Source organism: Acanthopagrus latus, chromosome 10 (assembly GCF_904848185.1).
Source record: "Acanthopagrus latus isolate v.2019 chromosome 10, fAcaLat1.1, whole genome shotgun sequence".
NCBI classification, from domain to species: domain Eukaryota; kingdom Metazoa; phylum Chordata; class Actinopteri; order Spariformes; family Sparidae; genus Acanthopagrus; species Acanthopagrus latus.
The window spans coordinates 13,000,793-13,289,150 of NC_051048.1; the positions used below are offsets into that span (position 1 = coordinate 13,000,793).

The window sequence follows — 288,358 nt, forward strand, 5'->3', positions numbered from 1 at the left end:
GTGACTTTATTAAAACAGCTACCGCCATAGTTTATTCAAAACTGTATTTAATAGCGGTGTTTTACTACCACAACAATGTGAAATTAGCGCACTTAATATCGTTATTATTTTCAAATAGGACAAAACAAAACTTTGTAATAACTATAATTGGTCAGGTCCATCCACCTGCTGAATTTCGGGTCCACCAACTAATTTTCATTAAATTCACTGGTTCTATGTTGACATTCGCGGCACGGAGAGGGCTGCTCTGCCACTGCAGCGGGCGATGAGCTAACATCCATGCTAGCTGCCTCATATTGAATATTTGAATCAAAGCATGGTGACAGTTGTCGTGTTGTTATCAATCGTTCAGTCATTTCATCAAACCACATCCCCTATGAAGCAGAATAGAAGCTAACTTGATTCCACTGGGCAGGTCTCTATCCCTTTTCACACAGAGACACTGCATTAATTCCTCAGCGAATTATCACCATTTCTCCACCTTTGTTTGTCTAAACTGAACCAAGCAGCACCAGCATTAAGCTGAACTAGTGTTTCAATTCATATAGCACGCTGGCACTGCGGATCCAAAAGAGGCGTGATGGTACATGTCATGTCATTGGGATCTGTGTGGGTTTTTTTTTACGTGTTGTCTAGTTTCCAAATGTTAATCTAAACATGTATCTGCCAATGGTTTGCAATCATATGAATGCAGCTATAATGTGTTGTGATTGAGATCCATTACATAATTACATAGTCGGAACCTTTTTTGAATCTCACTGGCGAGCAGGGATGCTGTTGAGGCAGTAACTACAACAACACAATAGTGGAAGGTGACAAAGAAATGCTGATTTCAAGTTTTTTGCTCTGAATCATGCCAAATGATCACCGCCATTTAACTGCGGGAGCCGCCTAGGTCTGTTGCCGGGGACAGATGCTGTTTTACAGGCAGAAACGTGAAGAAGAGTCAGTAGACAGACTTTTTGTGCTTCTACTCGTATTGTACTTCTTTTGTTTAGTGTTTTGTGTTGTTTGCCTTGTTTTTTGTCTGTTTTAAGTGTGTTTATTGTTAATATTTCTGACTTTTTTTTGTATATTCCAAATCTGCACAGGGTGTTTTATTTTGGAAAATGACTTCCTGCCAAGCTTTGCGCTATGTAGCTTGACATGGCTGCAGCCCACTTCCATCAAAAATAGACTTGCATATCCTCTGTAAAGCAGAGCGAAGAGCCGCTTCTGGGATGCTGCTGAAATGCACCAGGCGCTGCTGGTAGAACCAAAAGCATTGTCTAGAACTGCCATGTAATAACTGCAATGGCTAATAGTTGCAATTCTAGAGAGTATCTAATATCCTCTTGAACTCATTGTTGAACTACAGTGTTCAAACAATCACCAACTCTACTTGGGTAGAAATAACCCCTCAATTCACCAAGTTAGAAGTGAAAAAAAAATTGTATCTCTACACTGTTTTTTTCCCTGCTGCCTCTCTCTACCATTACTGGCCTCTTTGTGCTCCTGGGTTAGTTAACTGAATGAGAGTCTGTCACTGAGCAGTGGCTGGAGGCTGATCCTTATATTAGCAAAATAAAATTACAAAAATTGCATATAAAATACTGGTTTGCACATACAGATCAACACATGCAGAATAAAGTTGGTCTGATATTGATATGAAATGGGCTGGAAATTACCCAGAGGAACTGTATGAAAGAACCCAAATATCAGAATCGGCTGGCCCAGACATTAAATGGACTTTAGTCCTTTGGACTTCAGGCAAATTGAACCCATGTATGAACAGAGCAGGTCGTTGTCCAGAAAATACACAGCGAGCAAGAAGAGCAATGTTCCAATTCCATTATTTCTTCCTTCCCGATACTGATTTCAATACCTGGACTTTGGATATCGCCTGATTCCAAGGCCCGATCCAATACCAGTGTGTGTTCAGGAAGGAAAAAAAAAAAAGATTTTCTGTATATACTACTGACCCTGTACAAATATGATTGCTATCATTGTTGTATGGCCTGGCTCAGGTAAAACCTTGCAAAGATTGATTGCCATACAACATTCATATATTATCTATTTTGACAGATAGTCAACCGAAAAAGGGCAAATGAAGAAATCTAGGAATAAATAATTCCCTTATAACCTGCTGCACCGCACTTTGAAGGGCAAATGTTGATGGAGATACCATGTCCACCCAGTGTGCAGACTCAGACACAGGGCACAAATGAGGTCCAAATGTCAGTAGTAAAGCTGACTGCCTCCAAATTACAGCCTTGCGTACTGAACATGTCATCGTTTTACTGGTGGGGTTTTTACCAGAATTAAATATTGCCAAATAGCTGACACGTTGTCTGACTCAAGTGAAATCAACGGCTTCTTCGCCTCTTTGGGTAGAATTGATTTCTGGTGTGTAATGCTAAGCAGAGCTTATGGAGCTAACTGGCTAGCAGGGTCCCACTTCTGATGTAGAAGTGGGACCCTGCTAGCCAGTTAGCTCCATGTGGTATCAGGTCAGAGCGTAGGCTGATGTACTGACTGATAGCAATACCTGCATTTTCGACATTTTCTGCAGTATCGGCAACATTTACGATACTGGTATCGGAACAACTCTACGAGCAAAAGTATGTGTTAAGTGTAGCTGCTTCCTATTCTTTTCTGCTTGCCTGTTTACTGCTTTCCACACTTTCGTTGATATTGTGGATACATCCAAATACAAGTAGTGTTCTATCAACACAAACAGTCATCATTACGGGACAGTCTTCCTCTTGCACGCCCTACTCATGTGCCACTCTGTGCCTAAACCAAATACCAAGTATTTCCAGTAGGTGGGAGCACGTCTGACTTGCTCATTCTCTCTTCTCCAGACATTGTCCAGAGTTCATATTTGGAAGGGGCCTGTCATCGACACAAAGTGACGGTGTCTAACAGAGCCTGCTCTGGTCCTTTCAGTCTGGTATGATTTAGCCCGTTGTGACCCTAACAGTGATAAAGTGAGCCCAGCAACGTCTCTCTGCTGCTGCTTGTTTGGACTAAACCTCACTTTATCCACTCACTTTTTTTCATCATGGCTCCCCTCCTCTTCCTCGTCCTTCTGCTCACGTATCAATTCTTTGTGCAGAACAAAAGGCCCTTGATCTGTCCCCGAGGGCCGCTGCACACAACGGGTTAATTCTGACTTGCCTTGCGTCTTTGTCAATGCGAAGACAGTGTGTGTGTGTGTGTGTGTGTGTGTGTGTTACTGTAATGCTGTGTGTGTTTTAAGCGCTCCCTCTATATATGTGGTTTCCTGTGTGTGTGTGTGCGTGTGTGCGTGTGTGTGTGTGTGTGTGGAGTTGGGGATACATGTTGCAGGGGGGATGGGCGCCTCAGGTTTAGTACACAGGGTTTCCTACTTTGTCTGGCAGGGACTAGCCGGACAGGGGGAGGAGGGGGAAGGGGGTTGAGAGGTTAACAGAAAAGGGGTGTGGCTTAAGGTACCGTCCCTCTCGCACACTATCTCTGAGTCTCTCGCGCTCCCTCTCTCCCTTGCCCTTACTGACAGGGTTTCCTGTGGCTGAGTGCAGGGGCGGAGTCCACAGAGATGGAGCGATATAGTCCCTCCCCTCCAGCTTGCAACAAATTACTCACCAGCCTGAAATTAGGAAAGCGCAATCTAGTGGCCGTAATCTCACACACATGCACACATGCACATACACACATAGAGCTGCCTATGGCTTAATTTGTTGATATCTCTTACTGGCTGGAAACATGGGTGTCACATGGGTGTGGTAATGTGAAGCACTCACATTGTTTTACACGAAGTACATTAATATCAGACTGTGGGCCTGTGCATTGTAGTGGATGGCAAAGATAAAGTACACTCTTAAATTAATACATTCTTGCCTAAGTCTGATTAATTAAAGTAAAAGCACCGCTTAGCGCTTCGGACCACTTTTCCCTTACTTGATAAATTGATGACATTTGAACTCATATAAAGTGCTCTTCAGGGGATTTACAAAATATTTACTACTTGCAATAGGAATTGAAAGCAATAAAAGCAAAGTAAGAATTTAACTTTAGACAGTAAAAGGTAATTACATCAATGTGTGTCTACAGACAAAATGGGCTGCCTTCTTATTTATGTCAGTGAGACCACTACTTGAGGACAGCAGGCGTCCTGATGCAGATTTTTCTATATGTTGAGTCTGATACCTCTCCTGACGCAGTGCAATGCAGCCTGTGTTGGTCAATCAAATAAGTGCAAGTGTGCATTCCTGATAGACTGTGTCATAACATACACTATCTGCTGATAGGGGAAGGTAATACGCCTCACTTATTGTATCATATAAGGGTTTAAAAGTATACCGTGGTACCAGAATTGAGGGTTATCATTCTGTGTACATTTGCTTATCAATGGAATTAAATTCTGGTGTTTACTTAAAAAATACATTTCAAGTTTAAGATGATAAGATAAGATGTGCCTTTTTGTCACCCGTTTCATGTCTGTCAGCACGCAATATTTCTTGAAATTATAATGAAGCTTCTTCGCTCATCCAAAAAGTCCCTCTGTGATCAATCTTTTCAGGGTCATTGCTGCTAATAACAATAATGTAATCATTGTGTGGTGCTGCGATACTGTGAAACGGTAATATTATCTGAGATGGTTATTGTACTGTTAATTCTGTGAATGAAATAACTTATACACATTACAGCGTACAATGAAATCTGTTCTCTGCATTTGACCACTCGAAGCATTCGAAGGTTTTGATTTTTGATCAATAATTATCACTTGTGTGGATAGAATGACTTAGTGGGTAATGACACTTATGAGAATAAGTAGAACAGCCTGGTAATTCAGAAAATACATCACTTTATCGTAATGAAGCAGGCAGCCAGCGGGACGTACTTGAATTCTGTATGTCAACTTTTATTTTGTGACAGTGAATGTTGTTTGTCATCTCCATAGAAAACAGGGCTGATGCTGATGTGTTTGTGTTGTAGGAGAATTTGAGGAGGAGTCAAAGCAGCCGACGCTGTCTGAACAACAGAAACACCAGCTCAAACACAGAGAACTCTTCCTGTCTCGACAGTTTGAATCTCTACCTGCTACTCACATACGGTACATATTTTCTACCAGCAGCTGCAGTTAAGTTTGAATCTACACACCTGCCATGCACAGTTGGGACTGAACTGCTGGGTAAACGGTCTTTGCTGCAGTCATTTAAAGCAGTGATGTGTTCTGTCCCCGCACAGGTCATCCCAGTTTATTCCATCTTTAGAAAGAGCTGTTACCCATCATGTTCAGTTGTTGATGAATGATTCTTAGATAGATGCCAAAGAGACTTAGTCATACCAACACATTACATAAAAATCCAAGTATGGTGGACTCAGTCTGTATTGTTCACTTTATTACTTAAATATTTAGGTCAGGATGTGAGTGGATAAGAATAAGAATGATGCTATGATAAGAATAGCAAATGGACCAAAGAGATATTTTTTTTATACTTGAACAGCAGGTAATTCCAAAATACCAGATTTAATTTGTGTTGAACTTGATATATATGTTTTAATGTGTGTAATCCATCCCTAAAACATGCACTCACTTTTTTAATCAGAAAAAAATGAGCCATTTCAACTTTATGTATTTGATGGATAAACTCCAAAAACACAACAGGGTCAAAAAGTCTGAGACCATTGATCAAAATACTTCTTTTATGCAATTGTTTTTTGAATGCAATGCTATTTTTTTAGATTGCAAACGATAATATCAGCTTTACTCTGAAAAGTGCTTGATTCTTGTTGGCTGTTGCATTAAACTAATTTAAGTCTTTGCATCAAACATTTATTTTTACCTTTGAGACCATAGAGAATCTGTCCATCTTTGTCTCTGAGTGCTACCCTGTGTCTCCTCAGGGGAAAATGCAACGTCACCCTCCTTAATGAAACCGATGTCTTGGTTGGCTACCTGGATAAAGAGGTAAGACACCATCTATATATATTCCATGTTTTCATTTTTCACATTATAAAAACACAGGTGCAGTAAATGAATACTTGGAAGAATGTGCATTTGTCAAGCAGCTGTAATATTTTGTAGAAGTCGACCAGTATGTTTTTACAAGCCGATACTGATTATTGGTAATCAAAGAGACAGATAACTGATAATTGGAACCGATTTGCCATAAAAAAAAATACAAGACATTTCCATTCTTTTAACACGTACTAGTTACTTTGCCTATAAACATTGAATAATCTGAATCTACAATTACTTGTGATGTGTAACCAATCAGATAGTGTTGTGGGCGGGACATAAAGCAGACCCACAGAGTGGAGACAGGATACTGCATCAGTATGGAATTAGGTTTGTGCCAAAAGAAACAAACAAAACTTCTTGTGATGTGTCAAACAAAAACAGGAATTTGAAAGAACATAAAACTCATTTCAAAAATAAAATTTTGTACTTGCAATCAGATAATTTGTCAAATAGTGTAAAATACTGGTCTTTTATTATTCTAATAATGCATTATTTTGTTTACGGTTCCCGCTGCTGGTCTCTCTCTGCTCAGACTTCAGCGCTACATCAGAGCCAAAGTTTTAGATTTCTAAATTCATTTTATTAGCAAAGAGACACGACAACACAGATACCACTGAAAAATGCTGAATAGTGGCCGCTATAATCGGACCTGAGACCGATAATCAGTTTACCCCTAATCTTCTGCTGTGTTTTCTATCCAGGACTGTTTCTTCTACTCGCTGGTGTTTGACCCTGTCCAGAAGACCCTGCTTGCAGACCAGGGCGAGATCCGGGTGGGCTCTAAGTACCAGGCAGAGATCCCTGATAAGCTTGCTGAGGGTGAGTTGCAGATACCTGGCAAGCTTAGGTTTGACTTTTTAATCACTAGGTGAGCTGTTGTCATCTTTAAAGTAGAAATGGTAAAGAGTTGAGCACTTACTCTTTGTACCAGGTGAATCAGACAATAGGGTCCAGGAGAAGCTGGAGACCAAGGTGTGGGACCCCAACAACCAGCTCAAAGATCCTCAGATCGACCAGTTCCTGGTGGTGGCAAGGTAACACTTCCCTGCCATCTGTCACCTAGTTGCATCATCATTGCTAGATCCTGTTACCATGACGACTTCTGACTCTACCATAACAGCTTTTCTAGAGGAAATGCATAAATTGGCAACAAGTTTTATATTCTCCTGGAAAAAAGATATTTTTCATGGTGACAAATGCATCGTGTGTTGTTGGCAGCAGCTTAAGATAAGATTGTTTTAGTCTAGTGTGACTGGTGAGCAGCATATCAGTATCTGTCACACAGACCTCTGCCATGGATGTATCAGAGGTGTTTATTCAATTCAGGGTAAATATACATAACATATTTATCACTTGATGTGCATTTGGTATGCATTTAACACTAGTTTAGCAATGAGAAGATGATATTACAGCAGCATATGGCATTGCAGCATGAAATGTATAATAACTTTGCTTTTGGAGGGAATCATCCTGTTGTCCGTGAATTGGTCTAAGAGCCAAACACTCCATCTAGTGGCCATTTAAATAATATTCAGCACTACACACACTACCCCATAAACATACTACTATATCCTAACTGTAAATGTAGCAGAGACAGATCAGTGATCATTCATTGATCAGTGTCTGTTTATTTCAGAGCTGTGGGGACATTTGCTCGGGCCCTCGACTGCAGCAGCTCCATCCGTCAGCCCAGCCTCCACATGAGTGCAGCTGCAGCCTCAAGAGACATTACACTGGTGAGACTACTGACTGTGTTTATGTGTGTGTGTGTGTGTGTGTCCACAAGCTCATTTTCCATTCTATAGTATACAAGAGTGCTGCAAATAGAAGTCCCAAAAGCCAGAAACGGTTGAGCATTCTTGAACTCCTGCTTTCCGCTTCTTGAAGTCAATGTGTTGAATAAGGGTGCTCTGATCAGGATATTCAGGGTGCGATCACCAGTTGCTGGAAGCAGTATTTTTACATTTTAGAGCATTTTGCAGATGCTTTTGTCCAAAGCAACTTACAGTAATTCATGCATACATTCATACACTGATGGTGGTGGCTGCCATGCAAGGTGCCGACCAGCACATCAGGAGCGGTTTGGGATTCAGAATCTTGCCCAAGGACACTTCAACATGCAGACCAGGGGAACTGAACCAGCGACCTTCCAATAACAAGATGGTGGCTCTACACCGGACCCACAGCCACCCAGTATTGGCTGATACCGATCAAAGGGACTTTTTTTTACTGTATCATCACCTACAATTGTTACAATAGTTATTAGTGGCATAGTAAAATCACCATTCATGAATAATTAGATTTATTATACATACATTTTAAGAAATAGGTTTAAAACAAAGTGAAGTTCTCTAAACTGAAAAAAGAGATTAAAGAAAAAGTAAAGTTGTTAAAGTCTCATGTGTCTCAGTCTTTGCACTGCGGTCTTTGAGCCCAGAAGCCAATACTCCATCACATGGAGTACCTGGTTACTTCAGATTGATAAAATGTGCACTGATGTTAAGCTTTGGTAACCTCAAAACTGTATCCATAAAAAATGTGTTGTCACATTTAACTGCAATTCACAGTTTAACAAAAGTTACTATGCACAGTTTTTCTGTTTAGCTCCCTTGGGGATGACAGAAATGTAGTTATTATGAACAGACAGTCCCAAATGATAAACGGAACCAAGTGCTTCCGACTACAATTTAGCGCATCTTCTCATGCTGTTACCATGGTGATCTGTCTCTCCACAGTGCTGTATCAGAGCTAGTTACAAACACTGGGTGGACCTTTCAAATATGTTGTACTGGTTAAACCAAGAGGGCACTGAAAATCTGTATTGATACCGACAGGAGAGTAGTGAGCTGTTAGCAGTGCTGTGTGGCTGTGTGCAACAGCTCAGAGAAAATGTCTTCCATTTTTTTTTGAGTGAGGGGCTCTATAGATACCACAGGTCAAACTTTTCACAACGTACATTAACTGTTTTGTGAATTTTAAAGTGTTTACCTTGCAAACAAGTGGTTAAATGAGACTACAGAAGTTGTTGGGGACATTAAATGGAGATTTTTTTTTTTTTATCTGTCATTTTGTAAGATTTCATGTGAGTAGTGTCCTGCCTGTCCTAATCTAGTTTTTAGATTAGTTTTTGTCATCCTTACCATTTTCATGAGTGTTGTCACTTGGGGGATGGGGCCAGGTAATATTACAATGAAGCAAAACTGCTCGGTTTACTTGTGTCGGGCCAGATAATCAGGTACCTCTGGCTATGATACATATTGTAATACTAGTGGTACCAGTCTGTGTTTAGAAGTGTGTACTTGTATGGTAGGGTGGATAAATATATAGACTGGTGTCTGTGATGATGAAGCTCTGATGTTCCACCACTCATCCCTACCCTCTCTCTGCTCTCAGTTCCATGCAATGGACACATTGCAGAAGAACAACTATGACTTGGCCAAAGCCATGTCCACCCTGGTTCCACAGGGGGGACCAGTGCTGTGCCGCGATGAGATGGAGGAGTGGAGCGCCTCAGAGGCCATGCTATTTGAGGAGGCTCTGGAGAAATACGGCAAAGACTTCAACGACATCCGCCAGGACTTTGTAAGCGCTTCTTTTCTGTCGTCTTTTATCGTGGTGGTGGACACTAGATCAGTGGGGATATTGAATTCAATATATTAAACTGTCCTGTATATACCCTTTATGCGGAGTTCTGGTTCAATACATGTTTTCCTCTCCTTCAGCTGCCCTGGAAGTCTCTAGCCAGTGTGGTCCAGTTCTACTACATGTGGAAGACTACCGACCGCTACATCCAACAGGTAGATCTATATTTAGTGCCAAAATAGCTTGATTTGGGTTAACCTGGAGATAAAGCCCTTTGTCATTCTTTGTTTTCTCTTTGTCAGAAACGACTAAAAGCAGCGGAAGCAGACAGTAAGCTGAAGCAGGTGTACATCCCCACCTAGTGAGTATGACTGTGAACTGCTAAACTGCTAGTAGTTTCCATGAATATGAACTGAGTAACTCACTCTTCTTTCCACTCTCCACTCCTCACTTCACTAGCACCAAACCCAACCCCAACCAGATCATGGTTCCAGGCAGTAAGCCTGGCATGAATGGGGCGGCAGGCTTTCAGAAAGGACTCAGCTGTGAGAGCTGCCACAGTAAGTTCCATGATGGGTTCCTTGACGATAGTTTCTGTACATTCATTTGCAGACAGGAGAAGACATTTCTGAGAAAAAAAATGACTTCAGATTTTGTTGTTGATTTGTTGTTTTGTTGCTTATTTAAAAGGATTTAAAACTAGTATGATGATGAAGATGAACTGACACAGACATGACTGTTTCAAGTTAAATTGTTTTACAACAATAAATCTTAGTGGATATAGCAAATCTGTCTGTACAGGCAATTCTTGAAGTGTAGAGTACAATGGATACATATGTTTTTACAGGGCAGCAGATGTGAAAACCTGCTGTGTCACCTATAGAAAGAGGATTGTTTCATAGACTTGTTGTTCTACTGTGTCTGTACTGTTAGTGAAAGCTTATCAGTGACAGTTCAGTTGTTACTTCCTCTTTACTACATGCATTGTCTTTAGTGGCACAGCCTTTTTCCAACTTAATATCACTGCAGACTTTGGTGTCCGTCTGGACTCCATCTTAAAACAGTGCAGCTCATGAAAAGATGTTAGCAAAAACAAATGAATGACACAGATATAAGTTGTTGAGATTTATTTTCCTCACTTTTATTTTTCTCCCTCCACCAACGTAGCGGCCCAGTCTCCTCAGTGGTATGCCTGGGGACCTCCTAATATGCAGTGCAGATTGTGTGCCTCCTGTTGGAACTACTGGAAGAAATATGGAGGCCTGAAGACCCCTACACAGCTAGAGGGTGCTGCTAGAGCTGGCTCCGTAAGTCTCCTTTCTCAGTCTTATCACCTTTTAAGAAGGTTTTTCAATTGATATTAAATTTGAGTTATAAACAAGGGTTGACAACTCAGAATTCCATGTGTCATGGTATAGTTGCATCCCTCATGATGTCCCTTCTTCCTCTCCATCCAGGAGTCAGGCCCCCGCGGTCACATGACACGTCAGGAGGTCCAGGGCATGTCACCGTTCACTCGCAACGAGGGTCGAGCCAAACTGCTGGCCAAGAACCGCCAGACGTTCATCCTGCAGACCACCAAGCTGACCCGCATCGCTCGCCGGGTGTGTGAGGACATTCTGCAGCCTCGCCGTGCAGCACGGCGCCCCTACGCTTCCATCAACGCCAATGCCGTCAAAGCTGAGTGTATGTACACACATTCATTAACACTGCTCCGGTTTACAAGAAGCCTATTGTTAATATGATTACACAGACATTATGTGACACCATCTTATGTACATTTTTAATTTTGTGAGTCTTCAATGCTCTTTTCTAGACTGCTATCAAGTTAAGGTTGAGGATGTTCAGTCATATCACATGCTTTGATTTTCAACAGTTGTTCATGCGTTTAAATGTTCTGTGTGAACCAGCACATTGAACAAGCTGCTTTATCTAAACCACACTGAAGAAATGTGTGATTTGAAATGTCTGTATCCTCAGGTATGATCCGGCTGCCCAAAGCCACAAAAACTCCTTTAAAGAGTAAGGTGGTGCCTCGACAGTCACTGGCCACGATAGTGAAGGATTTAGGTAAGAACACATCATGTGACATCATAATCATCCAATTTTTAGGGGCCCTTTGGATAGAAAGCACAGAATTGCTCCTGACAAGCAAGTCAGTGCCTTGCATGGCTACAGCCTCTGCTATCTAGTGTATGAGTTTGTGTGTGTGTGTCTCAATATGTTGCGGCATGTGTTGTACTAGTAGGTCAACTCGAAAAGCACTTTATAAACACAGGCCATATATGTGCGCCGTATCTGTCCTACCCCCTGTCTGATTGGTTGTTGTTGTTTCTCCAGCCATCTCAGCTCCTCTGAAACTGAAGGCATCTAGAGGACCCCCGACACCCATCAACAGGAATCAGGCCAGCCAGCCTCGTGTGGGCCAAAGCCTGCTGGGAAAGAGAGGCTTTGACAGCGTCAGTATTCTGCACAAACACACGTTCATGTTCTTTTCGTGTTTTTTTTTTTGTTTGGAATATGACTGGTGTCAGGAGCTAAATCAAAACGTCACCTTGCTTGACAAGCAGTATGCACAACATGGTCTTGAGATTCGGGAGGTGTGTGTGTGTGTCTCAGCTTCTCCCACAGTTACTTTGTGAGTCTTTTCTGCATAGGTCCACAGAGATACACATGTGTATCATGATTCCAGCATCAGACTACTGTATACCACTTAGTAACTACCAAAACACAAAGAATCAGCTCCAGCCAACTAAGCAAGTGTCTCACACACATTACTTGGGCAGGCCGCCCAAGAATACCAACGTAGCCTAAATATATTTTGCAACCCATTTTAGCATTTATTTTTTAAAACTTTTTTTAACTTTATAAAACATGCTGGAGACAAAGAAAGTCAACGGAGCAGACACATACTGTGCGAGAGAAACGGAAACAGGGTTCTCCCAATGGAACGGTGGCGCAGCGCCGCTATACTGCTAGCTCAGCGCCACTATACTCATGTTCAATGTTAGCTGCTTTCTATTTGTGAAAAAAACATGGTTTATTCAACTTCTTGGTCTTTCATTGGTTCACAGGCTACAGGGGTGCCCTACCCAGCCAATGGGAGGCCGTACACTTCAGGTATGAGGACCACCTCTCAGTCGGTCATCAAGAGGCAGAAGGTCAGCCAGGGAGAGGCACCCAACCCTGTGGTATTTGTGGCTACGAAGGACACCAGGTAAATTTTACTCACTGTGTCAGAAGAATTCTGTAATGTGGAGGACAAACACAATGTGCTGGGTTTTTTTTTATCTGTCACACCACACAACTAACCCATGTCCATGTGTATTTGATGTCGTCGTTATGGATGTTACCAAGTTGTCACTCACTGCTCACTGCCTTCATCAACGGGTAGTCAGCTGATTGTAACATTACTTTGTCAAACTTGTGTTGTAGCTGTCACAGAGAAATTTGCCTTAGAGGTGAAGTATTGGACTTGTAAGTGATGTCCTGGTGCTCTCTTTCGACCAGGGCTCTGAGGAAACATCTGACCCAGTCAGAGATGCGTCGGGCAGCAAGGAAGCCTCATCTCTTGGTTCGGATCAAGCTGCCACTGCCCCCTCGCTCCCTGGCCATGCCCCTGCTCCCCTCCAGCACCAGCGAACCCATTGTCCTGGAGGACTGAAGAGAAGGGACTTGGGGGTCTTTCAGCAGGACATGGGGATTGGATGGGAGGTGGAGAGGGCGGGTCTGTGCTCAAGCCATCACTTAACAGGCAGCACATTACGCCATACCAGTAGTCTTTATTTTCCCTCTTTTCAGTGTCATTTTTCTTTAGTCCTCTGTTACTTCCCAAAAGTTGTGTCTAACACACACACACACACACACACACACACACACACACACACACACACAACTGTACATTTCCATGAAGTTGAACACACACATCAACACGCTGAAACTCACACAACACCTTGGGCTTTGTAGTATTTTATTGCAAATCCAGAATTATTTTGCTCCCCTTTTCAATGCCATCTGTTTTTAAATGTGTAATTTAAATCAAGATATTTCTCATCCTGAAACAATGGTGATAAAGCACACTTTGTTTTTCCTCCATGTCTCTATCTTTGTGTAAATATATGCATCATTTAAGGGGGGTCACCCACAGTATGTAAGGAGAACAGGGGGTGGGCAGGTAGAAATGGGACCGTTGTAGCAGGCCGAAGGTGGAATCTGATTTTCACTCATAAACTTCTTTACTCAATTTCAGCAGGGAAGAATCTGAATAGCTGTTGATTGTAGCTTTTAGACAGTACACATGTTCATTGGGGAGTTGAGGAGACTCTTTGACATGGCAGCTCTCAGGCAGTGTGAACACCATGTTTGATCCATATACAGCCATTTTATTTTTCTCTGTAAATTGTCATCTTTTCCCATCATCTGTTAGTAGACAAACACAAGCCTGTTAAAGGGTTAATAAATCCCCAGAGGTTCATCCCACCTGAACCTAATAATGTTACTCTAGTGTTTGACAGTATGCAGAGAGAGAAGCAAAGGTAAAGTGAGGATAGAATTTAACAAAAAGTAGGTTGTTGTTTTCTCACTATGGTCAAAGCTGATCAAGTGTCAAAAAATCAAATGTCACCCTGTTAGATGCTCACTAAATTGTCTCAGGGCTGCAACTAACCATATTGCTATTCTAAATTAATCTGCCAGATAGCTTTTAATGATAAGGTTATGGTTACGTTCACTCAAAAAAAAAAAGAATACTCAGTTGTTATGCCAATGGAATGTCAGGTGAAGTTTTGTAGTCCACAAAACTTTTCTGGGGCTCCACAGCAAAACGGCATTGCAGCATTCTAAACGCCTCAAGTAGATCGAGACTTGAAACATAAAAAACACAATGAACAGCTCCAACCAGTTTTCCGGTGGAATCCAAGTAGCCCAGAGAACCCAAATGAATTTGAGAATATGTTATTAACACACTTTTTAAAGCTGGAATGTTTACTTTAGCTGGTAGGCTGAAAGTGTTAGTGTGCACCTCGACTGAAAGTGCTCATATTTGTTTTGTCCTCACTTGTGCTCAGTCCCATCTCCACCTTCACACCACAATAGTCATTTTTTACAGGCATCTCCTGTCACTTGATCCCCACTTTTTAGGCAGTTTAAAGAGAAAAGTGTCCCGACTCCTCCTGTTCTCCTGACCTCACCCCAAGAAGTCCAAACAGGCAGTCTGGAATCAAAGGGGGAGAGGGTCGTCATTGGAGTCTATCTGCGTAAATTCAAATTACTGTGGTTTTCATTGAGTTGCACATATGAATGTGTGACTTGCTATGATGAGAGAACACATTTTGCTTAGTGGTACTATGTCTGAGTCTGCAAGAATCCAAAACAAAGCCATAATGTGCAAAAAAAAAAAAATTTTTTTTAATGTTGTCATCCATTGTGAAGGGACTCTTTGACCCTGAGGTTATGTCTCAATTAAAGCCACAGTAGTTCTGACAATGTGCTATTTGGTTGGTTAGAATGAAACTGATACAGAAGAAAAACTAAAGGTGTGTTAATAATGCAGCAAATTTGTTGACACACAGAAGAAAATTAGGGCCAAAAATGAAGTTCGAAAAGTGTATGTTATGAATTGCAAAAAGAGTCTGAGATTAGAGTTGTATTGATTCATTCAGAACTTTATTCATACGGCCTTAATCCTCTTCTGGGAGTGTCTGGTGATGCAGAACAGAGGTGATGTTTTTGATTGTGGCTGGGTTTGAAGACGATATGAAAGGAATCTTCAGCTGTCTCAACTTTTGCTTGGTTTATTTTAGTTCCCTGTGTTTGTACTGTTATGAAAGGGTGAGTACTAAAAGTAAGTTGTTAATTGGATAATTATAATGCCTGTGAATCCCCACTCTAGTGAGGGGTTCCACTGGTTTTATAAGAAAGTTCGGTCCCAATGTGGGCTTTGTAATATTTCTCGGAGAAAAAAAAGAAATTGAAGTCTTGAGTTTGTAGCAAATACTAATCTGTGTAAAAATAAGTGAAAAACTGGCATATTTTAAACTTTTTTACATCTAAACTGTGTAATTCTGCTCCAGTATTTTGGAGATGGCTCTAATAGGCTACTGTACATGTGAAACATTGCTCTCCGTCATAGTGTGGGTGGGGTGGTCATTGAAACCCAGAGGCAACATTCAAAAGGGACAGGGTGCTGATTTTTGTATGATGGAGAGACGGACATGCTACAATTTAAACTTTTCTCAAGTGTTTTTTATTCCAATGTCTCTGTATCCTTTAATGTATCTTGATAAGAAAAGAAATAAAGATTTTTTTTTTCTTTGTGGTCAGTCATGGGCTCTTTGTCAACTGTGTTTCTCTCATGTTCACAATAGTAATATATCACTATCTCCACTCCAAAGCTCTGCAGTTCCACATCACTGTTAAAAATTATAGTCTGCCTCCAGTCCACCAGTGCTCACACCACTTCAGCATTTTAATGTTTTCTCTACAACTTTGAACCCTGTAGATTAGGAAGAGGCCTCAGATACTGTGTGAGGAGATCACTATTGAGAGTAGCCATTGTCTGAAGAACAAACAGGATTCCCTGGTTAATGGGGCATACTGTCATGATGTATGGGTGCCTCTGTACTTGTGGCTTCATAGCTGTTGAAAAAACTCACAAAGACATCTGGGGACGAAAGGCATACTGGAGAAAAACCTGAAGCACCCTCAAAGGGAATTGCCACTGAGGAAAAGCTGTTTAATTTCAGCAAGACTACAAGCACAGACAGGAGGAGCACCTTCTTCTAGTGAGTCCAAATCTTAATGAAACTTGATTGTGTGTTGTGAAACGTACAAAAAGTCATACCAAGTCATAGTTAAAGTAAAGATATTGTTAGAAAATAAAAATTAAAAGTCATCCATACAAATACTCATAATGTATCTGTATTAAACATACTTAAGTATCAAAGTAGCCTAAAAGTGAAGGTAAAATATGCATTATTTTACATGAATGTTGATTCTGTATACTATGGGTTGATTGATTGTTAGCCTGTCTGATTATCAGATCTGATATTGCGATAAATATAAATATAAATACATTTTAAAATGCATTACTTTCTGCAAAGTAAATATCAAATAATGTTATTAAACAAGTGTGACTAAAAAGTACTGTATTTGCCTCCGAAATGTATTGGAGTGGAAGTATAAAGTAGCAGAAAAACTACTAACAACTTTTATAAATACTAAAATACTTGAGTAAATCTATTTAGTTACATTCAATCAGTGGATAGAGCTGCATCTTCAGTCTGACAAGGGTCTATGTTTGTTAAAGCTCAATTACTTCTTCTAGGATTGAAAATATCATTACAAAAAGTAAAATCAGACATTTATACATTCTTATTTGAATTATTTTCATGTGCATCGAATCCCTGGGAATCATGTGGGGTGTGTGATTCTGCCTCTACTGGAAGTCCATATAAAATATTTAAAGGAGTACTATGTAGTTATGGAGAAGAAATTAAAATTGTGAACTTTAATATTTCTAATATTAATGAGGAAATAATACAAACTTTTTTCATAAGTGAATAAACAAGCTGTTCTCAGAGGAAGGTAAGGTCCCAGAACACTGTTTGAAGCTAGGAAGGTAGGGTCCACCACGTATAAATAAAGTAAAATAGTATAAATTGTGTTGTCCTTTAAGGTCGGTTTGTTTATTCACCCATGAAAACAATGAGTTTGATTATTTAGTTTGTTTAGGCAGAATAAAAATCAACCAATGAAGATCTTCCTTTCTTCATTAACATTTCTTCAACAAAACCACATAGTGCTCCTTTAATGATTGCTCTGGGCCTGATTGAAAAAACCTAAACAAAGATTGGCCCAGCTAAAGGAAATATTTGTGCTCAGCTGTATGCCTATCAGACGGCTTTTAATTAGGAGCTTTGCTTCAAGTACTTCCCTCTCAGGTGTTAGTTCTGACAGATGTGCCAGGAGCTGAGGCTCACCGGGTATTCACTGAGGATGTTGATTGCCACCAGCACATTAATGTCTTCACTGAATGGGACAGTGAAGAAGTTGCAGTCAGTAAATAAATGTGTGTAATTGTCGATAAAAATTCACTGTTGTTAATTTTGTACTATATCGTGTTTATATGTATATTCTATTTCTTACCTTTTTAAGTATATTGTCTATTTTTGCTGTTGGTCTTGTATTTTGTAATATTCTGTCGTTTGGGTGCTGGGAAAAACAAATTTCTCCATTTGCGGGACATTAACGGATTCCTGATTGTGATTCTGAAAATGAGAGCACATGAAGAAGACAGCAGAGAGGTGAGGACCAGAGGGACTCTGGTGTCTCACACTGTCCTGACACAATCAATGAGCCACACTTGACTCCAACACATCCACAGGATTTAGGCTAATCGTTATCACAGCCACGAACCAGTCTGGTTCAGCCCGGTGCCGCACGTGGACGCGATTGGCCGCTCGAGACACACCTGTGACGTTGAGCTTGTGCGCACCTGATGCTCATCTGAGTGAAGGCGGGAAGACCGAAGCGGTTTAAAAGACACATAGACAGCAGCAGGTCTACACGTGTGTCTCCTGAGCTGAACAGAACAATAGTGTTCGGGTCCATGCCGCTCTGAGAACGTACGGTGTCACAGGGAGACTGCAGGCTGCCTCCGGCTCCACATATCACCAGCTACTCTCCGCCCCTCTGTCTGTCTGTCTGTCTGCCACCATGTTTGAGGTAGGTCCCGTACATTGTGCATGTTGGTGGTGCCTTTTAAATTAATTTACAACATCATAGCTTATGAGACAAATGGATGTCAGTTTCCTGCATGCTGCTGCAGTTGGAGGCTGTGTGTTGATATGAAATAATCAGTACACTAGATGAATTTAATAGGCTGGCTGTAGCTTTATCAAAGGAATGCTTCTACTGTTATATCTGTAAAGCAACCAAATAACATCTGCTCTAGTTTGTCCGTAGGCCAATCGTGCTGCGTTTCAATTGGGTTAGGGTTGTTTTAATTTTATTATTATTTTTTGTCCCCCATTTAAAACCTGAGGTTGTTTGACTTTCTGTGGCTTAACTGTTAATGAAGAAAGGATAATTCTCATCAGATGCCGTCTTTTCCTTCTATTGCCCCCTGTTGGCTCATGATCTCTAAATCTGGGTAAATGCTTAAAAAGCTGAGCAGTGGTAAATGATGACAAAACATTTGTGGTTGCAGTGAGATGTACCATGTTAGCTTGATGCTGCTTTTGTTTTGCACTGAGCCCTTTCAAACTTAAAAAAATAAATACTGGAGTTCAATTAAACTGTTTACAGTTGGCATACTACTGCAAATGGGGGGTAGTAGAAAGTCTTGTGACTCCAGGGGAAGCTGTATGTAATCTGAATAAACTTCCTCCAGTAATGTTGCTTGGTGACTGGATTGCTTTGTGGGTAATGTAGGCACCACATTTCTAAAACCTGTCCACTGGTCTAACACTGGACTCATGGACAGTTTTTAAAATGAGTGATCTAAATGGATACAGCAGAAGAGATCACACTACTCTTGAAAACCTAGTGCCTACATTACCCACAATGCAACTGAGTGACATCACTGGAGGCAATTTGAGATTTCATGCCGTTTCCTCTGGAGCCACAGAGGGCTTACTATTCACATGCAGTAGAACTCGCCACCTGTAAATAGTTTAATATGTCCAGTTGGAGTTGCCCTTTTGAAGAAGTTATAAACTGGAACAGATGCCAGCAAGGAGATGAGGTCAGATTATTGTATCATTCCAACCTCTCAAATGACAATGTTTTTTTTTTTTTCAGACTAGTGGGGATGACTTGTTCCTGCCTTCCTACCAAGATGAGGAGATGGTGGACAACCTGCTGTCCAGTGAGGCGTCAGATGGAGATGGTGGCAGTGGAGTCTCTCTCGCTAAGGCGCTGCTACCCCTGGTAGAGTCCTCTTCCCCTCCCCTTATCCCCTGGGTCTGCTCCACCCGCTACAAGACAGAGCTCTGCACCAGCTACTCTGCTACCGGTTTCTGCAAATATGCTGAGCGCTGTCAGTTTGCCCACGGCCTCCATGAGCTCCATGTTCCCTTCCGTCACCCAAAGTACAAGACGGAGTTGTGTCGCAGCTACCACACTACGGGATACTGCTATTACGGCAGCCGCTGCCTCTTCGTCCACAACGCCACTGAGCAGCGCCCTGCCCAGCGTCGTCGCAGGAATGTTCCCTGTCGCACCTTCCGCTCCTTTGGCGTTTGTCCCTTTGGCACCCGCTGTAACTTCCTGCATGTCGAGGGTGGTGATGTCGCTGGTGTTCCGGAGTCTCTGGATGTTGAGAAGACGGAGCCTGTTCCCAGCCCCCAGCTCCAACCACAGACCAGGGAGTGGAAGCCACGTGGAGCTCTGTGCCGCACATTCAACTCTTTTGGCTTCTGCTTGTACGGAACACGCTGTCGTTTCCAGCACGGCCTCCCCAGCAAGATCAAAACCTCACAACAGAACCTGGGAGGCTCCTTCTACCCTCAGCTGTCCCCTGGAAGTTCAGGTTTACCCTCCCCTACCTCTCCCTTCACAGCCAGCTCACCCAACTCCTCAACCTCCTCCTCTCCTCCATCGACCTCTCCTCTCGCCACCCCGCCTGCAGAGGCTACAGCCCACAATGCCTTCACCTTCTCCAGTCAGCACCTGAGCGACCTGCTGCTGCCGCTGGCCCTCCACCTGCAGCAGCTGGAGAGCACCAAGGCTCAGGAAATCTGGGACAACAGGGGGCTTTAAGTGGATGTGGTGATAGTTGTGAACAAGCGTTAGCACTCAACATCACAGCTTGATTTTGGTGTATGGATTTCTTTCTTTCTTTCTTTTTTTTTTTTTTTTAAACGCCCTTTCCCTAGGGTTTTTTTTTCTTTTTCTTTTTTTAATTGAAAAGTTTGACTTGGGAGCTTGTGTTAGCAGGTCAAGCAGGCCTTGAGCTGTTCAGTTGTAGGCCAGTCTATTAGGCCTCAGACCTAATAGGTCTGTACAGGTTGGTGGTCTCAAACACTACAGCTATGTGTAGCTATGATAATTTAATTTTTTAACTGTTGTAAATATATTAATGAACTGAGTAAATGTCTGACAGCAGCATGAATAAACTTTTAAATCTTTAACTTTGGTGGTTGTGCTTTTAATTTATTGCTCTGAGCACAATTTTTACATGTTGGTGCTCTGAAGACCTGCTCAGAGCATTAAGGTCATACAAGTGAACAGAAGTGTATTTCAAGTGACTACAGTTGGTATTTGGAAACAAGAAGGTGAACAGCACGGTAAAGACTACATGATCACCCCCTTCAGTTACAGAAAGTCATAAATATGAAGCATACAATGTTTGTGTATGGAGTAGACCACAGAAGTAGTTTGCCTAGTTTGGTGTGAAGGAACTCAACTGGTTTGCACAAGCCATGCCCACATCCCCATCACAGTCTACTGGGATTAACTGGAACATCAACTGTGAGCCATACCTTGAACCAGCTTCACTAATGCTTTTGTCTGACAGGAAATTCCTGCAGCCAGGTCCAACGCCAGGTGGAAATCGTGGAATTAGGAGTGAATTTTAAAAGCACATTTTCAAGTGAGACAAATCATGCTTTATATTCGGAACATGAAGGGGATTGCGAAAAGCTTTTCAAAGTTTTTACAGACCAACCCGTCATCAAGTCTGTCTGACTGCTACAAAATGAGCCAATCCATGTCTACCGGTGCTCTTCAATCGACCAATCACTGGTCTTTCCCTCTTGGCGCGTCACTAGTAAACTGAAACGTCAACATCCAGTGTTAGCGGAGTCAAACTAGTCAGAATGGAAACCGGATGTTGTGGGTTTGTCGAATCGTTTTTTTTTTTCCTCTACCGACTCCGTGATGTGTTTCACTGTGATCATGTGGCATACAGTCAATGAACAGGTTCTCCGGCGATGCTTTATTTTGAAGGATTTCCGGATGTCGTTGCCCCTTGCTTGCTAACCTGACACTATTAATGGAACTCGTTGTGAAAATGGGAGCAACGTCGATGTAACTTGTACAATCCCACTGTCTACTGAGATACTCAACCTTGGCTCGTTCTACTTCCAAAGGTAAAGTCTGGTTAAGTATTTAAGCTTTTACGTTATATTTTCTCTGTCGCTCTTCGATGGCATGCTGCTAGACTGTGATGTGTTTGGGGCTAGCTATAGCCGGTAACGCGCTTCTTCTGGCTCGTAACGTTGTTCAGTTGTTTCACACTTTTAGTTGACTAAACGATACAATGACAGACATTGTAATATGGGTAATGGTGGCGCTGGCTGTATTTGCATCACAATAATTAATCACACGTTTTTGCTTTAGTCACTTTGAAATCGTTTGTTCGAACTGATGAAGGAATACAGATTGCATTTTGTTAGCATACTAGAGCACGGGTCCGCTCTCTTCTCAGTCCCATTGAAAAATGTAATAATTAAACCGTTCTTAACCTATTGTCGCCAATACATAACGTATGCAGCAGAAAGCAAGACCTGCATTGAATCTCCTATGTGTTTTTGATAAATTCGGGATATAGCTGACCCACCAAGCACTACTATTTTAATAAAATCTTGTTAATCCAAGCTTTAAAACACCAGCTCAGTGATGTCGCACGGGGGCATCTGGATCTCTGGAATACCTGTCGACCTCCACGCTGGCTTTTTGCCGGTTTGTTTGCGTCACAAAAGTACGTGTCAACGTAAGGTTCTTCTCCTTGCCAGCTTTTGGGTGCTCGCCGTGAGCATGGCGGACCGGGAGGAGCGCCGCTTCGCCGAGGTCTCCCGGGAGTCTGTCAAACTCGTGGCCGAAGGTGCAGGCGTGGAGCTGGGCGATGATGTGGCTGCTCTGCTGGCTGAGGACGTGTGTTACCGGCTCAGGGAGGCGACACAGGTCAGTGCTGCGGTACACAGTTTTATTCCACCATATATAGTGTGTCTCAGGAGGACATACCCACACCATTATGTCGTATCACCATTATTTCCGAATGGAAGTGTGACATGTAATGTTGATGGTATGTTGTTCTGGTCCAACACAGAGCAGCTCTCAGTTTATGAGACATGCCAAGAGGAGGAAGCTGACAGTGGAGGACTTCAACAGAGCTCTGCGCTGGAGTAATGTGGAGGTGACAATCAGTGTTGTACTGCTCACACAAAAGGTAGCATCTTGGCCTGCTGTGTGATGCATTTTAAGGTTATACCAGTGAAGTTTGTTTCCTTTTTCTGAAGCTGATTCCAAGGTATGGTAGCTGCCATACACAAATCGACGCCTGTGTCATTCAGACATGACATAAACATGCTTCAGTAGTCACCGCCTTCAGCTTCTTTGTCTCTGTGTGCTCATCAGGCCATTTGTGGCTACGGGGCCCAGGATGCTCTTCCTTTCCGTTCAGTCAAAGAAGGAGAGCTATTCTTCATCGAGGATCGGGACATCAACCTGGTTGAGTTGGCTCTGGCCACCAACATTCCCAAGGGCTGTGCCGAGACCATGGTACGAGGTATGACCCAGCACACTGTCATTACCCACCGACAGATCAGGATTCATGTCTTTTAAATCAGAGGTGTCTATTGATGATAATTTCTCCTATTTTCTTCTCCTGTCAGTGAATGTGTCATACCTGGACGGGAAAGGTAACCTGGAGCCTCAGGGGACAGGTAAGACTAAGCCACATTATGATTTATGGGCGCTGTTCAGCCTTGTGAAAGTCACTGGTTCACATAAATGCAGAGAGATGTAGTGTAGTTGAATCATTATGCAACTTTTGATTGGCTGACACTCAACAATTAATTGTGAATATATTGACAAATTTATGGATTAACACACTTAGAGCTGATTCACTGACAGAACATTGAGTTCGGGTTCAGTTTGAGGTTTTCAACGAAGACAAATCCTTATAGAATAAAATTTGGCTTCTATTGCTAACACGTGCTTAATGAGCAAGCTGATACTGCAAGTAGGACATGCAAAACTATCGAAACCTTATTGAAGTCCATGAGTTCATATGGTCTTATTAAAGACCTTGTGATACTTTATAAAAATCATCATGAAGAAATGGTAAACAAAAAGTAAATTAAACTTAAGTTAATAGTTATTTGACTGACAACAAACAATGAAATGCTTTTATAAACATTTATTATTTATCATCATGACATATAACAATAATAATGTTGAATTTGCCATTGTAAGAGTGTTCTCCTTAGGACAGAACCCAAAACAAACCAGAAGGTTAATTATGGTTTATAAAATACATTTATTTATTGTCAGATACTAGGTGACAACCATTTGACAGAACCAACCAACCAAATGGTCGTTGATTCCATAGCATGATTATGATACCGCATCCTGTGAATATTGCACTTCTTGAACTTGCAGGTAGTTGTTCAGTTCAGCTTCATTAGCTTACTTTTCTGTAAGACCTGATGTGGTTCAGATGTGCTACTAGACCACATATCATCTCTGAGCTGCTGCTCCACCTTGACCCTTGGAGGTGGATGCACAGTACAGATGTTTTAAAAAGTGGTAAGGGCAGTTCTGTTACAGTGCCTCACCCGTCAGTTCTCACGGAGTGAGCAGATGACATGAAGCAATGGCCCGATGTTGGCTACAACAACATATTTAATTATCTTGTATTTTCTGAGGGTGTTGACGGTGGAGAATTATGCAGTTACAAAAGCAGAGAAGCATACAGCTACCTGCACAGTAACAAAGTAGGGAAAGTAATGTTGTAGAAACACAGCCATTTTATATTTCTGAAGGCAGCAGTAGAGCCCACCCAGAGCGTCAATCAAGCTAATCATACTGTGTGGATAATGCTGAAGCAAAGTGGAGTCGTGGAGACAGGCAGCTGCTCGTGCATTGCTGGGTTAGGGAAGTCATTTAGTCATGCAGCAGCTATTCTGTGGAAGGTATTCATAAACCCAAATATTTATTTTAGTCTCAAAGCAGCTAGCCACACTAGTCTCCGTTCCCCCTTCCTTGGCACGGGGTGCAGGGTTTGTCCAAGCTGTTGATGTTCTACACAAGAAGTTTTTACAAAAAAATTAAATTTTCTTGAAATGTTGTGGCAACCAACAACGGCACATGTTGTACCTAAGCTCATTTTAAAAACAGTTTAGCATTTATGACATAACACTAGCTGTTTTGGGCTAGCTTTGCAGTGGCGATCAGTCATGCAGTTGCAAGGCAACTGGAAACACAAAACCGCCGGCGGAAATAGTTATCTGACCTGTCAGCCCCCATAAGCCTCTGAAGAAACGGGTGGATAGGCATCATATTTTTAGCAGTACAGTGCGTAATTGTGCTGGTTATGTCTTTGTATCGCTTCAGTTTCTTCCCATATGAGGTAATGGTTTAAAAAGCAGCAGCGTCTGTTGGTTGTTGAAGTGAAATTTGACTAGTAGAAGCAGTGGGGCTAGTCTGTTGGCTACTTGTGGGGAGGCTGACGCTAGCATAGCACAAACTCATGCTTTCGGAGTACTCTCTGGGATGTTACCTTCTGAGATGATGGAAGTGATTGATGGTGGCCTACACAGTTTGGACCTAATGCTGGTCTGTCCTTTGTCAGACTTCAGATATGTGAACTATTTACAATAACCAAAGTGGTATAACCTTTCTGCGGTTCAATTAACTTTTCTGCGGTTCAATTTCTTTTTGCACAATTGCACTCGGATTGGCTAATCGTATCAGCTCGACACACAGGTGGTCACAGTTGGATGTTGGGAGTGGGAGGGGCCAGAAACATGCATCCACCACATGCATTTATTTCTCTGCTGTTGGTGTTGTGTTTTCCATAGACATACAGTATATACATAGACGCCTCATTGAGCGCTGGACCGTACATTGACGTCACCAACCATATTGTATGAAATCCGTACATGTGGGAATGTGTAAATGAGAGGTGTTAACTTATAGCACTTTGTAGAAGTGTGCTTTATAATGTTCTCTCCATTGACTTGTATGAGTTCACGGAGCAGAGCTGCCACATCCAATATGGTGTCGATGTCGACGTATCGCAGCAACAGGCCAATCCGCTCAGTGAGGCGTCTATGTATATATGTCTATGGTGTCTTCTAGGTAGAGGAAAATGGACTCCTAAAAAAAAAAAAAAAGAATTGAATAAACGTTGTAAATGTATAATTGTTATCGTAAAAATCATAGAGATCGTTTTATCGCCCAGCCCTACTATTAATCAAAGTTTAATCAACTATCCACCTTATTTCTATTCCCCATGATACCTAGTGCAAATTATGGGTGCAACCTCTGGCGCATCTTCAAGGAACCTATAAAATGGGTTCCTTTTGTGTCCCATCCCTTGGCGTTTACCATGTTAACATGGCGCTAATCCACTGTTTTAGCGCAGTTGGCAAGTACTTTTTTACTCTTGTGCTTGTTCCACCAAGCCCACACCCATTCTTAAGGAAAATTGTATATAAATGTATCATTTATTAATGATGGTAATCATAGTGGCAATTAAGTGTTGCCAGCTTCATCACTCACTTAACGATAACAGTTCATACTGCATTCTGAGCCAACAGAACAATGGCTTTAAAAAATAAATTAATTAATTAAAAAAAAATCAGTATTCATCTTGGGATATTGATTATTTCAGCCAACAATCTGTGCAGTTAAGTCACGAAAATAACTCACTTTGATCTCTGTATAACTGTACAGTGACCCTTGATTTTTATCTGAAGAATATTAACATTTCTTTAATTTGTGATGCTTGAATATATGACTTCTGCCTCTGAATGTATATCAATGTAACTCTGATGGAGGGTTTCAGTGTTTGTGCCTCATGTTGACTGTTGACCTGTCACAGTTCCCACAGCGGTGCAGTCTCTGTCAGATGAACTGTTGAAGTACTACCAGCAGATCACACGGGCAATCCTTGGAGAGGACCCCCACCTTATGAAGGTAGACTGCCGATGAACACAGGCAGACATTCTGTGTGGCTAGACGTCATGTTCTTTGTTACATGTGTCTTCTGTGTGTTTCAGGTGGCTCTGCTGGACCTCCAGTCCAACTCCAAGATTGCTGCCCTCCTGCCATACTTTGTTTATGTCATCAGTGGGGTGTGTTTTTCCTGTGATATTGTTCCTAAAAGATCTTTTTTTACCATTTAACTTATCAACAGAGTTAGGATCCAAATATATATTTTTCACTTGTGCAAAAACATGTTCCACAGGGGTGTGATTCTTCCAGCTTTTCTGACCTGAAAATGAGGCTTTCGTAAATCATGCAAATCTGTTTTTTTTGGGTGTGGGTGGTTGGGGTTACGCAAGGCACGGCTCGGGTATTGGTAAACATAATGACTGGCCACCGGTGTCAACGTTTTATGTGCCTTTGATTCCTGTCTTCATGTCACTCCACAAGTAGTCCATTTATTTGTCACGATGGAACTTCATTCAAAGCAGAGCTCCACCAAAGAGCCTGCAATCCTTGCTGAAGGTTATCTGATGTGTCAGTGTTGTGTGTGTCCCCCATATGCACTCTGCTGCTGGATTTTCAGCGCTGCCGCTGGTTAAATATTATGGGTGAATGGCGAATTTAAGTTGCACACACAGTGAAAGCACTACACGCCAAGTTATCTTGAAATCGATTATTATTGTCATTACTGCTATTTGTATAATTTCTACAAGTCACCGTTTAAGTTGAATGACTGAAATCCTTCGGGGTGAAGATAGTTTTAGGTTGGATATATGGCGGATATTTAGGTTGGGTATATGGCGGATATTCACTCGGGTCCAGCCGTAAACTTACTGAAGTTTGCCCAGTGTTAGCAACAGGAAGACGGCTAGCCCGCCTCCCAGAGCTTTGCGCTGAATCACTGGAAACTGATCATGGACCGTTATTAAATTTGTACTTAGCGTAAATATATTAATACAAAATAATTTTAGTTTTTTTCGATATCTTCCATGTCATGTGGCCCAGTGACTCCAATCCCGCAGCAAATTGTGAAAGCAAACTGGACAAATGAGACACAGCTTTTTATTGTACTTTAGTGCTTTCTCTATTTTATATGAATATTAATATGCAGAAATTATCATTTCTGGCAGGCAGAGGGACCTGCGTCCACATATTTTCAAGCAGCAATGTCACCTTCTCACCAGTAGTCACCACTTAAAGGGTTATTTTTCAAAATGTTCTTTTGGGAGGGCATGCCCCCGGACCCCCCTAATGTTGCTAGGTTACCAACTCGGAGCACCGCTGCTACAAAAAAATCTAGGGGAAACACTGTGTTCTAAGAATTTTGGAAGTGTGGGGTGAACTTTTTCTTTCTTAGCTGAAGCCAACAACGGGACAAAATAAATGTAAAGAGAGACATGGTGGAGCCGTACATTTTCCTGCTTTTTTGTCCTTTGCCAATTACAATTCTGTTTTATTATTCACATTTGTATTTACATTAAGTACAAGTACATGGCTGTTTGTGCCCAGGTGAAGTCAGTAAGCCATGACCTGGAGCAGCTCAACAGGCTTCTCCACATGGTGAAGAGCCTGGTCCAGAACCCCTACCTGTACCTGGGCTCATACGTGCGCAGCCTGGTCTCCAGCGTCATGTACTGCATCCTGGAGCCGCTGGCTGCCTCCATCAACCCGCTCAATGACCACTGGACCCTCAGGGACTACGCAGCCCTGCTCCTCAGCCACATCTTTTGGTGAGTAAAATAATGAATAATCCATTAGTTGATCGACAGAAAATGTATCATGAATGATTTATTTTCTCTAGATTGCATTTTGCAGTATTTGTGTCAGGTTTCAGTCCACCTGTTGAATGTTGGATGAAAGTCTGAAGTCCTTCACTGTTATTTTTGTGCTTCTTTTTAAGGACCCATGGGGATCTAGTGAGTGGCCTCTACCATCAGATCCTGCTGTCGCTCCAGAAGGTTCTGTCTGACCCAGTGAGACCTCTTTGCTCCCACTATGGAGCTGTGGTTGGACTTCATGCTCTGGGATGGAAGGTATACACATTTCTTCAAAACTCAATGTGAATTATTTAGTATCATTGCTCTCCTCTCATGACCCCCCCACTAATCTGTTTGAGATTAATTTCTGCTGCACAAACCTCTTTCTGTTGGCAGGCTGTTGAGAGAGTGCTCTTCCCACATCTTCCTGCCTACTGGGCCAACCTCCAGGCTGTGTTGGATGACTACTCTGTTTCCAATGCCCAGGTCAAAGCAGATGGACATAAGGTCTATGGAGCCATCCTGGTCAGTATTGCAGTAGAGTCCTTGCATACAGTGACCAACTGCAGAACTCCTTTTTGTTTTTGATTTTTGATGGACCGTCACTGACCATCTCATTTAAATAACTTCCTGTCACTTCTATTCACATTTCGCTTTGTATCATCCCTCATTTCAGTCAAACCAACTCTTTTCACTCCCCATGCTGCAGAACATCTAAAATAACATTTTGGATCTTACTAGTGGTATAAGTTTACACCAGTGTTTCTTACATCAGCAAGTTCTGGAGGTGTATAGCATATGAAAGATTACAGTCTGTCCGGCTAGTTTATTAATTGTTTGTGTAGTCTGGGTTGTATTAGGCCTGTAAGAGAATATGTCAGAAGACCTTCAGCCTTCTAGTATCACCATATAACATTTTATTTAACTATCTGAATGCCATATAAGCCAAAGACTTATTTTGTTTTTCCTTAATTTCTTAAATATCTTTTAGAGGCCTGGCAATTCTTTTTCTTAATGGAGCGTAAATATTTAAAAATATTTCAAAATGATTTACTTTGTTCATTAGAACCAGTACGTGGACATCAATGTTTGTTTTTCTGTATTGTTAATCATTCAGACCCCTCTCTGATCAGGCTGCCCTCAACACAGGTTGGACTCCACTGCCCTGCCAAGCTGCATTAAATATTACAATTTCTTCTTTTCCCACTTGATCAGTGGAACAAGCTAAAAAACCAAATTGTGTTATAAATTTGTGCATTGTGTTTCATAGCCTGAAAGCCAGGTCAGCCGATGTTAGTACACCTGCAGCCAGTGCTGTGGCCCAGAGAATTGAACCCTCCTACACCACCAACTTCACTTCAAACATCTTTATGTAATTAATTGGCTAGTTGGAGACGTTGCTGTTGGAGAGAACTGAGATTTGGTTAACATAATCTTAGCATTCTAACCAGCATTTCCATTTTCTTTTATGTCCCCATATCTGTCCTGCAGGTGGCAGTGGAGCGCCTGCTGAAGATGAAGGCTCTTTCTCAGCCAGTCGAGGGAGGCTCCAGTGGTCTGCCGGCCACTGTGGTGGGTGCTGTGGGTTACAGGGTGAGCTCGCCTGGCCTCAGCCCCCCTCCAGAGCCCCTGTCAGAGGCTGCCCTGGGAATTGCCAGCCACCTTCAGGCAGGTGGGGCCGGCTGTCCCTGGGAGGAGTGGACCCCAGTCCCTCTGCCTGCCATGTACTGTGAGCTCTACTCCTTCTTTGGCGACAGCCTAGCTGTCAGGTTCAGTACGGGACCTGACTTTGGTAGCTTCCCTACCTGCACCCCATCCCAGCTCAGAGATGCCAGGAAGGAAGCCCCTGGTAATGCCTCCAACCCTGACACCACCCGAAAGATGCCACAGCTGACTGCCAACCTCAACATTAGCCCTAGACAGGACGGGAGTCCTCGCACCGATCCACCCCCACCCAGCCTGGCAGTGACTGGAGCAGCAAGGTAAAGCAAGCACATCTAACATTTATTGAAACCTGAACTGTTTGCTTTGCAGTGCTGAATGTAGCAGACTTTCTTTCTCCTTCAGGGCCCTGGCTCGCTCCTCCTCCTCCTCCTCCTCCTCCTCCTCCTCTTCCATGCAGCGTTCCAGGTCTTCCTCATCACGTTCGGGCCAGCGTTCAGCAGGTCTGTCTCGGGACGTGTTCCCTAAAGCTCGCTTCACCTCTCCTCAGATAGGACCTCCGGCGTTCACCTTCATCATCGGTGGTCGGCAGATGGGTCGACGCTGCCAAGGCCGCCGCCCCTTCCAGACAACTTTTGCCCCAACTCCACCTCTTTCGGCCATCCCACCACGTGCCTACGCCCACAAACTTCCTGTCATTGGCAGAGTTGGCAAACCAGTACGCCGCTGGGCCTGTTCCCATTACTCCCTTCATCTACCTCTCTAGTATTAGATATGAGCTGCAGAGTGACTGTTACAGACTTTAACAGGCCCATCTTCATATATTTAGCTTACGCTGCCATTGTATTTGATAGTGATAATAGTTTAATTGATAAATTAATTTCAAGGACTCTCTCTGGCTTATTATCACGTAGGTGAACACTTTGGACCACTATTCACTATGTCAACAACGGTCTACATTGACTGAAAAAGTGATTTAAAGCCACTCTGTGTAGTATATGATGTCATCATTTGTCACATTAATCAAAATTCTGTTTTTTCATGTCCAACAGTCAAAAAGCTGAAGTGTTCACTTGACAGTGATAAAATGACAAAGAGAAAAGCAGTGAATTCTAATTTTTAGGAAGCTGAAACAAGTTTTGGCCTTTCTACGTGATTTTGATGATTGCTGATTTGCTTCCTATCCTCAACTGTTGTACTTGTAGTCATTTCTACAGTGAATGAGTACTGTATGTTATATTGACTGAAATGACCATTCGCTTTACATTTCTGTCAATCAGTATGTCTTGAGGGTGTGAACCTGCTGAAGCTGGAGCTCTGACCTTAGTGTCATGAACAGGGTCCCACACACACTAAATGTAAGAAAGGTATAGAGTGACAGGTAGAATACCTGCCGAGGACAATGCTGGAGCACCTGAACAGTTTATAGGCCTGCCTTGTGTTTGATTTAATTTTGTATATAGGTGCTGTTTTCTTTAAATAAAAAAAATGTGCTGCACATTTGAATCTATCTATCTATCTATCTATCTATCTATCTATCTATCTATCTATCTATCTCCACCACCTTCTTCACTTCAGGGGTAAAAGTCTTTGCAAAGAGGATTAATTTTTCCCACACTGTAACTTTTTTTTTTCTTTGCGAAAGCCCAGGATTGGCTTTCCTCATCTTCTGAGTCTTCCTCCATACAGGATCCAGACTCTGAGCCTCCCTGGGCCTCTTCCCCTTCCCTGGACCTGCTGTCCCTTTCTTGGCCTGAAGCTCTCCTGAATTGTTTCTTAATTCTCTTTTCAGATGAGGCACTTTTAAAAGGTCATCCTCATCCCCAATTTCAAAATCACTCCCACTGTTCCTTCCACCACCGCCACCATTTCCTGCACTCCTTTTCCTCTGTTTTGTATTTTTCTTTTCTTCCCGTCTCCTCCTGCCCTCCCACACCCACCTGACTGTACTGTTCTTCCTCACCTGCCTCCTCCTGCACCTCTACCTGTTCTTCCTGTTTCTCCTCACCTGCCTCTTCCTGCACCTCCACCTCTACCTGCTTCCCTTGTTCCTCACCTGCCTCCTCCTGCACCTCCACCTGTTCTTCCTGTTTCTCCTCACCTACCTCCTTCTAAACCTCCACCCGTCCCTTCTGTCTCTCCTCACTTTCCTCCCCCTGTACCCCCACCTCCACCTGCCTCTGCTTTTCCTCACCTATCTCCTCCTTTACCTCCACCTCCATCTGTCCCTCCTGTTTCTCACATTCCTCCTCCTGTCCCTCCACCTCCACCCATTTTCTCTGTTGCTCCTCCACTGTCTCCTTCTGCGCCTCCACTTCCACATGTCTTTACTTCTGACCATCACCTGTCTTGTCAGTGTCCTTCCCTGGACAGGCCCTGATCAAATATCCCTCTTTTCCGCATCCAAAACATTTGGTGAAGTCAGAAGAGACAAAGATCACACATTCAAAGTCCTCCACCCTGATCTTGAATGCCAGGCTCAGGTCTTGGCTCCTGTTGTTCAAGATCATGAGGACATTTCACCTATGAGACACCACATGCTTCAACAACGGAGACTTACATCCCAATGGCACTTGACAGATGGATGAAACTTTTTTTGCCATGGCGGGAAAGCGCTTTCACCAATGTCTCATCTCTAATGAAACATGGAAACGAAAGCGTCATTCACCTTGGTGCCCTGCTCTGCCTTACTAAATATTTAAAACTAGCTTCAGTATCTGGTTGCAGTCTGTAGACAAACGGCAGTCAGGAATAGCAATGGCCCAGCTTGTGTCTTCACTTGGCCTGTTCTGTCAGGTCAATACAATTCCCTGCCTGGTTCTGTGCTACATGCTCTATATTGTGCTGGGAGGTGTGGTGTTTACAGCTGTGGAGAAGCCAGTAGAGAAGGGGCTGAGGGCTGAGGTGGAGGAGCTGCATCGTTCCTTCCTGCAGGAGAACCCGTGTGTACAGGAGAGCCGGCTAAGAGAGCTGCTGGGTAAAGCTCTGTCTGCTCACCAGAGAGATGTTGCTGTCCTGAAGGATGAAGCTGAGGAGAGGCGCTATGATTTCATATCATCACTTTACTTTGTCATCGTCAGTCTGACCACCACAGGTAAGACAGTCACTGCAAAATCTTAGTCAATAGTTTCCTTTTGATTGATATTTTCCATTGATCATGATCATTGCATTTTCCCAAGGTGACTTCTCCTAGTTGCTGCTTCAGGCCAGTGGTTCTCATAGTGTGGTACAGGGACACTCAGGGGTAACACCATAACAGAATGTATGATATGTGATTCATACACTTGTTGTAATAAAACACATTAAAGCAAAATTCTCATCAGATGGGTTCTGTGTATCATTTTCAGAGTCTTTGATGTGAAAAGTTTGAGAACCACTGGTTGATGCTATATTTACAGTGATTAAAAAAAAAAACAGCCATTCCTCACTTTGAAGAAATATTGACATTTTTTTTCTCTACATGTTGTATTTGGTCACATTATCAGAAGACCTTTAATACACTGATTATTGAAACAAACTTCCGGAATGTTTTGGAGTGCCATGATAAACATGTTCTTTACAAATCAAAAGTGTTGTTTTAAAGGTGCAGTATGCAAGTGTTTGTTTGAATTTTTAGAATAGAATTTTTGAATAGCGTTTGAAGAAATAACAGATTTGATGTTTCATCAACAACATCTACAGTGGGTACGGAAAGTATTCAGACCCCTTTAAATTTTTCACTCTTTGTTTCATTGCAGCCATTTGCTAACATTTATTAGAAAAGAAGTATTCACAAGTATTCAGACCCTTTGCTGTGACACTCATATTTAACTCACATGCTGTCCATTTCTTCTGATCCTCGTTGAGATGGTTCTGCTCCTTCATTGGAGTCCAGCTGTGTTTAATTAAACTGATTGGACTTGATTAGGAAAGGCACACACCTGTCTATGTAAGACCTTACAGCTCACAGTGCGTGTCAGAGCAAATGAGAATCATGAGGTCAAAGGAACTGCCCAAGGAGCTCAGAGACAGATTGTGGCAAGAGACAGATTGTGGCAAGGCACAGATCTGGCCAAGGTTATAAAAGAATTTCTGTGGCACTCAAGGTTCCTAAGAGCACAGTGGCCTCCATAATCCTTAAATGGAAGAAGTTTGGGACGACCATAACTCTTCCTAGACCTGGCCATCCAGCCAAACTGAGCAATCGTGGGAGAAGAGCCTTGGTGAGAGAGGTAAAGAAGAACCCAAAGATCACTGTGGGTGAGCTCCAGAGATGCAGTAGGGAGATGGGAGAAAGTTCCACAAAGTCAACTATCACTGCAGCCCTCCACCAGTCGGGGCTTTATGGCAGAGTGGCCTGACGGAAGCCTCTCCTCAGTATAAGACCTATGAAAGCCTGCATTGAGTTTTCCGAAAAACACATGAAGGTCTCCCAGACTATGAGAAATAAGATTCTCTGGTCTGATGAGACCAAGATTGAACTTTTTGGAGTTAATTCTAAGCGGTATGTGTGGAGAAAACCAGGCACTGCTCATCACCTTCCCAATACAATCCCAACAGTGAAACATGGTGGTGGCAGCATCATGCTGTGGGGTTTTTTTCAGCTGCAGGGACAGGACGACTGGTTGCAACTGAAGGAAAGACGAATGCTGCCAAGTACAGAGATATCCTGGAGGAAAACCTCTTCCAGAGTGCTCAGGACCTCAGACTAGGCCGAAGGTTCACCTTCCAACAAGACAATGAGCCCAAGCAAACAGTTAAAATAACAAAGGAGTGGCTTCGGAACAACTCTGTGACCATTCTTGACTGGCCCAGCCAGAGCCCTGACCTAAACCCAATTTGGCATCTCTGGAGAGACCTGAAAATGGCTGTCCACCAACGTTCACTATCCAACCTGACAGAACTGGAGAGGATCCCCAAATCCAGGTGTGGAAAAACTTGTTGCATCATTCCCAAGAAGACTCATGGCTGTACTAGCTCGAAAGGGTGCTTCTACTCAATAGTGAGCAAAGGGTCTGAATACTTATGACCATGTGATATTTCAGTTTTTCTTTTTTAATAAGTTTGCAAATATTTCTACATTTCTGTTTTTGTTCTGTCAAGGTGGGATGCTGAATGTATATTAATGAGAAATAAAATGAACTTTTTTGATTTTTAGCAAATGGCTGCAATGAAACAGAGTGAAAAATTTAATGGGGTCTGAATACTTTCCGTACCCACTGTATATCAAGGTATATCCTGTATCGCAATACAGCCTAAAAATACTGTTTTTGTCTTTGATTTGAACCCCACTTTTACCTTGAAACCTAGTGCCCTCTCAGGCTTGTAAAGGAATATTTGTTGAGTATATTGCTAAGTAAAGCATCTGAATACCCATTAGACACACCAATCTGTCCAGTTTTATTAAAATGCAAGCCCACAGAGTTATAAATTAATTTAATCAAATGAAAATAAATCTGCAAATATATCATTTTTAAGCACAAAAGAAAAGAATTCATAGATCCTAGTTCTTAAAGATATAGTTGTAAATATTTCTGCATTAAAATGGCTAAGAAACAACCATTTGTATGTATGTTCGAACCAGAATTGAAAGGTTCCTCAAATTAACCGCGCCTTTATTTGGTCGCCTGTCACCATCACTTCAGGAGAGAGTCAGAGTGAGGAAGGATGTTGATGAAAGACTCTAAACATAACGTGAAGACAACTTAAAAACATTAAAGTCAATATCAGCCAGAGTCACGTCAGGCAGATTTTCACCTGCAACTCCCATGATCCCACATTACTGATGAGAGTCCTCTCGCAGCAGAAATCACATACTGTGGGAGAGTATCTGCTGGTTTTCTCATTCTTCTATGATTGTAAGCTTTAAGGTTTGGACAGTCTGTTGGTTGTTTGGGCACTGAAGAATTCTGATCAACAATTCTTCACTATTTCCTGACATCTTATAAACAATGAATCAATCCACTGAAATGTTGCCGGACAAAATGTTTCATGTTTCGGTTGAAGTCCTCAGTACTTTCTCCTGCAAACCTCTCCCTTCTCCTCCTCCTCAGGCTCTGACTCTTACACCTTGAGATCAGATGAGGCCAAGCTCTTCTATATCTTCTACTGCACTCTGGGTGTTCCCCTCACCCTGTTCCTCCTCACCCTCCTCTCCAACCTCCTCCTCCCTGTCGTCACCCACGCTCCTATCCACCACCTGCACACTTACTGGGGTCTGCCCTACACCCAGGCTGTCCTCATCCACGCCAGCATCTTCTCGGTGCTCGTCGTCTCCCTCCTCTTCCTCCTCCCTGCCCTCCTGGTCTGTGTGGTGGAGCCAGACTGGAGCTTCCTGGATGCTCTGTTCTGCTGCTTCATCATCCTGAGCACCGTTGGTCAGGGAGGAAACTCTCTGGGGAGAACCTGGGGCCCAATGGTCAAGGAGACACTTGAACTCCTCACCACATGTGAGTGTGCTGCTGTGTAAGAATCACTGAGCTCTGATAAACTGTATGAATTCAATGTGTTGAGAATTGAGTTATCTGTCATTGGCCTCTGTCACTGAGCATTAGTGACTGCAGCGATATATCTTGCATTTTTAAAAAAAAATAAATTCATAAAGTCAAGATTCTGAGGATTTTTTTTTTTTTTTAACTTTTTCTCAGAAATTAGATTTTATTTTCCTTACAGTGGCCATAATCCTCTTCTAATAGTTAGTATATCTGTATATGACAGCAGTGTAACAATGTTCTATAATGTTGAATATTTAGGTGTTCTGAAAACTTTATATCAAACATCACTGATTACATCAACACAATAACAGGTAGTCTAACTTGAAAACTTTTGTCAAGTGTTGGTAAGTGTGGTTCCTGGGTAGCTCAGCTGGTAGATAACTTGTGGCCTTAGTTGAGTCGTTACTGCAGTGGTCTTCGTTTCATCACTGTCATAAAAACACTGCTTTAAAAACTGTGAGTAATAAGATATTTCTTAACCATCACTAGTGTGAACTGATGATAAATTCATAATAACGTATGCATTAATGACATGACATAATGGGTAAGATAGTGTATCTCAATAATGTGTTTCTAATGCTTTTATTAACCATTATAAATAACTCCACAGGTTTTTCAACTTATGCAGGCACTGTAAACTGCCTTATAATTGAACTTGTTTTATGATATTCTTAAAGTTGATAAGTATCTTATAAGGACTCATAAAGGTTTTATTATTTATTAGTAACTATGCACAAAGACTTTAACGTAAAGCATTACCAAAATATCTCCTCCCTTCTCTCCACAGGTTACCTGCTGGTGGGCATAGTTATGATCATTACCTTAAAGGATACTTTTTCGCAGGTTCCCTGGGTCTGTGCGGTGATAAGACTCTTCTCTGGTCCACAGTATGCAGAGCTGGAAGGTGTCCATCTGGACGAACTGACAATGAGTCAAGACTACGCTGAGGAGGAGCCTCAGTACTCCCAGTCCATCTGCACCATCTCCTTCGCTCCATTAGAGCTTCCGAGTCCCTGTTCAGCCCTGCCTGCTGACATCAAGTATCACAAAACCACAACCTAAACCTTGAAACCTGACTTAACTTTCACTTCTGTTCACAACCCACCAGCTGCTGGCTTAAATGTAAATGTTAAATAGCATGTGTTTATATAGAGTTTCTCTACTGTTAGTGACTGCTCAAGTCAGCATCCACCCATTCACACACTCTATCATACACACAATCATACACCCATTCGCACACGCAGTCATACACACATTGAAACACACAATCACATATACACAATACACACGTTCACATACTGGTAGCAGAGACTTCTATGTTCGGTGTCACCATTCATACACACTGACACACACCGATGGAAGAGCCCATGGAAGCAGTTAAGGACACTTCAATATATGGGCTACAGGGGCCCTGAATCGAACCACCAACCCTCCTACTGCTATTTTACCTCCTGAAACAGAGCCCCAGTGTTAATAATCAAATACTTAGTGCAATCCACTTCAGTCCAATTTTGTATAATTTTACTGAGTCAAATATATTTCACCTTTCACCATTCACTCTATTTCTAGCTCACTTGTTCCTGTGAAAACTACCTGTATCTAACTGCTCAACAGTCTACTGTGTTCTCCAGCTAGTCATTAAGTGTGTCTGTCTACTATTTGGTGGTGAAAAAGAAGTATTTATCAGAACTTATTTACTGAAAAGCTACTCTAATAAAAATGAGTGCGAACAGAAAGAGAAGAAGCTTAAAGGCTCTGTTCTAGTTAAGGGCATCTGCAGAGTGGCTGATAATAACCTCCATCAAGGGGTTCATGTTGTCACCAATGTCTGTTTATTTGTTGGCTTGTCAGCAGCATTAGATGTGATCTACTGAAGAGGTTTCTACAAAATTTGGATGGAGGATGGGTCTCAGCCCATGATAGACCCTGTGAAATTTTGGTGTGGATCTGCATAAAGACACAAATCCAGTAGTTTTCTAACTTTGAGCATTGTGAGGTGTTTTCTTCTGCATTTTTGTTCATTTCTCATGAAATAATGCATGGATTTTGTCAATGTGAGTGAGATAGTTATTTTATCCTGTGTTCATTAAAAAATATTAGTGCAGCCTTAAATTTGGTGTTTTTCTTCAATTGATTAACTCCAGCCTTAATTCTACACCCTGCTTTGTGGGGCAGACAATGGCACCATCTGCTTTTGTCCTCTTGATATGCAGGTTTTAGAGCTGACAGGGCCTCCGCAACATGTTTGAGACTATGAGGAAATTGTTGTGTTAATGAAATGAACATGAGCACACTTTGAAAATCCACCTGCTATTCATACCATGCCACTGTAACAGGACTGTAACATCAAACAAAACCAGGTATTTTTGCTGTATATTATGTTGAAACATATTCCTGAGCACACAGAAGTCAGATTGTTTTGGAAGTGTAGGGTAGGGGATTTTATTTTTTTCAAATTTCAAAGTTTATATTTTATCTATGCTTTTATTCGTTAGTAGTTACATTAATAGTTTGATCAGAGAGACAACGTCCACATACATCAGCCCATGAGGGTGTAAATGGGGGTACAACAATAATAATTCTGGGGAGAACCACATCAGTCTAATAATTTTCATACAGTCACTTAAATTCACTTACAATAAAATAAAATGAGAAAAAAAAAAGATTTGGATTGAAGGTGCTTAAATGAACAGTATGCAGGTACAGTCCTGACCACAAGGGGTCACAGTTAACTAACAGCTATGGCTGTAGCGCAGGTCTGGGCTAGGAGAGTTTTTCTGTGGTTTGTGCCTTCTGCTACAGCATGTTGGTGGTAACATGTTTAAAGATGTTGTCAAATCTTTTGAACGAAACTGATGCTGGCTGCAGAAGCCTCAGTGTGGTTTGCATAGATAAGTCAAGTCCAGAGCAAAGTAGACTGGGGACACATTACTTGTATGTTTGCTCATCCAAAAAAAAACTGATTGTGATTCTGATAATGTTGTCATGAAGGTTTGAAGAAACACTAGTAGTCAGACGATGGTTGCAAACATGCCCCCAGGTTAACTTAACTAAGAGAAATTAAAGTTAAAATTATGACCCAGTAGAAATGCATGTCGACGAAATGGTGTGTGTCTTTGTGGGTAACACCTAACAGACTCAGGCTGTGACTCCTCAATTAATCTTCGGCACTCCACCATAACACATTTTTTTCTTTACTTTTACAACTTATCCAGCTGGGAAAAGTTAAAATCTCGATGATAGGCATTAAGAATAGCTAGAATAACTTTACAGAAATAGCCAACCTCCTTGCAGATGGTCTTATGTTGGTCGTACAGAAACATCAATGTTAAAGTGAGACTGATTCATCATCAGTTTAAAGCTCCTTGTAGTGCATTTCACATAAATGGATCCAAATCGATGCAGAGGAGCCAGAGATATTGTATAATTTATCACACACATTCTTCTTCTTTGTCAAATTGTGTTGCCTACGCTACATTACATGACCACTAACAATGTCATGCAATGCACAGTGGCCCAAATGAACTTTTCCCATAAGCTTACATCGTGGAAAAAGTGTCTGTAAAATGATGGATGATTATTTTCACTGCACACTTTTACAGCATTGAACGGGGTTCCAGCCCCAACGCTGTATCCAGTTGGCATCATACGCCCATGGGAGATTTGGGTTTGCTCTGCCAGTAGCCGTGCCTCCAGCCTGCAACACAGATGAGAAGGGGGCTACACAATTCTGTCTCAGCCCACTATAGATTTATTTAATTAGGGCTCGAGCCGGTCTCAACCTGCAAGGTCCCTATTGTTTTTGTAGTGACGACTTTTTTGCCCCAAATTATCACATTTTTCACTCCCTGAACATACCCCAAAACTCACTAAACTTGGACAATAGGTCACATCTGCCAAAAAATGTTATCGATTAGCATTGTGAATTTCCACCACTAGATGGCACTATAATCAAGGAAAGTGTGTTTTGCCTTATAACTCCCATACTTTATCGCACATTCAGCCCATTTCCGCTCCTCCTAGGCAATTTCACCATTTCCATAAAACTTTGCACACAGCATCTGTGGACCCTCCTGACAAAAAACTATTAAAAGGATTTTGATATTTCAAACAATACACAAGTTATTAAATAACAAATTCCTGCAGATTTCATTCCAGACAAGAAGTTTTGCGTATCTCCACATTGGAGAATCTGAATTCCATGAAACTCAGGTTACTACTTCCCCATGAGCCCCTAAGGCTCTGTGCAAAATTGACTGATTACCACTGGGTGGCGCTCTTTAAATTTAAGTATTTTATATCTCCACAGTGGTAGGTCAGATTAACACGAAACTTTGGTACAATTATTGACAATGGCCTCCTTAACAATGACGATAGCTGTGTTACCAGGGGACCAGGCACCCCCTGGAACATTAACAATCCAAGTCCTGCCTCCTACATGCATATACATAAATGACATTCTGTATACATATGTATCATGACCAGACACACAAAAAACATCAGGGTACCAAACTGTCACTCCAACAGGAAGTCGGCCATTTTGATTCAAATTTCTTGTTTCACTGCCTTTTGATCCATTTCCAAACCTTGTACTTTAGCAAACTCCACCTACAGATTGAACACCACAGACTTCCAATTCACTCAGTATCATCCTCAGACCTTGAACATGAAAAGTTATCAAAAGCTTTCGCCTATGTCAAACATGGTGGGTGTAATGGTGTGGTCAAGTTAAGAGGTGTGTACACAGTGAGGCCATGTACGTGTCATGCCCTGACAGCAACATGCCCCGACGCGTGTGGACTGCGAGGGCCTGTTCATCACTGCTTGCAGCTATAATTGCAAACTTGTGGTCTTTAGTCCCAACAGGTGCTGACTTGATATGATATTTTTCGGACTTCACACAGCTCCCTTTGGAGACTATGGACTCTTTATACAACTTTTTCCACATGTGCAGCAGTCTTTCCCAGCACCTGGAAACACACTTGGATATGTGCAAAATCAGATTCACTCTCTGTGCCTTTAATGAAATACAGAAATACAAGTTTTTCCTACACCCAGATTTGGAACTGTTGAGCAGTATGTTTGTTGATGAACCATTGAGCTGAAGTTGCAGACTGCTTTACTTGGAGCTGGAACAGAGGTTTGCTGTGTATTCTCCTACTATGGCTGTGTTTGTACAAGGCACAAAGGCCTGTGTGAGGGAGCCACCATGAATCTGAGCTTGTGCCTAGCACTGGCAACTCTCACCCCTCCCTAGCAACACACACACACACACACACACACACACACACACACACACACACACACACACACACACACACACACACACACACACACACCTTTGCTCATGTATCAGGTTATCAGTCTTGTTCAGCTGACTCTTTGACATGCCAAGTGTGAACACTTCACAAAAATTCAACATATGGTTGTAATCTCCTTGACATTTGATCTATCTATCTATCTATCTATCTATCTATCTATCTATCTATCTATCTATCTATCTATCTATCTATCTATCTATCTATCTATCTATCTATCTATCTATCTATCTATCTATCTGAATACAGGCTCAATAGACAGAATCTGGACAGTATTTCAAACACCTTATTTAGTTGAATAGTTTTCTGACATTAATGGAAGGGAAATACTGAACAAGCAATAACTGCATGCAGGTACAGAGGGACATATTGGGCCCCTGAGGTCTGGACCCCCTTCCAGATAATGACTTGGTCTGGTTTGCAGACAGCTGAGTTTTTCCACGCCCAACTGGGAAACATGGCACAAGGAAAGGGACAGACTCAAAGTAAAATGTCATTGTATGCTATAGTATTTCCATCACTGGAACTAAGGGACCTAAAGTAGAAGTACAAGCCCACATACTGTTAGCCATACAGTGCCCATGATGGACTCATTATTGATATATAAGAAGGGGGAGACTCAGCTAATTTGTTAGCAGTTTATACCTATGTGCTCAGGCTCAGCTCACAGAGATGACTAATAGGCATGGCAGCCTTGTGATGGCTAGTCACCAGACACATGAGCCTCTTTGGTGCTGGTCAAACACTGTGTCAAATACCATGGCCAACTTTTGTCCCAGTACAGCCTCTGACACACAAAGACTCAAAGGCCTCATGATCATCACCAGTGACCTAAAACGGAGTGAGCTAAGTCAGGCTTGAAGCTGTTAAACTCCTACAACATCCAGCAACAACACCGCTGTTAGCCTTTTGCTACCAAATTACAAGGCTAAAATGATGACTGCCAGTACAAACAGTGTACTTCAAAGGCAGAGAAAAGAAAAAGAGAAACACAATGGAGATAATGAGCAAACAATTCATGGATCACATGATGTTAACTCAGGTTTAGATATACAGCAGTGAGAGTGGTTTAAACATGATCTCAGCTGGACTTAATGATCACACAAATGGTGTTTTGTGTCTTTACTGTCAGGCTTTTTATTTTCAAAAGTATTTGAAATTAAAACATCCATCATTTGGAGGGTACAGCCTCTTGTCAGAGTGAGATGTTAAAAATGTCAGTAATACCATCAACTAACTGATCAGCACATGTTTTTAGTTCACGGCCAGGTATATTATCTGGACCAGCAGCCTTATTTATATTTACTCTCAGAAGTAGTTTCCTCACATCTGCTGTGGCCACTGACAGTGGCCTGTCTTCTGGAGGTGGAGTAGACCTCACGGCTGTGTCTTTATTGAGGTGATCGAAGCAAGCATAAAATGTGCTCAGCTCATTTGGCAATGTGGACTCACACCTGATGGGGGCACTATTGTTCTTGTAGTCTGTGAAATTTTGAATCCCCTGCCACATATATTTAGTGCTGTTGATGTTGAAGTCCCTCTCCAGTCTCTGCTGATGTCTCCTCTTTGCCTTTTTGCTGCCAGGCTTCAATCTTGCCCTGGCAGTGCTGTATACTTCCCTGTTACCTGATTCAAAGGCAGCTTTTTTGGCTCTGAATAGAGTCCTCACCTCTGCATTCATCCAGGCCTGCTGGTTGGGGAATTAACTTACTGTCTTTGTCATCACCATGTCATCAACACATTTGCTGATATTTGACATCACTGAAGATGTATATTCTACTGATATTGTGAGGTAACTAATTAGTTCCCTCGCAATGCAGCTGAATTCACAAGATCACATGATTGGTTCTTATCTTTTTAACCACCAAGCAACCACCAAGAAATGCTGCAGAAACTAACACAGTCACTCTGAGGACTGATCAAAAAACTTTGAATCACCCAAATCCTCAATTTAACTTCTCTGACCACAGTAAAGTGTTTGTGAACATAATAGAGAACATTCTAAGAAAACGTTTATAACGTGATATCCTTAGTAAAAAATGGCACCATTGTACATGATGTCATGTGGAGTCTGGTCAAAGGTCATACATGTGAATCTACTATGGACTGTTGCATCATGGTTGCATGGACAGCACGATGTTCTGTGAAGTTATTAATATCGTGGCATACACTCCTGCTGCCTGACGCCGTCTCTGTGCTCCTGACAGACAGCTCACAGGTGTTTGGCTTAGCTAGGCTATATTTAAAAATGTCACCAATGGAACTGCACGGTATGATACCAGCAGAGATCTGATTACTCGAGCTTTGGTAAATCGCATTGGTAAATTCATACATACCTTGAAAGAAAGTGATGTCTTATGTTCACTTTGAGTTTGAGCCCCCAGGTGCTTCATGAGGTCCTATAAAATAGAGGAAAAGAGATTAGAAATTGCATTGGTACTGTATGTTTAAGTCCTTTATGCTGATTAAATTGCCATTTAGTTTTTTGATTATCTAAAATTTACTATTTGGGGTTTGGGGTTACTTTACTACATGATCTTATTGACTGTGTGTATTTAATTTTCTGTATATTATATCTCCCTCCATGATGATCTGACTGCATTTGCTTATCTACACTGCCAAGAAAATATTTGAGGGAGAGAAATACTCAATTTTGGTTTAAATGTTTTTCTACCTACAAACAGTTTTGAAAAAAAAAAGCCTTAGAGAGCTGCACTTCAAGAGAGTGGCCGACATGGTGTATCCTGAATTTCAGTCCCTATATCAATCTCCACAACTGCTGGAACACTCTCTTCATTGATAGTCTCCTGGTGAGACCCTGATATCCACAACTCCAGTTGTTTGTTTTCCAATTACACAGTAGACTATGTAATTTGAGAAGAAAAGAAAAACAAGCTTTTCTCAAAGAAAAATAATGTCCCAGAACACTGTTTGAGCTAGAAAGGTGGCCACATATAAACAAAGTAAAACAGTATAAAATGTGTTGTCCTTTAAGCTCAGTTTGTTTATTCAGTCATGAACACAAAGAGAGTTTGATTATTTAGTTTGATTAGGCAAAAAAAAAAAAAAAATCAATGAAGATCTGTCTCTTATTATTAACATTTCTTCAACAGAACAGAATAGAGTGCTGCTTTAACTTTGAATAAAACCAAGACAGAAAAAGCTGATAGTATGTCACATTTTCATGGGTATAGTGTCTGTGTTCATTATTGGTATCTCTCTGCTGATCTACTGGCTTATGGAAATCATATACGTAATGTCACTTATTTTTCTGCTCCTATTTTTCACAATTTCATTTCTATATACATAGATTTTGAGCACCATTTCTCTTTAAAAGGCCACTGTAAAATGTGCCATTTCATCATAAAAAATAGATATTTATAGGCACTGATCCACTCTTCCACTGAACCGCCACCTTATCGTGGTGGAGGGGTTTGAGTACCCGAATGATCCTAGGAGCTATGTTGTCTGGGGCTTAATGACCCTGGTAGGGTCTCCCAAGGCAAACAGGTCCTAGGTGACAGGTCAGACTAAGAGCGGTTCCAATGCCCCCGGTGACGAGTATAAAAACAAGGACGTTCACGTCGCACGGAATGGCGTTACCGGGGCCCCTCCCTGGAGCCAGGCCTGGGGTTGGGGCCTGGCCGGGCTCAGCCTGAAAGAGCGACGTGGGCCCGCCCTCCAGTAGGTTCACCACCCGCAGGAGGGTTCAGAAGGGGCCGGTGCCATGTGAGTAGGGTGGCGGTCGTGGGCGGGGGCCCCGACGACCCAATCCCCGGACGGTGACTCTGGCCATAGGGACATGGAATGTCACCTCGCTGGGGGGAAAAGAGCCTGAGCTAGTGCGGGAGGTTGAGTGGTACCTGCTAGAGATAGTCGGGCTCACCTCCACACACAGCCTTGGCTCTGGAACCCAACTGCTTGAGAGAGGCTGGACTCTCTTCCACTCTAGAGTTGCCAGCGGTGAGAGGCAGCGAGCTGGTGTGGCTTGCTCATAGCTCCCCAGCTCAGCCGCCATATGTTGGAGTTTTCCCCGATGAACGAGAGAGTCGTTTGCCTGCACCTTCAGGAACAGCAGTGCAGAGTATCCGGCCTTCTTGGAGGACCTGGGAGGGGTACTGGAGTGCTCCAACCGGGGACTCTGTCGTTCTACTGGGGGACTTCAACGCTCACGTAGACAGCGACAGCGTTACCTGGAGGGGTGTGATTGGGAGGAACGGCCTCCCCGATCTGAACCCGAGTGGTGTTTTGTTTCTGGACTTCTGTGCTAGTCACAGTTTGTCCATAATGAACACCATATTCAATCATAAGGGTTTCCATCAGTGCACGTGGCACCAGGACACCCTAGGCTTGGACACTCGGGTGAAGAGAGGAGATGAGCTGTCAACTAATCACCACCTGGTGGTGAGATGGATCCGCTGGCAGGGGAGGAAGCTGGACAGACTTGGCAAACCCAAAGGCATTGTGAGGGTCTGCTGGGAACGTCTGGCGGAACCCTCTGTCAGGGAGGTCTTCAACTCCCACCTCCGGGAGAGTTTTGACCAGATCCCGAGGGAGGCTGGGGACATTGAGTCCGAATGGACCATGTTCTCCACTTCCATTGTTGACGCGGCTGTTCGGAGCTGTGGCCGTAAGGTCTCCGGTGCCTGTCGTGGTGGCAATCCCTGAACCTGGTGGTGGACACTGGAAGTAAGGGATGCTGTCAAGCGGAAGAAGGAGTCCTATCGTACATGGTTGGCTCAGGGGACTCCTGAGGCAGCTGACGGGTACCGGCAGGCCAAGAGTGCTGTGGCACGGGCTGTCACAGAAGCAAAAACTTGGGTCTGGGAAAAGTTTGGGGAGGCCATGGAGGAGGCCTCAAGTCTCTGGATGTTGTGGAGCTGTCATGACTGACACATTTCTCTGCAGCATCGCATGGCAGTCGGAGACACCCCTGACAGGGGTGGTGGTCCCTCTGTTCAAAAAGGGGGACTGGAAGGTGTTGGAGGCCCTCTGCTAAGGGCTGTACGGTCCCTGTACGACCGGAGCAGGAGTCTGGTTCGCATTGCCGGCAGTAAGTCAGACCTGTTCCCGATGCATGTTGGACTCCAGCAGGGCTGCCCTTTGTCACTGGTTCTGTTCATTATTTTTATGGACAGAATTTCTAGGCGCAGTCAGGGGCTGGAGGGGGTCTGGTCCGGGAACCATTGGATTTCATCTCTGCTTTTTGCGGACAATGTTGTCTTGTTCGCTCCTTTGAGCCAGGACCTCCAGCATGGTCTAGGGTGGTTTGCAGCGTGTGAAGCAGCTGGGATGAAAATCAGCACCTCCAAGTTTGAGGCTATGGTTCTCGACTGGATAAAGGTGGCTTGCTCCCTCCAGGTTGGGGGAGAGTTCTTGCCTCAAGTGGAGGAGTTCAAGTATCTTGGGGTCTTGTTCATGAGTGAGGGAAGGATGGAGCATGAGACTGACAGGTGGATCGGTGCAGCAGCCGCAGTAATGCGGTCGTTGTATAGGTCTGTCGTGGTGAAGAGATTTACCGGTCAATCTATGTTCGTACCCTCACCTATGGTCATGAACTTTGGATAATGACTGAAAGAATAACATCCCGGATACAAGCTTCCGAAATAAGTTTCCTCCGCAGGGTTGCGGGGCGCACCCTTAGAGATAGGGGAAGTGTCCTGGGTAAGGGAAGTCTGGGTGTCCCTGTGACCCGGCCCCGGATAAGCGGAAGAAAATGGATGGATGGATGGATGGAGACACTGATCCATGGACTTTACATGACAAGGGTTGCGGGGGTCATGGATGAGAAAACCAGTCAGTGCCTGGTGTGACTGTTTAGCTCTTGCAGTGTACCACATCTCGTGTGCCTGGAGTTGATCAGTCTGTTGATTGTGGCCTGTGAGATGTTGGTCCACTCCTCCTGGAAGTTTGATATTGGCAGGAACTGGAGCACCATTGAACATGTTGATCCAGAGAATACCAAGCATGTTCAGTGGCTACCGTGTCTGCACAGACTGGACAGACAAGTGAACTGGCCATCACACACAAGTGGCATAGCATGCTGAACGATGGGTTTACAGATAATATACACATTATTGTGCGTAATCTAAAAAGATGGTTGGCAAGGCTTCAGCTATAACGGTGGCGCAATTTAAGTGAGCTAGATGTCATCGTTAACTTCATAGCTGACGAGCTGCGAGGTCCTGGGCATCTGGAATTCCGTGGAGATGCCCGGGACCTCATAACTGGTCAGCTATGTAGTTCTGGATGTTGAAGTCACAGAGAAGTGCAAGCATTACTCATTCTGTGATGGATTCAACTTTAAAAATCAGGGGATGACTCTAATTAACTTATCAATATTGTGCGTTATTGATCCAAATATATACTCAATTATATTGCCATTCCCAGGATGCACAGTCACTGGTTACAGACGGGGCGTGGAGTGTATAGGAATGACTTCACCTCGTTGTTACCACCATGACGCCCTCGCGAACCCATAACTCATTAAAACAAAAGATCAAGCTTTAAACAAAGCAGCTTTGTAGGGCCTGAAAAGACCACATTGTGGCAGCTTCACTGCTATGTATCTGATTCAGATCATCTCTATCAACCATAAGGTTCCCTTATTCAGGGAAACCCCCTGTTTAATGTGATACAATCCGTTTCTGAATTAAGAGCTGTCAGTGAATCACAGGAACCAGGAAATGCAATTCCAGGTTTCTCAGATAAACATAACCTTACCATGATGGAGCCTTGTCAAGACACCAACATTAAAAAACTGCTATTCCCACATGTGGAGACTGCCCTCCGCTCTTCCTTCATTTTTGCTTTATTTTTACCCTCCCAAATGCAGCTGTTTCCTAGTGAGCCTGCAGAGTAAACTGCTGGGAGGATGGTGGGACACTGAGGTTCAGTCCCATAACAGAAGTGGCTCAGCAGCCAGATCAATCACTTTGTACTTGTGGACACTGGAACACTGTGTACTGGGAACAAACCATATGAGTTGATAAGTCATATGATATGTCTTTCATATCAGCACTACATATGGTTTAACTAAGGCTTCTTCTCCCCTGGTAAAGACTTGTTGGCCAAATTGTACATAAATATTCTTTTATGTTCACATTTAATATATTTTGAAATGCACTTAATTGCGTCCCTTTTGGCAAACAACCAAAACCATTCCTGTTTTGAGTGTAATTGAAAAAAATAAAAATAGACAATTTCTGCCATAAATGTGGAAATGAATGATTATTGTACTGTGTGATTATATCAGCATACATATTGAGAAGAGCGGGGGTACCCAGGCGGCTTCCTATGTAACTCCAAAACAAAAGCCATATTTCCCTGATGCATGATTCCTGACACTAATGTAAACATTCCTCCCTATAATGTATTGAATGTTTGGAGATAGATAAGAGCTCATTCATAGACTCACCCAGTCCTTAAGAGATTACTGCTGAGATTAAATTCAAACATACACACTCAGAAAGTTACTGCATCAGTGCAACATTTTAGAGTCAAGATCCCCACAAAATCATACTGGTGTTCTTGACCTAGACAAGCTAGTAAACACGGTGGAGCATTTAGTAGATAAACAACCAGATATTTCCCACAGGAGTTGATGGAGACCAAAAATTACCCGAAAAGAGAGAGTTCTCCTCTTATCATCACGTGGACATGGACATGAATGATCATTTGGATGTGCTGGATCTGTAAATAGTTTACTAACACATTTGTAATATGAACTTTATAAGGTAATGGTTTGTCAGAAGTTGTGTTTACAATGCCTAAGTGGCCTTGTGTAAGTTTAACATTTATGTTTACTCACTCCAGACAGACAGATTTATTTACATTAGCTGTAAGATAGTGAGCAATGCAGTTGAGCCTCTCCCTAAACACAGCACTCACCAGAGACTCTGGTTCTCTCTCTCCTTTTCCCTTCTCCTTTCTTTAACATTACGTTAAGTTTTACAAAGTAAAAGCACGCAAAATTACAGAACATAAACACCCCGCCCTGCCCTGCTCTGCCTTGCCCTGCCGCCCTCTTCACAGACGTAACACAATTTTTTTGGCTGAGAGTTGATTATTTTCAACTTGCACAAAAACCCAAAAGAGACAAATTCAGAGTATTTTTTGCATTGTCTTTTGCATCATTCCCATTTCTGGGCAATTAAATCTGTTTGCTTTTAATTATGTGGGAACAAACAATCACTGTGTTGTAACATGAAACCTCTGAGATTATGATCTAATATTTGAGTAAAATTTGATTTTCATAGGGTCTAGATTGTGATAATAATGACACTAATTGCAAAATTAAGCCGAAGTCTTTTGCCAGGAAGCATACTTCATCTGCATCAGAGTACAGCCTTGTTTTATTTATATATTTCAAATAATGGAAAAAATAAGAATGACTCAGAATGAAATCAAAACATCAGTGGTCGATATGAAATCTTTGAATCAGCTTTTATAATTCAGGTTGTGTACAGGGTGTTTATCTGAGTATATGTGTTCTCTGAGGCTTCATTATATTCCCAGCTGTTCTGTGTGTCAGCGACGGAGTATAAATAGACTCAGGGCTAAAGTGGAAAAGCCCCTCCAGCTGAGGGGGGCTCATGAGAGAGGGAAACTTTCCCTGACAGGCTCACAGGTAATTTCTGTTTTCTATTCAGTCACTGATAATATCCCTAAACACATCTTCATGGGAACTGACTAATCACTGTTTGGCCTGTCTGAAGAGTATTTGCTTAGGCCTGCTTCTGTTTCCAAATTCCCCTTCGTGTTAGACATGTCATCTGCAGTAGTTTCAGGCAGGGGGACATTGTTTGCATCTATTGTTCATTATTATAGAAAAGCAAATCGTGTCTGTATACCTAGTAAACTAACTCTGGTAAAAGATCCAGGACATACAGGGGCTGGTGGCTCTCAGCTGGGTAACCTTGCTGAACATTTTGGTATTCTATATCCAGTGATGCAAGACTGTTATATTTGTTGCAGCCTTTTAAAATCTTTCACAGAATTACTCTTATCATTCTTAGGCAAGATGTCTTTAGCTAAAGCATCACACATCAACAACATCCCATTCTTCTTCATCATATTAGACAGAATATGAGGACATTATGTGACTTGAAAAGCATAGGCTAGGAGTATATTGCCCAATAACCATCTTGGCTGCGTCAAGCTAGCCACAACAAACTGTAGTGACACAGGAAATGTTGAAATCGGAGTGGATTAAAAGTCCCACCAAATTTAATAATAATTCAACTTTAATAGTAATAATTTTCTGTTTCATCAGTTTAATCTAAAACATTAACAAATAAACAAATAACATGGTGGGTATTATAGGTTTACATACATTCAAGTGTCTTGACAATTCTAGTTTATAAGATTAAGGTTAATTTAAGGTAAAAACATTCATTTACTTACCTTATGATATTAGCATTTCACTAAATTCTACTGACCTTTATTATGACTTGTATTATCAGTAACAATGGACCAATGTTTGTTTGTTAAGAACATCTCTGTTAGCTGACCGTGGGATTACATTTAGGATGAAATAATAAAGCATTAACATGGCAGGTAGAATTATCTAGTTCTTAATGATTTTTTTAAAAACAATGTAAGCTGTTAAGATTTTAACAACTTTTAACAACTAAAGGCTCATGTTGGACTGTTTTTGTCAAAAAGCAGATGTGTTAAATATAGCCTAGCATCTCAGTGATCTGAAGACATTTTGTTCTATTTTGCTTTTTATTTGATTGTTCTTTTTCTTTTCTGCTGCTAAGTGTATCAACAGGCTGGAAGAAATAATGGTTTTGGTGTAATGTTCCCAGAGGCCTTCTTACCAGTGCTCCCCCCTGGGTGCTCCTGCCCTGGGTCTGACAACCTCCTACGTCAACAGGGCCTTTATTGTGGAAGTTATCCGTTCTTTTTCCGGTGCACGGCGTGTAACTTGACGCGGGCTCTGACCCGAGGCGTAACTTATGTTTATTTTGCAGCCTGTCTGTGGAGTGGATGCCGGTGGGGAGCGGGTCATACACCGCCGTAGCGGAGCCGAAGCAGGTGGAGTCTCTCCGTCCGCCTCACCCCGCTGCTGAACTACAGACGCTTCCTTCGTCTTAATGTCGGTCCATCGTGTATATGAGAGAATTATTTGACGAGTTTGACCATGACGTCGGTGTGGAAGCGGCTTCAGCGGGTCGGAAAGAAGGCAGCGAAGTTCCAGTTCGCTGCCTCTTTTCAAGAACTGGTGATAGAAAGCACCAAAAAATGGTGAGTACACGTTATAACACTTCTGACTAGCTAACACATTGCATATGTGTTGCGTTTCCTTTAGTTGAGCCACCTTAAAGTGTCATATTCATGTGGTAAAACGGTGACAGTCGTATCGTTTATGGGAAGAGAAAGTAATGCCAAACTCATTTAAGTACATTTATTAACAATTTTCTTTTCGGCTAAGTCACCTACGTCACAGAAAATAAATGGCATTTAAGGGATCATTGGTTCCCTGTTCAGCTTAAACTCCAAACAGCAGCCAATATTTTTGTCAATATGAATTAACTAAATATTGATTCGCGTATTATTACATCATTATTACGAATGTGATATGAGCTGTTGAGTTGAGGCTTTTGACAATGGTCTTTCGGCGACAACTTTTTGTTCAGCCCTTTTCGCTTGCTTCAAGTGATTCATTCTAAACCAGCGAAGTACGTAACGTTGTATGGTTCTGAGTGACAGACAATCAGTGAACTTTATTGTGAGGAGTGTTTTATCGGAAGCTTGAGGCAGCAGCCAAGCCTCAGAAAATATGGTGACGCTTCATAGATCATGCTCCATTACTTCCGCCTCTCTTCCTTATTTTAAATATTGAGCCCATGTCGTTGAGACGAGTAGTATAGCATCCTGTTAACTACAGCAGGTTAGAGTCATGCTAGGAAGCCTAGTGATATTCTCTGAGGGAACAGTTGGTATCAGGTGTGAAGGTGGAGACAGGATGTAGCCATCAACACTATTAGCACCACCAGAGCTGTATCTAGGAGTTAGGAACAGTGAAGTCATACAGGGCCACCCCACCCTTTTTTGCATCCATATCCTTTCACCCAGTACTGCTATGAAGCTGTATTAGCTCGCCCTAGTTTCTGACAAGTGAGGCGGTCACTATCGTCGGATGGGGAGGGGGGCTGCTCCTCGCCGTCAGGCGGGGGATGGACGCTTGCTTGCCACCCTCACCCGCTACAAAGCAGCTAACATTGAAACTGAGTATAATGGCCCAGAGCTAGCAGTATAGTGGCGCAGTGCCACCGTTTCACCGTCTGGGGAGAACCGGTTCGGTGTGTTCAGCTGCGTTGCACTCCGTTCTGTAATTTCCTATTTTCATGTTTTAGATTACTGGCATGAGACTAGCACCCCTCGCTGTTAAGGAGGCTTACTGCATCTCATGCAAGCGCAGAATGTACACGCTACTGTGGAGTTAGCAGCACGTCGAAGCTGCATGTTCAATGCAAATTTTCTGCCAAATGGGCCCGACAAGAGGCAACGGAGTGGTCGGATAAAGGCAGTTGGCTGTTGGTTTGAGTCTGCCTTATGGGACCACTTTGCATTTAGATGATGGCGGTAAGAAAGTTGTTGACAGAAGTGTAACAGTGTGCAAGCACTGTGCAACACATGTTGTTTATGCTAACAGTAACATGACTATCATGTCAGCTCAACGTCATCCCAGTGACGATTGGCAGTGCAAGGAGGAAAGGGAGAGAGTCGACAGGACAACTTCTACTCCCCGCAGCTTTTAAACAACTTTAAGGCCCCCACACACTCGAGCCACAATATAAAATCCTCTCCCGCAAACACTTCAGCAACACGGTAATTCCTGCACTTTATGAAGAGACCTGACGAGGAATTGTTAAAGAGTTGTCTGACATAGCCTATGTAGTGCCTACTAGTGATGGATGGACCTCCAGGGCTACTGAAAGTTTCTTGACTGCGACCCGGGGCACTGTATAGGGGAGAAGCGTTAGGACAATTCCAATGGCCCCCGACTGACAGGGGCCCAAAAAATAAGACAAAAAAAAAAAACTGATATAAAATTATTAAACCATCATCATTGAGTATATATTTCAAATATAATAATACAATTGATGATCTCTTTGCTTTTACTTGTTTTTAGCAGTAAAAGTTAAATATCCCCATTGACCAAAAAGTAAACATCCATATCGACCGAATGGTTTAGTTCTGCCTTAGTGCACTTATCAGTGACGGTTTAGTTGCAGTCAGTAGATGCGCCAGAACTACAGTGATCACAATGTTGCCTTATTCAAAATCTGGTTTTCAAAAAAGCAAAGAGAGAGAGGAAAGACAAAGAAAAGGGTGTCAATCTGTAATCCAGTTTTTCACCAAGAAAGGTGGGTAGATATTAAGTTGTATTAACTTGTTGGCTTAATGTCCATAGCAAAATAGGCTAAGTAGCTACAGACTAGTGTTAGCCTACATTTCATCAACAGTTAATCAGTGCAGGGAAATGTTTAACAAGACATTCATATTAAATCATTGTCCCTGCTCCTTTTAGCAGGCTTAACAACAGACAAGTCAGCAGCACCCAAGTCTCCCAAAAACTGTCCCCCTCCCTGTCCCAGTGAAGACGGTGAGCAACGTTGTGTTCAATGACATGACAGTTAACATCATTGCAGGGAGTCTGTGGGGAGTTCTCTGTCTCTCTTGCTCTTTTTACTTTTACAAAAAAGAAAATGAAATATTTATCATTGACAGAAATTCAAACACAATTTTTTTTCTCACATAATGATCAATGAGGCAGAATATAATTAAAATATACATGTCATTCGAACAAAGCTCCTCAGTGGCAAGGCACCAGGGGTGGATGAGATCCGCCCTGAGTACCTCAAGTCTCTGCATGTTGTGGGGCTGTCTTGGCAGACATGTCACTGCAGCATTGTGTGGCAGTGGGGAACAGTGCCTCTGGACTGGCAGACAGGGTTGGTGGTCACCCTATTCAAAAAATGGAACCGGCGGGTGTGTTCCAACTATCGGGGGATCACACTCCTCATCCTCCCTGGGAAAGTCTATTCCAGGGTACTGGAGAGGAGAATTCGGTCGATAGTTGAACCTTGGATTCAGAAGGAACAATGCGTTTTTTGTCCTGGTCGCGGAACACTGGACCAGCTCTATACCCTGGGTGCTCGAGGGTTCAAGGGAGTTTGCCCAACCAGTCCACATGTGCTTTGTGGAGTTGAAGAAGGCATTCAATCGTGTCCCTTGTGGCATTCGGTGGAAAGTGCTCTGGTAGTCGGAGGGTCGGAGGCCCTCTGCCAAGGGCTGTACGGTCCATGTACGAACGGAGCAGGAGCTTGGTTCGCGTTGCCGGCAGTAAGTCAGACCTGTTCTCAGTGCATGTAGGACTCCGGCAGGGCTGTCCTTTGTCACCACTTCTGTTCATTATTTTTATGGACAGAATTTCTAGGTGCAACCAGGGGCTGGAGGGGGTCTGGTTCGGGAGCCACAGGATTTCATCTCTGCTTTTCGCAGATGATGTTGTCTTGTTGGCTCCTTCGAGCCAGGACCTCCAGCATGTCCTGGGGTGGTTTGCAGCTGAGTGTGAAGCGGCTTGGATGAGAATAGGCACCTCCAAGTCCAATGCCATAGTTCTCGACCAGACAAAGGTGGCCTGCTCCCATCGGGTTGGGGGAGAGCTCCTGCCTCAAGTGGAGGAGTTTAAGTGTCTTGGGGTCTTGTTCACGAGTGAGGAAAGGATGGAGCGCGAGATTGACAGGTGGATCGGTGCCTGTTTTTTTGTTGTATCAGTCTGTCATAGTGAAGATTTACTGGTCAATCTATGCTCTTACCCTCATCTATGGCCATGAACTTTGGGTCGTGACCAAAATATCCTGGATACAAGCAGCCGAAATGAGTTTCCTCTGCAGGGTGGCAGGGCACTCCCTTAGAGATAGGGTGAGGAGCTTTGTCACCTGGGAGGAGCTTGGAGTAGAGCCGCTGCTCCTCCACATCAAGAGGAGCCAGCTGAGGTGGCTCAGGTATTGGATGCCCCTGGGATGCCTTCCTTGGGAGGTGTTCCTGGCATGGGAGGAGACCCCGAGGAAGACCCAGGACACGCTGGAGTGACTATGTCACACGGCTGGCCTGGGAACACCTTGGGATCCTCCCAGAAGAGCTGGAGGAGGTGTCCGGGGAGAGGATGGATGGATGTCGTTCAAACAGATACGTCTAGTGCACCATCAGCAGCAGCTGTCTGTCAGCCCCCTATAAAATAAAAATAGCCCATAGTTCCAATTCTGCTATCACTAAAATAAAATGTTTGGTCAGTAGTTTGGGACTCTCACCCTCATGCTTTGCAGTAGGAACAGAGGAGAACATTTGCTGCATGCAGACTGTGTGACTCAATACAACTCTCAGTACAATCAGAGAAATGTTTACATTTTCTGGAAATCAGAAGATTAAATCGCAACAACCATATAGCCTCATATATGTATGTTTTCACCGCAAATCCAATGCCACTACCTGTGAGTCTTCAGTTGTGGAGATAAATTAGACCTGCATGCAGGACAAGGGAGACAGTGAGCAGTAACCACGTAACTGTCATGTTGTTCTTTTCACAAATTTGGCAAATGATAGTCAAAAGTATAATAAAAATGCATAGTTTTATATAAAACGGCACCAAATGTTCGCCAGCCTAAACAAGGGCCAAATTAGATTTCTTTTCATGAGGCCCAAAATCCCTGGCGGCGCCCCTCCTTTATGAGAGCCATACAAGCGAGCATCTCTACTAGCAATGTTTCTTCTCTTGCAGTGCCAGAATCTTAGCTACTTTTAACCTAAGACTGTCACAATAATGTAATAAATGTCAGACTGTCTCATTCTTTAAGTTTTAACCTGACTATACAAGACATAATTGATTTTCCTAATGATCAAGGTATACTGAACCGAGCCGAAAAACGTGACCACAAAACCGCGATATGAACCGAGCCATGTATTTTTGAACCGTTCCACCCCTAGTGGTACCACACAAACATATTTTATTACATGTGGAGAACAAGGATGTTGCATTGGCATATTTTGAATTGGGTAATTTTTCTGATCATTGTAAAGCCCCAGTTTCCCAGAGTGAATTTATTTCTGGATCTCCTCTGTTCATATATGAATGTAGATATACATTCAAATATATGTAATAGAAAGCTTGAGTCAGTTAAATTTGGCTTGACATATTTTCTAAATATTTATTTTTCAAGAAAGTAAAATTAGTTAAACCTTAAAATATCGTCTGTTGTGTTTAATAACAACATTTGAGGGATAATTGAAAAAGAAATTGTGTTAATATATAGTTCTGTGTGTAGGAATATTAGACAATAAATCGATAGCAGAATTGTTTTATGTCTTGACATTGGTGTTAGCAGTGACCTCCACAAAAGTAAATAAAAAATTCCAGTATCAGGCTGTTTCTGGTGTTGTCCATTTTAATGAAAAAAATGGTCGGTCAAATTTAGTCAAACTTTGGAGGACAAACACTGAATCTGTGTCACTTTCAGCATGCTCACAGTCTGATATTAAACAGCAGGATACTGATGGAAAACTTCAGGGTTCGGAGCAGAGTTTCACCCTCATTTTTAAGTGGAGTACCGAGTAACAGTAACACAGATTACAATCATACGCTGCTAGTGTTTGAGCTGTTGTTCTGACTGCGTCAGTCTTGGCACTGTAAGAGGTATTTAATTCCATTGTCATTACTCATGGTGCAGTCAGCATGTGTTTCCAATCCTCAAGCACTGGCTTGTAAAGTGGCCTACCTTCCTGTCACTATATTCTGTACATATCCTGTAAGTATCATACCAGTATCAACATGTCCCATCCCCCCCTGGATCCTTTAATAGAGGGTGTTTAACCACACTCTGTGAGGATTGATACAATCTGCTTGTGCTCTACTACAGTTATGCACTGCCCTGAGGCACACAACACACACATAACATGTACAGGAAAGAGAGAGCAGACTGGAATAGAACAATGTTACATGTTTTCTAGGGGCCGAAGAGATACATGCTAAATGAAATGTTATCAATGGCAAAAATATAACATTGTGACATTTCGAAATTGTAAATAAATTATGTGATAGTGAGTCAATGGTATGGTATTTTAAGTTAAACTGAGTCATATGCAAAATCAATTTAAAAATTGGACTTATTAGGAAAAACCCAGATATATTAGTGTTAATGTCTTTATAATGTACTGACAAGCACATGTTTTGGTTACTGGAAGAAAATGAAGGAAACATTATTAAAAATGTTTCTTGATGTGTTTGGTCGTATAAAGAAAACTAATGTGGACCCATATGTCATTATTCGATTTTTGAAACCTTAAAATATTCACTATCACCTTAAGAAATCCTGAATCAGCTGGGCTATATGTTCTCCCTCGGACAATTTGACACACTAATAAGTTATGATTATTACCATGTTCTACATACAGTATGTGCTTTCAAAAAGTCAGAATTTTGATTTTGGAAGTGAAAGTTTAATTTTAGTGTCTCTTCTTCTTATTATAATCGTATTTATTTAAGTGCTAATTTTTCACTAGTTATATTTCATCTCTTGACAGAAATGTGCTTCGATAATTTTGCAGTGATCAAACTAGATGTTACTGTTTGGTAAATGTTTAAATGTAAATGTTGACAATAATTTCAAACTGAGAGTACGTTCCCTGTGAGGCTGTAAATGTTGACACTTTATATAACATCATATGATTCTCTGCAAGCACATATGTGATTTCATAATGTTTAGGTGTAGTGCTGTGCGATATGGACAAAATTTTATGTCATGATATAGCTAATTTGATATCCTGATAATGATATATATCCCGATATAGTATTTTCCAAGAATATATATATATATATATATATATATATATATATATATATATATATATATATATATATATATATATATATATATATATATATATAAATGATAACCATGTGAATTAAAGGCAATTTGATGGCACTTTCTCCTTTTATTCATGACTTTTAGCAGGACTGGCACAATAAGAATTTGTAAACAAGAACTATTCCAAGCTTTCAGGCTCGTTTGGTGTGTTTTTTTCTTTCTGTCACTGTGGTTTTGAGGTAACGTTAGTGCTTTGTCACATCTTCTCACTGTCTCCGTACTGTTTTTCATGTCAGGTCTTTAAGTGGGAGAATAGATTAGATGTGTTTGAGTCACTAGTAACAACTTGTTGGTGGCATGTTTTGCAGATTACCAATGTTTGGTTGGTGTCTGACTTTTTAAACCCAAATGATGGAATTCCGGTTCCCCCTTTTCAGCACCAAATCTTCTTGCCGTTCTGCTTCTGTATCAGCGTCTGATGTAAAATTTCTCGTAACGTTATTTTCGTCTTCCATTGCGCTCTCCTTCTTCTCCGCCATTGCCTCTGTTTACTCCCGAGCGACCAGTGCCGTAAACGAGTCCTTGCGGGTGATGTAAACATGCTAGAAAGTAATGTTACTGCATTCGCCTTCATACAATGAACTTGTTTTGAACTCAAAATTTGGATATCCAACGGTCATTCCGACATTGAGTTGTGCTTTACACGGCATATTCAATCACAACCGTAGTGTACAGTAACGTTAGTGCTAAACAGTGCTAAACAACTAGCCTACACGTTAAAATTACGATATAAGCAATAGCAATTATATCCTACAGTAGACATTTTTATATCGCACTGTCACCCAGCTGGCATGGGAACACCTTGGGATCGTCCCGGAAGCGCTGGAGGAAGTGTCTGGAGAGAGGGAAGTCTGGGTGTCCCTGCTCAGGCAGCTGCCCTCGCGACCCAGTCGGATAAGCGGATGAAAATGGATGGATGGATGGACTAAGATGTATATCGTAATATCGCACAGCTCTAGTTAGGTGGATAGTTTGTATGCATTATCATGTGTGATGAGATTGAATCTTATGAATGTTGGTGGAAAATTGGTTGGAAGAGCATGTGAAATGACCTGTAGGCCTTTGATAAGTCAGTAGCTCTGAGAAATAATGTACTGAACTGCTTGTGGAAAGAATTTAAGAGTTCATCTTGATTCAAAGCTTTCCAAATATTGTCTGTTGTCATGTCTCTCTTCACAACAGATGGAAGTTGGCTGAGTCTCCAGATAGGATTGCATCTCTATATGGAACTGAAGTGCGATTTGCCTAGAAGTGATCTTTGGGGGATGGAGGGCTGGCAGGTTAACAAGGGGGTTGCATTGTGCTCATTTAATTGCAGTATGTATGCAAATATGGAGCTGGGGTCCAGTTAAGACTAGAGGCATGGGAACCAGGTAGTCTGACACTGTCCATAATAAAATAATAGACCTGCCAGAACCTCCGATACTTTGTTCAGTTCATACTGTTTTGACCTTGATGCTGTTCATTTCAGCCTGCCGGTTGTAATTTTGACAAACATAAGAATAATTTCTGTCAGCTTTAATATTTCCCACTTGGTAAAGAGAACTACAGCAGAGTCAACAAGTAGCAATCCCTCTGAAGCTGATTCATTAACATGTTGAATTCAGTCATTTTGTCTGGTAGGAATGTACTTGGGTAATGTTTTGCAGGAAGATAGCCCTTGTGTTGTGTCTAAAGTTTAGCCAAGTTAGTTTTATTTGGCAGGGCCTCCTGCATCAGTACCTGCTGTGCCACTGAAATGAATGAGTAAGTAGTGTATTTTGCCTGAAATCATATTCGATTTCCCCACCTTACCAGGTACAGTAATCCACAAGTCCAAATCTCCGTGATGTCACATTAACAGTCCCCTCTGGGTAAACAATTTTCTTTCAAGTAATTGTGAAGTCCAAAAATGAACAGGATAAACATAATGGTCTGACCTACCTGACGTTTCTGCTTTGCTTATTTCATGTACTGCGTTGCTTTACTAGCGTCTTTGATATCTACAAAACAGCGACATCTTTGAGTAATGGGCCGTGATGACGTTTAATGTCCCTGACAACTTCAGTAGTCTCAGTTAGACCTGTTTTTAAGACAAGTAAGAGCTGTATAATTAAACTGTTGTACATTTAATAATATGTCTTATGTCTTGTAACAAAATGTATAAATATCTTCAGCCTGTGGTAACCACACATCTTATTTCAAATATTTAATTGAAAACACATTCATGAAACTCACAGATTTACACCCCTTTATAAAGAAGACATGTCAATTAATTCTAGTCTGTACACTCCCACATGTCTTACAGTATCAAGCAAAATAAATGAAAATGATTATTTGGCTGTTCAGGGGCTTTAAAACTGAGCAAGAAATAAAACTCTCAGGTGGCTGTGTTTTCTGTAGTCTATGGCAAGAATGTGTAAAATGTGGATCAGCTAGATGTTTCTGTGTCCCTGGACAAAACTCTAGTAAACACTACCTACATTCAAGTATCAAAGAGTGTAGACAGACTGGGGAAACTATTTAGAGCTGCATGATCAACAACTTCGCTCACACCATCCAGAATTCCCTCATGTGGTAAAGCTCGAACACATTTTTAACTGATGAAAAACAAACTTCACATTTTTTGCAGCACCCAGGTCTGATATGAGTGTATTATTGGAGGACACATATTCTTGATAGTCTTGAGAAGCTTAACTCTGCAAATCACTAACCTAGAGCTAAAAACCTGTTGTACATTTGTAGGTCAGCCTATTGCAACCGCACAGGATCATGTCTGTGACAAATAGGGCAGCAGGTGTAGGATTGCTATTAAGCCTCTCTGAAGTTCAGCCTGTCAGACATCGTCTATTTCTGTTCTCTGTCTTTCACTCTCACTCTTACACCTCTCTCTCACAACCATTCTTACCAATACACACGGTTATGAGAGTCATGCAACATGAGAAAGAGGCCAAGGCATGCTGTCTGCATTACAGTTCAATCACTAGGGCTCCTAAAGGCTGATACTGACAACTCTGATTAATCTAAACGTATGTTCCTTCCAAATGCAGCATACATTACAGCATTTGTGGTAAATCTGCAAAAGAGAAATGCAGTTTGGAGCTAATTTCCAGTCAGTGCGATTTACTATTGTAGCCAACCTCAATCAGTTGGAAACAATGTAGAATCCATGATCAAAATATGACATTGATGTTTGTTTCATGTATTAATGTGAGGAAGATTAGCCGTTTCTTTATCTCTTCAGTGGAAGCTTCAGTGACACTTTTGTCACATGTGTTATGTACTGTATTTCAGGATTTATTAGTTAGGTCTGATTAGATTACACTTAGCAATTGGTTTTTATTTGCACACCAACGTTTGCGGCTCATTCAAGAGTAAAACATTATTATCATATTTTGACTATTTAATTTTCAATATTTCCTCTCTTTGAATGTTGCCCAAAGCAAATATGCATAATTTGCCATGTGGATGTAAACACAAGTATGAAGGAGCAGATGCATCAAATCTTGCAAACAAAGATAAAAAGCTCACTTGAAAATAAGGTTAGTTACCTGGGGAAAAACATGAAAAATTCCTTGAAATCTTTGCTCCAGCTGGGTGGTTCTTTAATGGGTCCATGGGTTAGAGATGATTGAGCTAGAGAGTAATCTAATTCTGTAGAGTGGATGAACTATGAACTATCAGTCCCCAATTACGTCAATTGTTTAGAAGAATGCTGCAACACTGTTTTACAGTGAACCTCCAGAAATGTTTTGTGGACTATGAAACTATCCCAAACTTTAGTAGATAATGACTGTTTTGAAGTTTCATGTTTGGGTGACTGTTGGCTGCCAATTGACAATCACTGCCATGCATTCTGACCAAGAATTTTATTTGAGCCATCTCAAACTGTGTACAAATATTCACTCGTTAGCTATTACTCTAGTGTGTGTTATCACATATTGATATCATCACTACAAATTACAGTATCACATACACTGTTTACAGTCTGTAATCGCTCTGATCATTGCCTTTTCATTACAAGAATCAGATAGGCGACACCACTTCGTACCTAAGCCATGCTTACTTTTTTCACAGCAATGACATCATCCACATCTTAGTTATGTTTTGCTGCACTAAAGTCTCATGGGATAATTTGAATGTGAGTGAGATTTTAGCCTCTGAAGTTGTGTGAGTCTCGCTCTCTCTTTTTCTCTCTCTCTCATTCTCTCTTTCACCCATTCTCTCTCTCTCACACACACACACACACACACACACATACACACACACACACACACGCACACAGGCACACATCCAGTCATAGCTGTTTATCCTCAGGATTCTTACTCACACAGTCACAAGATTTTCATTTGCTCCTGGCCGAGCTCTTCACCTCAGTGTTTTGAAAGCACACAGATGGACCTGTGTGTGTTCTGTGTGCTTTTTGTTTTGTGTTTGACAAGCCATCATCTCTTGGGCCTGAGCTCTTCCTCAGAAACCCCACTATCAGATTTGTGAAATTAGATGATCATTTACTGGTTGCTGTGGTGATGATAGGTTGATGCAGCTGCAGAATCAAAATAAAAGGGGGGGGGGGCCATTAGCTCAGTTTGTAGAGTTTGTCCTCTCTGCAGCGGCCCCAGGTTCAAGTCCGACCTGAGGGCCTTTACTTTACTGCAAGTCTTACCTTAGTCCGACTATAATTGGACCGGATTTCTCATAGTTGGATTAAAACACCTAGATTATTTGATTGATAGTCGCATTAATTGTGCATGTATATGTTCCATCGGATCAGATTTTGCATTCTGCGCAGGCTGGAGATTTTTTTCCCGGGGCTGTGCGCTGGAAACAGAAGGACTGCGACGGCGGCGTCTTTCCTCCGAAATCACCGCAAGCAAGAGCACCATTGTGCATCTATTTAGTGTAATTATCATGTATAACATATACGAAATGTACAGAGATGTAGCTTTGTCTCGCTCTTTGTACACCATCTTTCTTGAATGCCAAGTCAGTTTGTTGTTGCTGGTGCTGTAAAGAGGTCAGCCAGAGGTGGCGCTATTACCACTAGTTGAAATGGAAACAGCACCACCTATCATTCCGGGGTATGAAATGCTTCGGCCAATAATTCGATTTTGTCACTGGCATGTATACTCGGACAATTGCAGTTGTCTGATTGAATAACATAGTCGAACTATGGCTGCAATCCAACTAAGCTGTGCATGTAAATATACTGAATGTTTATTATGTTGGGAATAGTGAATGAGGGAGTGATTGCAGATACTACATACAGATGCATACCTCACTGGGTGTCGGTGGAAATAGGAAACAGTTGGAGACAGAGTGCCTGTATGTTACATTTATGCTGTTAAACATTAGGAAGGGATGAAAGATCTTGATGTACACATATGTTTGCTTGATAAAAACACCAAAATGTTATTTGTGCTTTGCTGTGATTACAGGCAACCAGACAAACTGAGAGTGGTGTGGATCAGGAGGAACAGACGTCACTGCACAAAGGTAATAAAACATAGAAGAAGAAGAGGGGGTTATTGGATCCATCTTGTCTTCCTCGTGATGGAGTCATAACGGATAAAATGCTATGAAATATGTTCTGGATTCTGATGACTTTTTGTCTTGTATTTAAATAGAAAACTTGGGTGCCAATTTTGATATTGAATCCCTTATTTCTGTTTGCTTTCCTGTCAGCTCCACAGCTGGCAGCCAGGGATTAAAAACCCCTACAGAGGCCTGGTGGTTTGGCAGGCTCCAGAGAGTTTAGACATCACTGTCACGCTCTTCAAGGTATGAAGCTAAGTCTACATAATTTGATTACTGATGAAGGATTTATAATTAATGGACAGTGCCATGGCTGATGCATCAATCAATTTTTTTTCCTGTCAACAGGAACCAACTGCAGAGGAGTTTGAAGACAAGGACTGGACTTTTGTCATTGAAAATGTGAGTCAACTGTATCTGTGTGATCCTTGGTCATGATTTCATTGTATTTACTTTTACCTGGAAAAATCAGATGGGCGATATATTTTCAGGAATAAGGACATTTTCTGTGATCAGTCTTGACTCCCTTGTCCTTTGGTTTCATTTGTTAGGAGACAAAAGGCCATAGGAAGGTGCTGGCATCAGTTGATGTCAACATGAAGAAGTTTGCCAGTGCCACACCAGCCCAGTATAATTTAACACTGAAGCTCAAACCGCTTTCGGTCAAAGTGGTGGAAGCCACGTTAAAACTGAGCCTGTCTTGTATCTTTCTCAAAGAGGGCAAGGCCACGTAAGTTATCAAATTAGCTGCATGTCAATATATTTTACAGAAGCAGGAAACCTTTAAAGCTGTATTGTTGTATGCCAGAGTTTAAAGCAGTATAAACAGATCGTGAAGAACATACATACTGGTATTTTTGGACCTGGATATCTTTACATCTAATGTGGAAAGATCATTGTTTTTCCACTCTGCACAGAGATGAGGACATGCAGAGTTTGGCCAGTCTAATGAGCATGAAACAGAGTGACATTGGAAATCTGGATGACTTTAATGACAGTGATGATGAAGCTGGAGAGGACAGGAAGGCCACCTCTGGATCTGGACAAGTTACTCATGTTACTGGTAAGGCTGGGGACATACTTGAGGATCACTGGGGAGTGAAACCTAATAAACATGCAGCAACAGTCTGAAAAGAAATCCTAATCTGAAGTTTGATCTTAAAGCAATGGCTGGCATATATTATGCAGATCTGTAGTTACAAAAGGCCCCACGTCTGCGGGGGGCTTAAAGACTCCAGGATTAGCAAAAAGAAAAACAGAGTTAGTCAAATGGATTTAAAAAATGAGAACTATAGCTCTGGTGTACATACAGTACATATGTACTCTTTCTGTATATAGTGCAGATGTATTAACAGTGTTATTATTTAACTTAATTATTAGGGGTGTTCGGCTCAAGTTTTTTTTTTTTACTGATCTCGATCTGAGTCCTTTAATGTTTAGTAAATGCCAATACCAAGACCTTATCCGATACTTAGCCTTAACAAATATTTTCCTGGGTAATACAGCTGCTTTAAGAAAAAAAAGTACCTGCATCCAAGCTGTTCCGTAATATTTTCATTTTGTTTTGTTCAAACAACGTATATATTTTCATATGGCTCTTTTGGATTCTGCATATGCTATTGCAACATCGGCCTACCATCTTCCTTGTGTTAGCAGGTGAGTCTGTGTTGCTGCGCTCTGACAGCAGACCCTCGTGTACAGCTGGCTGAAGCGTGTGCGCGACGCAGCCCACACTTGGTACCGCCATATCATCCATTGTTTTTTTTCATATTCCTTACGTTGTAACATAAAATGACGTGGACGCATTGCTTGTGTATTTCACACATGTTCAGCATCTCCTCGATTGCCTGTTATACATGCTTTGCTGTATGAGACCCACAAAACTAGTACGCATACCGGCACGTTGTAACACGAAAGTGGAATAAATGTAATATGCCCAAATGATAGGGCATACCGGGGATTCAAAAACTCCAGATGATGACGAGTGACGTTATGTGCGCATCTGCGTTCTGCCACAAATTGTGCTCTAATGTAAAAAAGAAAAAAAACAGCCTTGGGTCCACCTTCAAAATTGTCAATCTCCGATCAATGGAAAAATGCCCATTTCGCCCTCTATCCCGATCATGCAGATCGGATCGGGACATCCATATTAATTATTATTTATATATACTTTGATTTATTTATGCCATCCATCCATCCATTATGAACTGCTTATCTGGTGTTGGGTCGCGAGGGCAGTGGGGGCAGCGGGGGCAGCGGGGGGAGCAGCTTCAGCAGCGAGCCCCAGACTTCCCTTTCCCTGGCCATATTGGCTAACACTGACTGGGGAATCCACAGGTGCTCCCAGGTCAGAGAGGAGATGTAATCCCTCCACCTGGTCCTGGGTCTAACCCTAGGTCTCATCCCAGTTGGACGTGCCAGGAACACCTCCCTAGGAAAGCGCCCTGGTGGCATCCTCATCAGATGCCTGAAACCACCTCAACTGGCTCCTTTCCACGCAAAGGAGCAGTGGCTCTACTCCGAGTCCCTCCCAGAGGGTGGGGCCTCTCACCGTATCTCTAAGGGAGACCCCACCACCCTGCGGAGAAAACCCATTTCGGCTGCTTGTACCAGCAATCTTGTTCTTTTGGTCATGACCCATTGCTCATGACCATAGGTTAAGGTAGGGACGAAGATTGACCGGTAGATCAAGAGCTTTGCCTTCTGGCTCAGCTCCCTTTTCGTCTCAACCATGCGGTGAAGTGCATGCAACACAACACCCGCTGCTCCAACTCTCCGGTCGATCTCATGTCCCATCATTCCCTCACTTGTGAACATACCCCAAGGTACTTAAACTCCTTCTCCTGGGGCAAGGACTCATTGACCACCCAGAGTAGGCAGTCCACTGGTTTCCAACTGAGAACATGGCCTCATATGTAGAGGTGCTGATCCTCATCCCTGCCGCTTCACACTCAGCTGCGAATGATCCAGTGAGCATTGTAGATCTAAAGCCGTTGGTGCTATCAAGACCACATCATCTGCAAAAAGCAATGATGCGATCTTCAGGTCACTGACCTGTAACCCCTCCAACATCACGACTGCGCCTCAAAATCCTGTCTATGTTTATCACAAACAGGATTGGGGACAAGGCACAGCCCTGGCAGAGGCCAACGTCCACTTGGAACAAGTCCGACTTACTTCAGAGTACACGCACGCAGCTCTCGCTTTGAGCATATAGGGATTAGATGACCCTAAGAAGCGACCCTCTCACCTTGTACTCCCGCAGCACCCCTGCAAAGAACATCCCTGGGGACCCCGTCATACACCTTCTCTAGATCCACAAACACATGCAGACTGGGAGATTGTACTTCCAGACCCCCTCCAGGATCCCTGCAAGAGTAAAGAGCTGGTCCATTGTTTCACGACCAGGACGGAATCTGCGATGTTCCTCTTCAATCTGCGGTTCAACAATTGGCCGGACCCTCCTTTCCAGCACCTTGGAATAGACTTTCCCAGGAAGGCTGAGTTTTGTTATACCTCTGTAATTGGCACACACCCTCTGGTCCCCCTTCTTAAAGAGAGGGACCACCTCACCAGTTTGCCACTCCTTCGGCACTGTCCCCTACCTCCATGCAGTGTTGAAGAGGCGTGTCAACCAAGACATTCCCTCAACACCCAGAGCCTTCAGCATATCTGGTGGTATCTCATTGACCCCTGGGGCTTTGCCATTGTGGAATTGTTTGACTACCGCAGTGACTTCACTCAGGGAAATCCGCGATGATACCCCATCATCCTCCAGCTCTGTTTCTGCTACAGAGAGTGGCTGAGGTCACCAAAGTACTCCTTCTACCGTCCTATGACCTCCTCAGTTGAAGTTAACAAGGTCCAAACCTTGCTGTACTCAATTTGGATGGTTCCATATTTCCCCCTCCTGAGGTGCCAGGTGGTTTTCCAAAAGCGCTTTGGCGCTGCCCAAAAGTCCTTCTCCATTGCCTCGCCAAACTCCTCCCATACCCGCTGCTTTGCCTCTTTGCCACAGCTGCGGCTGCTGCCCTTCGGTGCCCCAAAACTGCCCCAGGAGTCCCCCGGGGCATCATGTCCCTAAAGGACTCCATTGTCAGTTGGATGGCTTCCCTGACCACCGGTGTCCATCACGATGTCTGACGGTTGCCACCCCTTGAGGCACCCAAGACCTTATGGCGACAGGACACAGCTGCAGCTTCAACAATGGAAGCTTTCAACATTGCCCATTCAGGTTTGATATCCCCAGCCTCCACAGGGATGCTAGACAAGCCTTCGAAAGTGGAAGGAGTCTTCTCGGACAGGGGCCTCCCCCAGATGTTTCCAGCTTACCCGCTACAAACTACTCGTTTGGGCTTACCAGGTCTGTCCAGGGGTTAACCCTGCCAAGAACCCAACTCACCACCAGGTGGTCATCAGTTGACAGCTTTGCTCCTCGCTTCACCCGAGTGTTCAAAACACACAACCTCAGATCAGATGATAAGATCACAGAATCGATCATTGACCTTTGGCCCAGGGTGCTCTGGTACCTCATACACTGATGAGCATCCTTGTGTTTGAACATGGTGTTTATTATAGACAGACTGTGACTTAGCGCAGAAGTCTAATGATAGAACACCACTCGGGTTCAGATCGGGGAAGCCGTTCCTCACAATCATGCCCCTCCAGGTGTCTCTGTCATTGCCGACGTGCGGGTTGAAGTCTCCCAGTAAGACCACGGAGTCCCCCACAGGACCCCAGCCAGGACCTCCATGAGGGCCGCATACTCTGAACTGCCATTCTGTGCATATGTACAAACAACAGTCAGAGTTTTACCCCCAACCCTTATGTGTAGGGAGGCGACCCTCTTGTCCACCGGGTTAAACTCTGTGAGTATCCCCAGTCATAATCAATGGGATTTTCCTCAGTGGACCCAAAGGTGAAGGCTTTTATATTATTTGCACATGGAAAATGCATGCAGCCCTGCATAGAAATGAAGAAATAGAAAAGGAATGTAAACATTACTTTAAAAAGTAACTGTGGCAATAAAACCTTGAAATTATGATGGTTAGTCCCATCTGCAGTTGGTGTGTGTCAAAAATTATCTTGTAGGCTACTTCTTTTAGACCTACTGAATATCAGGTGCAATGGTGTGGCCAATGAAAACATCCAGTTGCTTTTGGCAGATTTTTGTGGTCATATGCCAGTGGGATCAATACGTTTTACAGATAAAGATTGTAATAGTTTTACTTACAGAATGATTTTTGAGAATTTTCAAACATCACAGTCACAGTCACAAACATGCCATCACCAGCTCTACCCTGTGCATGATTCCAATTACGCTGTTCTAAATAAACTTCTGCTGTGCTACATTGCATAGCAAATAACTGCTTACACAATTTACAACTTATACACACCACAATGTGTAATTATTTCTGGAGAAGACTCCAGTCAACTGCTATGTGGGTGAGATGTTTTCCCTTGTTGTCAACCCCAGCTCTGTATAAGCTGTCAGGGTCAGGCAAGGATAATCCCCCCCATTAACTTTTTTCTCTTTTACAGTTTTTCTCGATTGTTTACACACATTTTCTTAAAGCATGCCTCATACTCTCAGAACTCTACACACAAATCAAAAATCACACACACAATGGGCAAAACCCCTAAATTGTCCTGCAAAACTTTACATTCAAAACAATGTTATTTCTTCTCAAAATGGTATTTTGTTTTCAAATGGCGCACACAAACCATCAAATGAATAGACATTTAGAAGAACCAGTTGAACACTGATGTGCTCAATGCAAAACACTATGATGAATGGACAACACTTCTTCTTCATTGATCATAATGACTTAGGCCTTTTTTTTGTTCAGTGTTACACTTACTACAGAATACATTTCCCAAATACTTGAAACATATTTTATTTTTACAGTCAACAGAACAGTCCACAGGTAATACTGTACTACTGTACTCACTGAGTACTGTATTGATATGCAGTACTGCAATTTACTAGTGAGAGTAGATTTCTTACCTATTCTCATTATTCTCACTGCTCTGGCTCTGCCTCTGTTTCCAGTGTTGGCATCCATTGCTCCAAAACAGAAGAGCTCACCTGTTGGCCTTTTATGCTAAAGCTCTGATTGCTAATTGTAAAACTGTGTGACAGGTGTTTGCCCATGTGATGAGTCAGTGTGCATAGAAGGGCAATTGACTTTAGAATTTTGAATGACAGTGTGTTCCATGTGAAAAAAGAGATTTTCTCCATGAAAATTGTGCCAAATGCAGAGAATTGTGTGTAGTGTTTTGAAAAAAGTGTGTTTTAGAACTGCAATTTGAGTGTAAAGCAGGAATTGTGCTTGTAGTTTAGCAGAATTGGTTCAGGGGGTTGGTGCATGAGTTACATGTTATGGTCATTGTGTCTCAAGTACCAGTTTTTGTGTGTAAACAATTGAGAAAAACTGTAACTGTTCCTCTCAAACTGCTGCTTCCTCTTTTGTTTCCTGTTTTAAACTCAGTTCCCTATTTGCTCACTCACTCAATACATCTGCTGTGCCATTTTCTTTCTTTAACAGCTTCTGCTACAAGAATACATGATCTGGCTTGGAGGCCTGCAATTGAATCAGGCCCCAAAGGTAATGTTCTGTTTCCCAGTTTGCTCTTGCATCTTTCTGTTTAGTCCTACCCCCCCATTTCCACTTTCATCTGCACATTTTTATTCTGTATTTTATTGTTCCTGTCTACCTTTCTTCCTACAATTATGCTCTTTCTCTCCTCATCTTTTCTCTTTATACTTTCCATCCTTTGGTTTCATCTCCTGCCTTTCAACCAGTAACCTCAGAGATGGATTGGAAAACGTCCTCTGGCATTTCTTCCACCATCTTGGCCCCATCTTGTCCTCCTCTGCCTGAACCCCCAGACCCCTCCATTCCATCCTTTTTACGTACATGTCTGCCAAGCACTACCCAGCAGTCTCGGCCATCCCCATATGCCTACTCACTGCCAGCCTTTACTCGGGCTCACCCACCTGCACTTCCCAAAATCTTCCAACCCAGTGCCGGATCAGGTATCAGTCTTCCTTTATGGTCTATTGTCTCTTTAGGGTCAGATTATTGTGGTCAATCTGTACTGTCACAGGCTGGTTTTGGACAAAAGTTTTTTTTTAATCTAAATCAGGCTTTCAGATCAGTCTGACTGTATTGATATATGTATATATGTATATATGTGTGTATATATATATGTGTGTGTGTGTGTGTGTGTGTGTACATATATATATATATATATATATATATGTTTTATATATACTTGGAATTATGTAAATATAAAAACTGATGTAATGTGGTTTACATTTTTAATTGGTCTGAAGCACCTCAGTAAGTCCACCTACAACAAGGGAATAGGAATTATGTCTCTGCCGAGGATTAAACTAAATGGCCTAATTTTAAATCCTTGAACCTAAGCCAGGGGGGTAATATTTTTGTCCTTCAGTATTCATTTGAAATTTCATGCTAAATTTCTAAATGAATTGTGCCATTTGCATAGCAACAGTTTGTTGTCACAGTAAATTTGTGTGCAGGATTGCTTCTGGCTTTTTTCTCCATTCACATCCAGGTAAAAAAAAAAAGCAGAAAACTGCATTTCAGTTCAAGATCAGAGTATAAGTTGAATTGGCCTTTCACATTTACTGTACAGCTTCTGTAAAATCTATAAAATAATAATTTAGCAACATGTCTCTCTACTTGTTTGAATTATGATTATTCAGATCTTAGTTTCAAAGCATTTTCATTTTATTTACCCAACCCATGAGGGCTAGCCTGAACTTTGCAACTATATTAAGTCAAATTGAGTTTTGGTTTCCATATCTTAGCATACATACCGGAAGCAGGGGTGCACAGTTGGTCTGGCCTCTGGCCAAAAATACACCATTAAGCCCTCTAAAACTCATCTGTACACATAGAATGATGCAGTTACACCTCTTTTGGTGGACCACATCGGACCATGACATGTTATCTGTCTTCATTCACTATCATATTTGTTTTTTCTAAATGAACTGGGAAGGGGCTAATTTCGACACTCTATGCAAATGTGCTGGATGAGATGTAAATACAACAAGTTGGGTTTTGAGAAGGAATTACAAAGTGTAACTGCTACTTGGCAAACAACCATTGAGTGTGGAGAGACGTTTCCTGAAGTCTCGATGTCTTTACTGTGTGGTGACATGATGCATCCGCTTACCTGAACTAAGATTGCAGCATAGAAAAGCTGGGAGGAAGGATATGCTGTTGTTTGTCAATCAATATAAGATATATATAGATATAAGGTATGTACATAAAACATAAAAACATAACTCATTGTTAAGTCACAAATCATTAGCTTTATATTTCTGTTATTCACTTTGGACTGTGCCAGGCTAGCTTTTTCCATCTGCTTCCAGTCTTTATGCTGAAATAGGCAAACCATAAGCTGATTTAAGTGCTGCACTTCATGCGAGGACATGATATTGGTGTCTATCCTCTATTCTCAGTCTTGGAAAGAAGTGGATAGGCATATTTTGTAGAGCCGACTTGATATATTGGCTGGCCAGTATTATAAGCTGTTATTGGTCTATCACAAATATTTTGGTATTGCATGTTGTTCAATATGAGCTGATAAATATACATTTTTTTAGAGAATACATTTCAGATAGATACGTATGCTGGATAATACTTAAAGTGATAATACTTAAGATACTTAAATTCCCATTTGGGTTTACCATTTCAATGCAATTATAAACTATAAAATATCCTGCCTCTCTAACTTATCTTTGTCAAGTGCTAAATAACCAGATTTTAGAGATAACAGCAAAACATTTTTGTATGTCTGCACATGTATTGATACCAGATCTTCCCTTTATTGGTACTGGCATAGTCCAAAAAATAGAGTATTGATCAGGCTGTAATATTTTCCAAAATGAATTGTACCTAAAATGACAAAACCAATTTTTCCTCCAAAATTAAACTTAGAAAGTGTCTTGATCACTTATTCTGTTCAAGTACAAAGCTATCCATTGAAAGGGCAATGATTTGTTAATATTGGAGTTTGTTAAAATAAGGTGAGAAAGGTTTCATTGCGGGTTTAAAACATCATTTTTTTTTGCATTTCACTTGGCTGTTAACATACAGTGTATTATTAGTTTCACTCAACATTTTTCCGTCTTTTGGTTTGTTCTTCCCGTTCTCCCCTTTGCTCCTACATTTTTGCCACCTCCTTTGTGTGCTCTGCTATCTTTTTAGTGCCCATTTCGGCTCCTCGGAGGCCCCATAGCTTCCACAGTGGTGTTTCTCCAGCTGAGGGCTTGGAAGTCCAGGCTTTCTCTACCTTCAGCTCTTCTAAAACCTCTTCTCTCTCCTCTTCAACCTCTGATCCATCTCTCCATTCTCCCACTGCCTGTGACACGTCACAAACAGGTATTGCATAATTGAGTTCCAATAGTCATTGGTCTTTGATAAACATTAAATCAGATGAAGACTTTCCAATACAATCTGATGAAAGACCACAGTAGATTTGATGCTGTTTATTGGTGACCTGAGCTCATGCATCAAGACACACTATTCATTCAGCTTTTATCTGATAAATATAAAGAAAAAACTGTTACAGTTTTTCTCGATTGTTTACACACATTTTCTGAAAGCATGCCTCATACTCTCAGAACTCTACACACAAATCAAAAATCACACACACAATGGGCAAAACCCCTAAATTGTCCTGCAAAATGAACCTTTAAATTCAAAACAATGTTATCTCTTCTCAAAATGGCATTTTGTTTTCAAATGGCACACACAAACCATCAAATGAATAGACATTTAGAAGAACCAGTTGAACACTGATGTGCTCAATGTAAAACACTATGATGAATGGACAACACTTCTTCATTGATCATAATGACTTAGGCCTTTTTTTGTTCAGTGTTACACTTACTACAGACAGCTCATACATCTCTGTGTTGTAAAATGTTATTTGAGAATATTGTTTTTATACTCAGGACACACAAATACATGGTAACACATATATTTTATCCACCTTGTGTTGGTAATCTTTCAGTCCTGCAATACAAATAGTAAAATACTGTAAATACTGTGTAGGAATACAAAGTAGGAATACATTTCCCAAATACTTGAAACATACTTTATTTTTACAGCCAACAGAACAGTCCATAGGCAATACTGTACTACTGTACTCAGTGAGTACTGTATCGATATGCAGTACTGCAATTTACTAGTGAGAGTAGATTTCTTACCTATTCTCATTATTCTCACTGCTCTGGCTCTGACACTGCCTCTGTTTCCAAGTTTGGCATCCATTGCTCCAAAACAGAAGAGCTCACCTGTTGACCTTTTATGCTAAAGCTCTGATTGCTAATTGTAAAACTGTGTGACAGGTGTTTGCCCATGTGATGAGTCAGTGTGCGTAGAAGGGCAATTAACTTTAGAATTTTGAATGACAGTGTGTTCCATGTGAAAACAAGAGATTTTCTCCATGAAAATTGTGCCAAATGCAGAGAATTGTGTGTAGTGTTTTGAAAAAAGTGTGTTTTAGAACTGCAATTTGAGTGTAAAGCAGGAATTGTGCTTGTCGTTTAGCAGAATTGGTTCAGGGGGTTGGTGCATGACTTACATGTTGTGGTCATTGTGTCTCAAGTACCAGTTTTTGTGTGTAAACAATCGAGAAAAACTGTAATCTCAGCTGTCACATTGTAAATACCTCAGAAAATACTATTCACCTCAGCATGAAGATGGTTAACCCTGGCTTAACTTGGAAAATAAATAATCTTAAGTTATGCGATATGGTTACATTTAATGATTCTGATACAAAATTAGTATAGACAGACGCAGTTTCCCCACATATGTAAGGACATGCTGCTTGACATTGATGTGTGGTATTTGAAACTGAACTGAGAATCACTAATAATAATACTGACTCTGTACTGTGGCTGTTTTACCAAATGTTAGCGTCACTGACGGGAGGAGCTTCTTCACAGCCTGAGATCATGGAGGTCTCAGTTCATAGCTTATAATGTAATAAGCCCAAGACAAAAATCAAAGTCAGATTGGAGTTTATTAAAGCCTAGTATCACAAGGCCTCAAAGGACTGTAAGTGCAATAACAGCAGTAAATAAGCAAAATTAGCAAAACTAACAAAAACGTTGAAGAGAGCATTTAAACCTCATTGTTTATTATCAAACTTGATATAAAAACAACATTATATGATATGCCTGACAACAGTAAAGGTAGTCAGCTAATTATATGCTTGGGAAGTCAAAAATAACATGATACAGTGTTTTTCCTTTCTTAAGGAAACCACCTTTTCTTTTATTCTTTCCATTTTCCGCTCTCAGTTGTCCCCAGTGCCTGGTGTGCACCACGTATTCCTTCCTTTTTTTCCATCTCCTCCTCTACATCTTCAATTCCTCTCAGCTCCTTCCATTCTATACCTCCACCTCCTGCTCCCAGGCAGCCCAAAGCTCGCCTCAGCTCTGTGGGAGAGGCAGGCTCTGTCCTCACCAGGCCCACCAGTCTGCCATCTGCCCCTGAGACAGGTACAGGGATAGGGTGACATGTTTTACCCTGCCAGACGCTAGTTCATGCCTTTCTATTTATACACTTGTTACTATACCTTTACTTGTGTTTCTTCCTCTATCCCTTTTGTCCCTCTCCTCTTTTTTCCCAGTTTCCTGGCAGAGTGAATGGAGGCCCCCCAAATCTCAGGCCCCTCTAGCACAGCCTGCCCTCTCGCCTAAGTTACTGCATCTCACTGCCAATGATTCTGGACAGCCTACAGTGCTGCAGAAAAAGCAGAGAATAGAGATGCCATGTAATACTGCTCTACCTTTAACCCAACTGAAGCTTGACACCCCCCTGACGGTAGGGATGTCCTGATCTGATCACATGATTGGAAATCGGGGCCAATCACGTGGTTTCAGACTCGATCGCAATTGGACGTTATATCCCAAGCCCGATTTTATTTTATTTTTTACGTCAGAGCACAGTATTTGGCAGAATGCAGATGTGTGTAGGGGCGCCATATAGGGGAGAAAAGATGGGACAATTCCAAGGACCCTTGACTGACAGGGGCCCCAAAAAATAGGTTAAAAAAAACCCTAATGTAAAATAATGTATATAAACCATCATCATTGAGTATATATTTCAAATATAATAATAAAATCAACGATCTCTTTGTTTTCACTTGTTTTTGGCAGTAAAAGTTAAATATCCCCACTGACCAAAAAGTACACATCCATATTGACCTATCACCCCCCTGTATCCGCATGAAATGGTTTGGTCCTGCCTTAGTGCACTTTTCAGTGACAGTTTAGTTGCAGTCAGTTGATGCGCCAGAACTACAGTGATCACAATGTTGCCTAAATTAAAATCAGGGCCCCTATTCACAAAGACTTTTATCTTAACGTTAGGAGCACTCCTAAATCAGTCTAAAGGTTTTTATGTAGGAGTCTTTTCTTAAAAGTAATTCACATAGCCGCTGAGACCTACTTTTAGTTATTAAAACATTGAACTCGTAAACTAGAAGTAACTTTCTGTTGCTATGGATGATGTCATTTTATAAGGACCCACTTAGAAGCGGTGACAACGGTGATTGGTTGTTGAGTAACAGGGCAGTCCATTGAAAAGTCATTTAGGCTACACGATGCATGAAGTGAAAATAAGTAAGTTGCCTACAAGCCCATGACAAAAAGATATTGGATGAAGAAATGTATTTATGTGGAGAACTAAGTGCCCCTCCCCCCAAACAAAAATGCTTTGGACAAAAATGATAAATTAGAAGATTGTGATGAAAAACGTGAATTGCCAATAAAAGCAGCATTTGCTCGCAAAACTGCGTCAAACCACTCTCCATTTAAATTCGGGAATCGTGTGTTGATCTGGGCCATTTCGCAACAATGTCCAGTATATTGTAACATGCGTCAAAGACAATTTGTGTATTGATGGAATGCAACTTATCCCGACTGACAAAAGCCCTATTCGCATGGGACTAGTATAACCTGGGGACCTCCAGTTTACCTCCAGTAAAAATTCCACCGCAAATTACCTACCATATTTCGCCAAACAGAGGTCATTTGATAATATTAGTCCTGTGCGAATCGGCATCTCTGTGATTTGGCGTTGTTTTTGTTTTTCTTAAGGTTTTTTGTGTTTTCCACACCTTTTTTCTGCCTTTTTCCTGGTCGAGAATTATGGAGGCTGCGTTGGGAATTATAAATGAAAGTTTTGACAGCATTTTGGGTGCAAATTCAGGAGGCTCATCAGAAGAGTGAAATCCAAAAGATGATTAGATTGATTACATGCATGCAGCATGAGGTGAGGAACATTTTTCCATCTTTCAACAGGCTCACCGGTTATTTTATTAAAAATATCCATATCTAACCGTGGTGCTACTCCAGCAAGGGCTCTGGTGCGATCGACCCGTGGGATAATGTCAGTAAATTTGATTTAAAACACAGACTTCGCTTATCCTGTGCGAATTCGCTGCACGAAACACGGAGGTGGTGGGATAATTTCTAAATCACTTGAAGTCTCCAGGTAATACTAGTCCTGTGCGAAGAGCTGCATTTTACCTGTAGCCCCGTAGAGTGTTTCGGTTGGTTGGGGACGTTATTGCGTCCCTCACCAACTCAACCACAACTTCAGTCCCTTCGCGGTCCATCCAACATTGTTTTAATAATTCCCTGTCATTTAACGTCTCCAAAACAGTCTACAGTTGTGGAGATAAATTAGACCTGCATGCAGGACTACAAGGGAGACAGTGAGCAGTAACCACATAACTGACATGTTGTTCTTTTCACAAATATGGCAAATGATAGTCAAAAATATCATTAAAATGCATAGTTTTATATAAAACGGCATCAAATGTTTTCCCTGGCAGTGCCCCTGTGTGTGGAAATAACTTAAATTAGAAAGTGAAAGTAGTCCAACTGTGACATGTAACATCTGCAATATGACCGTTTTGCGAGGGGGGTAGGGGTTGTAACAAAAGAGCTGCATTTCATACTACAATATTTATGGCAAATAAAAAACAAACACTCAAAGAATACACCAAGTTGACTCAAGCAATACAGGCAAAGACACTGAAGCAACACTCACTTGTGGATACTTTCAAAAAATAATCCTCGAGACAGCGACATGGCCAAAAATATTACAGAGAAGGTAATTAAATTGATTGCTCTGGATAACCAGCTCACCTCCATGGTAGAGGATGAGGGTTTTCTTCGTCACATGGATTTTTTGAATCCCCGGTATGCCCTACCATCTTGGCATTACATTACATTTCTTCCACTTTCAAGTTTCAGCGTACCAGTATGCGCACCAGTTTTGTGGGTCTCATACAGCAGAGCATGTAAAACAAGCAATCAAGGAGACGCTGAACGCATGTGAAATAGACACGCAATGCATTCACGTCATTTTACATGACAACGTAAGGCAGTGCTGTGTGGTATGGACAAAATGTAATATCCTATATTCAGTTTCCCCCTTTTCGGCACAAATCTTTTTGAGGTTCTGCTTCTGTATCTGCGTCTGATGTAACGTAACAAGTAGTCATTTTTGTCTTCCATTGCAGTCTCCTCTGTCTCCGCCATGCTGCTTTGCCTCTGTTTACTCCCGGGCGACCAGTGCCATAAAAGAGTCCTTGTGGGTGACGTAAAAATGCTACCACTAAGCAGTAGCGTGGCTGCAGTTACATTCGCTTCATACAATAAACTTGTTTTGAGCTCAAAATTTGGATATCCAACGTTCATTCCAATGTTGAGTTGGTATATTGGTAATTACGGTGTAAACAACAGACGGTTATATCCTACAGTAGACATTTTTATTTCGCACTACGATATATATAGTAATATCGCACCGCTCTAACGTAAGGAATATGAAAAAAGCAGTGGATGATATGGAGGTACCAAGTGTGTGCTGCGTCTCACACACACTTGAGCTGGCTGTACATGAGAGTCTGCTGTCACAGTGCAGTCATAGACTCACCTGCTAACACAAGGAAGGTGGTTGGCCAATGTTGGAATAACATATGCAGAATAAGGAAGAACCATATGGAAGTATATACTTTGTTTCAACAAAATAAAAAAACTTTTTAGGAATGCAGGTACTTTTTTTCTTAATGCAGCTGTATTATCCAAGATAATATTAGTTAAGGCTGAGATGCATCAGGACTCTGTATTGGCAGATACTAAATATTAAAGGACTCGGATCAGATTGGGGTAAAAAAAAAAAAAAAAAAAAAAAAAAACCTGATTGGGACATCCCTACCTGACAGCCTGCTGCACTCCAGTGTCCTTTCATTAATTTTCTCTGTACTTATCCTAACCCAGTGACTTGTCTTCTGCCTAACATTTGATTTTCTAATATGTTTGAATCAACTGGAGCGATTCACTATTGAGAAAATAAAGATTACAATCTCCTTGATGAATTAAAGGGTAAATATGGTAATATCCTTCACTATTTTGTCGATGAAGGGCATGTGCAACACAACCAACAATGAATTGATTTTACTAAAGAATATTGCATGTGTAAAGATATGTTTACTTCCTCTGTGGCACAGTGTTCAACTGTTATCTGAAAACTATGAAACTGAATTAGGTGAAATGTTCCTTTGTAACCATGTTACAACCTGTTGTTGAAAATAGTCCCTATCAAGTGCACCGTGTTGTCCTGTTTGAGTAACATCTGTTCAGTGACCAGTTGGTCTTTTCACATGACACTAAAGCCCCATCTAGACATATTTCAACAATACGTAAATCTGTATTCAAACAACCACAATAATAATCACACCACCTGCCCCCCATCTCTATTTTCAATTTTCTTTTATTGATGAAGAATACAGCATGTGAGAGAGCAAGGGTTCCACTAATGTCTTGAGTTTCTCTGTATCAATTTGTACGACATGTACAGAATGTTTGTTTAAAACATTCAAAAAATGAACTGACATTGTCATCAGTGTGGAGAAACAACAGTGTTGACATTCTGTCAAAGATGTTTATGTACCTGGTTACAAAGATGTCTACTGAAGTTATAATGCTAACAAGCTAGCCTTTGCCCGTCCTGTCTCCTAATACCACTTTGTACCACAAGAGGTAAGTCTGATAACCCCCATAGTAACAAGATCACTGCTTGGTATAATAAAGAAACAAAATATATTCAAGTGCAGCCTCTGTTGGTTCTCTTCCAAGCACTGTGCCACTTGCTTTCCCTCTCACTTCTTTGTTAGTGAGCTGTTACTAACACCACAAGTGCAAACACTAAATTTGCCTGCTAATTTGATTTCGGACAATACATTAGTTTTGGGTCACTTATATTCCACATTCCATTCCCTTCTTTGATTTCTTCCTTCCCATCCTTCTGCCCCACTATGTCTCCTCTTTGTCAGCTTCCTTCTCTCTTACCACTGGCCCATCTTTAGAGCAGAAACCTCAGGGAGAGTGTGGATATGTTTCTTCCTGGAAACCTCAGGTCAACCCTGCAGTAGAGACCCCTTCACCTTCTCCTTTAAATCCTGCCTCTTCACTTTTGCTCTGTGGGCCGCCTCCTCCTCCTCTTCCTCCTCAGCCTCATATATCCCAAACTGCCTTAGTCTCCCCCAGTGACCAAGATGCAGGTACAGAAGCAAAAAGGAACAAAGATGTTGTTCCTGCCTGGTTAGAATTGAGTGACTTATCCACGCCAATATTCAAGCATGTGTCTTCCCTGCTGGTTGTTACGGTTTGACTTCTAACGCTTGATCTCTTCTATGCTTTTCTCTCATTTCAGAATTTAAAAGACAGTTGAGCACCCTGAGTGAAGAGGATAACCAGTGCACCAAACCTACAAGTGAGTGTGAATACAAAATGCAGTACAGTAGAGTAAATGATACCTATATACAATGACTACATTACTAATGTTATATTTCTGTATTTTGTTTAGCCCCTGATCCCAGAGCCCCAGCCAATCGGAGGCATGAGCTGCCCAGGACTACAGAACGGAAAAGGGACGCACATTTTGGTTTGGAGGTTGTCAAGGCATCAGCAGGGTAAGTAATTATGAAAGGCTGCCTTGTATAAGGTTTGGTGTTTTTAAATGTTTTCTGTGGCATGGCTGTAAAGCAATAATCCACCCTCAGATACCACATACTGTTAATGTAGTTGCCGTTAATTTGTGTTATCAAAAAAAAACTAGAGAGAAGACCTTGATTTAGCATTGTTTTGTCGAAGTCTAGATGTATTTATAAAGCACTTTTCAGAAAAAAAGTATCAATGCACCTCATTTAGTATAACATATGTAAACAGCAAGACAGGAACAAACACAAGAGCAACAAACTAGAAATGACAAAATGATCAGTTAAGAAAACTGATTTACTGTTTAGTGAGTCTTTCAGAGGTTTTTTAAGAGTGATAGTTTTAACTGGAAACTATATCAGAGTTCAACTATTTCAAAGAAAATGGAACATCAACTGTTCAGTCTCTTTTCATTTTAAGCCGTGGTCTGAGAATATTCAGTAGACACTCGGTCACCCTTCAATGTTATTATTAGAACAGAAAATTCAGAAATGTACCAGTGGACTAGTGCATGAATGCACTACTTCAACATATAGTGGCCGATAGGTAAGTAAAAGTAAATCATGAACATGTCAATGTCATTTTTTCTTGATATGTAATGAAACATCTTGACAAGAACTGAATATGACGGCTGAATTCTGAGTGTAATCTCAGGTCTCTCATGGCTGGCAATGATGTATGACAACCTCTGATTCTGTGGTAACAAGCACAAAGACTAAAACAGCAAGTTGATGTACTCTTTCAGTTTAAAATATGAAAAGCTGTATTTCAGTAGCTGTGAACACTGCAACCGTTCTATGAAATTTAACGCAATGACCGGTGATGCAATTTTACCGAGCTATGAAGCTTTTCTTTGTCTTGTCTGTAACAACTTGTCAACTGATTGTGATTGTATTGGTTATATAAATGTGTGAAAAATAGATTGTCAAACAACTAAGCATGCTTGTAATGCTAATCTTCCTCCCAGCTTGTAATCTATTAAGAAAAGAAACACTTTTGTTTTAACACTATGAATGAAGGAGTTAAAATTTTTCATTTTCAACTGATGTTTTTACAATATCTTTATGTAGGTACTTTATAAAGTCATAGAAAAATGACTTTTTCTTAAAGCAATTCTTCACTTTTTGATTATTTCCTTTCAATGAAAACAGAACATTGTTATATCTGTAAATTGTCTATTTATTACCAAACAATTCATTGGTATGGTTAAGATAGAAAATATACTAAAGTATTGCTTTCCATCTTTCATCAGATAGAGTATTGTCTTGTATTTTGTACTTAAGGACATGGTCTATCTCGTCTCATTTTTTTTACATCAACATTTAGGGCATTTAGCAGACGCTTTTGTCCAAAGCAACTTAAAATTCATACATTTGTCACAAGAAAGAAACCACAACACATCACTGTCGATAAAGTAGAAAAGGGGGGTCATGCTATGCCAGTGTGAAGTTGGAACAAGTGAGTCTTGAGTCTTTTGGGATGCATGCTCGTTGTGGGAAAGCCCGACGAGTCGATTACCGAGTGCAGTATAGTTCTGCAGCTCAAGGATGAAAATGAATGAATATTACTCCATGGTAATGCAATCAAAGTTCATATGTGTCTTGCCTACCAGTTTATAACAGCTCTATCGAGAGCTGACAGGGAAAAGAACGGAACTGAGCATTTCTAACTGCATTCGGTAATTGACTTGTAGGGTTTCCCCACAATGAGCACGCTGCTGCAGGAGAGTGGTGAGTTCTGTTCCCTTTTCAATAGAAATCCAGCAAAGCTAGCAGATGTTTGATGCCTCAAACTATGTTCTGTACTGTTCTTTATGTTATTGTACTTTTGCTGAAGTTTTTGCTGTTCTGAGCATTATTTGTGGCTATGAGTGGCTTTTTGATGGAGGTTTCTTGCTGGAGTCATTGACTGCAGTGCATTGTTATCGTGTGGTCTTTTCTGAGGTTGCTAAAACTACATAACCTAGTGGTCGGAAAACTTGATCTCTCAAGGGGGGGTCCTACTCGGTGTCACGGTGTGTTAGACCATGGATTAAATTTACGCTGGAATATCCCTTTAAGTGTCTCCTTCACTGTCAGTTTGTGTGCCAAAAAGACACCTCTGAATCTGAATCTGAATCTGAGGTTGAATGAGGCTGGGCTTAGATGAGTAAAAAAAAAAGATTTATTGAATTTCTGTTATTGTAGTGGAGTTTTGTCACAGAATGCTTTGTACAGGGAAGGGGTCACAGATAAAAAGACCACCTTGTTGGATTCCTGGGAACTCAGATAAGGGTCTTGGTTTGTATATTTCGCTATGTAAGCAAGGACAGCTACCCTTCATTCACAAGCTCATCTTCAGCTTATATGTTAACTTGTACAGTGTGAAATGTGGACGCAACAGTACAGGAATGACTGGTAAGGAGGGAGAGAGAAGTATTATTTTCAAAATTAAGTGGACTGTAAGTAACAGACTTGAATTTTTTTGAAAAAAGAGGAATACATAGGAAAGTCCATCCTACTTTGATATCTACGTAAAAAATCACTTCATGTGGCTTAAAAAAAGGGTACTTGTTGCTGGTACATGCTGTCTACGCAAGGGGCAAAACAGCATTAAGGTAGCTTAATAGGTAGGTAGGTAATATGTGTAGCATGTTGTGGTGTGCATTTGCAATTAATGGATAAGGCTTGGATTTGTACCTTTGATTTTAAATACACGAACATACCATCTCCCCATTTTTTCGGTTTGAGAGGGCTTCTGGGAATGTTTGAAATAGTTATAGGTCAAATACAGAATGATATGTTACATTAAGATCTTAACAAGTTTGCTAAGTCAGAATTGCCCAAATCATCAAATACATAGATACATTAAAAAATGTATTCAAGTGTATTTGTTATGCAGAGAAAAGTGAGAAAAGTCTCCTTTGATCATCATTATGAAGCAAGACCCTGGTGCCCACTGTTGAGCAGCTTCTACTGCTTATAATTAAGTGGCTTTGTTTCAGCATTGGAAAACTTTTTGTCAATCAGTGCTTGTTCAGCTGCATGTAAGAGCATATGGAATCTTAAGGATACTTTTATAATAAAATCTAAACAGAAGCAACTTAGTTATGTTGATTTAGCAAGTGCCTGATCTGGCATTGTTGTTTCAGTGAATTTGCTGCTGCTTTGCAAGACCTGGCCATTACTTCTGTGATTTATCACAAAACACTTGTTTGGATAGTAACACTGTCTAGTGTCAATCTCCTGCTCTACATTTTTGCCAAACATATTTTTTGTAGCTCCATGTCATATTGCTCTTGCTTGTGTGCTGTTCAGTGGAATTGTTTCAAAATGGCCTGGTTATAGACTGCATTACTGAGGTGGAGACTTTCTTTGCGTCGTAACTCTGATCTTATTTGTCTGTCCCTCAGACCTGAGAGCATGGCCTCACTTCTGCCCCTTAGCCCCAGAAAGACCCTAGGGCTAAAATATTTTGAGATGCCAAAGCCACACGTGGATGAGACAGAATCAAGGCCAAAAAGGACATTCCCTAACATCCAGTCAGCACTTCCTCCCATCTCATCCCATAAGCAAAATCCTGATTTTCAAGATCACACATCTGCCTCAGCCAAGGAGCCCCTGCTTAAACCAAGAAGTCACTTGTCCAAGATGTCCATTCAGTTAGGGAATCCAATTGCCCATCCAGAGCCTGTTCAATATAAACCTCTCTCTCCTACCAAACCCCAGCCTACATCCAGATCACTCCAGGGACCAGTGTTACACTTGCCATCAATTGCTACACCCCCAGAATCAAAACTGATAGGAAGGATAGCCCATAAAAAAGAAGCTGTATCTATGGATTTGGGGTAAGTGTAGTGTGGTGATGTTTCAGTTAAATCCCAATGTTACAGTTGCATCTAAGTTCTTGTATGTAGTTTTTTTTCTTAAAGTTCTTAATAACACTAAAGCCCTTGATCTTTTTGTTTCTACATAAATCTTTGGTATATTTTAATCCTTCAGAAATGAGAGCATGGCTGTGTCTTGTGTCAGAGAAGCGAGTTCTGCTTGTCCTTCAGTTGAGATGAGCAAAACACCAGGAGCTCAGTCTGGAGAATGGTCCATTGCTGAAAACTCGCAGTTGGAGAAGCCAAAGAGAGACACTCAAAAAATAAGCCCTGCTGTTCCAATTCCTGCTGTGGATGAGAAAATCATATGCAACACAGTTGCTTCAGACCAAACCACTTCAGGATTGGACTCACAGAAGGCCACAAATAAAGACTTGTCAGAACAAAGAGAAGAATCTAAAAGGGAAAAAAAAGGTTGTGATGTGCACAGTTTGAAGCCAGAACACTGTATGGAGAAGAAGGGAACTGAAAATATAGCTTTGTCTATGGATAAAAGAGCATTGTTTGAAAAGGATAAAAGAGTTGCACAGGAACTTGCATTAACAAGCACTGCAGTCAGCACCAAAGAAAAGTGTGTGTACATATCTACGGTCGAACTTGCTCCATTTTGTCCAAGAGGGAGTTCTAGCTCACCATCCACTTCAGTGCCTGAAGCCCGGCTTGAAGGGACAGTGAGAGAACCCCAGTTACAGTCAAGTTGTCCAGAATATTCAAAGATTCCTGGCATGCCATGTTTACATCAGGCACAAGTTGTAGCTTGGTCTGATGATAGGATGTTACTGTTTCAGAGGTTATCCCACAACAGAGTTCCATTACTTCTGTATTCAGATCATGTTCGCTCCCTTTATAAGCGTAGTGCAGGAATTGCACAAATGGGGAACTTAACACTTTCCTGCTCCAGGTCTGCCAGTATTCCTGGATTCCCATCTGCTTTGAAACATGAGCCAAATATGGCTCACCTTTTACCTACATGTCCCAGATTTTGCAGGGTTCCAGGGTTAGCTTCTGCTGGCTCAGTGACTGGATATGGAAAGAGATATTGGGACAGATGTTCTCTGTGGGAGAAACCAGTGCGGATAAAAGAAGCATGGCTTTTACACGTGTCTTGTGTTCAGGAGCAAGCTGTCTGTGATACAGAAATGATTAAAGTTATGGTGGCCATGTTGCCAACATGCTCTAGGAAGGCCAGTATTCCAGGGTTTCCTTCTGCACCATTTCAGAAAGCTTCAAACACTCCAAGCATGGCCAGTCTTCTCCCCACATGCCCAAAGCAAACAAGGATAGCAGGTATGCCATTTAGACAAAGACTTATGGCATGTAATGACAGCTGGCATATTTTGAGGGAATTCATTTTTGATAGACCATTGAGAAGTAATCCTGCTCTGGTTCAGGAAAATCCATATGAGGATAAAGAACACGTAAAATATATGGTAGATATCTTACCATCTTGTCCCTGGAAGACAACGATTTCTAGTTTTGCCTCTTCGTCACAAAAAGAGCCAGATGTGCCAGGTGTTCCATTTACACAAAGTGAATATCCTCGAATGGCAGATTTTCTGCCTACTTGCCCAAGCAAAGCCAGAGTCATTGGTTTGCCTTCTAAGGAGCCAGTCATTGCTCAAGTTGGAGATTTTAGTATAAACAAGCATGTTTTGATGGAGAAGCCCTTGAGTCTGCTTGAAGTTTTGAAGCAAGATTATTCCCCAGTTGCTAGTCAGAATATAGATGAAAGAGAAATGTTCGGTACAGTGACAATGTTGCCCTTATGTCCTGTGAGAACTTGCCTTGTGGCCAAGTCCCCAGGACCCCAGAATTATTTTCCAAGTATTGTCAGTCTTGTACCTGTATGCCCTAAACAGACCCAAACACCTGGTATGCCATCTCGAGATCAAAACAATTCAAACAGCAGATATTGGCATGCCTCAAGGAAATTAATTGACAAGAGACCAGAGAAGACAACACAAGCTTACATTGTTCAGTGGATACCAAAAGACACAGATGTGCTTAAAGGTATGGTAGATATGTTAGTAAGTTGCCCACAAAAAGCCAAAGTTTTTGGCTTACCCTCTGCTCCACGACAAGAACCCATTATGGTTAATCTATTGCCCTCATGCCCTAGACAAAGTGGAGTCTGTGGCTTGCCTTCAAAGACTGGACAAAACCTTTGTTTGTTGAGCTGCAGTGAATGGTTTGCTTATGAAAGTTTGCAGTGGGAGAAACCACTTATCAAAAGGGAAGTGCAGATTCTAAATGCAGCTTTGTGCTGTGACAAAAATAATGCTGAAAATATGAGTGCAACATTACCTTCCTGCCCGAACTATGCTAGTGTACCTGGATTTCCCTCTGCTCTAACACTGACATCAGCTGATGGCCTGACTATGGTGAATTTTATGCCTACGTGCACAAAAGAATCTAGAGTTCCTGGATTGCCAATTAGAAACACCACCCAACAATTAGAATGGCTGTTGGAGAGAAAGTCGCTGCAACTGCCCAGAGACAGGTCTGGTGTTACGTTATATTCACAAGATGTGTTCTATCTTCATTGCGATATGATCGTAAATATGGTATCCATATTGCCGTCTTGTCCACGTACAGCTTGTTTACCAGGCTTTACATCAGTATCATGTCCTCAGTGGTCAGATATACCAAGTATGATCCGTCTCCTGCCTACTTTACCAGAACATTCCAGAGTTCATGGAATACAATCTAGAATTTGTAGTGAGTTTGTTGAAGCAGAATGGAATATTGATGAAAGGACACTATGGGAAAGGCCATTGACCAAGCCAGGGATATTGCCAGTAATACATGACCATAAGATATATTTCAGAGAAAAGTCAGTGCTTAGAATTATGGTATCAATGTTGCCACCTTGTCCCAAAAAGTCATATATTTCTGGAATTCCCTCTAAAGTGAGGAAGAAGAAAGAAACTGGCAGAATGTTGAAATCCTTAGGCACTCTCCCAGAACACAGTAAAATTCTAGGTCTACCTGCAAAGAATAATGCAGAAGAATACAATAGCTGGTATTTGGATAGGGGTGCAGTTTTGAGAAACCCGATTAAAAGACAGTATGGAATTGTTCACCAAGATTTTAAGGTAATGTCATATAGGGATAAAGAAATAATGCTGAGCATGCTCCCATCATGTCCACGACAGGCTCTGAACCCTGGATTTCCATCCGCTCCTCGACTTCAAGCTGCTGAAACTACAGATGCAAAAAATTCAGACATGGTACATCTGCTGCCATGTTGCTCTAGACAGTCAAATATCATTGGGTTCCCATCTAGAGTGTTGGTTGATTACGAAATAGGGGGATGGCCAGTAATGATAATAAAGACACAATGCTCCTGTCCATTTTACAAAAAGGATGGTTCTCCTCAAAAAGATACAATAAAGGCAATTTTTTCTCATGAACCTTCTTGTCCAAACAGTGCTCCAAGTTCTGGCTTCATAACAGTTCCACTGCCTGACACAGACCTGATTCCAAATATGGTAAATATTGTGCCATCTTGCCCAAAGAAAGGTTCTGTTCTTGGTTTACCATCTACACATGTACACCATTCAGAAGAGGGGTGGCCAGTTAAAACATGGCTGGTGAAGTCAGGAAGAAAAACAATTGGAAAGGATGAAGAAAACCACATGAGTCAACAGCTGTTATTAGAAGATCATTCCTTTTCTAAAGTTCCTGTCAGCAAGACAGCCATGCATTTTTTATTCCATAGTCTAGAAGCACCAGAAGATGGACAACAAAGCATGAAAACTAGGTCATCAAAGAGGTCCCTTGAGGCCATTGCCAAAGACTTACCATCATCAAATTCTGTAATCCAAGCCAACCATCCAACCTTTAGGATAGACAAGACTGAGATGTTATGGGATGAGGCCAGTCCAAACAGATATGATCTTGACACAAAGAAAACGTCTTTGGAGATGCAAAAAGATGAGAAGGGCTTTGGGCTGCCAATTGAGGCTGAAGAAATAGGTGCCCTAGAAAAAGGGTGAGTGAGTTGGAGTTGAAATTCTATCTTATATCAGTGGGTTAGTTTTTGAATCATATGCATTCTGATTCTGTTTTCAGAAACTTGCATTGCAGAATGTGGCACTCCATTCCTGACATGCCACTATTCTTGAGTGTTAGGAAGAGGTGGGTTCCCATGGTTTTCACAGTGATGCAATAATGTGATGCAGTATCGCAGTAATGCGTTTGCCTACACCATCTGACTAATTTATGGAAACATTGCATTGGTTGTGTGTGTCATTCTTTGTGTAGCTTTGAGTTCACCAAATATGTACATATTTTTGCATCTTGTCACAGCTCCTTGGGTCAAAAGGATACACAAGAAACCCAGATATCAATCTATGAGAAGGGAGATACTGTTGACAAAGAGTCTACTGAGGTCACAGTAGAGGATCATGGTTTCATGTCCTCAGAGGAGTCAATTAAAACTTTGTCAGTAGAATCAATGGATGTCATTACTACATGTAATGACACTGTGGATCAAGTGGGTGTTAGGTACTCTGAGAGGGGGTAAGTGTGAGAGAGGCTAATACCTGGCCTTTTCTCTTGTCAGCTTGATATAGGTGAAGGTGTTGTGTGTTGCATGGTTTTAATGTGTAATGTCCTCTTGAGGTTGGCTTAATTTACTGTAATTCAGGGTAGAATTGAGCTAATGGGTTGACGGGGAGAAACATAAATGACAAGACTTAGCAGAATACAAGGCCAAGTCAGGTTGAAATGAAAAAAATATTAAAAAGCAACAAAGAAATGTTAAAGTGAAATGACAGCAGAAACTTTTGATTGTGGGAGAACGGTTTTAAATATTAAAGTTGAAGCATTTCTCCATATCTTTGCAGGTGATTACTACAGAGAGGTGTATAACACAATTGTGTAAAATTCTTAATTTAAAGAAATCTACAATAACATGGATACAGTGTAAAAATACAGTTCATCATTTTAAGTACTATTGGGTTTTATAGGAATATAGTCTGAGGAATGCTATTTTTAAACACATTATTTCCCCCAGTAATAATGCTGGCTTTACTGCTCTGACTGTTTTAAGAGTAACTGTATATTCTAACCCTGTGGCATGGCGTTTTTTTTGTAAGTGTGCAACTTTTTGGCATAGTGGAATGTTGTTTTAATACAGGATGTATTAAGTTTGGAGTGAATGGCATCCATGTGAGTGAAAAAGGTACTGTGAAGAGTAGAAATATACTTTTTTTTCAACTTTTTTATTATGTAGATTTGAAATGTTTAAACTATTAAGCACTGGTAAATTTCTCACTGATTGATTGAGCACAATGTACCAGGCTATGTAGAATGAGATTTAGAATTGCGCTTATTTTGTATTTTTTTTTTCCATCTTCCAACAAACTATAACTTTGTATTTACCTTCTTTTTAGACATGAATACATGTCTTCACAACAGCCATCATGCCCAATTATTGCTGGTGCTGCAGAACCGCAATCTGAGACCCAAATAAATTATCCTGAGCAGCATCTTATAAACAGGACCATACTATGGGAGGAGCTACCAAAGTCAACTACACTAAAATGTCCTACAGACAAGATCATACAATGGGTGGAACTACCAAAAGTGACTACAGATGTGACAAGAAACACACCAGAGGAAGAAATTAAAACGTTTAAAGAAATGGTCAGTATGGACCAATTGTTACCTGGTATTGCCATGACCCCAAGTCTCTCCTCCAAGATGTTGGACACTGATGATGACAGTAGGACAAAGACAGAGGCTGGGATAGCAGATATGACGCTGATATGTCCAACAGTTAGTGGCATGTTTGAATTTACTGCTACTGCAAAACATACAAATGAAAGCTTACTGGAAAGTGACTTCATGTGGGTTAAGCCAACAGAGGATAATGACAGTATAACCACTGAGAGTGGTCTTCATTTCAAAGGAAATACAGATTTGGATTATCAAATTGAAATGGAATGGAATGGAAGAAATAAAAAGCCTACTGCACAATGTATGCCAAATTCTGCGAAGCCTGAAATTGAGTACAAACAGTTTACTTCCTCAGAAACCTATCCTGGTATGTCAAACATTGCTGGTGTGCCATCTAAATTGACCGCAAAAGAAGAACCCTGGCTCATGGATCACAAACCATTCTGGGAGAAACAATCAAAACCAAAGGAAGTATTCCAGCCATATGCATTGGAGGATGTTGAAAAGAACACAAAGAAAATGTTTTTACTGGTGCCGTCTTGCCCTAGAGGGGCAAGAAATCCAGGGTTCCCATCTGTATCACACTACAGTTTAGTTTTTTGTGGACCAAATGCGATGGATGTTTATCCTGAATGTACTGGAGTCTCCTATACACCTGATTCACCACCTATGAGGAAAGCATCATGGGTAGCAGAACAGGAATCACTTTTAGAGAAGGAAATGAAAACTAAGCTTGTCATGACAGTGTCACCACAAGAGAAGGATGAAATTACACCAGTTGGAGTTTTGATACCAACTTGCCCAAAAACATCTTGCATACTAGGCATTCCCCTAATTCCACAACCTATGATACCACATCATGGATCAGATATGATGAGCCTTTTGAGAACTTGCTCCAGAACATCTTGTGTTGAAGGTATTCCATCATTAATGGAACATTTGAGTAAAAAGTGGGCTTCAGATTGTAAACCTTTAGAAGTAGCACCACACAAAATCGACACAGTCATAATCAATGACATTTTTCACAATGATGACATGAAAAGCATGGCAGCTTTAGCCCCAACTTGTCCAAAAGAAGCTTGTATCCCTGGATTACCATCTGCTATGGAACCAACAGTAAGCCATAATGGGTTTAGTAGTGTCAGTCTCCTTTCATCTTGCCCGGCTGCTTCTAGGACGGCTGGTTTTCCTTCAATGCAGAAAGCTGACGAGAAAGACTGGAACACAAGCCATGCGCCAATATGGGAGAAGCAAATTAAAATGGAGTCTGTTTTACAACTGGAGAACAATACAATTGACAAAGATATGAAGGGATCTGTTACTTTTACGCCGAGTTGCCCAAGACAATCAGTCATCTCTGGTTTTCCTTCTTTACCAAAACCCAGAATGATTAATGTTGTTAACATGACAAATATGGTCAGTCTTTCAAGCTCATGCTCAAAGATGTCACAAATACCAGGATTTCCATCAAATCATAATTCAGAGGGGTGGACAATGAGCATGGAGCCACTGTTTGAACAAAGAATGAAAGAAAAGAAGCTGTCATTGATTGACGAATGTGAAAGAGATAAGGAAGCAATAAAAGCAATGCTTGCCCTTGGACAATCATGTCCCAAAATGGCATGGGGGTTAGGATTTCCTTTTCAGTCAACTGTTTGTTGTGCACAAAGTATTAGCCTTTTTACTCTGTGCCCTCACGTTTCCAAAATACCTGGATTCCCATCCATTAATGGGGATATGAATGTAGGATGGATAACAGAAAAGGGGGCATTGCTAAAGAGGCTGCCAAATAAGGAAGTCATATTTGACATAACAAATGGCTACAAAATGATTGCAAGGCATATGGTTTCCTGTGTGCCATCCTGTGCTAAAGAGTCATCTATTCCTGGTTTTGCATCTATTCCAAATCCCCAAATTGTGAGTTATGGCTTAAATGTAGTAAACCTTCTTCCGTTGTGTCCAGAACTTTCTGTCATACCTGGTATTCCATCACTTGAAAGGCACAAAGAAGAAGGATGGGGTGCCAGACTAGGTTCGTTGATGTGCAAACCCCAAACGAACATTCATTGTATTATTAATGGCTCACAAATTACTGTAGACAAACCAAACAACATGTTTGCTTTGGTTCCTTCCTGCCCTAGAGCATCAAAGGTTCCAGGCTTCCCATCTGTCCCCCATTACAATATGCTTAGTATTGTACCTGTTTGCCCAAAAATATGCAGGTGGCCTGGATTGACATCATTTGAAAGGACCTCAAAATTCCAATGGCTTTTTGATCCACACACATTGTGTGATAAGCTATCAAAAGAGACAGATTTTCAGATACACTGTCCAAATCAAGATGGAAAAACTGTGAAGACGATGTTGGCTTTAGCTCCATCTTGCCCTGAAGCGTCCAGGATCCCAGGGTTCCCCTCTGCACCTCAAACCAAACCCAAGATCGAACCCAATATGATAACTTTCCTATCTTTCTGCTGCAGTGCTTCACATCTCCCAGGATTTGCATCTATGACTACAACCCAAAGTGATGAATGGCTAAATGAGACAAAGCCAATTTTGATAAAGCCTCTGGAGAAGAGGGCAAAAATTGTTACACAACTTGCTGGACAGGACCAGCTTTATTGGTACAACATGACAAGCATGGTGACATTAGTGACAACCTGCCCCAAAGAGGCCAGAATATTGGGCTTTCCCTCTGCTCAAGCTGGAAACAGACCACCAGACATGGTCAGCTTATACACATCAGCTCCATGTGTCTCATGTCTCCAAGGCTTTCCATCAAGAAGGATGCTTAGCGCCGATTGTATAAACAAACAAATTAGGACAACAGACAGCAAGTCCCTGTCAGAGAATATGCTGAATGAGAAGATGTTTCTTATTGCACAACATAAACATGGACAGGAAGACATGGGGTACATGGTAGCAATGGCTCCATCATGCCCACATTTGACTGGAATCCCTGGGTTCCCCAGCATTTCACAATCAAGCCCAACAGAGAAAGAAACAAGGACTAGTTTGTTTCCTTGTTCTACTGAGAGGCACGCATCACAAGAATTACCTCCTGTGCAGTCAACTCAGACATATCTCAAAGACCCAAGAATTCCTGGTAGTCACTCCACATCTTTAACCAGGCCCAGCACAGCACCTGCATATGGTGAGATATTTGCAGCTTTAGGATTGAGGTCACTTTCACCTTTTATGTCATGTTTTTCTCTTATGTATTTTACTGTACTGTCTTTTATGACAGAGGACAAATTTGAAGGTGGTGCAAAGCACAACATAGACCTTAGTGCAGATAAAGGGTAAGTAAAGGAGCCCAGTTCTTTTGCATTGTTTGCTGTGAAAGGGGTTGCTTTAGTGCTTGCCCAACATGGACAGTTTGGACCAATAAACCGTACCTTTGGTAATTTAACTATATAGTGCATGGTACATTTCAGCATTTCTGTGAGGGCTGTACTTTGTAATTTTTTTATTGAATTGCTGCATGAGTTTGTGGATCTTGCCTTAAAATTCTTTATATTTGGGTCTTTAGCAAATCACAAGTAGAGATGATAGCAACAGAAGACACCCAAACAGTGAAGAAACTGTTGGACACATCAGAACCAGCAGGTGCCTTGGGGTGGGAAGTATTGGAGGCAGAGGGAACAGTAACTGAAAAACAGACAGAATCCTTTTTGTCAGAAGACACCCCAGGACTAGTAAAGGCTATTGTGGGTGTTTTCCACAAAGGGTAAGTGTGATACTGGTCACAAACTATGAATTTAAGTATGCAACATGGTGTGCATTGATTGTTGGTTAGCCTAAATATAGACCGTAATATTTCATTGTCCCACTTTTCATATATAAGGCTCATTCTATTTTCAAATGCAGATTTTGGCATTTTAAAGATAGTGGGAAAATGATATCTGGACTGAATTAGCATGGGTGTGTCTTTTACCTTCTCCAATGCTCACTGGTTTCTATAATTACCTCCATGTTTATTGAAATCATTGTTTTTGCATGGTTCTAGGTTTCATTCACTCATTCTAGTATCCATGTCTCACAGTTATGAAACAGTAGCATCCATTTTGGGGCCATCTAGCTCTACTTTAGCTGAAGTGCATCACCAACCCAAGGCTGTCTCTACTATGGATATGAAAGACAAGAGTCTGGCTCTTTTGGATGAGTCCTTTCCACGTTTCGTCGACAACACTACTTCCATACAGAAGATGGAGGGCCAATTTGAAGACGTACACCCCACACATGACAATGAATATCCAACAAGTGTTGAGCCTTACATGTTGGACTTACATACATGTGATCAATCAGTGTCACCAACTTCTGACAGTGATAATGGGTTTTTGGTTTGCGCAAACATGAAAAAGTGGCCTCCGCTGACAGAGGCAGATATCACTGAAATATCAAAAGATGATAGTGGACAAGTAGAGGAGCAAGAGACCACTCTTGACCAATTACATACAAAGATGAGATCATTCACAGGGCAGGACTCTGTTCAAACTTCAGAGTACAACAAAAGTTTATTAACAAGACAACAGAGCGAGACAGAACAAGATGAGGTTAGAACAATGTCATCTTCTTCACAGCTGGATAAAGGGTGAGTGCTGTGATCCAGTGTGTGGTTGCATGGTACATTTTCTGCTTTTTCTGGTGATGACACCATCTCTTGTTCTGGTTTTGAGCACTTACTACTCTGTAAATTTTGATAGTCAACTGTTTGTTAAAGCTGTAAAGATTGGCACTGAGACTTGAAGTCGTAATATTTTGTATTTGGAAGCATTTTACAATGGAATTATAAACTGAGGTTGATTCTGTCTCAGTATCCTTTATGTGCTGCTGTGTTGTTTCAATGATAATCTGCATGTACTTAAGGAAAGCAGAATGTGTAAATTAAGTTCAGTTTAGATGCGGTTGCTGTCTTTTTTATGGAGCAGATTAATAGCTGGTTTGAGATAGCATGCATGGGAGAACTATATGACAAAGTAAAAAAAAACCAGCTAATTCTGAAGCTTGTTCTTTTTTTTCCTCAAGCCCCCAAAGTATGGAAGAAATTTCTGCTACTTCCCTGCAGCCTGCATCAAATAAGTCACCAACAGATGCCAATGCAGATAGAAAGATACTCATGGACAAAACTTCAGATTTACAGAACCTCAGTCCAATTGGACCACAAGCTGACATTGCTGTCCCTCAGCGAGGCAGAAAGCCCAAGAGAAACACTTCAAAACCTCAACATCAAGGATGTGATCAAGAAGAAGACACTATTCCAGTGCGACCACTCAGAAGGAAGGATAGTTTAACACCAAGCCGTAAACAAAAGTCTGATGGTTTGCCAGTCAAACTTCTCCCTGAGGTTTTTCCAGTCCAGTTCACACAGCCTGCCACCGTCCCATCTTGCAACATAAAGACAGGAGTCAGTAGTGTTCCTGTGTGTGTACCCCAGAATGAACAGTCCCAAGCAAATGTTGATGCACAACCAACACCATACACTGATGACCATAGACAAAAAGAGCAAATTGAATCTGTGCAAATAATCATGGGTTTTGTCCCTCCTCCCCGTGTGAAAAGGAGAGATGGTAGTTTGCCACCTGAAACACCACAGGGAACGGGCCCTTGCAAGCCTCTGAGGAGAAAAGATGGTGTCAGAGACACTTCTATTCCAAGAACTAATGAACAGCAGAATTTGAAAGTCCAAGTCAGTTCTGCTTTGGAAGCTCCTGATCCTGTTCCTCCTCAACCTTGTGTGAGGAGCTCTCGTGTCTCAGGTGCCCTTGAACCTTTACAGAGCATTGATAAACCCCATCAAACAGCCATCAAAATAATCCCCTCAAAACCTTTAGGTAGAAAGGACCACACAACCACCAATCCTGATGAGAGTGCATCTCTAAAGGCAGATGCAGAATTGGTCTGCTCAAAGGATAGGAGCTCTTCTACCCCAGAATGGCCCATGAAAGACATTAACACATCTGTCCAGGCTTCTTCTAATGTAATTCCTCCCTCAGAAGCAAAAGACTGCCCCCCAGAGATATTTCATGTTGATCAGACTGCGTCGCTCTCAATCATCAAGAAGATATGCCTTCCTCAACCTAGTAAGAGATTGCCTTCAAGCAAATCTGTCAAAATTGTCAGTGACAAGGGAATTTTGGCACAAAATGTCAATGTTGCAAGCAAGGAGTCTGTGAAACCAGTCCAGATCATCAACACGGTTATGTGGGATATAGAAGAAATAAAACAATCAAATAAAGCTGCTGACACAGCTGTTGACAGAATTGACTTCACATATTTTAAGAAATCAGAGAATGCATCAGAGATAGCTGAGGCAGAGAAGCACAAACAAGCAACTATTTGTGAGCCAAGGCCTCGTATGAGGAAATGTCTAAGTGGCTCCTTCCCGGATGATGTTACATCTACCGGGAGCCCATCTAAAGCATCCCATAGAGCGGAGGGACAGGCAGCAGGGCTAGATGGTTTTGCATTAACAACAACTAAAGAATTGCCATACATGCAACACAGCAAAGGTGTCCTTCTTCCCCTGGGGAATCAACCATCTACGTCTGCAGAAGAAGTTACCCCTGTAAAGCTAAGGAGAAGCAGATTGACCATTGAGAGCGGTGTACAAGTAGAAAACGGTGCTGTTTTAGAGAAGACACCTGGCGATTCAAGCTTGCCTATACCAAAACCAAGACTAAAAAAACGTCTCAGTGGTTCATTTCCAGATGACACTACAGTTTCTGGCTCACCACCCTCCTGCCTAACAGACACTGTGACTGATACCATTGGTCATGAACCAGTCCAACAGAATGAACAGTCAAGCTTGCTTGTTCCTTTGCCTCGGGCCAAGAAACGTCTCAGTGCAACTTATTCAGATAGTAAAACAATTGATGACAATATATGCCTGGGAAGCCCAGAGGATATATCTGTCACTAATGAGGAAACAGAGGAATACTCAACCCCGCTGGATTCAAGTGTGATCTCTGAGGGTGGTTTTGTCACAATCCAAGATGAAGATGATGTTGCATCAGAGTTGGAACGAGAAGTGTTAGCAGCAATGGCAGAAGAAGGATTTCTGAAGGCGGACAACATAGAAGATACTGAGAAGGCGCTGGATGAAATCACTGAAGACTGGACCTTTACAGATAAACCTGTTGTCACTGATGACTTAGAGAAGGCTGTTGTAGAAATGTCTGAGCATGCTGAAAAGGTTCTGGAGGCAGAAGTTGATATTGCTTCTACTGCAGCAACTTCTCTGGATGACTGGCTGCATGTAGATAATGACAAAGACAGTGAGCCAACTGACAGACAATCAAGGAAAGAAATAAGGGAAGAAGAGTTGGACTTTGGCTTTGTTTCTGTAGAAGTAGCTGCTGGTTGTTTAGAGGAACGGTAAGGTTAATCAGAACGCATTTAGGGTGTGTGTGTGTGTGTGTCTGTGTCTGTGTGCTAGTGTGAGGGTGGTGGTGTAATCATATCTGAGATATGTGTATCTGTGTGTTTTATATTATCTCTAAACAACAGGAATTCTATTTTATATCTATTTTCTTATATCTATTATATTCTATGCATGTGTTTTCATTAGCAACATGGTTTCAATTACCAGTGTTCTGTTCATTATGAAATAATTTATTAGTAATTGAGCTTTGTTTTTGTGGTTTTTCAGGCAAAGGGAGACGCCTGAAAGATCTTACGGGAAGAAGCGTTTGAGTGGCTCTTACCAAGATGACAGCAAGTCAGACGCTGCTGGTCTCTACCAAGCCAAGGAACCAATAACACCTCAGAAAAGGCCTGCAGATGTTGCTGCCTCTCCTGAGGTGAGTTAAAGCTGCACTTAATGACATTTATTTTTTTAATACATGATCAAATGGCTGTGTGATATGCAAGACATGTTCAGGGTGAATACACGCTCTTCACCCTGAACATGTCTTGCATATTACATATTACTCTGCAATTCTCATTTAAATTTACATTTAGGGCATTTAGCAGATGCTTTTGTCAAAAGCGACTTACAGTAATACATAAATACAATTCTCAGTTTCAAGGTGATTATCTTTTAGCTCATTTTTTGTTCTAGGACCTGTTCTCAACAACTTTATTCCCAGCATTAGCAATCTTTCAGGAAATACTGACATTTGCATTGTTTACCAGACCAGCACAAAACAGCAGACAAAGTTACAGAGAAGCTTGTGACGAAAGTGAAAGGTGTAGTGAATATTGAACTACATTATGCTGATCAGTTGGACAGTGAAACAATTCCATATCAAATTCTTATATTGCTCTGTGTTGATCTGTTAATTTCCAGTGGTGCTTCAGGTTTGTAGCATTATCATTTCGTCGTATATACTGTGTTGCTCTGTTATTTTTTTGGCAACAAGATGACAACAAACACCTTTTATTCATGGTCTTCATTCAGTTTCAAGCTCTGTCCTAAATGTGATTTCCGTCACAATCATTTCCCAATATTGCTATTGTCTGTGTTCTAGAACCTTATGGCCAGTCCCAGTTTAGTGACATCCAGTAAGTCTTTGCTGGAATGGTGTCAGGAAGTCACGCAGGGTCACAAGGGAGTGAAGATCACCAACTTCAGCACCTCCTGGAGAAATGGCCTCGCTTTTTGCTCCATTCTCCATCACTTCCATCCAGAAAATATGTAAGAAATGTTGAAATCACTGGTCTACAGATACATTTCAATATACATTTTATTCCTCCCCGCAGTCCCTTAATGTGTACACTGATTATTGTGTTCATCTTTTTTTTTTTGTGTAGTAATTATGAAATGCTTGACCCGTATGACATCAAGTCCAACAACAAAAAGGTAATTAACAATTGGTTATCTGTTGATTGAATTATCAAATTTGCTTAATTGTAACTTGTAATGTGTTGGTTGATAACTTCTGACAAGATCCATCCATCTGTTTTGCAGGCCTTTGATGGCTTTGCTGAACTTGGCATTTCCAGGCTGATTGAACCTTCAGACATGGTCATGCTAACAGTGCCTGACCGCCTCATTGTCATGACCTACCTCAATCAGATCCGTACCCATTTCACAGGACAAGAGCTAAGTGTGCTTCATATAGAGAAGGATAGCAGCGAGTCCAGTTATGCAGTAGCAGGGGAGCGGGATACCCAAGAGGACCCTGAGGCAACTGTTCGCTACTGTGCTCAGAGGTTCCAGGTGGAAGGTATAAGTCTTGAGACAAATGGGACTACTGGCAAAGCAGAGAAGGACAACAAATCCAATAGTGATGTGGTTCCACCTCCCAGAACCAAACGACTGCAAGTTGTTGGGGCAGGTGGTGCTCAGTTACCAGTGGCACCACCAAGGACTCATTTCCTGTCCAAGTCAAGTTTCTCTCATGTCAAAGATGCTGATCTGGTCAAGAAGCGTAGGTCACAGCGGAGAAGTGGTTCAGTTGATGAAGGAGACATATCAGTGGTACAATTTGTTTTGTACCTTATTGCCTTATTTTTTTCTTTTAAATTCTTATTACCTTTGTCTGATTTACTTATTTCTGATATATGAGATTCCTTTTTGCCTGCAGGTAGTTGAAGAAGACAGCGCTACCGGGAGGAAGTCAGAAACTGGTTAGTTTTTTAAAATGTTATTTTCTCTGTTTTTTGGAAGTTAGCCCTGTTTCCTGTTAACATAATTTGGACTTGATTATTTTAGAAGGTTTTCCAGCATTGAAATTAAAGTTGTGAAGCATTGTTTCATTTATACAAGTGTTTTAATTTCTGTTGTCCTCAGAGAGAACAGAGGCTGTGGTTGAGGAGGGAAGACTAGAAGGGCAGGTAAGTTAGAAATCATTTGTTTCAGTGTAGTGCCAACAGGGCATGTGAGCGGAGCGGAGCGTGCGAAATATAGTCGGAGTGCAGAGTGTGTTTTAATCCAAATGCCAGAGCGATGGTTCCATTTTGCTCCAGTTCCGTTCCAATGCCGCTGGCAGTACAAGCTCATCCACTGACTCAAACAGACAGAACACAGAAAGAGGACGAGGTGACAGCCCAAAACAATTTACTGTTCTTTACAAACTGAAAAGGGTTTCAATTGACAGGCTCTCTCCAGCAACAAAGCCGCTGCACGTCAGTTTAGGCCACATCAGGCAGTGTCTCCCAGGCTAATTTGGTGGAAATGTCAGGAATTGCTCCCTCTTTTAAATTTGAGCGAGCGTAGAGTGATTTCACTGGAGCTGAATGAAATTTTAGGTGAGCGGAGAGTGGTCTTTGAGCGGAGCTGTCTGGTATAACTTTGAGCGAAGGAGCAAACACCCTCGTAAGCGGGGAGCGGAAATTCTCGCCACTCAGCTCCGCTCACATGCTCTGAGTGATAAGTATCTAGAAGAGTTTCTGGATTAAAGCCAAGGCCAAATTTGTAAGAATTTCTGTTCCGTTGATTTGTCACATGCATGTAATTTGTGTTGGTTTTCTTACCATTGGTACAAAGACAGTACTAAATTATTATTAATAATTCTGTTTGTGTGTGATAATGTATCCAGGACCCCAGTCAGTATGTGTTGAGTCAGATGGAAGCCCTGGAAGCAGAACAAAACCATATTGATAACAGAGCTGGTGTGGTGGAGAGGAAACTTAGACAGCTTCTCGAAACAGGTAAACCAGAAATCATATAGAAAGTAAGAAAGAAATGCTTGCCTTGCAATATATGAAAAGCACATGACATTTTGGATCACAAAGTAATTATTTTTTGGTAATCTTGTACAAATTTAAAAGGCATCAATTACTCGCTTTAGGATATGAGGATAAGATGCTTGTAATCACTGATACTTTGGATTTCCCCTAATGTCAATTCCAAAAGTACTCAGACACACACACACACACACACACACACACACACACACACACACACACACACACACACACACACACACACACACACACACACGCACGCATCTAAACAACTGTGTAATGGACACATAATACATTTTGGCCAATAAGTGTGAACAGTTTCATTGTATTCATTATTTATGCTGACACTTGTGTCAATTTAGGAAAGAAAGAAGACTGAAATTAACAGAGGGGTCATATCCTTTGCATTCTCTCCTGTAGGCAGTGACAAGGTGGAGGAAGAGAGGTTGATTCAGGAATGGTTTACACTGGTCAACAAGAAGAATGCATTAATACGGAGGCAGGATCATCTGCAGCTACTGTAAGACATCCAAAACACATACTGCTGGAAACTGAAAATGAGAGGATAGTATTCACAACTGACAAGACAGTCTCAAAATCAAGTTCATTGAGCTTTTGATCATTACATATTTTTCTTCAGCCACATTGTAGAAATGATTCAAAACGTTCTACTTTTAACAGTGTTTTTTGGATGACTACTAGGGTATTTCATCCATGTTACATAAAAATAAACGTAAATTACATAGGTGAAAATTCTCAAGCTCAAAAACTCTGGGTTAAAACTGTGTAGTAAAATCAGCTATAGCAAAGGTTCAAATTGAAACCTCAATATTCACAATGTATTCAAAAATAAGATTTGTAACCTTTGTAAGCTGCAATAAGATGATAAGATGAGGTTTTTCAAATTTGACTGCTGACTGACAAATGCTACAAGTGTTGTTAAAAGGGCAAGTCCTTTCTTGACCCGTGACATAGTTTGACACAAAAAAACAAGCTTTACTTACTAGCTTTGCCCATAAACATCTCAGCTGGATCAGTGGGTGAGGTTTTCCGAGCTAACACAGAGATGCATTAGCATCATGTGATGACAACTGAGCCATCTCCATGAGAGCTGAGAAAACTCCACCCACTGATTAAGCTGGGATGCTTTCAGTTGAACATCAATTTAGATGACCTCGAGTGGAGATCCATTTTTGGTGAACTAGTAGTGAACTGAAATGGGACATCGCCCTCTGTCCTTTTCTGAAATACAACCCAGAGGAAAATCTTACTGCTCAAAGCTTGCTCCTTTACGGCTATGGAGCCGTAAAGGAGCACAATGGGATTTCTCATTTCTCATTTCTTCATTTCTTGTAGTCTTTTTTGGTCTCAACATTTCTCATTTGTTTCTCTTAAAATTCCTTAGGAGCAATAGGTGAGACTTGAGACTTATCGCTTAGACCTTGCTCCTTTCCAGCACTGGGGAGACTTTCTGAACGTTCATTTAGAGCTTGATGAGATCTCCTTTCAAACTTACAGGGAGCCCAAGTTGAGATTTTCTGCACCTGTTTCTCAGGAGAAACAATTGAGAAACAGGAGAAATCAGCCACAGCCTCACTTTGGTCTCACGTAGATCTCACAGTTGTCTAGGAGAAATGAATGAGACACTGAGATTTTCCAATTTTCATTTCTTCTGGGAAGACAACTCCACAAGCAAACATGTCACACATTATATGATGCATCTCTTGTGATCGACAGGCTTGAGGAACAAGACTTGGAAAGGAGATTTGAGCTGTTAAACAAAGAGCTGAGGGACATGATGGCACTTGAAGGTATGACTTTATGGATATACAAATGCTGCATTAACACTATTCAGAACAGCACACAATCAGTGACAGACTGACTCTCTCTCAAACACTGTGGTTCAATGCTTAAATGACACAAGAGAAACTCTTAGTCATGTCTTGTTAGTCTGCCAAGGAAGTTGTTGAATGTTAGTATCACTGTTTTGCAACAGACATACAGCATGTGATTATTGTGCAGTAGACTGCAGTTGGTTATAGATCTTTGATGTATCCATGTATAGCATTGGTATTCCATGACAATCACATGTCCCTTTTGTCTTATGGTATGGGTACAATTCTTCACTCGTAAAAATAAAAAGGACAAAATGTTGTGGAAAATATTTTAAAAACAAGTTTCAGAATTTAAAATGTTCTCTGAATAATTTTAAATTATTGTAGTACATTTTCTGTTGGAAAGAAAGGACTTTGATGACCACCATTATAAATGATAAAATCAGCTTCATATTTTGAGTGGAAATTCTCCTCCTTTGTTTCTTCCAGACTGGCAGAAAAGTCAGGTCCAGAAACACAGAGAGCAGCTGCTGCTTCAGGAGCTGGTCTCATTGGTCGACCAGAGAGACGAACTGGTCCACAACATTGATGCAAAGGAGAGAGGGTGAGACACACTTACTGTGCTGTTCGAAGGGTTAAGAGAGTCTGCAACTGCCTTGAGTGTCAAGGTTACGAGGGAAAATGAAGGTGGACCCAAATGCAGGCTCACGGACGCAGGATTGGAGAAAAACAAAATTGAGCTTTATTTATACAAAGCTGAATTAAAAAAACAAAAACAAAAAAACCCCAAAAAGAACTAGGCACAAAAACTAGTTAAAAAGGGACAAAAGGCAAAGTAGCAAATCAACAGAAAAAAAAAAAACGGAAGCCAAAATAATACACTTACCACACAGGAGACACTGGCGGAAACACAGGGCACTTTGAGGGGGACATCACACAGTGAACTGACAAGGAATGCAGGGAGAACAAAGACTTTATACACAGACACTAACAAGGGGATCAGGAACAGGTTAGGAGATTGAGGAGGGAAGAGGACAGTTGAGGTAACGAGGGGAAACACAGAGAGGAAAGCACAGAGGGAAAAATACAGAGGAGAACTGAGAGTTACACAAGGGCATAGAGTCAAAATAAAACAGAACACATAACAATAGGCGCGTTCAAGTTGAACTCCATCTGACTGCCTGCAGCAGTGAGATCTGCTGGCGACCGAAGGGGCGGGGACACAAACGCTGCTATGAATTCGGACACTGTCCACTTCCCGTAGACATGATGAGACTTGGCTGAGCTTGCGGCATTTGCCTTCGTCTGGGAAGAAATGGAGGAAATTGAAATTCCAGTAATGTTTGAGGAAAATCAACAACAAAGGCAATCAGTTTTCTTACCTGATGCAATGGGAACTGTGCTGGCCTTTCTCTCATATTAGTCCCCTTCAGTAATTATTCAATCTGAGAAGTTCAAAATAATAGTCAACCAAAACTTGAAGGATGGGGGATTAGAGCAGTGAACCTGCTGCCGTGTTGCATGCAGATGACCGGGATCAAGACTCGCGTCAAGTATGTCTTTGCAGAGGGTGTATTTATCGGATTAGTTATATGGACAGTTCATATTTAGAGACAACAGAATGTGACAGCTTTGGCACAATAACTTCAAATTTGGATATTTTGTAATTGCTTCACTTCAAAATGGTCACACAGTGGCGCATTAATGGTCCAACTGATTTATCAAGAGTAGGTGAATAGCTTAAATGTTGTCTTTCTGTAAATGCTCATGTTCCGTTTTCCTCGGAATGTCACCATTAAATAAATTTGAACTTTGTACATTATAGTAAGTCTTGCCCAATAACAATACAATACAGTTACAACAGTTATTAATTATTATGATGACAACTGTGCTTAGATGCATGATTACGCCACAGCTGAGGGGAATTTGCTGACCTCATTTAACAAATATGCATAAAGATGATGAATTTTCTTATAGCAACATTATTCACAATGAATGAAATACATTTCATTTAATGAATGAAATACAATAATCAGAACAAATTACTGAGTCAGATGCCTTCGCCATCTCATCACACGCAAGATAGCTTAGGATAATTCTTTGTATTGTTAATGTGACGGGAAAAGAAAGGGTTAATAAGAGTGGATAGTACAGATAACACTGGACACAGCAGTTAACCACTTCTCCATCATTACCACAAGTTGACAGAACTGAGCAATTTATTGACGACATCTTTCAGGGTTGTTGCATTACATGAAGGATTTTATAGGTTTATTCATGTTGACTATCCCATAGGTGCGGCCACACAGCTGCTATTTATCTGAAAGTATGTGATACTTGAGAAGAAAAGAGGCGTTTATGGATATGGGAATTCATCGAAGCACATGTCATATACGTCAGCGTAGATAAAAGCCAAAAGGCAAAGTCCTGAGGTCATAAAGGTGGTTCTAGACTCGCAGAGTACCTGGAGAGCAACTGCGCAACTGCTCTAAAGCCGCCTTGCTCCCGCAATAACTTAAGGTCATGTGACATCGGATGTGGAGCAGAAACCACTTCCATCCAAGTCATCGTGGACACATTTAAACCAACATGCATCACGATTTAGGCAGCACTGCGCAGCGCTGCGTGATCTTGAACTCGCCTAAGAATACACTGAAAAGACAAAACACAAAATTCAGAACCATGCCATTGGGACATCAGTCAACATGTGCACACATGATAAACATAATGCCTCAGGCTTATACTGACATATGTAACTTACCGGTTTACAAGGGAAGTTTACATCATTATATTGCATGTCCATTATTAACAATGAAGTCTTAGTTGAATGTAGTTTCAGTATGTTTCCACTTATGTCTTTCTCTAATGATTTCTCCTTTACTAATGACTGATGTACCACTAGATGGCAGTATAGTGTGAGGATGTTCAACCAGCTTTCATGTAGTGATTATGCTATAATACATGAGGATGTTTTCAAAGTTGACATAGAGATGCCAAGAAGATAGTACCCTGCTATTGCTGTGAGAAAAGAGTAGTCAAATCCTAAAGGAGTAAAGGAGAATAAATGAGAAATAATGATAATGACACACATGTTGTTCGTATCAGAGTGAGGAGGCTGCACCGTAAACAACAGCTGTAAACAAGTGCTCACAGCAGTTTGATGTTCAGTCCCTTGCGCAAGGGCCCTGTGGCAGTGCCTAGGAGGTCAACTGTCTCCTCTCCAGATACCAGTCCATGCTCCGTACTGACTGGTTCATGTGGGTCTTTTGGCCTCCAAGCCAAGTCCCCATGGACTTGTGCTACTGCCGGCCCAGGTTTGGAAGAACTGAAACTAAACTAATAAAGTGGCCTACTATGTTTAATTATATTCACCTTGGTAACTGTGTTTTCATTCTTCAGTTATTCTGTGATATTAATGCTGGAAATTATAATAATAATAATTATAATAACCTTTAATTATATAGAACCTTTCTAGATAAGTACAATAATAAGTACAATAAGATAAAATGCAGAGGCATCACTCTAAACAAGCAATAAGTCTGGACAAACTGGATGTTTGAACTCATGTTGAAAGCAGCTGTCTGAAGAATTTATAAAAGCCTTTTTATAGTATAAAAATAATTTTCAAAGAGGAAAAGACCATCCCTTGTCATAACTTAATATGTCTCCATTCTGCTGGAACCAATATTTATGTAGTTTCATTCCCTGTAATAGATGGGGATGATAAGCAATTTCAGCTGTGTTTTATAGGTGCTATTTGTAAGAGAAGTTGATTTTTAGTCTCATTCCCAATTCCTTGGGATTTTAGCATCACTTTTTGACGAATTATTTTCATTGAAAATTCAAGAAAGAATCTTTGAATATATAAATTGTAAAAGTTGGAAAAAAAGACACGATAACAAGAGGAAAAACACATCTTCTAGGGGAAGGAGGACTTAAATAATCTGATGGCCCAGATGATTTGATACAAAGAACCATTTTGGATGTCATCCTTTGAAAAGTGTTTGGAAGAGGACTGACACTTGGCTCAAAGAGCCTGACAGGTGATTGGAAGATGCTACAGCAGCTATTCCAACCCCTCAACGAGCCTCCATCTTTGTTTCCAAACAAACTGTTGCCACTCTTTTTGGATGTCACACCTAAACCACAACTGTAGGTGCTGATAGTTTCCCAACCACTGGGGTTTGGCCACAAGTGCTTTAAGTCTGACAAAATACAGACTTTAATGTTGTCATTTATGTCAGCAATATGTACCACTGTCTTAAAACACAGGCAGCCCAGGCTGAATAATCAGAGTTATATCTATTCAGTATCTAATCTCTTAAAGCCTCTGTGGAACAAGGGGCAGCCAACGTACTAGATATTCCTCAGATTTTTTAAGACTCCTGTTTGCACCTTAAATGTAAAGGCTTCAGTCTCTCTTACTGACATAACTAATGAATGACTTGCATGTCTAACTGTCAGTGATGAGAAAATGTGTGTGAGCCCACAGCAGCACTGTGGCCGACAGTAGGCAGTGTAGATGCTGACACAGGACTCTGCTAATGTTCTGCATTGACTAAGCAGCTATTGTGGCTGAAGTGAGGAGGGCTGACTCAAGACTCAAGTTAATTTTTTAATATTCACAACATCCTGATAAGATCTAATAGCTACCTTACACTGTGTGTGCAGCTTGATTGATGCAAGCTGAAGAATATAGAACATGTAAAAGCAAACACAGGTGACTGAAAAATACATGCGAAACACTCTGTGTGGACGGCCTTTGACTCCTCTTTTCTCTTGTCCTCAGAGCCCTGGAGGAGGATGAGCGTCTGGAACGAGGCCTGGAGCAGCGGAGGAGGAAGTATGCTAAACAGCAGAAAGAGAAGTGTCTGATGCAGTGATCTTATCACCCTTTAGCCACCAAACACTGGGTCACCTATCTGAGAGAGTGTGGGTCAAGACAAATTCAAGATGGACCTTATTTGGTGCTCATTTATCTGCTGTCATACCATCAAAACAGCTGATTCAGGGAGCGTATTCCTGCAAAAGTACAGAGTGTACCATTTTGAGGTGGTAGTGAATTTCCAGCAGTGACTGAAATGGTCCAAAACCAGAGTGAGGCTCTGAGAAATGTTTTGGCTTGGTTATTTTGATTTGTGTCATAAAATGGAGTCCAGTGCACCTTCATTGTCCATTCACCAATCGCTACAGGACACTCAGCACCAAGGAATTTTGACACAGTCAGCAGAAGAGGCATCAGTGTTTCAGAGAAGTTGGCTTACCCGTTTTTTTTGCTGTTTCTGTGCAGTGGTTTTAGTGACGATTGTTACACAATGTCTTTGTGAATGTTAAGATACAGATATGAGCTACCAAAAACAGGAGAGACTTGGTTTGACCAGTGTTGATTTGTTAAAGCAGTACGGATATGTTTGGATTGAAAGTCCCCTCAACTGAATGACTAAATGTACATTGCTATTGACTGCTAAAACACCGACACCAGTGAAAAATAGGCAAGGCCACACCATAAATTTTACGTGATCAAATTATTTGTTCCTTTTCTGATCCAGGTCTGTTTTTTTTTTAACATGTACTTTGTCACCACAGCTGCCTAACTGACAAATCAAGAACAGGATTAGGGCCACTGTAAAAAAGGTATTTTCTCTCAGAATTTTTGCTATTTTCCCTCTGAATTCAGAAATTGAAAAAAAAAAGTTAGGGTCTAAATAAGCAACTTTAATCAAATGAATTGGCACAGTTGCCTTATCATCTTCTGTAAAGATGTGTTATGTCAGAAGTGATGTGTGAAAAAGTTTCTTGGACCCTGTGAGTGGATTTACTGATTGTAGCGGATGCATTTGAACTGAATGCTGTCTTCCAGCCCTTATGTTTTCTGTTTGCTTTATTTTTTTGCTTTATTTTTTTGCTATTTTCAGGAGCATGATTGTGGTGTTCAAATGTTTATATCATAATGTGTGACCACTTCTCTGTTGAAGCAGTTGGAATGCAACGGCAAACAAAGCTGCCATGGTCACTGAATCCGATAGATCAGTCTTCGAACTAACTTATTAGATTAATTTAAAGTTGTAATATTTATTGAATTAAGACGTATGAGATGGATGAGCAGCTACTCAGAGCTGTCCAATGTATTGGTTTGTAATTGAACTAAATCGTATAAAACACACTCAGTGACAACTGACATTTGTTTTCCTATTCAGGTCATTTATGGAAAATAGTGACTTCTGCATAGGTGAAGTCTTGAATGCCTCGGCATGATAAAACCAAATCTCTAGCACGATGTTATCATTTGCTAAAAGTGATCTCTTTCAGTAATGAAAGGATGCTTCCTCCTTGTTTTGTACTGAAAGGTTATGTGCTTTTGCTTCAGTGTAAGGATGTTCTGTAACAGTGACATTTATGGGCCTGAGAAATTTGGTTTAGTGTATTGAAAAGTTTACAGTTCTCATGTTGCCATAACTTGTGGTCGTAGCTGCTCTGACCACCATTTGTGTGAATTAGTTACTGCATGTTAAAAAGATGGTGTTTTTAGGAGCTTTGATTTGTGGTTTTTATGTGATATTTGCACTATTTGTAAAGTTTGGAAAAATACAAAAGATTTGAATGCCTCAACACATCTTGTGCATTTTATTTCAAAATATATTATAAAATAATTTAAGTGCATCGCAATATATTGCTTTCAGTGTGTAAGTGTTAATTTGATTTTCAAAGGCCTTACTGTCCATTAACTAACACTTGTTTCAAGAAGTGTAATGTACATATTTTCCTTTATTTCCCCCATTTATGGGTGTATGGTATGGTATCTGTATGAGTGTAATTTATTATCAGCATTTTCCCTTTTCAATTTCCAGACCAGAGACAAACATTCTGTAGAACAGTCAGCATTGAAGAGGCTGTTGTTTAAAGCCATTCTCACTGATTGTCTGAGCAGCGTTGCGTCCACATCAGCCTTATTTTTAAATTATTCTTCTGACTCTTTCTTTTCCATTTTAGAAATTATGAGTCATGCTTGGGGAAGGAGATGATGCCGGTTGGGTCATTCTTCCACTTTCAGTCACTGTGTCACAGTCCAAGCTGTGGCCTTACCCCTTGACAGTGACTCTTTCTGACAGGCTCTGCTTTCTGCAATACGTTATAGAATTGGATTAAAAGTAAAGGAGATGTAATCAGGGAGCCCATTGTTTAGGATTTGTAGAGTGAATACAGTGAGATTCATCACATTACATCCCAATGATATGCAGCTATAATAGTAGTGATGGATGGACCATGCGTATGTGAGTGCAGTGCAAAAATATCAGATGTCACAAACATTAGGCACCAGTTGTCATTTAAGTAGTTAAAATAAATCAGCATAGAAATAAATAGGTAAATACAATTAACATTTATACATAAAAACAGTGAAAAGTGTGATACAATCTCTATCAATGAGAGAGACACACACTCACACACACACACACACACACACAGTAATTATCTAGTAATGACTACTGATGTATATCACTAAATTGTTTTCATAATCACATTGTCCTAGACAATGTTATTGCTGCCTACATTCAGAGATGTTTCTTTGAATGAATAAAGTTTACCATACAGTGTTCAGATCAGTTTGTGATCAAGACTGGGCAACAAAAATACTTTGGTTAAAGTTTGAGAAAGATCTGTTCTATTAAATGTTAATCTCATGTCATTGCTGACTTCTTCTGTATTTAAAAAACAATGAGCTTTATCTGACCTTAACCTTGAGGCGCTGCTAGTGCCTGAACAGAACTGCTCTACAAATATTGAAAAATGCTGTAGTCATTATGAGTGGATAGTTTTTTGTTTTTTTCTCTGAGATTTTTTCAGGCACACACAGCTTTATTTGAAAGTGGATTGACAGGAAATGGGAGAAGAGGGGGATGTGACATGCAACAATACTCCCCTGGCTGGGATTCAAACTGAGGTCTGCTGCGTATGTGGCATGCGCTCTTAACCACTTAACTACCTATGCACCTGAGTGGATAGTTTTTAGCAAGAGACTTTACCTCATTATGTTAATTGTAAACGTGATTCAGTCACCCCTACATACTCCTGAACGTGTTTAAATGAGTTGAGTGTAAACAATTTCTAAGAGAGCAATGTTGATGCTATCACTCAGACACACACACACACACACACACACACGCACACACACACACACACACACACAGCGTTGTAGTGTGTTGTTGTAAATTTCATTTGCACAGCTTTAAAGTTGAAACCATGACAACCATTTTGTAGTTATTTATTGAAAGATGAATCTATCTATCACACAAAGGCAAACATTTCATATAATATTTTGTCAAATCAAATTGAAGACCAAGTTAGTCCAAATCTAAATGAACACAACTAACTCTGCTGTTTGAGAGCACTGGATAGAAATCTCAAGCTGTCTTATAGCAGGTGGAGCAATGTATAGACATTATCACAAATACAGTGGGAGCAGTCGTTGCAATAGAATCTTTCAATTGATATGATGATACGACTGTGGGTGTGTTATCAGTTACAGACCACATCAGAAACTTCCCCTCCTTGAGGGGAAACTGGCAGCACACGGCAAAAATAGTCAGGCCAGGACAAAAAGGAAGAACTTCTTTCACACAACCTAAGCCTGGAAGTTATACTCCCCTTCCCCCCAGAAACAAACCTCAAACAAGGCAGAATTTAATTTGACCAGTATGTACTTCAATAGTTTTACAAGGCGTTGTTTTCTTTTTTAAAATCTAATAGCATGTGAATTATTGTTCAAAAGCAAATATTTCCTAATGTCGACATTTCTAAAAAAAAAGGAAGAGGAACCGAGAAAGTCTTGCCCAACACTGAATTCTTTGGCCTGGAAAAGAGAAGAAAATACAGCCGACTGCTCAAGGTTACTTGAGTACTTAGAGTTACAGTGGATTAAATTATAGTTTCTCATAAACACTAATTACATGTAAGTTATAAACCCAACTTGGATTCCTAATCCATTTTTCATTTTAAAAGGTGCAGTATGTAAGAATCCGCCACCTTGTCGATCTTATACTCCCAACAAATAAGGGCAGCTTATCACCAGAGTTGTCCGAGTAGCTTACTGCTGCTAACTGTTTTTTTGTTTGACTGTAGTCTCGGTACAGCTAGCTGGAATGTTGTTGTTCACACCGCAAGCACAGGACCTGTATCACTGGGAGAAAGACATTTTCAGACCCTGGGCTAGCTGGTTAGCATGCCAACTTCTGCATATATCTCTGCAACAAAGTACATAGATGTTTATGACATGACATAAAAACTGATATATCTTCTGGTGATGATTTAAGTTAATGTTAAAACCACATTCACTAAAATTCATACATATTGCACCTTTAACCCCCCCCTAAACCTGGTTGAATGTTAGCCCTGATTTAAAGCTGTGCAAACTTTGAATTCTTTAAAATGATGCTTAAGTGTTAAAAAAAATAGCAGATTGGGAGGAAAATACTCCACTTCTATATGTTCACCAGCTGTGTCTGTCTGTTTGGTAGAGTGGGGTTTTCTGAGTTTTTTTACTTTTAAGGCAGGAACACACCCCAGCCCAACCGTTGGATGTCTGAAGCATTTGAGGAGACTCGGGCGAGGCCGGGAACAAATATATTTGGTGTGTTCAGCTGCGTCGGAAGCTTTCGAAGTCTGGGGAGGTGGGCCGTTGGACATCTGAGCCATTGGATTCTCTGATTGGCGGTGTGCTAGCGAATCTCCGTTCCATCATTCCCTGTTTTCATGTTTTGTAGTACTGGGACAAGACTAGTTGATATGTCCGTTCAGGATGAATTAATTTGTGTTTGTTTGGTAATGCCTTGCTGCATGTTTAGTATGCAGCCGTTTTTATCTGAAATAGTTAAGTTTCTTTTTGATCGAAAGTAAAGAGAGTAACGTGCATAAACCTCATGTTTACAACTCACAACACAAGCACCACCTGCTTATTGTATCTCGAGCAAGCGCAGAACATACTCGCTACTGTGGAGTAGGCAGCATGTCGAAAGGGTGTGTTTCAATGCAACTTTTCTGCCAAACAGGTCAGACAAAAGGCAACGGAGTGGTCGGATAAGGCAGTTGGATGTCTGGGCAATGTGTGGCAGCCTTTAGGTTGAGACAGCTGAGAGTAACCTAAGAAGTAAAGTTACAGGTGTAAATCCAAGACAAAGGACGTAAAGAGGCCAAGAGGTACCACAAAGTTGTAGGGTTGCCCAGTAGGTTCATCACCATGAGTAACTTCTTTCAATGAAATAAAACTTAAGGAAACATGTAAACTGGCATGGTTCATCATGGCTCAGGTCAGGAAGGTACTACAGCGGATGATTAAAAGATCACTGGTTTAACATCACTGTTTCCATACCTATATAGTAGGCCTATATATACTCTTTAGCCATACTTTGCCAGCAACAGAAGGTTTTTATTTATTTTAGTTTATTGTTTCTTAGACTGTAACTGTATTTTGGTTGTGTTCTGTGGTATATTGTCTTATTGCAGTCTTGGGTTAGGGATTGGGTAGGGAACAGTAAAAGGAGCAGCAGCAGAACACAAATACAGGAACACAGCAGGCAGAGGCGTGTTTCAAGAAGAGGAAGGCTCCTCTCAGCAGTTTAATTATGGCATTCCTCTGAACCTAATCATGAGTAGATGTAAACACAGGCATCAGTCATTTTACTGACCCTCTGGAGAACTGACTGACAGGCTGGGTGTACGAACCAGCAGCATTAGCAAGCTGAAAACATGGCTGTGTGTAACACCACTCTGTTCTGTGTATGGCACGTTTTAATCCTGGTGTGGCTCTGGATTCTGGAAGCTGGCTGTGACACACAATATCAAGCGGAGGAGGGTGAGTGATCAGGTGTTTTACGTTGACAATGGAAGACTAGTCCAATGAATATATCAAAATTTAACATGTGGTGGTATTCAAATAAAACTCTAAATACTCATTCCAGAAGACTCTGAGAGGGTTGGAAATGTTTCAGGAAAAGATAGGATTATCTTTTTTTGATTGGCAGTAATAAAAAGTACTGTGTATAATACATATTATGTAATGTTTTCATCTTCTTACTGCTGTCTCTGAATACATTATATCATTTATACAGTTACTGTATCATAGCCTTGTAAGCCTTGTAAAAAAAACAAAAAACAAAAAGCTTATGAGAATGAGAAAAAAGTTTCTTTTTAGAAACATACAATACAAACATACAATTCCGCATTAATAAGTTGTAAAATATATCACTTTAAGTTGACATCTAATCTAGGTTGAGTGTGGAGCTAATTTTAACTGCTTTATATACAATTGAGCAGTTTGAGCAGTTTAACCTATAACATGAAAGATAATCTAGAAACAGATCATATGTCTGTTAAGCATTATTTGAGGAAGGTTAGCTGTGATATTTAATCTTGCTTAGATACTTTTTGGGTACACCGGTGCAAATCTGTTGAAACTGAGGCTATGTCCATACGTACGAAAACGATCTTTTTTCCCCCGTCTTCCTCAGCATCGTTTCAAGAATATTTGCGTCCAAACAGATCCATCGAAAACGACTCAAAACACTTAACTACAAGGCGAGTAAGTTGCAAAAAAAGGCTCAATATCTTCTGCAGCACGAACACAAGCATGTAATCCGTTGTTGTTGTTGTTGTTGTGGCTGTGGCTGTTATGAGACATTGTGGGGTTCAGAGGTCGAAGGCTAGAGGACAAGGGGTGGGGCGATGGTGTTATCGATACGAAAAGTATGTGGATTCGCTGTCCACATGAGAACGCGAGGGTTTCAAAAAAGTGAGCTTTCAGGCGTTGTGTTTACAGGATCCATGTGGATGATCGGCCAAATGATGCAAAACATATGCCTTTACACAGAAAAGCATTTCTGTATGGATGGCCTCCGAGTGCAGTTCCACCCAAGTCGGAGCCAAGTCAGCATAAAAGTAGAAGCCAGTGCTCATCTGTTCAGATACATTTTGTCCAGGAAAGAAAAGCTGTGATCAGATCACTAGATCACTAGGATCTGCAATCACAACACATGGATTCTCTCACCACTGCTATGCAGACGACACCACACTCCTGGTCCAGGCTACTACTACTGCAACTCCCTCTTGGGTGGACTCCCAGCCTCTGAAACTAAATTGTTGCCGTGTATCCAGAGCGCTGCAGTGTGCCTCATTTACAATCTTCCCAAATTCTCCCATGCGGTGATTCAAGATGATGGTGCTGGCCTTCAAGGCCGTCAACGGAACTGCACTCATCTACTTCCAAACACTGGTCAGACCACACGCCCCAGCAAGGGCACTTCGCTCATCTACGTCAGCCGGCCGACTGGTACCCCCATCGCTAAGAGCAAACAAAGCCTCCAAAGCTTTGGCAGTTTTGGCACCTCAGTGGTGGAATGAACCCCTGACCAATGTCAGGACAGTGGAATCTCTCTCAATCTTTTGCAAAAGCCTCAAGACTCATTTGTTCAGACTTCATCTTGACCCCATGTAACATCACTCCCCCCGACCCCCCACAAAAAAATAATAATTGTATGCACTTGTATGTTTGTATCGTTAGTTATTCTATCCTAGCAGTTTTGGACTCTTTGACAAATAGCAGTTATGATCCTCAGATGAGGGCTTGACAATTGTTTATATATATATATATATATATATATATTTTCTTTTTTCTTACAGAGACTCTACAGCCATGCTAATGGGACTGCAGGCTGTATTTTCAGCCAAGTGCATTTTTCCCCCAAGGTATTGGTAATGAATTAAAGGACTGGACAGCTTGAAGTTTTGATCTTCTGATGTCGAAATAAAAGTCTGAGGAAAAGTCCAAGTTTTTTGTGCTAGTCTGTATAAAACATTAAACTCCAGTTAAATTCCCTCAAATTAAATCTGAACACTCAACTCTTTTGAAATTAGCTAGGTGCATTGTTAACAGTTAAAAGACCAAAGTAAACCTTAATACAGCTATCTTTCACCAAAATAATCTCAGCATATTTACATTTTCCATCCATCCATCCATCATCTGTACATATTCTATGTACGCCGCTTAATCCTCTGCAGGGTCGCGGGGGGGCTGGAGCCTATCCCAGCTGACTTAGGGCGAAGGCAGGGGACACCCTGGACAGGTCGCCAGTCCATCGCAGGGCCACACATAGAGACAAACACTCTCACACACTCTCATTCACACCTACGGACAATTTAGAATGATCAATTAACCTCAGTATGTTTTTGGACTGTGGGAGGAAGCCGGAGTACCCGGTGAAAACCCACGCTTGCACAGGGAGAACATACAAACTCCACACAGAAAGATCCCAGGCGTCCCAACGCGGGACGCGAACCGGCGATCTTCTAGCTGTGAGGCAGCAGTGCTAGCCACTGGGCCACTGTGCAGCCCGATATTTACATTTTATGAGAGCAAACATAATCTACTGAACTCTGCGAAAAACATTTTAGAAAGAGGAAATGATCTCAGGGGGCGGCTGTAGGTCAGCGAGTAGAGCAGGTTGACTAGTGAACAGAAGGTCACTGGTTCAAATTCCGGCTCCAGGCTGCATGTTGAAGTGTCCTTGAGCAAGATACTGAACCCCATGTTGCTCATCAATGAGGGCCCTGTGCTGAGCTGGCGACTTGTCCAGGGAGTACCCTGCCCTCGCCCTGAGACAAGGCTCAGCAACACAGCTGGAAAGGGATAAGCGGTTACGGACAATGACATGACATGACATGAAGTGATCCTCATACTCAAGGAAACAGTATGAGGCAAAGTGTTGTGTTGTTGAAGTGTTTTGTTGTTGTTGTTGAGTCTTTACCTATAGGTGTGTGTTCTCCCTATGCTGCTGGAAGTGAACTGCTAGGGGATTTCTGACTCTGTTCTGACAGTTAAAAAGGAAAATATCTGTCATACAAAGTTTAGCATGATTAAACAGAGTGACAAAGTTCACTTTCTTTCCTCTTCTCTGTTTAGAGGAGATCTTCCACTCCGACAAACAGACCACACTGGAATGGACTTCTGACCCACCCAAAAAAGTAAGTTGGGTTGCTAATAAGACACAAGATCATTTAATTGAATGAATAAAAAATAAATCATACAAAAAAAAAACAAAAAAAAAAAACAGTTGGAGGGTGGAGGATTAATTGAGTAATGTCACTGAGGAAAGAAGGCCTGTGTCATGTACAATAAAAAAAAATGTTTGATCAGGTTGAACAATGACATTACATGTTCATACAAACTGTACTCATTATTAAAGAGTTACTTTTAGTTTTACGTTTGTTTAAAGGTCTTGGGGAGTACTAGTGCATATGTAAAAAAAACTTAGTACCAAGCCGTTTGCGGCTCCAGAGGAAACTGGATTGCCTAGTTGTGTTTTGGATCAGGCTGGTTTCAGACCAAATCTGGCAGCGCAGCAAAAAAGTTGAAACCTGCTCAACTCTCAGAAAAAGCGCATCCCGATGTCATGTTGCTGTGACTGAATGACTGAAACCAAAGTGGAGTGTAATGTAGTGTGTCACGTGTAGTCACTCAGTTTGACATTGTGCACTAGTCTAAGGATCATCTGTCGATGCCGACGAAACTGTAAGACCAACATGCTTAACCTACTGTTGCAGAGACATGACTGTGGATCAGAGGCAGAGCAGAGTGGCTCAGTAGCAGGGTATGTTATTTAACTTGGCTAAATGTTATAAAGGAAACACAGATCTTTAACCATCTTACCACTCACTAACGAAGTAGAAGTAGAAGTGCAGTTTATAGTATCATTTGATGTTTTTGGCTTAAAGGGACACTTTGTAGTTTTGGAAGTAGTTTGTGGTTTTTATGAAGAAATTCAAACTGAGAATTTTTATTATTACAATATTAATCTAGTAATGATAGAAACATTTTCCATAAATTAACAAAAAATTGCAGTTCTCAGAGGAAAATAAGGTCTGTTGGAAGCTAAAAAATTGGCAGGGTCCACCACATATAAACAAACTGAAACAGTGTAAATTGTGTCGCCCTTTAAGGTCAGTTTATTTGTTCAGTGTATGCAGTCATCAAAACAAAGTTTGAGTGTTTCATTTGTTTAGGCAGAAAATAATCAGCCAATGAACATCTTTATCTTCTCTGGTTCATGAGCTCTGTCTTGAATCAAGGTTGCCAAGTCTCATCAAGACTTTGTGTAGACCTGTGGTCCTACCCTGCAGCTTCCACTCATGTTATCTTGCATCTTTCCTATCATCCCAGTGGAGTGAAATTCGGCTGAGAGTGGGTACTCAGCGTCTGGTGCCTGTGCTCCAAGCTTGTGTAGGAACTGAAACGAGAACTATTTTAAGCAAGTGGATGGAGAGTAAACATGCCAACGATCTGCTGATGGACATTGCATTTGCCCAAGAAGAAGAGCCATCTGGTCAGCTCATTCCACTAAAAGTTCACCTTGTCAACTCAGACACACCCATCACAACACTTCCAAGAGGTTGGTCAGCCCTGGACCTTCAGACCTTGGAGCGGTTTCCTGAGACGGTCTCTCCACAGGAAATATCCAGTCACCTGAAGCGGAGCCAGGCTCTGAGCCTGGGCCCTGTCAGACGTAGAGGCTTCCAGATCATCTTCTCCTACTCCGGAACATGCGTGCTGGTAACATCCATTAGACTGTACTACAGGAAGTGCCCTCACATCGTGGCTAACCTGACCTTGTTTGAGGGGACAGGGGCTGGGTCCGGTACCCTAATGGGTACCTGTGTGAAGGGAGCTGTGGAGGTTTCTCCACCTGTTAGAGAGTGTAAGGTGGATGGAGTATGGGGTCCACAGCTGGGGGGATGTACCTGTGAACCTGGCCATCAAGTCATGGGTGACACCTGTCAAGGTATGGAGGTCACATGATTTTTATTTATTATTTTTCATAGATTTCTGTCTTGATCACTGAGCAATACCATATATACACATTATGAATTAATCTGCACATTCTACCATGTGTCCTGGCCAGAGATGGAGAGTAACTAAGTACATGAATGGTATTTGTCTCAAAAATGTAGTAGAGTGAAAGCAGAAAATAGAAAAACTCAAGTGAATTAAAATGACCAAAAATATACAATATAATGTATATAATACTTAATAAATGAAGAATGAAACAGCACAAACAGCAATTTATATTATAGTTTTGTTTTTCTTACCCCTCTTTGGGCTGCATGGTTCTAAATAATGGAGGGGACGTAAGATCAGGGTGCAATACCAAAATGACCAAAATGACAATGTTGTCCATTCACCTAATCAACATTGTGTGATTTTTTTTTACATTTGGTTTGTATATGAACTGCCACAGGCATCACAACATTTCTCAGTATCCTGGTAAAAATAATCTCGGACTTCTTGGATTTATAGATGACGTGTCTTTTATCACATGAAATGCAACTCAGGACTTTCACATCCTCTTTCTCATGATCTTCTTCCTCCTCAGTTTCATCTTTTCTCATTTTATTTTTACTTGGACATTTTTCCCATGTTGCTCAACAGACATAGTCTAATGTTTTCTGCGTTGCCAAGCAGCTCCCCCCCACAACACGAGAACATTTATGGACACAACTACATAGGCATACTCACAATGCTGCTATCCTCAGGCCTTTCATCAAAATTGGGCTGAACTTGGGGTTTATTCAAAAGCCATAAGCCGAAGGAGGCTTTGTGCAACTTTGCCAGACCCTTCCACTAGTTGGAGTCCGGACAATCTTCCAAGCAAATGCTTTATCTTACAACCAACTATGCTGACAAATAAAACATTTACAAACAGTACCAGTATCAGTGGTGGGAAACACACTATCATTATTTCTATTTCAACAGCATGCATGATGGGCTACTACAAAGCAGCCAATGAGAGTGGAGGATGCCGGCTGTGCCCACCAAACAGCAGGACACATGAGGAGGGATCAGAGAGGTGTGATTGTCTGCAGGGTTTCAACCGTCTACCCACTGACCCCGAAGACCTCGGCTGCACGAGTAAGAAACACTGAAGGGGGTTTGGAAATCCTATGGGATCCCTGTGGGATTAATGATTTCCTTAGTTTGCACCTTAATTTGACTATTTTGGTGCTGCCCACTGATTGTATCTCTAGCAGACACAAATGGACAGCACATTCTCACTTGTCTCATTTTTCTGTTCATACAGAATGATGCTATCATGCTCATTTGTATGAGGGAGGATTGGGGCCACTGTGAAAAATGTATGTGTACCAAGTTTTGTTTGTCAGAATTAGTCAGAATTCAGATTTTTGGAGTTCAAGTAAACATTCTGAGACAATTCTGACTTTGAGATTAAATTAAAATGACATTTTTGATTGAGCCTGAGACTAAAGGAGCACTCTGTAATTTTGGTGAAGATTTTTGGTCAAACTCTCTTTTCTTCCATTGCTGAATAAACTGAATAAACAAACTGATGTTAAAGGACAACACAATTTATGCTGTTTCACTTTGAAGCTAGAAAGGTGGCAGGGTCCGCCTCATATAAACAAACAGTGTTTTGGGACCTGATTTTCCTTTGAGAACAGCTTATTGATTCAGTATGGTAAAATGTTTGTATTATCTCATTAATATTGTAAATATTCAAATTTCCCATTCAAACACTTAATAGTGCCCCTTTAAAGTTGGAATTCTGATAAATGTCAGAACACAAATAAATGTTTTACATTTGCCCTAATCCTCTTCTGTAAATTTTAAATATAAATGGGCTTGAATATATTTCTTTGATTTAAAGCAGGGCCTGGCTCCATCCTTATTGTCCATTTCTGCAACATGAACATGATATGAAAAAGGTGACAGATGACACTGGTTGTCTCTCCGTCTAAACCTGTCTTTGTTGCCCTGTCTTGTCCCCAACAGAACCACCCTCTGCCCCTGTGAATCTTACAGCCCATCATCATAATGACTCTGTGCTATTAATGACGTGGGATCCTCCTCATGACTGGGGAGGCAGACAGGAAGTGATGTATCGTGTCAACTGCGAGAAGGAAGCAGAGGTGGGGAGTCGGTGGAGGGCATGTGGGAATGATGTGGTTTTCCTGCCAGACTCAGTCAGACTGAACGGCACATCTGTCATCATCACAGGACTGAATCCACAGCACAACTACAGACTGTCAGTGAAAGCCTGGAACGATATATCCAACCTGCAGGGGGCACCACCTTCATCCACTGCTACTGTTACCATCCATAGATGTATGCAAGGTTAACTAGATTTCAGCACATTAGATAGGAGGAGTGGGACAAACACATCTCTGAGACAAGAAATAGACAGCTGGGGGAACAAGGGTTCAATTCTGGTTTCAGTTGCCAACTATAAGTTTCCAACTGTGAATGCGAATGTGAACTTCCTAATTCAAAGCATGACTGTCATTTTTGAAAGAAGATAAAACACACTCTTCCACTGAAAAAAAAAAGTTGGATTCATAAGTGATAAAACACACATAAGTTAATTTAATACACTCAATGGTTCGCTGCCACAACCTTACGTAAAGCAGCAGTTCACCCAAAATTGAAAATTCATTCAATAACTCCATCGCCCCCATGTTGATAGAAAATCAGGAAAAGTTTCAGAATCCACAAAACATTTCTAGAGCTTCAAAGCAAAACAGTGTTGCAGCATTCTTCTAAACAACGGAGGTTGATGGGGACTTGTTTACTTGGTACATTCAGAAAAGCTCAGGGTTGAATTGAGTATCACCAGTGACATCTGTGTCTTCTTTAGTTCTCCTTACAGCTCATATAAATATTGAATAGTGAAGTGCTGCTGGGTACTATAGGAAAACCAGAAAGTGAATCTTTGAAGTCTTCAGAATGTCAAAAGTACTGTTATTTAAATGTGCGTTGTCTTCCAGGGAAAGATCCTCCTGTGGTGACAGCTGCGACCCAGGCCTTCAACATCTCAGAGCAGGAAATAACACCAGCTCCTCAAGTACAGAGTCACTTTTCCCAGTGGCTCACAGTTGGTGTTTTATTCGGCATCCTGCTGCTTGTGGCTGTAATCTCGATTGCTGTGGGTGCCCTGCACTGCAACTACACTAAACTCAGGTAAAGGGACCTTCCACTGCTGTTTTAACAATTACAAAAGACATTTGTGGAAATGTTCAATATTCCAAAATGAAACCTTTTCCAAATCATAGTGCAGGATGAGCTATTTGCACATAGGTGCTCTGGGTTTTAATAAGGTTTAACTAGGTTACTAAACTGGTGGAGAAAAAACACTTTAGAATGAGAAAACTCACACTTCATGGATTTATGCTTAAGATTCATGGTTCTTTTAATTGTCTTCCTACAACACAGGGGTGTTCCATGAAATGTATGTTGTCCCCTTGCTATAAACAAGAAACAGATTTGAGTGTTGAGGATGAGACCAGGATTCTGAGGAACAAACATTCTCTGTAGTCTAGCTGTATTAAAACTTTTGACATAACTGTCAGTGTACAGAGTGCGAGGTGCTGGCAAAACTATGGAGTAAGTAGGAGAAACCAGTGCTTTGCCAAAAAATGAGAAAAAAACAACAAAAGAAGTGAGTTTTTTTTCTTACTGATGAGGATATTAAGTAAGAATTCTCTACAGGTCTGACCAGGATGTCGAACTTTTGCCAATGGACGCTGTAATTTCCTATCGACGTGCCCAGGAGGTTGAGGCTGCACCACAGCAGGCCAACAGTAAGTGTCACAGTCCTTAACAGTAGTAGTAATACTTTGACATCTTCGTATTTAATAATTTCTCCTCCTTGAGAACAGCAAACCAAACAAGCATTGTTCTCTTCTTCTGGGGTCATACTAAGTAATGTCACACTCAGGACACACTGGAAAGTTGTCCTGAGTGTTAGAGTTAGGGCAATTACTCAGAAAAGGTTACCAGTGCTACCATTTGCCATTTATACTGAAAACACCTTGAGAAAATATGAAACTGGCTGAGGTTAGGATGCAGTAAAATGAATGATTGTGTCGTTTCTGGGCTCTCTTCATCAGAGGTGTTGGCGAGTAGTATGTTGATAAAAGAATTCTGTGGAGGCAAGGCTGGGTGGAATTATAGAACAATGTTTATTGAAACAGACCTCATGCCAGCATCCGATCCAGGAGTGCCCGCTTTTCTGGTATTCTTAAATCTATGGCAAAGGCAAGGCCAAAATGCTTCGTCCTGTGCTCTATCAGAACTCCCATCAGCCTTCATTCTTAGGAGATCTTCCAAGTACCACCCTTCCATCTCGTCCTATGCAAGGGTTTTTAGAGTCCCTTTTCCAGTTCACACACACTTCTCCTAATTGGTCACTTTGGTTATCCAATAGACTAAAAGAGGAGTTGACCTGTCTCCCTGCTCCTCTCCCATAACTCATCAAACCTGGCTGCGGTCAACTTTAGGTCTTGTCCCAAAAATGACCCAAATGGGTTCTCTGTCCTTCTACGGAAACATTAAGCATCTCCCACCATTTGGCATGCAGGTCAAACTCAGGTTTAGTACTTTATGACCTCCTGGACCTTCACTCACACAAGGAAAACCAATTAGTCATCGCTGAATTTAAACTACATAAAAGCAAAGATCAGAATGTGTTGCCATCCAGATACCTCAATTGTGTTTTGAAGTTGATATAAATAATTCCTATGACAAATTAATCTTCATATTCATACTCCTACATTTTAACTGTCATGCCAGCAAGAAGCTGATTTCAATAGTCATAAATGCTTCGCTTTTCCTGTTTCAGTGTTGGAGGGTGTGGACCAGTTGTTGGAGGGGCTCAGTGGCAGGCTGCTGGCCAGTCTTAAGGATGTCCTGGTGGAGAGACACAAGCTTACCCTGGGCAAAGAGCTTGGTAGAGGTCAGTCCATGGGTCCTCATCAACAATAATCTAATTTTAACCACACAGATGAGCAAACTCTCAATATCGTGACTAATACTGTATAAGTCTTTTCTGCTGGCATATCAAATTCAGCTCTTCCTACAGCGCACCTGATAGGATAAAGTGGCACAGTGTCACCAAGAATTACATTTGTATTGTAGGATTCTGCAGTTCATCAATAACACTGAATGCCAATGCAATATGTTGTGTGCCTCTACGTTGCAAAACAGAAGGAAGAGTGTCAAGGCTGGTGTGGTGGATGCGTATTTGTTGCTTAATCTTAATCCCAATTTAACCATTAGTTTATTTGTCATAACCATGATCTTTACCGTACTGCAGTTGATATGCAAAAATACAAAATAATTTATCTTTTAGACAGACTACAACAAACAAACAAACAAACTGGGTGTCTTGCTGGACTTCATATTTGCTTCCAATAAACATACAGTAAGTCACAATTGTCTCTATGGAGACACTGTCAATATCAGCCCCTTCAGAAAAACACAATTATGCGGTTGAATAATTCAATGTATAATCAACCAAAGGCTGCTTATTTATGTGGGGGCCACATTTTTTCAAATACACTGCACTTTCGCCGCATAAATTGCTGATTTCTGTGCAAAATATGCGGGGCTTGCATGATTTCATAATCCCTGCATTTTCGTTGCAAAAAAAGTCACATATCTTAGCAGAAAGTTGAAAAATGTTGCGTTTACTTCACACAAGAACAGCCATTTTCCCGTTGCCATGGGAACGTTATGAAATAACATAATTACGTGACGTGAACATCACTGAAAAGCTGCAAACCCCACGATGAAGCCCGCAAATCAGTCTCATTTTCCAACAAAAAAAATCATACTAGTTTCAAAAACCTCACAGTTGTAAGTATATTGGTAGTATGTAAATTTACATTACAGTAAAAGATTGCACTTTGTGCACTGGAAGCACTTATTTTAACAGAAGATGTCTGTTTTGTATAGCTAAAAGCTGTAAAACAGCACACATTTTATTTGTTTTATATTTTATTTATTCATTTTTACAGAAGTTGTAGCATATTGCTTTTGTAAAGCTACAGAACTTGTTTAACTCATCAATGTTTTGTAAGTTTGAGCCATGTGTTTATTAAGGTCTGAAATAAAACAAGATGAGAACTTAAATATTCCCAGCACTTTCTGTGATGTGGTATGCTTGCTTATGATATGATAAGGCGTAGCCTAGTGAGAATGGGGTGTTGGGGGAATCTTTCTCTTTTTCATAAAACCACATTTTTTGCAAGTTCCCGCAATTTTTGCAAGTTCCCACAATTTCATTGCATAAAATTGCGTAAATATCCCACATATTCCATCCATTCCATTGAGAAAACGTGCCGCATAATCAAGGATTTTTGCCCGCAACAATCACAAAAAAACTTCACTGCATTTCACCTACAGCACAGTTAAATCCAATATTAAGGGTTTTGACTTTTTATGTTGTTCTTTAATGAGAATTATAAGGTAGCAGACTACACCATCACCTAATGTGGAAAAGGCACTGAACGAGAGGTATTTATCACAAATAAACTGCCAATATGCATGGCCACCAGAATGACTTTGTGTCAATTCTCTGGCTACTGAAAAGAGTCTGTATAGTTTTCTGTCATATACTCACATTCAAATTAGAAATGAGAGATGAATGAGTGAACTATTTTTTATATAACCATAGATTCTTACTTCACTTTTGAATAAATCAGAGATGAGAAATATGCCATAAAGATGCACAAACATTTTTATCCCATATCTAAGGCAGGTTAGAGTTAGGGCTAACCTTTTTAATAGGTAGTCAGTAATGACGGCATTTACTTACTGGTCAGATGCTTATCCAGTCTGGCTCAAAAGTTTCTCCATAGATGTTTTACAGAATTAAATCTTGCAGCAACAGGACTAAGTGTCAGAGCAGGTCAGCCCAAGGTGGGGCCGGTGGGCCAACGTCAGCCTACATCAGGGGTGTCAAACTGATCCAGTAAAGGGCCATGTGGCTGCAGGTTTTCATTCCAACCAAGCAAGAACACGCCTGATTTGGATCAGCCAACCAATCAGCCAACCAAGCAAGAACACACCTGATTTGGATCAGGTGTGTTCTTGCTTGGTTGGAATGAAAACCTGCAGCCACATGGCCCTTTACTGGATCAGTTTGACACCCCTGGCCTACATGAAGGTTCAGTTTGGCCCAGCAGATGTTTTTAGATCAAATATTTTTAGAATAAAGATATATACATATACATTCAATATTAATCACTGTTTAAAATAATTCAGTTTTGTTGTTAGGTAAAAAGGGCCTCAAGTATGGAGATCCCGAATTAGAATGAATCAACACGTTAGCATGGCAAGCAGAGTGACACAGGAAATCAGTTAAACCACAAATTGCCATGCTAATGCATCTGAATGTTGCTGTGATACTTCAGCCTTCAGCAAAGAGGTGGGAGGACTGACGGACATTGAAGTGCCTGGCATGCCTCTAAGCACAACTAAAAACTGAGCTTGTGAGATGTATTGAGGATTCTGAATGATAGCCTACACCTTCATTTTAAAAAAAAAAAAAAAAAAAAAAAAGCAGCCAGATTTTAATGCACTGAACACCACTTATACATACATCAAACAAATTGTTTAAAACACTTAACCAAAGCTTAACCAAAATCAGATATCCAATATCTGAAAGTTTCTCATCTGGGCAGGGGCGCCGACAGGGATTTTTGGGCCCCAGGAAAAGAAATCTAATTGGGCCCTTGTCTGGGCCGGTGAAAACATTTGATGCATTTTAATGATATTTTCGACTATCATTTGCCATATTTGTGAAAAGAACATGACCGTTATGTGGTTACTGCTCACTGTCTCCCTTGTAGTTCTGCATGCAGGTCTAATTTATCTATACAACTGTAGACTCATAGGTGGTGGCTTTGGATTTGGGGTGATATAAAACATAGATGAGGCTATATGGTGGTTGTGATTTAATCTTCTGATTTCCAGAAAATGTAAACATTTCTCTGACTGTACTGAGATTTGTATTGAGTCAGTCTGCGTGCACTAGAAATGTTCTCTTCTGTTCCTACTGCAAAGCAGGGGGTGAGGTCCCAAACTACTGACCAAACATTCTATTTCAATGATAGCTGAATTTGAACTATATCATATACACGTGCTCTTTTTATTTCAGAACTGTTTTTAGTACATGCAAATCATTCTGAAATAAATATGGATTATAGGCTATTTTGTATTTGATAGGGGGCTGACTGACAGCTGCTGCTGCTGATGCATTAGACCTATCTGTTCGAACAACATGTTTATTTTAATTATACTCTGCCTTATTGACCATTATGTGAGAAAATTATTTATTGTTTTATTTTTTGTAATGGTAAAAAGAGCAAGAGAGACAGAGAACTCCCCACAGACTCCCTGCAATGACTGGCATGTCATTGAACACAATGTTGCTCACCTTCTTCACTGGGACAGGGAAGGGGATAGTTACGGGGAGACTGGGGAGCAAGAGAGACAGAGAACTCCCCACAGACTCCCTGCAATGATACTAACTGGCATGTCACTGAACACAAAGTTGCTCACCTTCTTGACTGGGACAGGGAAGGGGATAGTTACGAGGAGACTGGGGTGCTGCTGACTCATCTGTCGTTAAGTCTGCTAAAAGGAGCAGGGACAATAATTTAATATGAATATCTTGCGAAATGTTTCCCTGCACTGATTAAATGTTGATGAAATGTACGTTACGCTGGTCTGTAGCTAGCCATTTTATTTTACTATGGACATTAAGCCAACAGGTTAAAACGACTAACAGACTGTAGGCTACCCACCTTTCTTAGTAAAAAACTGGGTTACAGATTGACATCCTTTCCTTGGACTTTCCTCTCTCTCTTTCCTTTTTTGAAAACCAGATTTTGAATTAGGCACCATTGTGATCACTGTAGTTCTGGCGCATCTACTGATACTGTCACAGATAAGTGCGCTAAGGCAGGACCAAACCATTTCATGCAGATACAGGGAGGTGGTCGGTCAGTATGGATGTTTACTTTTTGGTCAATGGGGATATTTAACTTCTACTGCCAAAAACAAGTAAAAACAAAGAAATAATTGATTTTATTATTATTATTATTATTATTATTATTATTATTATTATTATTATTATTATTATTATTATTATTATTATTATTATTATTATTATTATTATTATATTTGAAATATATCCTGAATGATGATGGTTTAATGATTATTTATTTATTTAGTTTCCTTTCCTATTTTTGGGGGCCCCTGTCAGTCAGGGGCCCTTAGAATTGTCCTAACTTTTCTCCCCAATACCCTTCACCTGGGAGTGAAGGTGAGTAACAACATTTGATCCTTTTTTTTTTTCCCCTGCAGGAGAGTTTGGCTCAGTGTATGAAGGAGTCTTCACCACAAATGAAGGCATGGACATCAAGGTGGCTGTGAAGACCCTGAGAGGTGTGTGTACTAAAACTCAGACCCTCAGCTCTGTTCTGCTATTTCTTATTTGTTTCATTCTACTTCATCCCATACATCCAGTTGGATTCTACAACCATGAAGACTTGCACAAGTTCTTGAGAGAGGCAGAGATCATGCAGAGCTTCCGTCATGAAAATGTGGTCGGACTACTTGGTAAGATACCTTATTCAACACTCGGAAGCCTAAGTCTTCAGTGTGACTGTGATAACTTGATCATTAAGACGTGTCCTTTGCCGTCTACAACATTCCACAATATGTTGCTTGGTGGCCACTCATTAACTTCTGGATTGGGTTGACAAGTTCATTTTACTAGCCTTCAACATTTTTACTTCATGTGTTCACTGACCATGTTCCTTAAAGGAGCTGCAAATTTTAAATTGAACATAACTTGAGCTAGCTTATTAATTTGCATGTAGAAAACACCTGTTAGTTAAGAAACCTCTGTGGGGCATTTCATATGGACTGGCAAATGAAAACAATATGGCTTGAGGATGTGCAGTGGGTTTTATAAATATGGACCTTCATATCATGAGATCAGGTAGCTGTATACAGGGTGATATAGTAAGCACTGTATCTGTTCAAAAGAGGTCTCTGGTGTCCAATGTAATTTTCTCCCTTGATCTTTCTCCAGCTGTCCTCTAACTCCTCATCAATAACTTGGACTCCTTCCCTCTTGATGCCATTACTTCATTCAGTCTTTCATACTGTCCAGGGCCCTTGCCATTCCATCATACACTATTCCAGTCTCCCTCTCCAGGAGGGGTGGGAAGTCCTGCCCATAGGTGTACCAAAACAGATCTTAAAGGAATGAAGGGCCTGTGTTAATTACAAAATAGCCTAAAGCTAGTACTAAAGCTTAGCTTCATGTGACCATAAACATTTCCTAATGGTTAACAATGAACATCCAGGCTCTGAGGACTGACTCTTTGTCTTAGAATGGTTCACTAGCACATGCTTCCAACTATATAATATGTCAACATATACTGCAATGTGATCTTTTAAGCCTTTTCTGGATTGGCATCTGGTCTCCTACCTGTTGGCTGTGCTTAGAGTATCTCCACAGGAAGGCATCCAGAAAGGTATCACGATTAGATACCTGAACAACCTCAATTGACTCCTTTTACTGTAAAGGAGCTACTTTTGTGAGTTCCTTCAATAGGTAAGATTTTACATGCACAATTTATTTCTTATGGCCCTACCCAAAGGCTATGAATGTAGCTAAGGGAAAAAGAAAGTAGATCAGTTGGTAAATCAATATTGTCCCTCTACAGAAACAGTACCTTTAGCAAGTGCTCAAAATAAAACTGTTCAGGTTAGGGCTGTCTTGAATACCATTTCAGGGACTTTTGAAGCTTCAATGTCAAACTATCATTCTTGCTGTCATTATTTAACTAGACTTTGATTTTATTACAATTTTAGTCTGTGCCCAGGACAAGAAAGCTCTACGGCAGGTGATCAAAACCACCAGAAAATTACTGGTACTCATTTACCCTTGTACCATCAGACTACAGAGCAGCTTCATTCTGACTGTGAAACTCCTAAACACTCTGCTACATAAAATGTGTTTTTTCCTTGTGTTGCATAAAAAGGTCTTCAACTTACAGTACATTTGATTGTACTACCCTGTGTTGTAGAATGGAAAAAAGGGAAAAAAAAAAAAAAAAAAAGAACCTCTGAACTTTAGTCCAGGAGGGGCAACATCAGCCTCTTTCCCTGCTTCCAAGTCCAAAGGTCACCTTGCACCTTGATGAGTGAGCTCTAAGAGGTTGCAAGCCTGGTCACTGCCAGCGCAGTGTCTCCTAACCATAGCAATGGTAGAAGCTTTGAAACACTTGGGTTAGCCCAAGTAAGAAATTATTTAACACAGACAGTAACACTGCAGTTAATTTTCCTCTTGCAACTTACAGTCAAAATGTCCCCCCCCCTAAAAAAATAAGCCTAACCATGAGTGTTAAATAACCTTAACCACATTGTTGTGTCCATGACAATGTGGGTCCCCTAAACTTGACAACGTTCTAAATTTAACACAATCCAAGGACTGTGTTTTTGTGTCCAAGCCCAACAAACCTTTACCATCACATTGTGACATAACAGCTTTTTCAACCAGCAGTAATTTGCAATGAAAGAATGAAATCACTTGTCACTTTAAAGGCACTGACAAAGTGTTTTTGCAACATTTCATGTCTTTATCATTAAATCACTCAGCAGATAATTAATTTTCTGATCTGTCACTGTTGCCACTTGTGATATTTCAACTAAAATTTGATAAACTATAGCACATTTGTGTCTGTCCTGTAGGGGTGACTTTACAGAGAGAGCAGGACATTCCTCTGCCTGTTCCCCTGGTCATCCTGCCCTATATGAAACATGGAGACCTTCGTCAGTTCCTCATTGGTACACGCTATGGCAACATTCCCATGGTAAGATGCAATCAGCCTATGCATGAACATAACTGCAATGTCAGCACATGCTTAAATAGACAGATACATACAAGAACACGTTTGACTCCCACAGGAAATTGGTTTGAGAGTAGTTTCTCTTTTGACAAATGGCATTTGGATGATTCAGGTTTTTCCTTTTATAGCTCTGGCCATCCTTTCTTTTGGCTGTAACATTGTAGTGAAGTCCAACAGGACTCGAACCATGATTGGTCGGACAATCAGACAGCTTGTAAACAACATTTGTACTACTTGCCAGATGTTATGGATTTTTGTAGCAGCACTGAAGAGCTCCGATTAATCCAACTGACTTTTGGTCATTTCCCCACTAAATTGCCCCAAATTTTCTAAAATGTGACCGCATTGTATACCAAAATCTACGTTTCTCATCAGAATCATAGGCAGATTGCAGTGAATGAGTTTGAGCACATACTAATGAGTCTCTGATTAAATAGATTAAATCCAGGAGATCCAGTTTGAGTTATGCATGCAAATGTGGATCATACAATTGTGGATGGTGAATTAAATGGTTCTTAGTATGATACATTTGTAAAGTAAATAGTACAATATTGCTATATACATTACAAAAAAAAAGTCATGAGTATGTGCTTGCATGTATAGATGTGCAGGCATACTTTAGCTAGAACAACCATAACTCCTTTTGAATGAAAACGAGCACTGGTAAAGAGCCAGTGCCAAATTGAAATAAATAGTAGCACGACCAAAGCGCCCATGTTGCATATCAAGCACTACAGATTAACATTTTCTTAGAATGAAGGACAGGAAAAGCATCAATCTGTGGCAGTTTATCTGCAGAGAGGATGACAAATGGTAAACTGGGTGACAAAACCAGTCAGTGTGTCCATATGTGGCAAACACACACTGTTGTGTGCCGGTTATGTCTGGAAGTGTAACCCTAACCCTAACCCAGATGTAACTACATATTTTACTGTACATAAAACAAACAAACAAACAAAAAAAACCATATGGCCCAACCATAACACACCTGCTTTTAGAAAGTGTACCTTGTACACCAGCCGGGTTCCCAAGAATGTAGATACCTGGATACTCTGAACTCAGGGGAGCAGGTAAGCTGGAAGCAGAGCAGAACACAGTGGAGATTTCTGCAGGAGCCAAAGTCAAAGGCATTCTTGCAAAGGCAAAATACTGAAAAGATTTAATAGCAGCACTCTGAATTCACTGTATAGGAAGTAATAATCTAGCCCTGAAGTGGTGGAGAGACCAGGTAGATAAAGCTGAAGGGTGATGAGTTGATTACATACAGGTGTGCTACTCTGCTGCCACACCCACACACACATAGGGAAGGAGCAGGTGAGGGAGAAAGGAGGGGGGAAAGTCAGATAGGGAGAACTGAACACAGTAAACAGAACAAAAAACAGACTGCCACAGTACCACAGTGACAGGAAGTGGAGCTGAAACCAACCTGTTTTCTACTCCTCTCAACTCGTGGAAACGGTTGTACAATACAATAACAAAGACAATAGTTGAATATTTCACATGAGAGAGGGGATTTACGGAGGACAAGGGCGGCAGGTAGACAGGTGCAGGCAGTCACACAGCTGATTGTTGAGAATAGCGATGGCTGGGGTATCGGATGAGGCGGAACAATTTGGCACTGAAGAGAGGCGAAGACCAGGGTTATTTAGAGGCAGATAATGAGTGAATGAAAGACAGGTGTGTCACTCTGCTGCAGCGATGACACCACGTCCACAAGCACATACACACTCGGAAGGATCAGGAGAGGAAGAATAGAGGGGGGGGAACAGTACTGGTACACAATGTGACACACAAACATGTGGAGTGTCAGAAAAGTGTGGAAATTACAAAAAAGGTCATCCATAACAGAGGCCAACTGAAAGGACACTCACCCACCCTCGTTCCTTCAAGTTTTCTTACAAATTAACTACAGACTATAGAGCAACTGCATTCCTCAGGCTGTGAGACTCTGTCTTCCAAACTATATTTTTTGTTTTTAATAATGTTTTTAAAAATGACAACAAATTTATCTTGACCTTTACGTTTATCCTAGGTTGTAGATCAACAACAATAAATATGAGTCTGAATAGCCAGAAGATTTGAGCTCATTTACATTGTTCAAAAGTAATATGGTATTCTTATTGTATTCAATTAAAGAAGAAAAGAAGTAGTTGCATTTACTGCCACTCAGATTAGAGAAATGAGACCGGGTGGGCTGATTCCACACAAAAAGGGGTGGGGCAGGATGCAAGGACAAAGTACTGGGATAGGCCTCTTTCACTCATAATGACCCACTGAGCACTAGCAAACTGACCTAGGTTCACTGCATTTTTCTCATAATTAAAGAGAAAGCAGGTTTTTCAACACATCTCCTTCTACTGGTACACTAATGACAAGTGTAGTGAACACTGTACTCTTCGGATGACCTTAGAGAAACTTTTTAAATTTAGATTTAAAAGAATGACATTTAAATTCAAAATAAAACAAAGAATACGCCTGTTTCTATTCTCCTTCAGTTTGTGCCCCATCAGAGTCTTCTGCACTTCATGATTGACATTGCAGCAGGGATGGACTATCTGAGCTCACAGGGGTTCCTGCATAGAGACCTGGCTGCGCGCAACTGCATGTGAGTCCATCAGAGGGAGACACTGAGAAGTGGAGCTCGAAATCAACGACTCCTTGTTCATATAAGACTGTGTCTCTGTCCTCAGCTATTGGTATTCAACCATAGCTTGTATCTGGGAAGGAAGCCGCTTAAAATTTCAATAAAGCAGACTGAGAGCCTCAGAGGGGACAATGCGTGTGTGTTGGGAGAAAATCTTGTTTTGTTATTTGATCTGACTCCAGAGAGTAGTGCTTGCACCTCTGCAAGACTATGGTGATTACACAAATGAGCTTTTTTAAAACTTGCTTGTAATCCACAGGCTGGGTGATGACCTGAGGGTCTGTGTGGCTGACTTTGGCCTGTCCAAGAAGATCTATAGCAGCAATTATTATCGTCAGAAAGTAGCAACCCGTTTGCCTGTCAAGTGGATGGCCATGGAGAGCCTGTCTGATTCCGTCTACACCACCAAAAGTGATGTGGTGAGTCTTCTGAAGAATGTTACTCTGTCATGGAGATGTTTTTGGCCTCAATCAAATGGTTTACAGTTTTAAAAGTGGAGATTAAATTCTGATTACTTAAACTTTATGAATGTCTGGATTTGTACTAACCCACTATTTATACTATAATTTCCTTCCCCTGTCCTCTCAGTGGGCATTTGGCGTGACTATGTGGGAGATTGTGTCACGAGGAAGAACTCCCTATCCCGGAATTCCTAACCATGAGCTGCTGGACCTGCTGCTGTCCGGACATAGGCTGAAACTACCTAAGGACTGTGACCACAAACTGTGAGTTCCTGAACTTATCAGGGTCATTTCTCATTTTATATTTTGACACAAGAGATTTTGAGATATTAACAGAAAACTGTGAGTACCAGTGGGCAGAACAAGCAAGTTGGGGAGACTATTGTAAATAGGCTAAACTCTATCTTTGTACTTTTTATCATTCAATTGAAATATTTTACAAATATACATGCTAACTTCTGATATTAACACTTAATTGATTTTATATATGTTAAGTTTACTAGAAATGGTTAGGTTCATATCTAAAGAGAACATACAGTAAGTCTGAGTTTATGGGACACTGACTGGTGAAGAGGCTTAAAAGAATAACTAGTGTAGTACTTGTTCACAGATGCTCACAGACTCATTCCTCCAAACGTGTGATATTTACAATTTAAAAACTGAATGACCTCTGTACTCTCTGCGCCAGACCACAACAAATAATGAGAAGGGCATTCCTGGACAGCTGGGGGGAAATGTTGGTCCCCTGTTAATAAATGATTGAATAATTTATCAGTCAATTAAAAAGTATGGTCTAGACCTGCTCCTCGGAAAGTGAGATAACTTTTGTTTTGTATTGGTGATTAGCCCCTCAGGCTAACATCAGCCAGTATAATACTGCTGAAAAAAACATAAAAACTCACCTCCGGTTCTTGCTGAAGAATAGAAAACCAGTGACTGTGTCCCAACTCATCCTGATTCATTTAACCTTCTGCTTTTGTTTTTTTCTCACTGCAATGGTTTACTACACAAAGTTGTTGCACTACAGTAATCTCAACTTTGTTTACGTCTGCTTCCCCATGAGATCATGTGAGAGGGCTCATGTGTGAGTCCAGCTTCAGTCTGCAGAGCCATGAACCCAGAGTGCTTAAGACCTCCCCCCACTGCTGTACAGAGTGGCGTTTACTGTTTATTCCAAATGTATTAATATTGAACATGTCACATACTGCACTTCCTTGGGCAACACACCTGCCAAGTGTGAAGTAGATTGGATCTTGAGATATGTGAACACAATACAGAGAGACAGATCCCTTGCTTTACAGTTTGATGTGAGGAAATTAAAGTTAACTTAAATTCTGAAACAACAGCAAACATGTTTAGGTGTGATATATGTTACCACAGATGGCTTTGGTTTTATTTGCTCAGGTTTTTAAATACCTGTGTGAGCTTTCTGCTCACCAAATACACAGAGGTGGGTGCAATTGTGTTTGTGGTAAGACATGACTTATTAATTGAAATTAAAATTAAAATCAACACCACAGAACGCAATACAGACATAAATAAAGTAGTTGTCTAACAGAACACGATCTGTATGTTACCCAGATTTACAAAAACACATATTAACATATATAATATTAAAAGTGTCAGTGTGTTTATTTTGTGTTTATTGATCTATCTGTTTTTTTATGGGTTGTAATTATATCAGAACTACCGAGGAAACAATATCACTTTTATATAACTGCTCACAACTCAAGACATATAATCTCTGTAATGATAGGACACACACATCCTATCACACACACACATTAAAGACATATGCACCATATGCATATACATGCAGCTTTGTTGTAATCCATTGGTATAGAGAATAGTCTTATATCAACAGTGTGTTCAAATGAGCCTCACTCTGCCATCTCCATCTCACCCCAAACATAGTTATGAAGTCATGCAGAGCTGCTGGGATAAGCAGCCGAGCCAAAGGCCTGGCTTCAGGGAACTGGGTGAGACACTGAAAGGTCTTCTGTCGGAGCTTCCGGAGCTGGAGGCCAGCCAGGAGGCCAGCTACATTAACCAGGTCCTGGAGGTTGCTACTGCGGCTGTTTCTCAGGAGTCACAGACAGACTCTGGGAGAAGACTTGGAAATGTCTACCTGTCTGCCCCAGTGGGTGCAGCTTCAGCCAGAGTTGAGGATATAGAAGTAAAGGATGGTTACCTTAAGTGTATTACTAGCTCATTGGTGAAGGGGGATGATAATCACTAAAAAGACAGTATTTTTGTAGAAAAGAAAACTGTAAAAATTTATCTTACAGAGGACTTTGTATTAACTGTGTGTGAGAGAGAAACAGAGGTGTGTGTGTTTGCATAAAGCGCTCAGTGGCATTTCTAAGGGACAGGGATTCGGGGGTGGGGCTGGATGGATAGCCAAGGAGGACAATGTCTCCAATTGGAAATAAACAGCAAGAGGGTGACCGAAACAACAATGTTTGATAAGCATACAATATTTGCACAAACTTTTTCTGTATCAGTTACAAGAAAATATTAACTACACTGAACAAAAATATAAATGCAACATTTTTGTTTTTGCTCCCATTTTTCATGAGCTGAACTCAAAGATCTAAAACATTTTCTATATACACAAAAGACCATTTCTCTCAAATACTGTTCATAAATCTGTCTAAATCTGTGTTAGTGAGCACATCTCCTTTGCCCAGATAATCCATCCCACTTAACAGGTATGGCATATCAAGATGCTGACAGCATGAATATTGCACAGGTGTGCCTTAGGATGGCCACAATAAAAGGCCACTCTGAAATGTGCAGTTTTGCTTTATTGGGGGGGTCAGAAAACCAGTCAGTATCTGGTTGTTGATTGTGGCCTTTGGAATGTTGGTCCACACCTCTTCAATGGCTGTGTGAAGTTGCTGGTCATGGCAGGAACTGGAACATGCTGTCGTATACGCCAATCCAGAGCATCCTAAACATGCTCAATGGGTGACATGTCTGGTGAGTAACAGAGGAAGCCAGGTAACCAAGATTCAGACATTCAAAAAACAACAACAAAATGAGGCCATTTCTGGGCTATATTACAATGACGAGTACCTCGTGCTGATCACTGTAGATGTCCTGAGTAACAAACAATTTCCCTCGCATTGCAGTAGACCGAGTTACCAGGTAATCATTACCTGGTGCAACGCCATGCTGCATTTCTGAAATATGAGTAACGTTATTTCTCAAACCAATTCAACCACTTCACAATGTACTGAACACAAACTAATGTTATAACTGCTCGCTCACTTGAAAGACACTTTTGGTAACCAGTAGCCATAAAGAGAGCGCTAAACACTGGAGTTAGCATACAAGCTAACAAGCTAGATTTTCCATCAAGCTACGTAGCACCACTGCAACATCGCTGATATGCGCTATTGTCAGTATTACAGTAACTGCCACCACATTAGCCTTGTGTTTAAAACATAGAATGATACATATATCAAGCAGCGATATATCCTTACTTGTCCAGCAGAAAAGTCCGTACAAATCCTACAGCTCTTATCAGACACTCCCCTTGGCTCTGGTTCTGGGAGGGTTGGATTCTTGCAAATCAAATTAGGACCAAAAAATAGTTACAGACTACAGCTTTAATTGATACCTAAGTGGGGATTCACTTGGCATGGAACTGTAGTTGCACCTGTGAGTCTGTAAATGCAATGCAAACATGGGGTTTGTGTCTGAAAGTGGTATAATTCAACAGGGCACAAGGCTGGGTAATAATTTATCATTACCATTTTTTGTCCCTTTATGATCTGATCATGACAGTGTTCTAATGCAAAATATTGTGACTAATTGTATGTACTAATTGTATTTAAGAATGATGAAAAGTACTACTTACTCAGAATACACCGCAGTGAATATCTTGGCTCATTCATACTGAGTTGAACTTGACAATTAGAGAATATTAATTTATGTCTAATTAAACAAGCAACAAGCAGCTCCTTGAGGAAGGCATTGTTTTGTGAAAAAAAGTGAGTGTAGATCTTTTTATAGTATGCTATGTAGTTGTTCTAAAAAGAATACATGAATAATAAACTACAAGTCCCAACACCACGCTGGTTCTAGATTTGTCCGGATATCTGAGTAATGACACGTCACCTTACGTCACTACCGCACCTGCGCAGCCATCTTGAGCCCGAAGCAAGCTACGGACGCAGAAAGGCAGAAAAAAAGGAATAAAATAGAGCAATCTGACCTAACGAAACCGGGATATGTCCGCAGGAACCAAGTATATATGAAAGGATAAAGGTCGAAGAGGCAGGAACGAGCAGGGGACAGTAACAGAGACGCTGAAACAGCCAAGTGCCTCGAGCACCCGGACCTTACTAGTCATCTCTTTTGACCGGAGAAGGAAGGAAGAGCCGAGTCGCCGACAGAAAAACACATCCAGAAACCATGAACCCCGAATAGTGAGTTTTAACGTACCATTGAATATGCTCCACTGTCAAAGGGTTACTGTTGTGTTTAGTCAGAGAACATGATTAGTAATGTGTCTTACGTCGTTTGTGGCGTAACACTATGTAATGCTAGGCTAACTGTTGTGTCGTTAATTTTATTGGCAAACCCTGTGAGCAGGGCGCGGACAGCTCCTCTAACGTGACAGCCTCTGACCGTCAGCTGACAGCCCGCTCGTGCCTCACCGTGTCGACTGTGGCACGCGACCTTTACACGGGACAAATAAGAGAGTAGCCCGGAGTGTAAAAGCCTCGGAGGACACAACGACCGAGGTCACTCCAGGAACCAGGAGAACAGCGTTAGCTTGATATTACCGTCACATGAAGTAGTGAAGTAACAGATGTGGGATTGCTGACCTGTAGCCTCGATTGACAGCCCAGCCTGTTGTTCATGGACAGGCAGGTTAAAGTTGTGCCGTCTTTAAAGACATGTCCATGCTGTGCGATCAGTGCAAAAGTCAGACGCCTCATGATTCAAAATGTGTCATACAACGTAACACATAATCTTTTATTTTTATAGAATGTAGACCTTAGGAGATGGCTTCCCTTGTTGAAAGCAAATTAACTATTTACATATCAATTGACAGTAGATTTACTGAACTCCTATTGAACCGTATAAATACGTGGTTGGCTCCCGGGCCCTGATTTTGAAAGCAGTTGTATCTACTATGCAGCCCAGTTTAGCAGTACACTGCCAAACTCGGCTCCTCTTCTGTGTGGAGTGTGTCGTTGCTAACGTTAGACGATACTTGAGGTAGCAGATGTGTGACGGCTGACCTGCAGCCTTGTAATCAGAGGACTCTCGCCTGTCACCGAATCCTTCGGTCGGTGCTGAAACGTCTCACCATCTCAGCGGCTGTTCCGGGGCTGTTGCAAGCCGTCTAGGTCCTCATGAACCCTGTCTAACTTGCTAAGCTAAGACATCCACACCCTTGGCAGACAGTCTATTTCCCTGTGTGTTTACACATACTGCCTAATCTTGTCTGTGGTTTAAATATGCCTGCTGCCAATGAGCATACACTGAAACATGCTTAATACACTTTATTGAGGTTGGTATCTTCAGACATTTGGTGCCATCAAAAGCATCCCTTCTGGGCGTAACCAGTGCTTTATTAATGGTAGACAGATCATTTTCTAATGCTTTATAGAAATAAGCATCTATTAAGATTACCTTCTGGTCACCAGGTTATAGACACAATCCATTTGACTTGTGGTCATCCTCCTGTATGACATCCTTTTGTCCTTTTAACTCACTCTTAAGTTTATCAGTGCTCTCAATGCATATATTATCAGCTTTTTAAGATTAGCTACTGCAGACTAGATAGGTTATTATGACAACCTTCGTTACATATCTTTATCATACATGTTTGGCGTTTTGTCATTTAAGGGATCATTATAAAAATGAAATATAAAACTCTTTTATTCCTCATCAACCCCAAAATTGAGTACTTTCCAGGCTCTATTAGGAAGTTGTATCATATTTCTTTAGATGCTCTACTAATGTGAGTACTGATGTGGATACCAACACATCTAACACTGCTCAATATTAGCAGTCACATTTTTGTCATTTAAGCCAGAGTTCTTAAAAGCATAATTGTTGAATCTTGTCTTAACGCTGTTATTAAGGGTTCTGCCTCAAAAAAACATGCTTTACAACCAATACAATTATGATGATGAAATTATCATGCAACATTGGTTCTGTAGCTTTTGGTGTTTCATACTAGAAACCAATGCACTCTGCACTCAACCAAAATTAGGGTTCCATACTCACCATGAATGATGAACACCATGATGAATCTTTGACACCCCACAACACTGTACTTCAGGTGTAGGGTATCAGAAAAGTCACCTTTTTTTAGGGATGTGTTGATCTGATATTCAGTATCGGTATTGGTCTGTTATTGGTCTAAATAATAGGAATGGATATGTTTAATCTGATCCATTTTATTAACCTAGACTCTACCACAAATGCTTTAAGTATGCGTGACATGCCATAAAGAGAGCTGCATGTGTCACATGACTAGCTGGAACAAGCTTGAGTGAGACTCTGTGTCAGCTGTGTGGAATTACTTTAAAGGGATAATTCAAGTTTTTTGAAATGGGGTCATATAAAGTACATATCTATAGGTGGTCTGTTCCCTACCGTAATCACCAATCAGCACTTTATAGAACATCTGCAGAATACCATGGGAAGGAGTGCATTACATTTTTACAGGTGACTAGTGCAGAGAAGAAAAGCGCACAACAAACACCAATGCCATTTTTCCCCTAGCACGTTTGGGTATGTTGAGTCAAACTGAGCCACATCGATTTGCTTTTCCATCACTAGTTTTACTGCGACGGGTTGATGGACCTGCTCCAGGGTAGGGCCAAGCCAGGGCCCGGGGCATGGTGATTTCCCAGCTGCTGCTAACCCGTAACAAGCACCCCTCTCCCTCGCAAATCAGTACTCAACTCATGTCTGTGCAGGAAACTTGAGTTAAATGTTTTTGTAAAAGTCAGTGTGTGCAGCTCTCAGGATGAGATAAACCTAAGACATTCCATTAGAAGCTACAAAAACACTGTTTGTACTTTCAAACATCTGATGTGGTTACTGTTTCATGTAGGGAGCACAAAGACATATATGGGAGCACAAAAAATACATATTTATCTATTTATCTAACACTTCACACTTAAATGGGCAGCACAAACAAAGTGATGTACAGTGTATGATTTAATTTTATTCATTTCAGGCAGCACAAACACATTTCTTAAATTTACAGTGATTTTAATTTTTTCATTTGATTTTGTATCCAATATGTACTAAACACAAAGGATGTTGGATGTCAAAGTGCATATTAATATTCATATAAAAGAGAGGAAGCACTAAAATACAATATAAAGAGGCGTGTCTTATTTGGCACACTTAGGAACACGATTTGATGCTGGTTTAGAGTCACTGGGTCACATGACATGAAACTATTAGGAAAAAAATCATAATTTCTGTACATTATTCATACAAAATAGAGGAAGCAATCAAATACAATAGAAAGAGGTGTGTCTTATTCATCCAGTTTACTAATGTAATTTGCTGCTGGTTTGGAGTCATTGGGTTACATGACATGGAAGATATTGAAAAAAACTGCAATTATTTTGTATTGATATATTTATGCCAAGTAATTTAATGACTTAGACTTTTTTATTGTCATTCGAATTACACTTTACAGTGCAATGGGAATGAAATTTTGTTTCAAGGGCTCAGAATAGTGCAGGATAAAAAAAAACCAAAACAACAGCATGTAAATTTCGGATGTTGGAAAGTAGGATGGAGGGAAGCGGGATTTGCCTCCAGCCCAGCTGCCTCCGTCCTCGGTAACAATGCCTCGGCTTCTTGTCGGCGAAGGTCCCTAAATCAGTTTACAGCGATTCAGTGCGAGGCTCTGGGAGGTGAGCTAACCGTCTTCCTGCTGCTAGGACTGGGCAAACCTCAGTAATGTCGCGGCTGGGACCCGAGTGAATATCCGCCAAATATCCGAACTGTTTCATATTAGTCAGTTTAATATAAAGCAGTTGATTTCAGATGGTATTTGGATCACTTGTTGCAATGAATGATAACTGACCAGTTGAACCTGATGGTTCTCAGCACCAGCCTACACCAACACCATTTCTAGCCATGTAGAAATTTAAAATGGGCTGATTGCAACAGTGCTGTTGCTTTCAGTGTTTGTGAGATATTGTCAGTTGATCAAGTGTCGGGCTGGGATACACGACAGGTCTCAGTTTTCTATGACACAAGAATAGCAGTGGCATTGGGCAATTCTCTACAGCAGTGTGCTGTGTGTCAGATTCATGTGATGATGTTTTCGACTCAGTGACTGGGTGGGGGATGTTCTTTCATTTTGGGAGAACATGTGGGTATCAAACTTTAGACTGATCACATATTGTTTAGGCCTCAGCACAAGAGGTCAGTTATAGGCACTAAAATTTAAAAGTTTCAGATCTTATCCAGCTGTAATTCCTTAGCCAGACTAACCTGCTTGTAGCACCCTATAATGTAATAATTTCCTGAAAATGTAATAACGCCTCAAAATGGAATAAAATTTGCACTTAACTCAATCGAAAATGTAATAAAACCCAATAATGTAATAACTTCAACAATAATGTAATACCTTATTACATTATTAGGAATTTAATACGTTTTTTTTCAAAACTGATTATGTAATACTTTACAGATAATGTAATATATATGTTCATTTTCAGTCCAGAGTTCTACATTTTGTGTTTTGAGAATCTAAGAATGTTATATCTTGCTTATATCTATGCTTTAGTTTTTTTTTACCTGTCCAGCTACAGTTTACAATACAATTTCAAGCCAAATTTATATTCATTTAAATAACCATACCATAATTCTAAGGCCAGGTAGTTTTCCAATATCATGTACCAAATGGGATAGTAACCCAGATCTACTGGGTGAGAGTTCTTCACTCAACCCACATGGCCACCCACAAGTAGAAATGAGGTCCTGGAACAACATTAGTTACAGTTTCTAGGAACAACACCAACACAGCGTTATCAGATACACCTTTTTTGTGCAATGATGTTGAAAAGTTTAAATGATAAACACTCTAGTTGTCTTGCTGTACAAGCTATTAATGTTTCTCCAATGACTATTTTTAGCTGGCGTGTTAGCTATTTAGCTATGCAGGTGTTATGAATGCTTATGTATACTCTCTTCAAATGAAGTGTTACCAAAAGTTGTTTTGTTGGTTTGCAGTTGTTTTCATGAGGTAGTAATTTGTTGGAGATCTGTGGAGTGGAGAGATACGTTTAGGGAAGAGTTACCTGGGGTCTCCAGTGCTGCTCAGAAGCTTGTATATGAGCTGGAATTCTGGTCTCCCAAGGAGGTAAGACCATCACCCAGTCAGTAGGACCAGGATGTAGTTGCATGTCCCTGAGTATTTGCACATATGCATATGGCTGTATGGTACTCAATGTCTGCAATTTAACCCAATAGTCATTCTGTTGTTTCAAATCCAGTGTATATAACATTCTTAGATTCTCAAAACACAAAATGTAGAACTCTGGACTGAAATTGAATATATATCTATTACATTATCTGTCAATCATTACATTCGAAAAAAACATCGATTACATTGATTACATCAATTTTCGAAAAAAAAAGACGACCTGAAAATGTAATAAATTCCCAATAATGTTATAAGGTATTACATTATCGGTAAACATGTTATTACAAAAATGTTATTACAAAAATCAGTCAGGATATTTTATGACATTATTGGTGAAGTCATTACATTATTGGTTTTTATAACATTTTCGATGGAGTTAAGTGCAAATTTGATCACATTTCCAGTTATTACATTTTCAGGAAATTATTACATTTTAGGGTGCTACACTGTTGGAAGGCTCTGGGGCAAAAATGCACTGATAGGCTCTATTATCCCTACCACCCAGTTTCTCAATGCTTGAATACTACTTGGCCCTAGAATTACGGTCTGGTAATTAAAATGAATACAAATTTGCCTTGAAACTTTATTGTAAACTGTAGCTGGACAGGAAAAAAACTAAAGCAATCCATACTCAACGTCTCCTCACCTAGGGTTTGTCATCAATTGAATGGATATATTTGCGATTGACTTAGTCCATCACTGGTAGTTTTCTCTTTTTTAGGCAGTTATTTTGCAGTGGTTTTTGTCATTTTATGTTGACAGTTTTAAGGTCTGTAAGAACATGCGCTGTTCAGCAACATGTTTGTTCAGCAAGTTCACCTCAGCCTGCTGCTGTGGATATTACTAGCATTTTTGACCAGCTGTGTGTGTGTGTGTGTGTGTGTGTGTGTGTGTGTGTGTGTGTGTGTCAACGAATTTATGTTGTTGATTACATCGATGCGTCATCCCAGCCCAACTGATGACATGTTGTATGTCATCATCACCCTAAAAAACATGAAAAAATTAAAATTCCTTCAACAAAATTATCACTGTAAATTAAGGATGTCACAATCTCGAACTTCAAATAAAAAAATGGAATTATCGATGCTGCCATGCCCCCATGTCATTCGGTCGGCTTGCCAAGTGGAAAAAAACACACGTGTTCAAGTGCTGCGAGTCAACCTCCTCTAACTTAGCTACTAGCTAAGACGGTAGCTATTAGCTACAGACAGCCAAACTATAGTATGGTGTTAGACCATTCCTGTTCAGCACAGGGGAGAGGATTTCCTCCAGGGCCGCAGTTTGTGTTTACCTTCGGGGTGAACCCCCTTTCACGTGTTCTCGCCAAAAAGCAACCTAGGCTTTATTTGTGAACGTATATGAGTCAAACCTTCGTGTAAAAGCATAATTACGACAAAAGAGGCACTTTTAAAATACTAAGAAGGCTCGATACAACATGAAACTTTGCTGGTAGTATCACCAGGGTCTCTACACATGAACAAGAGAATTGAGAACATTGTTTGTATACACAGAGTTCACTGCCGTCATAGCAGACAAAAAATGTTGATCTCCGAGTGCGACATAACAGGAAGGTCCACCATTACTCTCCTTCTTGTTAGGTCGCACTCGGGGATCGACACTTTTTGTCTTCCATGACGGCGGCGCGCTGAAGATACAGCTGCTAACTTGAGTTGTTCAAAAACCTTCTTTTTAGTAAACGTAAAGTCATGCATTCTTTTATTATTTCTGCATCTGAGAATGGCTTCTTGTGCTTACCCAGAATCCACACTTCTCTAAGTGAGCGCTCTGTTGCTTTTTGTTGTTGTGTCATAAGTGTGACAAGAATCCTGCTTGCAACTTAATATGATGATTTCAGTGCATTTATTTTTGATGTTCTTACTTCTGAATTATGATGAAAAGTCTCATATTTCGAGGCATCAAACATTGATATCATTGCCGGATTTGTTGGAAAAGATAAACAAAACTCACCTCTCCAGCTGCAGGCTTGTTGTGGGGAAGCCCTGTGAGTCGATTACCGAGTGCAGTAGCTCAGTGATGATCATTACTGCGGGACTCTACTGCACTCAGATGCCAACATTCAGACATTCCTATTATTACTGGTATTTATAAATCTCAGCCCAGCCTGATCTATGAGAAGGGTGTGTGTCACACAGTAATCACACTACAGAGCAGCACCTTTTCTGACCAGGACTATGTTCTTTCAGTGACTACTTGTTCAAGCTCCTGCTCATTGGAGACTCTGGAGTAGGAAAGTCCTGTCTTCTGCTACGCTTTGCTGTAAGTAATTCTGTCTCACCATTCAAAATATGTTTTTCTATAACTGTTTCTGCTGTCTCCTAATGTTTCTGTTCCAATGGCAACCTCTTGTCTCTCCTCCCTATGCTGCTGGCCTGATCCTGTCCTTTTCTCCCTTTCTTAATCTGCCTCCCTCTCTGCAGGATGACACCTACACTGAGAGTTACATCAGCACCATCGGGGTGGACTTTAAGATCCGCACCATCGAGTTGGATGGCAAGACCATCAAACTGCAGATTGTGAGTCCATACACTGAACACTCTCATGTGTACATATGTGTACATAAGATCATTTTGCTCAGAATTCTGACATTCAAGTCAGAAATCTGAGCTAAATTATCAGATTTCTGACTTAAACCAGAATTCTGAGAAAGAAGTGTGTATTTCATTCAGTTGTTGCCTGTTTTAACAGGCTGTGCCACTTCAAACGCACTTATTATTATTATTATTATTATTATTATTATTATTATTATTATTATTATGTTAAATAAGTCTAATGTGTAATTAATATTAGTAGTGGTATATTTAGTATTGTCACAGTTCACTTTCTATAAAAACAAATAAAAAGCATAATAAACAATAACCAGTCAAAATCAAAAAATGACATGAGCACATAATGGACAGATGTTATAAAATACAATGCAGTTCAATCTGTCTAACATGGGCTGCTTATGAGACATCAGAAGTATATCTCAGAATCCTGGGAAATGTAGGTATGATACAAACAATATCCATTATGACCCTCCACAGCTGTTAGCTGTCTAAGAAAGATTTGCAGCATCTCCCTCCATGGAAATCATCTCGAGGAAAGTTTGCAGCCACATTTCCTCCTTTAGTTGATCTGTGTCCCTCTAGTTTGTTGCTATCAGTCTTTTATTTATCATGCATCCAGTTGTTGTGATTTGTTTGGTGTGTTTATATTTTTGTATATATATTTTATGTATTTTTCATATATAATATATTATGTGTGTGTGTGTTTGTATGTTAAGTTGTATTAAGTAAGTAAGTGTAAGTATGTTCAAGTTTTTTCAGAATTTTCCCAAGTGCTTTTTTAACAGAGCATGGAAATTTCAACATATCATTTCTGAACATGCCAGTTTTCTTTAGAAAGTATAAATTATTTCTATTTGCATCGAATAACTTTAGAATTATTTAAATTATTTATTTGAAAAATAAAAAATTACCAGGGTCAATATTATTAGCCCCCTTAAGAACTGACCTTTTTACTGAGCCATAGCACAAAGCACTGTTGTGCAGTGATGTGCTTTGACTTTGTAACACTCAAGGCCTGTAAAATCAAGTTAAAATTAAGAGTTATCTCCCAATTGACACACAGTATAAATACTTCAGTAAGGGTTTTGGGTGGCACTTGAGAAAGCATCATGCCAAAACCAAAAGAAATCAGTGTAGACTTGAGAAAGAGAATTGTTGATGCTCACAAAGCAGGAGAAGGATATACAAAGTTATCACAGCGTTTCCAAGTGTCAAGAACTGGAGTGAGGAGCATCATCAAGAAATTGAAAGAGAGCCACACTGAACAGACTGGAAGAGGTAGGAAGCGAAAATTTTCAAAGACCCTGGAAAGAAAACTAGTGAGAGATGTTTCTAAAGACCCCAGAACAACTGCCTAGACACTAGTGAATGCCGAGTTGGGAATTGTAGTCTCAAAGAAGACAATCACTAGAGCTCTGCACAGGAATGGACTACAACGTTGCAGACAAGAAAAACTCAACTTCTGCAGAAGAGGCACCTTAAAGCCAGACTGAAATATGCAAAGGACAACCTGGAGAAAGATTATGCATACTGGAAGCATGTCCTTTGGTCAGATGAGACGAAACTAGAGCTCTTTGGCCATAGAGACATTGCTTATGTTTGGAGAAAGAAGGGTGAGGCTTATAACCCAAAGAACACTATCCCCACTGTGAAACATGGTGGTGGGAGTATTATGCTTTAGGGATGCTTCAGTGCATCTGGAACTGGAAGTCTTGTCAAGGTGGAAGGAACCATGAAGAAAGAAGGATACGTGAAGATTTTTAAAGAAAACCTCAAGCAGTGAGCAGCAAAACTGGGTCTGGGTCGTCGCTTTGTCTTCCAACATGACAACGACCCAAAACACACGTCACTCCTGGTGAAGAACTACCTCCAGAAGACCAAAGTTAATATTATTGACTGGCCTGCACAAAGCCCTGACTTGAATCCCATAGAAAATCTGTGGGGTGAACTAAAGACCAAGGTCCATGCCAGAAGGCCATCAAATCTGGAGGAACTGGAGAGATTTGCCAAAGAAGAATGGGCTGGGATTCCTCAGGAGACATGTCAGAGACTTGTTGAAAACTACAACAAACGACTGCAGGCTGTTATCAAGCAAAAATGAATGAATAAATAAATAAATAAATACTTGATTCACATGAACACATCTCCAAACTGCAGTGTGTGGTTTTCCACAGAACACAACGCCTGATTAAAACACCAAACCTGCTGGAAAGAGTCCAGATCTCCTGCTGCTTTGTAATTGTTAAAATCAATGAGGAGTCTGGACTTCATCATATGTATACACACAGTGACAGATTCAACAATAAAACCATCCAATAACACCTTCCTCCTTCAGCTAAAATACACCGCCATCTTGGCCTGCCCTAAAACAAAGTTTAAAAGCTGGCATTTGTTCTTGCATGTGTATTTAAAACCCAGAATAAAAAGCTGCTTTGGTCACAGTAGGGACACTTGTCCTCTACTGGCGGGTTTATAGTGGACACAAAGGAGTTCACTGCCATGACCCCATGGAGGACTCTCCAGTGAATGTCTGCATGTCTTTTTGAGAGTGGAGGCTTGTAGAAGGACCTCCACTCAGGTCTGGCTGCAGGAGCCAGCTGCAGATATCTCCTTCATGAAGTGTCAGGTTTCTTGTCCAGTTTTGATCTGTTTATTGCTTTCACCAATATTCTGTAAAATGTTTTTCCTGTGGTACCATCCAGTGGTGCAAGGTGTGTATATTCCATTAAAATCCCAGAGCAGAGTCTTTAAAATCCGGTGCCAGGGAAATGGCAGGAAAATCGTCGTCATCGGTCACTGTTTGATTAAAAGAGGAGTTTAAAAGCAGGTGGTCGTGTCCTGTGAGTCTCTGTTTCCAGTGTTCTAAGAGTTTTTGTGTGACCCTCACTGACATCAGTCCCAGCCGGGCAGCGAGTCCAGAGGGGTCCTCCATCCAGGGCCCCGTCAGTGCCACCACCTGCCCCAGAGTAACAACCCCCGCAGTCTGCAATCTTGTGGCGAGACTCTGACCTCCCCAGCTGGGAAGGTCCAGACGGGTCCCCCACAGGACCGGCTCTTGGAGGATCCAGTACAGGGAATTCGCTTGCTCCCTCCTCTCTTTCCTCAGCAGGTTCCACACTCTAAAAACACTTAAAAAGCAGGCAAAGGAGATGTGCTAATGTTCGGAATGTTCATTAAAAACTAATTAAAATCATGACCCAGGCCTTTAAAAACCTACAGAATGCAGCGGGACAGGGGTCTCCACAGAGTGTCCTTTGGTCCGGTCAACAGTCTTTGAATAAACTGGAGGCGAAAAGCTGCGCCCCTGCTGGCCAGATGGACCAGGCCTTGCCCCCCCTCTTGTCCCAAATAAAATCAACTAAAACCAACTGAATTTTAGATAGGAGAGAAACAGGAGGATTGACACAGGCCAGCCGGTGCCACAAGGAGGATGAGACCAGGTTATTGGATATTAAGGTTCGGCCTCTATATGACATTTTCAGGAGTAGCCACCTCAACTTCTCCAGCCGACCCAACCTGTTCCAGGACATTGTCCCAATTTTTATTTGTGTTGGTCTCATCCCCCAGGAAGACTCAAAGGTACTGTATTTGAATCCTCCTTTTTTCCACTGTAGGCCACCAGGCAGCCTGAGCCGACCCCCTAGCACTCCTCCTGCCATCAGAGCCTCGCTTTTCCCCCAGTTCACTCTAGCAGATGAAATAAAACTAAAGGCTTTCACAGTGTCAGTTGAAATGTCAATATCTTGTTGTGAATTAAGTTAAACAATGAGATCATCCGCGTACACAGACCGTTTAAAAGACATGGGACACTGGGGGAAACGCACACCTGTAAGTTTAGCTCTTAGTTTGTGGAGCAGAGGCTCGATGGCTACCAAATATAACATCCCAGAGAGAGAGCAGCCCTGCCTTACCCCTCTCTGGATCTCAAATAGTGCGCTCAGCCCGCCGTTAATTTTCAGAAAGCTTGCAAGGTCACTATAGAGAACTCGGACCATAGCTATGAAACCAGGGTTGAACCCAAAAGCAGCTAGAGTCTGCCACAGGTACTGGTGTTCAACCCGGTCAAAAGCCTTTTATTGGTCTGTTGAAATCAGACCAGTCTCTATACCCAATGAACTGGAGAGCTCCAAAACGTCTCGAATTAAAGTGACGTTGTCACTGATGAGCCTGCTGGGCACACAGTAGGTCTGGTCAGGGTGGATGATGGGCGCCATCACCTCTCTCAGTCTAAGGGCCAGAGCTTTGGACAGGATCTTATAATCTGTGCACAGCAATGAGACCGGCCTCCAGTTTTTAAGTTCTTGCAGGTCTCCCTTTTTAGGCAGCAGGGTTATTGTGACCCTCCTTCAGCTCAGAGACAGTTTGCCGGTCTTCGGGCTTTCTTTTATTACCTATAGCAGATCTGGTCCTATTGTGGACCAGAAATACTTATAAAAAATCAGCAGGAAGGCCGTCCATGCCTGGAGCTCTGCCGCTCTGCAGGCTCATGGTGGCATGGTGGCAGTGTGGAGCTCCTGCAGCGTCACCTCTGCTGCCAGTTTGCTGTTGGCAGCCTCGCTGACCTGAGGGAGACCGCTTAGGAGGCTGCTGTGCACATCTGGATTATGTGTCCACTCACTCTTAAACAAGTTTATGTAAAACTTGGCAGCATACTTCCTGATCTCAGATGAGTCTGAGACTTGGGAGCCGCTACCCGTTCGTAAAGAATGAATGGTCTTCCTTTGTCCATTTTTCCGCTCCAGCCCAAAGAAGAATCGAGATGGGGCGTCCATCTGTGTGATGTTCAAGAACCTAGACCTGACCAGAGCCCCCTGTGCTGAGATGCCCTGCAGGTTGGCTATAGTCGACTTTTTTGACTTGAGGGACTCTAAAAGCCCTCAATTTGCTGTAGAGTCTGCTAAAGTCTGCAGCTCCACTACCTGCGTCTCCAGGTCTTTCATGGACCGGGTTAATTCTGTAGTGACACCTTAAGTGAACTGCTGGCAGAGCTGTTTTATCTTTGTCTTACCAAAGTCCCACCGCTGTTGTATGTTAGTGAAGGCAGGCCTGCTCTCCCTGTGGGATTCCCCAAAAAACTTAAAAGCAGTTCTAAAAGCCATCTAAAAGGGCCGTGTTAAAATGCCAATAGGCGTTCTTTAAACTGATGTTTTTGATAAAAACATGACAGGAGACTAAAAAGTGATCACTAAAACCCACAGGCTGAATACAACACCTCTTAAAAATATTAAAGTGGTGTTTAAAACAATAAAAGTGGTCCAGTCTGGCCAGAGATAAAACCCCCTCCCTACAGTGGCTCCAGGTGTACTGTCTGTGCTGACTGTTAAAAACCCTCCACTCATCACTCAGCTCTTGGTTCTCCATCAGCTGTCTGAGTGTGTGAGATGAAGGAGGGTGTGGCTCAGGATGGTTCCTGTCTAGGGTTGATTTTTCTGTGCAGCTAAAATCGCCCCCTAAAAACATAAAACCATCATCCTCACAGTTCTTATCACAGTCACTTAAAATGTTTAAAAAAGCTACCCTGTCCGCTGCGTTAGTGGGAGTGTAGACATTTAAAAACACAAGTTTCACATTTTCAAATACAGCTTTAACCTTCAATAAAACACCTGGAATCATCAACAGTAAAAGAGTAAAAGAAACAGTAAAAGAAAAAGGTAAATAGCTCTGAACAAATAAAATCCCCACTCCTCCACTCAGACTGTAATTGAGACTTAAAACCACCTCCCCTTTAAAAGCCCTTTTCCAGTCACTTTCATTGTCTGTAGTGTTGTGAGTTTCCTGAACAAACATAACATCAATTCTGTTAGTCTCCATCAGTTTAAAAAGAGACCTGGCCCCATTCAGGTTTAAGGCAATATTAAAATCACACAGATAAAAAATGAACAACAGTAAGAAGAGCAGTCATTAAAAGGTAAAAACATCTAGCAGTCATCTTCATCATTGATGATTTGAGCTCTTACCTTCAGTATTAGCTTTTTTAGTCTGTATATTTCTTGCTCTGTTAAAACCTCCTCCCCGTAGCCCTTCCTGGTGAGCGGCCTGGCTGAACTAATAACTAATTGTAGGTCGGGAAAAACCTCTCTTACATTAGGCAGCCTGGCTCCTTTAGTTTGCTCCAGGAAGGCTTTGATTTTCTCTGGGGAGTAGTCACACGGAGAGTCTGGCTGAGCCAGGAGAAAACACAAGCTAGTCTGTGCCATAAAGAAGAGGACATCAGGTTGTTGATTATTAGTCTGCGCCCTCTATATGACATGCTTGGAAGTAGCCACCTCCATTTTTTAAGCTTGCCCTCTATGTTTTCTAAAGTGTTCTCCCAGTTTTTCTCTAACATGGATACCTCCACCAAAAACACCTCCAAATACTTCAGCCCCTCTTTCTTCCACGTCAGCCCCCCCTGGTAGAGTCAAGGTGTTTTAAAGTATTTTTTCCAATGAGCACAGCTTCACTCTTTTCCAGTTAATGGTTGTAGATTACATTTTTTAAAAAGACTTATCTTTTCTTCTAAAATGTGAATATCGCTCTGTTTATTGAGAATAAACACCACATCATCTGTGTACGCTGATAGCTTAAATGCTGACGCGCACCCTGGAAAACAAACACCAGAGAGCTCTCTCCTAAATTTGTTCAGCAGAGGTTCAATGGCAAGGGAATATAACATCCCGGAAAGAGAGCATCCCTGCCGTACCCCCCTCTGGACCACAAAAGGTGCGGCCAAGCCACCATTAACTTTAAGTGTACTTGCTATGTCACAGTACAGTACCTGGATCTTAGCAATAAAACTTGGGCTGAACCCAAAAGCTTTCAGTGTTTGCCACAGATACTGATGTTCAACCCGGTCAAATGCCTTTTCCTGATCTATGGAAATAAGACCAGCATCTACACCCAACGAGCCAGAGACATCCGAAATATGTCGAATAAATGTGATCTTATCACTTATTAACCTGCCGGGCACACAGTATGTCTGGTCAATATGAATGACCTTGCTTATCACCTCTCTTAGTCTGGAAGCTAGAGCTTTAGAGATGATTTTATAATCTCCACACAGCAGGGAGACCAGCCTCCAGTTCTTAAAGTCTGTGTAAAGCAAATTTATAGATTTCCTTCAAAACACATTAAAAAGGTCATGAATGTATTTCTTTTAAACATGTAAAAAGCATTCAACCATTTAGAATTTAATTTTGGAGCTAGGCTCACAAACTGTGTTTCTGGATTTCTGTGTTCAGGATTTAATGGGCGGGTCAGAAAATCATGCAAATCATGGCCGCGTTACCTAACGTGGCCATGAATTTGCATAAACCCGGCCCTGCTGCGGAAGCTGTATAAATACACTCAGCGCATTAGCTTCAGTGGTTTTTCTGCTGGCCCTCCAGTCTTGGACAGCATCTCTTAGAATAGTTTGCAGCTAGCTAACCAGTCAACTACACAGTCACGTCTCCTCCACATCCCTGATGCATTACTCCTGAGTGCAGAGTAATGACACTGTTAGCTTATTTAAGTTTCCTAAAGATGACAACATAAGGAAATGGTGGATCGATTTTGTTAAAAGGAGCTACTGTGGAGAGTTAAAAATCACCACCAACACCCGTCAACATCCTCGAGCCGGGTCGGGCCGGCACTTGATCAAGCGTGTGTGTGTGTGTGTGTGTGTGTGTGTGTGTGTGTGTGTGTGTGTGTGTAATAACTCTAAATAATGACGGTACTTCCAGCTACAAAACGCGCATCTCTCTCCTCTCTCCATGTTGTTTGTGCCGCTGCGTGGTTTTACACGTGAGTGTTCTCGTGCAGAAAACGTGACTTCTCGCGCACGTGACGTCACTCCCCGAGATTCAAGAAGAAAAGCTAAAATAAATATTTTTACTGAGGAAAATGACAAAAATAATAGTAACGCACAGTGATTAGAATAAGTAATTTTAATCTGATTAGTGGTTTGGAAATATTACTGCGTTAGATTACTCCTCACTGACAAAAGTGGTCAGATTAGAGTAACGCGTTACCGGCATCACTGATTGTGTAGTGTAAGTACAACGTGGAGCTTGAGAATGTCCATTATAACAGCCCAGGTATTAAAAAAATGTCGGGTTTAAATCAGGCTCATAATTACAGTTCATGTGTGGGGCAGGCCGGCTCAGACACAATGTGCACGGGCTGGGCTGGGCTTGGGTCGGACCTTTATTTTTTTGGGCCAGATCTAAGCTCCAAGTGTAAGTGTATGTGTATGTATGTTATAAATATTGTACATTTTGGCAATTAAATGCTTTTTGCTGAAGGTGCAAATCCTGACAGTGATTTTACACCGTGTCATGCCCATGTAATGTTAGCAAATGTTATTGCATTTAATCATGACATGATTTGGCCTCATTCCCTGAGCGAGTCCCTGTTATTGCGGATCCGTCTTCAGAGCGTAATGAGTGGATGATCTTTTTCTGGCCGTTCTTTCATTCCAAACCAAAAAAATACTGTGATGGAGCATGCATCTGTGATGCGTTCATGAAACGAGATCGGACCAGAGCCCCCCCGAGTTGTGATGCCCAACAGGTTGGCTAGAGCAGCCTTTTTAGATTTAAGGGCTTCAGTGTGTCCTTGATTTTTGGTAGAATCTACCAGAGTCTGTAGTTCTACTACTTGTATCTCTAGGTCTTGAAGAGACCTGGTGATATACTTGGTGACATTGCGAGTATACTGCTGACAAAACTGTTAAGACGTTTACCAAAATCCCACCACCTCTGTACTGAAGAAAAGCCAGACTTACTCTTTTGATGTGAACACCTTAAAAAATCAAAGCTTCTCTAAAAGATTTGTCATTTAAAATATTAGTGTTAAAATGCCAGTAAGTGCTGTGGAGCTTAATGTTCTGAATGTGGAAAGTGCACTGCACAAGAGAGTGATCGGATATGCCGACAGGAAATATCTGACAATTTTTAAAAATATTAAAATGATGCTTAAAACAATAAAAGTGATCAAGTCTTGCCAGTGAAATCAGATTGTCTCTGCAGTGACTCCTGGTGTACTGCCTGTCCGTCCTGTTAAAACATGTCCACACATCCTTTAGCTCACATGTCTCAATGAACTGTTTGAGTCTGATGGAAGAAGAAGGATGAGGCTCCAAGTGATTTCTGTCTAGTTTAGCATTTTCAGTGCAGTTAAAATCACCACTTTGACCTTTAAAATATGACCACTCCTAATTTTTTCCACCTCAAAAGAAAATGGAGTAAAACTGTTGGAAAAGAGCACAGCCACTCCACCACTTTTGCCACTCTTTCCTTGAGTCATGTTCATTCTCACTGTTGCTGTGAGTTTCTTGAACAAAAGTCACATCTAGGTGCTTTAATTCCATCAGCTTGAGGGGAGAATCTCTTTTCATATCACTTCTTGCTCCATTGATATTTGAAGAGGCTCTTTTTAATTCACTCATTGAAAAGAAAAAAAAACACCAATAATACAGAGACACTTACAAATAGTATGTGGAGAGGCTTCCTCCATTCATTCATCATCGATCAGCTGAGCTTTGACCTTTGTCACTATTTTTTGAGACGATAAATCTCTTGGTCACTGAAAGCGCCCTCCTCCTTCCTCAGCTCTGCCACAGACCTGACAAAACCTTTAAGTTCAGGGAAGAACTGCTCTGTTTTAACGGCCCTCTGTCCTTTGGTCTGTGACAGAAACCTTTTAATTTTTTCCAGGGGATAAAAAGTCATCTCACCCTCTTGTGAAGGCATCCGCTCACACTTATCATCTGACACTTCCTCCAGTGGTTTCTTGTTTTTAGCACTACCCTGCTCTTTGTCAGTACTGTTTTTCGTTTTATGAGATTTCTTTCGTGGCGCTTTCTCTTCACACATTTTTCCAGCCATCAGTTCATTCTCGACACTCTGACTGCACCTTCCTCTCTGTGCATCACCCGTTTCCTCTGCCTGCTTCTCGTCCTCAGAGTTGTCTCTGATCTGGATGGTTCTGTTATCACTGACTTAACTTTCACTTTCATCTTGTTGCATTGTCACTACCTGCTCACTGTCCTGAATGTCTGCCTTTGACTCCTGCTCTCTCTCTGCAGACTGTTCAATACTGAGCTCATCAGGCTCCACCTCATGTCGCGGTGCTTCAGGCACGACCGACCCACCGGCCCATTCAGATAGTTGATCGGCCCGCCGGCTCAGCCGTCCATGCCGACCTGGGCCGCTCTTTAGCCTGAGGGCAGGATTTAGACAGAGGGCGGTAAATTAGGGATCTGTTTTAGTCCGCCAAAATGCAGCCTCCTTTGCTATCTAAATCCGAGACCTCAGTGTGCCGGCAATTGTTGGAGAGGGGCGGAGGTGTCGATGATGTGCACTGTTGTGTGACCAACAGCCGGGGAGTTTTAGAACCAGGAAACTAGCTGATCACAGCAGTCTGTCTATGACTTCATCTGTGCATGTCAACTGGAGCTGGAAAGCCGCTGAGATCCGGGAGAGGCTAGTGTCTCCTCGGTCTCTGTAGCTGTTCGGTTGTTTCCACTTGTTGTAGCGGCAAGGTACGAACGGTGGCTACTTTCAAATTAAAAGCCCCCCGCTAAGAACCCAGCTCTAAACTCCAGTGGAGTGCAATGTAAAGCGCTTATTTTGAAGACAAATTCGTTCACTGCCCAACTTCGTGAATTTCAAAAGACTCTCCAAATGAAGCTATGCGAGATGGAGATGGCTTTGCGAGGGCAGATTGGCACATCCATTAATGCCAAGCTCACTGAGCTTAGAAGAGCAAAGAGAGAAACATATTTTGTTGTTTTTCTATTCATTTTTTGATTTTTAATGTGTTATTTATTTATATAAATATATAGGTACATATATGTACCTATATGTATATGTACATATAGATACGTATATGTACCTATAGGTACCTATATGTGTATAATATATGAAACCGGCCAATTTTATGTATGTGGCATATATTTGTTTAGTTGTAACTCTCTTAAATCAATATTTTAGCACACATTGATCCTAAAGAAGGCCAGAGGACTTTTATTGTCAGCAGAAACAATCTGAGTTAAAAAATAACACGAGTATAATCTGAATTTAGGTATGAATGTTGTTGCCTTGAAATCAAATACACTTTAGTTATATGTTTTCATTGTACTTCTTAATTTCTACCTATTGCGCTATTCTGCATTGGTTCCATTAACTTGTGAATTCCACACAAACAATACATACGATTTTTAAGAGTTTTAAGGAGAGAATTGTTATGATGGTATTTCAGTGTTTTGATTTCTAATCTTTTATCCTTTGCTGTTTTTTTTTTTTTTTTAATCTCCGTCTACATCTCAGTGGGACACTGCAGGTCAAGAAAGGTTTCGGACCATCACTTCCAGCTACTACCGTGGAGCCCACGGCATCATAGTTGTTTATGACGTGACAGATCAGGTAGGTCAGCAGTCTAGGCTGATTTGTAGGACTGAGTAGGAAAGAAGTCTGATGCTTATGATGGCATTGTTTTGTTACTTTGTTCTGTATCAATTCAGTACTCAAAATGTAACAAAGGTCATTACCAAATGCTGTTTGAGTTTGATCTTGTGAATGTGCAGTTAATATTGTACAGCTTTTCGTGGAAACATAAGCATTCATAGTGATCAGTTGATAAATTGCATTTCTGTTCATATGATACATTGAAATGCCTGAACAGACAATCAGATCAGAACAGTTTCTCAGGTCCCAGGATGATATATAGAGCTTATCATTCTATGTATTTGAATGTGATTCTGGTGTTTAGAGTGGTGCATTAAGGCACAATAATGAATTTAGAGAATTGGTTATCTCATATTACCTTGTTATCAGTCTGAATTATGTTGATACAGTCTCATTAAGTATTGAACATTTGATGTCTTCAAAAGGTTTTATCAGAATGTGCAGATGTTTGTCATAATCTTATGTTTCCTCCAACTGTATTTCAGGATTTCAGAGGAATTTTTCTCTTGTTGGAATCCTGCTCTCAGTGCCCAGTGACAGGGTTGTCAGAAAACCTGTAAACCAACTTATATCAGGTGTTTGTCATGCTGATATCCTCTTTGTCATTGTGCAGGAGTCGTACAACAATGTTAAGCAGTGGCTCCAGGAAATCGACCGCTACGCCAGCGAAAATGTGAACAAGCTTCTGGTGGGCAACAAGTGTGACCTGACCACGAAGAAAGTAGTGGACTACACAACAGCCAAGGTATGGCTGCTTCCTGGAACATCATGGGGTATTCATTAGGGATGAAACCGATATTGTTAACCGATAATTACCTGCGTGTATGTTGCATTTTTACTGCTGTCTAGATGTTTAAAGGTCCCATATCATAAAAAAACACGTTTTATCTGGACTCTACATAGTAAGCTGGTCCTCCCTGAGCCTGCCAACCTCCAGAATGAGAAAAACAAGCAATTCCTGCATGGTCTCTGCAGCCCACCCACTGGTAACACGGCGCTCCTACAGGCTGTTCAGAATCTGCTCCTTTCGTTACATAACTAAAGGAATCATTATCATAGGCCAACTTCCTCTGCGCGGTGATAGGAAATATCCGAGAGGGGGGAGTTCATCCCTGAGGTGAAGTTCGGTGTGTCCAGCAGTGAGACAGCAGTGTTTCACAATGTTGTCGCTCAAAGCTAGACATGCAAATAGCTCTGTTGTTGGTTGTAAAATCAACATAAGTGCCTATATTTTGTCCCAGCTACAGAACAACAGAAGAGACGGCGGTTGCTTTTTATATTTTAAGCTTGTGTGTGTGTGCTAATCGCTTCACATCAGACTGCTTCAATAACGAGGGTCAGTACAAAGCTGGCTTTGACTCGACACTGACCCTCGTAAAAGGATCAGTCCCAACCATACTGGACCCAGCATAGTTATAGTTGCCTATGAGTATGGTGAAATCAGCTGGAAATTGGCTTAGAATAAATTAGTTAGCTCTGCTTCGGTCCGCTATGCAATGGAGTTTGAAGCGAGTTTAACATCAATGATATTACGATAGAGCTTGGTTGTCAAAGTAAATAGTCTGGAAACGTACAGCCTGGAGACAAAGACGATGCTAACAGTGCCCAAGAATTTGGAGACTGTGTTGGAGACAAACACAGCTTTCGCTAGCTGTTAGCCAGCTTCATGTTGGTAAATGTAACAATACATATGAACAAACTAACATTATACAGACACACTAACCATTCTGAAACGTCCTGCTGCAGCCGCAGAGTCTGTACTTTTTCAGGAGCCTCTCCTTCTGGGTCCCATTCTGGGCCAAACTGGTATGATTGAACGAAAAAATCTCCGCGAGTCATAGCGATACATATATACATCCACCGTAAACATTAGCGCATGCTACTGCTAGTGCAAGGGGCATCCTCTCCCTGAGAGTGATGTAACAGGCAGGGCTCTCCAAGTAGGCATTGACAGACAGAGCTCATTAGCATTTGAAGGTGCAGGCACAGAACCAGACTGCTCTTGATAGAGCTCTGTAGAGCGACTTTTAGACAGCTGAAATTCAGGACCACAGATGGGTTTGGGGCAATGCATATCGAGGGACCTTTAATTTTTTGAGCTTACTGTAATTACTTTATATGCTGTTAACTGGTTTAATCTACAGCAGTGCTGCCTGTTCTATAAGATCATCCTATGTTTGTAGTGTGGCTGTCCTGTGACAACTGCAGATCTCATAGTCATGGTGTCAGGAAAAAAAACCTGTTTTCAGCTTTGGGAATTTTTGCAGCTAATCCAACAGGAATTTTCCAGCACCTAAAGGAGCACTTCATCCTTCCGTTTATCACAAACATTCTTATTCAAAATCATAATGTTTAAAGATTCATGGTTTTCACTGGAAAGATGCATTGCAGTCTAAAACTAGTAACTAAAGCTGTCAGTGGGGTAAAAAGTACAACATTTACCTTTGAAATTTGGTGGTGTGTAAGTATTAAGTTGCATTATATAGAAATATGCAGTAAAGTACAAGGACCTTGAATTTGTAGTTGAGTAAATGTACTTAGTTACATTGCACCACTGGGAAGCAGACAGAAGATGTAGTATGTTAATAACTGCATGTTGTATCAAGGGCAGACAACATACCGACAACAAACTGATACTGACTTGAGATTTAAATTCTTAAACCAGTGTTTCCTCCTTCTTTTCTTGCAGGAATTTGCTGACTCTTTGGCCATCCCCTTCCTGGAAACGAGTGCTAAGAATGCCACCAATGTAGAGCAGGCTTTCATGACCATGGCTGCTGAGATCAAGAAGCGCATGGGCCCTGGGGCCACAGCTGGTGGTGACAAGCCTAACTTAAAAATTGAGAGCACCCCTGTCAGGCAGTCTGGAGGTGGCTGCTGTTAAAGGACCCCTCACTCTCGCTGTCCCAACCATCACGTCCACCATCTTCCCCTTCTGTGTTCCCTCTCATCATCTCTGTCACTTGCACACCCCACCAGTCCTCCATAACACCCGGTAACCCGCACCCAACTCACTGACTCCCCCTCTGTTTGCCTGCCTGGTGATCCAGCTATGGTTGGCCAAGCAGAGGAGTAAACTGTTAGAGTGTTAAGAACTCTGCAAGGGTTAATTCAGGCTTGTACACCCACCAAACAGCGGAAAGTGGGAAAGCAACTAGTCTGTGAGGGGGGGGACAGAATTGGCCACCATGGCTACTGTTACTTTTAGCCAAGAGGACAGATACGGGGAAGATTGGTGTTGGAGGTAGTGGAAGATAAGGTTATGATCAGTGCAGTGAGCTTATCTACACACACACACACACACACACACACACACACACACACACACACACACACACACACACCTGCGTCACACACTGTAAATACTACATACACTGTTGGAAATGTTACTAAACAGCAGCAGCCTGCTAATAGATTTTCATCACAGCAATTTATTGACGAAGATCCAGGGAAAGCCCCTTCACTGAGCCTCCTCTTCCTCCATCTGTCCTCTTCCTCAGCAAGCAAAGGGGATTTCTCCTTACTGTATGTCATTCACATGAATTGGAGCCCAAACAGTTAGCTTATGTAAAAACAGTAGTGATGTAAGCTGTAAGCTAGCCAGAAATCGATGCACCGGGTGTGTTTGTGTTCAGGTCAGCCTCTGACTGATCTCAGAACTCAGCAGGAACTCCAGTGTTTAGTCTCTCTCCTTGCTGCTGTTTCTGTATGTTTTGCAGTAGATTCATAAAGCCACAGGGCAACCTGAATATTTTGCTCAAGTTGAAACATTTTCTACTGGCGCGGATGTGTCTTTGCTCAGTTTGTGCCACCCCTGATGAATTTGCATATATTTACGCCGACTAAAGTCTTTCTGTTAATTTTGTATGCAATGACACAACTGTTGAAGTTCACCTTGCGTTCTTGCTGAACACACCTTTGTGGTCTCTAAATGCTTCAAACAAACTAGGAGGTACTGTATACAGAGTATAGATGCATTTGCTTGAAGAAAGAAAACAACATATCTTGTTTTTATGACCCCTTACATCTAGCCAATTGCTGCATAAAGTATGAATCATTATCTTTAATAAATTTTAAAAAATGTTCAGGTGCAGCTCCTCAGTTCTACCATAAGCATTCTGAAGCCTCTCATGACTGCTGACATCAGAAAGAGGCAAGGCAAAATTAATTTTGCATTCTCTGAAACTGGTTAGTGTAATGACTGCTTGTGGGACTGGATGGCAAGTCACTGGAACCGGTTAGCTCACATCTAACCAGTTACTGTTAGCAAGCCAGCTAGCTTCGCCACTAGTTAACACCGTTTTCTCAAGAGATGACAACCACTGTAGCATGTACTTTTGGATGGTACAGTATAGCTAATATCATACGATATGATACACTTTGGACTTTCCCTCTCTTTTTCTCTCATAAGGCAGAGCTCCAAAGATTAGATGTGATTGGTTGATGTCAAAAATCACTCCAAACTTAAATTTAGGAATATTTTTATGCAGGTTCATCAGGTTTAATTTCCAACAGTTCGATCAAAATTTGTTGATTTTGGCTCATAATGTTACTGTCATAAATGCAGATTTGACTGGGCCTCTTGTCTTAAACAATAATGAGATCACATACAGACAATTTGTAATTAGTTCTGACAGAAGCATTAACAGAGAGATTCTTAAACCAAACTCCTGGCTCAATACTTGAGATAGAAGAGGAGCAGCAAGCTCAGTTGCTTATACATGTAGACATCATAGCTGCGAAGGAGGAAGTGGAGGTACAACTGCAATATATGCTGTTAGTGTTTCTTCAAAAGATGAATTTCATATGTAAAGGAATCGATGTGACAAAATGCTGTAACATTTAGCACCATGACTTCCTCTAATGACACTAAACATTATAATCCAAGGGCAGATAACACTGCACACAGATGATGAGGCATGACGGAATGAGGGGGAGTGACTCTGACGGAACAAATTTGAAATATTCTGCAATGATCTTGCAATTACTGTTTTATTGTTGTGCTTTTATTTTTTTTATTTTCTCATTGATGATTGAGACAGAGATGACTTGTGCAGTTAACTTAAACTCATGTTCAGTACGTGACAGGTGGGTTTTAGAATGTCATGTTCTGTTCATGCTTGTTTGCAGATGAAGCTGAGGTCGAGATTTGGTCTCGGTGTGTCTGTTGGCTGTGGGGATGGGGTCTAGCAAAAGCTGCTGTTCCTTCCCTCAGATCAGCCTGCTTCTCAAACATAGTCTTTTTTGGACACATGATTCTCACATGTATTTCTTTCCTGTCCCTGTGCATTTCTGGCTCCTTATGAGATGCCTTAGTGCTCCATTTTGTGACACGTGTGTCATCCTTCTATTAACAGTTCAGTTTTTTACAGTATTTACTAAAGTGTCAGTATACAGATATATCTGCATTATTCAGGACAGGTCCATAATCCTGTGGACATGGACACTGATGATTGAGCTCCAAACCTTTGAAAATTCTAGACTGTGATACCATAAGTTTTGTACAGATACCATGTAAGAAACCATAACACTTGCAAAATCATTAGCACATGAAAAGTTTTCATCTGTCCTTGTGCTGGCCTTTTTATGGAATGTTCAGCTGCATTTGTTTTGCTGTCAGTCATCAAAGAACATCGTTAAAGACAGAAAAGGGTTACTATCTTTGTTCAACATGTACCACCAAAGAATAGCACTTCAGTCAGGTAACAACAACTGAGCCCACTCCATCTGCTCATAAAGACTGTGACTAGTGTGTTAACGCTCTGGTAAAGGCTAGTAAATGCCCCTTAAGTTTAAGATATATTTGTCAGCTGATAACGGTTGGTGTTGTTACTGTATCTGATATCACCTTGTTGGTGTTGTTCCTCAAACATTATAATCAGTAATGCTCCAGGATAGGGATGTTGCAGTACATAGATAGTGATGATCATAATTATATTTAAACAGTAAATATTTTATATATTACCCTGGTGCCAACTGCCATAAAACAGAAAAGAGAAGAAGAAAGCACAGAAACTAGCAAGCTGATAGCAGCATGTGTGACCATGGTGGAGGAGACGACAGGCTGTGCCGATATAGTGAACTCTTTTGGCTACAATAATGGTGTTGTGAAAATCTGATGTTGCGACATCCCTGCCCCAGCTTCAACTTGCTAAACAGTGATGAAGTCTGGGGTAATTCTTGTGGTTGACTAGTTTGAGTATAGGACTTAGGAGACCAGGATTTGTTTTACGCCATGTGTTATTGTACTGTTTATTTGTACACAATTTTCACTTCATATTTTCTGCCTTTATAGTTCAGTTGCTGTTTGGTTATGTTTAGGGAACTAAAATACTTTGCAATCCAGGAGAGAAAGGACAGGAAAAAAAACTTAAGACGGTATACACATGTGATTGGTCTCCTCAGTGATGGTCCTAGACCAATATTAATTATGATATTCCAGAAACAACACAAACACACAGCAGTATCAGACTGTGCATGTAGTAACAGTGAAATCAGGGGTAAATATGAAGCTCTGGCCTTTTGATTCTCAACGCTGTGTTAGGTCCCAGTTGTATTTCCAGGGTAATTTGAAAATGTAAGAAAAAGAGCATCCCCCTGCCTTAAAGAGAGAACCCTCCACTGTTGTGCAAATCAGTGAGAACTCATCAATCTGAGCTGCATCTTTTTACCCTATTTCACAAAGAATTGGAAAAATTGGTGATGTTGCTGTATAAGTCTAGTCCCACTTTAAAGGTTTAACTTGCTGTACTAGGGAATTAATAGGCCTTTTAAGATGTCACTCTTATTTTTCTTGGTAATTTTTGATGTTGTTGTGATTGCTTATGTTGTGTTTGGGGACATCTAGAGGTTAAGGGACTGACTGGTCTAGGTTTGCTGACCGGATATGAACTCCCAACTCTCCCCTCCAGCCAACTATTTCACTGCAGCTTAATGAATTCCTCAAGATCCTCCCTGGCCGACCTCTCCACTCAGCTAAAAGAATCTCACCCAGCCTTTGGTCACACCCCTGGCTGTGTCTGCATGAAAAACTGTCAGCATTTCAGGTACAACAATGCCTTAGGCTCTGGTGAGGCATCATAAAGAACATGCAGCTGCAAAAGTGCAATTTCAGCTCTTGGAAAGTGAATATAGATGAGTCCACATTATGTTGAGAACAATAGCCCACATCACTGAAAGCTTCAACCCTGGAGTGATCAGAGGGGCAGGGTCATGTGTAACATTCCTGAGCCTTTTGGACATATGTTGGCATCCCGGCATCACGCCAGTCTCACTTGAGTAGATGCAGAATAAGCAATCATCGGAAACTAAACTCAGAAATGACACACAAACACATATACTGGATGTTTTGCGGTTTGATGACTGATTTCCTTTTTATAATCTTTCTTTCAAAAAGTCTTGATAATCTACTGATTTAATGTGTTCATTGAATACTATACTGTGTTGTCTAGTCCATGGAAGTATGAGAGGACACTGGGTTGGGTGGGGACTGTGATGTTGGGCTAAACAGATGCAGGGTGGGGCTTTTTGCTTATGAATGTTATTCTGGTGAAACAACACTTGACTTTTCTTCTTCAGTTCACTTTTTTTTATTCATTTGGGTTAAAGGGGGTATTTTCCATGTCATTTGCACACATGTTCATTGCTGTTCAATGGCTTAATAAAGGCACTCACTAGGTGTTGTTTGTTAATAAAAAGCACCGGGCAGGAGTTTGCCTGTCAGTCACCTTTTTTCTGTTTGGCTTGTTCACTTTGGTGCTGTTTCCCTGCTGAGTTTGATCATGTTTTTTTTCTGTACATACTATAAATATATATATAATAAAATGATGAAAAAGATCAACATCAACACGTTGTTGGTATCATTACTTAACAGTACCCATATAATGGGTTCTTGAATGTTGAGAAATGATTGTCAATGATTGTCAGGTGAGCCTCGATGCTTCGGTTCAGTTCTAATTTGTGAGTCTCAACACATCAGAAAGATACACTAAAAAGAGATTGTAAATTGATTTGAAGAGATACTATTTACACTGCTTTTTTGAGCCATTCTCATCTAGCTGCTAAGATAAGAGCATTAACACACACACACTGTCTGAAGTGGTTTCAGAAGCTCAACTGCACATTGAGGGTGTAAATAATGTCTTTTTAACTACACACAGAATATCTGTGCTTCCGGAGACTTGGATTACACAGAACGAGCTGTATGTAGCCATTTTATGGGCATTTGAAGTCATTTTTGGGTGAATTGTATCCTTAATTGACTGGATTATTTTAAGAATATACTTAAAACAGTGAAAACAGTTAAATAAAACACTTTTTTTTTATGTTTCTAATGACTCATACTCAAAAAAAAAAGAACTGTTTTCACAGAATGACAGTGTGGCGTCTATGACCCACAGACATTAGATCAGTATCTTTCCTTGACAGGCCTGTACTGCAGCTCACATCTCACTTGTTTGAGTGCTTTCCACTATTTTTTCTGCAGCTGTACTATGACAACAGTTATAATTTATTAAGACACATTCACACAGAAGTACATATTCATACTTCATACTAACACAAAATACACCATGTGATCATTGTCTCACACCATAAAGGTAGTTAAATGCTTCAGTTGCTGCACCATAATCCTTTACGGCAACTGAGACAGTTTTGATTTTGAGATGAGTATTACTCATTTACACACCACAACATGTAAATGTATGACCCAGATTAAATTAAAGTTAATAAGAGGAGAAAGGTCCTCGGTGGCTGATTTTTTTTTCTGCCTAAACAAATTGAATAAACAAACTATCTTTTTTGCATGACTGAATAAACTGAATAAACAAACTTACCTTAAAGGACACATGTATACTATTTTACTTCGTATAATGTGGCGGACCCTGCCACCCCTCTATCTTCAAACAGTTTTCTGGGACCTTATTTACCTGTGAGAACAGCTTGTTTATTCACTTATGGAGAAAATATGTATTTCTGAGTTTGTATTATTATCTCATTAATATTTGGTTTTAATTTCTTCTACAAAACTACATCAGTGTTTAAGCTTTGATGACTTTGTTACATATGCCATTGACTTTGAATGCAACATCCTTTAATAACACTCATGGCTTTCTCTTTTCATAGAATCAATATGTAGAGATCAAAATGTATGCAGCCTGGATTGTTAAGTTTCATGATTTTTAAACTGAATTTGAAGCCTGAACAGAGAAATGACAGCATAATATCTGGAGATTTTGTAAACTCCTGGTGGTATCATAAAAAGCAGGCAGCCAGGGATGCTGCTGCCTTGCATGACTCTGATTTCAAAAGTCCCACTAAACTTACTCTTGTGAGCAAGTTAAATTTATGTCTTGATGGCAGGGCTAGAGGACATGTCAGAGTTTATAAACACATTGAGATCAATCTTCAAGTGACCACAGCCATGCATCATAGATCAACTGTCAGTCTCTTGAGATATCTCTCTTTGGACCAAAGTGTAGAATAGATGAATATGGTTATTGGGCACATTGACTGATACTTAAAATTGCAACTGCCTAATATTTTTTTTCAAAAGGGATGTTACACACACACACACACACACACACACACACACACACACACATCCAGTACACCACCATTACCATAGTTGCAGTTATAGAAACAAGTACTTAACATCCCTAAGATTCATCAGACTGTAGAGCTCCTCTGCTGCCTGTCATCCACACTGCGGCCGTCCTTGATTAGTGCCCCTGCCTCTCCCTGTGGACCTTTAAAAAACCGCACACACCAGGCAGATCATCTGTAGGTGCAGGCAACTCAGCTGTAGTACATCACTGTGTCAACTGGAAAATCTGGAAAGGCAAATGAAGACAAATTTGACATCGCCAGTTGTTCAGACTTTTGCTCTGATATGAAAACCCTGCAGCAGCTCTTGGTGGGATTACAGCTGCCCTCTGCATCCTATCTGCAGTGAAAGCTCTTCAGCAGTGATATTAGACATAAGATACAAAAAATATCTGCTCTAATTCAATACAGAATGCATTGTTTACCTACAAATATGTGACTGTTGAATCAGAAATGTGTGTTATGGAGCAGCTATTGGAATATGCTTGAGGGGTACTTGTTTCCAGTTTGTTCTGGCAGTATTGAATAAGTGATGTGTAGCTCTCCTCATGACAAGCTTGCCCTAGCGTTCTAATCTCTCCCTCTCCTTCTCCCTCTTCCTCCCTCACTCACTCACTCACTCACTCCTGGTGGGCAGGCATGGGGCTGCTTGGTGACCTTGAGTTATTTTTAGCACAATGGGGGCGCTGCAAACTGGGAGCAAGGCTCAGAGACACTCTGTGGAGTCTGCAGCTCACCACAGTGCAGCCATGATGCTAAAATGTTGAAGTTACGCGGGTACTTCATTCACAGCACATCACAGCTTCATTACTTTGACAAAGTCTAAACAGCGAAGACACACAAGCAGTCAGCCAATCAGATGGGATGTAGAAAAGCCAACCGTTTTGACAAATTATCAGAACCACTTGAGTGTACCTAAAATATTACTGGACAAGAAAGTGATGTGCATCAACAACTACATCATGATTAATGTTATATATTAATGTTGTATATATATATATATATATATATATATATATATCTATATATCTATATATATCTATATATATATATATATATATATATATATATATATATATATATATACAGAGAGAGAGAGAGAGAGAGAGAGAGAGAGAGAGAGAGGATAAATTATTTATGGCATTGGTAGTTTAGAGAACAGTACTGTACTGTGAAATTACAATTAAATTAATGTTCAATCTGACTGAATCATGCTCTGAATGATAAGAAATGCACTTGAGTCTGAGACTCCGAAGGTACAACAAAAGGTCACCACACATGTTGATTTCAACACAGTTTATTTACATACTCTCCGTACACCTCATTTGAAGTCTTGGCAATCTACTATTGCATCATGTCAACAGTCCTTTTCTTGTACTCATTCTTTCATCCCACACTTGAGTGTCCACATTTTTGTCTTTGCACACAGTGACAGTCTTTACTCAGCAGGTTCACCTCTGTCCTCTCCGCCCTCAGTTTCCTCTGAGTAGCTTCAGTCAACGGGGCCCTGGAAGATTAGTTTGATGTGGCCCTGCTCCCCCGTCAGCCAGGTACCACAGAAGGGGCAGGCAGCATGGAAGGCGTGGGTGCCGTGGGGTAATGGGATTTGGCTCCATCCCACCACTGTTTTTTCTGAGCATACATGGCCGCAGGGGCAGAAAGCGTGAGTGGGTGGCCCGGCATCCAGGTACAATCCTCCTTCACAGCCCAGCCACAGCGGCACATAGGGGCCCACTCGCCGGCACATGGGGCACTCCCTTTCCCCGGTGCTGGCTGGTGCTGTGCCCCCAGGGCCGGCAGGACCCTTTTCCTTGCGGTAGCCCCAGTTATGGTAGCCATGTACGTGGCCGCAATTAACGTAGACCCAGGGCTGCTTCTTGTCAACGATCTCACGCTGAGCCAAACTTGGGAATGCCAGTGTGTTGAACCCCACGGGACACTGGGGTCGGGCGGCATTCAGCTCCTGGCGAAGGGACTCCAGCTGTTTGAGGGTGGGAGTGTGCCGCAGTCCAGCGGGGGTCCTCCATAGCAGGGTAGCCCCACACAGATCAATTAGAGAACCGTCTTGGAGGGTGTTTGACTCATTTTCAACCTTGAGAGGAGAACAGAAATTATAGAAATGTAGCAGGAGAAAGAGGGGAAGAGAAGGTACATCATTTGTCATAACTGGGCTGTCAGGACAGAGGAAATGCTGATTTCTTTCTATACTGGTGGGAGCTGTTAAACTGGGAACACTCTGCCTGGGCTGATACACTCTGTACAAGAAAACCTTCCAGCAGTATACTTCTAACCACCACATGATGGCACTGTGCTCAACTAGACTAGTATAAGTGCTTTCCCTCATAACACCATTATCATCAGCAGCACGTCTATCTTTGGAGTGTTGCTGTAGTACGATAATTAAAGACAGATTATTTTTTTGTTTGAAAGAGAAACAAAAAAGTTGCCTTCACACCTGCTCAGATTGCTGTAACATATATGATAGAAACTAAAAGCACATAAAAAATACAGAATCTATGAAAAATACCCCTGTCTTTTGTCTTTCAAAGGATAATGTTATAATGTAAATGACAGTTCTCAGGACAGTATCATCTTACGTTGATGCACTGACCAGAGCAATCAGATTCATGACAGCTTTGTCCGATTTGGTGCCAGACTTCTTATAACCATAAATCATAAAAACTGTTATTTTTCAGACAGCTCAAATGTTTTCCATATTACAGGAGGTTATATATGGAACAGCAGGGTTATGCAACAGTGCTTATTAAAGACCCCCTCTCCTGTATTTTGATATTGTTATGATATTTGACATTTCCTTTCCTGCCAATGCCGATGAGCCACACTGATAAACACTTTTGATAAATAACTTTTAGTTATTTAAGTTTAGCAGAGAACTATTAACCATGCCCTCATTTTCTGAGAAAGAAAGTCCTTTAAAGCTAGGGTTGGTAAGTTATTCTAGAGGCACGTTTTGTTTAAAAACTTTTTCATGGCCCAACAGCTTTCCATAAATCAAATACTCCGACATATAATAATAAAAAAAAACATCTAGTGTCTGTGGCCGTTGTAGACCTCCAATAACCCTATCCAATCAGTCACATAGGACTCATGAAAAGATCAGATCTGCCTACCTGCAATCTGCTATACTTGGCACATGACTAGAGTCTTCCGTGCGGCCAGGTAAGTATACTGCTAAAGCTATTAGCAAGCCAACTACACTGAAACTGCAGCCAAAACTTCCCACAACTAACATGGTAACTTGACAGTGGTGAGTTGACATTTATTATGATAATATTCTGAGCATGTAAAGGAGACATTAAGTAGTTCTATATGATTAGTGATGACAGCAATACACTGTGCCAGAACCGTTGTAATAAAGTCAGTAACGCCAGAGGTGGTAGTCCTATAACACATAACCTGCTCCTCCCTCAATAGCCAATCATAGCAGTCAAACTGGGAAAAATTTCAGCCAATTACATTGATGCACTGACCAGAGCAATCAGATTCATGACAGCTTTGTCCGATTTGGTGCCAGACTTCTTATAAGCATTGAAGAAAAGGCTATTGTGTTAATGCAGGGGATTACCAAACAAGGTGGGTTATAACCTTGTTTTGGGTAAAGTCAACAAACTACCATGCATTTTAAAAAAAGCTGCAGTAAGGAGTAAGTGTCATGCTGGGTATCCTTTTCAGACTGTTTTGCTTAACAGAGTTGTTGATTTATGTTTTAGGCTGGAAAAGCTAAGAAAAGTAGCTGCTGACACATATTTGGCTGTTGGGAACTGCACAGTTGGGCAGTATGTGTTCATGTGCATTGGAGGAGTGGCTCTGGAGGGAGGGGATTTTTTTGGTTGGATACTTTAAATTTAGCTGGCTCCCCCAGCGTTAAGACAATGTTTATGTGCTTACATTGAACTGTCTTTGTAATTGCTTATCTCTGACCACAAAGCAAACATTGGTGTCATCTTCACATCAGCCCCCTTAATCTTACCAGTTTGCCCCTCTGTTGGGCTGAGCGAGTCTCCCTCAAGGCAAAGACGTTTCCACAAACTGAGATTTCCCGCCAAACGCCTGGAGCTGGCTCAGACACAAACTCCCCTGCCGGGTGCATCACCAGCACTCCATTGGTGGTCAGGCCATCCATCAAGCCATCCGATGTCCTCCATTTGGCAGCTCGCTCCTGAGAGACCCCCCACACGCGCACACACATGTGTGAACACGTGCGCGCACACACACACACACACACACACACACACACACACACACACACACACACACACACACAAGCAGAGCAGGCAGACATAAAGGTTAGGGGAATGATGGAGAGGCACAGAGGCATGATAGTGGAGGTGTTTTTTTCTAACCAGCCACCGTTGCATTTCTCTGTTGCTATATTTAGCTCAGTACAGAATGACCACTGTACTGACTAATGCACAGAAATGCACCCATGCCTAAGAATAAACCTGTCCCTTAGAGAGAGAAAGGATGTGTTGGGAACACAAACTAGCTCTCATAGAATGAAACAGCAAATTTCTGGCATGTGTAGTTTCATCTTTAAAAATGATCTTAAAGGGCCAAGGTAGTTAAAACAGCGGTCTGGAGATTTTGTTCTGCAAACATTTCTTTTAGGGGCTGAAATTTGAAACACTGGCATTTATCAATACTGCTGTATATGACAATGAGTTGAATGAGAGCTACAGAGCATTAAAGCCTCTTCCTCATTGTTTCTGTTTTACGGTTTAGCTTTTTAGTTCAGTCTCATAATTTCAAACAGCAGCACGCAGGTACACAACAACAGCACTAGCCAAACAGCAGGTAGACACAGTGAGAGACTAGCTGGTGAGCATACTGAACTGTACTGGAGTGTTTAGCAGCTAAAGAGCTCCAAATAAATGTTAATGTTGCCCTATATCTGCTGGATGTCTATACAGATGTTTGCTAACAGTTTGTAGCCATGTTAACATAATAAGGTAGTAATACATTAATGATGTGTTGCTCCCAGGTACTAGCACAATAATATGGTGGCAAGCTTACTAAATATTAGTGATATAATAAGCACATTTCAAAGCTTTAATTTTGGTTTGGCTGTCCATTGATGTGTTTAATTGGTATCAATTATATCACAATATATGTTTTCCCTTCAAATGTTTAAATTAATCGATGCAGAGGATTTGTATACATTTATTCATTGAATTGGGGTTATAAGCTTAACCTCCTCATCTCATAAAACAACAACCTCTGACAGCTGTGTGAAATTGATGTCAAATGTGAAATGTGGGACCTTTAAACCATATAGGGTCTGTTATGATGTACCAATAGGTGACACTAATGCACCCCAACGCAGGTTGCCAGCTAGCTACTACCACACTGTGTGGCTACTGCTGCTGCATAAAATCCTACTTGAGGATGTTGAAGAAAGGAACGAGACACTCTACCCAAGGTGGATGTAGATACTACTATCATATTGTCAGTGTGAATTACTTTATCCAGACGGCCAAGGTAATGGTGTAGTTATCCCTCATACTTTGCCTTCTGATCTAAAAATGTGGGGGATGGCGGTGTCCTTTACACCTCCAAATCACTGTAGTTCTAAAGAAAGTAAATGCTACATGATTCCTTCTTGAAAAAAATAAACCCTGCCTGCACATTCAATTTAACGATGAAATACCTAGCCTCATTGTCCCTCACTCAGAGCCAGTCAGCTCTGGAGGAACAAACACACTGACTCACATAAAGAGTCTGCTCTGCTCAGAGCCCTTAACCAACGGGGGGAGAGCTCAAGGATTCATTTGTAACTTTTGGGATTGAAAAGTAAATTTATAAATAAATAAATAAATTCACTCCTGCCATCAGGTCTATCAACAGGTTTATCAATTTGACTGCAGCAGTGATCCACAAGGATGACCTCCATTGTTGGGTGTTTATGTTCTGTAATGTTGACCTCTGACTGGACCTGGAGGGGAAATGTTCTTTTTACAGGAAGAAGCGGGGAAAATCTGAAACACTGAGCCTTGGTGCATGGTGTTGTTCGCTAACTTACAGCTGTCATTCTGTCTGCTGGGAGTGAACACGCCATTAACAACCACCAGTTCTTATGAAAATCTATCTACGTGACACCAGCACAAACAGTTACGGCTGAGATCATGTTTTAAAGATTCACTGATGGTATGTTTATTCTCATTGGCTGACTTCCTTTTTTTCTCCAAATGAGTAAACTTGTGGATTTCTCTGGTATAACATTGTCGGAAATATTTGGTATAATGTATGTGCACACCTCAAACAAATATGTTGTGGATTTTAAACGTTATAGCGTGAAAACACATAACACGTTACACATATCTTAAAATGCTATTGCTGAAAACATGGTCACAATACACTATCAAAAACAGGGTCTGTTATAATGAAAACCTTAAGTATCATTCCGTTAAGGTCTTACCTTTCATAATCATGAATTATTTATTAATGATGTCAGTATATCTGCTCATCTATCTGCAGTGTTGCCAGTAAAAAAGTGGTCAGATTAAAGTAACGGGTAACGCGTTACTGTTAATGTGACCATTTTTTTCAGTAACAGTGATCTAATGGGTTAATATTTCCAAACCAGTAATCAGATTAAAGTGTCACTGTGTGTTACTATTATTTCAGTCATTTTCCTTAGTAAGAATATATATTTTTGCTTTCTTCTTGCATCTCGGGGAGTGATGTCACATATACAACGAGTCACGTTTTTCAGCATGAGGACAACTCACGTGTAATACCATGCAGCGACATAAACACAAACAACAATGGAGGGAGGAGAGAGATGTACGATTTCTAGCTGGAAATACAGTCATTATTTTGAGTTTGTGTCAGCTAAAGATGTTGTATGTTGTAGAGAAAATGCTGCACTTAAACACGATTGACTCGCCCTCATTTGGTGCCATAATAAACAAGATTCCTACTACTATCAATGCCGTGCTGGGCGTTACTGTTAAAAATGCACTTCCAATAAAGTCAGTTGAGTATTGGCAAAACCGGTAGTCATTTTTATGTTGAGGCAGCAGGGTGTTGTCAGCAGCTGCTTAATGTAACTAATAAGGTAACTTGTAATCTAACTTAGTTACTTTTAAAAACAAGTAATCAGTAAAGTAACTAAGTTACTTTTAAAAACAAGTACTCAAACTTAACTTTGTTACTTTTAGTAATCAATAATCAATAATCAGTAATCAGATTACTATTTCAGGGTTACTGTAGCGACACTGTCTATCTGCACTATATCCATCACACAGTTCAGAGGTGAGCCACAGAGCCTGCTTTTTAATAAAAGGAAAATATTTGTTACATATACCGGTGTAAATTTATTTGGGATGGCTGGGGGAGTTATACAAGCAGTTGGGGTGTATGCGTGTGTGTGTGTGTGTGTGTGTGTGTTCATGTGGAGAAGTGCTTGCTGATGGTATCTCTCTGACTGCTGGCCTAGTTGTCGGGGGTCCTGATGAATCTTGCATGGAATGAAGTCATGCTGTCATGAGAACGGCTATTATTGGTTTGCATGGCGAAGGAATAATAGTTCGTGGGCCACAAAAGGAGGCCGGCGGGCTGGATACGGCCTATTGAGGACCACTGTTTTGGACCACCCTAGCCTGGCAGCATGTCCTGTGGTTCGAAAGCTTTCACAAGTTAAAACAACAAATGACTAACTTCAGACTAACTCCTTGGCAGGACTGCTGAGTTAGCTCAATGGTGCTTGACCGTATATGGACATGCAGTGTGCTCATTTCTTTCAAAAGCTAACTGGTTTATTGTAACTTGGGTCTTCCATCTGTACTTACTTTTGTAGGAACTTCTCGTCTCCTCTCTGCATCTCACAGAGGCCCGTGTCTGTCATTAATTACCCTTTCACCTTCTCTAAGCTGAATGTTTTCAGAGAGGTGCCTGGCAGACCCTTCTCTCCACTGAGCAGGAGGATGTTGTTTTACTGCTATCAACCTTCGGATGGACATGTCACTGGAGAACTCTTTTAGTAATCTACAACAAATAACCAGATCTGCCCCCCGAAAAGAGATGCACTCCTTTTCCTCAGATTAAACGAGGTCAAACACTGAAGAGTCTTCTCTCTACCCATCAGAGGAAAATAGAACTGTTTTCTCACAAGAATTATTATTATGATTGAATGTGTTTACTGATCTACATCTCTCCCCCTCTGAAACAACAGATACATTCTACAATGGGGGAAGGCTAGTTTGGAAACCTAATACAGTTCTCCCCTTTCATGTGTCAAACCGTTGTTTAAGACGGTGTTGTCGCAGTCTGACATTCTAATCCCACAGTGGTCTCTCTACTCATTCAGGTTTTCCAATAAATTCTGAATAATCTATAAACTAGGATCTCATCTCCTTAATTTTACCATATTAACGAATAGTACTACTAATTGCACCAATAGTAGTTGTTCTACTGGGGGACTTCAACGCTCATGTGGGCAGTGACAGTGTTACCTGGAGGGGTGTGATTGGGAGGAACGGCCTCCCCGATCTGAACCAGAGTGTTGTTTTGTTACTGGACTTTTGTGCTAGTCACAGTTTGTCCACAACGAACACCATGTTCAAGCATACGTGTTGAGCGCACGTGGCACCAGGACACCCTAGGTCGGAGGTCGATGATCGACTTTGTGGTTGTGTCATCTGACCTTCGGTCGTATGTCTTGGACACTCAGGTGAAGAGAGGGACTGAGCTGTCAACTGATCATCACCTGGTGGTGAGCTGGATCCGCTGGCAGGGGAGGAAGCTGGACAGACCTGGCAGACCCAAACATATTGTGAGGGTCTGCTGAGAACGTCTGATGGAACCCTCTGTCAGGGAGGTCTTTAACTCCGGGAGAGCTTTGGCCAGATCCCGAGGGAGGCTCGGGACATTGAGTCCAAATGGACCATGTTCTCCACTTCCATTGTTGACACGGCTGTCCGGAGCTGTGGCTGTAAGGTCTCCGGTGCCTGTCGTGGCGGCAATCCCCAAACCCGGTGGTAGACTCCAGAAGTAAGGGATGCTGTCAAGCTGAAGAAGGAGTCCTATCGAGCCTGGTTGGCCCGGGGGACTCCTGAGGAAGCTGACGGTTACCGGCAGGCCAAGTGTGCAGCAGCACGGGCAGTCACGGAAGCAAAATCTTGGGTCTGAGAAAAGTTCAGAGAGGCCATGGAGGAGGAACTGTTGACCTCAACTTGGGACGTTGTCGGGCGGTGGAATGAATACTTCGAGGATCTCCTCAATCCCACTGACATGCCTTCCAAAGAGGAAGCGGAGGCTGGGGACTCATTCATCACCCAAGCCAAAGTCACTGAGGTAGTCCGGAAGCTCCTCAGTGGCAAAGCACTGGGGGTGGATGAGATCCACCCTGAGCACCTCAAGTCTCTGGATGTTGTGGAGCCGTCTTCGTTGACACGTCTTTGCAGCATCGCTTGGCAGTCGGGTACAGTGCCTCCGGACTGGCAGACCGGGGTGATGGTCCCCCTATTCAAAAACGGGGACCGGAGGGTGTGTTCCAACTATCGGGGGCTCACACGTCTCAGCCTCCCTGGGAAAGTCTATTCCAGGGTACTGGAGAGGAGAATTTGGCCGATAGTCCTGGGGGGGGTTTGGCTCGGGAGCCACAGGATTTCATCTCTGCTTTTCTCAGATGATGTGGTCTTGTTGGCTCTTTCGAGCCAGGACCTCCAGCATGTCCTGGGGCGGTTTGCAGCCAGTGTGAAGTGGCAGGGATAAGAATCAGCACCTCCAAGTCCGAGGCCATGGTTCTCGACCGGAAAAATGTGGCTTGCTCCCTCCGGGTTGGGGGAGAGTTACTGCCTCAAGTGGAGGAGTTTAAGTATCTAGGGGTCTTGTTCACGAGTGAGGAAAGGATGGAGCGTGAGATTGACAGGAGGCTCGGTGCACTGGCCACAGTAATACGGTTGTTGTATCAGTCTGTCGTGGTGAAGAGAGAGCTGAGTCGAAAGGCAAAGCTCTCGATTTACCGGTCAATCTATGTTTCTACCCTCACCTATTGTCATGAACTTTGGGTCATGACCGAAAGAATAAGATCCCGTATACAAGCGGCTGAAATGAGTTTCCTCCACAGGGTGGCAGGGCGCTCCCTTAGAGATAGGATAGGGTGAGGAGCTCTGTCACCCAGGAGGAGCTTGGAGTAGAGCCGCTGCTCCTCCACATCGAGAGGAGCCAGCTGAAGTGTCTTGGGCATCTGTTTTGGATGCCCCCGGGACGCCTCCCTCGGGAGGTGTTCCTGGCATGTCCCGCCGGGAGGAGACCCCAAGGAAAACCCAGGATGCGCTGGAGCGACTATGTCTCCCAGCTGGCCTGGGAACGCCTTGGGATCCTCCTGGAAGAGCTGTTTTTATTGACAAGCATTAAGATAGGACCAGAAGGAATATGTATAAGTCCTCAGTCCTACTGTATGTTGAAGTGTGTTTATGTTTAATCATGTTTTATTTTTGATTTTAGTCATGTCGTATCATTTCATGTAGACAAAGCCCCACTATTAAGCCATGGTGAAATTCTGGGAAAGGTGAAACACAATCTCGAAACATTAAAAGCAATAATTTAGTTTAATGAAGTCTTGTGAGTTTAAACTCATACTGTCACAGGAGAAGTGAACACTGTCAGCCTGCCACCTGCGCTTGCTAGCATGGGTAATAAAACAGAGAGACATGCTCTCCTCTCTCACTCTGTCTTACCCCCCTTTTTCTCTCTCTCTGTTGCTCTTTTCTTACGCTCTTCTTATCACATACTCTTCTGCACTCTTATCTTCTTTTTAAAATATAATCTTTACTTTTAGTTTTGTAACGAGCTCTAAGACAAGTGAATTGAATCACTGCTTTAAGTGCTTTACTTCAAAATCTTTAACAGAACAAAGTTCTTTCCTTTTTGATTTTTAATATATTGTTAAAGTATCCCCGCCTGATCCAGATCCAGTAATTGTCTGCTTCAGAAGCTGTACAAGTTGTTTCCAACGAAAGAGAGACTTTGTGTGCTCCAATCCGAGACCGATTCTGCCCCCAGCGCTCCCAATGCGGACATCGCTGGGCCTTTGGACCGAGAGTTCCTCAACAGAGTACTGGACTTTCCTCTGGCTATTGGATCTTCACAGCAACGCTCAAGGAACCAAAACTTCAGGACTTCCTGATTCCCAGACAAAGCAGCCTGAACATCTCCACACAGCTGGATCCATACACGTCAGAATGAATTGGTGCCTAAATTCTGACTTCTATTTTATAATTTGAAGAGAATTGAGATTAGGGTCTTGTTAGTATTAAAAATTACTCCAATAATATTTCCTGTCCTGTCTGAGGAATAGGTGAGTTATAAACAAACAAACAAACAAACAAACAAACAAACAAACATTTTAACCAAATGTTGTCCGTTGTGACCAATCTGACCTGTGATTGGCCAACCAAATCAATTTGCCCTCTCAGGAGAATTAATTTCATGCAAAAACATTTTTCATGTTTAAAATATTATGATACAGTCATTACCTACATATCCCTGCCCATGAAATGTTTGGTGATTCTCAGTTCTTTCTCAGAATTCTGATTAAAGTCATAAATCTGATAAAGGCGGGTACATGGATAATCGGGCAGATTTTTGTCTCGATTTCTCTCTTATGATCAAAGCCAGCAAAGGCCGATTATCTGATGTTTAAAAAGGACATTGTGTCTGATTTTCTTGTGGTGTGGGGTGTGTTAGGAGTGATTGTGTGCGTAAATAAGGAGAGAGCGTAAATAATGAACGTGTTTAATATTTGCGACTAGAAATCCTGTAGCGTGTGGGGTGTTGCGAGTGGAGCCAAGCACGCACAGCGTGTGATGTCACGTGTACTGAACCAACAGCCAATCAAGACACCAGGCTGTGTTTCTCCGGCAGCCTTTTATTTACCTGTTGTCATAGTGACTCGCAGTACTGGGGGCAAGAGCGCACGGCGCTGCTCTAGAAGCGATCTGTAATTTTTACTCACCTCCAACTAGCGCTGTAACGCATTCAACCCACACTCTCGTTGTCTTTTTGAATGACTTTTTCCATAGCTGTTTTGTTTTGTTTTTGTTTTTTTCAGCTTTTCTTCACTGCATCTTCCGGTTCATCGTTTGTTTACACTGAAGTCACGTTTGACCACGCAAAATTTGTAATATCGAGCGTGAAGAACCTGATACCCTGCTTAAGAATCGGTTAATGTGTGGTGTGCACTACGGAGAACACCAAACACTATAAGATCAGCAGAGAGAGATCTTGTGCGATCTGTCTTTTGTTGTCATCAAGTGTGTGATCTCCTAATCTGCGAAGGTTTGAAAAAGCCTGTAGTGTGTACCCGCCTTAATTTATCTAAGAGTTCTGACTTTAATGTTAGAATTGTGATTTCTGACTTAAACCTTTGATCAAATTCTAGCAAATTCTAGTATGTTCTGACTGGTTATGTAACCAGACACATATAATAACAGTCAACGCACTTTCATAACACACATGATTAACACTAACACTAACCAGCAACTCCATACAACACACACACACACACACACACACACACACACACACACACACATACACACACACACACACACACACACACACACACACACACACACACACACACACACACACACACACTCTGTTGCATCCTTAGGCCAGGTCACATGTACTGTCACCCATCCTAACAGCTATGATGTCACCCGTGGGTGGCACAGCCCTGTCCCGCTGTTGCTCTCACCATGTTGCCACGGTTACCAGCCCCTGTGTAGTTCACCAAGAAAATCCTGACACCCACAAAGGAGAGCACTTACCCCAAGGAAGATGTTTTTGGAAGAGTCGAAGCCGGCTGCGTAGATGCGGGCGGTGTAGGGAGCGCTGCGTTCACACATGATGCGGCAGGCATAGCGGGAGATGGTGCTCTGGGCCGACTGACCGCCGCCGCCACCCTCCCCTGCTGCACCCCCACCCTGACTGCTGCCTGCTGTGTCCGTCACCACAAAGTCGATCATGCTCTCTGTGGACCGGCCAATCTGAGAAAACCAAGAGAGAGGGATCAAAATCCTAAAACAATAAACAATACAAATAACTCCATGCTTGTACTAAAAGGTTGGTTCATCCAAACTACAGAAATCATATTTTCTCACTTACACCAAGGTTTTCACGATTTTATCATAACCAAAGGACAATGGCTGCTTGGATGTAAAGAAGTGTAGTTTTCTTTTCCTTTCCACTGAACCGAAGAAATGAGGAAGCAGCACTGCTCTTGAAATGAAATATTGAAATATTATAAGCAGCACAATAACAATTTCATTTGCTTCCATCGTATCTGGGTAGAGTAAGATATCTAACAAATATCTGTCCCATACGTGAACAAAGTACACCCAAACTATCATGCATGATTAGATAGATTGAGAGGAGAGAAAGGAACCTGCTTTGTAATGTTGGTGAACTGAGCCTTTAACACAGCAGACAGAGGAAGGGAGACAGATGGAGCAGAGCCCTGTTGATACTGTATGCTGGAGTTTGTATAGATCTCTTTGATGATGAGAGAAGGTGTTTGGAGGAAGGCTGTGAGCTGTTGAGGGCAGACAGGCCTGACTCATCCTCTCGTATATTTTATCTCCTCAGTCTTTCGTCTTCCCTCCTTCTTGCTTTCTTTCCTTCACTACCTCTTTATTCCCTCCCTCTGTTCTCTCTGACACCCTCACTGTGCTGTTCTGTCATGACTCGGCATTCTCGATGAGTCTGACAAATCTTACAGATTACCTGAGCACTCACTTAGATGCATGTCTGACTTGTGTTTTGTTCTGTATGGTGTTCTGTTGTGATTTGCTTCGGGGCGGTCAGGTTCCATTATAGTTAGACACATTAAAGAACCAGCTCGCTGTTTTAGGAAAGCATGAGATGGGAAGATGGATATCAGAGAGTGAGGATGTGGTTAGCGTAGCAACAGTTCCTACCAACACCTCTTAAAGTCCCTGATTAACATGAGGTAATTAACGCCCCCCCCCAAACAAATGTTTTCTGGTTTTAGCCACATACTCACTAAGTCACTACTCTAAAAGCAACCAACCGGCAAGCATGTTAACTTGAGGTAGCTAAACAGGCTAATCTACTTACTCAGATGGATGCCTTTTGAAAGGGATTGCATGTACATGTAATTGTACTGGACATTCAGTAGCTTGGTTAAAACAAATTTGACTGTGGTGTTCTAGACAAAGGCTAGCCAACATTGGTCAGAGAAGGCTAATTCTCATTTTGTATTACAGAGAGAAGTTTAAAATGTTTGGCCAGACTTTGAATCTGGAAAATTTCAGTTATTGTAGAGGAGCAACTCCTTTATTGCCCTGAGCTGCCATATTTGAAAAGGGGTGCCAAACTGAATTCAACTGTCACTTTTATTCTAAGCCGCTTAAAGTAATGGTTGTAAATATAAGACTAGATACATTTACTGAATTGTTATCATGTTTAATTACACAATTAATAAGCTCCCTGATTCGATCTGCAATGTTTTCGACAAGCTGACATTGTTAAAAGCCTGTTTCGGGTTAAAGCCCACTTTTTCACCTCCCTTCAGCATATACCTCTGAAGGTATGTGAACACAACTGCACCTTCTGAAAAACAGGAATTTTGATTTGACAATAGAGACATTTCCTTAGACACAAAACAGTTCAATTTCAATGCGCCATCATTTTTCTGTAAATTTAACAAACACATTCTGTTCACAGGCTGCCTTTTAATTCTTGGATTTTTGCATTTAGGGTTAACATACTTGGCTCTGTATTTGGTGTCAAAGTGCCACCGTAAATTGTCTCCTCTGTGACTGGCACTGTCTTGTTACAAAGAAGACATACTTCCTTGTTTCCCATCTCGCATTAAACTGCCTTCCCTCAATGTCAACTTCTCTTTTCTTTGACATTTTGCTTGGCTGCAATGATGAACGTTATAAGCTACAATCATTTGACTAGAGTGTCACTACTGGAGGTGGCTAGTGAGACATGACATTGCTGACATCTAGCGGCTAGATGCCTTTCCAGACAGCAAAATTGTTGTGGCTTAGAACTGGCCCATACCAGATACATTAATCTGGCCATCATGCCGCATGGGATGATGGCACTTGGGTGATCTGCTCCTGACCTCCGGCTTTACTGGCCCGCGTCTGGGATTGTGGCAGGCCAAAGTGCCATCTTTCTACGTGGTATGAAGGCTGGATGAGGGTGTCAGGTACATTTTGCTATCTGGGTTCAGTGTGCAGATATTACTATTTTTTCCAATTGCTAAAACACAATTTTGCAAACTAGGCTGGTTTTATCAAAATACTTAACACAATTCACAAAACCACACACCCAAACTGCAAAATACCTTATATATCCTGCAAAATGAAGCACTGCAACCAAAACTACATATAGCATAATCAAGATCAAACTTTTGCACCAAATGGCACACACTTAATTCGTATAACTATTTTTATCTAGCCAACTACATGCTGGTGAGCATAATGAAAAGCACTCTCATCTTTAGTATGCTTTGTCATAATAATAAAATAGTTCAAATTATAAAGAATTCTTCAGATTGTTCATATGCACAGAAATATTTGCAGATACACACACGCTGTTGAAACTTTTATTTTTTTATTTTTCACCAAACAAGTCAGTGCAACTTATGCATTGGAGTGAACAAAAATATGCTCACAAAACAGTAAACTGAAAAAGAATAGCATAAAAAAGAAATGCGACAATGTGAGAAGCTGCACTCTCTGTCCAGCCTCTCACATTGTCAGCCCATGGTGGATGATATAGATTGTTGTGTCTTATGCAGAGAATCGTATTTGGTGCATTCAAAAAGTGCGATTTTGAATTGCAAAATGTGTGTAAAGCATGTGTAAAGTGTAATTTTTGTCTCCGCCGGTTGTCTGGCTACTCCCTAGAAATATTCTGGCACATACAGTAGCCCTAACCAAAAATGTTTTTTATGCATCCATGTAATTATACCCATTAAACAAAAAAGAGCTGTCATGTTAGTTGAAATTTGGCTGTTGTAGTTGTATATTGTTAACTATAGAGAAAGTCCAGCAAGCTCTTTACCTCTGCCACCAGACTTTAAGCTAAGCTAAGGTAAACTTAACTAAGATAAGCTAAAATAACTGGCAGTGAAAGTTACTTTATACAGACATGACACTGACATAATTCTTTTCATTTACCTCTTAGCAAGAAAGGGTATGAATATATTTCCCAAAATGTCAAACCATTACTTATAATCTCTAGGAACTTATTTACAATCAAATATGTAACTAAACATTTCAATTAATCAGCAGTAATGTGAACTATGTGCATCATAAGAGATGTCATCCTTAGACCTGCTTCACACTGAGAGGAACAAATTAACAAATGGAAGCAAAGCACAGATGCATACAATGCCAGGATGAAGAGCGTATATGGCTACATTAAGGTAAGACATTGATGTCTTAAAGAAACTAGGTTAGCTACAGTGGCACAGTTCTACTTCAGGATGTTTTTAAAGGCTCGTGATGTGGGATTAAACAATAAAACAATACTACTGTCTACTATGACAATATGAGAGGGCCACATTTAAATGATGGACATCATCAAAGTTCAGTTATTGTTGATAATTACCACTTAGATCTTTAGTATAACAACGGTAGTGTGTCTCTTATCAAACATCACATTTAGACTAGCTAATTTACAGTAAAAGTTTAACTGGCCACAGTTAGCTTTAGTTAGAGCTCTCATCTATTCATGGTACTTTTTGCAGTCAACTTGCCTATTTTCTGACAATGTCCTATTTCTGCAGTAGGTCACACAGCTGAAATGTTGAGTTGGCATGGCACATGTGCACGCGCATGTTTGTGTGTGTGTGTGTGTGTGTGTGTGTGTGTGTGTGTGTGTCTGTGTGTCTGTGTGTGTGCGGCACCGACCTGAAACATGTCTGTGTTGCTGTCATGGGTGTACTCCACAATGACAGAGTGGCTCCGCGACAGTGTGTAGGAGATGCTGTGTTGGCTTTTGTTGCTGAGTGCCTGCCAATGGAAAAGACATTATCCAGGTCACATAACAAGGAGAGCTGAAGGTCTGGCCTACAGGAAAATCTACCCAGAGGACATTTTTTGTTCTGCAGGAACAATGCTAGCTCTAATTCAAAATGACTGATATCATTTTATTAGCTGAGGTATTGTTATGATGGAGAGAGATGATCTCATGTCAAGGTACTGTGTGACTGATTTTTGTTACAATATATAAGGGATAGTTCAGAACAAATATACATTATATTTACAATATACTTTATACATACAATCCTTATCTTATATCTATAATTTTTAGAATAGTAGGGTAGACTTGCAGAGAAACATTGTGTATATGAGTGTAACACAGAAGTACTATGAGCAAAATGCTAATGTCTGCACATTATCATGCTTACAGTGACAATGCTAACATGCTGCATTTTCACCATCTTAGCTAAGTGTGTTAGCATGCCAACATTTGATAAATTGCAGGAGATACAAAGCACAGCTGTCATTAGTTTGGCAGTTACTTGGTCATCAACAAAAGGGAGACATTTAATATATGATCAGGGTGGTGTAATACACAAATGGAAAATCATCCATTTGTAAAAGTCTGTTTTGGCTTACAGTATTAGATTTCTTTAAGCAATAACTATTATAATAACTGAAATTACTAATAATATTTCAGTTATATATTACTACAGTTGCGTTATGCAACCAACAATCTGCATTACAGACCAAAGTGAAGCGTTCATTGTGTCTTTTTAAGATCCACATCAGCATGACTATATTAATAGTGCGTCTCTGCGCCTCTACAGTTTTTTCCAATTGCTAAAACACAATTTTGCAAACTACGCAGGTTTTATCCAAATACTTAACATAATTCACAAAACCACACACCCAAACTGCAAAATACCTCATACATCCTGCAAAATGAAGCACTGCAACCAAAACTACATATAGCATTATCACAATCAAACTTTTGCACCCAATAGCACACACTTCATTCCTATTACCAGATTTTTGTCTAACCAGCTACACACTGTTGGGCATAATGAAAAGCACTCTCATCTTTAGTATGCTTTCCCATAATACTGAAATAGTTCAAATTGTAGAGAATTCTTCAGATTGTTCACATGCATAGAAATATTTGCAGATACATACACATGCTGTTGAAACATTTTCATTTATTCTATTTTTCACCAAACAAGAGCAACATATGCACAGCAGATATATTTACATTAGAGTGAACAAAAATATGTTCACAAAACAGTAAAGTGAAAAAGAAAATTGCAAAAAAAATGTGACAATGAGAGAGGCTGCACTCCAGCTTCTCGCAGTGTCAGCCTATGGGTGATGACATGATCAACTAAGGTTGCTCTGATTTCATTTGAAAGTGGCTGTCTTCTTTGGCCATGACCTCCTCTACCAGCTCTATCCCTCACTCTTCCTCCCCCTCTCACTCCCACCTTCCCTCTTCCTTTTCCTCGTCCTCTCTCTGCCAGGCCTTCCATTGTTGTTGGAAAAAAAGCTGCTCACCTGTGGTCTTTCAATTCTTACTTCCTGATTGAAGTGGTAACAGTTACATAACAATTGTTTGGCCAGGTGGCACATATAGTGGCCAATTAGCTCATGTAGTGTAATTTTGAATGGCAGTGCTTTGAAATGGCAAACGTGACTTTATGTCAAATTGTTGTGTCTTATGCAGAGAACCGTGTTGCATTTAAAAAGTGCCATTTTGAATTGCAAAATGTGTGTAAAGCAGAAAATATTTTTAAAGTTTTGGAGATTTGAGAATAGGTTTTGCTCTCTTCGTGTCAGTTTAAATATTTGTGCTATGCATGTCATTTGAGTGTGTTAGCAATTGGAAAAGAAAACTGTAAGAGCTGAGCCTATAAGTTCTTTGTTCAGTGTCTGTGTGACTGAAATATTTTTGTTGTATTTTGTAGGCCTAATGATGAAGCATTACAGTTTTTTTCAGTGACTAACAAGCGTTTGTCCAATCAGTTAACACATTTTCGAAGCTCTAAACACAATTAGCACAGCATCGGACTTCTGTGGCCATACCATTCACACATTTCATGTCGTTTTCACACAATATGCAGTCAGTGAACACATTTCCACAATGCTTACATTTTCTTAAGAGACACGCGATACCTCCCAACAAAATTATGGATTGTTTTTGTATTATTTACAAATGTTAACACACAACATGCCACTATAGCAAAAACAATACTCCAAACCTTAGATACAGTATAAAATCCTCTACTTCTGCACTGATATAAGTTCAAAAACAATATATCTCAGCTGATAATGAACTAGCAATTGAATAATTGACACACAGCTGATTTATGTGGGGTAAATTGGGCCAACTACAGCTGATTCCAATGATTTCAGCTGCATTGATAACTATAAAAGGAGGACTTTGAGGAGTGATTTCTCTTGGAAGCAGTAAAAAGAAAAACATTGTAATGTCTGGACGAGGAAGAGTACGAAGGAGAGGTGCAGGTGTAGTGAGAGGTGTAGTGAGGGGGGCAGGTGCAGTGAGAGGTGTAGTGAGGGGGGCAGGTGTAGGAGCAGGCCCAAGGAGAGGGCAAGGTAGGGGTATAAGAATGCGTGGTGGTGGCATTCCAAGGGCTACAAGAACGGTAGTCAGTGATGAAATTCGTGCCACTATCATTGACCATGTCATCAACCATGGTCTTTCACTAAGAGAGGCTGGTGAAAGAGTGCAGCCCAATGTGAGGCGGTCAACAGTTGCCTCCATTGTACGCATTTTTCGACAAACCAACAGGTATGTATTGCATTTTACATGGATTATTTGTATTCTCACTTGACATGTCAATACAGTAAGGCCATACAGAAACGCTAACATAGAATTTTTTGTCCCTCTAAAGGATGCAACGTCTTCCTCCCTCTGGGGGAAGAGGAAAGCTCCTCAATAATGATCAAGAGCTTGCCATTGTGGAAATGGTAGTTGCAAATAATGCAATAAAACTCCATGAACTGCAAACTCGGATTGTAGAAGACAATGACATGTTTGAAAATGTTGACAGTATCAGCCTCACAACAATTGCACGGACATTATCCAAACACAGAGTGCGGATGAAGCAGCTCTACACTGTTCCCTTTGAGAGGAATAGTGAAAGAGTCAAAGAGCTACGGCAACAATACATCCAGGTATAGTGAATATTCAATTCAATCTTCAATTCTAAAAGCTTTGCACTTTGCAAGCAGGTAACCTAGACAGTACAGCACTGTAATTGGTTACAGCATAGTATGGTGTACAGTAATGACACATTTGCATTTGAAACTTTGTTTCAGAGAGTTATGGAATTGGAGGCCAACCAGGCACCTCATGAGTTCATCTACCTTGATGAGGTGGGATTCAATCTGGCCAAAAGGCGTCGTCGTGGACGAAATGTTATTGGACAAAGGGCCACAGCTGATGTGCCAGGACAGAGAGGGGCAAACATAACAATGTGTGCGGCGATTTCAAACGCAGGATTGCTGCTTCACAGATGTCAGGTTGGACCCTACAATACAGAGCGCCTCCTTGCCTTTCTTGATGATCTCCACCATCACCTCATCCCACAGCAGAATCAAGAAGGTGAAAACATGAGGACCTTTGTGATCATCTGGGACAATGTGGCATTCCATCATTCCCAAGCAATTACAGCATGGTTTGAAGCCCACCCAAGACTAGTGCGTCTGTTCCTTCCACCCTATTCACCTTTCCTCAACCCCATAGAGGAGTTCTTTTCTGCTTGGAGGTGGAAGGTTTATGACCATCAGCCACATGACCAGATGTCCCTCCTTGAAGCCATGGATGCTGGCTGCAGGGAAATCACAGCTGATAACTGCCAAGGGTGGATCCGTCATACTAAACGCTTTTATCCCAGGTGCATTGCCTTGGATAATATCAGATGCGATGTTGATGAAAACATGTGGCCTAACCCTGAAGACCGCAGAGATTAGATAATTACTTTAGAAATGTTGTGCTTTTATTATTTTGAGCTTTTTGCATTTTTTTTCTTTTTCAGAATGTTCTTTTGTGTTTCATGGATATTTTGTTCACTTTACTGTAAGCAGTACTGTAAAAGTGTTCTGTTCTATCCCACTGTAAACAGTACCTATATCTACTGTACCTCTTGTAGTAAACAGTAAATGAATAAAAAAATGATTTGGTTTTTAGTGGAATGCTTTTACATACAGTTCCCAACCAGGAAATTTAGTGTAGAAATGTTGTATTGCATGTTTTACATGCAAATATCTGTAAAACTGAAACAAACACAAGTCTATGCAGTAATATCAACAATAGCCAGTGTTTTGAAGCCTGGTGTACTTTGACTGACTGCATGTACCTTCTGAAGTGAAAACAAGTGTTATTCTTTGACAACATAATGTCATTGTGGGTCAGATTTCCAGTGTTTTGGTAAAGTTAGTTTGTACAGAGAAAGGTGTGTTCTATTTTGAAATGAAGAGTTAGTATATATTTAACAATATGTGTTTTTGAGAAGAAAATTATCCATTTGGCCAATTGTGCTTTGTAGGTGTGAGTCTGTGTTAAGAGTTTAGAAAAAGTATCAGAAGTATGGGTGAGTGCTTGTTAGCGACTGAAAAAAACTGTAATTGTCCCAGCTAATTTACATTCTTGAATCACATATGGCCACGTATTTCTTGTTCAGTGGACTAAAATGAAAAGGCATAGAAAAAGAGATTTTTGTGTTTTCACGTCATAATAGGCTACATTATAGGAGATATGGGTCTGCTGTGTTTCATATGACTAAGCCTGCTATTAAAAATATCTATTCCTATCTCATAATATATCAGACTGTGATCCTATGTCTGTCTGCTGTGTCCAATGCTATGAGTTAATCTAAAAAGATCTAGGCTATTCAATTGTTCTATAGAGGTTATTTGGGGGATTTTGTTGAAAGTAACTAAAAAGTAGTGTAATCAGTGATATAATACTCTGTCAATGAAACACTCCCTGAGTTATTTATAGTGTTTAACAGTGCTGAGGAAACCCAAAAGTTACCTCCAAACTGTTGAAACTTGTAGTGTTGAGTTTAAAACAACAGACATAAAGACATGTTGGTCTATAACCATTAATGTAGTGCAGTGCCTGTGAGTATTTTTTACTTGGTTAGTGACAGCTTACAAACTGAGCTCTAATTTAGAGTCAAAACTAATTGGATAAGATGTTCTTTACCTTTGACACCAGAGGGGTTGAAACATTGTGGATAACATCAGGTTTGACTCCATTGGCTTTAGGTCTCTTATAGAGGGCAAGGCGACTTCTTCTCCGACCTTTGTCCCCATTGGCCAGTGACCCATTGTGCCTGTGAAACATAAGAAGGGATGTACTCACTCATGGCCATGATGATAACAGAGTTCAACCAATTCATTTTGTGTTTCCTGATGTTTTCTCTTTTAACAGAAATGCTGTTTTCACTCACATAGACTTATACATTTTAATTGCTTTTACAACAGCAACTAATCCAGCTATCATGAAGTGATTATGGGTCGGGTCACTATTATAAATCTGCCAAACTCTGTCAGATTTGTGTACAGTGACCTCAAAATTCCAAATGTAAAACTGCACAAAACTCCCACAATGTCACCCCTTGCCTTTGATTGGATTGTTGGATGCTGTCATTCAAAACTATGAAACCTCATATTGGTGATTCATGAATTTACTTGCTGCTACTATTTACAACTTTGCAATGTTGTAGAACACAGATTAATTAATGTTCAGTACACATTAATTACATAAAGTTGAGGGCATACATTTTAGACTCACCTGTGTTCAAGTTCACTTCAAGTTTATTATTTGTGGCTATCATCCACTAGCCACGGACTTACAAAGCATTTTGTCTATGTCAGAGACACATGTTAAAGTCACTAATCATCATCATACAGAATAAAATCACAATCGACTGCATATTTTATATCATTTATGTAAACTGAGAAGAGAAGGGTCCTATGATTGATCCCTATAGATTGCCACATGTGACTTTCCTAAATCTAATGGGTTCTGTTAATATTCAAATGATGAGTATGATTATTTCGGTAAGACTTAAGCCAATTTATATGCGTATCACCGCAAACAGCCTGCACTGTACAGTAATATATTGCATGAAATTGAATATTTACTGTATCAATACCCTCTGAAGGTCAATTATGTGACCCAGTGTCTTCAATTAACCTGGCTCTATCGGTCAGGTCATTAAGGAGGGACTCTGTGGAATAGTATTTCCTGAACACAGATTAGCATTTATTAAGAAAAGTGTTCTCTCATGTTCTGCTGGCCAGAGAGAAGCCATGATTAGATGGATGTAGTGAAATGTTGATGATCGTAATCACATCGACAGAGAACTAAGCCATTCTCATTATTCATCAGTGCCTGAATCAATAGGTCAAGGAATGGAAGCATATGTCCATATCCCTGTTCCAGGAATTGCACCATATCGTGCATGTAGGGGAAACGTCCTCCACTCAAACTAATGTGCAGTATATTTCATGTCTGTCTATGTATTTTTGGTGTTCTCATGAAGGCTACTGTGACTCAGTGTGTTAATGGCATCTTTGTGTAAAGTAAGATGTGCTTTTCGTCCTCTGACTAACTGTCTCATATAGCCTTCTGTAACAACATTTTTAAAGTAAACTGGCCATATGGTTTCATTCTCCTCACCAGTTCCCAGCTTGTTCCCAGGTTATCTTGTGAGAGGTGAAAAGGTTTTTGTCATGTCAAAAATATAAATACAAGCTAAACTGTTACATGTACATTATGATGCGGAATATATATATATATATATATATATATATATATATATATATATATATATATATATATATATATATATATATATATATATATATATATATATATATATATATATATATATATATATATATATTTAAGAAGCTTGAGGATAGTATGGCAAAAATGTTTTGTACTCTTGCACTCTTGCACAGAACTGCATGTGAAGATGTCTCTCTTTCTCTTCTGCGTGTCTGGCAAGCATTTTGCAATTCAGTTTCCTTCTTTTGTTGGCAAGACACAACACATATTTACATGGGATAGGAGTGCACTTGATTTGCTTTGTAGATAGTTGGCCCTGCCTTTAATCCAAACCAAATCAAAGAAACCAAATATGATCCTCAGCTCAAATTTCAAATAGCTGCACATAATATTCCTTAAAGTTAAACCATAAACCATGAAGTCTATGGATATGGATTGAATCTAACTTAGTCATGGGATGAACCAAAGAGAGACATGAGGACCTCTATTTGAATCTCAATGAGAGCACAACACTTGAGCAACAAGTGCTCCTGTGCTGTACATGCAACATCTACTGCATGTCTGTCCATCCTCTGTGGCTCTTCCTGAGGTTTCTTCCACCTTTTTTGTTCCTCTGTTAAAGGTTTTTCTTTTCTTAATATGGCAAGTTTTTCCTCACTCGAATTGAGGGTCTAAAGACAGAGAATGTCGTTCACTGTACAGATTGTCAAGTCCCCTGAGGCAATGTGATTTTTGGCTATATAAAAGAAATTGATTTGATTTGATTTGAAAAAGCATGCATCTAGTTATTCATGAATTTAAAAGCCACACTCACGCTAGACTTCTTTAAACTTAAACAGTCAGGTCTCAGAGACTAGCAACCTAGACAAGCTCAGACTCAAACACAAGCGGACACATAAGACGATGTACATCAGCAGAAATGGCACTTCGGGATCTTACCCTAATACAATGAGCTCGCCGTACTTGACGGGCTCCTTGTCCTCAGAGAAGACTCCGTCGTGGGATTGTGAGCTTGACCCCAGAGGAGGCGAGGGCTGGCTCTTGTTGCAGGATGGGCGCAGCTCCAGAGATGGGGGGGGACACAGCGCCTCTGAGCTACCCTCCAAAACCATGCCCACCGGCCACAACTGGGGCTCGCTGCTGGGGAGGGGAGGATAGGGGTTCAGAGAAAGAAGGAGTCAAGGAGTGTTACTGATAATGAAACTCAATTTCAGTGTGTCAGAATATTATGCAACACTGGATCATACCTAAAAAAGTGCAACAAATTTTGATATGTCTTTTCTGTGATCAGAGATGCGTCCACTAACACTGAGCAACCAACACAACCTACACTATCAACATTTCCAACTTGTTTTATAAAAAGTGAGGCAAATGCGAATGTGCCTTAAACTCGCATTCTTTCTGATTGGCCAGCAAGGGATGATGCCACTGGCTGCAAAAGAAGTCTGATTGTATGTAATATTATGAAGAAATTACCCTTCTTCTCATTTGATTTATGACTTAAGTAAACAGTTTTCTCAAGGGTTTACAGTCTCAATTTCCAGTTTTCAAGTTAACACAGAATGAAGTTCATTTTGCAAAATAAGATGCTGAGCAGTCAATTTTGCACCAATAATGGCAGGTGAGGGATACTTTTATAGACACTTTCTTGACCTAAGTACCTCTGTCTGAAATGTATGGAATGTTTTGTATTTATTGATGAACATGGGGAAAAGGTCAGACAGATTTTTCTAAAAAAAAAAGCACATGAAAATTACCCAGTTTATACTGTCATCTAGCACTGTTATATATTACAACCATCATTAGGTCATAATGACATCACACATATTCAACAGACACTTATGAAGCCTTGCGCTGTGATGACTGCTCACTAGTATCTTGCTCACTTAAAAGAGATACCAAGATATTGTCAGGGATCTCTTGCCAATCAATAAATATTTGCCAGTCAAGCCTAACCCAATGACCTCAAAAAACAGTGATAGCTATCAGTCTGTACCCGACTGCTTTTCAGCTAGAAGTTACAGATGGAAAATGACACAGTCAGTTCCCCCTCCGACATTTATTGCTCGCAAGTTTTTGGGCCCGCATCCCCACTAACTGCTGCTCACTACTTTGCTGTAGCTACCTTTAGCTGTGGCAGCTGCTTGGTTAGCTGTGGAGCTAAGTGGCACTATTAGCTGACTGGAATCTGCCTGTGTGCTCAACTGGATCAACTCAGCAGAGCTTGGTATTATTTATTGAAAGTTTTTAACTGTGAAACCTAAACCTAAATGATAGTAGCACAAGACATGTGCTTGTGACAGAACTATGTTATTATGGAGCTAAGAAGCCTGCTAACATCAGCGATTAAGTGTTTTATTTACCACCTGAGTACACAGAGGTCTTAATGATGTGGGTCATTCAGTACGTTTACATGCACAACTTAGTTGGATTACAGCCTGGACTGTGCCACTCAATCAGACAACTGCAATTGGTCAAGTAAACATGCTGGAGAGAAAATCAAATTATTGGCTGAAGCATGTCATACTCCAGTACGATAGGTGGCGCTGTACCCATTTCAGCTAGTGGGAGAAAGATGGTGTACGAAGAGTGAGACTAAGCTACATCTTTGTACATTTTATATACGGTGTACATGATAATTACACAAACTAGATGCACAATGGTGCTCTTGCTTGTGGTTATTTTGGAGGAAAGACGCCGCTGCCGCCATCATTTCTACTTCCGGCTCATGGCCCCGGGAAAAAAATCACGAGCCTACGCAGAACAAAAAAATCCGATCTGATCTGGTGGAGCGTATACATGCAGGAGTAATGTGACTATCAGTCGAATAGGTGTATTAATCCGACAATGAGAAATTCGATCCAGTCTGATTTTAGTCAGACTAAGGTGTATACACGCATCTTAAAAATCTGATCATAGTCGGACTAACCCAGTAATTCGGTTTTCTCGAGTGTCATGTAAATGCACTGACTGTCCCAAAGGTGTGATCTGGATCAATTTTGATACATCACTCAACACAAAGCCAATCATTTACAGTCCTTTAGCTGAGAAATCTTGTTGAGGTGTAATGTGTGTTATCATTATTATTATTATTATTATTATTATTATTATTGTAGCACAGGATGGATGGCCAGCTTTACTCTTTGTGATGTTGACTCTTCTGGTAATTGTCATTCTCTTTGTGCGACTGGAGTGCTTGCTGTTTGCTGACCCAGGTCTTTTACAGAACAGCCAACCCATCCTAATAGGATTGGATGGGCACTAGTGATCCAGCTTTATCGACACAAACAGGTAAACTGATACCTGCATCTACATCGTGTGACTATGAAGGAGTGATATAAGCCCAGGAAGTAGTGCTGGAAACAGAACATGTCCCCTTCACAGGCTTTACAATTAACAACCAAAAAGCCATCAACTGTTGTATCAGAGATTCTTAGTGAAGCCCAGAAGAAATGCAGACTTTTACTGAGCCACAGCCACCTAATAGAGGTAGAGCAGGATCACTATTCCTTTCATTTCTACAAAAGCTCTACTACAATGACATTTCAACGCTTTTGATTGCAGTCCTATCAAACTAAACTAAGGGCTTGGTATTAAAACACATTCAACTCAACATACAGTTTTCTTGATAACAGAAATCCATAAAACACTAACAAAATATCAATGACAAGCATTTAATAAACTGGTGAGAGAGTAAAGAAAATATAAATATTAGGCTAAAAAGATCAGTATGAGTCATTTTGTGGATATTTTGACATTCGTTTTACAAAAGTCAAACAAAGCTCAATCCCTGTCTCTGCACACAGGTTCAAAGCCAGTTCTTAATGCTCAAGCCTATTATTAATCAAAAGTGGGCGAGACCACCTACATAGTGAAAGGCAAGTGGTGCAGAAGCATGACAAAGCCCTACAAGCTTTGTTCTCCCTTTGAGCAGATTAGATAATCATCCTGGGAATGTGAATGTAATAACACTGAAATATACTATCCCAAGTTTGAATGCTTTCCTCTTTCTTCCTGTTTTATTTTCCTGTTTGGATGCTTTCCTCTTCCTTCCTGTTTGATTTTTCTGCATCAGCATTAAGGAAACATCCTTTTAGATCATCATTCACATGAAGTAACCCATAAGGACTACAACAACAGTGCATGGTCATTATTAGATGTGACTGAATTTTGGCCATCTGATGGGGCCCAATGAGAAGAATGCCCGCTCATAATCAGATGACGGATGGCAGATTCAGGTATCCAGAGGCCACCTCATTACCTAGGCTCTCTGTAGCCCTGGCTGGATATTGAGCAGTGGCTGCGATACAGAGATGAAGGCAGAGTGGACTCGGGGGGGCCAGGTTGACAGAAGCGAATAAGGGGGGAAAGGGAAGAAATAGAAGGGTGTCTTCCTCTGAGTTGGGAATTCAAAGGGCCTTCAAGGTCTTAACAGGGAAAATTTTGTGTTTTAGATGTATTTATAATCTCCAAATGATTTATCTTAAAATCTAAATGCCCCAAAACCACTCACATTTGGAAAAAATCACTGCTAATTCCCAATTTAATACAGGAGCTTATTTCAAAAGTTTAAATGTGTTTACACTTTGTGGAGCTTATTAAGATAATGTAGGTATGGCAAAATATGGTTGACAAGGTTGTTATCAGCTCCAAATACATGACAAATGTATCTGATTGGTGCATCCTTCTGAAAAAATTAAGCAAGAAAATATTTAGGTATGGCACTAGGTGAAGAAAATGCCATTTATTTGAGACTGTGGTTGGGTCGATGTTACCTTTAAGTATCTTTTGGCTCTGTACAGACACCTTACTTTCTGTTTTTTTAGCAGGGTAGTGTTGTGTGAAGAAACTTGAAAGTTCACTCTTGACATTGTTAGTATTTCAACAGGTTTTTTACATTTTTCTTTTTTAGAGTTACTATCTTATTCCAGAACCTTCTTCTTTATCTCAAGATGTTCATCATTGAATAGAGTTGAAAACCTTTGAACTTGTGGTTTTACATAACCAAAGTTAAATATGTAGGTCAAGTGATGACAGCTCAACAAACCTCATGAGCAACACCTTAATTCTTGGATGAAGACCACTGCCAGTTTTCCATCACATCTGGACAACCTATTTTAAGGTGTGTCTTAAACCAATGGCCCTGTTCACTATTAAAGAATCACAGTTAACAAAGTGGCTCCACTATGTCAGTTACAAACATGTTTCATCATAACTTCTTCACAATAAAAGCTTTTATTTTATAATGAAGCAGCATAACAGGAAACGTGTTTTCAGCAGCAGTAACTAAACATGACTCCTGACACACTGAACATAACGAAACGGTAAAACACAGCAGATGTTTGAAAGTACAAACTCGAGAGACATTAAAGAGATTCAGTTAGAAGCTAAAAAAGTACTGAGAGCTGAACACACCAACTTATAAAAACCTATTTCTCTCAGGTTTCCTACACAGACATGAGTACAATATTCATTTTAGGGGGAGACGAGCGCTTGTTACGGGTTGGCTGCTAGTGACTATAAGCTATTTAGCTTGTGGCTCAGTTAGTCCTGGAGCATGTGGCTCTACAGTTCTATGGACCAGGATGGGAGTCACCATGGGTGAAAATGGCATGTATAGCCAGATTTATTTCATGCCAAGCTAGACATGATCATGGAAAGACAAAAACAAGAGTGTTCTGGTGAGTTTTGGTGTGATTCTACAGCTGGCTTATACATTACCTACTATCAGTGAAAAAGAGGAACTTGAATCCAGGGCTGGGGCAAGGTCTTCGTCCAATGGTAAAGGTCCATCAGTTATAAGTATAACGATGATTTGGTGGCATTAATAAAGTAGATATCACCACGGCAGAAATGATTAACTTCCTGTGGGATCATGTGAGGGTTAATAAATATTTCACTGCAAACGCTCCTCACTCTTCCTTTGTATGTCTCTCTGTGTCTGCACTGTAAATGATTTAACTGGGCAAAATTACCATCAGGATAATCTATAAAAGCAAAAGAGGCATGACTGGGTAGATTAGTGGGGGTAGACGAGAAGGAGTGGGAGGTGGGATTCAGAGGAGGAAGGGCAAGGAAAGGTGAAGAGAAGAAATGAAAGTGGGGGTGGAGGGCAGATGAGAGATGATGCTGGCCCCTTAAAAAGAAAAAACACACAGCAAAGCATGAACGCATTTGTGTGGATGTTAAAGAAAGGAGGGAAATGAGGAAGAGGAGGTGGAGAGTGTGTGTTTGTGTGTGTTTGGGTGTATGTGTCAGCAGGCGCATGTGCAGAAGTAGCTGGCTTTGGCAGGGTGATGGATTGCCTTTTCTGTGCCACGCATTTTCTAATCAACCCACAGCCACATCCTGGGGGTGGGGGGAGTAAGAGAGACAGAGAGAGAGAGAGAGATGAAACAAATGAAAGCTGTCTGACAAAGGAAGACAAAGGAAGGAGAGAATAATAATAAATGATAAAAAAGGGAACGCAGTCCATAAGAGCAGAATGGAGTGGCTGGAGGGTTTGTGGTAGGAACGGATGCTTCTGCTACTGCTGATGGTGCTCAGGCTCACACACGGTATTACACAACACTACAAACTGCAAATAGCACCGCCCTGTAAACCACGCAATACCATCCAACCAAAACCATGCAACAAAACACACTGTATCACAGCACTGACCACAGATCATAATGCTGTGCATACCATTCAGAGCAATGCAAAAAAATCCTTAACAACATAATGTAACAAAACACAGTACATCATGATCTATACACAACATGACTCTACACATCACTGCTTAATAGAGTGATTTTAGAAATATAGATATATTGTCATAAGGGTTGAATAAAAATCACAGACACTAATGACATGACGAGGAACAGGTGAGGAGAGAGGAGGAAGGAAGCCAGGTGTGATAATGAGGGGGAGGAGCACAGAGGAACAGACCAGGAGGGAACAAGACAACAGACAGTGGGAGCCAGAGGGAAGAACATAGGAGAAACTTAAAGGACACATGAGGGCATGGAAAATCAAACACATGACACAAGACATGGAAAAACAAAAACACAACACAAGACATGATACAATGACGTAGATAGATAGATAGATAGATAGATAGATAGATAGATAGATAGATAGATAGATAGATAGATAGATAGATACTTTATTGATCCCGGAGGAAATTCAAGCATCCAGTAGCAATAACAAACATTGAACATACATTGAACATACATGCAATATCAAAAAAACAGTAGAAATAAAAATATGGAATAAGAAATGTTATAAAAATGTTTTGAACAACTGTATAAAAATATAAAGTGATATTAAAAATATAAAGTGACGGTAGAGGTAAAGAGTATTAAGGGGACAGGGGACGGTGTACAATTAAATTAAATTGGGCTATAAAAGATGAGTGCTTTTGAGTGCATTTGTCCATTGTCTATTGTGCTTCCTGACATCACTGTGAGCTGTTGTACAGTCTGATGGCCAGGGGGACGAAAGAGTTATTGTGTCTGTTGGTGGAGCAGGATTGAGACAGCAGTCTGCCACTGAACACACTCCTCTGCCTGCTGAAGGTGTTGTGCAGAGGGTGGTGGGTGTTGTCCAGTATGGACAGCAGTTTGTCCAGGGTCCTTCTCTCTGCCACAGTCACCAGAGAGTCCAGCTCTGTGCCCACCACTGAGCCAGCTCTCCTCACCAGTCTGTCCAGTCGGGCAGCGTCCCTCTTCTTGCTGCTTCCTCCCCAGCAAACCACAGCGTAGAAGAGGACGCTGGCCACCACAGACTGGTAAAACATCTGCAGCAGTTTTTTGCATATGTTGAAGGACCCCAGCCTTCTCAGGAAGTACAGACGGCTCTGTCCTTTCCTGTGTACAGCGTCCATGTTTGCTGTCCAGTCCAACCTGTCATCCAGCTGCAGCCCCAGATATTTGTAGGTCCTGACCACCTCCACATCGACCCCCTGGATGGACACAGGTTGGAGCTGTGGTTTCTTCCTCCTGAAGTCCACAACCATCTCCTTGGTCTTGGAGGTGTTCAGCTGTAGGCGGTTGGACCTGCACCACTCCACAAAGCCCTCAATCAGGCTCCTGTACTCCCCCTCCTGTCCATCCTTGATACAGCCAACTATTGCAGTGTCATCTGAGTATTTCTGCATGTGGCAGAGCTCCGAGTTGTACTGGAAGTCAGATGTGTACAAGGTGAAGAGGACGGGAGAGAGCACAGTCCCCTGTGGTGCTCCGGTGCTGCTAACCATAGTGTCTGACATGCAGTCTTTCAGTCTGACGTACTGCGGTCTCTCTGTGAGGTAGTCTGTAATCCATCTCACCAGGTGTGAATCCACATTCATCCCTGTCAGCTTGTCTCTCAGCAGGAGGGGCTGGATGGTGTTGAAGGCGCTGGAAAAATCAAAGAACATGATTCTCACAGCACCGCTCTCCTTGTCCAGATGAGCGTGTGCCCTGTGAAGCAGATAGAGGATGGCATCCTCCACCCCCAACTTCTGCTGGTATCCAAACTGCAGTGGATCCTGTGCGTGGTGGACCTGGGGTCTGAGGAGATGGAGCAGCAGCCGTTCGAAGGTCTTCATGATGTGGGATGTTAGTGCTACTGGTCTGAAGTCACCTGGCTCCTTGGGGTGTTTAATCTTAGGAACTGAGGATGAGACATGAAGTCTTCCAGAGCACGGGGACCCTCCCCAACCTCAGGCTATGGTTGAACAGTTGCTGAAGCGGCTCCCCCAGTTCAGCAGAGCAGGCCTTGAGCATCCTTGGACACACTTTTTCCGGGCCCACTGCTTTCCTTGGGCGCAGTCTTCTCAGCTCTTTGCTCACCTGCTCCTTGGTGATGGTGAAGGGGAGGGGGATTGGAATGTCCGTAGCGGTGAGGAGGGGGGTTGAAATGTCCGTGGGGGTAGGGAGGGGGTTGAACTGTCCGTGGTGGTGGGGAGCGGGGGTTGAACTGTCTATGGTAGGGGTGGGGGGGGGGTGTTGAACTGTCCGTGGGTGTGGCGGGTGGGGGTGCCCTGTAGTCCGAGGTGATAATGGACGTGATGGGGGTGATGGGGGTGTGAAGTGGGCAGTCACTGGCTGTGGGAGCTGGGGTATCAAACCTGTTAAAAAACAGGTTTAGCTGGTTAGCTCTCCCAGCATCCCCCTCTTCTGTGCTGCTGCCCTTCTTCTTGCAGCCTGTGATGGTTTTCATGCCATCCCAGACCTCCCTCATGTTGTTCCGCTGCAGCTTCTGTTCCACCTTCCTTCTGTACTCCTCCTTCGCCTCTCTCAGCTGGACCTTGAGTTCCCCCAAATCAAATACAAGAAACCAAAAAAAAACAGATACAAGAACAAACAAAAACCGGAGTCATGACAGAACCCCCCCTTAAGGGACAGCTCCCAGATGTCCCTCAATATTTGGGTTCAAAGTCCAGGTGAAGCCGGAAGGGTGGAGGGGGTCTGGCGGAGGGCCAGAGTCAGAGCCGGGAGGGTGGAGGGGGTCAGGGGGAGGGCCAAGGTCCAAACAAACATGAGGGTGGAGGCGAGGACTGGAGCCCACTTGAGACCAGGGACAAAGGCAAAGGCGCAGGCTGGAACCTGCTGGAGACCGGTGACCAAGGCGTAGGTGAGGCCTCAGACTCGCCGGAGGCCGGCGACGAAGGCGTAGGCGCGGCCTGGAACTCGCCGGAGGGCGGCGACGAAGGCGTAGGCGCAGCCTGGAACTCGCCGGAGGGCGGCGACGAAGACGTAGGCGCGGCCTGGAACTCGCCGGAGGGCGGCGACAAAGACGTAGGCGCAGCCTGGAACTCGCCGGAGGGCGGCGACAAAGACGTAGGCGCAGCCTGGAACTCGCTGGAGGGCGGCGACGAAGGCGTAGGCGCGGCCTGGAACTCGCCGGAGGGCGGCGACGAAGACATAGGAGCGGCCTGGAACTCACTGGAATCTGGCGATGAAGGCGAAGGTGCGGGCTGGAACCCCCTGGAGGCTGGCGGAGAAGGCGAAAGCGCGGGCTGGTACCCCCTGGAGGCTGGCGACGTAGACGAAGGCGCGGGCTGGAACCCCCTGGAGGCTGGCGACGTAGACGAAGGCGAAGGCGTAGGTGCGGGCTGGGTTCCCCTGGAGGCTGGCGACGAAGGCGAAGGCGAAGGCAAAGGCAAAGGCAAAGGTGTAGGTGCGGGCTGGAACCCCCTGGAGGCTGGTAACGAAGGCGAAGGTGCGGGCTGGAACCCCCTTGAGGTTGGCGATGTAGACGAAGGCGAAGGCGTGGGTGCGGGCTGAGACCAACTGGAGGCCGGTGGCGAAGGCGTGGACTGAGACCCACTGGCAACCGGTGGCGAAGGCGTGGACTGAGACCCACTGGCGACCAGACCACTGGCTGGGAAACCCTCAAGGGTCTTGGCCGGACCACCGACGGAGTTTTGCCGGGAGCAGTCCTCCGACCGAGGTGCAGGAACTAGACGTGGCGTGAGCCTCGGCCGAACCTCGGACTGAGGAGAAGAAACAGGCCTTGGCCAGACCACTGTCCGAGGTGCAGGAACAGGCGTCGTCTGGACCGCCGACTGAAGACCACTGGCAGGTGTCGACCGGACCGCCGACTGGGGGCCACTGGCAGGTGTCGACCGGAAAGCCGACTGGGGGCCACTGGCAGGTGTCGACGGGGTTGAGACTGAGGCCTGGGCTGGGAGCTCGACTGTGGCTGAGGCTGAGGTCTGGGCTGAGAGCTCGGCTGTGGCTGAGGCTGAGGCCTGGGCTGGGAGCTCGGCGGTGGCCTGGGCTGGAAGCTCGGCTGTGGCCTGGGCTGGAAGCTCGGCTGTGGCTGAGGCCTGGGCTGAGAGCTCGGCTGTGGCTGAGGCTGAGGCCTGGGCTGAGAGCTCGGCTGGAACCCCCTGGAGGCTGGTAACGAAGGCGAAGGTGCGGGCTGGAACCCCCTTGAGGTTGGCGACGTAGACGAAGGCGAAGGCGTGGGTGCGGGCTGAGACCAACTGGAGGCCGGTGGCGAAGGCGTGGACTGAGACCCACTGGCAACCGGTGGCGAAGGCGTGGACTGAGACCCACTGGCGACCAGACCACTGGCTGGGAAACCCTCAAGGGTCTTGGCCGGACCACCGACGGAGTTTTGCCGGGAGCTGGTGGTCTGAGAGCCGATGAAGGGTCTCTGGCAACAAACGACCTCGGCCGGACCCCTGACCGAGGAGCAGGCACTGGACTCGGCTGGGTCTCCGACCGAGGAGCAGGCACAGGGCTTGGCGTGGGACTCGGCCGGGCCTCCGACCGAGGAGCAGGCACAGGGCTTGGCGTGGGACTCGGCCGGGCCTCCGACCGAGGAGCAGGCACAGGGCTTGGCGTGGGATTCGGCCGGGCCTCCGACCGAGGTGCAGGCACTGAACTTGGCGTGGGACTCGGCCGGGCCTCCGACCGAGGAGCAGGCACAGGGCTTGGCATGGGACTCGGCCGGGCCTCCGACCGAGGTGCAGGCACTGAACTTGGCGTGGGACTCGGCCGGACCTCTGACCGAGGAGCAGGAACAGGCGCTGGACTTGGCGTGGGCCGCGGCCGGCCCGCCGACCGAGGAGCAGGAACAGGCGCTGGACCTGGCGTGGGCCTCGGCTGGGCCTCCGACCGAGATGCAGGAACTGGCCTCGGCCGGTCCTCCGACCGAGGTGCAGGAACAGGCCTCGGCCGGTCCTCCGACCGAGGTGCAGGAACAAGACTTGGCGTGGGCCTCGGCCGGTCCTCCGACCAAGGTGCAGGAACAGGCCTCGGCCGGTCCTCCGACCGAGGTGCAGGAACAGGCCTCGGCCGGTCCTCCGACCGAGGTGCATGGACTAGACTTGGCGTGGGCCTCGGCCGGTCCTCCGACCGAGGTGCATGGACTAGACTTGCCGTGGGCCTCGGCCGGTCCTCCGACCGAGGTGCAGGAACCGGCCTCGGCCGGTCCTCCGACCGAGGTGCAGGAACTAGACGTGGCGTGAGCCTCGGCCGAACCTCGGACTGAGGAGAAGAAACAGGCCTTGGCCAGACCACTGTCCGAGGTGCAGGAACAGGCGTCGTCTGGACCGCCGACTAAAGACCACTGGCAGGTGTCGACCGGACCGCCGACTGGGGGCCACTGGCAGGTGTCGACCGGAACGCCGACTGGGGGCCACTGGCAGGTGTCGACGGGGTTGAGACTGAGGCCTGGGCTGGGAGCTCGACTGTGGCTGAGGCTGAGGCCTGGGCTGGGAGCTCGGCGGTGGCCTGGGCTGGAAGCTCGGCTGTGGCCTGGGCTGGAAGCTCGGCTGTGGCTGAGGCCTGGGCTGAGAGCTCGGCTGTGGCTGAGGCTGAGGCCTGGGCTGAGAGCTCGGCTGTGGTTGAGGCTGTGGCTGTGGCTGTGGCTGTGGCTGTGGCTTGGGCTGGGAGCTCGGCTGTGGCTGCGGCTGCGGCCTGGGCTGGGAGCTCGGCTGTGGCTGCGGCCTGGGCTGGGAGCTCGGCTGTGGCTGCGACCTGGGCTGGGACCTCGGCTGTGGCTGCGACCTGGGCTGGGACCTCGGCTGTGGCTGCGACCTGGGCTGGGACCTCGGCTGTGGCTGCGATCTGGGCTGGGACCTCAGCTGGGCTGCGGCCTGGGCTGGGAGCTCGGCTGAGGCTGGAACTGAGGCATGGGCTGAGGCCTCTGAGCCTGACTTCAGGGAGCCAGGACGTGGACGGGCTCGTCGCTTTCTCGGTGGGGGCACTTTGTAGGCAAGCCGGGTTCCCCAGAAAGGAGACACTTCGGCTGTGGCATGAGCTGAGGCTGGAGCTGTGGCATGGGCTGAGTCGTAAGCTGCAAAGAAAAGTTTGCTCGCGGCTATCTGAGGAGCCCTGCTAGCAAGATTGGTTACAAAGTCCTGATACCACCGGATTATCTCCAGGCCATTTACTGCTGGGTCCATTTTATAAGGTCTGGTCATTCTGTCAGGTAGGGGTTTAAAGGGGAAAGACTAAGGAAAGGGAAGGTGGACCCAAACGCAGTTACACACAAGAGGCAAAATAAGGAGGAACAAAAGGCAAGCTTTAATGAAAGCTGATACAAAAACCAAAAAGCAGACAAAACAGGGCAAAAGACAAAGTAGCAAACAAAAACGAGATAAAGTACAAATCAAAAATCAAAGTTCAACTCAAAACATGGAAAACGCAAAACCAAAAACATACCAAACGGGACAGGAGCCTGGACAGGAGCATGAACAAGAACATGGACAAGGGCATGAACAGGAGCGTGGACAAGAGACAGAAAACAGCAAACAATGACCAGACAAAGAGTGAGGGGAAACACAGAGACTAAATACACAGACACTAATGACATGACGAGGAACAGGTGAGGAGAGAGGAGGAAGGAAGCCAGGTGTGATAATGAGGGGGAGGAGCACAGAGGAACAGACCAGGAGGGAACAAGACAACAGACAGAGGGAGCCAGAGGGAAGAACATAGGAGAAACTTAAAGGACACATGAGGGCATGGAAAATCAAACACATGACACAAGACATGTAAAAACAAAAACACAACACAAGACATGATACAATGATGTAAATCAAATACAAGAAACCAAAAAAAACAGATACAAGAACAAACAAAAACCGGAGTCATGACAGATATGCATATGGATCCCTTAAAGGTGGGCATTAAAATCACACTAATCAGTGTATTTAGCCACACTGCTGGCATAGCTCTATGCTGTCTGTCAGTTGTTCCAGACTGAAATGTCTCAGCAAAAATGTGACATGTTGACGAGACATTTTGTCCAAATTTATTTATCTTCCAAAATCTGGTTTATTACAAAACACCTGCAAAATTGATGACATTTCCATCAGCCTCATCTGTACTTGCTATTTAGTGTTTCAAGGCATATTAACATTAACTTTGTATTCATAATCTCCAAATGATTTATCTTAAAATCTTAATGCCCACAAATGATGTTCCCAGCCACTCACATTTGGGAAAATCATTGCTCACCAATACTAATTCCCAATTTAATACAGGAGCCTCCTTATTTCAAAAGTTTAAATTTGTTTAAACTTTGTGGAGCTTATTAAGATAATATCGGTATGGTGAATCGGCTGGTCGCACATGCAACTCCATTTTCACAGGCACACCACTCTCCAAGTATCTGTGTTATCGGGGCCAAACGGAGCAGCTAGCATAGTTGTCGACTCTTAGTTGTGTGATATTAACAATAAATCAAATGGTTATGTGTAATACAAAAGCTGTTGCTTTCTGTGATTAACTCACAGATAAGTGGATACAGGGAGCTAATGAGCTGTTTTCTCCAGCAGCAGGTGGCTGTTTTCACTGAAGAATTTTGAAAAACACAAAGTAGACTACCAGTTCCGCATTAAACAGCAGCATGTCACTGCTCTCTTGTTGAAGAAAATTAATTGTCAGTAAGTCACCAATTTACAGTTGTAACTTGATGTGAATAAGCTCAATTACTGCACAGGTATCAGTCACACTCGACAATCTGACACACTGCAAAGGGATACATCAGAAATCATTAGACAACACACACAATTGCACAATACAATGCACAGGAAAAACACAGGAAATTGTGCAAGACAGTGCAACAGTGTGACACAACTCACTGTGCCGCGTGAATGTGAAGCACAGCTCAATGAATGGGAAAACAGTTAACACAACATGAAAAATGCAGCGCATCAGAAGAATATGATTCAACACCAAAACAGCTGACTATTTCCTGTTTTTTTCAGTTCCAATAGCTTCTTTAATTCAACATTTCTTGTACCAGTCCTTCTGCAAATGTGAAGTCTTCCTTTGGTGAACTGTCCATATTTATTTGTATTAAAAAGACCACTTGTGTATTCCATTTGTTGACTGTGATTTCACATTTTGTTTGCGTGGCAGGAGCAATGTAGGAGTATTGTACATGAAAATTGTTTACACCATAATGGTTTTGATATTGTAGCTCAATCCCCCCCATCCTGTTTTTCTTGGACATTTGTGGTCCTTTTTCTGGCTTCCCTCTCCTTTACTCCCAGCATTCACTCTCTCTAACCGCCTACTGCAGGAAGGGCAAGTGTGTGTAGTGTGTGGGAGAGAACGAAAGACCAAAGAGGGAGAGAAAGGAAGAGTCAAATTTGTCTCTTCCAGAAACAAATGAACAGAGAGCTAAATATACTTCAGCTGATAAATCACTCTGCAGTGAATTATGGCCTCATGACAAGACTCATCACACTACTTCTCCTCTTTGCCCTGTTTAAATAAAGATATTACACTTGTCTCTTCGCATGTATTCTGAGATAATGGATGAATCAAAAATATACTCAACAGCATAAAAAAGTGAATCATACACAGAATGTTTGTGTCTATTTACATATTTTAAAGCATGACAGAGCCACAGAGCATGCCTGCTCCACATTATGTAACACTTTGTATAAATCCTACAAGCCAGTGTTATGAACAATTATGTTGCCCTCCCCCACCCCCAGGTCCAGCCTCCACTCCTTCTGTATCTTTCACCTTCTCTTTCTGCTTACATTTGGTTCCATTCAATTTCTTAAAACCAAAGACATGTTTAAAACGTTTAATTTTATTTTTTATCTTTTGATTATTTGTGGGGTAACAGAGTTCCAGACCTCTCAAACACCCACACCCTTTTCAAAACTGAAAGGTCTGGTGTCGACCAATCAGGGAAGGTATGAAAGAATAAGAATTGGGACAACATTCTCCCACATAGCTAGCCTGCTAACAAGCAACATCAGTGTAAAAGTGAAAAAAATGTGTGCTTGGGATTGATGTCTCTGTAAACGTTGTTGTACATTTAGGTATATATTGCATTATTATGTAAAAAACTGTTATCAGAGATATTCTAATTGTTTATATTCTGACTAATGTCCAGTCACAGGAAGAGGAAATGGACAAATGGGACTCAGGCTGGCCGAATAATGTGAAATCAGAGACTGTTGTGTCAACAACATCTCAGATCAAGCTGTTCACTCAACAGGTTGACTGTGTCCAGGATGAATGAGTGCAGGACTACAGGAGGAGAGGTGGACTCTGTGTTAGCATCATTAATGCATGGTGCTCATGCAGTCAGTTGATGGACAGTGTTTACCTGACGTTGAACCCGTGAAGATGCCAAGCATATCATCATCACCAACTCACTGCAGCTGTTTTACATACACCCCATGCAAATTCGATAGATGCAATCTGTGTATATTTGTATAGAAATAACTATATGTAATTTGAGTTTATGTAGCATAAAGGAGATAAAGAACTATTGTTTCATTACACAACATTGGGCACTTTTGAAACAAACCATAGCACTTGGTGCAAATGCATTTAGGGCTTGTCCAACCCCATTTTGCTACTCAAACTGTGGATAATCTGGCAGCAAAGTGCAGCACACAGTGCAAAGAAGTTGTATTTCAGAATTAGCATCAGAAATCAGTAATACCAGTCCAGAAAAAAAAGAGAAAAAAATCAAGATGGCGGCACCCTGTCTGGTTGTGTCTACACTGGCGACAAGACCCAGTTGCTATGGACGCTTCTAGCATCACAAGCCAACGGAGGAGCAAGCAGAGGCAGTGTGACCGAGTGCTATGCCAACAAGACCCAGTTGCTATAGATGCTCCTAGCATCACATGCTAACAGAGGAGCAAGCGGAGGCAGTGTGACCTAAGCACGTAAGCTAAAAGCTAACCCCTTATGAAACGCCACTTCCATCCATCTCCATCTCAAATGTTCGTTCCCTGGAGAACAAAATAGATCATCTGCAGCTGAAGTTAACAAGTAAACAAGAGATGAGGAACTGTTGTGCAATAATTCTGAAAGAGACATGGCTAAACTCATCAATCCCGGACAATGCTGTCAGCTTTGAGGGACTGGCTACATTTCGTGCTGACAGGATCTGTGCACTAAGTGCTAAATCCAGAGGGGGTGGTCTATGTATTTACATCAACAACAACTGGTGTATAAATGCTAAGTTTGTCTCAAGCCCTTGCTCACTGGACATTGAGCTTTTGAATGTAAACTGCAGACCACCTATCTGCCCAGGGAGTTTACCTTAGTTTCCATCACTGCTGTGTATGTGCCCCCATTGCTGACATAGAAGTTCACAAAATGCTAAAGGCACAGAACTCAGCCTTCAAGTCTGGTGACGAGATGGCACTGAGAACAGCAAGACTTGAACTGTGCCATCAGACTAGCAAAGCGTGTTCACAGTCAGAAAATCCAATACTTTTTCCATGATCCCGCTAACACCAGGGATATGTGGCAAGGCAAACGGATTAACGCCAACTACAGCATTGCCCCTCCTGTGTGTGACGATGATGTGGACTTCCTAAATGAACTAAATGTATTCTTTGGGAGGTTTGAGGCACTGAACAACTCTCCTGCCGTGAAATATTTTCCCCACCAGGATGAACAGGCACTCATCCTTGACATAGCTAAGGTGCGAAGGTCTCTGAGGAGTGTCAACTCACAGAAGGCTCTGGGCCCTGACAACTTACCTGGGCGGGTGCTCAGGGAATGTGTAGATCAGCTGGCTTGTGTACTAATGGACATTTTTAACACCTCACTGGAGCCAAAGTCCCATCATGTTTCAAAACTGCCACCATCATCCAAGTGCCAAAGTAATCACAGCGGTCCATTGAACTCTTTCCTTTTATGATGAAGTGCTTTGAAAGGCTGGTAAAGAAACACATGTTTCCATCCTGAGGGTCCCTGTTGACACTATTGAGGAATACAAGTACCTGGCGGTGTACTTTTATAATAAGTTGGACTGGACTAGAAACACCAAGACGGTCTACAAAAAGAGCGAAAGCCGACTCTTTTTACCAAGGAGGCTGAGGTCCACTAACATCTGCTGGACGATGCTGAGGATGTTCTATGAGTCTGTTATGGCCAGTGAGATCTTCTTCGCTGTCACATGCTGGGGCAGTGGGCTTTAGGTCGCAGATAACAACAGACTAAAAAAACTGAGCGGGAGGGTTGGTGATGTTGTGGGGGAGGGACTGGGCACTCTGACGACCATGGCAGAGAGGCGGATGCTGTCCAGGCTTCAGCCTATCTTGGATAATGTCACACACCCTCTCTATGACACCCTGGCCCAGCAGAGGAGCACATTCAGCAGAAGACTCCTCTCACCCAGATGCATCACTGAGCGCCATCAAATCATTCCTGCCCATGGTCATTAAACTCTATAATGCCTCTCTAAGAGAGTCAGACACAATGTATACATATAACTATATATATATATATATATATATGTATATATAACTATATATATATATATATATAGTTATATGTATACATTGTGTCTATATATATATATATATATATAGTTATATGTATACATTTATATTTTGCTCTTAATAGATGTTGCTTGTATAATATATGTTGTTTGTATATCTGGAGTTTGTAACAAAAATAAATTCCCCCTGGGATTATTAAAGTATTTCTGATTCTGATTCTGACATCACCTCCAGACTCCCTGCCTTGTTTGACCTCTTCCAGTTTGCGTACTTGCCAACCGCTCCAATGAGGGTGCCATCTCCACAGCTCTTCACTCGAGCCTTGCACACCCGGAGTAGAAAAACACTCATGTTCGAATGCTGTTCCTGGACTTCAGTTCAGGGTTTAATATTCCACAGCATCTGGTAGACAAACTGGGACCCCTGGGCTTCAGCACCCCCATGTGCAACTGGCTGCTAGACTTCCTCACTGAAAGACCACAGTCAGTGTGGGTCAGTCAGAATACCTCCAGTGACATCATCCTCAGCACAGGCTCCCCTCAAGGCTGTGTCCTGAGCCCCCTGCTGTTCACTCTGATGACTCACGACTGCATCCCAAGGGCTACCACCAGTTTGCGGACAACACAACAGTGGTGGGCCTTATCAGGGATGACCATGACCTGGTTTACAGGGAGGAGGTGGAGCAGCTGATGGGGTGGTGTAGCAAAAACAACTTGATTCTGAATGTGGATCGAAGGGATCATTGTCGACTTCAGGAAGAAGCAGCCCTGCCACGCTCCACCTCTCAACAACGACACAGCTGTGGAGGTGGTCAGCAGCACCGAGTTCCTGGGGGTGCACATCAGAGACAACCTCACCTGGTTTGTGAACACTGCAGGGTTGGTCAAGAAGACACAGCAACGTCTGCACTTCCTGCGAAGGATGAGGAGGAAAAGATACACTGAAATCAAACTAAGGGGGAGGAGCACTGCTGTGTCTCTCTGTGGGTGTGCAGTTGGTGGAACAGGTGGGACAGGTTAAAAAATTTGGATTAATAGAGGGATGGAAGAAGGCATGGATATCGTTAGGATTTTATTGATACCGATACCGATACCGATACTTTATCGATACTACAACATGTAATTTGAATTTAAAAAATAAAGACTTACAAGATGTCAAAAGATTCAACCTTCTTTTTATTACCACAAGGTAATAATAAAGCTTCAACAGAACAGAAACTATGCAATTACCAATTCTCCTGAATACATAACCAGGACCAGATATAATAATCTGGTGGATGCCGGCGCAAGTCAGCTGAATTTAGCACCGAGCAGACAGGAAGTCAAGCACAGAAATAACCATATAACATCTGGTTACTTTTCAAAATAAAACACTCCGTGTTGACACCAGCACACAAATCTCAAAAAAGAGACAAACACAAGTTCTTCTAATGTCCTCCAATCGGGCACACTTCCTGTTGTTGTTTTTAAAACACATACTTATAACTGCGGTCGCGAGTGATTATGTGATTATCGCAGAGACTCCTCGGCCTCAGCAGCAGCTGTCTGTCGTAACTTTACTGCGGTATCAAAACCATCCGGTGGGGTTTAGCAGCCGGCGGACAGCGGAGCAAAGCTGGATCGGAGCCGTAAGGCAGCGGACAGTATCCAGTGGAAAGTCGGGGTAAGCAACGTCACCAAAAACTTGGTGCGCGTGCATAGCGTGAAGCGAAAGGAGTGCAGTGTGTTTGATTGCTGTAACAAAGTAAAGTTAGCAGCCTTGCTAACGCTAAAGACTGCAGAGCCGAAGCAGCGGCACCAGGATTCTTTTCTGCTAAGTCAAGTCACGGAGTCTGTTGTTAAGTTTATATTCATTACAGTTGGGTAGACGTTCAAAAACCACCCATGTCAAAAATTGGTTAAAAATCATAAAAAATAAATGTACTGATAACAGCACCGTTTGTCCAGAATTTTAACGGTACCCTGGTACTGACCAAATTAGGAGCCGGTACCAAAAAGTAGTGGTCCACGGTATACATCCCTAGTTGGAAGGAGGTGGGGGACATATTAGTTTGATGAAAATATTAATGACATTACCTGCATTGATCCTCTGGCAGCAGAGACCATATGTGTTTCTCTACATTACCAGGAGCATGTGTGCACAAGAAGCAGCTGATAAATTTCACTGATTGTTTAAAACTTATGACTCAACAGGATTGGTTAGTATTTCATGTCAATTTCTGTTCAGAGTTCCTCTAAACATCAAAAGCTCACACAAACAGTCCAGATTCTGTCCATTATGTTCGCTCTTCACCAGAGATGGGGACTCAAGTCTGCGACTCAGTCTCGAGTCGCACTTAAGTCGCACACACAGAGACTTAAAGACTTGACTTGGACTCGTGCTCAAAAGACTTAAGACTTGACTTGGACTTGTGTTTTGAGACTCATGAACAATCATTATGGTTTTTTATTTAGGCGTATTAATATTGAGCAAACTCTGAAATGTCAAATGAGATGAATGTGATTCCTTCCCTTTTTTTCATGGTACCCATGGTAACCATATTACGCATCAAGTGCGTGCCTCACCGCTTCACGCACTAGTACCTCGGATGACGACTATGGTGACTGGCGGCACACCTGCAGCTGCCATTTGTGACATTTGGTTATAAAAACTCCAAACAGGACGGCACCAACAAAAGGAGTGTTGATTGCATAGTCTGCAGTACCCAAATCAAGCATGCTGGATCCACCACATCAGATATGATCAGGCACCTGACAACTCACCCAGATAGGTCATAATCTAAATAATTTAATCAAAAATTAAAATATGTGCAAGGCTGTGTCTATGTGTGTGTGTGTGTCAGGCTGAGTCCTGGTGGGGAGTAGTCAAGCTGAGTTCTGGTTCAGGAATCTAATGGCCTGAGGAAATAGCAGTATTTTCCTGTTACTCTGAGTTAGTCTATGTCTCCTTTTAGCAACCCTTTCTATAATCAGAAATAAAAGATTGATATATAGCCTGCATCATTAGTTTAGATTCAGTTCTTCTCTCAGAAACATGTGGTTCCTGGTGTGTTTTACTACACTATGTGTAGTTTTACTACACTATGTGTAGTGAAACACAAAATGTTAGCTATATCATCCAGATCTTGTTAATATAATTCACAGCCTAATTTTTCCATATTGTTCATCTACAGGTTTTTTTAATTCAACAGAGTGAAAAAAGTGGCCAATGGCAGTGCAGAGGGACAGAGCAGCCTTGACTCTTTCTTAACAAAACCAGGTGTGCAGATACACAGCCAGGGTCATCTCAGGGTGTACATCTATATTTCTTAGATATAGCTGTGCAGTATTCTTAGTAGACCGGATAGCAACAGATGACAGAAGGGTCATTACAGCCAGAAGAGACATAAGATTTTTATTTTTTAGAGACTTGAGACTTGACTTGGACTCTTGAGCAAAGACTTGAGATTTGACCAAGTGTCACCCCTCAAAGACTTGAGACTTGACTTGGACTTGTGACCAAAGACTTGAGACTTGACTTGGACTTGCAAAAAAATACTTGTGAACATCTCTGCTATTCACACAACATGGGCATTAAAATGATGTGCGTGGCAAGCAAAGGCTCATATAATAATAATAAAATGCAAAGTGTAGTCTCTTAATGTTACGTATGGCTGAGTCTTGCTGATGAGTTGAGGAGTCTCACAGTCTAAGGAAATGAAGCTGCTCTGTAGTCTGGTAGTACAACAGCAGGTACTTCTGTATCTGTTGCCAGATGACAGCAGGGTGAACAGACTGTGGCTGGGTTGTTCGGACTTTCCAAGTTTAGCCCTCCGAAAAGGCTTGACAGGCAGCAACAAATGCTATAACTCGTGTTTGTCTTTCGTCTTCATTTTTAAAAAAAATCAAAATGACCACAGGTCACAAATTGGAAAACATTAAACCAGATACAAAAGGTTACAGTGTGGTAAACATCAACACAAGTATTTTTAATATAGATATTGTTTGCAGGCTATTTTCCTGTTAGCTGCTTCTACTTAGCAATGAGCTGTGTGCTCCTATCTGAGGTCTGGATATAAGCTACTGCCATGATCAAACAAAACCGGCAGTAGCACAGACTTACAAACAGCTTTTCAAAATAAAATGAACAGGAACAGAAACCCTTGAAGAAATTATTTAGACCCACAAATAATACTAAAATAATTTAAGCAACACAAGTCTTGACACCTCCCACTTGATCAAAGATCCAAACAGACCACATTTCACACAACATTCTCTTGAGTCTCTCAGTGGGTATCTCAGACTTAAAATCCTGCATTTACAGACATTCAAAAAGGAAACTAAAAGTGCCTTTCCAAAGAAAGTGTCCTTCAAGGTTATGTTATGTTATCTTTATGTTCCCATGATTTAGGACAACATGAACTCCAATGCTAACTAAGGAGGTAGGCACCATCACCTTTCCTCCTACTGAGTGTAGGTTTGCCCTCTAATCACTCAGTTGCCTCCCAGGGCTACCTACTAACTAAACAATCAAGTCTCTCTTGGGTATCCCTTGGCGAGGACTTATCTTACTTCTGTTGGTCCTCAACTGGAATCAAGACCACCAACCTCCGCACATCCCTGCGAAGGACGATGGTCGCGGGCAAGTCAAAGTTTTCTCTCCGTACCCTGGACACAAAGGGGCCGAGAAGACCCATGCAGATTTTCAAGTCCATGTCCCGGACAACTGCTTTCTTATGAAGATATGCGGTGACAACTCGGCTGAGCCGGAGCTGTCCTCTCAGAGCATTTTGGTCTACTAACCAGACCACATCTCCAACCTCGACGCCTTTCTCCACTCTTTGCCTCTTGTGCCAGATGTACACGTTTGGGCCTGCCATCTCACTCCACTTTGACCAGAACTTGGCTGCTCCAGCCTGAACAGCCCTCAGCCTCCACCAAGGGTGGGTTTCCACGTCAATTCCATGCATGTCTCCTCCCTGTCCGGTGTGCCCCAAGATTAGGGGGTTAGGAGTCAAGTCCTCCACTGCGTCTTTCTGCTCCTGTGCCTTAGTGTCAATCGTCAAGTTAGCTGCTGAGTAAAGAAAGGTCTGGAAATCTCCCCATGTGTAGCAGCCAGTTGCTCCACAGAGGCTGTTAAGGTGCTCAACAAGGTGCACAAGATCTACACCAAAGGGTTTCCTCTTTGGCCTCTCTGCTGCCGAAGTAGGACCCTGACCTTTTGGTGGCAGCTGCAGCGTGGGATGACCATCTTCATCCACTGAGTCTCCCATGTCTACACTTATGTCAGTTTTGCTGGGGACAGATATTTTTTGTGACTGAGCCCTGGTTACTGCAACTGAGAAAGCTTCTCTCTTAAGCCTCACACACACACACACACACACACACACACACACACACACACACACACACACACACACACACACACACACATATATATTTGGACTAAATACCTGGATATATATATATATGTGTGTGTATAACTCAATTGCTGCAACAGTCTGTCATGCCAAGTATTAGCGAAGACTGTGAAGATGAGCATTTTATTTTCAGCAAGATGGCGCGCCCCCACACTACCATCGTGATGTAAGATCCTTCCTTAATGAGATCCTGCCAAACAGGTGGAGTGGATGGAGGGGTTTCGTTGAATACACTTAACGTTCACCAGACCTCACACCATTAGACTTTTTTTATGGGGATAACTAAAAGACAAAGTCTGTGCTATGAGACCTGCAACAATCACTGAATTGAGAGCAGCCATTGAACGTGAATGCATGTAAATATCAAGGGAATTGTTTCGTGATGTGTGCGATTCCATTGCTTCGTGTTGTCAGCAGTGTCTGTACCAGAACGGACTTAGAATGTAAATACAAATTGTTGTTTGATAAATTTGTGCATAAGTTCTTGAAATTTACAAGGTTATATGTAACTATTTACATTTAAATGTAGGCAATGCTTCAGGCTCAGGGCTTCCTCAGCTCCTTTCAGCCTGCTCCACATTCAGCAGTCTCCTCATTGTTTTGACTCACAAAACAATAAACGGCTACACTACACACTAAATACACTACACTAAACACTACATAACACACTAACTATACACTCCAAACACGCTAAATGTCACAAATCTCTCAACTCTCAAAACATGCTATTTCTCTTGCTGTCTCTATCACCATTAGTGTCACTGTCACTCTTTCGCCGCCGTCCCTCCCCGAACTTCCCCCCGTTCCTCAGCAACCAAATCATGTGTTTTGCCATATCATTTTGTGATTGGTTGAGGTGGTGTCTTTTTCCACAAATATAACCATGTTATTTTTTGCTTGCAAACACTTCCTACTTGTGGACACTTTCACGAGGAAAGCCTGTTTTTATCATTTCTTCCGCAGCAAACATGATGGCAATGTTTGCGAAAAAATGTGGCGGACATTATTTATTCTATGTCCGGTTTTACTTAGCCTATCAACACAATTTATCAACACAATATGAACCCATCCATACCAGATGGGTTCATATGCATGATAAATAAAATATATAATAATAATAATAATAATAATAATAATAATAATAATAATAATAATTTCAGGGTACTCATGGACACTTAATAACTTCACAAAGAATACATGGATAAACAAATATCCATGCATGTAGTGGAACTCTTGGATTGGATGCAGATCACAGTGGCAATATCTGAGTGTGTGTATGAGTGTGTGTGAGTCTGGCTGCTGCTATGCTGTGATGGAGTATGTGTCCTGCAGTCCTGTCTGCTTCTAAATAGCCCTTTTGTCTAGGATGCAGTAAGGCCAAAGAAAATGAAGAAAAAGAAGCCGAAGGAATGAGAATAGGAAACGCTCAGACAGAATCCACCTGTTGCAGCCCGAGTCTATTTTCATATCAAAGGATACATGGCCAGTTCACATGACCCTGTTTGTAGACTGGCCTTACACTGGGAGTGGAGATGAAAGTGAAAGGGGAATGTTTAAGACTCTCACCTTTGTCCTCTGCTCTCATCAATTAGCAACAGTCAACAAGGGGCACAAACTGAATGTGTATACCTGTTTAATCTGAGTAGGAGCAGTCAGTAAAGTCTGCGTTCTTGGGGATAGAGACAGAGTTTACCAATTCCTCAGAAATTAATTGGCCAGGTGCTGAGGTCCCTCAACAGCTACAAGCTCAGTGGCAAAAGCTACATTACACCATATAATTACATCATGCTACATCATGCTTTTATTGTAAACAAAATTGCCCTGGCATTTTAAACAGTGCACCTTCAAACTCACTTGAAAAAATATGTGTCCCTTTTTGATAAAATGCTTTTGTAAACATAAATTCAACAAGTCAGATTGCAAGTTTTTATAAAAACAGATTGGGTGTGATAAAGTGTGAACATAACTTTCAGCAAATACTTTTTTTGCAAAAGGTGCCTTTTTGTTTACAAATGGTATTTTGTATTCCCGAAGATATGTAAACTAAATTAAATATCTGCATGCACTGCATAATAAACATCACATGTCGGTAGATGTACAGGACATGAGGTGTGTGCTTGCTGTCTTTTTAACACATTTTTGGCCAGGAAGACGAGCCTGTCTCCTACCTCTGCCTTGAGACTTGCCCCATTGCTGCTTTGTAGCACAAACCTAGGGTCAAACAGTTTCAGATTATGGATGAACCTCCAGCTTTTCCACTGTGTAAGGGCATGATATCTTTAGTGATATGCAATGTGACTGCATCCGTAAAAACTGTCCACTGGGACCATTTCTTCTCATACGGGACACAATGATTAATAATTCTGCTAATGTTGGCTGCTTTTTAGTGGGTGTTTGTGGGCTGCTGCGGTCCTGTACATCTCGTATTGAACAACAAGCATCCAACTGATGCAGGTGTCTGTTTGAGATGCTGAAATAAATGGGTCGGTCCCCTGCCTTTAGTTGTACCAGCCTTTAAACAAACTTTGCAGTGGACTGTGGTTTGTTTAAGGTCTGACGCTACAGAACCAAACTACTAACAAGACAGTGCCAAACTCTTAGCTTGCTGCCATGTTGATGTGTTTGTTTCTCCGTGGAAAGTAAATGCGGGAGGAGGCCGGAGCCCACTATGAACTGTGGGAGCCTATGGGGAGCTGCGGCACGAGTGAAAGAGAAGATCAATTTTGACTTTTTAAAATCATCCTCAACCACAAACTCAGATTAATCGATTTTAGCAATCTGTTGCCCAGCCCTGGCACAGGGGTAAAGATTATCTGACTGCTAGTGTTTTAGCATAAAATCACAACTCCACCTAAACCCTTCACATTTCTTGAGCAACAATAACAGTGATTTATACGTGTAGTTTTGTCCTTCGTACTTACTTACTCAGCAAGCTAACTGCTGACACCTGAGATCACAGTGACATTGCTACAACAAAGTCTGGGTGGGCATCTTATTCACAGGGTTAGGGTTAGAGTTTTTTTCTTGACTTGTAAGACTTCACATCACAATGTTCGAGTTTGGCTATAATCTGTAGAAAATACTAACCAACAAGTGGGATAACAGGGAGTTAATCCTTGTCCCTGTGCTGGCTAAAACTGTTTGCCTGTCTTCAATCTGATATTACCTTAACTCTAACCAATTCCAATGGGGATGGCAAGGAACATATCACAGAGAGCAAATTTAGCAGACACCATCATTGGGTCCAAATACTGCTTTGAATAATGACACTTTGGTGTTCCACTCATGGCCATGCTATGGCCTGCTTGTGGTGGTCTGGCTGCAGTATCAGAATCAAAAATCAGAATCAGAATGTTATTCATATTTGATGCAATCACAGGATATAGACCGAACACATGGACCAGATGATTAAATCTGTCATGGGCCAGATCAGGGTTGCAACATTTTTTCTCTCAGGGATAAATTCAATGGGGTAGAAGGATCCAATTTTCCCTAAACAATCCCTTGTGATCAATATAAGCAGTGGAAGGGAGCAAAGTAAACAAATGGTGATCTCAGGAGAAGAGATGCCATGTATGTTAACTCAGCATTTATCTTGTCTAATAGCTTGATAATAGCTTGACAACAGCATTAGTAACACCTATTATCTCTTTGTTAGTCCCCTCACTGTGCTCAGTGGATTGTCTGCTTCTTCAGATGAGAGACAACCTTCTGTGTCATGATGCCAGATTAATTAGTCAACTCAGCAGATAGGATGATTCAAAGGTCTGGACCTGGGCAACTAAATATTCCTCCTCCTGCAGCAAGAGGAGCATCACCTGATAGACAGGTCTAGCCAAGACAAATGTAATGGCACATGCTCCATGACCCCTTCTAACTTATAGCAGCTGGCTCAAAAGTATGCCATTTTGTCTCCCTTGACCCAAGATGTGTCATGTTTGTTAACTAGACTGCAAGCTCTGCTATCTGATTAGAATATTTTCACCAGCAGAGTAAGTTGGTATATGAAACTCTTATTGCAGCCAGTTGAGAAGTCTCTACTTCTGATTTAACAGATGATATAGCAGCAGCTGTGATAACCTCTTGAGGATTTGCCACTGTTGTTTTCAAAACATGGCAGTAGCTGCCACCAGTAGGACACTAATTGGTTAAACAACTCTGTGCTCAGCCACTAGTACATAGCTTAAAGCCCGGACAGATGGATCAAGATCACATGACATCACAAATTCAAACGTAAATAATGCAGGCGGAACTGAGATAATGAGAGTCACAGTAGGTATAAATGCATATGACCCATGATGCCCTTATCCAGATAAATGTTTTAGGTTGGTACCAGGTGGAAATTGGGTGTACATTGTAGCAGATCTTTAGTAAGAGGCCAGTTTACAGTAGGTAAGCACCAGAATCCTATCCTCATTCACATCTGCATCCAATGACTGGGGTGACAATCTTAGGACGCAGACAATCCATAATGGACCTGTCTTACTCTCGACAATCTGCTTTCCCTGAAGAAAAAAATATTTCAACCTGCTTCAAATTTAAAATGCATTTAAAAATGAGCTCAATCCACTACTTCAGAATCACTTCAGAACATTTTACCTGCAGCTCAAACTGTTTTTGTGTTATTTTAAATCTCCCTTTCCTGTTATTGTAGGCTCACCTCCTCTCAGTTTGACCACTTGGGCTTCGTAAGAGTCTGACAGGTAGGCTGTTACTGTGTTACCTCATCTTACTGCCACACACACACATGCACCTCTTGTTTGAAGCCGTAACATCTAAAAATAAGGGTGATGTTATTGTGGTTTTGGAATGAAATTCTTTCCATGGTGGGCAGCTAGTTATCTGTCCTTACATGTCTTTAACCCAAGAAGACGGCTAGGTAACAGGCTATATGTGGATGTAAACAAAAATAGGGTTTGAAATGTTGGTGAAGAAGAAAAGCTTTGAACATGTTTTTTTTAGACCTTTATGACATGATTTGGTGAGAAAAGATAATGGAAAAACTTGTGTTTTTAAATACAACTGGATACCTTTAGAGGCAGTTTTATGCTGAAAACTGTTTAACAGTAGCATATTGTACAGAGGAGTCAAGTCAGCTAATGCACTTTGTGTTGTCAGATACACAACAATCTATTGTAGTTAGCTAATATCCGCTGATATTAGCCATCATAAGCTACCAGTCATACCAGACAATGTAAAACCACTGAGTGTGTTGTATTGAACTGTAGTGTGTTTATTTCCAAATTAATACAACTTTTGGGATTGAAAAGTGGATTTATCTTCACTCCAGTTTATTATCCTGACTGCAACAGTGATCAGTGGAGGGGATCTCCATTGTCAGGAGTTCATGTTCTGTAATGTCGACTGCTGACTGGAGCTGAAGGGGAAATATACTGTATTTCATGAATGTAACGTTACAGAGAGGACAGGGAAAAAAGAAGAGAGAGAACCAGAGTCTCTGCTGAGTGCAAAGTTTAGTCAGAGGTTGAACTGGATTCAAACATACTGACACACGTGTCAGTGTCCTTGTTGTGTGTTGCTGCTCGCTAGCTCACAGCTCATGTAAAATATGTTCTGGGTAATAAACACAAATAATCCTACAGTCAAATTCCTGAGTCATAGTGTAATGGTTAACACGTGGTCATGTATTAAAGTTGTATTATTAAAGTTTTATTCATACCAGTGTTACTTGTTTGCCAGCCTCCTTCCTCACACTCTGATTCTCTCCTGGAAGTTACAGTGACATGAAATGCCGTAACCTTGAGGAAACCTGTGTATTTCTTTGGTTTAAGAGGTGTTGGAAACATCTGAGATAATAAAGTAAACACCTCAACAAAGTGTATAACAAACCTGCAAAATTATGCAGAAATCTTAGATATTACATCTTTAAAGTGGGATGTTATTTTAGTACCATACTTGCACGTTATAATGTAATAACTCTAATGCTAAATCTGTGACTTCAAAATAATTGTAATTTCCCCAAACTTCAAGTTAACAGCATCACATTGACATTTGTCACATATATCACATAGATCATTTGGGTTAACACACTGGATCAGATCCATTATCCTTTATTGCAGAAGTGGATGACACTGACTACAGGCCCACCATCAGATGTTACATATTTATTTTGGCCTCACATATCTGCAACCAGAATCACCCATATCCTTCTCACAACAGTCTCACTGTTAAGGATCTATGTTTCAGGCCAATAGCCTAAGGCTGTCATTACACAGCAAGCTTGAAATATGACTCATTACTCAGCAAACTATGAGGTCAAGAAAAGTATTGAAAGACTGCTACTACTTTTTGTGAAAGCCATTTTGAGCCAATTCCCTTGTGACATCAAACCAAATCCTTCCTCCTGAACGCATTCGAGAAACATCTAGAAGCAGGGAAATATCACATGAAACTGCTAATGCGCCAGAAAAGCATCATTCCTGGTCCAGGATGGTTCAAACATGGCCTCTATCTCCTTTTATTTTTCCTGCTCTGTCTGTGCGGATTGCAGCGGTATTGCGTTTCCCAAGAACACGCTGCGTGGATGGTAGCTTACTTCACCTCTCTGGTGACACATGAAGATGTAGTAACCTGATCCGATGTAGCCACAGTTCAAACGGTGGAAAAGGAGAAATCTGCATTAACGCAAGATCTGATAATTTCTTCCTTCCTTTTGACGACGATATCTCAGTTTTCGGCGACGAGCTCAGTTTATTGTGCCATTCTTCAAAGCGCGTGCAGGCTTGGGTTGTACACAGGGGATTCCACCGCACAGACAATACACACTACATATAGAGAAGACATCAACGCGGACACACACACACACACACACACACACACACACACACACACACACACACTCACAGCAGCAGCAGTGATGTAGAGGTAAATAATAAAAGGCCATACAAAACATTAAAAACAAAGAATACACTGGACAACTCAATTGAAATCTATATCATGCATCACTTCCGACACTTTGACACCATTTACCAGTCCTACCACAAAGATTTACGTCAGAAGGGCGATCAAGCCAATAATCCAGAATTGAAAGGGTGACTTTAACCTCTATCACTCCCCTAGAGGAGCAACGGAGGAGAGCACAGGCCAGCGGTCTCCTGCTCTGTGGATGAAGCTGCTGGGGATAACGCACAGGTGATGGAGAAATCACATAAACAGCCTTGTACCTGCTGATGTTTGCCGATGGAGGTCCGGGACCGGCTCGGAGATGTGCGTAATCCCCTCCTGTGTTTCTGTGTGGGTTGTTTCAGGGTAGTTTCAGAGTAGCCTGGGCAGTGTACTGACGGAGAATATAAGTGAAGAAGGAGGCTGGGAGGAAAAAGAGGAAGAAGAAGATGAAGAAGGAGGAGGGCAGCCGCCGCAGTAGCATCACCTCTCCTCGTTGCACGTTACACCCGAGACAGAGGCACAGTCCCTCCTCCCGGATATAACAGCAGACAGTCCGATGTCACGCCTACGCCCCCCCCTCCCCGCCACAGGGATGCCGTGTTGCCTTTAGGTGATCCTAGGTGATTTGGCGTCTCAAATATGGTGCCTTCAAGAACTCATCCAGTCTTAACACAGCAGGACAATTACTTATTCATCACTTCTAGCTCAAAGCTATATTCTTCTTCACAGGAAGAGTCCAAATTCAGCCTCCATCTCCACTCGGCTGGAAGATGGGATCCCTGTTTATATATATAAAAAGGAAAATGTAAGGGACCATTTTCTCACGAGACTCTCTAGATAAATGAGTAAAAGGGCTAACTAAGCTCTTTATTAGTGGCTCATAAAAATCTGCTAATGTTCACATATCACTGATGGGAACAATTATGGGGTTAGCAGGTTGTGGTTGATGTTCCTCCTCCCACGTCATCACACTGATGTCATCCTGCACTACATGAGTTACCAGAAGGTGTTTTCTTTTTTCTTTAAAAGGGGCTATGTGTAGTTTTGTCAAAGAAATTCAAACTCAGAATAGTATTTTTTACAATATCAATTAGGTAATAATACAAACTCAGAAATATGTGTTTTCTATTAAGTGAATAAACACTGAAAATAAGGTCCCGACCACTGTTTGAAAGGTGGCAGGGTCCGCCACAATTAAACAAAGTAAAACAGTATGAAATTGTGTTGTCCTTTAAGGTCAGTTTGTTCATTCAGTTCATTCAGTCATGAAAACAAAAAGAGTTTGTTTATTTAGGTTGTTCAGGCAGAAAAAGCCAATGAAGGTCTTTCTCTTCTCAGTAACGTTTCTTCTTCAAAAAAAACAAACAAACAAAAAAAAAAAACAGTGCTTAATATTCAGGTGAATGTAAGCAGTCTTTCAATTTCTACTTTTACGTCTAGCTTACTTTCTACTTTCATGTAGCAGCAGACACAAGAACTGAGTGACTGATTTTGTGATTTGCCGCTGCTTTGAGTTGCTGCCATTAGTGTGGCAGCAACTCAAAGCAGCGGCAAATCACAAAATCAGTCACTCAGTTCTTCTCTAGGAGGGCCCAGGGTTAAAAGACATTTGACTGCTGCCAGCACCCACATTCAGGTAGCCCAATGGGGCTTGACAGGCTATACCATCTTATTAACATTGAATATTAATGATCTCTCTTTTATTACTATCTTTCCAATACTATTACACAACATTAACTATTAGATAGACTGCCATAACATTTTGTTCATCTTTTTGGGACATTCATTGTCCACAGATAAGAGGATGGATCCTAATGATGTTGGTGACTCTTGAGTCACCAGCTATTGGATCTCTTTTGGTTCAGGTCGGGCTACATTTTCTTCTCTCCATCCATGGTAATAATTTTCGTGATGCCCTTTTTTTCATCAAGGACAGTTGTCTGGTGTACTGTGCTTATTCATGCTAAGTAGCAGATGTTGGCATGCTAACATGCTAAACCTCATTAACATGGTAACTATATACCTGCTCAGTGTCGACATGTTGACATGGTCATAATATCAACTATAGCATTTAGCTCAAGCACCACAATGTTGATGCATCTCACAGAGCTGCTGACATGGCTGTGAACATGTTCAGGAAAACACAGTGGGCTTTGGGCAGTGAGGAGGGGACAATGATTCAGCTGGCCCTCACAGGTGCATAGCTCAGAACTGAGGGGCGTTAACCCCCAGACAGCAGGGGATATTAAGGTGCTGCCAGATGTTTATTCTGGCTAATGTGTCTCGGAACTGAACAGGTTTCTTATTGCTAAGTTGAAGGCTCCAGTAAATTAAGATTTGTGTACACTTGTCATTTTTGTTTTAAAAGGTTTAAATTACTAATTGTTTTTTCGAATCATGAAGAAGTCACAAAGAAGGACCTGAAAAAACATGACTGCCAAAGAAAATCCCCGGTCATAATCAGTCTCCCAGCTGTGACAGCACCAGATGACTTGATAAAGCTCCTCTTAAGGCCCGCAAGAATACTACACAGCAGTTTACATATGCTGAGTGGTACTAATGACATTTATGTGTAAAATCAGAAGTCTCTTTGCCAACATATACCAACAAAGCCTTCTCGGTGCCCCCAGTTTCTGAATACTGCATAATAAGTAGAATAAAATACAGATGTTTACTTTTTAATAAGATTAGATAAGTCCTCATGAAAGCCTCATAATGTACAGGATTTGTTGTTACTCTGGCGCCATCTTGTGAAAGTATCAGTTTCCTATTAAAAAAAACGTATGCCATGTGAGTAATTCAAAAAACATTACAATCACATATTACTTCTGCCTGTAGGCCCAATTAATTTTGGAGAGTAAACTCATCATTGGAATTGTTTGCTGACATCCATATATTTGAAAACTAAAGTTCCACATTGGGATTAAGAAAATATCATTCAAGTGTCTCTGTTTATTAATTATATCTGTCTGCTCTACAATGATCTCTTATATAATAGCCTGTTCAGTCAGTATACAGCAGCACATATGGTATGGATTATCACGTGGAACATGTACAGCAATGATGTTAAGTTAAGTAGATGTGTATTGATCTGTGGCTCCACTCCATTTAAGATGCCAACAAATTCACTGCATTTTAACAAAAAAAAACCCAACACCTTGTATTTTTCAATTGTGCAGAGAAACACATGAAGTCAAAACCTGCTAAAATAATAAATGAGAATGAGAGTTTGTCCATATAATTGAATTAATGAATTTAAAGTGAGAAAAATATGGTTTGATGCACATTAGTTGCACTTGAAAAACAGATGCATTTTTAAGCAGAGACATGAATCATGAATCATTATCATCAAAAACTAATATATATATATATTGTAGTTGTTATTGTTTAGTTGCTTCAATGTCTCAGTGTTATATATTTATAGCATTGTTTCTGCATATTTCTGGACTTTGAATGGGAGAAGCTGTAATGCAAGCAATTTCCCCACAGGGATCAATGAAGTATTTCTGATTCTGACATCTCAAATTTAAGCCAACATGAATACAAAATATTTAAAGTGCTCACTTGAACAACTAAAATTAGCTGACAACTGCATAACAGAGTAATCTGTTTATATTATGTTTGCAGTCCACTGGAGTGACAGATATTTGGAGGACTGTTTTAACCAATTAGTCTGGAGATCCATGTCCCAACCCCTGGGTGTGACTATCTTTGTTCATCTTTATCACTGTTCATTTTGTCCATCGTTGTCCATCAGGGAAGGGGAGACACAACAGGTACCTCTGGAATAACTGTTTTTCACAGAATTTTATAATATTTTTCATATGCAGTTTTTTTTGTCACTGAAAATACACCTTGGTCATTATGTAACAAAGGCTTGTTCTAAAAGATTACACTGCAACTTCCACTTGGATAGATTAATTAAACATACATATTAAATAGTCTTCATATTCTTCATTCATAAGCCCGCACCGTACCACATGAATAGCTCCGAGAGATGGCAGTAATGTAACAATAACGATGCTAGCTGCCATAAACCGTCAAAGAAGAAGAAAACCTCCGAAACATGATGACGTCGATATAGAGCGCCATTAGTGGTGTTAGCTCACGGTTTGAAAAGAGGTCTGTGACACCTTCAGCCTCATGTTAGTGGGTGGCTGATCCTGTTAGATGGTCCAGCGACCGGCCCGGTGCCGGTAGTTGTTTGGTTCAGTCTCCAGCAGCGGTCATTATGGCTGAGGAGGAGGATTTATCACCGAACCTTCTGACAAGGCAGACGATTCACGGCAATGGCGACTTCGTGCCTCCAGATGGCTTGTGCTGGGCGTCTGTGCTGTCCTGTCTGCTGCTGGCTTGTTCTTATGTCGGCAGTTTGTACGTGTGGAGGAGTGACCTGCCGAGGTGAGCCAGAGATAACACTCTGTGTGAGCTCTGTATTATTGTAATGCTCCGTACAGGTCACATCATTCCGTTGCGCAATGTTCATTTGGACAGTATAACCTGACCTTTAGAGTGTTAAGTCTAACTAATATTATATTTGCTTTAGACACATACCGGTGTATATGCTGCCTGTGAGCCGGAGCTCCTCGTATTTTTATAGTAACACCAGCTGTGCCAGACTAACCTATTTCGGAACCCTTTGGCAAAACTTGACATGAAGCCCCTACTCCTACCCTAAACCCCCCAGCTTCATTGTTTATCCCACAAACCACCCATGATAATTTGATGAACCATGACTTCACTTCCAAAATGTGAGCACAGTCACAAAAAATAAGTATGTGAATGTGCCAAGTACCTTTTCTCTCTCATCTGAATCCGGCTTTGACCGATATGGTATTTGTCTGGACTTTTCCTAATGTCACTGCAACATGCTGCTTGGAATAGTCCCCTTGAAGTGAACCTAATCCTCATTTTATCCAGGTCCTCAGTGAACATGTGGTCTTTGTGTGTGATGTTACATAGCTGCTCATTGTCCCTATGGATGTACTAAAAAAACTGGGTATGGCATTGTTCCTTCCAACAAAAGATGCTCAGTGGTGCATTAAGCCAAAAGAGTTTGACTTGTAGTAAAAGTAGTTGCCCAGAATATACAGTCTGTTAATTAAGTCTGGTAATTTTCAGTGGGTTGTAACACTCGAAAAAATGCATACACGGTTTTACAGCCACTTGTTTCACTATGTAAGCTTATTGGAAAAAGATTTTTGGGTCCATGTCTGAGTCCTTCATGGATCCACCCCTAACATCCAACCCAGCCCGATCTGTATTCAGATCCATGTTTTATATTAAAATTCAGGACCAGGTCAGATCCTGTTCTAGTATCGTGGGTTTACTAATGTTACATGTGATAAGACACAAAATTTTGTTTTGACAATTTGTTAATTAATGATCTTATTAATAGCAATCATCCGTGACATCTGCTGCTGATTGAGTCTTGCCCCCTGGCTGGGAAAAGGTCCGATATTTCTCTGTTCTCTGCATGGATCTGGTTCCCAGATTTTTATTATTTGACAGGTCTGGGCGCACTTCCTGGGGGCTTGATTCCCCCAAGGTTGATTGGCCTAACTATCCCCAAAAAAAAATTTAAATAAAAAAGCAACCTTTTGTCATGTGGTGGACAGAAACTGTAAAGCAGTAAATGGTAAGAATGTCTGAACAGAGTTTGGCCCAACATTCTACATATAAAAAAAATCACGTCAGGGCTGGTAAAATATGTGCATGCTGTGGGTGCTTTGCTTGCTCTGGCAGAGAGTTCTTCTGTGCTGTTGATGATGGTGAGATTATTGTCCCCACTGCACGCTTTTTTCTCAGGGATCACCCCACTGTGATAAAGAGACGCTTTACCAGTGTGTTGATCGTGTCCGGCTTGTCGCCTCTCTTTGTGTGGGCATGGAGAGAATTCACAGGAATCAGGGTGAGTCCATGTCTCAGATACCACTAAGCTCACCATCCTGTTTTAACACCTGACAATTTATTCATTTGGCCGTATAAATGCGGTCTAGTCACTGTCTGACATGATATAATCAGATGTTCGACTAATTTGTGTGTGTATGTGTGTGTGTGTGTGTCAGACTGACTCATCATTACTAGCTCTCATGGGGATGAGATTTGAAGGCATCATTCCTGCCATCATGCTTCCTCTGCTGCTCACAATGGTAAGAAACAAATATTTGATGATGATGATGATGATCCCTTGACTGGATTGAATATTCTACAGTTATAGGCCAAATTTAACCATGGAGTGTCACTTTTAAATGCAATCCCAAAGTTGGCTGTGAGGGATGGGGGGGGGGGGGGGGCGTGAAAGAAACTATTATGCAAGTGTTCTAAAAACAATAGGAAGCTAATTATTGTAGCGTGGCTGTGACCAGAGCTTAAGTGAATCAAATCAAATCAAATCAATCTTTATTTATATGGCGCGTTTCATACAAAGAAAGCAGTTCAAAGTGCCTTACATAGATTTAAAAATAAACAAAAAAAACAAACAGCAACAGAAAAAGAGAAACAGCAAATAAAATCAAGAGAAGAAAATTAGAAGAACCCAACCCTCCCACCCCCACAGACATGCACAGAAACATATGCAGATCATACACTATATTACCAAAAGTATTCGCTCACCCATTCAAATGATCAGAATCAGGTGTTCTAATCACTTGGCCTGGCCCCAGGTGTATAAATTCAAGCACTCAGGCATGCAGACTGTGAAACAAGACATTTGTGAAAGAATGGGCCGCTCTCAGGAGCTCAGTGAATTCCAGCGTGGAACTGTCATAGGATGCCACTTGTGCAACAAATCCAGTCGTGAAATTTCCTCGCTCCTAAATATTCCACAGTCAACTGTCAGCTCTATTATAACAAAATGGAAGCGTTTGGGAACAACAGCAACTCAGCCACGAAGTGGTAGGCCACGTAAAGTGACGGAGAGGGGTCAGCGGATGCTGAAGCGCATAGTGCAAAGAGGTCGCCGACTTTCTGCACAGTCAATTGCTAGAGAGCTACAAACTTCATGTGACCTTCAGATTAGCCCAAGTACAGTACGCAGAGAGCTTCATGGAATGGGTTTCCATGGCCGAGCAGCTGCAGCCAAGCCACACATCACCAAGTGCAATGCAAGGCGTCGGATGCAATGGTGTAAAGCACGCCGTCACTGGCCTCTAGAGCAGTGGAGACGCGTTCTCTGGAGTGATGAATCACGCTTTTCCATCTGGCAATCTGATGGACGAGTCTGGGTTTGGAGGTTGCCAGGAGAACGGTACATTTCAGATTGCATTGTGCCAACTGTGAAATTTGGTGGAGGAGGAATTATGGTATGGGGTTGTTTTTCAGGAGCTGGGCTTGGCCCCTTAGTTCCAGTGAAAGGAACATTGAATGCTTCAGGATACCAAAACATTTTGGACAATTCCATGCTCCCAACCTTGTGGGAACAGTTTGGAGCGGGCCCCTTCCTCTTCCAACATGACTGTGCACCAGTGCACAAAGCAAGGTCCATAAAGACGTGGATGACAGAGTCTGGTGTGGATGAACTTGACTGGCCTGCACAGAGTCCTGACCTGAACCCGATAGAACACCTTTGGGATGAATTAGAGCGGAGACTGAGAGCCAGGCCTTCTCGACCAACATCAGTGTGTGACCTCACCAATGCGCTTTTGGAAGAATGGTCAAAAATTCCTATAAACACTCTCCTCAACCTTGTGGACAGTCTTCCCAGAAGAGTTGAAGCTGTAATAGCTGCAAAAGGTGGACCGACATCATATTGAATTCTATGAGTTAGGAATGGGATGGCACTTCAGTTCATAGAATGAGTAAAGGCAGGTGAGCGAATACTTTTGGTAATATAGTGTACATACACAGTCAGACACACACTCGCACATATGCACGTAGACACACAAACACATACACTCACACCCACACATACACTAGAGACATGGCTGGGCAGCCAGACATGAGGCACTGAGGAAGCTACCTTTAGGGGGGGGCAACCACACTGAGAGAGATCACAGTCCAAGGCAAACCCGGGCAGACAGGAGGCCCCGTACCAAGGTGCAGAGCCCTCTACCCACCCGGGCCGAAACCGTCCACGCGACATCACCCCCAGTGGCCAGACCAGAGACAACTCCCAGTCTGGCAGGCCCCCAAGAGGAAAGACTGGAGATTAAAAATTGACAGACTAAAACAGTAGAATAAAGCAAAAAGCATTGAGACTGAAAACATGAGGGATTAAAACATAAAAGCATAAGGGCTAAGACTAATAGACAGTTAATTGAGGAAAAAACATTAACAACTATTTTGGTAAACAAATAATCTTTTTAGCCATTTTTCTTGCAAAGATGTCAAACATTTGCTTGTTCCGACATCCTAAATGTGGAAGCGAATCTGTTCCATAATTTAAATTAAAATGGATTAACAGAAATGCTTTTTCATTTTCAGAACATAGCTGCATTTTTTTGACTCATAAATAAAATGAGTAATAAATCATTCAAATTGCATTTTTATTTTCTTCTTCAAGACTGCTCATTTTGTGACACGATTTAAAAGAAAACTGCTTTTGAATTCGCAATCCCAAGCGGCGAAGGAGAGTGACGTCAGCCGCATCTGTTCTTCTTCAGCACCCAGTCTGACCGACCGTGCTGCGCATCTACGTTAGGGGGTGCCGGTGTGCATATTAGACGCTGGAGCAAGAGGAGAGAGCAAAGACTGTGTTGGTAGCATAGACTGTGTTGGTAGCATAGACTATGGTGCATGTTTTCAGAAAGAGCGCGGAAATCACCACCATGTCCAGTTCTGTACTGCGGTCAAGCCAGCCATGGTTCGCTTTTGCTTGGTCAAATCAGCCGCACATTTTTTCCAGTGCGCAAATGCTCTAACATATCAGTGCTGGACTGTACGTCGACGTCGGCCCCATATTGGATGTGGCAGTTTAGCCCTGTGAACTAATACAACTTCATAAAGCTCCCTCTACCAAGTGCTACAAGTTAATGTCTCTCATTTACACATTCACACACATACAGAGATATTCAGGAAACAGGAAGGAACCAAAAGCAACATGTGTAATGTTCTCAGGTGAACAATGTTAGCTGCTTTGTAGCGGGTGAGAGTGACAAGCAAGCGTCCGTCCGCCCCCCGTCCGATGATTGCGACCGTCTACCCCTCCCCCCACCCTGGTCCGACAATAGCGATAGCGGGTGAGGGTGTTGAGCGGGCGACCGTCCCTGTCCGTCCGACGATAACGACCAACTCTGGATGGCCCGTCCGATCTACCGTCTATACCCCCCCCCCCCCTCCGTCCGACGGTAGTGATTCTTCCCCCCACCCCCACCACCGGATGACGGTGCGCTGCTACACTAAAAATTTTTGGGGAGAACTCTGCTGGAATGTTGACATTGAGGTTCCCAGATCAGACAGTAAGTGGATCGATACAGCTCTACATAAAGCATGGTAAAATGCAGCAAATGCCCAACATAAGCTGTTTGAAGAACAGTGGACAAACAGGAGGGGATATCGTTAATTGAAACTGTTGATTGCCATTAATGTGTTCACATTAATAGTTCAGTACTTTAACAGAACAGAATGGTAAGTTCTGACTGCAGGGTTACCTGCCCACCCCACATAGCTCATATGGGGCCCTTATTTTGCTTGTTACAGCATCTCTTGTGCTTTTTAATTGTTTATAATCACCTCATGTCCTGGATCATTGACTACCTCATGGGAATGGACATTGAAATGGTGACATCTACATCAAGTACCTTGGAGTTCACCTGGACAATAAAATACTGGACTGATCACACTGCAGCCACCTATAAGAAAGGTCAGCGCAGACTCCATCTGCTGAGGAAGCTTGGGTCCTCCTGAGGACTTTCTATGACTCTGTTGTGGCATCAGTCATTTTCTATGGAGTATATCGGAGCCATATTGTTTATGTTTTACTATTATTATTGTTTACTGTTATACTGAATTGTCCTTTGGGTGCTCTGAGGTACACATTTCCCCATTTGCAGGACTAATTATGGAATTTCTGATTCTGATTCTTATCATTAAACCTTTTTTTTTTTTTAAATATGTCATACATTTATTGCCTTCATGCCAACATCATCAGACACAGTATTAAGCTGATTCTTAAATCTGAGCCCCTGCTTTAAGTTCAAACCTGTCTTTTGTGTGTGGTCCTCTGCTGCAGGTCCTGTTTCTGGGCCCTCTCATGCAGTTGGCTATGGACTGTCCCTGGAGCTTCATGGATGGGATCCGGGTGGCATTTGGTGAGACAACCATCATGTTACTTGTTTTTGTCCTCTCTTTTGAGTCTTGTAGCATAATGTTTTTTTTTTTTTTTTTTTTTTAATTGTTTCAAATTTGGCTCAAATCTTGGTTCAATTTGAAACCTTTGACAGAAAGTAACTTTGGCTACACATTGTTTTGTATTTCCATCATCTCAAAAGCCACACAACAGCAGCCGTTTCTTCATCAAATACTTGGGAAAATATTTCGTTTCAGTGTAAAATCCACTCTTTCTCTTCAGCAGATGAAATGACCTCTGTCTCTGTCTTCATGCAGACCCATGGTTCTGGATGTTGTGTTTCAGCGACATGCGCTGGTTGAGGAATCAGGTGGTGGCACCGTTAACAGAGGAGCTGGTCTTCAGAGCCTGTATGCTACCCATGTTAGTACCCTGTGCTGGTCCTGCCGCTGCCATCTTCACCTGCCCCCTCTTCTTTGGAGTGGGTGAGTTCTGTCAGTGTAGCACTTCATCTGCAGGCTAATGACCTTCAAAATCTCAGGAGGGACTAAATTATTGTATTGTGTAGTTTCCAAGCTCCTATTCTTTCAGCAGTCTCCTGTCTTACTGCCTGCAGCCTTTTCTTAAGTAAAGCTCCTTTCCTTGTTGCAATTGACAACCGCATATTTGTGCTGTGTGTAATGAGAATGTGGTAGAGCAGAACATAGGAAAAAAAGGTTAGCAGTTTGTATATGTTGTCAGGCAGTAATGTAGAGTTCAGGTCACTGTTTGTCAGTTAATAAATGCTGCAGCTTATTAAGAGATAAGGCCAGTCTCCTCTGTTGTTTTCCAACTGCTTGAAAAATGAAAGCGGTTACCCCGAAGCTGGTAAGTAATAACCCTGCGTACATTTAAAGGGATAGTTTGTGTTTTTGAAGTGGGGTCATATAAAGTACATATCTATAGTCGATCTGTTCTCTACCATAATCACCGATCAGCGCAGCCTCAGTTTGGAGACATAGAGAGCCGCTCCAGCCCATACGCTCAGCTTTATACTGCAGTGAACGGGGTCCAGAGAAAAAGTGAAATTTAACCACCTAAAACAAATCAATCACCTTTAATCACCTAATAATATCTAGAACAGTTCAAGTGTACGTTGTATAGAGAAAATTCACACCGCTTTACATCACCGTCAGACCTGCCTTTCGTTTGGCACTACATTTTGTCAACTCTAGAACCTCCGTATCCCTACACAGTTGCGCTAATGCGTAGGGATACGGAGGTTCTACGCCAGGCAAAACTACATTTTCTCAACCGCAGAACCTCCGTATCCCTACGCAGTTGCTCTAATTTTCTCTATACAACGTACACTTGAACTGTCGTAGATTTTTTTTTAGACCAAGTGATAGAAGGGATGCTTAATAAAGAGAGTTGATGAATCGTACAACACTACAAGATGAACCAGACAGATGTTAAACTGCACCTCAGGAGATCACAAAGTGGACAGTCACAAGAACATGGTTTTGAAAGCAGCAGATACACGGCTGATATAATTCTCATAACACTGTTGTGTCTCTTCCAGCTCACTTTCACCATGTGATCGAGCTGCTGAGGTTCAGACAGGGCACACTGTCAGGGATCTTTCTCTCTGCAGGTGAGAATTGTTGTGTTAAATGATATGTTGTGTATTCACAATTAAGTGCATTCATTGTTATTGCATCACACTCTGAGTTGGAGAACAGTGTTGGGGAGAAACTGATGATGAACTGTGTTTCTGTGGTCGTAACAGTGTTCCAGTTCTCCTACACAGCAGTGTTTGGGGCTTACACTGCCTTCATCTTCATCAGAACAGGTGATCCTTTATTTACATCTTACACATGGGACAGCATTCTGTGTTTGCTTTGGGTTTGAGGGTTTTTTTTTAGACACTTCTGGTCTACCAATAGCTTTTTCATGCCATTACCACCAAATGTTATATGATTCACAGTTGGTGGTAATGATCTTTTTTTACATCATAATTCTTCTGTAGGCTGGAAAATCTAATGACACCTGTACCAAACATGTTTTATTACATCTGGAGAAAAGATTTGTAGACTTAGCTCAACAGTACTTTATCATAATGCTGTTTGTTGCACAGCTTCTTGCAATTTGGATTAATTGTGCAGCCCCATTTTAGTTTCCAAACCCAGAAGCCAACTTTAGTTCAGCAATGTTGGAACATAGTTTTCATCCAATCTACCACTCTGTCAGTTTCCAGTCAGTCCTCTGTTGCTCTAATTTAAAACATGCTCCCAAGCAGAGGCCCCTCTAACTGGTTCGTCATTATTTTTTGTCAGACTCTGCCTACATGGTTATTATATGGTAACAATTGTCTGTATTAAGCTAATTCATTCTTCAGGCTCACAGGTCATACACAACCGAAATTGTAATGTCATGAACCGGACAGAACATCCTGTACTAAATGCTGTGTACTAGTCATGTCCATTTTCAGTGTTTCCTCTTCCTCTGTGTTGCAGGTCACCTGATGGGTCCGGTGCTCTGCCACTCCTTCTGTAACTACATGGGTTTCCCTGCCATCAGCACAGCTTTGGAGCATCCCCACCGCATCACCGTCCTCTCTTCCTACTTGCTGGGGGTCCTCCTCTTCCTCCTCTTCCTCTTCCCCTTCACTGACCCCTCCTACTATGGCCTCCCCACCCCAGTTTGCACCCTCACTTCCTCTCCCAGCTCACTCTGCCTTTCCTGATTCCTGCCCACAAGCACTCCTCTGCTGTTGTTATGTCACCTTCCACCCATAAAGTGGTTGAGGGTGTTTTTTGCCACGTTAGAGTTCAGGTCAGGTCCAGTTCGGACCCACAGCACTAACAGCCACGTTGGTCAAGTTGCCATGGAGAGGTTGGGAAATCTGTAGCCATATTCTATGGTCTATGGGCCTTAGATATGTCAGTGCATTTCCATGACATATTTCAGTAGATCAGCTGATGCTCTTATATAGAGTGACTTATTTTGAGTAGGCAGGGTTTCATGTTGACTGTCTGGTTCGTGGCTTACACGACCACCCTGAGAACGTGGTTTAGTGTAGTTCTAACATGTAAGAACAAGTCTCCGAAGATACTCTTCCACTGATAGATCTCATCAATTTGTGATGAAGCATCATAATGTACCTTTTTGGTGTACTCATTTTCCACTCAGCCTGCATCATCTTTTTTCTAAAGGATAGTTCTGGTTTATTACAACTCTGGGCTCATTTTCATAATTTTGGCAGTCATTTCTATCTGTAATTATAAGCTGACAAAATTACTGCAGAGATCTGGAAATGAAGTGACAAATTATTCTGGTCAGACAGACTTTATACAGACCCCCAGATTAGTGAAAGAGAGAACACCCCAAATGGTCTGTTATGAATAATAGGCTGCATTTTATTTGTGTTTATTTGATGGTATGATGAACTGTTTGTTCACATCCTGATCACCCGACTGTTTCTCGCCACTTTAACCAATGGAAATGACACCCCAAAAGAGTTTCCATATCAAGTATGGGGTCATGTTTGGTTATTTATCAAATTTAATATGTAAAATGTTACATTAGCCTGGTAAGCTAATGGTTACTAATAAACAGAGAAAAAAGAAAACTATAACTGGTATGTAGCTGCTCTACCAAACTAGAATAGCTAGATAGCGTTGATACAGAACTCAACCAAGTTGAAATAAGAGAAAAAATTATACTCTGATTAGACTTAGAAATTGTTGCTTGCAGCATGTTCTATGGCTGCATTACATTGTGCTCTATAGTGGCTCAAAGAGACATTGCTTCCTCTGTCTGGGATTGTTCAGTTGCAAACATCCCTGCGGTAGCTACACTGGAGTACAGGAATGTTATTGTGATGCTGAAATAGGAAAAATACATCTTTCAGCAAAATGGTCGCAGGAATGCTATCTAGATCTCATATAGCTGTAATGTTGTTGACTTGTTTTGACAGTGACATTTCAGCTGGACTTGTTTCTTTATTTAAATTCAGACACCAGGACTCTGCTGTTTAAGAGAAATGTTCTGCTGCAATAGGTCAGCGTTTTATATGATATATTAATGGTTATTTATATACCTCTGCATGTTTCAGTGCTGGAAGCTTTGTTGTTGGTGGCTGATGATGGGATATTTCAACGGGGTCAATGTTTAAAATGCCTGAAATATACTCTGTGTAAGGGCACAAACACAAATGACAAACTGGTTGTACAAACTGGTCAGAGTAACCCCTAACCCTAACCCTTTCATGTATTTTGGAGAAGCGGTCAGACTAAGCTGCCATGACTAGAAACAATATTGTCCTCTAGTTGCTTGTACCACCTCTCAAACTAAAACTCACTCTTGTGTTTTAAGCACCCGTTTCTGATGGTTAGCCCGTGGAAAGCCAAGATGTGTTTTCTCTTTGAACACACAAAATATCTTTTTCCCCACAAAACTTTTTCTTGTTGTTCAACGAAAAATGCAATAAACAAAGAAGCTCTTCAAAGGATGAGGATTTAGGCCACTGTAAAAAGGAAAAAAGATCTGACATTTGAGAGATAAAAGTCAAGCGTTTTACTTTTTTTTTTTTCTTTCTTAGTTCTAACTTTTTCCTCAGGCTAAATTTTAACTTTGTTTCTCATAATTCTGACTTTTTTCAGACTGCCCTAATCTTCTTCTGTACTTTTCTTATGGGTTCTACTTGTTTTCTAGTATGCATGTGAGGAATGTAATGGTGTATGCCGAACTCTAATTGTACTGTGTAACAAAAGGGCATCTTATGTCCACATCCATGTTGTAGAGTGTAATCTAGAGCCTGATCCATTCTTGTTTTTTGGGGCCTTTAATGATATTGAGGCATAAAAAGTCAGTTTATTTGCAGTTATCCCCCAAATGTGGTTATCAAACACTATTGAAAAAGATCTGTAACAGAGGCAGTATATTTACAGTCAACAATAAAATTCGCAGTGAAAAATAACATCAGTGCATAAATGGTAAACTTCACTGGGAATTTTGTTATTTAAAATTACGCTAAACATCTTTTACTACATTATAATCTTTTAAGAAGTTTTCATGAAAATCAAAATTGTTTGATTTTACTAGAAATATTTTATAATACCCATTTTACACTACATTGTCAGTGTATCATCAGGTTTTTTAAACACTGGTAAGACTGCTAACAATCTTCAATGAATTCCTTTCAAAATGCGCACTGAAGGAGTTGCCTTTCTGTTTTTTTCCCTTGTGTGTCAATTTCAGTGAGTAGAAAGCAGCAAATCATATACTTATATGAAAATATTATGAAACAGAAGTGTCTAAGGAATGAGAAATCTCTCTTCTTTCTGATTTCTGCAGCTTGCAGGCTCAGACCACGTGCAAGCTACAAACAATGGTTTCTTTTTTAATAACTTCTGCATCTCTTTCAAACTTGCCACAGACTGAACGATGTTCAAAGCTGCTTGACAGATGGGTGGAAAGATATTACCAAGCCTGAAGGGCTGTTGTGTTCACATCACAGCTGAGCAGGAGCCGATACTGTTGACTACTGCAATTGACCTGAAAACAAATCCTGATCATTTACATGCACAATGCACACAGAGGCCAGATGTCAGCAGGTGATAGTGGGGTTTTTGGCCAGTGTGAAAGGGTAGAACACCGCAACTCCAGAGTTTGAGTTTGTGTAACCTGAAGCATCTATATTTGTGTCCTTACACATAGTATGTTTTGGTCTTCAAGCTGGAGATGTATGTTGTATGTTGCCAGCTTCCAGCTATTTTTGAGGATCTTTTATGTTGAGGTTCTAAAATGGCATCTAAGCTTTGTTTCACATGCCAGCTGTTGAAAAACAGTATGATAGTGTAAGCAGTCTGGAAAATGTTAAGTTATGCACCAGGTTTAAATCAAGATTTCACAGCAAATTACCTCTGCAAGATGCAGTATGATGGGCCATTATTAAGGACAGTTTGGTTTATTCCTTGGAGTTTAATTTTAAGCTTCATTTCCAGATGAGTAGTTTAGATGAGATGTTAGATGTTAGAATTGGAGGTGGCCTTTACCAGTCCTTAGCAGTGTAGTTTTTCATTAGAACTCATCTTTAGCAGTGAGAAATGATGTTCAGAACTGCCAACTCAAGACGTCAAAAAGGTTTTCACTTCAGTGCGCTGTCACTTTTGCTCATAAGCAACATTTAGGTTGAGACGTTCACTGTATTTTGCACTAGGTCTCTGCTTGTTATCATTCTTGTTTCTAAAGATGATATCAGGGTTCATCACTGGTTTTTTCGTTGAAAAATCTCATTTAAGTTTGCTTATCCAGTGATCGACACATCCAGTCAGTGCTGCTGTTGTGAAGTGAACTGCACAACTAGACTGATCATTTTTTCGACTGACTGACTAGTTAAAGGTATACTATGCTGACTCCCAGAAGTGTGTGGTGGGGACAGTATCTGCAGAAATCCTGAACTCTGACTGCAGTTTCTTTTTTTCTTAGTTTTTTCCGTGTTCAGGGCATTCTGGTCTTAAACCTCTGAGCAGTGTTGTGTAGCCCCTAAGCAATGATGTGTGCAGTGTGAGGTTGGCATTCTGAAAAAAATGTGACCAGGTTACATGGTCTCTCTCCTCCTCCCTTGGGCCATCATAAAGAGTTGCACATCTGTGTGTCTGTTTGGCAAAGCTGAGTGACACACACTCAAATTGTAACCTCAGATACAACCTCAAGAGACTTGGATTATGTCAAATGAGCCTTTTTACATTTTTCAGGCTGTTTTTGTTAAAGTTTTAAAATGTCCCCAGCTACTTCAGTTGTTCAGCAGAATGCTGCAACAATTTTGTGCTGTGGAGCTTCAGAACCGTTTTGTGGACTTTCTATGGGCACAGGTAGATAATGAGTGTTTTTCAAGATTTTGGGTGAACTTGTCCTTGAAGATGAGGTGTGGGCGTTTGTCTAGATGCTGCTCTTTCTTTTCATTCACTCTCTAGCTTGCTGAACCCCTGCTCTGCCTATGTCCATCTTGCCTGTTGAGGAGGTGATGAAATGACAACCTAGAAATCCTGCCTCTCACTCCAGGTGTTGAAGTTGTTTTCGCTTCAAGTTGATGATATTTGAGGTGCTTCTGAGAGTGACAAGAAGAGCTCAAAAAAGTTTAAAAAAAACACTAAGCTATACTCAAACTGTGAATACAAATCTGGCTGCTTGGGTCTTCAGCAATAAATCCTATATACTCTAACATTTTGGATCCATTTTATATGACTGAGTGAGTGAGCAGTAGATTTGGTGGACGAAGTGGGGCCATGTAAATTCAATATTTTGGCCAGTTAAATTATCTTTGCAAGTCAAGTTTTCAGTTTACAAACCCTTAGGAGGTGGTGAGGTCAGGCTGAACTATTGTGAAAAGAGTTGTACCTTACCTACCTGAAGCTACCAGCAGAGGACGTCAGAGCTCTTTGTCTGTGGCATAGCTGCTGTCGACTCACTGAGGACCTCTTTATTCTGTTCATCAGCCTCTCTGACATCCATCATTAGTTAGTGGAAAACCAATTTGCTCTAACTTATTTTTCTTAGAGCTTCTACACTGTTGTTCCACAATAGATGGAACTGATGCAGTGGGGAGGAGTCAGGTGGTGAAACCCCTTTCTGATGCTAGTTACTCATTGAGAAGTTGGAGTTCCTTTTGCCTCCCAGGCTGTTCTCTTAGAGCTTTTCCATTTGCTGGCTGTAGCAAGCAGCAGCATTTCATCACTCTTCTTTAAATTCAGAAGCTTCTGTCGTCATCCACGATCAGTCTTTACAAATATCCTAAGCTGTTGCAATTGTCTGTAACAGCTCATCTCAAGATTGAATTGTATTCACATATTACGGCAGATTGAAACATTTTAAGCAGCTGCATGTCCAGTCATTGGTTTCACTGGAAAGTTTTTGAGACCTAATGTGAGAAATGTTGAAAACCTGATATTACTTGATTTTTAAAGCCACTCTGTGTAGATTTTATGTTCATGAAAATATAGTATCTTTCATGCAATTTCATGCCCTGAATAGTATATTCATTTATGGAAAATTGAGGCTGCTCCAGACTTTGCAGGACTCTGGCCTCTAGTTTAACTAGACTGTTTAGTTTAAGTTTGGTAAACTGATAGTAAGTGGCTATAATATTATTATTATTATTATTATTATTATTATTATTATTATTATTATTATTATTATTATTATTATTATTATTATATAAAGGATGTTCACTACACATAGTGGCTTTAAACTTTAAGTGTTAAAAACAACATTAATTAAACATCCATTTTAGAAATGGCCCCCAGAAAGCAATAGGCTATCAGCCCAAAATACACAGTATGTGTTTTTATTCCTAAAGGGAAACAATCAATTCCTGCAGAATTAAGAGACACATTTCTTTCTTCATCCTGCTCAGAAATACTTAAAAAGTCAATTTATCTTAAATTTTTAAGTCAAATCCCATGTTGCCAGCTATCCTGTGTCAAGCTTCATATAAACTGCTGGTGGCTGCATTTTCTATTAACCATTCTTTTCTAGTTACTAAAGGCACATGGCAAGGTTGATGGCTGTGTATTTCTGTTTTAACCATTGAGCCTTTTATTCTTTTTCTTGTTAAAGGAGGCACAGCAAGCCTACGGAACAGGATCAGACCCACTGTGAAAAATTTTAGGTCTGACTTTTTCTTCTCAGTATTCGGAGTTTAAAAGTGCAGTATTTAAAAAACTGTCTACCTGTTGTAGTCATCAAAACAATTGGTAGACACCATATCACAGCATTGATCAGAGTAACTGCTGCCAGCTGTAGCTGCTTAGTTAGCCGTGCAATTAGCAGCTCGCCAAACAAGGGGGGTATTGGCGTTTACAGTGCAAATACAGGAGCTTTGGACCAAACAGGCCAGGGCTAGCTGGTTAGTGTGCTAACTTCAGTAGACATCTGTCTTCACAAACTGGTAATCCTTCACATTTTGTTGATCCTTTTGGCAATTTTTTTTCATGTTTTCAAAAGAAATTATTATGTATTGCAACTTTAAAGTCAGATTATATTACATTGATATATTACATTGCTTCACCACACACAGACAGGAAGCTCTCTAGATATTCTAAGCAAACACCCTGTCAATCTGAATGCTTTGCCTTTGCCTGATTTTGAGTTTCTGTCACTGTCCTTTAACTTTAAACACAATGGTGGTGAAACACTAGTTTTGCCTGTAGTACTGCTGTTGAAAGAAAACACTTTTTATTTGTTCCCAGTGTCCTCAGCCAACAATGACACATTGGTATTTGCTGTCGAAAATGCAGAACCTGCACATCTGTAATGTGCAGAAAAATCAACATACTGCAGATTCTATTTTTACTAAGCTTTAGCAGCTCCATTATTTTTAAAATACAACACCCAGAGGAAGAATAATTTAAAATGTGCATTTTCAGAACTTGTGAAATGTGAATAATGTGTCAGCAAGCTAAACAGAACTCCACAGATGTTTATATTGAGCACTATATTTTGTAATCAGATCTATTTTGGTGACCGGAACAGAGTGTACAAATATGTGCATGTATTTTATGCTCACTGTGTCACAGTTGTACAAGTTGGAGACTACAGAACAGTGTTTTAGTATGACAATCTTTTACAGAAACTTTGAAATCACTGCAAATTATCTATTTGTAAATAAATGTCATTTTCTACATCGCTCAGTATCTGTGATGTCATTGATGCTTCAGTTACTGAGCCGTCCAGATGTTGCAGGATGTAATAACAATTGATCTTTCTCATCCTCTGTGTCTCTTGATTTGACAATGACCCATTGTTCCTTTATTTTATTTATTTGTGACATGTTTTATGATACACTAAATCATTTTCTTATAGATATAGCAGACACAGCTCAGCCCTGGTAACATTCTACAGTAAGGTAATTTTGGGTAAACTAGGTCTATTTTAGACAATGGATTTCTCTTAACTTAACCACCACAAAACTATCACAGTGATGCTACACAGACACAGGAAAGACCAACGTTTAAACTAAAAGAGTGAATAATTCCTAACTCTACCACTAAACCAATAGAGATTCTACCATTTTTTTACTAATTGTAATCAGATATAGCCTTGCAATTTTTACATACATACTACTATAGAAGGGGCTTTTCAGAATCGTGTGTGTGTGTCGCTACAGGAGAGGGGACTTCACACTGTAGAAGTATTACTGTACTGTATTACTTACAGTCCTATTTATCCAAAGCCATTGAAGCAAACAGTCAGCAGTCAATATTAATCAAAGATAGGGTCTGATTATTCCCAAACTGTAGAGCAGACCACTTCTCCATCCTGTAGGAGTTGTCGTTGTCCTTTTTGCTCAGATAATGTCTCTAGGCCTCTTAAATTTCTTAAAAGACGTAACTTGTACTGAATTTATTGTTCCTTTTCTTTTGCACTGCCAGTTTAACAAATTGGTTATTTTAATGGGTCATGGTGGACGTCATGTGATTTTAGCACATAAAACAATGTTGTATCAATTCAAAGTTTTGACTGGCCTCTATCCAGTCTCAAAAAAGAAGAGAGATGACAGAAACCTGAGTGGGTGTACAACCATAATCACACCCCATATCCTGCAAAGATAAAACAAGTGGAAATGTGGGTTGAGTGCTCACATAAAGGGCTCGCAGAGAGGGTATTATATATTTAAAAGGCTGCCCAGAAACCAGATGAACAGTTAAACCAAATGTTTAATCAAAGAAGCTCAAACAAAGTACCAACCAAAAGAGGATGGGGATCCCAGCTGAACTAAAAGAAGGGGGCTGTCGCCCCCAACTATCCCCTCCAAACTATCAAAAAGGGAAAAACAAAGTAATCTAACTCTAAATGAACCAAAGAAATCTGAAAACTGGATGGTCGTCAGTGATCGGTGATTTCCAACACAAACTGAAATAACAAACTGACACAAAAAAAACCCCAGCACTGGAAAATATGCAGGGTAAAGACAATCCAGGGAAAAAAGGAAAAATAACCACCTTTTCATGTGAGCTGGGCAGTGGCTCCAGAGAGAGTGAGGCTTCCACTCGGTCCTCCTAGAATGCTGTCATCAGGTGACTGCAAACCCTGGATAGGTGTGTCTTCCTGGAAGATAAACACAGACAAATGTTGTGTCTCAGTTTACGGTCTGTGTGATGAAGCACCAGCTCCCTCACTAGTTGCTAACCAGTTTTTCAGAGAGTGGAAAGACACTCAGATACAGTTTTCCATTTTCTTCATTTAAATTATGTTTCCACTAACATTTGTTAAATACAAAGAATTAAATTAGTTACACAAAATGTATATAAATAAGACTTGTGGTAATCCAAGTAATAACCTGTCAGAGTTGGGGTCCTTTGTGGTGGCCATCTTGTGCTGGTGTGCTAAGAGGAAGCATACCTCATCAGTAGCCTTTTTATGTGGAGTCTGAGAAGGCGTGTTCTCAGTGGCAATTGGATCACGGATGTGTGATGTCATGACAGGTAACTAAGTTAAATACTGAATAAAGTGCAAATCATTTGTTTGTTCTGAATGTGCAGTAGGTATCTTAAGGATGAATGCATTTACAACTTGTTGGTGTGAGCCAGTGAAAGAAAACAATGTATATGCATTGTAAACCTTCTCAACTCTCCATTATAGAGATCTGCCCTGATAGGCCAGTTGAATTGGAAAGGTGGACTCTCCTGCTATATATGTGAGTGGAATGGTGGAGGGCGAGGGTTTTTTTTGGGTTTGTTCATGAGAAGAGAGTGACCTGAGCGGTCTGAAGCTCAGTAAGAAATGTTTCTTTCTTTCTTTGTCTTTTTGAGACTATAAATAAAAGTCTTCCTATTTTTCCTGCGCAACCCTTAACAGTGGGAAGTCTTATCCGCCTCCATGCCTTTCTGCTCCTCACCTTATGACAGTCTGCATGCTTCAAAAGACCTGGGGCCTCATTTATAAACGTTGTGTACACACAAAAGAATGCGTACGCCATTCTCTTCGCACACCATGGGATTTATGAAAAGAGAACTTAACGGGAAATAGTCTTCCTATTTTTCATACACAACCCTTACCAGTGTGATGTCTTATCCTCCACCACGCTTTGCTGCGCCCACCACTGCCACCAATTGTTAATACGCCTGTGAAGAGTTGGTGTCACATTACTGACTAAATGAGAGGTGTAGGATGTGGAAGAGCGTGTGTGACCAGACAAAACTCCTTGGCAGATATGGAGGAAAGAAATTCTGAACAGATTAAGCAGCTAAGAATTGAAATGGTACCAAAGGACGGGTCATCAGAAGAACATTTTAAACAGCCTGTCCAAGATTATCCCTTTTCTGAGTCTGCTGGTGTTCCAAGGCTGCAAGCTGAAACCCCTACACTTCTGCTAACAGATGAAAAACCTGAAAGATTTCCTCCACTCCAAGTTCCGGGGCCTGTCTTATCATCACAACAGCTGCCAGTGGGAGAAAGTGTGCGAGAGATCTACAACCGGATAAAGGGACATTACAAATGGTGGATGCGACCCAACAGCTGCACTAAGGAGCAGACTGGGGAAACCATTGTCTTGGAGCAATACCTTTGTGTGCTCTATCCAGACATCCGCACCTGGGTAAAGGAGCAAAATCGTCAGACAGGAAAGGAAGCCACGGCCCTGGCAGAGCGCTATACAGCAGCCCACTAGGACCCTTTAACTAAAAGGATGACTGTTGGGAAGCCAAGATTTGGGGAGGGCAGACCTTACAGTTTGCCTGTTGTGGACAATAAGGACCCTGGGGTTGGTAAGAAACCTGTTCTTTCAAACCTAAAGTCTAACTTCATATGTTACCACTGTCAGAAGCTTGGCCGCAAAGCTTCCATGTGTCCTCTAAGAAAACAAAAGTCTGTTGAGTTGTGTTTTGTACCCCATTCAGAAAGAGATGACGATGTTAAGGACAATGAAATGATTCCCCACAAACATGTGGTGGATGTGATGGTTAATTGTAATGTGGCAAAAGTGCTGGCTGACACTGGTAGTTAACAAACCTTGATAAAGTCTAACTTACTCTGTAATGCGCTCATTAACTTTGATCAAAGTGTAAATATCATGTGTGTTCATGGATCTAAGAAAGATTACCCAACTGCAAATGTGATAATTGAGGTTGAAAGGCAAGCCTTTACGCTAACTGTTGGAGTACTAGATGATCCTTGGAGAAGATTTGCCCATCCTAGACAACTTGGTCCAGCATAATTCTGTAGCATACTCCTGTGCAAGGGTTTAGAACCCCTTCTGGATGAAGATAATATTTTGTATGAAAGGGGGAATAAGGTTAAGAAACCAAAAAGGCAACGTCATCAGGAGAAAAACAGAAATTATGATAAAGTTAAATGTTCTGAACATGTTCTCCCTGTAACCCCCCCTCATAGGACCCCAATAGCAAATTCCCCAAAAATTCAGAGAGTCAGGAGAATGACTCTTCTTTAAAACCTCTGTTTGCAAAGGTGTGTGAAAGAGAGGGGGTGCAGGAAGCAGGCACAGGGGGACTCAAAAAGGGTACCAGTAATTGGGGATACCTTTATCATAAAGGACAACCTTGTGTATTTGGCAGATATTGAGAAACCTAGGCTGGTTATTCCAAAAGAGTATGGGCCAGTAATCCTGCATTTGGGTCATACTGTTCCACGGGCTGGGCATCTAGGACAGGCTAAGACCTATAACCGTATTGCTCAGCATTTCTATTGGCCAGGATTATACAAGGAGGTGATGAATTATTGTAACACATTCCACGACTGTCAGGTGGTAGCCTCCACCAAACTTTCAAGACCGAGGCCCATTACAGCCATTACCTATCCTATCATGAATGTGCCTTATGAGAGAATAGCTATGGATAATTGGTCCCCTGCCAAAAAGTAGCAATTCATTTTAATTGCATACAGAGAGGTACCACAGGCTTCAACTTTTTTTTCCCCTTATGAGTTGTTGTATGGCAGACAGGTTAGAGGCCCTTTGGACATGCTGAAGGAGAACTGGGTGGCTGGTGAGGCAATGTCAGCAACTACCAGCATCATTTCCTACATTCTGCAGATGAGAGACAAACTGGAAAGTTGCAGAAGAAAAGTCAAAGTACACATGCAAGAAGCTCAACATAAGCAAAAGGTATGGTACGACAAACATGCTCGGGAAAGAGAACTGAAGGCTGGTCAGAAGGTGTGGTTGCTGCTTTGGACTGGGCCAGGGAAGCTACTAGCTAAGTGGCAAGGCCCCTATACTGTGACCAGGAAGGCTGGCCCAGTAACCTCTGAAATTTTCTGTCCTGATAAATCTAAACAAAAACAAGTGCTCCATGTTAACCTGTTAAAGGAATACCGTGAAAGAAATGGCCAGGAAATTGTTGGGGAGCATGTGGTCAGGGACATCAGGGATGTCCAGCCTGATGACGATGATGTGGTAGAAACTGATATGGTGCCCCTCAGAGAGAAATGTAATCCCCAGACCCCTCCAGAGCACCTGATGATATACCAGTGCGTCAAATGGGTGATCTTAAACAATGTTTCCCTTCATTGTTCTCAGAAAGACCTGGCCAGACTGATGTGATAAAACATAAAATTGTTCTGAAGGACACTAAACCTGTTCGCCTAAAGCCTTACAGAATTCGAGAATGAATGCTGGAACCACTGAAGAAGGAGGTACAAATGATGTTGGACATGGGAGTCATTGAACAGTCTAGAAGTGAGTGGTCAAAAACCATATAGAGCTTGTTCCTAAGAAAAACTCCCGTCAACCTCGGTTCTGTTCAGATATGAGGAAAGTGAACAGCATTTCCTGTTCTGATTCTTATCCCATGCCACACATTGATGAGTGTATATCAAGTATATCACAGCCTTAGACCTGTGTAAAGGTTACTGTCAGGTGCCTCTCATCCCAGCTTGCAAAGAATATACAGCTATCCAGATTCCAGAAATGGGTTTGTTTCATTGCACTGTTACCTTTTGGACTTTGTGGAGCACCTGCAACCTTTCAAAAATCAAAAAGTCCAGATGATTCCCAGACCTGTGACCAAGAAGCAAGTGAGGTCATTTTTAGGACTGATGGGGTGGTACAGAATGTTCTTTCCCCATTTTGCTATGGTGGCAGCACCACTCACTGACCTAACAAAAAAATCAACCACTAAACTGAGTTAGAGAGATGAATGTGAACGTGCCTTTCTGACATTAAAGAGGCACATCTGTCAAGCTCCTATGTTGCAGAGCCTGGACTTCACAAAAAGATTCCTTGTGCAGGTTGATGCCTCTGATGTTGGACTGGGAGCAGTACTAGTCCAGGGAGAGCCTGGCGAGGAGAAACCTGTCCTGTTCTTGAGTAAGAAACTGTTTGACTGGGAGAAAATAATACTCTACGGTAGAAAAAGAGGGGCTGGCTATAAAGTGGGCTGTAGATTCATTTAAGTATTACCTTTTGGGAAGAGAGTTTGTGTTGCAGACAGACCACAGACCTTTGAAGTGGATGCACTCAAAGCAGCATCACAATGCACAAATCCTGCATTGGTGCCTAGCCCTCCAGCCATACCAGTTCACCATAGAGCATTGTCCGGGTAAGGAAAATCTAATTGCTGACTATCTTTCGCATTTACCTGACCTGGGCAAGCTAGAGGGGAGGATGTGTGAAATGTGATGAAGCACCAGCTCCCTCACTAGTTGCTAACCAGTTCTTTAGATGGTGGAAAGACACTCAGACACAGTTTTCCATTTTCTTTATTTAAATTATGTTTCAACTAACATTTGTTAAATGCAAAGAATTAAGTTGATTACACAAAATGTGTGTGTATATATATATATATATATATATATATATATATATATATATATATATATATATATATATATATATATATATATATATTACCACAAGACTTGTGGTAATCCAGGTAATAACCTGTCAGATTTGGAGTCCTTTGTGGTGGCCATCTTGTGCTGTTGTGGAAAGAGGAATTGCACCTCAGCAGTACCCTTTTTATATGGAGTCTGAGAAGGCGTGTCCTCAGTGGCGATTGGATCATGGATGTGTGATGTCATGACGGGTAATTAAGTTAAATACTGACTAAAATGCAAATCATTTGTTTGTTCTGAATGTGCAGTAGGTATCTTAGGCTAAAGATGAATGCATTTACAACTTGTTAGTGTGAGCTAGTGAAAGAAAACAATGTCTATCCATCATTGAGCATGCCTTTGGAATGATGAAAACCAGGTTCAGTACTGAAGTAGAGTTAATCAAAATTAATGAATATTTTTTTTCATTTCAGTTCATAAAAGCATGTGCTGCCCTGCACAACATCTGCCTTGGTGCCAGGTGACATTATTCCCCCAGAGCAGTGGCGGTTTTGGGCATGGGCGAACCGGGCAGCCGCCCAGGGCGGCGTCTCTTTTCCATAACGTATGGGGCGGCACGACCGCTTAAAAAAAAAATTATAGGCGCCGCAAAACGGTTTTCCATTATCAATATCGCCTGTTTGAGAAATTGGCAAATTAGCGCCCCCTGCAGCTGCAGGCGCCCCTAGAAGTTGACGCATTATGCACACTGCACAGAGATGCTGGGAAAGGCCAAGGGGAGGGGTTCAGGGGGGACAGTTCACCTCTGGGTCTTTTAAATGAAACGCAATGTAAAGGGGGAGGGTGGGGGGGTCCATTTATAGTACAATATTATTATGTAATTAGTTGCCAGTCACACCTTGACTTTCTTCCAAACAAAGCAAATCTCATTCATAATATTATGAATGCAGGCCATGAATCCTGCACCTTTTATGAATCGTGAGAAATGACTAATAAAAATAGGTGCCAAGGCGATTCAGAGGTCACCCAGGTGAATTGGTTTGGTCTTGACTTTTGGTCGCGAGTGCCAATGTTGGGGGATGGGAATTTGTGGACTGCCCTGCCAAATAAACACAGAGATGGACAGAAAGCGGTCAAAGCCATCAGGTGCCCAGTTCAGAAAAAAAAGAAAAGAAGAAGAGGAGAAACGAGCAAAGGATAAAGGTATGCAATATCCTGTCTATGATAACAGTATCAAGGGCTAACGTTAAGGTTAACGTTAGTAATGTTAGGCTATAACTTAAACGTTTGTTAGCCATCTTGCTTTGTTATTTGCTATGCTTAGCCTATAAAATGATAATTCGGTTTTAACAAACCCGACAGTTTACTTCACCATTCGATTATGCTTTGCAACTAAACTGTTAAAAGTACAGTAATTATTTATTTAGATCATTTCGGTTAACGTTGGGCCTGTAGCCAATGCAATTTTCTCATGTAACGTTAACAAAGTTTCAAAGACGGAACACTTGCCATTTGATAACGTTACAACTCCATGTCGTGACAAAGGAAAGTTTAACCATAATACATTAGTCATAGTGTGCAAAGCATAGAATTCGAAGCAGTGACCTAATTTAATATGTGATCAGACATTTAGCATGTAAGGGCATTTTTATGAAATTTGCATTTATGGATGTTTTGTTTTGTAAGTGCTTAGTTATAGCCTGTTGATGCATTTTCAGGGGCACTTCTGAAATATTTTGGAGCATCCTCTGCCACTGCTCAAGATGAGCCACCCACCACGCCCATTACACAGGATGAGGAGGAGCCATCAACCTCATCAGCTACTCAGGCCTCTTCTGAAATGGTCCCTGTCATTGAGGAAGAGCACCTATCCATGTCTCCAGAAATATATATTTGCCACTTTTATGGATATAGTGAATATTTTCAAATTTGTGTGATTTTATTTAATATTTTGTATTATTGTTCTCTGCTCTTCTTACATTTTTATTTTAGATCGTAAGCTATACATTTGCCACTTTATCGTGCACCGTTTTGTGCAGAATTGCCTCATTGTCATTTGGCAGTGTTGGGGAGTCTTTTCCAATCTGATTGTAAGCTATATGTTTGTCACTTTTATATAGTGAATATTTTCAAATTTGTGTTTTTACTTAATATTTTTATAGTTCTCTGCTCTTGTTACTTAAGTATTTTACGCTAAATAAATTATTTATACAGGTTTGTGCACTTTAAAAGTAACATTTATAGTGTTTTAATAAAAATTACATGTTTGTGCAAAAAGTGGCCTTTTTTTTGGGTAGGGGGGTCGTGGGGGGGGGGGGGCGCTTGGCGTGAGTCTCGCCCGGGGAGTAATTCAGTGTCGAACCGCCACTGCCCCAGAGGATCCCATCAGCACCTGCCTTGTACCTGTCATCGGCTCGTTTGAGGGACTCCGGCCCTCCTTGGCTTTCTCAGAGTGGCGTGAAATTCCAGCTCCTGAAGACGCTGCCACGGGCTCCCCGATCCACCAAACTGAAGCCTATGGCTCCTGCCAGCTTTGGCCTGGTGAATGCCAGATCACTGGTGAAAAAAACGTTTATCCTAAGGGATTTCCTCAACTCCCATAGCCTGAAATTCCTCTGTGTGACAGACATGTGGATTGGTGCCAGTGAGTGCAGCCCTCTGATCAAATGTCTACCGGCTGGCTGTTCTTATTTTAACTCCCTGCGGTCATCGGGTCATGGAGGAGGAACGGCGTGTGTTTATAAAAATGACTTTCAATGTAAGCAGCGCGCTGTCTCATCCTCATTTTTCAGCTTTGATGCAAATTTATTTTAGGTGGGTTGCTCCGACCTGCTCCGCCCAAATACAATAAATACTTTGTAAATTACTTCTCTGATCTTCTGGCTGAAATTATGCCTAGTATGATTGTGTCCTCCTTGTTGGGGATTTTAACATTCATGTGTGTTGCCCTGATGAACCGTTGGTGAAGGAAGGAATATTTAAGCCTTATTGACTCTTTTAATTTGGAGCAGTGTGTGTCTGGTCCCACACACGAACATGGACACATATTAGACCTCGTCCTTTGTCATGGTTTGTCTGTGTCAAATATGGAAATCTGTGACAACGTGTTCTCTGATCATTTGCCTGTATTCTTTGAAGCTGCCTTCCCCTGTGCTGCAGTTAAATCTGGGCTCCTGCTCACTGCCGTCGGACTTATAACCCTGTCACTGCCGGTCACTTCTCTGCTGCCCTCAACCAGCTCTGTGTCCCCTCTGGCTTAACATCTGCAAACACGGAGGTGCTTGGTTTCACTCCTCCTGCTGAACCATACTGGACTCTGAGGCTCCATTAAAAACTGTGTAAAGGGTGTCAATCTGTAACCAAGTTTTTCACCAAGAAAGGTGGTAGTCTGTGAGTGGTATTAACCTGTTGGCTTAATGTCCATAGCAAAATAAGCTAGCTAGCAACCGACTAGTGTCAGCCTTCATTTCATCAACATTTAATCAATGCAGGGAAACATTTAGCAAGATATTCATATTAAAGGAGCTGGACTCCCCAGTGCCTGGTTATCAGCACACAATCCTCAACTACTCCTGGTGCCGCATCTGCAAACAGGTTAGTAGTAATTGGCATGATATATAAAATACACACATTACATGACCCTTTGCTCCTGGTGTGTGATTATCTAAGGGAGCTTTCACACCCAACGAATTTTTGTTTTCTCCATGAAAGCAAATGGACCAACCACAATATTTTGTAATTGTGGATATGAAACTCAACGTAAATTCAAAAGACAGACTATATGTGCAGCATAAGATTGTGAACTTTTGGGGGCAGTAATCTTATAAAATGCAATCTGTGTGAGCATTTGTCTTTTTGTAGTCTTGATATGCACATAAGTGAGAACAGATATTTTCTCTGATAAGTCAGTAAAGGAAGTTAATGTCTGCCGTGTCACCTTCTGCGTACTTCATTCAGTTCAGTAAGTCATTGAAAGTGTGTGACGTTGCAGTTAGCTGTCTTCCACATTATTGCTGTATAAGATCCTCTGTTTCATCCTGTCTCTGCCTGTCATTATACATACACATGAAGTGGAGTTGCAGTCTAATAACAGTACTGATGCTCATAATCACTTATTCTGCTTGAGCTTGCTCTGACTCCAAAGAATGATGAATGATGTTGCAGTGCACTGATGTTAACCATCAGTCCATACTCACTGAACCTAACCACAGGGCCCACTAATACTCATTACAACGTATCAGAAAATTAATAATGTTAATTCGAACCACATGACATTTGTTATTACAATTCCACTTTGTATGAATGAAGTGAAACAGAGTGGTAATTCAGTCGTATAAAACTAGACTTCCCTTTGTTATACTCAGTATCGGCCTCTTTTTTGAATTTCATATTAAATTTCCCCTCTAGGGATCAATGAAAGATTATCTTATCTTCTTTAAGGTGACACCAGTGGTGCCTCTGTCCAACGACTCGTGGTCCATGTCTTTTGCGAAGTACCTGGAGCTTCGTTTCTATGGACACCAGCACACTAGGAGAGCTAATGCAGAGCCTTGTGGACACTCCATCCACAAAGACTACCACCAGTACTTCTCATACAACCAGATGGTGGCTTCCTTCAGGTTGGTCAGCTGTTTCTGTGTCGACTGTTCATTCACAACTGAATTAGACAAATGTCATATTTAGAGTGAAAGAAAAGCAATAAATGGACAAGTGTCCATTTTGAGTATCAATAATGAGAAAATAAACTAAACTATTTTTTCAGCATGTGTACAGAGGATTTATTCATCCATTTGTCCACTGTACATTGGATTTATTCTGTGCGAGATAAGTGTTGAAATAGTTTTGCATCTCTCTCGTTCTCAGCTACACTTCTGTAAGTCTGTTGGAGATTTGTCTTCCTCGTCCCAAGATCTTCATCAGGAACCTGGGGCCTTCAAAAGCCAACCTACAGCAGGACCTGAAGGACTTCTCTCAAAAGTAAAGGAATACCACTGCTCATCAGTCTGCCATCATTTACACATGCTCACCAGAAGGAATTAAACCAGAGTACTTTGTACTCATGTACTTTGATTGGTAGGAAAAAAAACCTTCATATTTGAAAATCTTCAGGGATATTTCATGGATATCTGCCCTTTAGATTATCTTCAAAATATTTTTGGGCCAGGTTAAGGCACAAAAATAGGGAATATTTAGGGTCTAAATATTAGAGTCTTTAAAAATGACTTCTGTGTGTCTGGAAAATTTGATCTGAGTGATGCGAGCAGGGGTCATCATTGAAACTATTTATCCACAGCAAATTTATTGAACCCTTAAAGATCTGCAACAAATTTTAGGATTTTTCACTCTTCTGTATTTATTTTGTTTTTCCTACCCTTCATCCTCAAGTGCAAAACGTCATTCGATTCAGGAGAACTTGAAGTTTAAATCCTAATTTTACAGTTGATTTAATGAGATTGAATGAAATTACCAGAATGCTTAAGAAACACCATAAGAAATGTGATGTTTTTGTTTTAAAAAGATGTACTTGGATGTTTTAGACTTCCATATGAACTTCTGTCTACATCTGGCCTTTCCCTAAGCAATATTAATACTATCCCTAGGCATTTGTGTGAAACATAGGTGTAATCATATCTTTAATTTGATGACCATGTTGATATGTCCAACAGCCCAGAGGAAGAAATTACTTCCACTAATTTTTTTAAAGAATAGAAATAGGGTCAGTGGTACAAACATTATTAAATAATACCAGAGGCTGTCCAGGTCTTCCTCAGTTAATCATTTTGTGTATTAAATGTTTGTAGAAAATGTCCATCTCAGTCTTGAAATGTCTTATTTTGTCAGACCAACAGTCTAATGCTGAAAACCATTCTGGTTATGATGATATAAAACAGAAAAAAAAAAAAAAAAAAAACGGAAAATCACATCTCATTACATTTGAGAAAATGACACTGGATAAGAATTAGATGAATAGACCAAATTAATTGAATTTGTGATTTTGGACTGCATAGATAATCTTGACTTAACCTGAACTGGGCATGCGCTATACTTGAATGGTGGATGACCAGATGGACTGTCTAAGCAGCATAACCTTTGCACATGAAGGCTAAAAATAAATAGATTATAAAGATCAGTAATTGAGATTCAGGAAGAAGAATGAGAGAAATATGACAAGTAAATTTAGTAATTAAAACACAGCGGGGAAACACTGCAGAAGTCAGTAGGTTTAGATGTTCTCCAGTCTAAAAATTGTTTAGAGGGTTTTCTGTTGTTTGTTGTCCGTTAGGGTTAGATAAAGTGCTGTATTAATAGTAGTATAACTGTACCTTCATTCACTGTTCTGTTTTAGTCCACTAATCTACTGTACTGTAGGTCAGAATCACTACAGACTACGGGGGGACAAAGGGGAAATAAAAGTGAAACTGGTTGTTTGTTACAGTCTATAGATTGTTAAATCACTGACCTCATCTGTTTTATACATATGTGAAGAACCAGGCTCTTACTCTTTGCTGTATACTTACTGTGACGTTCTTCACCCCTCCAGGGTGCAGGACCTGTTCCAGCAGGAGAAAGGCAGGAAGCGTCTGTCTGTCCCTCCCAGCCCAGGCAGGCACAGACAGACCGCCACTGATGACAGCAAGGTCAGTAATATCAGTCATTGTGTTTACCTGCACTTCGATAACAGTGTCATTTTTCTGCATTTTGACAGTAACCTGATTTCTTCAACGCCCATGTAATCAACAAACCAAGTGTCTGTAATTTTGTATTCTTTATTGAATGTTTTAGAAATGAGTCATTCTTCAGCTGGATTTGCCATTTATACTCCTAATTTATTCTAACCAAGTTTCTAATCTGTTTACATATGTGGATGTTGTCAGGCTTCACAAAATGGCAGGCAGGAACCCAATAGCACGACACAAAAGAAACAGTTCAGTTACAAAAGAATATCTTTGTAGTCAGTCAGCGAGGCAAACAAATCCAGAGGGAGCAGGCAAGAGGGAGAGTCCAAAGTCCAAAGGCAGGTCAAATCACAAGCAGGCAGGATCAGATTCAGAAAATACGGAACGCTGGAGAGCTAGGGAAACACACTAGACAATCTGGCAAAGAACTGAGGGAACAGACTGAGTATAAATACTGAGGGGGCTGATTAGCTGATGAGGAGCAGGTGAGTAAGGGGGTGGAGCAGATCAGGTGGATCAAACCAACAGGTAATGCAGAGCAGGGGGGAGAGGCAGGGTCTGAAATGACATGAGAGTTAGTGAGGAGAAAACATGAAACAGACAGATGAAAAACTAAAGTCTGGCTGAAGTTGTGACAGAACCCCCCCTACAAGGGACGGCTCCTGACGTCCCACCAGGCTGGTCAGGATGGTCCCTATGGAAAGCTGAGATGAGGTCAGAGTCCAAGATGTTACGAGCTGGAACCCATGAGCGCTCCTCAGGGCCATAACCCTCCCAATCGATGAGGTATTGGAGACCCCTTCCCCGCCATCGCGACTTGATGAGACGATGAACAGAGTAAGCAGGACCCTCATCAATGAGCCGGGGGGGGGTGGTGGGGGTCTGGAGGAGGGCTGAAGTTGGCTCTCTTTAACAGGTTTGACCTTGGAGACGTGGAAGGTGGGATGAATCCTCATGGAGCGAGGAAGGCGGAGACGGACTGCAGCAGGGTTAATTACCTTACCGATGGAGAACGGGCCCACAAACCTTGGGGCCAACTTCCTGGACTCTACCCGGAGTGGGAGATCATGTGTGGACAGCCAAACCCTCTGACCAGGAGTGTAGCGGGGTGCCGGGGTCCGACGGCGGTTGGCATTTCTCTGGTAACGGTTGGACGAACGCAGAAGAGCAGAACGGGCCCGTAACCAGGTGTGACGACAGCGCTGGATGAATGCCTGGACAGATGGGACACTGGCTTCTTGCTCCTGCTCAGGGAACAATGGAGGTTGATATCCCCGCGAGCACTGGAAAGGAGAAAGCCCTGTTGCAGAGCTTGGAAGAGTATTGTGAGCATACTCAACCCACAGAAGCTGCTTGGACCAGGAGGATGACTAACCGTGGCTCCCAACAGCTGACAAAACTCTGTCCAGAAACGAGAGGAGAACTGTGGCCCCCGGTCTGAGACAATGTCACAGGGGATGCCGTGCAGACGGAAAACATGATGCAACATAAGTTCGGCAGTTTCTTTAGCAGATGGTAGTTTGGGCAATGGAACAAACTGAGCAGATTTAGAAAATCTGTCCACAATAGTAAGAATGGTGGTGTTACCATCTGAGGGAGGCAGTCCAGTGACAAAGTCGAGTGGGATGTGGGACCATGGACGATGAGGAATAGGCAGTGGCTGAAGAAGGCCGAAAGGGGCATGGTGAGCGGTCTTGTGCTGAGAGCAAATCTGGCAGGCTGCGATAAACTCCTTGGTGTCTTCTTCCATGGAAGCCCACCAGAAATGCTGCTTCAGCAGAGCTAGGGTGCGCCTAACCCCCGGGTGACAGGCAAGGCAAGAAGAATGTCCCCACTGGAGGACCTTGGAGCGAAGATTTACAGGCACATACAGACGATTATCAGGGCAAGCACTGGGAGCTGGGTGATCGGCCTGAGACTTTTTTACTTTCTCCACAATGTCCCAGGTAACTGCACCGATGACCACCTTCTTGGGGAGAATACTCTCAGGTTGTGTGGGATCGTTGTCAGACTGGAACTGACAGGACAGGGCATCAGGTTTGACGTTCCTCGAACCTGGGCTATAAGACAGGGTAAAATCAAAACGATTAAAGAATAATGCCCATCTGGCCTGACGGGAGTTCAACCGTTTGGCTGACCGGATGTACTCCAGGTTTTTGTGGTCTGTCCACACCACAAACGGATGCTTCGCTCCCTCCAACCAGTGCCTTCACTCCTCGAGAGCCATCTTGACAGCCAATAACTCTCGATTTCCAACATCATAATTCCTTTCTGCTGGGGACAATTTGCGGGAGAAGAAAGCACACTGATGCAGCTTTTGATCCTCTACTGACCGCTGAGATAGGACTGCCCCCACCCCGGAGTCTGACGCATCCACTTCCACAACAAACTGGCACTCAGGATCTGGAAGGATGAGAATAGGAGCAGAAGAGAACCGTGATTTTAATTCTCTGAACGCCCTGTCTGCGGCAGGGGACCATTGAAAGGTTACCTTCTGAGAGGTGAGGGCTGTCAGGGGGGCTGCCACAGAACTATAATTGCGGATAAACCTGCGATAGAAATTAGCAAACCCCAGGAATTGTTGGAGTTTCTTCCGAGAGGTGGGCATTGGCCAATCCACCACCGCCTTAACCTTGGTGGGATCCATGTGAATACGTCCGACTGAAATGATGTATCCCAGGAATGACACCTCAGTGGTGTGGAACTCAGACTTCTCCGCCTTCACGAACAACTGGTTCTCTAGGAGTCTCTGGAGGACACTACAAACATGCTGCAGATGTTCCTGTTCGGACTTAGAAAAGATGAGGATGTCATCCAGATATACAAACACAAATATATTGAGGAAATCCCTGAGCACATCGTTCACCAAGGCCTGGAATACTGCCGGAGCATTCGTGAGTCCGAAAGGCATAACCAGGTACTCGTAGTGGCCCCTTGGGGTATTAAAAGCCGTTTTCCACTCATCACCCTCCCGAATGCGCACAAGGTGATAGGCGTTCCTCAGATCAAGCTTGGTGAACACAGAAGCCCCTTGCAACAGTTCAAATGCAGAAGAGATGAGTGGGAGGGGGTACCTGTTTTTGATGGTGATGTCATTCAGACCACGGTAATCAGTGCAGGGCCGGAGAGATTTGTCCTTTTTGTCCACGAAGAAAAATCCAGCTCCAGCAGGAGACGAAGAGGGACGGATGATGCCTGCTGCCAGTGCGTTGTTAATGCATTCATCCATCGCCTTGGTTTCAGGAGCTGACAGAGAGAAGAGTCTCCCCCTTGGTGGTGATGAGCCAGGGAGGCACAATCATACGGGCGGTGTGGGGGAAGCGAGGTGGCCCGTACTTTGTTAAACACCTCCTTTAAGTCATGGTATTCGGATGGGACATTAGTGAGATCTGGGAACTCGTTAGCAGAAGAGGTGTTGAAGACAGGTAAAGAGGCAGATTTCAGACAGACCGCATGACAGTGTTCACTCCATTGTAGAATGGAACCAGTTCTCCAGTCAATATGTAGATTATGTTTTATTAACCAAGGAAACCCCAGGATGACTGGCTGCTGAGGAGCGTTTATCAGATGAAAGGTAAGTGATTCAGTGTGGTTACCTGATATGCCCAGATGAACAGGAACAGTGCAGTGGGTTACAGTGCAGAGAAGACGCCCATCCAGAGCAGTAGCCTTGATAGGCTCAACTAAGGGTTCCTGATTAATACCCAGCTGCATGGCAAGATCATGATCCAGAAGGTTAGTGTCAGCCCCGGAGTCAATGAGGACAGAGACTGTGTGCGATTGTCCATTCCAGTTGAGCTGGGCATGAAGCAGTGACCGAGAGGGCATTTCAAAGTTCCTGATGCGGCTCACCAGCGCCCTCTGGATTCCTGGTGAGCCCTGTCTTTTACTGGACAGGAAGACACGTAATGACCTCCCTGTCCACAGTACATGCAGCAGTTCTCCCTTTGCCGCCTCTGTCGTTCGGCAGCTGACAGCCTGGTCCGGCCAAGTTGCATGGGCTCAACTGGGTCGCTAGGGGCACTTGCAGGAGGAGAAAGCATTAAAGGTGAAGGTGACGCTGGAGGCCGGGGAAGGCTTCTGGGAGTACGGGACAGTGCTCTCTCTCGTCTCCTCTCCTGGAAACGTCCATCGATGCGGATAGCCGTGGCGATGAGAGCGTCTAAATCTGTCGGAGGGTCCCGAGCTGCCAGCTCGTCTTTGATGTCATCAGAGAGTCCGTTGTAGAAAGCATCGGCCAGGGAAGAAGAGTTCCAGTCACTCTCCGCAGCCAGTGTATGGAACTCAATGGAATAATCAGTCACTCTCCGGCTCCCCTGAACCAAGTTAAACAGTCCACGAGCAGCCTCTCGACCAGGAGTAGCATGGTCAAACACCTTCCGAAGACCCTCAGAGAAAGCAGTCACAGAGGAACAAAGAGCCGACTGCTTGTCCCACTCAGCGGTGCCCCACTCCCGAGCACGCCCGGTAAGCTGGGTAATCATAAATGCCACTCTTGACCTCTCAGTGGGATATGTGAGAGGCTATAGTTCAAAAGTCAAAGAGCACAGAGTCAGAAAAGAGCGGCAGGTACCTGGGGCTCCTGAAAAGCGCTCGAGAGCGTTCAAACGGGGTTCTGGACCCGAAACGGCAGGAACAGAAGTACTGGTGGGTGGTGGAACAGCTGGCATTTGCCTGACCTGCATGAGGTGCTGGAGTTGACCAGTCAGAGTCTCCAGATGTTGATTGTGGCGTGCAGAAGACTCCTGGAGAGCCACCTCCATGGCAGTGAAGCGTTTCTCCTGCTGGTGTAGAGCAGCAGCTTGTGCTGCCAGTTCTTGCTTTATGTTCTCCGTGTCGGCTGGGTTCATTCTTTTGGCCAGATTGTTCTGTCAGGCTTCACAAAATGGCAGGCAGGAACCCAATAGCACGACACAAAAGAAACAGTTCAGTTACAAAAGAATATCTTTAATTACAAGCGAGGGTCAAACCAGGTAGTCAGTCAGCGAGGCAAACAAATCCAGAGGGAGCAGGCAAGAGGGAGAGTCCAAAGCCCAAAGGCAGGTCAAATCACAAGCAGGCAGGATCAGATTCAGAAAATATGGAACGCTGGAGAGCTAGGGAAACACACTAGACAATCTGGCAAAGAACTGAGGGAACAGACTCAGTATAAATACTGAGGGGGCTGATTAGCTGATGAGGAGCAGGTGAGTAAGGGGGTGGAGCAGATCAGGTGGATCAAACCAACAGGTAATGCAGAGCAGGAGGGAGAGGCAGGGTCTGAAATGACATGAGAGTTAGTGAGGAGAAAACATGAAACAGACAGATGAAAAACTAAAGTCTGGCTGAAGTTGTGACAGATGTGCAAGACAGACCTAGGAAGTACTGATATGACGGGGGATCATCAGGATTTAATTATAGATAATTACTCCTGAAATTTTAAATTGTTAAATTCAAACTGAATCGGACAGGGTATCCCAGTGGTGCAGTGATTAACACTGCATTTAGCTGCAATGTCCTGGATTGATTCAGGCTTTAGTCGCATTTCCACCGTGGGAGCTTTCCACAGGGACTCCAGACTTTTGGAGGAACTCTTGTGTGTTTCATGTGTAGCTACCAGGGTCAAAATCAAGTTCCAGGGACATTTTTTTTACCCTCCCTTTGGGGTCACCCTAGGTTCCAAAATAAGGTCAGGGTATGTTAGAAATCTATTGCATGTGGATCCATGTTTGTGGATTGTATGATCACCATGTTAAACTGCAAAGATTGATCAATTAATTGTCCGTTTTCAAGTCTCCAGGCTCTCAAATGGGTGAATTATGGAGAAATTTGCAGATCATATTCAGCATGAAAAAACACCTGTTTCCTCACAGAGATTATTCAGGTATAATTTGGTGCATTAAACCTGCCTATTTTTATGTGTTTATTTATTCATTTACTTGCCCTGGATTCCTCCCCCCGTAACCCTTCACCTATAGTACAGAATGGTGAGAAAGGTGAGCTGGCTTTCCCCAGACTTTATCCTCTCTTGTTTGTTAATATAATAAGATTTTAATCCTGACTGTATATGTTTTTCTTCGACAGAGGACCGCCACCTCAGCACACTGCCCTCAGCTGTATTATAAAGTTTCTCCTTGTTCCCTACAGTCACTGGTTCTATGTTTTATTTGACGGTGCAGGTGGCCTCCCCAGCGGCAGCCAGGCATCATAGGACCACGGAGAGACGCCCCCCTCGTCTCGTGTGAACAACGTATGTTACACAACTGATGCACATAGTCAATGTTTACAGTTGTCCTCATGGAGACATGACTACATTGTCCACTCTGTCTGAATTTTAAAATATGTGTTCTCATCCGTCAACAGCTGGTTGGATCCCCTCCAGCCAGGCTGTCACGGAGACTGGAGGACGACGGCCCCTCCAGCTCCATGGCTGGATACCCCCCCCCCCCCCCCCCCCGCACCCAAACTTCAGTGACCAACGTATGTTACTCCCTGACACAAGACACAGTCTCACTCAGAACACAGTGTGTTCACTGAGACGCGTGAAGTTTAACATGTTTGTTCTCATGTGTCAGCAGCTGGTTGGATCCCCTCCAGTCAGGTTGTCCTGTAGTTTGGGTGATCTGGTGACCCCCTGCTGTTCACCAGTTGCGAAGGTAAAGATTATTCCTATTGAATAAAGTTCATAATGTCGTTAAAGTCTTCATTTAATTGTTATTATTTGTTCTCAGGTGGCCAGGATGAAGACGCCTTCACCGGTTGGACCATCCCAGGCCATTAAACCTGCGGCCTGTCACTCTCCTCGTCCAGTTAAGGTATTTACTCTACAACTGACACACACAGAACGTTTACTGTAAAATCAGCTGTAACTACATTAAACTGGTTCATTTAACATCTCTGCTATTATCTTTCGCTGCAGTTCACAAATATCAGTGAGTAATTGAAATAAATTGGAAAACACTCCTTATATCAACTTGCTGCATTGTGTTGTCTCATGTCTAAATATTAACTGGTGTTATTACTTATCACAGGCCGTCTGGACACCAGTTCCCTCATCGTCCTGCTGGCCCTGGATCATTGATGACGGACTTGCCACCTCTCATTCCCCTTCTAAAGAGGTAAGTACATTTACATTTGGGTTTATCGTGGGCTTAATAAAGTGTTTGTTTGAGGGAAAGTGTGGTTTACTTTGAACTGAAATGCAAAAAAAACTATGAAGGAAATGAAGGGAGTTAATTACTATTTATTAATGTTTTCATGTGTAAATGGTGTGACACATGTACAAGAGACGTATGAGAGTTAAAGGTCCTTTAAAGCCTCCTTCAAACTTTGGTCAAGATGACAAGGGGTGACAAAGGTTTATGATGGTCTCAAAACATTTACATTTGAAATATGGAATAATCTGTGTTAGTAATGTGTTCAAGTCTAGTATGATTAGCATAATAATCATTTGTGTATATGTAAGATTATCTATATGGTAACTTGATCAGGAAAATTTGGTGGAAATGATATTGTATAATCGGATAGTTTAAAGCTGCAGTAGGTAAAATGGTTTTAGTCACATTTGCTTAAACTGTCACCATACTATGACTGTAGTATATGAAACAAATAAATTGTTACAACTAGTAATGTTAAATAGGCTTATGATTATGCTAATAAGTAATCCTTTATGATAATGATTTATGTTATATTTCAGGTGCCGGTTAGTGCTAGTATTAGGGCTAGTCATAGTCAGAGTGACATGAGGTACAGGAAGTTCTCCAGGAACCACCAGTGTACCTGCATGTCCCTGACTTTTCTGGCTTATCTGAACAAAGGCGGTCAGTTTAACACTGCTGCCCTTGATGGAGTGCTGGCAAAGGGAGATTCACTTTATGTAGGTGTAAAACAACAGCTGATCCTGGAAAAAAGATTCCGCAGTGACCATCTCGCTGTGGAAGAACTGCCCAAACAAGTCCTGACTGACACAGATATGTGTAACGTCCACATGCCTGAAATCAGGTGTGGACTTGTGGAAGCAGTTGGTGTCTGTCAGGTGACGTTAATCTAGCTTTAGTCATAGTAAGTCCAGAGTGTATTGCAGTTTTCCCTGACCACTCAGGCAGGTATGGTGTGTTTGATTCACACTCAAGAAATGTGATGGGCTTACCTCACCCCCACGGAACTGCAATTATGAAGACCTTCTCAGAAATCAGTGACCTGGGTGAAAAAAATGAAACTTTGTTTTTCAAACATCAACGTCTCTGGCATACTTTAACCTGGACACACCATTCAAACTTTAAAATGTAGATAAAAGTCCAAATTATCAACGTCACGGGGCAAAGCGCACAGCCCACTCTCGCGATTTCCCGGCGGGGAATTGTCTAGTTAACACTTACAGTGCTGACCCACCATGTCAAGTGTTTGTAGAGGGGTTTGGAGGTCCTATCCTGTGTATGCTAAAGATTCAAATGAAACCTTTTCAAAGGAAACTCTTGAGTCTGGATGACCAGATCAGTTTAAATTCTGTGCTTCCAGGAGAGAAAGAGTTGTTGGTCCTCTTTGTCCTGGACCTGTCCTGTTAATGTCTTTAACCTCATGGCCTTTTACAGTAAAATATTGTGATTAATTCTAGCAACAGACCCTCTCCTTCTTGGCGACACTCCTCACTCAAACTAGGAGTATTGTCTGTGCTTGCTGCAACATGTTTGGCATTGAGGTGGTAGCGGAGACTGGAAGTGCTCCAGTGATTGGCAAATTCTTTCTTGCACAATTTGCACACAACTCTGCTTTTATCCAGGTTACCACCCGGTAGTTTTAAATAACAAAATTTCTGCCCACCAAACCTAGTAACGATTTCTCATCGGTTTGGATTTCTCATGTTGTGTCCTGTGCATCAGTATTACGGGTTTGCTGGGAACTCGTGCAATGAGCAACGCGCTGTTTGGAGTGTAAATATAAATTGCGATGAAATGCATTATTTTTTTGTCATGTTATTTTTTCTGTAGTTAATTAATTGTAATTAATGCGATAAAGTCCAAGCCTTGATTGATATATATTTTTACTGCGGTTATTGGGAAGGGGACATTTTTTGTCATTAGGGACAAATGCATACGTTTTTTTTAAGGGACTCTCAAATGTTAAAAGACTTAATTTTTGGCTTAAATAAACACAAAAGTGTCATCACCTATACTGACCTTACATATTTTTCTATGATACTGATGGATTCATATGCATTGTGCTGTTTTATGATGTGAATTTGCTGCTCTGTCTAGTTTTAGGGGGCCAAGCCCGAGAGGTATCCCTTCTATGCCTTCTATCCCCAGATTCCCTGAATGGAGCTGAATCACTTTGCTATGGCCATGCTCACTTCCTGAAGGTTTTTTTTTCAAAATCACAAAAACCGGAAAACATACTTTTTCGAACTCCTCCTTGGGATTTGTCCGATCTGTGTGAAACTTGGCACGTACACTCTTCAGCTTGACCTAATCTAAAGTTATCAAACTAATTTTGCTCGGTCAAAAAACGCTCAAATTATTGTCGAACAAACTTCTGTAGCTAGCTATAAAAATGTAAACTGTTTGATATCTCGGTCAAACTAAATGCAATAATGACACCAAGTAAATAACACCAAATTTGAGATCCTTGGTTGCCGTGAGACTGGGAAGGGATGAGCCGAATTTTGGCCAATAGGGGGCGCTAAAAATATTGGAAGTTTACATCTCTTGAACAGCTGCACCGATTTTTAAGAAATTTGATCAGTACGATGTAGGGCCTATCATCATCAGCGCACCAGAGCAAATCACTGCACACCGTAGCCACGTGCGCACCAGAGCCAATCACTGCAGAGCTCAAACCCACACAACAAGCGGATTTATACCTGCAGCGGCGCGAGCTGGACTGGGATTTTGCCGGCGGTTTGGTCCCGTTCTGTTCTGTGCAACTAAACCGACTGTGGATTAATGAGTCTAAAGGAGTGTGGACTGAGTCTGTTCGGATCTGAGGAGATCCAAAGACGCGCGGACAACAAAGTGGAATCGGAATCTGTGGATGTTCGTGTGTAGCTAGCTGCTAGCCCCTAGGCCACCCACCGGGCCCATCTCCCGAGTTGACGGACGCACCGGCAGGTCCAAAACCGGACGCAAGGTAAATAATGTCCGCCATGCTTTTTCGTGAACATTGCCATCATGTTTGCTTTCATGTCCGATGCAGGAAGAAACGGTACAAATGGGCTTTTGTCATGAAAGTGTCCAAGCTGCAAGTTTGGTTGTTGAGGAATAGGGGAAGTTGTGGGAGAGATGTAGGTGGATGAATGACAGGCAACAACGGTCGGTGTAGAGACAACGATAGAGATGGCAATATTGAGAGTTGAGAGATTTGTGACACTTGCCGTGTTTGGAGTGTATAGTTAGTGTGTTATGTAGTATTTGGTGTAGTATGTAGTGAAGTCATTTTTTTGTTTAATGAGTCAAAACAATGAGGAGACTGCTGAATGTGGAGCAGGCAGTGCAGCTCTTCATTCAGCTGGAAGGAGCTCAGGCTGACCTGAGCATTGCCTGCATTTAAATGTAAATAGTTATATATAACTTTGTAAATCGTTTAAATGTATGCGCATATTTAGCAAACATCAATTTATATTTGCATTACAACTAATAAAAATGGTTTGTTAAAAAACAACTTTTTCTACTCAGATTTTATGTTTTTGTTGTGATTTTAGGTCCATTGTGTTAATACAGTATGTCAAAATAAAAAAAAAAAATAACTGTATAGTCACACGTGTGAGATTGGCAGAAAATAATGACACCAAGTAAATAGTTTTTAAAGTGTACTATCCCTATACCTTCAAACAAAGCTGTCAGGACTCCTGTTTTTGTTTGTTCTTGTGTCTGGTTTTTGGTTTCTTGTATTTGATTTACATCATTGTATCATGTCTTGTGTTGTGTTTTTGTTTTTCCATGTCTTGTGTCATGTTTTGATTTTCCATGCCCTCATGTGTCCATTAAGTTTCTCCTATGTTCTCCCCTTTGGCTCCCTCTGTCTGTTGTCTTGTTCCCTCCTGGTCTGTTCCTCTGTGCTCCTCCCCCTCATTATCACACCTGGCTTCCTTCCTCCTCTCTCTCCTCACCTGTTCCTCCTCATGTTATTAGTGTCTGTGTATTTAGTCTCTGTGTTCCCCTCACTCCTTGTCTGGTCATTGTTTTCTGTTTTCTGTTTGCTCCTGTTCCTGCTCCTGTTCCTGCTCCTGTTCTGTTTGGTAGGTTTTGGATTTATTTTGTATTTTTTCATGTTTGATTTGTACTTTGACATTGATTTGAACTTTGTATTTTTGCTTTGCTACTTTGTCTCGTTCTTGGTTGCTACTTTGTTTTTCCATCCCCGTTTGTCCGCTTTTGGTTTTTGTAAACAGCTTTTAAATAAAGCTCGCCTTTTGTTTTCGTGATCTTGCCTCCGGTAACTGCGTTTGGGTCCAACTCCCCTCCCTTAGTCTTCCCTTTTTACCCCGACCTGACAGAATAACCAGACCTAATAAAATGGACCCAGCAGTTAATGGCTTGGAGATAATCCGCTGGTACCAGGACTTTGTTACCAACCCCACCAGCAGGGTTCGGCAGATAGCTGCTAGCAATCTTTTCTTTCAAGCCTATGACTCAGCCCATGCCTCAGCCACAGCCAAGCTACCAGCCCAAGGCCATGCCTCAGCCCAGGAACCAGCCCAGGCTTCTGTCACAATCCTGGACAAGCCCTCAGTTTCCCCTTTTTGTGGAACCCGGCTGGCCTACAAAGTGCCTCCACCAAGAGAGCGACGAGCCTGTCCACATCCTGGCTCCCTGAAGTCAGGCTCAGGGGCCTCAGCCCATGCCTCAGCTCCAGCCACAGCTGAGCTCCCAGCCCAGGCCTCAGCCACAGCCGAGCTCCCAGCCCAGGCCTCAGCCACAGCCGAGCTTCCAGCCCAGGCCTCAGCCACAGCCGAGCTCCCAGCCCAAGCCTCAGTCTCAACCCCGTTGACACCTGCCAGTGGCCCTCAGTCGGTGTTCCGGTCGACACCTGCCAGTGGCCCCCCCAGTCGGCGGTCCGGTCGACACCTGCCAGTGGTCTTCAGTCGGCGGTCCAGATGGCACCAGTTCCTGCTCCTCGGCTGAGGCCCAGCCGAGTCCCATGCCAAGTCCAGCGCCTGTTCCTGCACCTCAGTCGGAGGCCCTGCCGAATCCAATGCCAAGTCCAGTGCCTGTTCCTGCACCTCGGTCGGAGGCCCGGCCGAGGCCAGTTCCTGCTCCTCGGTTGGAGGCCCGGCCGAGTCCCACGCCAGGTCCTGTGCCTGCACCTGAGTCGGAGGTCCGGCCGAGTCCCATGCCAGGTCCAGTGCCTGCTCCTCAGTTGGGGGCCCAGCCGAGGTTGTTTATTGTCAGAGCGCCTTCGTCTTCGGCTCCCAGAACGCTTCGTCGCCGGCCTCTAGAACGCCTTCATGTTTATTGTCGGACTCTAGTGGGCCCCAGTCCACGTCCCTGGTCCCCAGTGGGCCCCAGTCCTCGCCTCTACCCTCCCGGCTGTTCTGTTTGGTAGGTTTTGGATTTATTTTGTATTTTTTTCATGTTTGATTTGTACTTTGACATTGATTTGAACTTTGTATTTTTGCTTTGCTACTTTGTTTTTCCATCCCCGTTTGTCCGCTTTTGGTTTTTGTAAACAGCTTTTAAATAAAGCTCGCCTTTTGTTTTCCTGATCTTGCCTCTGGTAACTGCGTTTGGGTCCAACTCCCCTTCCTTAGTCTTCCCTTTTTACCCCAGCCATGAAATAGCTACTTAACCTCTCACTTTTCTATAGGAATATATATTTCCTACAGGCACTGCACTAGTATTCACTAAATCGCCACATATGCAAAACCTACTTTTTCCAAGTCCTCCTACAATTTAAGTGCCATCTGCCTGAAACTTTGCACAAAGAATCTTCAGATGTGTCTGATTAAAAGTTGCCAAAAGAATTTTGGCACTCCAAAAAATCTGCTAGTTATAACCAAACATCTATTTTGCTAGCTAAAAATGCATATTGATTCATATTTCAGTCAAACTAAATGCTTTCAACATCAAAATAAATCAATTGTTCCTGAAGTCATCCAGAGGATGTGCCAAATTTGGTGCAAATTGGCCTATAGGTGGCACTATATCGGATGTAAATGCCTTTTTGCCTTTAACTTCCACATTTTAAAGAACACATTCATAAAAATCATATTCATGTATTTCCTGAATTTGTTAAGTCACCACAGACTAATCAACATAAATGCATTTTTCCTCTTCACTCTCATTTTTTGTTGCAATAATACAAATGTAATGAAACAGTACTGATGTGGGTCACTCCTGAAGCCAGCCATATAGTTAAGTAACGATTGGTCAAAGCGGGCATGATTTAGTACAACAAACCCAAATCGGCACACGTTCAGCTTTTTGCAATTCCAGTGCACTTCCCATTACAAAAAATACCATGGGTCAGATGTTGGTCTGTGTCCCCACTTTTGCCCTGAGCCCATCATCCTTTGGGGCAAACTTGCGTGGGCTCTGCGGTGCACAGGGTCCGAGTCACGCTGGGGGGCTTGGCCCTGTTCATGACTGCTTGCAGTTCTAGTTATTTGTTATTTTTCTTTTGTTTACCTGCCCAGGGACAGCAGATGGAAGTTAACTGCTAACTAACTCTGGTGCAATCACTTTTAGTTGAGTCTTTTGCTGGCCCTGCAAGAATAAACAAACAAACAAAAATTAAATAAACAATCAGTTATCTAACCAATGATCCATTCAAATCCATCCATCCACGGTGAGAGGGTCTCGATATTCCCCGACTACCTGGCTGAGGTATCCTCCCAGCTCAAGGAACAGGCTCATGGATCCCGGTACTAAGTGCTTCCTGCGTTTCCCTGCTAAACTCCAAGTCGTCTACGATAACGCAGTAAAAATCTTCGTCTCACCAGCAGATGGCTGGCTGACAAAACATGAATGTCAAAGATTTCTATTTAGATGTCTATCTCCTGAATTTTATGCAGTGTCGCTATTGATGTTCTGACTTAGCATTTTGTCATTCTTAATATCCTATTGTTGATTTCTCAGCATTATAATTTTCAGCCAGGAGTGAGATATGACACTTAATGGTTTTTGTTTGTTTCTCGTGGTATTGATACCCCACCAGGATGTTTAAACTCATTACTTAAAGTGTTCAGGCCCGCCTAGTTTATCCTGGTGCAATTTTTATTCAACTTTCTTTTCTACAAGGGACCCACCTAAATGCCTTTCCTCCAAACATTTCCAGTACGGGCTTTAGCGATTGTCACTATTATGTTCCTGTAGTGTTACTGTTTGTTAATCTTTATTTTGGAGGTGCTCACGGTGCTGTTTTTAATTTTAATTTAGCGAGCTTATTGCTGTACAGTTTAGCAGCCTCTGTTACCCGGCAGCCTCGACGACAGATAAAGGGTATTGTCGCCTAGTTCTCATTGTGGCTTTTGGTATGTTTTGGGCTTTTTTGTTTTTTATATGTAAACGGACAGTTTTGTGTCATGTTTGTCATATCAGCCTTTATTTTCTGTTCTTTGATTTCCTAAATGCAGGATGGTCATTTGGCCAAGCCGGATATGAGTCCAATTACTTTCATCTCTTGGAATTATAGAGGTCTTGGCAAGGCACTTAAGAGGGGAAAGGTATTCTCAGAATACAGAGACGAATAGCAGAGACGTTTGAGATCGTTACGGGTGTTGCAAGTTTACAAATCCAATTTCTCTTCTAGGGCAAGGGGGCTTGCCATCATTGTCCGCAAAACTATCCTGTTTGTGTTCAGCTCCATAACAACAGACCCAGGTGGGAGGTCCTTGTCACTGGTACAATCAACTCCTTCCCATTAGCTCTTTTAAACATCTATGCAGCCTCTCCCCTTTGCTCACTCGCTTTGGAATCCTGGCGATTTCCATTAGATCTTGTCCTTAGATTGCTGGTATCGGGGATGACGCATCTGTTAGCCCCATAGGTTTGTACGCGGATGATGTGATCCTGACTCTGTCAGACGTTAGAACGTCTCTCAGTCCACTTTTTAGTCTTAAAATGAATTTTGGACTGCTTTTTACCATTAACTGGGAAAAAAGTCTGTTTATGCCTCTGTCGGATGGGCTCGACTCTGCCTTCCTCAACAGTTTACCCTTTAAAGTTTCCACCGTGTAGTTTGTGTATTTTGGGATCAACATCACCAGGAATCCAAGGCTCCTTTTTAGGTTGAATTACTCTGACCTGATTGGTAAACTCAAAATAATGATAAGTGGAAACTCCTTCCTCTCTCGTTAATTGGGTGTGTCAATCTTGTTAAGATGGTAGTTCTTCTCAAATTTATGTATCTCTTTCAAAACATACCCATATATCTTACAGCCTCTTTCTTTAAGATGATAGATAACATCATTATTCCTTTCATCTGGGCCGACAAACCTTCTCATATATCTAAGGCACACCTACGGAAATCCACAGCTAAGGGAGGCCCCGGCCTGGACTGTCTACCTACTAGGGGTGTAACGGTTCTGAACCAAAACCGAAAACCTTGTTTCAAAGGACTTAGTACAGAAACTCATCTTCCTGAACCTTGGTTCATCCCCACCCTGCTCCTACCGCACACGCGTCAGGTTAGTTTCAGTTCTGCAAGATGGCTGATAAGCCTGAGCTATCAGATCTCCTGATCACACTCGGGTCAGCCGTGTGGAGACATTTTGGGTTTCCAGTTGATATTAACCCCGAAATTCCACTGGGTACGGGTCTGCCGCGTTACGGTACTGTTCTGGTTTTGCAGTTTGAGTTCGCCACGGAGCAGTACGGTAGACTAGGCCGAGGAGTTCCCACGATAACCACATGATCACTTGCGACCGCAGTTATAGGTCTGTGTTATAAACACAACAGGACGTGTTCCCGACCGAAGGATGAGTGGAAGAGCTGGTGTTTTTTTAGATTTGTGTGCTGGTGTCAACACGGATTGTTTTATTATGAAAATTAACTGGATTTCATATTGTTGTTTTGGTGATTGACTTGTCTGCTTGGTGCTAAATTCAGCTGAAAAGGAAATACTACAGGCAGCTGTATCAGAGTGGAAGATTGACAGACCAAATGTCACCATTTGCGTGACAACGGACAACGCCAAAAAAATATAGACTGCTTTTTATTTTTGTTATACCTCAGACTGGTATAAAAAGTTTTTCATTTTAATTTTATTTAGACAATGTAGACTGGTCTTAAAACAAACGTTTATTTTTTGTATTCCTGGATAGTTAAGAGATTAATAGAAGTGTTTTGAAAAATATATATTATTTATTTATTGTGGACCGGTCTAAAGAGAAGTGTTATACTTGGTTAAGGTAATATAAGTATATAAGTAACGTTCATATTCTTGATATTGCAATGCAACAATCCTTCTAGGGCAAGGGGGCTTGCCATCCTTGTCCGCAAAACTTTCCTGTTTGTATTCAGCTCCATAACAACAGACCCAGGCGGGAGATCCTTGTCACTGGTACAATCAACTCCTTCCCATTAGCTCTTTTAAACATCTATGCCCCCAATTTTGATTGTCCTGATTTTTTTCATAAAATCCAGACATTTTTTTCTGGAAATTTTCCAAAAGGTTTTTCAGTATGTTTTTAAAAACCGAGGTTTGAACCAAACTGTGAGTCAAAAAGCGAACCGTTTGGTGAACCATTACACCCCTGCTACCTATGCTCCTATTTGTCAGAATCCCTATATTAAACCAGGCACGATGGATGCTGCTTTTGTACAGTGGTCCAACAAAGGCTTGATTGCCATCGTAGATTTTTACATTAACGACCACTTTGCCTCTTTCGCTCAACTGCAGGCAAAATTCGGTCTCCCTTCCAGCCATTTTTGTCAATACCTGCAAGTCAGACATTTGTCAGGCAATCCATTTTGACTTTACACTTTGAAACGCTGCATGAACAACACATCTTTTATGAGCTTATGACCAAACCTCCCACCTCCAAACGCTTGATCTCTCAATTTGTAAATCTTTTTAGCTTGGCAGCCCCTTCTCTCCATTTTAAAGAAGCCTGGGTATCACATACTGGTGATGAGATTTTGGATGCGCTGTGGGCCCAAGGACTGAGTAGGATCAAATCTTGCTCTATCAATGCTAGACTTTAACTTATTCAGTTTAATGTCATCCGTCGGCTACAATTCTCCAAGGCCAGACTGAATAGGCTCTTTCCCTCTGTTTCCGCTACCTGTGATAAATGCACATCAGATGACGGGACACTGGGTCACCTATTCTGTTTCTGCCCTAAACTTAAGAGTTTTCAGGACGACTTTTTCTTGTATGTGTGTATATATATATAAAAATATAACAGTTGATCTCTGACAGTCTTCTGATAATATTGGGCTGCTCCAACTTTTCTCTCACTCTTCCCTCATCACTACAACAAGCCTTCATGCTTGGTATGGTCATAGCAAAACAAGTTATTCTTAGACACTGGAAATCATTTTGTCCTCCCTGTTTTAAAAAATGGTTGAATGACAAGGTTTCCTGTATCTACCAGGAAGAAATTTGATATACTTTGTCAGATACTCACCACAAGTTTCTTGAAGTCTGGGGACCCTTTATTGATTACATTCGAAGTGATAATCTTCATCCCCTGGACTAGTTACACTGGACTGCATCATTCTGTTTTGTATTGTTTGCATTGTTCTTTGTACAACCAAGTCTCTCCTTGACCTCTTTTGATCCTGGCTCTCTGGACTCTGTCTTGGACTTTAAAAGCTACCTCTGTACTCTTGATTCAATTTGTGGACTGATATGTATAACTGTAATTCTCTCATGTTTATATTACTGGAGGCTTGCAGTTTGATGTGTCTTGTTCTTCCTTGTTTCATCCTGTTTATGCTGCTGTACATTGTCTGATTTTTTTCTGTGGTTTAAACCTAAAAAACTTCATAAATAAAGTGTTAAAAAAAACCCACTGACTTTGTGGCAAGGGAACCAGAGCTGCAAAAAAGCTAACTGATTTCTGTGTTTTAAGCTTAAGAGTCATTCCTGTGGCACTCACACACATAATTGAATATATCTTTCAATTAATCTTGCCTTGTGCCTTAGTTAGAACAGACAAAATCAATCAGATATGTATTAGATTGTGATAAAAGGTACCAAATCCTAAATGAAACCATGATGAATCCCTGGCCCTGTGAAGTTGCCACTGAAATGTTTGAAGCTATGCGTGTATGTTGCTTCAAATACCACTGGGTCAAGACAGCCTGCCCCGAAAGCATTCTCACGCTCCTTGTGAGCCTTCCCCAAAATACAACAGGAAGTAGGGGGTCAGACAATGAATGGAGGGCTCAGGCAGATGAGGGAGTAGAGGGGGTGGCTAAATAAGTAAGCTAGAAAAAGAATGATTGGTAAGTTCTTAGTAGTCCAGTGCCATATATGTCGATAGTACTGTATGTGTATATCAGCCCATGTGGGAGCTGCCTTTTCTCAACACTTGTGTATTTTTAGTATACCTCTGGCTCCAGCTGAGTTGTAACCAGAGTTTCATCAATACCAATAAGCCGTATGAAACTTTAGCCTTGAACCTTTTTATATCTTAAGGCAGAACAAACTGGCCAATAAAACACCAATCTTTTCCTGTAAAAGAGAAAAGATACCTGGCAGCTGGCAGGCCGTAGGATCCTACATAGTTTTAAAATAGCAGTAAAACTGTCAAATTGCTGCTTAATTCAGGTAAAATGAACAAACAAACAAATAAACAAAAAACCCCATATCCTTCTTGTCGAGTGAACCAGAGTGATGATTCTTTCCTACCACTCTCTGTGTGGTAGTGCTTTTAAACAGTGGACTGGTTTTCACTCAGTGCAGGTTTAATTAAAAAGGAAAGGGGGGAAAAAAATATTTTTTTCTTGCCAATTACCTAACCATATGAGTTTGGCTAATAGTTTCCTTGTGTATGTAGCTTCATACAGAAATGTGGTGGCTTGAACACATCTACCAGTCTGATGAGAGGGTCACTCGGACTGTGAGTCACAAGGACCTCTGTCATTACATCTCCACAGCTGTCAGTTATCACACCTTAAGTCAAATAATGCCTCCCAGTAACAATCTCAAAGGACGTTGTTGTGGGGTTGGAGCAGACTCCAGATTGGGCATTTTAAAGTGGGATTTAATGACTGAACCTCCCCAGGGTTTTCGCATGTTAAACATCTCCCTGAGTTCTCCCACAGCCCAATTGGCTAGCCTCCAGGATTCAAACACCACAGCCCCTGCAGAGCCTGACTGAGTGTCCTCTCCCAAGCGTTACCTCATCTCCCCTTTTGACCTCTGGAGTTCTCATACAGCAGTTATCAGAAGCTCTGGTATGGAGCTGGGCTGCATTCTGGTTAGATTAGTGGCTGTCAGGCTGACAGCTGAGCGTTGTGGTGGTTGTGTTCTGTGGGTGGCTGGAAACGGCTTGTCTCCACTCTTTAATTGTCATGCTGGCAGTTTTACCACAAGGACATGTCGCACACTAGAAGTCACTCACACTCAGACTCTTATAAAGACTTCCAACACACGATCCATGAATGAATGCTATTTGTCATATACTCAGAAAATAACAAAACACGGTTGTATCCTGATGGCTACTGGACAACATAGAACATGGGTTTCTTTCGTAATGCAATATCACACACAATGTTGTTGATACACAGTTAGTTGGTTTAGTATTACACTGCCATCAATAAATGACTATTAAACTTTTGAGACTTTCTTTGTCAAACATCGCCAGTTAGTAAGTTGATACCTGTCCGTCAAAGGTTTATTTATTTTTCATTCTACAAAACAGGGTTTTTACAATAAAATGCACATTGTCCCTTTATGTTACACAAGAAAATATACATTTTTAGGGAGTGTTGAGGATGAGTTGAGGAGTCTCACACTCTGAAAAATGAAGCAGCTCTGTAGTCTGGTACTGGTACTACAGCACCAGACACTCCTGTATCTGTAGTCAGATGGCAGCAGGGTGAATGGACTGTGGCTGGATGGGTATTGTATTTTAGTATCTTTGGGCTCCAGTGATGTTCTGGAGCTTTTAATCACCTGCCATAGAGCCTTCCTGTCCTGGACTGACATGAATCATGCCAGTTTGTTATGTTTCCAATCAGGAAACATTCTCTTGCTCCTCTGTAAAAGTGAAAAGAATTTGGTCTCAGAAATTAGCCTGCTTATATTTCCTTAGGAAGCAGAACCTTTTCTATGCTATTTTTCTAAAGAGTGTGGTGATTTATGATTCATGGTTCTCTGTGATATTTATTTCCTCAAACCTAAAAGTGACATCAAGTTGTAGTGCTCTATACAAAATGGCCTTATATAAATGGGTACCATGAGGTACCGTATTTAACCTTACAATATGTATAATTACCTGATTAATTCACAGTCAATCAGACAACAAATTGAGCTTGCTATACTTAGAAATTTGAATTGTAAAAAATTAAAGAAGCAACAGTGAAACAGATACTGTTATTGTGAGCAATGACATCTGTAGGAGCTATTGACTGGATGACCAAAATAATTAACACCAGTAACAAATTAATGATTTTGAGTTCTAAGTGTTACAATTTAGTGTCTGTTTCATCTGTACTGTTTTTGGAATATGTTTTGACTATTAGTTCATGAGAACTAAGGAGAGAAAAGAATAAAGAATAAAATAAATGAAATGCATGTATGTTGTCTGGTGTTTACACTTCATAAACTCAACTACAGTATACAACAACCAGGAATCCCACAGTATAAACAAGCATACATATTTCATTGCATAACTTTCACAGCTTTCATAGTTTACCTCTAAGTAGTTAATTCACTTAGAAAAATCGTTTGCACTTTAACACAAATTACACAACCTATCATGTAAGGTTGTTCACTTAAAAGATGTTTTCTGCACTTAAAGATTACACACATAGCATGTAAAATCATACGCTGGAAATGAACCTTCCTTTTAATTAACATACCTCGTAAGCTGCTTTTCTCTTATGAGGGACTAATCTTCCTTATTTATCCTTCTCGTTGTCTTCTTTCTTCATGTTTTATCTGTTTACTCTTTTATTACTTAGCTTAGCTGTAGCTGTTTACTTTTCTGCCGTCTTTTCTGGCGCTTCGGATGCCAGGTGTTTCATTAATTAAAATACGGGTGGAACACAAGTGCGGCAGTAATTAGTTCCGCCTATCAAATTACAATTACTAAAGGTAGGAACCAAAGAAAAGGCATGACAGACAGCTAGAAATTAAACTGCCGATGGGCGGCAGTTACAATTATGAAAGATTGTTGGTAAATTCCAGCCTGGCTGTGGATGTTAGGGATGACAGGAGAGACCATTGTCATTTGTCTCCTTCATTTTCATGCCACTGCAATATTGCAAAAGCAATTAAAACAACATTTAGAGAACCCGGTCATATGTCTTTTGGTAAATCAACTAAGATGGCAGCCTTGAGTATGTACAAACAAACAGTCAACTTCTATCAATTATTCATACACTGATGGCTGATAAACAAGTCTGGGAACATCGTGCAGTTGGAGTAGTCATTTCCTGAATCACACTGTGTTCTACAGACTGTTGTTGTACAGGCTGTCTCTGGCCCAGTTTCTGTTCCCTTGACCCTGCCATCACTAAATAAGATCCAAGCTGACTGCTGACAGTCTGATGTTTTTGTGTCTAAAAATGCTCTGCAATAACATTGTGGACAATTTGTATGAAAATTCATTTGAGTTTTGCTATGTTGAATTGTAATGCAGAGATTGCATCCTCAAGGATGGTGTATTATGGCTATCAGGACTAACTTAGATTGGATTCTTACATGAGGTTCAAGGGTTAGTTTTCTAGTCATTTTAAAACACAGGGTTGTACAGCTATATTCAATTTGCAGTGGAGGAGTCTTGCAGTCTCAGGAATGTATTTATTGTATTTGTCCTTTTATCAAAGCAGATGCATAAAATCAGTTTACCAAAGGAAATCAGAAAGCCAGGGCCTTCCTAGATACCTTCATTTCAAACTGAAATGTTGTAGATTTGTTTGTTTTCTCAAGTAAAGGTCTTGTTGGTAGCCTTCTTTATGCATTGTCATCTGGAATACCTCAGTGAGTGAGAGCTTCTCTCATAAAAAAAAAAGCTGGATCAAATGTTTTGAGATTTTTCACATATTTGATTCCCATGATATACATTTGCCAATTTCAGTTTAATGTACTGCAGCTAATTGCACTGATGTAGGGTGGTGTCATTATGATCAGGCCTTAGGAGTAATAGGAACATTCCTTTTTTGTTGCATATCTTGTTACACTTCCCCTCTCCTCAAGGTCAGTGTGAGCCATCTTGTTGCGATTACCTGCTCTCTAAGTACATTGAGTGGGCAGGCAGACTGCTTTGATCATTTCAAATCTTTCATTATGGTCAGTCCTGGGATAGGAGAGGCATACTATAATTTAATCTGATTGCTCTGTAATTACTGTTTGACGTGTTTTAGATGAGATGTGTTATTTACCTGGGACAGTCCAATATCACATAGACTAAAATTATGTGTCCGTTGTCTTTGTGCTATTTAAAAACAGAGTTGAAAATCTGCTTAAGGATGTATTGAAGCCTTTTCTGCCATCATACAGGTATCACAGGAGCTTCTTTAACCAGCAGAGGTAGGACAGCTACAAATATAAACATTTATTATGTATTATTATAAAGAGATCAACAGGAATCAAAGCTTTTCAAATGTTTCACATTATTATGAATTTATGTTTTATGTGAAATCACCACTGCACATTATTTTGTCTGCTGGTAAAGTAAGTAAAGTATTTTAAAGACCATAATCAATATGTACTTCTATAAATAAAGTATATTTTCTGAAGAAAAGGACCGGCAGTCAGACTAGACTTGTGAATCCTACAGTTTCAGAAAATATTGTCCTACAGCAGATATTCTGCAGCTGGTGTTCTTATAAGAGTGCTGGTTCCACATTCTGACATCACTCATTAACCCAGCCATCATGCAATTATGCAATGATTACACAGCTCTGCTTTGTTTGTCCCTGTAAGGCACCTCTTTATGATACCAGCAGGTAGGCAGCACATTCTGAACTGTTCTTTGCCCTTCCATTTTCCTACATCAGGTATAATTGCTAGGGGCTTAGTCTTGGTGTATATGTAAGTCTGGTCAGAGGGGTAACTCCTACCCCTGCGCTGACAACACTACTCCTTCATCATGTCAACAATACATCTCCCCCTGACTTGAAAAAACAAACCAACAACCCAGTCCGGGACTTTCCACATTGTCTCAATTAAAGTTGTGTGTGAAGGGGAGGGATAACTTCTCAACTCTGTGTGGGTGCGTGCGTGTGTGTGTGTGTGCACACACTTCTATCCTTATGAAGACCAAATGTTCTAACAAGGTTAGAAACAATTCCTGCAAATGGAAGATTTCGGTAACTCTTGTTCAGGGAGCAAATTTAAAGTTACAGCACTTAGGATTACAGTATAGAACCCGAACTTTGATACTGTTACATTGAAATCATACTATTATATAAAAATACACTTCTATATCAAAGTCCATATTATTCCGTGTGTGCATATTGTCAGTAAGTATTGAGTGACTGTATTGAGTGCATATGTTCATATATGTAAATGTTTTCACCCTATTCTGCTTCGCATAGTATTATGGTCGTTATGTTTTCAGCTACATCCATTAAGTGCATGCGCATTCTGTCTCCCATTGTTAAGAGAGCTGAGGCCATTTGAACTGCCTAGGCATGAAGGATCCAAGGGAAAAAATTGGGCATCTAATATAAACCAAAGGGCTGTTATCAAGCAGACTGTGGCCTCACAGTTTTTCACAGGAGACATTTCAAGACATCCTCATACCTACATGACTGAAAAGGTCAATTGTTGGCAACTCCCAAAACGACATAAATGACAGAATGACCGTTGACAATGACTCGGCATGAACAATACCAAGACCCTGAAACTGAAGCAGCATAATTCAGCAAGCACTCATTTTACTATTTATATCTTTGCATTACATGTTTTGCCATATCCACTTTCTGCTGAAAAGAAAACCACTTGTTCACAATTGCCCTTTCCATTTCCATTTCCATTATTTATCAGGTTATCTGTAGCTCTTATAAAGCATTTAATTCAGTTACCCCAACTCAAGAAAGCCTTAGGAAGTAGTCAGTCCTCTTATTCAGTTCAAACATTTAAAATTTTAAATTGTATTTCTTGCTTTAGGCAGTAATGTTAATTATAGACTGTTCTGTATTTGAGGAAAATGTATGCATCTTCCAAGTTGTGACAGTGGATTGTGCTGCAGGAGGCTCAATTTTTTTGGTGCTGTTTCTAGCCTGGCCGCAGGTACAAGCAAACAAAAGTATGTAAATGAATCATCTCTCCAGACTAATACACCCGAATATGTACGGGTAAATTGGACATGTTGAAAACAGAAGACACATTGTATAGCCTACTCGGTGGTCTGTTGCTTAGTGCTATGAGCAAGGCAGTGAACCAGGACTGCTCCTCACAGAATCTTCCTGAATAATGCTATTTTGTAGACACAACATTGTAAGCAGCTGTTTTCTTTATATTATAAGTAATCTATCATATATATAATATAACCCCACTGTGACTGCACAAACTCATATACTCCAATATCATAACACTTACTCCAAATTACAATTAGACAGCAAAGCTACAAACACTGGTAGACTGTTTCTTTTTTTTTCCTCACCGTCCAGACCTAAACACCGAAAATGAAACTGTCACCACTTTTAGCTACAGGAGCCAGAAAGCGCACCCATTCAGATTGGACAAGTATCAATTTCAGCTAAGACTAAGATACAGGCAAGCTGTGTAAAAATCCACTGTCTGTGGGACCACCCAGTGGCCTCAATTTGATTTGCAAGAATCCACCACTCTCAGGTCAATACAACCAATCAGAGCCAAGGGGAGTGTCTGAGAAGTGTCAATCATTCTTGTGCCACCCTCCCCCCAGCAGTGCATACTGGGAAGTGCCCCTCCCCTGCGCAGGCGCAGTACCTGTTCTTACCTGATCAGAAACATTCATGCTCTAACTGCAAACAGTGGCGGAGAACTGACAACAACAACAGAGCCGAAAAATGCCCCACCATTGCCCCCATCAAAGAGAAGAAATAAGAACACTGACGAAGAAAAGCTGTATCAAAACAAAGAATTGAAACGAGCCAGAACGAAAACAAGGATAAATATCGGAGTGTCATTTCAGAGGTGGAAGATGCTGCAGGATTTGTAAGGACTTAAGATCGATGCAGAGTTTGCTGCTTTTCTGCTGGACAAGTAAGGACCCCTGCTTGATATATGTTTCATTCATGTTTTCATACATGTTGTAACCACAAGGATATGGTGGCGGCAGTTACAGTAATACTCGCAATGGCACATACCGGTGATGTTGCAGTCAAGCTAGCTAGCTTTTATACTAACTCCGGTGTTTAGCTTTTATGGCTACTGGTTAGCAAAAGTTTCTTTCAAGTGACTGGGCAGTTATAACGTTTGTGTTCAGTATGCTCTGAAGTGGTTGAATTGGTCTAGTCAAAGTTACTCATGCTTCAGAAAGGTAGCATGGCGCTGCACCAGGTAATGATTACCTGGTAACTCTACAGTTACTCTACAGCTACAGTGATCGGCATGAGGCACTCGTCATTGTAATTTAGTTGTATTGATCGGAAATGGGCTTATATTGTTGTTATTTTGAATGCACTGTCTTTTTTGTATACATGTCCACTGTTACCATGGTTACAAGCCTGCGCATGCACGACACGCTCCTCCTCTCTCACACTCCAATCTCATTACATTGTGCAAATCATTGCTGACAAGAATGAATTACACAGTGTGCAAATAAATAACTAGTGCACCTTTATGTTGCTCTCCAGAGAGCCAGAAAAGATTGAGTGTATGGGTCATAGGAAAACTTAAGAATGCAGGAAAATTGGATAAAAGAGCGAAAGCCCCTATAGTGAACCAGGGTGGTACACACACCTCATGTGTTGACACACAAACACAGACAGACATTCACAGATATGGTTTTGACCGTTTAAAGAAAATTGGAAAAATCTGTTTGTTAGTGGCAACCACACCTTGCCAGTCTTCTCGTACCTCATTTAAGGAGGAGAAAATTTACAATGTCTCTGCCCCAAAGGACTTTCAGTCTCTGCAAATCTCCATCCAGTTTTTCTTAGAATAATATACCAAGAAATGCCCATTGACTAAACAAAACATTTTTAAATTTTTTTTTTAGATATTTCAATTATTATTATATTCAGTTATTGAGAGTTATTAGGTTTGAAATTTTGAGTCTGTCTTTTAAAATGAATGGTAACTACAGAAGAACAAATTGTTAAATTCCCCCCCCAATAATCTTAATGTTTCTTCAATAGTCAGACTTGTTTTCATGGTTTCTCGAAGTAGTCTTAAAGGGATGTTCTGGTGTAAATTTAATCCATGGTTTTACACACCGTGACACCGAGTAAGACCCCCCAAGAGATCAAGTTTGTAGACCGCTATATTTCCGCAGGATGAAAATGTATGATTATTACTCCATGGAAATGCAATCAAAGTTCATGTGTGTCTTGCTTCCCAGATTATAACATTATAACAATATTATCGAGAGCGGACAGGGAAAAAAAACAGAATTGAGCATTTCTAACTTTAGGTATTTGGAGGAGACTGCGGAACTCTACTGCACTCAGTAATCGTTTTGTCGGGCTTCCCCACAAGAGGAAGCTGCTGGAGTGGTGAGTTGTGTTCACTCTACAATAGAAATCTGGCTTAGTTAGCAGATGTGCTTGGACCCTATTTGTACTGTTGCTGAAGTTTGGTGCTGTTCTTAGCATTATTTGTGGCTATGAGTGGCTTTTTGATGCTGGTTTCTCCTTGGAGGCATATTTTGCAATGTAATTGTTATCATGCGGCCTTTTCTGAGGTTGCTAAAACTACGTAAGCTAGCAGCCTGCAAACTTTATCTCTCGGTGGGGGGGTCTCACTCGGTGTCACGGTGTGTTAGACCATGGATTAAACTTACATTACATCATACATTTTTATATTACAATGCCAGAAACATCCAGTTTAATTGTTATTGTTTATAGCTAAAGGCCATATGACATAAGTAGAGGAGAGCATGTGTTTCTTAACTCTCACATGACAGGTTGACTGGAAAAGGCAGCACCAGCCTTTCACTAACGAACCACCAAGTTCAAAATTTGCCTCCATTGACCAGTGTTTGGAATGAGCACTCAGGGAAGAGGGAGGAATGATTTACTGTTGAGTATACTTACATTTAAATTCCAAATAAACCATTTGTAATTAAAGTTATAGACAAATTCAATTAAAACTAGAACTGCAAGCAGTTATGAATGGGGGCCAAGCCCCCCCGTGCACCGCAGAGCCCACGGAAGTTTGCCCCAAAGGATGATGGGCTCAGGGCAAAAGTGAGGACACAGGCCAACATCTGAGCCATGGTATTCACTGTAATGGGAAGTGCACTGGAAGTGCAAAAAGCTGAATGTGTGCCGATTTGAATTTGTTGTGCTGAATCATGTCCACTTTGACCAATCGTTACTTAACTATATGGCTGGCCTCAGGAGTGACCCCACATCAGCACTGTTTCATTACATTTGTATTACTGCAACAAAAAATGAGAGTGACAAGGAAAAATGCATTTATGTTGATTAGTGTGTGGTGACTTAACAAAGGAAAATTGCAGCAGAAGTGGGTGGGGCCTATGTCAGAAAACCTAGCTGTATTCGGGAAATACATGAATCAGGGATTAAAATTAATGCCGTCCCATCGTCCCAGGGACATAATAAATTGTTGCTGGGAGGATCAGTAATCTAACGGGCCAAACTTGGGACGACTAGAATTTTGCCTGACTGCATTTTTCTGTTTAAAAGTTTTCATCACTTTCTGCAAACCAGAATGGTGGTCTGTGGCAAAAGATTTATGTGAAAAGGTAAATGGAACAGGACTGGCTGGCGCGCTCGCGTTTATGTTGTTCTGCATACCTGCAAACTTGTTGCTTCTCAACGACAATTGCCGTTTTCAATGAATTTGTCTTCAAAATAAGAGCTTTACATTGCACCCCATTGGAATTTAGAACTGGGTTCTTAGCGTGGAGCTTTTAATTTGAAAGTAGCGACCGGTAGTAGCTTGCTGCAACAACAACAAGCAGACAACGAAGACAGCTACAGAGACCAAGGAGACACTAGCATCTCCTGGATCTCAGTGGCTGTCCAGTTACTCATCTTAATGTCCGTGGATGAAGTGATGGACTGACTGATAGATTCAGATAGACTGATAGTGCCCTCTGGCACAGATACGCAGGACTTCTATATATCCCGCGGATACCGGAGCACGATGCAGCAGTTGAGTTGAATTTTGCACCAAGCAGACAGAAAGTCAAGCACAGAAATAACAATTTAACATTGTTTGTTGTTTATCTTGTAAGAAGCCACGCCCACATTGGCCAGTCATAACCACCTTCAAGGTTCAAGGGGATACAAGGTTTTTGAATGAGTGACATACGGTGTGGGAATTATAGGCAAAAATGCATTGGCCTAGGTCAGGGGTGGGGAACCTTTATCCTATCCATCCCTGAAGGGCCTTGACATATTTTTTTTGAAGGTGAGCAGCTCACAACATAATTTTTATGGCCTCTTTAACTTAATTGCAATAACGTAAATATCATGACTGTTAATTAATGTTTAAGCCAATTTTAATTTCATCCATCTCAGTGTATCTTAGTGGTTTAATCCAATTAATTATCTGTTCCTGTTGGTTTTTATATTCACTGATGTTTAGCAGTTTAAGCAGTAAATAACCTATAATATACCTCAAATCATTCTGATGTGAAATATAAAAAAATCAGCTCTCATAAATCTCATATATCAGCTTTAAATCACTTGAAAATGTCAGATCTGAGTTGTCTCATATAAGGTTGTCAACTATCAATCTTAGGTGGAATTGTTGAGTCTTTTGAAAGCAGGCTGAATATAGCTCTGATGTCATTTTTCGAGTGATTTAAGAGGGCCATATCTGTTTATTTTCACATCAGAATGCTCTGAAATGATTTGAGGTACATTATAAGGTTGTCTGCTGTCAATCTGAGGTGGAAAAATGAAACTTAATTATCAGCGTCATTATCATATCAGTGTGACCTAATGTGATGGCTGGAACTGCTTCTCCTTTGTGAGACATCTGATGTCAGGTGGCAGTGATGACGTTGCCACTCTCAGCTGGTTGTCCAGGTTTGGGTCGGTCAGGCTTGAGTGGAGCCGAGTCTTTGAAAGAGTCAGTTTTGAAAAGAAAAACTGGAAATCTCATGCAGAATCCTTCAATGATTTCTCAGTGTCTTGTGCCATGTCAGTCTGAAACGGTTCTCTGAGATAAACTGACACTTTGGAACAGGTCAATTTTTCCTGGCGTGTGCAGCTCCACAGCGGCAGCGAGGAGCTCCACAAATTCACCTTTGGCATGAGGTGTCAGCTTCTTAGCAATTAGCTCACTCACAACGACGAAGCTGGCCTGCGTCACGTTGTCCTGGTCTGCTCGCGGTTTGGATAAAACTGCTTGCTGGCCAATCAAACTCGGAGAGTAGCAACTTTATTCATGTGCATTTGTCCTTTCAGCGCATCCAGTTTTGCATGTTTCGCTTTATAATGACGCTCAAGGTTTGAGTTTTCATTACTGCCGAAGCGTCCCCACAAACCAGGCACACAGACTTTCCTTTTACTTTCACAAAGAAGAATTCATTCGTCTATTTATCCTTGAAAGAGCGACACTCCGCACCAAATTTTCTTATTCGCCATCTCTTGTTTTAGCCAACGCGAGTCTCCTCTCGTTGTTGTCACCTCTGAATCACTGAGGACACAACGCGATGAGATGACACGCGATGACAGTTACACTGATGTTGTGTTCAATGACCTTGGTCATGGCCTGGAAAGACAGACACCCGCCCCGGGGGCATTTAATTGCACATTTGAAATAATTTTTCGTGAATTAATTTTTTGTGAATGTATTTACAGATTGCCTCATGGGCTAGACCAAACTGTCTCGCGGGCCGTAAACAGCCCGGAGGCCGGAGGTTCCCCACCCCTGGCCTAGGTTATAGTGCCCCATGCAGGTGGACATATATAGTTTTTTGTCTGAGCGTTCCCTCAACACCAGGAACATTCAAACTGTGCTACAAAAATGACATATTTGATTTTTAATGGCTTCACATGTCACAGAGTGTCTGAAGTGAAAGCATGGAGGACAAGGTTAGACATTAAATTTGCATTTATTCAAGAGCTTTGGTGGGGTGAGCTGACAGTGTCATGACATGGTACTCACATCTGAAAGTACAACCCTTTGGAGAAAAGAAAATGTTTTGGGTCAAAGTTACAGACTTACTGGACTTTAGACTACAGGACTTGTCCCACTGACCATTGAGAGCGAGGTCATGGCCCTTTCCTGATTCACTTAGATGATGTTGATGATCTTATTACTGCCTGGCTCAAGGGTAACTTTCGTCCTTTATCAGGGGGGAAATAATTGCTTGCTTTCATCATTAGGCCTTCCAACAAGGAAATTAACTGACTGACACAATGCATGATGGGCTGTGTGTATTTATTATATAAGAACAGCAAAGTGCTCCTAGTTTGATATTCAAAAGCATGCTGTGACTTATACAGCAGCCTGCCCTGTCAAATAGAAATTGTGTCTTTGAAGCCAGCAGATTTGCAGTTGATAGCTTTCTGTCTATCAAGTGAGGTTTGTTTGACTAATCCATTGCTACATAATTAAATCTGACCCATGGCTCTTCATCCTGCAGCACATTATTATCATGGAGACCCGTCTGACCCTGCCATCTCTGGTCTGACACTCCTTACCCAAGATTGAGAGAAACCTCTGTTACATACCAGTTTTTTAATGACAGTGGGCTGTTTGTGTCACTTTTGTTTCTCTGATGAACTGTTTTTTAATGTGTGTTTTATATTGTTATTTGTAATAGAAAGCATTTTTATTTTACCTAATTAAGATTTACACAACATAACAACACTCCACACCAGTGGCGGCTGGTGAAAATATTCTTGGTGGGGCTGTATTTGCCAGAAGCGTATGGTAACTATCCCAATTAAAAAAAAATCCAAACCAAAAGATAGGATTTTTTTAGGGATAAACAATAATTATTTAATTGCCCTTTAGAAATCAACAGTTTGACAGATAATGACATGAAACATTTACAGTATTACAATATGATTGTTTATTATTGTAATATTTATAGGTGGATGGTGATTAAAGATTAACACAGAAAAACTGGCAAAGCAACATAAAATGTACCAATTGGATTATGCAAATACCGAGTTGTATATGTGTCTGTTTTGTGTGTGTGTGTGTGTGTGTGTGTGTGTGTGTGTGTGTGTGTGTGTGTGTGTGTGTGTGTGTGTGTGCGTGCTTGCGTGTGTGTGTGTGACAGTGACAGCTCGTATGTGTACATGAACTTTCTAAACTTTCTCTCTTCTGAATAGCAAACCCCTCAATGACTTTGGTGTTAAAGTCGGGAATGTTCTGTATCAGGTTTCTCTCCATGGAGAGCATAGCCAGTGCGTTCAGGCAGCCTTGTACCATAGTCAGCCAAGGAATGTCTTTATCTTCTTTAAAGTAGAGAAGCACCTCTCTGATTCCACTGTAGTCATCAGTGTGGTAATGAGAATCTTAAGAAGACTTACGGTCTCACTGAATGTGTCCTGGAGGTTGTTATCCATAAAAACCTGCATGAGAGCGAGTGAACGCCTTGAACTCTGCATTTTCATAGACCAATTCTGACAATTCTGTCTTAAGTTTGGCCTTGTCCAGTGTTGGATAGGCTTCCACAGTGGTTTCCAGTGCTGAATCTGGGAACTTCATGCTGTGTTTAGGGAACAGGTCTCCTTGCATCAGGGTGGCACTGATGAGGTTCTTGGGGAAAGAGAACCTCTCCTTGGCAATGGTATCACATACCTATGAAATGATACATATTTTTTTCACTACACATAATAAACAACAGTAGAATTAAATGTTCATATCTCACCATGTGAATATCATCATTATCGCCTTACAAGCTGACCATATAATTGTATGGAAAAACAAGGACAGCTTATTGTAAAATATCATGAATATAAAAAAAAACTGCATCTAAACATTTTGGCATTTTTACGTTCTTCTGTAGCTGTGTGGTGAATTGTTCAGAATATCAAAATACGTTGGCTGTCATAATTATACAGAAATTGAAGACAAACAAAGACACCAAAGGTAAAACACCTCATGACCTGTATATAGAACAATGTTACAGCTTACATCTGTAGCTAACTGTTGCTGCTCCTCTTGGCCTAGTGCCTTCCCTTTCTTTATGTGTTCAGATGCAGAAATGAGGACTCGAGTTTGCGACCTGCACTCAAATTTGCGATTCGGACTCGAGTCACACTTAAGTCGCACACACAGAGACTTCGAACTTGACTCGGACTCTTGTTTTGGGACTCATGAACAATCATTGTTTTTTTTTTTTCTTTTTTGGTGCATTAATATTGAGGGAACTCTGAAACGTCTCATGAGCTTAATGTGATTCCTTCCTTTTTTTCATGGTAACTATGGTAACCATATTACACATCGGGTGCGAGCCTTGGGGCCTCATGCACTAGTACCTCAGATGACGACTATGGTGACCGGTGGCACAGCTGCAGCTGCTGCTGTACCATTTGTGATTACATTTGGTTATGAAAACATCAAACAGGATGGCAACAAAACAAAAGGAGTGCTGACTGTAAATTCTGCTGTACCCGAATCAAGGATGCTAGATCCACCACATCATATTTTATCAGGCACCGGAAAGCTCACCCGGATAGGTCAGTCACATTAGCGCATGTGGACAGTTAGCTCAGCATCAGCTAGTTGGGTCGCCCTGGTTCTGAATTTCAGCTATCTAAAAAGTCGCTCTCCTGACAGCAGTCTGTTTCTGTGCCTGCACCTTAAAATGCTCTGTCAACACCTACTTGGAGAGCCCTTCCTGCTATGTTACTCTCAGGGAGGGGAAGCCCCTTGCGCTACTGGTAGCATGCGCTAATGTTTATGGTGGATGTATATTTAAATGTATCGCTATGGCTCCTGGAGATTTTTTCGTTCAACCATAACAGTTTGACCCGCAATCGGACCCAGAAGGAGAGGCTCCTGAATAAGTACAGACTCTGTGGCTACAGCAGGATGTTTCAGAATGTTTAGTGTGTCTTAATAATGTTAGTTTGTTCGTATGTGTTGTTACAGTGACTACCATGTAGCTAATGGCTAACAGCTCGCAAAAGCTGTTTGTCTCCAACACACTCTCCAAACTCTTGGACACTGTTTGCATCATCTCTGTTTCCAGTCTGCACGTTTCCAGACTTTTTACTGTGACAACCAAGCTCCATCGTAAGATTATTAACATTAAACTTGCTTCAAATGCCATTGCATAGTGGACCGAAGCGGAGCTAACTAGTTAGCCAATTTCCAGCTGACTTCACCATACTCATAGGCAACTGTTAATACTACCAAACCGCAGTGACACTTATTGCTGGCTCGGTTGCACTTGCTGGGTCTCGTATGGGTGGGACTGATCCTTTTACGAGGGTCAGTGTCGAGGCAAAGCCAGCTTTGTACTTACCCACGCTACTGAAGCCGTCCGATGTGAAGTGGTTAGCACACACATACAAGCTAACATGAACCGCAGCCAGCACATTGTCATTAAAAATGAAACACATCCACTGTCTCTTCTGTTGTTCTGTAGCTGGGACAGAATATAGGCACTCATGTTGATTTTTACAACCAACAACAGAGCAATATGCGTACCTAGCGCTGAGCGATGACATTGCAAAACACTGCTGTCTCATGGCTGGACACACCGAACTTAACCTCGGGGATGAACGCCTCCCTCTCGGATATCTCCTATCACCGTGTAGAGGAGGCTGGTCTATGATAATGGCTCCTTTCGTTACATAACGACTGGAGCAGAATCTGTGGGTGGGCTGCAGAGACCATGCGGAAATCCTGGGGGGACAGGGGGGACATGTCCCCCCGCCTCCAGTAAAGCTGTCCCCCCTAGAATAATTTGAGACACAATTAATAATTTTTGAACAATGCAGTAACATCTCCTCCTTGAACCGGCACCTTATTGTGGTGGAGGGGTTTGAGCACCTGAATGATCTTAGGAGCTATGTTGTCCAGGGCTTAAT

General features: G+C 41.7%; 10 protein-coding genes and 2 long non-coding RNA genes across 28 annotated transcripts in view; 9 read left to right on the forward strand and 3 right to left on the reverse strand.

Moving 5' to 3' along the window:
• Positions 1-15,891, forward strand: part of mta2 (metastasis associated 1 family, member 2) — a 38,712-nt gene extending 22,821 nt beyond the window's left edge. Inside the window, exons 4-18 of the mRNA XM_037112049.1 lie at positions 4,960-5,077; positions 5,872-5,935; positions 6,691-6,808; positions 6,921-7,023; positions 7,626-7,725; positions 9,383-9,571; positions 9,712-9,786; positions 9,874-9,932; positions 10,031-10,131; positions 10,739-10,878; positions 11,029-11,257; positions 11,552-11,641; positions 11,912-12,030; positions 12,646-12,788; positions 13,082-15,891. Of these exons, the coding sequence (XP_036967944.1) occupies positions 4,960-5,077; positions 5,872-5,935; positions 6,691-6,808; positions 6,921-7,023; positions 7,626-7,725; positions 9,383-9,571; positions 9,712-9,786; positions 9,874-9,932; positions 10,031-10,131; positions 10,739-10,878; positions 11,029-11,257; positions 11,552-11,641; positions 11,912-12,030; positions 12,646-12,788; positions 13,082-13,235 (1,802 nt within the window). The 3' untranslated portion in view covers positions 13,236-15,891. The remainder of the gene's footprint in view (positions 1-4,959; positions 5,078-5,871; positions 5,936-6,690; positions 6,809-6,920; positions 7,024-7,625; positions 7,726-9,382; positions 9,572-9,711; positions 9,787-9,873; positions 9,933-10,030; positions 10,132-10,738; positions 10,879-11,028; positions 11,258-11,551; positions 11,642-11,911; positions 12,031-12,645; positions 12,789-13,081) is intronic.
• A 2,201-nt stretch (positions 15,892-18,092) lies between these two features.
• Positions 18,093-20,703, forward strand: cth1 (cysteine three histidine 1). Its single transcript, XM_037112638.1, has 2 exons — positions 18,093-18,295; positions 19,373-20,703. The coding sequence occupies exons 1-2, from the start codon at positions 18,287-18,289 to the stop codon at positions 20,330-20,332; spliced, it is 969 nt and encodes a 322-aa protein (XP_036968533.1). The 5' UTR covers positions 18,093-18,286; the 3' UTR covers positions 20,333-20,703.
• Positions 20,704-21,355: 652 nt separating this feature from the next.
• taf6l (TAF6-like RNA polymerase II, p300/CBP-associated factor (PCAF)-associated factor) lies at positions 21,356-31,438 on the forward strand. Its single transcript, XM_037112636.1, has 12 exons — positions 21,356-21,663; positions 22,309-22,477; positions 22,623-22,709; positions 22,931-23,081; positions 23,188-23,238; positions 26,403-26,497; positions 26,581-26,655; positions 28,019-28,239; positions 28,410-28,542; positions 28,663-28,791; positions 29,758-30,248; positions 30,334-31,438. Exons 2-12 carry the CDS (start codon positions 22,331-22,333, stop codon positions 30,692-30,694), a joined length of 1,941 nt encoding a protein of 646 aa, XP_036968531.1. The 5' UTR covers positions 21,356-21,663; positions 22,309-22,330; the 3' UTR covers positions 30,695-31,438.
• A 105-nt stretch (positions 31,439-31,543) lies between these two features.
• Positions 31,544-38,513, forward strand: kcnk7 (potassium channel, subfamily K, member 7). Of its 4 annotated transcripts, XM_037111300.1 has the most exons (4): positions 31,544-33,022; positions 35,961-36,356; positions 37,189-37,199; positions 37,290-38,513. In XM_037111300.1, the coding sequence occupies exons 1-4, from the start codon at positions 32,686-32,688 to the stop codon at positions 37,461-37,463; spliced, it is 918 nt and encodes a 305-aa protein (XP_036967195.1). In that variant the 5' UTR covers positions 31,544-32,685; the 3' UTR covers positions 37,464-38,513. The 4 variants fall into 4 exon arrangements, with proteins under 4 accessions (XP_036967195.1, XP_036967194.1, XP_036967196.1 ...); XM_037111299.1 differs by having other exon boundaries at positions 37,189-38,513; XM_037111301.1 differs by lacking the exon at positions 37,189-37,199 and having other exon boundaries at positions 37,245-38,513.
• Positions 38,514-43,278: 4,765 nt separating this feature from the next.
• Positions 43,279-51,667, reverse strand: LOC119027090. Its single transcript, XR_005077300.1, has 3 exons — positions 51,544-51,667; positions 44,056-44,118; positions 43,279-43,409 (listed from the first exon to the last, which is right to left on the reverse strand). It is a non-coding gene; the product is annotated as an uncharacterized LOC119027090 (long non-coding RNA).
• Positions 51,633-109,857, forward strand: ehbp1l1a (EH domain binding protein 1-like 1a). Of its 8 annotated transcripts, XM_037111947.1 has the most exons (29): positions 51,700-51,970; positions 64,074-64,131; positions 64,321-64,416; positions 64,519-64,572; positions 64,722-64,900; positions 65,088-65,233; positions 70,719-70,778; positions 70,976-71,209; positions 73,416-73,589; positions 75,518-75,718; positions 75,850-75,993; positions 80,566-80,793; positions 80,946-81,005; positions 81,099-81,204; positions 90,494-94,081; positions 94,312-94,509; positions 94,789-95,373; positions 95,808-98,156; positions 98,431-98,581; positions 99,251-99,417; positions 99,534-99,582; positions 99,691-100,203; positions 100,310-100,352; positions 100,516-100,559; positions 101,264-101,375; positions 101,832-101,931; positions 103,149-103,222; positions 103,736-103,850; positions 108,036-109,857. In XM_037111947.1, the coding sequence occupies exons 1-29, from the start codon at positions 51,867-51,869 to the stop codon at positions 108,127-108,129; spliced, it is 10,026 nt and encodes a 3,341-aa protein (XP_036967842.1). In that variant the 5' UTR covers positions 51,700-51,866; the 3' UTR covers positions 108,130-109,857. The 8 variants fall into 8 exon arrangements, 7 of the variants coding, with proteins under 7 accessions (XP_036967841.1, XP_036967844.1, XP_036967840.1 ...); XM_037111952.1 differs by lacking the exons at positions 90,494-94,081; positions 94,312-94,509; positions 94,789-95,373; positions 95,808-98,156 and having other exon boundaries at positions 51,719-51,970; XM_037111945.1 differs by lacking the exons at positions 95,808-98,156; positions 98,431-98,581; positions 99,251-99,417; ... (7 more) ...; positions 103,736-103,850; positions 108,036-109,857 and adding exons at positions 84,621-85,055; positions 85,210-89,088; positions 89,169-89,234; positions 89,406-89,618 and having other exon boundaries at positions 51,661-51,970; positions 94,789-95,585.
• A 3,977-nt stretch (positions 109,858-113,834) lies between these two features.
• Positions 113,835-136,673, forward strand: si:ch73-40a2.1 (tyrosine-protein kinase receptor TYRO3). Of its 4 annotated transcripts, none has more exons than XM_037112475.1 (15): positions 113,835-114,092; positions 117,195-117,256; positions 118,452-119,070; positions 120,042-120,197; positions 121,077-121,418; positions 122,069-122,261; positions 122,790-122,881; positions 123,922-124,035; positions 128,454-128,534; positions 128,616-128,708; positions 130,854-130,975; positions 133,507-133,616; positions 133,915-134,074; positions 134,244-134,380; positions 136,031-136,673. In XM_037112475.1, exons 1-15 carry the CDS (start codon positions 113,987-113,989, stop codon positions 136,353-136,355), a joined length of 2,712 nt encoding a protein of 903 aa, XP_036968370.1. In that variant the 5' UTR covers positions 113,835-113,986; the 3' UTR covers positions 136,356-136,673. The 4 variants fall into 4 exon arrangements, with proteins under 4 accessions (XP_036968370.1, XP_036968372.1, XP_036968373.1 ...); XM_037112477.1 differs by having other exon boundaries at positions 113,836-114,092; positions 121,077-121,409; XM_037112478.1 differs by lacking the exon at positions 113,835-114,092 and adding an exon at positions 115,916-115,981.
• Positions 136,674-138,261: 1,588 nt separating this feature from the next.
• rab1ba (zRAB1B, member RAS oncogene family a) lies at positions 138,262-165,385 on the forward strand. Its single transcript, XM_037112485.1, has 6 exons — positions 138,262-138,552; positions 145,748-145,820; positions 145,982-146,077; positions 157,402-157,497; positions 158,153-158,284; positions 160,229-165,385. The coding sequence occupies exons 1-6, from the start codon at positions 138,539-138,541 to the stop codon at positions 160,421-160,423; spliced, it is 606 nt and encodes a 201-aa protein (XP_036968380.1). The 5' UTR covers positions 138,262-138,538; the 3' UTR covers positions 160,424-165,385.
• Positions 165,386-168,423: 3,038 nt separating this feature from the next.
• Positions 168,424-222,114, reverse strand: peli3 (pellino E3 ubiquitin protein ligase family member 3). Of its 3 annotated transcripts, none has more exons than XM_037112481.1 (7): positions 221,735-222,114; positions 191,896-192,093; positions 189,364-189,493; positions 184,065-184,166; positions 179,940-180,158; positions 171,134-171,322; positions 168,424-169,234 (listed from the first exon to the last, which is right to left on the reverse strand). In XM_037112481.1, exons 2-7 carry the CDS (start codon positions 192,066-192,068, stop codon positions 168,635-168,637), a joined length of 1,413 nt encoding a protein of 470 aa, XP_036968376.1. In that variant the 5' UTR covers positions 192,069-192,093; positions 221,735-222,114; the 3' UTR covers positions 168,424-168,634. The 3 variants fall into 3 exon arrangements, with proteins under 3 accessions (XP_036968376.1, XP_036968375.1, XP_036968377.1); XM_037112480.1 differs by having other exon boundaries at positions 191,896-192,096; positions 221,735-222,111; XM_037112482.1 differs by lacking the exon at positions 221,735-222,114 and adding an exon at positions 196,678-197,614.
• On the forward strand, positions 186,376-188,774 carry LOC119027349. Of its 2 annotated transcripts, none has more exons than XM_037112484.1 (3): positions 186,376-186,686; positions 186,717-187,328; positions 187,473-188,774. In XM_037112484.1, the coding sequence occupies exons 2-3, from the start codon at positions 187,047-187,049 to the stop codon at positions 188,124-188,126; spliced, it is 936 nt and encodes a 311-aa protein (XP_036968379.1). In that variant the 5' UTR covers positions 186,376-186,686; positions 186,717-187,046; the 3' UTR covers positions 188,127-188,774. The 2 variants fall into 2 exon arrangements, with proteins under 2 accessions (XP_036968379.1, XP_036968378.1); XM_037112483.1 differs by having other exon boundaries at positions 186,376-186,668; positions 186,699-187,328.
• Positions 222,115-225,496: 3,382 nt separating the features above from the next.
• Positions 225,497-241,358, forward strand: rce1a (Ras converting CAAX endopeptidase 1a). Its single transcript, XM_037112372.1, has 8 exons — positions 225,497-225,857; positions 227,265-227,367; positions 227,525-227,608; positions 231,628-231,706; positions 232,002-232,169; positions 233,246-233,317; positions 233,453-233,515; positions 234,180-241,358. The coding sequence occupies exons 1-8, from the start codon at positions 225,688-225,690 to the stop codon at positions 234,407-234,409; spliced, it is 969 nt and encodes a 322-aa protein (XP_036968267.1). The 5' UTR covers positions 225,497-225,687; the 3' UTR covers positions 234,410-241,358.
• Positions 241,359-273,652: 32,294 nt separating this feature from the next.
• On the reverse strand, positions 273,653-275,234 carry LOC119026788. The gene is made up of 2 exons (XR_005077241.1): positions 275,087-275,234; positions 273,653-274,262 (listed from the first exon to the last, which is right to left on the reverse strand). It is a non-coding gene; the product is annotated as an uncharacterized LOC119026788 (long non-coding RNA).
• Positions 275,235-288,358: the final 13,124 nt, after the last annotated feature.

Bases quoted from the DNA above. Each gene is read 5' to 3' on its own strand.
- taf6l (XM_037112636.1), top strand. From the start codon at position 22,331: ATGGCGGACCGGGAGGAGCGCCGCTTCGCCGAGGTCTCCCGGGAGTCT. The intron at 28,240-28,409 runs GTGAGTAAAATA...CTTCTTTTTAAG, and splicing joins CTCCTCAGCCACATCTTTTG to GACCCATGGGGATCTAGTGA. The intron at 28,543-28,662 runs GTATACACATTT...TTCTGTTGGCAG, and splicing joins TTCATGCTCTGGGATGGAAG to GCTGTTGAGAGAGTGCTCTT.
- kcnk7 (XM_037111299.1), top strand. From the start codon at position 32,686: ATGGCCCAGCTTGTGTCTTCACTTGGCCTGTTCTGTCAGGTCAATACA. The intron at 33,023-35,960 runs GTAAGACAGTCA...CCTCCTCCTCAG, and splicing joins CGTCAGTCTGACCACCACAG to GCTCTGACTCTTACACCTTG. The intron at 36,357-37,188 runs GTGAGTGTGCTG...TTCTCTCCACAG, and splicing joins ACTTGAACTCCTCACCACAT to GTTACCTGCTGGTGGGCATA.
- ehbp1l1a (XM_037111945.1), top strand. From the start codon at position 51,867: ATGACGTCGGTGTGGAAGCGGCTTCAGCGGGTCGGAAAGAAGGCAGCG. The intron at 51,971-64,073 runs GTGAGTACACGT...CTGTGATTACAG, and splicing joins ATAGAAAGCACCAAAAAATG to GCAACCAGACAAACTGAGAG. The intron at 64,417-64,518 runs GTATGAAGCTAA...TCCTGTCAACAG, and splicing joins TCACTGTCACGCTCTTCAAG to GAACCAACTGCAGAGGAGTT.
- si:ch73-40a2.1 (XM_037112475.1), top strand. From the start codon at position 113,987: ATGGCTGTGTGTAACACCACTCTGTTCTGTGTATGGCACGTTTTAATC. The intron at 124,036-128,453 runs GTCAGTCCATGG...TTTCCCCTGCAG, and splicing joins GGGCAAAGAGCTTGGTAGAG to GAGAGTTTGGCTCAGTGTAT. The intron at 134,381-136,030 runs GTGAGTTCCTGA...CCCCAAACATAG, and splicing joins AAGGACTGTGACCACAAACT to TTATGAAGTCATGCAGAGCT.
- rab1ba (XM_037112485.1), top strand. The intron at 145,821-145,981 runs GTAAGTAATTCT...CCCTCTCTGCAG, and splicing joins GTCTTCTGCTACGCTTTGCT to GATGACACCTACACTGAGAG. The intron at 157,498-158,152 runs GTAGGTCAGCAG...GTCATTGTGCAG, and splicing joins TTTATGACGTGACAGATCAG to GAGTCGTACAACAATGTTAA.
- LOC119027349 (XM_037112484.1), top strand. From the start codon at position 187,047: ATGCAACGTCTTCCTCCCTCTGGGGGAAGAGGAAAGCTCCTCAATAAT. The intron at 187,329-187,472 runs GTATAGTGAATA...ACTTTGTTTCAG, and splicing joins TACGGCAACAATACATCCAG to AGAGTTATGGAATTGGAGGC.
- peli3 (XM_037112481.1), bottom strand. From the start codon at position 192,068: ATGGTTTTGGAGGGTAGCTCAGAGGCGCTGTGTCCCCCCCCATCTCTG. The intron at 189,494-191,895 runs GTAAGATCCCGA...TATGTTTCACAG, and splicing joins GGCGAGCTCATTGTATTAGG to GCACAATGGGTCACTGGCCA. The intron at 184,167-189,363 runs GTAAAGAACATC...TTCCATTGGCAG, and splicing joins CAACCCCTCTGGTGTCAAAG to GCACTCAGCAACAAAAGCCA.
- rce1a (XM_037112372.1), top strand. From the start codon at position 225,688: ATGGCTGAGGAGGAGGATTTATCACCGAACCTTCTGACAAGGCAGACG. The intron at 225,858-227,264 runs GTGAGCCAGAGA...CTTTTTTCTCAG, and splicing joins TGGAGGAGTGACCTGCCGAG to GGATCACCCCACTGTGATAA. The intron at 233,516-234,179 runs GTGATCCTTTAT...TCTGTGTTGCAG, and splicing joins CTTCATCTTCATCAGAACAG to GTCACCTGATGGGTCCGGTG.